The 212,939-nt window shown below is 40.9% G+C and overlaps 18 protein-coding genes and 1 non-coding gene across 31 annotated transcripts; 8 read left to right on the forward strand and 11 right to left on the reverse strand.

Moving 5' to 3' along the window:
- Positions 1 to 360: 360 nt before the first annotated feature.
- Positions 361 to 13,107, forward strand: usp53b (ubiquitin specific peptidase 53b). Of its 2 annotated transcripts, XM_028406746.1 has the most exons (17): positions 361 to 669; positions 1,427 to 1,613; positions 1,935 to 2,095; positions 2,463 to 2,555; positions 2,631 to 2,765; positions 3,064 to 3,177; positions 3,328 to 3,410; positions 4,112 to 4,217; positions 5,023 to 5,169; positions 5,395 to 5,544; positions 5,640 to 5,808; positions 7,659 to 7,781; positions 7,930 to 8,644; positions 9,177 to 9,247; positions 10,532 to 10,610; positions 11,751 to 12,589; positions 12,707 to 13,107. In XM_028406746.1, the coding sequence occupies exons 2-17, from the start codon at positions 1,514 to 1,516 to the stop codon at positions 12,781 to 12,783; spliced, it is 3,162 nt and encodes a 1,053-aa protein (XP_028262547.1). In that variant the 5' UTR covers positions 361 to 669; positions 1,427 to 1,513; the 3' UTR covers positions 12,784 to 13,107. The 2 variants fall into 2 exon arrangements, with proteins under 2 accessions (XP_028262547.1, XP_028262539.1); XM_028406738.1 differs by having other exon boundaries at positions 11,751 to 12,722.
- A 2,245-nt stretch (positions 13,108 to 15,352) lies between these two features.
- Positions 15,353 to 16,586, reverse strand: fabp2 (fatty acid binding protein 2, intestinal). The gene is made up of 4 exons (XM_028407111.1): positions 16,428 to 16,586; positions 16,023 to 16,195; positions 15,714 to 15,821; positions 15,353 to 15,556 (listed from the first exon to the last, which is right to left on the reverse strand). Exons 1-4 carry the CDS (start codon positions 16,492 to 16,494, stop codon positions 15,506 to 15,508), a joined length of 399 nt encoding a protein of 132 aa, XP_028262912.1. The 5' UTR covers positions 16,495 to 16,586; the 3' UTR covers positions 15,353 to 15,505.
- Positions 16,587 to 19,128: 2,542 nt separating this feature from the next.
- On the reverse strand, positions 19,129 to 31,673 carry gucy1b1 (guanylate cyclase 1 soluble subunit beta 1). The gene is made up of 13 exons (XM_028414056.1): positions 31,536 to 31,673; positions 31,151 to 31,224; positions 29,556 to 29,656; positions 29,339 to 29,457; positions 28,257 to 28,454; positions 26,987 to 27,217; positions 26,697 to 26,813; positions 25,807 to 25,940; positions 24,167 to 24,364; positions 22,698 to 22,935; positions 21,935 to 22,075; positions 20,506 to 20,660; positions 19,129 to 20,347 (listed from the first exon to the last, which is right to left on the reverse strand). The coding sequence occupies exons 1-13, from the start codon at positions 31,536 to 31,538 to the stop codon at positions 20,200 to 20,202; spliced, it is 1,857 nt and encodes a 618-aa protein (XP_028269857.1). The 5' UTR covers positions 31,539 to 31,673; the 3' UTR covers positions 19,129 to 20,199.
- A 918-nt stretch (positions 31,674 to 32,591) lies between these two features.
- On the reverse strand, positions 32,592 to 40,817 carry gucy1a1 (guanylate cyclase 1 soluble subunit alpha 1). 2 transcript variants are annotated; one of them, XM_028414036.1, is made up of 8 exons: positions 40,356 to 40,817; positions 40,044 to 40,111; positions 39,315 to 39,394; positions 38,527 to 39,239; positions 36,717 to 37,202; positions 34,986 to 35,129; positions 33,836 to 33,990; positions 32,592 to 33,565 (listed from the first exon to the last, which is right to left on the reverse strand). In XM_028414036.1, the coding sequence occupies exons 1-8, from the start codon at positions 40,593 to 40,595 to the stop codon at positions 33,427 to 33,429; spliced, it is 2,025 nt and encodes a 674-aa protein (XP_028269837.1). In that variant the 5' UTR covers positions 40,596 to 40,817; the 3' UTR covers positions 32,592 to 33,426. The 2 variants fall into 2 exon arrangements, with proteins under 2 accessions (XP_028269837.1, XP_028269845.1); XM_028414044.1 differs by lacking the exon at positions 40,044 to 40,111 and having other exon boundaries at positions 40,356 to 40,473.
- A 5,359-nt stretch (positions 40,818 to 46,176) lies between these two features.
- ufsp2 (ufm1-specific peptidase 2) lies at positions 46,177 to 49,918 on the forward strand. Its single transcript, XM_028407898.1, has 12 exons — positions 46,177 to 46,290; positions 46,490 to 46,571; positions 46,793 to 46,976; positions 47,396 to 47,462; positions 47,897 to 48,051; positions 48,137 to 48,329; positions 48,456 to 48,602; positions 48,684 to 48,848; positions 48,941 to 49,065; positions 49,181 to 49,257; positions 49,476 to 49,600; positions 49,696 to 49,918. The coding sequence occupies exons 1-12, from the start codon at positions 46,288 to 46,290 to the stop codon at positions 49,780 to 49,782; spliced, it is 1,410 nt and encodes a 469-aa protein (XP_028263699.1). The 5' UTR covers positions 46,177 to 46,287; the 3' UTR covers positions 49,783 to 49,918.
- Positions 47,553 to 47,625, reverse strand: trnar-ccu (transfer RNA arginine (anticodon CCU)). The gene has a single exon. It is a non-coding gene; the product is annotated as a tRNA-Arg (tRNA).
- Positions 49,919 to 51,590: 1,672 nt separating the features above from the next.
- On the forward strand, positions 51,591 to 58,215 carry cfap97 (cilia and flagella associated protein 97). Of its 2 annotated transcripts, none has more exons than XM_028403394.1 (5): positions 51,591 to 51,750; positions 52,294 to 53,180; positions 53,585 to 53,865; positions 56,960 to 57,122; positions 57,797 to 58,215. In XM_028403394.1, exons 2-5 carry the CDS (start codon positions 52,319 to 52,321, stop codon positions 57,901 to 57,903), a joined length of 1,413 nt encoding a protein of 470 aa, XP_028259195.1. In that variant the 5' UTR covers positions 51,591 to 51,750; positions 52,294 to 52,318; the 3' UTR covers positions 57,904 to 58,215. The 2 variants fall into 2 exon arrangements, with proteins under 2 accessions (XP_028259195.1, XP_028259185.1); XM_028403384.1 differs by having other exon boundaries at positions 57,794 to 58,214.
- A 430-nt stretch (positions 58,216 to 58,645) lies between these two features.
- On the reverse strand, positions 58,646 to 60,979 carry slc25a4 (solute carrier family 25 member 4). Its single transcript, XM_028403408.1, has 4 exons — positions 60,769 to 60,979; positions 59,570 to 60,056; positions 59,344 to 59,484; positions 58,646 to 59,213 (listed from the first exon to the last, which is right to left on the reverse strand). Exons 1-4 carry the CDS (start codon positions 60,877 to 60,879, stop codon positions 59,053 to 59,055), a joined length of 900 nt encoding a protein of 299 aa, XP_028259209.1. The 5' UTR covers positions 60,880 to 60,979; the 3' UTR covers positions 58,646 to 59,052.
- Positions 60,980 to 78,724: 17,745 nt separating this feature from the next.
- Positions 78,725 to 80,544, reverse strand: helt (helt bHLH transcription factor). Its single transcript, XM_028414794.1, has 4 exons — positions 80,378 to 80,544; positions 79,711 to 79,815; positions 79,403 to 79,499; positions 78,725 to 79,200 (listed from the first exon to the last, which is right to left on the reverse strand). The coding sequence occupies exons 1-4, from the start codon at positions 80,402 to 80,404 to the stop codon at positions 78,725 to 78,727; spliced, it is 705 nt and encodes a 234-aa protein (XP_028270595.1). The 5' UTR covers positions 80,405 to 80,544.
- A 7,762-nt stretch (positions 80,545 to 88,306) lies between these two features.
- Positions 88,307 to 104,058, forward strand: acsl1a (acyl-CoA synthetase long chain family member 1a). Of its 4 annotated transcripts, none has more exons than XM_028399790.1 (21): positions 88,307 to 88,405; positions 95,557 to 95,763; positions 96,311 to 96,425; positions 96,512 to 96,576; positions 96,660 to 96,761; positions 97,439 to 97,538; positions 97,655 to 97,827; positions 98,046 to 98,078; positions 98,269 to 98,320; positions 98,397 to 98,470; positions 100,141 to 100,218; positions 100,675 to 100,809; positions 100,889 to 101,023; positions 101,159 to 101,254; positions 101,320 to 101,392; positions 101,500 to 101,588; positions 101,997 to 102,113; positions 102,193 to 102,336; positions 102,409 to 102,510; positions 102,592 to 102,663; positions 102,986 to 103,126. In XM_028399790.1, the coding sequence occupies exons 2-21, from the start codon at positions 95,575 to 95,577 to the stop codon at positions 103,124 to 103,126; spliced, it is 2,085 nt and encodes a 694-aa protein (XP_028255591.1). In that variant the 5' UTR covers positions 88,307 to 88,405; positions 95,557 to 95,574. The 4 variants fall into 4 exon arrangements, with proteins under 4 accessions (XP_028255591.1, XP_028255584.1, XP_028255600.1 ...); XM_028399783.1 differs by lacking the exon at positions 88,307 to 88,405 and adding an exon at positions 93,403 to 93,559; XM_028399799.1 differs by lacking the exon at positions 88,307 to 88,405 and having other exon boundaries at positions 95,575 to 95,763; positions 102,986 to 104,058.
- Positions 104,059 to 104,305: 247 nt separating this feature from the next.
- On the reverse strand, positions 104,306 to 107,994 carry primpol (primase and polymerase (DNA-directed)). 2 transcript variants are annotated; one of them, XM_028399830.1, is made up of 14 exons: positions 107,861 to 107,994; positions 107,190 to 107,432; positions 107,001 to 107,095; positions 106,791 to 106,929; positions 106,564 to 106,711; positions 106,386 to 106,479; positions 106,143 to 106,291; positions 105,559 to 105,721; positions 105,383 to 105,480; positions 105,211 to 105,297; positions 105,021 to 105,129; positions 104,869 to 104,945; positions 104,746 to 104,792; positions 104,306 to 104,662 (listed from the first exon to the last, which is right to left on the reverse strand). In XM_028399830.1, the coding sequence occupies exons 2-14, from the start codon at positions 107,361 to 107,363 to the stop codon at positions 104,432 to 104,434; spliced, it is 1,611 nt and encodes a 536-aa protein (XP_028255631.1). In that variant the 5' UTR covers positions 107,364 to 107,432; positions 107,861 to 107,994; the 3' UTR covers positions 104,306 to 104,431. The 2 variants fall into 2 exon arrangements, with proteins under 2 accessions (XP_028255631.1, XP_028255622.1); XM_028399821.1 differs by having other exon boundaries at positions 104,869 to 105,129.
- Positions 107,995 to 109,083: 1,089 nt separating this feature from the next.
- Positions 109,084 to 111,683, forward strand: LOC114436291 (ecto-ADP-ribosyltransferase 5-like). Its single transcript, XM_028406489.1, has 4 exons — positions 109,084 to 109,368; positions 109,487 to 109,581; positions 109,658 to 110,367; positions 111,198 to 111,683. The coding sequence occupies exons 2-4, from the start codon at positions 109,525 to 109,527 to the stop codon at positions 111,268 to 111,270; spliced, it is 840 nt and encodes a 279-aa protein (XP_028262290.1). The 5' UTR covers positions 109,084 to 109,368; positions 109,487 to 109,524; the 3' UTR covers positions 111,271 to 111,683.
- A 1,225-nt stretch (positions 111,684 to 112,908) lies between these two features.
- LOC114434188 (neuromedin-K receptor-like) lies at positions 112,909 to 116,365 on the reverse strand. The gene is made up of 5 exons (XM_028403203.1): positions 115,998 to 116,365; positions 115,366 to 115,554; positions 115,126 to 115,276; positions 113,224 to 113,420; positions 112,909 to 113,131 (listed from the first exon to the last, which is right to left on the reverse strand). The coding sequence occupies exons 1-5, from the start codon at positions 116,363 to 116,365 to the stop codon at positions 112,909 to 112,911; spliced, it is 1,128 nt and encodes a 375-aa protein (XP_028259004.1).
- A 4,760-nt stretch (positions 116,366 to 121,125) lies between these two features.
- On the forward strand, positions 121,126 to 124,985 carry LOC114434196 (N-acyl-aromatic-L-amino acid amidohydrolase (carboxylate-forming) B-like). Of its 2 annotated transcripts, none has more exons than XM_028403222.1 (7): positions 121,126 to 121,252; positions 123,332 to 123,526; positions 123,600 to 123,792; positions 124,050 to 124,143; positions 124,231 to 124,338; positions 124,503 to 124,615; positions 124,732 to 124,985. In XM_028403222.1, exons 2-7 carry the CDS (start codon positions 123,366 to 123,368, stop codon positions 124,921 to 124,923), a joined length of 861 nt encoding a protein of 286 aa, XP_028259023.1. In that variant the 5' UTR covers positions 121,126 to 121,252; positions 123,332 to 123,365; the 3' UTR covers positions 124,924 to 124,985. The 2 variants fall into 2 exon arrangements, with proteins under 2 accessions (XP_028259023.1, XP_028259015.1); XM_028403214.1 differs by having other exon boundaries at positions 121,164 to 121,252; positions 123,300 to 123,526.
- A 779-nt stretch (positions 124,986 to 125,764) lies between these two features.
- On the reverse strand, positions 125,765 to 129,812 carry LOC114442359 (claudin domain-containing protein 1-like). Its single transcript, XM_028415837.1, has 5 exons — positions 129,689 to 129,812; positions 128,879 to 129,404; positions 128,542 to 128,649; positions 128,249 to 128,386; positions 125,765 to 127,113 (listed from the first exon to the last, which is right to left on the reverse strand). The coding sequence occupies exons 2-5, from the start codon at positions 129,159 to 129,161 to the stop codon at positions 126,893 to 126,895; spliced, it is 750 nt and encodes a 249-aa protein (XP_028271638.1). The 5' UTR covers positions 129,162 to 129,404; positions 129,689 to 129,812; the 3' UTR covers positions 125,765 to 126,892.
- Positions 129,813 to 136,778: 6,966 nt separating this feature from the next.
- Positions 136,779 to 147,751, reverse strand: map2k7 (mitogen-activated protein kinase kinase 7). 3 transcript variants are annotated; one of them, XM_028400040.1, is made up of 12 exons: positions 147,549 to 147,751; positions 145,695 to 145,742; positions 142,578 to 142,722; positions 142,181 to 142,247; positions 141,248 to 141,361; positions 140,121 to 140,240; positions 139,928 to 140,035; positions 139,648 to 139,827; positions 139,430 to 139,510; positions 138,906 to 139,048; positions 138,404 to 138,449; positions 136,779 to 138,325 (listed from the first exon to the last, which is right to left on the reverse strand). In XM_028400040.1, exons 1-12 carry the CDS (start codon positions 147,670 to 147,672, stop codon positions 138,182 to 138,184), a joined length of 1,320 nt encoding a protein of 439 aa, XP_028255841.1. In that variant the 5' UTR covers positions 147,673 to 147,751; the 3' UTR covers positions 136,779 to 138,181. The 3 variants fall into 3 exon arrangements, with proteins under 3 accessions (XP_028255841.1, XP_028255850.1, XP_028255859.1); XM_028400049.1 differs by lacking the exon at positions 145,695 to 145,742; XM_028400058.1 differs by lacking the exons at positions 145,695 to 145,742; positions 147,549 to 147,751 and adding an exon at positions 145,231 to 145,684.
- Positions 147,752 to 149,222: 1,471 nt separating this feature from the next.
- On the reverse strand, positions 149,223 to 185,293 carry pkn1a (protein kinase N1a). Of its 3 annotated transcripts, none has more exons than XM_028402831.1 (23): positions 184,474 to 185,293; positions 163,583 to 163,777; positions 162,283 to 162,388; positions 161,846 to 161,994; positions 161,254 to 161,374; positions 158,453 to 158,598; positions 157,802 to 158,015; positions 156,405 to 156,599; positions 155,943 to 156,052; positions 155,723 to 155,866; positions 155,425 to 155,500; positions 154,877 to 155,012; positions 154,491 to 154,617; positions 153,881 to 153,960; positions 153,424 to 153,499; positions 152,976 to 153,067; positions 152,624 to 152,800; positions 152,418 to 152,480; positions 152,090 to 152,166; positions 151,756 to 151,898; positions 151,511 to 151,618; positions 151,271 to 151,351; positions 149,223 to 150,980 (listed from the first exon to the last, which is right to left on the reverse strand). In XM_028402831.1, exons 1-23 carry the CDS (start codon positions 184,492 to 184,494, stop codon positions 150,777 to 150,779), a joined length of 2,841 nt encoding a protein of 946 aa, XP_028258632.1. In that variant the 5' UTR covers positions 184,495 to 185,293; the 3' UTR covers positions 149,223 to 150,776. The 3 variants fall into 3 exon arrangements, with proteins under 3 accessions (XP_028258632.1, XP_028258641.1, XP_028258622.1); XM_028402840.1 differs by lacking the exon at positions 184,474 to 185,293 and adding an exon at positions 164,461 to 164,584 and having other exon boundaries at positions 154,533 to 154,617; XM_028402821.1 differs by lacking the exon at positions 184,474 to 185,293 and adding an exon at positions 164,461 to 164,584.
- Positions 185,294 to 188,866: 3,573 nt separating this feature from the next.
- Positions 188,867 to 190,630, forward strand: LOC114451525 (UPF0575 protein C19orf67 homolog). The gene is made up of 7 exons (XM_028430238.1): positions 188,867 to 188,993; positions 189,214 to 189,388; positions 189,465 to 189,603; positions 189,734 to 189,834; positions 190,002 to 190,181; positions 190,266 to 190,418; positions 190,501 to 190,630. Exons 1-7 carry the CDS (start codon positions 188,867 to 188,869, stop codon positions 190,628 to 190,630), a joined length of 1,005 nt encoding a protein of 334 aa, XP_028286039.1.
- Positions 190,631 to 197,529: 6,899 nt separating this feature from the next.
- On the forward strand, positions 197,530 to 199,290 carry LOC114451585 (UPF0575 protein C19orf67 homolog). The gene is made up of 7 exons (XM_028430366.1): positions 197,530 to 197,591; positions 197,946 to 198,050; positions 198,127 to 198,262; positions 198,397 to 198,497; positions 198,665 to 198,844; positions 198,929 to 199,081; positions 199,164 to 199,290. Exons 1-7 carry the CDS (start codon positions 197,530 to 197,532, stop codon positions 199,288 to 199,290), a joined length of 864 nt encoding a protein of 287 aa, XP_028286167.1.
- The last annotated feature ends 13,649 nt before the right edge of the window (positions 199,291 to 212,939 follow it).

The following is a 212,939-nucleotide window of genomic DNA, read 5'->3' on the forward strand; positions in this document are numbered from 1 at the left end:
GTAATTTGCACCAGTGTATCAAATGATAACTCAGGTTGTTAATCTCACGAAGACCATTGTGATCTCTTCCATTCATTTGCACAGCGTTTGTGTTTCATGTGAGAGCATCCACTAAAAGCAGGCAGGGGTTAGACCCCACAGTGCTGCATGATTATGAAACCAGTGCAGTCATGTGATGTCTTCTCTCATCATCATCATGACAAGTTGGAAGTCTGACCTTCCGCCAGCACACAGTTTGCCATGCAGGGATTGAAGATTGAAATACAGCAGCGGCAGTGCACTTGAGGATACACTAGGGGCGGAGTTTGACCTCTCAAGTCTCAAAACATCACTAATCCGCGTCGGACATTCTGGGCCAGGCCATCATCGGCCCCGTTTGGATCCCCCCTCCTAAAGAAAAAAGGACGAATTTCCACCGAAATAACAGCGTCCTGGTGTGTGTGCGCTCTTCTTCAGCAGAGGCTCGCACTGCCTCTTGTGTGCGTGCCGGAGGGGCTGGGACTGCTGCCAGAAAGCGCGTTACATGCGGCTGGACATATCTGCAGTCATTTCTGCCCAGTTCTGTATTTGCAGGATTCAGGGAGAAGTGTTTGGGATTTTGCGCGTTGACAGCTGGACCGCTCTGCGCCGTGTGTGGAGACCAGAACAACTATCCGCTCCCCCTGTAAGGTGAGTGCGCGGTACTTGTTTTCTTACTGCATGAAGGCAAGTTGCGGCATATTTTGTCACAGTGGAGCCATTCCCGTGTAGCGGCGCACCGCGCTGCTGTTCCCGCTGACAGCACGTCTCCTGCCTGTGGGAGCGCGCCTGCTGAGGCTTTGGGGTGTTTCTCACGGCAGGGACATCAAATCCCCTTCAATGGATGCATGTCCTCTTAATGAACCCGACAGCGAAGATGGGCGCCTATGTCAAACCGTATAGGCCCATACAGGCGTCACATGGTGTCACAGAGGCTGCTGAACAAACACATGTGGGCACTGACATCAAAAGAATGCTTTAATTATGAAACTGCAGTAAAATGTTGTGACCTAAAATCTCCAAGAGGTCCTGAAATCTATATTTTATTTATTTTTTTGTACAGAAATGACAACAGGCAGATAAAATACCCCGGCCATGCATCTAATTCTAATTGAAAATATTGATTTTGACAAATGGAGAATACCACTAGATCAAGATAAAGCAAATGAAGTCTGTGTGTTTTCATTTTGTTTCAGTGGGCTGAGGCCAGCTGAAGTACAGTTTGCTGCTTTTATTATTATTATTTGCAAATAACATAAGTAAAGAAGCAGTAGCTGGGTCAAGAATAAGCAGGTGTTTAAAAACCATTGAATGTTGCTGCACTGTTGATGTGCATTAGTGTGTTTTTGTGTGTGTGTGTGTGTGTGGTCGACCTCATCCTTTCTTTCCCTCCCCACATTTCATCCAGTTGCCATTCTAATGTCCAGTAGCACATGGCTGAGGCTACCCTGTGGCTGATCCCGACAATGCTTTCAACAAACCGCTCCGGAGGTGCATGGGGATGAAATGGATGGAGCCAATGGCCAGACCAACACACCAGCTCCCACGTCCCAGCATGTCCAGCTGCAGCAAGTCTCCCCCCAACTCTGGAGAAGGTAAGACGAAAAGATTCATTTGATGTCCGTCCAAATCTGTCATTTGGATTAGCGATGCAGTGAACACTGTGTCCAAGATGAGCTGAATTTTTCACCCAGGTCCTCCACTGTGTCGTGTAATGATGTTATCAGTGTGATGTGAGATGTGAAATGTGGGTGAATAATTAAATGTAATGCAACGTTTCCTCATATAACTGCAGTGAAATCACACTATAAATGTTGAAGAACGTAAGGAGTCATGTATAAAAAGATAATGTGTGAAACATTTTAAGGGATATAGACACAAAACTAAACAGCAGATACAGCTTATGTGTTCATTAGTTGCAGGCTCTAACTCCATGGCATGGGTGAAGATGTTCAAAAAACCCGGAGGAGGCCTGAAGAAGTCCTACCAGCCTGGCAGCATGCTGTCTCTTGCACTGACCAAAGGCCTGTTGAATGAACCTGGGCAGAATAGCTGCTTCCTCAACAGCGCTGTCCAGGTGAGGGCTGTTTCCTTCTATGATTAAAATATGGATTATAAATCAGAATTACTGCAGAAAATACTTTAGTAACTTCACTAAAGTTATAACAATCAGCTCCAGTTTCTGATCACCTCAGATGTCACAAATAAAAACTAACCTATGATAGCTGGATTTTATGATTTTCATTAATGATGTGCTGATAACTGGGAATTGTTGTGTATGTGTGGCTCACTGAGTGACACACATCAGCAATGATTGCTGCAGAGCTTCAGGGCTAATGTTCACAAGAGTACTGACAGCATACAGATAGCTTTTCTGTGTATAAAAATAGATCCGTTTCATTCATCTGTATTTTAACAGACGTGCCGTTGTTGAATCTTCACAGGTGCTTTGGCAGCTGGACATCTTCAGAAGAAGTCTGAGGCAGCTCTCAGGGCACTTCTGTCTCGGTGATAGCTGCATTTTCTGTGCTTTAAAGGTAAGTTAGACAGGATGTTGTGTTTAAAGTTTGTTTCATTTTAAGCTAACTATGATGTTGTTGTCCTTTTGTCAGAGTATATTCAGCCAGTTTCAGCAGAGCAGAGAGCGAGTGCTTCCCTCCGACAGCCTGCGCAACGCCCTCGCTGAAACCTTTAAGGATGAGCAGCGCTTCCAGCTCGGCCTGATGGATGATGCTGCTGAGTGCTTCGTACGTTGACACTGTGCCATTGTCTTGTAAAGTCAGTTCAGAGGGCCTTTCCACAGTAACTCGGCATCAACAGTGTTAAGTTTTGTCCTGCTTATTGACACTGAAGGTCAGAACAACCAACTCTTAATAGTTGTAGAACTTTGACGGGGCGTCCCTTTAGAAAGATGATATGATTAAACTCAACATATTGTTTGTTTGTGAGTAATATTTTAGAAGGTAGTTGTGAGATTTTGAACTTTCTTTGTCATGCATGTACTGAATGCTGGCCCTGTATCTGCTCTTGTATCTTTATTATTAGGAGAACATCCTGGAGCGAATTCATCTACATATAGTTTCAGACACAGCATCGGATGCTTGCTCATCAAAATCCTGCATTACCCATCAGAAGTTTGCAATGATGCTTTACGAGCAGGTAACACATATATGCTGTTAATCCAAGAAATATGCAACACATGAGCACAGATTTTTACAGTGTAAACTGTGAAGTCGTAACCTAGTAGAGTCAGGAATATACACACTGTGGGCCAAAGTTTAAATATGAAACAACTTCTTTTTTTTTCAGTTTGTGTGCCGCTGTTGTGGTGCGTCTTCAGACCCACACCCATTCACGGAATTTGTACACTACGTCTCCACCACTGCTTTATGGTGAGTACCTCACCGACTGACATGGCTTTAAAAGTGGGATATAAAAATGAGGCCAGAGCACTAATCCTGATTTAAAAGTAAAAGTATTATACAAGGTTAGCAGAAAATTAATTGATTGTTCTTAAGAGCCCCATATATCATTTACTATGGTGTACAGGGGAAAATATATATATGTATATACACAAGCACCAAAAGGCTTTGAGCAACTTTTCCCACAGAGTAAGGTAGAGTTAAGCTTTCATATAAAGTATTTTCCAGAGGATAAAAAAACATGTAGTTCTTAGGAAAGAAGTTACAGAGTTTTATTGTATTTTTAGCTGCTAATGCTTCATGCAATAAAATAAAATGGAGAGAAACACCAGTATAAGCTGACACATTAATACACCGTCTGTTTATGGAGATTGGTGGAAAGACCGAGCAATGTGGTAGCAACAAACAAATGACCAACTCAACATGAAGGAAAAGTTTCTCATCTGTTTATATTTGTTTGTTTACAGTGGACAGGAAAGGAATTAATACTTCTGTTGATAGTGTCAACAAAAAAAAACATGATGGCCATGTTTACCATAATAATAATAATGATAGTAAAATGTGCATAAGTAATTAATAATGTTTTATAAAAGAACAACACATCTTTCATTTGCCCATCATGACTCTGTCTTGTCTGTCTTCACCCATCATGACTCTGTCTTCGTCTAAAGCCAACAGGTCGATCGCATGTTGGGGAAGAGTGAGCGGCTGAGGTCGGACATGTTCGGAGAGCTGCTGCAGGCAGCCAACAACACAGGAGACCTCCGAAGCTGCCCGGTACGTATGTGATCTTTACATCTGTACAAAGTACCAGCTCGGTGCTTTCCCCCTGCTCAGTGAAACCACCTGTCTGCTTTCAGCGGGTGAATGCTGATGTCTTACAGGCAGCTTATTAATACATAATTTGGCCGCTCAGTTTAACGGTTAACTTGTAGCTGTAAAAACGGACACAAAAATGGTTCTTGTGGAGTACACTGAGTACACTGTGTGCTTTCTGCTGTGACACCGCACTTGAAGCGGCCGGAAGGAGACGGTGCCAGACTAGTGTTAGGATATAAATAGCGGTAGGGGCTTATCCATGTTTTTTTTTCTCTCTCATCTGTATTTGCTACCGCTGTCTCTTCTCTTCAGTGTGCATCAGTTTGGTAAAAGCTGAGTGGTCTTTTCCTTTAAAGTCTTCTGTCACACATTTCAACTTCAGAATTGACCTGATGATGTCCAATGTTCTGTCTCTGTGCACTTTTGTTCTGGTTTAACAATTTTTATTTTGGTCTATTTTATGTATTCATTTTTATTTTAGACAGAGAATGAGACAAAGCTAAATATTTTAATGTGTGTGTTATGTATTGTGGGAAAACATCCACGTCACAGGTGCCCAATGAATCATGGGATACTTTGGATCCGGCCTTTAAAATGTTATGAATCCTTTGACTGAATCAGTCAGTCATCCGCTGCAACTTTTCAACTGAGACCTAACTCATAACTGTACATAATATAATAATGAGCATATTGTACTTATACATCATTTGTTTAGTGTTCACCCTTATCTTTTTGGCTCCATGTTTTTCTCTATATTTTGCAGAGTGACTGCGGTCAGAGCATCAAGATCCGCCGTGTTCTCATGAACTGTCCGGAGATCGTCACCATAGGATTCGTCTGGGATGCTGAGCAGTCTGATCTCACGGACGATGTCATCAGGTCCCTTGGCCCACGTCTGAACCTGTGCGGGGTAAGAGCTGAAAAGACTGGGCGGCACTGTCTGCTGCTCATACGGCACCAAATGCATTATTTCACCTTGTTAAGTACATACTGAGAATTCATATTGTGAATGGAAATGAAGGTCAGTGTGTTGTAATCTTTAAACTGGCTCCACACACATAAATGTCATTCACAGTGGATTTAGCATCTGGCAGAGTAATTTGTGGCAGTCAAACCTCAATTTGCTCTCTTTCAGCTTTTCAACCGAGTCACTGATGAAAATGCCAAACGGAGTGAGCTGCATCTGGTGGGGATGATCTGTTTTGCGAGTAAACATTACTCAGCTTTTGCCTATCACACCAAATCTTCAAAATGGATGTTTTTTGATGATGCTACTGTAAAGGAGGTTAGGACGTCTGCGTTTAATCCGCTTTGCCCCTTTTTTATAAGTCTGCTACCTGTTACTGTGTGTTTTAAAGTCACACTTTACTTTTTCCCCAGATTGGATCCAAATGGAAAGATGTTGCCTCTAAATGTATCAGAGGACATTTCCAACCTCTTCTCTTGTTTTACACCAATCCTGAGGGAAGCCCGGTATCTAATGAGGATGCACCAAGACAAACCACCATGTGTCCCCGGTACAAGGCCCAAGTAAACGGTGACGTGACGGGTAAGAAAGTCCTCCTCTTAGCAACATAGCTTTGAGACATATAAATTAAATATATGGATTTTTTAAGGGTAAGTCGTTCATTTACAGATGTGATGATTGCAGGTGCGCGTCTATACAACGTGTTACGGTAAAAAAAGTAAAAGTAGAGGTGAAAGGTCCAGATTTCAGTAATTATTTATTAGCTTTGATTGAACATGTAGAAAAAACTTGAACAATGTTTGAAGTCCAGTTTATTTAATGTCTTAAAAGCCTCAGACATCAGTTCACACTGTGCTGTTCATTGCATCTTAACTAAACTTGCCAGTGTTTCTAAAATCCTGCTACAGTCATGCATAAACACAAACAGCACTAAAGTCACATGACATGCAGATTTATCTCAAGGGTGCACATGCTCAGAAAAATACTTCATCCTTTGACATGTTAGGGAACCTGAGGTGAAGCTGCGACCTAAGAGATCATGATAGGGATTAGTCAGTTTTATTTTCAGTATTCTCATAATTTCAGTTCCAAAAATCCTAATCCATTTCAGCATCTGAACAATCCTTGTGAAAGTATCGTTAAGTGAAATTAAACTGCATCAGTTCCTATGATGATACGACAGCTAGACTTAAATATGCAAATTACAGATATGGTTCGTGTTGGGATTGTGCTGTTAAACCACAGGCAGAAAGATTGTCCTGCCCTGTGCGCTGGCTTGAACTTGACATGAGGATGATGCCTCTGTTGCACGCAGATTACCACCCACGCCTCTCTCCCTAATCCCTACTCCTGTGGCCAAACGCACTCATGTTCCAGCCCTACAGCTCTCACTCCTCCCCTGGACGTTTCCGATGTTTGCCTCCATTAATTTATCAGCTTGGATTTTTGGCAATGGCGTCTTGCCTGGATTGTTTTGCTTTAATGTGGCGCCCAGAGACTCTGACATGGGACAGGATTCTTGTTTTAATGACACGCTGCGTGAGTAATTGACGTGTTTGCTTCACAGTCAAATATGACTCGGTTTTGTAAAAATTTGCATAAGATTTGTACCAGCCTTTGTCATGTCTTTGTTAGATTATATTTTAAGACATGCTTCAGCAATATGAATATGCTCTGGAATGGTGCTGGCATTTCATTTCATTTGCTTAACAAAAAGTCTCTGTTTGACTTCAGGCAACAGGATGAAGTGCGCATTAGTTAATTACTTGGCAGATGTGTGAGGTGCACTTTATCCAAATCTACAATCCTGTTTTAGAGGACCTACTTACATTCATCAGCATTAGTCCATACAGACAAATCTGGAAATCCATGATACTACAGCTTTTACCCTCTGCTGCTGTAACATGCACACAGCATTATGCATTTTGTGACCTTATGTTTCACAGAGTGCTCTTCACCTGACTCCAGATTGTCACGCTGTTCTTACAGACCTTAACAAAAATGCGTAGCCTCATGTTGAAGTGCACTGCAGCTACATAAAAACACATGCAATGAATTAATCAGTCCTGACTAGAGGACAACAAAAGACTAAAGAATAAGGTGCCAATGCTAATTTGGAGGGGCAGATGCTCGTCGTTTACGTCATCACTCTTCCTCATGCTGACCTTGTTACAGAGGCAAAGGAAACACCACAGGGTTGGCAGATGTGGCAGCAGTAGTGTGTTAAAGTTAATGATGCAGCATCTGTTATTTAGTAAGTTTGGTCTCTTGCCCCATTTGCAGCGAGATTCAGGATGATGCTGCATTCTGAAACCAACAATTAAAATTGCACTAAAATTCAGGTCATCAACAATCATTTCGACCATGAATACCTATCATAGAATATGATTTACACATCATAATCTGACCTTTAGTTCCTCTTTTCCTCTCAGTGAAACATCCTCTCGGCAGTCCTAACAAATTTCAGGACCCTTTCATGGAAAATCAGCAGAGGCCAGGTGACACATCAAAAAAGGACAGAGGGCATCGCAGAACTGAGCCATCACAACACAAAGGTGCCTTGTGTCTGTGTCACACTGTTGTGTAGTTGTAGCAGTTGTAAATTGTAGATAGCTTTGATACAAACTGCTGCACATCAGTGTGAAATTGAAGTACTGCAAACAATCTATGTCCGCTCACTCTCTCTCTCTCTCTCTCTCTTAGACATGTCACATACAAGGTCCTCGTCCCCACCAGAGAATGGGCCAAGGCCTCCTGTGGAAAAACTCAAAAGCTATCCACGTACTGAAAAGTCTTCAAACCACATCAGCAGAGGATCTCAGGAGCCACATGGTACACAGAGTGGTGGGCACAACCGAAGGACCAACACTTCACCCGGACACTATGATCAGGAGAACTGCCACGAGCAGTGGGAAAAAGGTGGGGGTGGAGGAAGCCGTAATAAGTCCAAGTCCACCTGGAGACCAATACGGGAGGTGCTGAATGTGGACACTGTACTGAACGAACTCGAGCAGCGCCGCAAACAGCAGCATGACAGCCCTCTTAGCAGTAAGCCTTCACCCCAAGAACGAGTGCACACCGAACCAATTCGGGACCGTGAACCCAGGGAATATGTACGAAGTAGAGAGGATCGTAAACAGAAGTGTTTAATGACAATTTATGAAGACGAGCAGCGGCATGAGACCGAGAGCCACAGCTCTGTGGAGTCAGAGAGCCGGGCCAGCCAACAGAGGGGCGGCAGACTAAAGGGCGGCCCCAAGACTCTGCTGCGCAGTGATACCTGGACCATTCAAAGGACAGAGTCTGGCTATGAGAGCAGCGATAGACTCAGCAGTGGCTCCACCAATCCTGACTCACCTGGAGTTGATGGCTTTGCTGTTAAAGACCAGAGATCAACACCAGAGGCACCGGTACAAAGGTGAGGAATCCAAACAAATACATGTTTGTGTCTGCTGCACACCACCCTGATGAAGTGCTGTAGGTGCCTTTGTAGACCTCACAGGTCTCACTGTCCAACATTAAATGAGACAGAGAACGGATTTGCTGTTTGCACCTTCAGCTGTCACAGCTAGCTTCTTGTCTGGCAGGCCTGGACATCTGAAACTGTGGAACTTCTTTAGCTCTTAAAGTTTCTTTTGCAGGAAAAAGAAGGGCACATTTCTTAAAGGAGGCTGTCAAATACCTACTGTAGCATCTGCAGACTTAACATCACAGTTAAATAAGACATTTGATGATAAACGTGAGTGATGCTGAAGCAGACTTCTGATTATATTTGTCATATCTCCCTTTAAATACATATAGTTCATGTGTATAATTTTTAAATGATAACTTACCATCCTGGTCTCCACTGTACTGTGACAACAATCAGAAATGTATTTATAACCAAGGTGATCTTGATTCTTCAAAACTAAAAATTAGGCTCATGCTGTCTTGTGATTCTGTATTTTCAGTCAGCTACATCAAAAGGGAGGCGATGCAAAGTCCAGTGTATCCAGTACAACATCCTCACCATCACACAACGGTAAGGTCCTAAGATATAACTCAGTAGAAGTCATAACCACAGTCACAGTCACAACCACAGCTTACTATTGATTTGTAATGTTTTGGGTCTTTGCAAAAGGATAAAATGAACCTCCGATGTACAAAAAGTCAGATTACAACTGAAACAGCAATAAGAGCATAAAGAGCATGTCACAGTTTACTATCAGTAAATGACAATACAGTTAATCTGCAATACATGTTACCTACAGGAAAAGATTTACAAGGAAAAAGGACTTTAATCTTACAATAGATCTGTTGTGTAAATGTAACCTCTGGCTGTTTTTCTTTCTTTCTTTCTCATAATGTGAAAGTAATTGAAGATTGATTAATGTCTGGGTTTGGTTTCTGAGCTTGTACTGGCTTATTTAACCTCTTCACCCAGTCAGCCCTGCACAGGCATTAATCTGATGATAATCCCTCAAAGCTCATTCAGATAGCACAGCTGGACGTGACTGCTGGCATTGTCATAAATATCTTTCCGCTGCATGCATGCAGTTACTTTTTGAGTGTGCTGCACTTGATACTTTATCGAGGCTATGCGCATCTAGAGCCAGAGTTACCAACCAACAGCTAAAGCTTTTATCCTTGCGTGGACCTCTCCAGGGCAACAGCAAAGAAAAAAATAACACATCTATTTTTAAAGGGAAGGAATTCAGCGGCGCGCTGCCTCTCACTGTGCTGCTGTACGGAGTGAGCATGCTGACTGATTCATCCAGCTGTAAAGTCTAGTGGGGTTAACTCTGCTGCTGCTGCTGCCACCTGCTGTGTCTTCTTAGGTTCTGACTACGTTTGTTTATTCTGTGTGTGCATTTTCTGTGCCCTTATATGCAATTAGGGTAGACGGTTAAACTCTGATATTAATCTTGCAATTCAGAGAAAAATAAATGAATTCTGAATTGGAAGCTTACATTTTTTAGCAGAAATCTCAGTTTTTTCTCAGGATTCCAAATAGTTACATCTAAAAGCCTCAGAAAAATCTGTTGATTAATCTCGGTGCTCTAATCTTTTCTCTCTCTCTCTAGTTGTTCCTCTTATTGTTGATGTCTTTCCATTGGTAATATTTGTAGGTATTTTTTTATCTTTTGCCGTAGTGTAGAGGTATCCCGGCTTATAGCTTTGTTGTCATCTCTTAAACATTAGCACACAGCTGTAGTGTTGTAACATTAGGATATAATACTAAAAGTAGTGACACAATGCAAGTAGTCACAGAAGAGCAGAGATGTTTATGATAGGTTTTTATACGGTGCCTTTTTTTTCTTTACAGGTAAACATCAGCCTAAACCTCAGGGAAAGAACCATGACCAGGTTTCACATTCACATCTCAAGTCCAGCCCAAGTTCAAGGTAAGGTGTCTTTTATTGTATATTATACAGTATACATACATTATATTAATGTACAGTGAAAGGGGAATTCTGCTGACACTGTATGTTTTTAAAAGAAACACGTTTGTTTTGTCCACTCAGTAACCACATAATACTGCTGACATGAAACTGACTTCTTGTTCCCAGTAGGTGGCAGCATGACTGTTAGAGTATAAAACCATATACATGTCTTCACAGTGGGACTCTTGAGAATATGTACATTTTAGGGACAGTATAACAGACATAATAGCAACGCTGGTGTCAAGACTTTTTTGCTGATGATGTCAGCAGTATAAATATAAAACACAGCAACATTTCTTGTTGCCAGGAGGTGGCACTGTGACTATACAAAGATATTGGCATACGCTTGAATGCTCATCATTACTGTGACGTTTGGACCAGATGTGATGAAGTATGTGGCAACTACAGCAACTTCCTGTTGTTTGACAAGGGTCAAGGTTGCAGCACCTCCATGGACAAACTGCATTACAGCGGTTTAATCTTTTGATACCTTTTGCTCATTAATGTCTTAAGACCTCTGGGGCTAATAAATGAAGTCCATGTGGAAGTGTTAAAACTGTAGTTCACCCTGTTGCCTCTAGGGGCTGCTCCAAAGTGATTTATTCCCCATAGGCTCCCATTTAAAAGGCATCTATAACTTGAGTGACAGACGGGGGCTGTATGAGCTTCTTGTTTCTACTACTGCCTGTCTACATTACCTCCACTTGCTGTCCACCTCTTTGCCTGTATTTGGAGATTAGGCAGACTGCGATCAGGGCCTATTACAGAAATCAGAAACCTATAGGTGACATCAAGGAACCAGCATCCATAGTTGTGAAAGGTGTGAACATACAATGGTGGACTTCCGGTTGGTTTTAAAGGAAACCTCAAAGAGACTTCTCTTCATCTTGATGATTTACATATGCATACTGCATTTTGTGCAAACCAGGACCCAGATCTCATTCTTAGGGGTGCTGCTGGACCACATGGCCATGCCTACTCAAGGGGACAATAAAATACAAAAATGTTCATAGAAAAAAGAGAAATTAGCAGCTCTTCTTTTAGGTAAAAGACAAAGAATAAGAAAAACAACCTAACTTAAATGTTTTTCTGCGTTTGTAGACGAAAATCAAAGTACACTTGTAGTACTTCCAGAAAAGTGGTGTCATCAGAGAGGAACTCTGCCGGTCCAGACAACAGGCAAAGTGAGCAGCAGGACCTGGCAAACTGTAGAGGGCACACTGCAGAAAGTACGGCCCTGAGGCAGATCACAAAAACCAGCAGCTCTGAATGGAACAGCTCCGATGATCTGGCTCTCTCTGAGCCAGAGGACAGAGAAAGCACTTACCTCTCCAGTAACAGTGAGGCAGTCACCTCTGATTCTCAGTGTCCTCATGTAACCCCGTCGTACCACCCTCCTAACAAAGCAACGGCAGAACCTCCCCAGCTCAACAACCAGCGTCAGCTTGGTACTTCAGGGTCGCCTCACCTTCGACCCCCCCAACGGGCTCCTTCTCACCAGGGTGAAACAAGCCATGCAATCTTCCGTCCCAGGATGCTTCAGGAATCCTTTCCATCAAGTCCTCGCCTTTCGTCCACATCCTTCGTCAGTCCTCACAGGAGGCCTGACATGTCGGGCCTTCGAACTTTCTCAGATGCAAGCTCCAAGTCGGGCTCCGACCCTGAAAGGAGCACCCCTTCGTCGTGTGACAGTGAGGAAAGACTGAGTGGAAGCAGAGCAGAACAGGCAGTGCCACCTCAAGAGGTTTCTCTGACAACATACTTTACTGTGGATAACTGTATGACGGAAACATACCGTCTCAAGTACCACAACCAGAGGCCTCTTGTCCTCTCTGCCACTGTGCCACGGACAGCGGTTGTTAGTGAGCGGAGAGATAACAGCCACACACTTCCCGGTGACACACACTCACAAGACGTGCCAAAAGCCAGACCTGAAACAAGTAAGGACAAAATGACAACGTCCAGTTGTTTCCTTTGTTTGTGTGTCAATGTACGGACAGAATGCTGTCATAAAAAGTGTTTTTAACAACATTGTTCAATCCTTTTCTTCTTCACAGGCCATAATAGCAATAAACCCACTGCAAAATGGAACCCAGTGACAGCCAAAGGACTGGATGACCGTGTTTTTTTATGAGAGTTTCTTGGTAAGTTTTGTTTACATGAATGGACAGTATTAACTGGATGCCAAAGAGTTTACAGAATGGAAATATGTTGAGAAGCCGGGACATCTCCAAACCCAGTGGAACTTATTTATGCAAGCTTGTCACATAAGTAAAACCTGTTTCTAAATGCTTGTTATGTATAGTTTGACAGATTATCAGCTACTGCATATATTTTCCATTGTTCCTCAGTGTTGCTGCAAGTTCAGTTTGAATCAGTTTGCACAAAGGTTTTATGATCACCTCATGTCAAAATAAAGATGTTTATTTTTTTTAAATGTGTGCAGTAGGTCTGCAGAACAGGGGATAAACATATTTAAGGTAAAGCATGAAAAAGGTCTGTACAGGAACGAATGAAGTTTGACGACAGAACCGAGCATGTTGAAATGAAACGATTAACCTGATTATGATGTCATTTTCACATAACAACAGTTAAAGGAATAAAGATCAGAAATGAATTTCTTGGGATCCCAGAAAATACACACAGTCACAGCTGCTCACGCCTAGTTACTGATTTGTTTGTTATCACTTCTTTTTACAACGTGTGTGTGTTAATGAATGACTGTGGGCTGTGCCAAATCATTCAACACTACACACTGTGTTGACATGGTTCCTGATTTCCAATCAAATTTGATGCAATTTATCAAATATAGCTTCATTTATCTTTCACTTTCTGCCAGTCTACAGAGTATTGTGTTGGCTGATGGTGTCATCCAGCAGATAGGGCAGCCGTCAGGCTAATCAGCAGTTCACACTACCCCATCATGCAGCCTTGTGTATTCTTCCTTAGATTGTGCTGACTCTTGTATTTTTTTTTTTTGTAAATCAGTGATGTCAAGATGTATTTTTTCCAGTCTTCCTCCTAATGTAGACAGATTTAAACAGGTCTGTATTTGCAGGTATTTTCATAACAATGCCAGTGTAATTGATATATATGACATTCATAAGAATAATGTTCTGAAACCTGCATGTGGCCTTTAACTTAATCATACTAGCTGTGTGTACAGCGTTAGCATGAGCAGCATGGAAATACTGGACCGCGAGTCCGCCCGACATAACGTTCTAATAGATTTTATTTAATTATAATAAAAAAGAAATTCATCAAATAGCGATTTGTAACTATACAGTTGAATGTTGTCCTCTTTTATTGGTTATGCATTCATCTTAATATAAAGCTACGAGATAAAAATATACTACAAAACGAGAGACGTGCTATGCATTCACATAAAATCACTTTAAATGTAGATTGTGGTGTTTTTAAGTCTTTCTACGAACACCTTAAAATCTTTTCACAGATATTTTGTTTCTGCTCACTTGGTGGCCAAACTTTTTTTTCCATTCACAGTAACCTTTGTCCTGGTGTTTCTCAACTCCTCTCACCGAGCACATAGTCACTGAACCTCCTGCGTATGTGCATTGTGTTTGTGCTGTCTCACTCCTAAAAGATGGTAATTACAGATGTAATCACACCGGATCTAGTAATATGATACTTTGATTTTTCATTGTTCGTTTATGGACACAACAAGAATACACCTACATATGTATTGAACGCCTTCATTTGAGCAGCGTATCTATGATGCTCTCTGCACAGTGCTACATGTGACACATGCTAATTATTAGTAATCTTTACTCACTGTTATTTCAAGGTATATTTACTGATGTTGCTGACAGCTTGGATAAAATGAAGAGCAGTCCAGATTACCGCCATGTTTCCACACCTGATGTTGTTGATGATTTCCTGCTATTTATTTACTTCATATGTAACAAAATAGGAAGTCTGCAGTTTTATTTTTGTATCCTGAACATGTCTTCAGTTGTATGAAGTCAGTGCCTTGATTTAAAAAAAAAAAAAAATTGTGCACGAACCACCTTTAAGCAATGAAGGAAGATGAACAAAAGGGAGCAGCAGATGTCATTCAAAAAAATATGCAATTCTAAGAGTACCGTATGTGACACGACTCCATGTGTACCATTGGGATTGTGTGTGAGACTGAGGGCCAGGGGCATTTCCAGGTCTTAAACCGTTAGTTTAGCAGTTCTCTGAAAGTAAGAAATCCATCATTATAAGTAGCAAATGCACCCCACTTCTTGTAGCAGTTAACCCTTCACGTTTTCCTCCAAAGGCCCATCTCATAACGTCACAGTAGGCATTGCATCAGTCCTTATCTTTTATCTTGTGCTACACATACAGGTACAGAACCTAATTACACTGTATTGCATCAACACAGAAGAATAAAAGCGAACTTTCCACATTATGTCATCAGTATTATCTGTAACAGGCCGGTTTGATCCGATTTACTGAATCCTAACTGTCATACCTCTGTGTGGATTTGGCCTGACGTTGAATTGAGTTGTGTCCACTTCATGACTTGTGTAAGTACAGATCTAAACATTATAAAGAAACATGTCAAATCTGTCTACACTTTATATTTTTGTAGATAATATATACTTATTTTTATTCTTTGTTGAATAAAGTTTCAATTACTGTACCACACATGAGTCACTTTATTTGCAATGTCACCCAAACCTCCACAAAACACAACATAAATAGGCAGTTGGCTTTTATTGCTTGTATGAATATGTAATGTATTACAAGTAGTGCACTTTGTAGGTTTTGTTGGTATACATAGTTAATAATTCAACACAATACTGTATGTAATAAGTCAAACATCTTTCACTTGAGTTTTGTGGATGAGTCTAAACCTTCTTGAAAATCCTCTTCGCATCCACGCCTTCGTAGTTGTAGCTCTGTCGGAGGAAGATACAGATATTTCATTCATTTCAGGATCCGGTTGAATAATTGAGAAAATTAATATTCTACATCTGAGGTTATTATCTATTGAGACATGTGGAGAGAGTTGGTATACCAGGACTCTAATTGACATATTTACAAATGCAGCCATACCTGTATGAGTTCATCTCCTTGGACGATTCTGGTTGTCGTCAGTTGTTTTCCATTGTCCTTTCTGTTGAAGACCCCCTTCATCATGTCTCCCTCCATCGTCCATGAGCCCTGCACAGAGTGCAAAATAATACTGATGACAAGAGGGAAGCAGACTGCACTGATTGATAGCTTTACTGTTTGTGATATTGAGGATTCTAGTAATAAAAGTCAAGACTCAATGTTCGCTTTGTTGTCTTAGTGAATGAATGGACATCTCAGGTAGAGGGTCTAAAATGAAAATAAACACACAGAATCACAACTGTCACTTACTGAGAGTTCTGTTCCATCTGCAAGGCTGTATTCAAAGGTGACCCCCAGGGTGAAGTCAATTTCTAGAGTGCGGAAATTGCTGCTCTCCTTGACATGAAATGTGTCCCCATTCTGTTCGATGGTGATCTTCAGGTTGTCATGAGCAGCCAGCTTCCTCTTCATCACATTAATTCCTACCAGCACATGCCACATGTTCAGTAGAGCACCATGCACAAGACATATAATATAATATAATATAATATAATATCATATAATATAATATAATATAATATAATATAATATAATATATATTATGGTGCTTGCAGACAAAGATCTAACACACAGTGTCATATTGCATTGAACACTAACTATTTAATAACATCTCATGCAGTCTAAAGCAGGATATCAAGACTTTGTATGCCTCACCCATTTGTTCCATGAACTTTTCGTAGTTGTCATTGCGATCAATTTTCCAGGTGCCGTTGTAGGTCATTGTGGCTGTGAGGGTGGTGAGGCGACTTTGCAGCAGGGAGTGACTAACTCACAGTCTGCTGCTCCTTTTAAACCACACACACTCTTATCTCGCCATCTACCTGATTGCTGATGTGGCCGTTTAAAGCTCATATTGTGGTCAAGGCAATTTTTCACAGTGTATTTTTGACATCCTGTTGAACCTGTAACTCTGTTTACAAAAGGTGTTGGTTATCGCTTACCCGCTTTAGCAGTCGATACTAATTCTTTATTGTCCCTGAGGAAAAAATGTGCTCACAAGTCTGGTCATAGAGGTCATACATACAACCACACCACAACACGGAGTACAGCCTGGGGCTGCATGTGTGATCAGGGTCTCCTCTAGTTGTCAAGGATAAAAAAAAAACGCAGTTCAGTCATTAGTGTTCAAATACACATGCAGCATTTCCTACAAGAAATTGACACAGTATTGACACTTTTCCTCTGACCAGTGCTAATTATCCATCTAGACTGTTTTATTGTAAGTTTCAGAACTCTGGAGATACTGTTCAGCCTTCTAGCTCTGCAGTATCCAAGAGTTTATGAGTCCAGTTGCGTCAGTTTTAAAGTCCTGGATGACCTGAGTGAATGAGGGTCTTCACAGATGTGGCTCAGCAGTAATGTCTCCTTCCAGAAATCATGGCCTGTTTCATCAGGAACATCTCCTGAGCAATTTTATGAACTATTTCATAAAATGAACTATAATTTGCATCTTATCACTCAGCAAGATATCAGTGCACTAGATGTAATTGCTTTGCTCAAATGCAGCGGTGATCACTCCACTTGATAATGTGGGATAACTTTGGCCTCAATCTGGTCATTGCTAGTAAAAGAGACCTTTGATATTTGAAGTTAATATTAAACAAATACACATCATACACATGTGTTAGAGTCACTGAGCTACACTCACTATATGATTTAATGCTCTGCAGCTCCAGTAGTGTGTGGTGTTGAGAACAAAATGATGTCGTCATCAACAACAAACTAACCACTCGTGTCAAAAATAAAGGATTTATATGGTGAGCAGGCAGAAATATGCATGGGAAAGTAATTCAATATATCTAACAAATTCTGAAAAGAGAATGGATAAAATGCCACTATGTCAGTTCTTTTCCTTATCTGGTGTTCTTCTCATCTTATGTGGCACGAGAGACCTTTGCCTGACCTTCAAGTCCACCTCAGAGAATCTGCCTCTTATCAGAGAAACGTCTGTGACTGCAGTGATGAAATTCAGATGTACTTGATTAGGTCCCACACACACACACTTATCATCAACATCATTATGTCCCACTGGGTTTGTCCAAGTTGTAGTATCAGCTAAAAGATAACAGTAAAGTGTACAAATAAAAAAAAATGACACCACTACAGTGACTCAACCTGCTTTAATTCATGGTGCTTGTCCAGCAGGGCTGTTACACTCTAATAAATCAAGAGGAAAAGCTTCAAGTGAAAAAAGCCCCAATGAACCACCGAGAACAGAAACAGCATCAATACACTGATTATCCATTAATTGTTGACATTCTTAATTGTTAAGATTTTATGTAAGATATAGATTTTATTAGTAGTAGAGTCAACCCCATGACAGTCCAGAGTCAGGTGCCAAAGTCGTAGTCTTACATGCTCCTGTACTACTTCTGTAGGACTGCTGCCCCTCAGCATGATACAAAACCCAAAAATCTAACAGACACACACACACACACACACACACATACAAAATCAGATCTCCCTAAACCAAATATTTGTTAGTAAATGATTTGTTAACTGATCAACAGAATGACATATTTTGTCTTAATGAGATTTGGCTGGAAGAGGACATTTTATACTGTAAATGGTCTGAATCAACCAATAGACTAGAGGGCTGGTCTATTTAAATTCAATATTCCTAGTTATAATAATGCCCTGACTTTGCTTCTTCCACACCCTTTGATAACATTTGAAATTTTGTGGGATGAACATCAATTTTATATTATTTTAACTTTGTATTTTATTTTATTTTTCTATGGAAAGCTCTCATTTTGACCAATAGCTTCCCAGCCGTTTGATCTGTTCTAAATTGTAGTAGTCTAAGGGACCAGTAGGACACGCCTCACTTTATTGTAATGGAAGAATTGTGTTTTTTCCCTATATGATTTAATCATATTCATAAGAACTGCAGAAAAGTACAAAGAATAAACTAGTGTAACAGGAGAAGACATGCAGTAACTTGGCCAGGTTAATGTTCCCCACTATTGTAATCCCCTTACAAACCACTAGAGAGAGTGCCTTACATAACAATCTGTATACCACAGATAGTACTGATGCCTTTCACTTGTTCTGCTTTTAGAGTGTTGCCTTTTTTGTTTATCTGCAAAAATTAAGCCACAAATTCCGTCATAGATTGTAAGATCAGTGCAGTACCGAAGAAATGTCAAGTAGCACACACCTCATGACTTTTTATTAATTACCTCCCAAAAGACACTGGCAAGATAAAAGAGTCACAAGCACAGGAATGTACTCATGTATTGAAGGAGGTACCTGTTTGTTTGTTTTGTTTTTTAATGCAAGCTAGACAATTATATTCTTTTCAAAGAACAATGTGTAGGTTTATTAAGAATACATTTGGAAACTATGGTTAAAAAAGTACAGTACATATATCGATCCAACATGTTATTATCAATATGATGGAGGCACGTACAGCAGTTTAATCTATAATGACATTTACTACAATAATCTTTTCATACATTTGAAACTGTAGCATACTAATTAAAATATAAATAAAGTAATAGAAAATGAATATTATTTTTACGACAGCAGAACTTAATATTTTACTTCATGACATCTAACAGAAGCAGACATAAGTGATTAGTGCAGTGCGTAGACAGGTGTGCAATAAATTCATTAAATAACATGTGCATTTTAATAGTTCGGTGATAATTACACGACACAGGTCCACTAATAGTTTGAACACTTTATCTGTTTGTGACTTCAAAAAATAGCTAAAAACATTTGAAATATATCTTTGCAAAATAGTGTGTGAATGTAGTTGGCATAATTTTTGTTCCAAAGAATTGATAAACATGGTGCTATAAATATACATACAGTAACTCTGCTGTCTGAATGATCATCGTTATGGCCTTGATGCCAGTGTAAGATATTCAGTGTAAAACTTTCTAACTCTCCCATTCTGTCAACAAATATGTATTATTTTAACTCAAGTCAGATTTCTATCTGCATAATTGCAATTGTAATTGCATTTTTCATTATGACTGCTTAAGCATATGATAATCGTATAAAATCATAATTAGGAACTGAAGTGAAATGAGTCATTTTTAAGATATTTTGGCAGACTTATAAGACAAAACTGACAACTAAAAACGATGACTGATGTTTGCTTCATCAAAATCCTATGGTCTTAGTTAGCACTTGATTCACTAAGTTATCCAAAATTGTATCAAACTTGAGTCTACCACTTACTTTATTATTAACCTCTACTATTCATGAAACACTGCACAAATACAAAATGTACTGAGGTCATGACAGATCATGGGACAGCAGAAAAGGTTTAAATTTGCGCCGTGTTTCAACATAGTAAAAAATATCTGCATGTTTCTGTATTTCAGTTGACTCCTCGCACCCCTGCCTGTCACTCCACAGTACTGAAGTGTCCATTAGATAATACTCATGGTCTTTTACTAGTTGTGTTGAAATGTTAGGCTTTAGCTATGGTGAACTCTGTGTCAGTGAGCTTCCTGGAAAGAAACCACACCTTCATCGGCTCCTTCTTTCCTTTCATGGTGACAGGGCCCCGATATTCCAAGTCAAACTGAGGGTCAGCATTCTCAGCAGACTGCAGACACCTAGAGTACAACATCACAAATCAAACTTTGTGTTTTACTGGCACATCAAATAAGGCTGTTTTTCCTTATATAGACATTTTGGTTATAAAAATGGATCTCAACCTGTCTTGCACATTATGAATCCCTCTTAATACTGTTGAAATCGTACTGCTACTCACCTGTAAGTATATTCTGAGACATTTATTTTCCCCTTTTCACCAGTTGTCTCTGTACGACTTGTGAGGTTGACCGTGTTTCCAAATAGACAATATCTGGGCATCCTCTGGCCAATCACCCCGGTCACCACCTCGCCTGTGTGGATCCCTATAGTGATCTAAATGAAACAGAAAATAAATAGGTGAAAAATAAAATTAATACAAAACATTGGCAAATTCAAACGTTTATATTTATTGCTTTATTTACCAGAAGAACCTGTATAAATGTTAAAACTATTTGTGGAAAAATGCAGCTCTCCAGTTTTTCTTCAGAGTGCTTCTCTTTGTCCCAACTCTTAATGCTACTAAATGAAAAGGTGCAACATTTAGTGGGTGGATATAAGGTTAACTTTGCCAAGAATTGCTCCATGCACAAAAATAGATTTTTTTAGCTTTTAGATTTGCAATAAACAGTTCCAAAAGTAGTCATAGGCAATCTAAAGACTAATATTTAAACTTGTAGGCACTTTAGCGCTTGTGCTCAGAGCATGAACATGCCGTGAGTGTCTGGGACAAATGAGGATCTATTTTTAGCCACAGGATCGTGAGATCATTTGAGTCTGTTTCTGTCACTAAGCCGAACTCGTCTTTAGCGAGTGCAATGCCCCAAAATAAACAACCTTTAGTTAACCAGACATGATTTTCCAAAGTTAAGTCTCAGCAGTCATTGATACAATAACAATCTCCAACAGTCAGTCAAACAAACGTTTGCTGTTTTTCATCCAACTCTTTAACAGCTGACTACGTAAATAATGTCCAGTTGCACAGCTAATGTAAGATTATTCTAAAATTAAACAAGAATAAATCTTATACTACTCTATATTAAGCGCAATATACAGAATAATGTTAGGGCACTGTAATTAGATTAATTAAATGATATTAGAAATCCAGCAGCGTTCCAAAACGCTCAAATTTCCTGTGCCAAAATAACAGATGCAATGCTAAAAAAGCTGCAAAATAATTAAATATGTGAAGGAAAACAGTCTGAAAATCATGACTGAATGTGCCAAACACTGACAAATGGCATCACCACTGAGAAACCATCCAACACAGACATAAAGACTGTACAGTATACTCGGAGGTGGCAAAATTACACCAATGTGCAGTATTGTTTAAAGAACTATTACATTCAAAATATCTTAATGCAAAAATAATAATATATATTATTAAAATGCATGCAAGCTTTCTATCACTGCCCTTTCTTCTCTGTCAGATTCCCACCACACAATGTTCTGCACATAGATTGTGCTTCATTCAGTGGTGGTAATCCACAGTGTACATTCACACTGCCAGTTCAGTAAACCGCCTTTATATTTATAGTTGGACACACTTTTTTTAACATACCACATTTTTTCTATGCAGCATTTGCTGAGAGCAGAGATTCATATCACACCTGTACTGGCTCATCGTCCACTTTGACTTGTCCGGCGATCTCCATCATGTCAAGTGCAAGGTGGCAGATAGACTTGGCGTGATGCGTGCATGGTTCAGGCAGGCCGCTGACTGTCATGTACTTATCACCGACTGTTTCCACCTGCATTAGGGAAAACACGCTGTCACTCATCATGCGGGTAATATCATGACCTGTTTTCTGTTTCCTCCATCCCAAAGAGAGGAGTATTTTTTTGATTGCACAGTGCAGCCAGAAATAAACTGAAACACCCTGAGATAAACACTTAAACACTTACATCAGCTTTAAAACATTTGGGGCCTCTCTGAGCCCTGCTAAAGCCCCAGGACCACCATGTCATTCAGCTGGTAGAGTAAATATTACTTCTTTTGGTGACCCAGTGCCTGAAGCTGATCCCCTGGAAGTGCTGAGGTCTGTTTGACTTCTTAAAGTGCATTCTTCTCTGAAAGCCTGAGGTGTAAATCTGCACCAAGCCAATAAAATGTTGCAGTCCCCGCTGTAAAACTACACTGTATTTAGAAGTTAGTCTGGTAAAACCCAAGTCAACTGATAAGAATACTCTCTTACTGAGATGAATTGCATAACATTATTCACCAGGCTTGTGCATTTGATCTGCCGAGCAAGGTTAGAAGTGCTTGAATACTAGAACTGGAGTACAGTAGAAATGCTTCCTTTCTGTTCCCTAACTGAAGGACATGTACACAAATGTGTGATGCACTGTGATGGTAAAGTTCATGCTTCCAACCTTGTATACATAAGGGTTCTTCCGAGAGTCTGTCAAGATGTCAAAACGTGTGTAAACATCGTTGAGCAGGTTGACTATCTTGATAGCTCCCTCGGCTGAGGCGTGCTTGCTGCAGAAAGCATTGAATCCTACAATGCCACTGAAGAGGATGGTCACATTGTCGTAGCGTTTAGCCGGGACTGGCCGTTTGTGTCGCAGCTCGTTGGCAACAGATGGTGGCAGAACGGAATAGAGTAATCTACAAAAGAAGCAGAGAAATGAACATGTTGAATAAGAGTGTGCTCCCGAGAAGCAGAGTTATGGGCTGTGGCTGAAGTCCACCCTTTGGATCAGCAGTTTATTTGTTCACCCACCACCTTTTGGTCATTTCGCTATACAAGCTGCTCTCAGGATGGGAGGTGGTGTTACTATGGTAACTGGTTAGCTCATGGCTGCCTGTTAAAAGCAAAGTACCTTCCATGATGCATCATAATTTCAGGAAACACGATACACAATCATCACTGCACAAAGCTCTGTACATGCAAATCAGTGCACATAAATACTAAATTTAAAATGTCTATCTATTCACATACAGCATGTGCAGTGTTTTTTTTCCCCCCATGCTGAAACAGGAGCAAAAACAGCACTAATATATGTTCTCATTATCAGAACGCATAGTGTGGTAAACATCTGAAAACACAACGATGGAGCAGCAGCAGCAGTTCTCTTAAATATTTAGAGAGGAGCCGTGAATTCTAATCAATGTTTGGAGCCTGAGGCGCTCTGAGACCAGAGAATGGTTAGAATAATAATATAGGGATCCAATGGGAGAGTGAGTGACTTTTCCTATGAGATGACAGGACTGCCACAGCAGTCCTAATAAAAAAACTAGCTCCACCCCCTGTACTTGACTACAGCTGTGAGTTTCTGCTTAAATATAGTAACAGACGAGGACTAGCTTAGGTAAACATCAACCTGTGTTTTAGAGTCTGCTGTCACAATATCATTATGGTACCTGTATCTTGCTGTACTGGCATTGATTTTTATAGAAAGCTCACAAATGTCTCTTTTATCTCAGAAAAAGATGGACTAATGAACAATCTTTGCATCTTAGTTTTCCAGCAGATCCGATCAGTGTTATTTCACATTTATCAAATGAGTCTGAAGTTGAATCGTAATGACAGGGCTGTGGTATATAATTATACATAATTTAATACACCTCTAACTAGAAAATAAAGTTTGCAAACACTGCTAAATTTGGGTGTGAATGGAAAAGCAGATGCCTAAGCAGAAGAGTGAGAAGGGGAGCTCTGAGTGCAGGCGACATGGAGGGAAGATAAAGAGCATGCACCTGCATATGCTGCCCACGCTGTAATCACAGAAAGCTCACCTTAACATAAATGTCTGAGTATAATACCTCTATTGTTTCTAAAGCTTCGTAGATGAGCAAAAAAATATTTAACCATTAACTATCATAAAAATGGTCAAACCTATCTGTCTTCTTCTTTTCATCCTCCAGGGCCCGGAGTGTGTGCTGGAGGCGATCTGTTAAGATTTCCAGCTCTTGGGTCAGCTTGTACTCCTCACGAAACTGTTCACCCAGGAGCACCAGGTCACGTGTGGCATCGTGCAGCGGGATGTCACTCAGGTAGAGCCCCCTCCGTGTTAGATCGTCCAGGTTCATAACGCTAACCATAAAACAGACGGAGAAAAAGAAGTGGAAAACTATTCTGTTTTATTGCAGCCACGGGCATAAATCTGTGTGGAAAATGTCCGATTTGTGTGTTTAGCAGAAAATCTACAGACCTGCTTGTTGTTTTTGTTGTATGAAGAGTGGTTATAGATTAAACCGAACATAAAAGATAAAACATTGGCAGTGAGATCACAATCCTCCCTGATAAATGCTCCTCTTGTAGGATGAGGTCAGACATTGTGCTTTTGGGTTCAGGAGAATGAGCATGATTCTATGCTTCAGATCCTGTCAGCTAGCAGCCTTTTGTGAAAGCACTCATCTTGTCTTTTGCAAAGTATTTTCTATCTTGAAAAACAAGATCTCTTGAACTCTACTCTCCTGCATCTGATAAGACACTGGAAATGGCTGATTGTTTATATAAGGGCCACAGAGGCTAATGGAGGTCACAACAGAAGAACTGATGTGATTGCCACCTCACTGGTGTTGCTGTGTTTCCTGCAATGTACCTGCAGAGTGATACAGATTCTTCTTTGGAAAGAACAAGTGACAGCTGTAAACAGTTTTATGCAGATAAAGAATTATAAATACTAAAAAGATTCTTCAAGGCTGAAAGTTGCATAATGTAGATTTCTTTTACTGTCAGAAGACCAAAAGCAACATGTGTGGCTTTGCTTTGACTGACTGTTGTTCAAGGACTGACAGATTATGTTAGTTCTCAGTTCTCCTAAAACTGGAAATGTATAACTAGATGGTAACAACAGACATTATCTTGCATCATTTTCCCCTTTAGCTGAACCATCTCACCTGGTCTCATGTTAACAGAAAATGCAGAACTAGCAGTGAGTCTTGCAATGGCGGCTGGTGTGTTTACATCAGCTCCTTATTATAGTAAACATACTTCATTCTGAGTTTTCTGATGATAAAAATACTTGCTCACATGTGTCATTGTGTATCTGGAAACTGTCCCCAACAAATGTGTTTACTCCGGTTTGAGAAGCTTTGGGTAATAAGACCTGCAATGTCCAGATGTTTTATGTAATTAATAGGCATCTCTTTTAAAAGGGAAAATAATGTCTGTCACCTGTTGTTATGTCTTTAGTGGGGAAAGATGATACCTGCCTGACCATCACCATTGACGGGAATAAAATGCATTGAGAGAAGGATCAATATATTACTGAACAGTAACACAGAGGCAACAGAGAAAGAACATTTGAGCAAGTGTAGCAACTTAACTTGACCTAAAATGAATGGTATTAATCAATAACAGCAATACCATTCATCACAAAGTAACGCAACTCATTGGGATTATGAAGTGAATGAATTTTTAGCTTTTCCAGAAATTGTTGTTATTCGTTAAGCAAAAGTGTATCAGTGTTTTCTTTTGGAGCACATTTTCAGCAGGTTATTCTGTCAGGACAGACTGCACTGTGTGCTTACCTGGGTGAGCAAAGAAAAAGGATGTTCTCTGCCTCTGGCAAGTAAATCATCTGTCCTTTCAATCTCAGACAGCTGATCTCCACCCCCGTCAGCTCGTCCTCATTCTCTACAGTCTCCACATTCAGCAGGCCCTCCTGTCAGGATTACATCATACTTATGAATATTTCATTATATGTCCTTCTCTAAATCTGCTTCAAAACAGGAAACCAGTTCAGCTCACTTGATTATTTATGAATTTGGTTATGGGTTACTTAAACTGTTAAATTACCAGTAGAGGATTAGCTCGGATTTTACTGTATGCGTGTACAAATGTGATCAGCTCTTTTTTTTCTTGTGACAGAGCTTACACAAAGTCCAAACACAGACAACAACTACAGTCTACCCAATAGAAGATTGAAGGTCCTGCATCTATTGTTTTAACACTGACGAGTTTAGTGTGCCACGACTACACACAGGTACACAAGCTTAACTAATTTCTATTCTTGCTCTACCTTTCCCTTAAGAGCTGCTACTGGAATTTTTTCAGTCTATGCTCATGAAAAATTCACCTTCCTTTACTGCGCTGGCCTTTCTGTGTCTCACAGAAATTCTTTGTCTAATGTGAAAAACTGCACACGTGGCTCTTTTCGTACATTTGATAATTACACTCTTGCTATGTGTATAAACTTCAATATAAAATTCAATTTGTTTGCATGCTCAGTACTCTCAGTGTGTAAACAAATTTTTCCTCAGTAAGAGTCTTGATGGATGAAATTATATGCAGCTTCTAAAAATATCAGTCAACTCATTAATATTCATATATAAGACTATAAACAGATTCATGTTTTGATCACTCTGGGTGTATTCTAGTGCTTTCTGCATCTGGAAATGATGATGATGATGTCATCTACCTTGCTTCGTAGAACGAAGACAGTGTTTATGTGAGAAAGGATGCCATGAAAACTGAAGTCAATGTGAGGACGGACCAAGGAAAAAACCGAGGGCAGGATACAGGTACCAGGCTGGAGCTGGGGTATCAAAAACATGCATACATCAGTTACATGGAAGCTGTTACTGTGATATATTTATAATTAATCACCACAGCAATCATACTGGCAAAGGTCCAGTTGCATAAAATTAATATCTTTGTTGTTTCTTCACAGCACAACATACTGTGACAGAGTTGGGTGTGAGTGCAGACCTGCGGCAGGACTCTGTAAATGGCATTCCCACACTGTGTGAGCATCAGGTCCTTGTCAAACATGAGGTGGAAGGGGAAGGCCTTGCAGAAGGTGTAGGGGCTGATCCGAGTCTCCTGTGTGCCGTTCTCCTCGAAGCCATCCAGGTCTTCGTAGAACGCCTCCTCCTCCGAATCTTTCTCCTCAATAAGAAACTTGATGTGGTCGCACTCCTCACTTTTTGGCTGGATCATCTGCATCAGGTAAAGGTAAACAACTGATGTAATATTGGTGATATTATTAACCACAGTTTTATTACACTGCGGCACGTAATTGCAGCAAAATGGCGGCTTTTAATGAAATATCTTATCATCAATATTATCCCGGTGATAATACTATTAATCTCTGGTCTATTAAATGGAATTAGGAGGGTAATAAATGACATTCTCTGGGTTTATGGGCATAAGGCATGCTGACGTCAAGCTGCTGTCTCTGCACCCTGTTGCCACAGCAACAGTGGCTAATATTTCCAGAAATTGGGTGTCACATTTGGAGCGTCTGCCATTTTCTGTTCTTTCATTACACACACAATTGCTGAAAAATATTATCCCGTCTGTACAATATGATTAGGTCGGGGAGAAAATGTCACTGATGAAATGAAGAGAAAACCCCTATCCAAACAGCAGATGTCTGAGGAGAATAACAAGCTGCACTTATTGCTATATATTGCAGGCTGTGAATTGTGGCCTCGACATTATCATACAAACAAAAACACCAATAACAAACATTCCAATTTAGTCAAACTGACTACTGTCTTCGCTGAGTTAAATTTTGAAAAAAAATATGTATTCCTCATTAATACAGCCATTTGACATTCAGGCACAGTTAGAAGTTAAAATGAATGCAGTGCAAAAATAAAACTCCCTGATACACTTACAACATCTTCAAGCCAGAGAGTCTATAACTTAGATCTAAAAATATCCTGTGACTCACAGACATTAGCCAAAAACTCACTGCTGAACTGCAGTTGTCACAGCGTTCCCATTTGGGTATTTGGGATCGTTGTGTTGTTTAATCTTCAACTTATAACCTCTTCAATTATATTCTGAGACACAAGCTTACTCATTCTGATAAATGGCATTATGACTGAAAGCCTTCGCTGAATGTTGTACCACAAATTGGAGAGGACCTATAAAAATAGAATAATCTTGATGTATCTCCAGCAGCAGACTGAACCATTAAAGCTGTGTGTTCCTCTGTGAACAAAAAGAGAACAAAAGCAGCTGAGCAGACCTTCATCTCTATCTCTGTTCCGTGGATTTGTTGAGCGACGGTTTTAATGATGCCAATCACAATGTCTTGCAGGCCTTCTCTCTCTGAGTAATAGTGAAGGATCAGATTGTTTCCTTTCTCTGCATCGGTGCAGCGAAAGGAGGGAGCCCTCATCCCAGGATAAATGGTACCCAGGTGGTCATGTAGAGCATCCAGATTCTGCAGATGTAGATGAAATTACACAACGCAGCAACACACTTAATTAAAACATGGCTGGGGTATCACAGGTTACATGATCTATCTTTACATTGTACATGAAAGGCAGATCACTAAGAAAATAGATTCAGATTTCTACACTGGAAGGTGTTCACTATGAAGCCTGTAACATGTAAAATTCTCTTTGAACTCAATCAATCAAAAGAAAACTCTACTAATACAGACCCACCACTCCCACCAACAATTATAGTAGTAGTATAATAGTATTTCTGTCTTCTGAAAAGCATCTTCATGTAAGACCCAGCTGCATAAATACAGTTTGTTCATTTAAGTGTGTTCAGTATGGTCAGTTGTAATTGTCGCAGTTGGTCCAGACCTGTTCTATACGTTCTTTCAATTATGTTTTCCTCTACATACTGTCCATTACATTACATTGTATTGAAAATGCTTCTATTGCCATTGGCGAGTACACCAGTCTACCCAATGAAACCACATTTTCCAGGGTAAATAGAACAGATACGAGCTTTGTGAAAAAAAGAATTTAGACCTGGTTGTATAATTTTAGCCCTGACTAGCCACATGCCCATAATTTGGCTATATTACTATACACTTGAAGTATGGAATGGGCGGTTGTTTGTACGAACTTCTGATTACTTCCTATATTGCCACATTGATTTGTCATGTGACCCTTTCTGTCCAGCAAATTCCCAACCTGCACACCCTATATTATGTGACCTAGTTTTTTTTTTTGCTTTAGAGCTTGAAATCTCCAAGATAAAATAACACAGACCAAAACATCTTTGTGATGAGTAACCTGACCTTTATTACAGTTGTCCAATCAACTCTAATTAGCTTTGCCTTCTAAACGGAAAGAAGAAAGAGCCTACCTGCAAGAATTCACGAACATTTGAGCCCAACACGCGTAAGATGGTGTCATATCCTGACTCCTGGCAAAATTCAAAGAACATCTTCCCAAACATCTGTAAAATGTCACCTGCATTGATCTCTGAAACAGAGAGGGAAAAAGGCTTATTAATATTAGGTCTTATAAACACATATAGTGGATGTTTTTATTTCCCTTGATTCAAGAACGCTGTCACTTACTGAGAACTTTGCTTGCAGCTGCAACAAGATCGTATGTTTTGCCATCTTCATATATGATTCTAACAAGGAACTGACCCTCAATGTCAAGCTGAGCCTCCCTCCTGAAAACAAAGGGAAGCTGTTAGTCATGAGCTGCAGCAAATGTCTCAGCAGAAGTAAACAGTCATTGCAGGCAACCAATAGCTGTGCCTTTTTGGAAATTGCTTTTCTGTTGTTGTGAGCTTCTGTTTACATGAAAAAAAGCAACATTTGGGTCTTCTACAGTCTGAAGCAAGGCAGGGGGCACTGATTTATATCACAGAAATTCCCTTGAAGTGGTTGTGTGGTTTCAAAATTACTCTGCTGAGATAATCAGGTTTGGATCTACTGCATGTTGTTTGATAAGCACACCAGGCTCAGTGTGCACTTTGCTAATTATACATTTGACAATCCAGTAGTTTATCCAAATAAATGAAGTTCTGATTACTAATGTCTGGGGAAAAAAGGGAAATGATTTACAGGCCTGACCAGCAATTTACAATTTCATCAGAATGTGTTACAGCTGGAAAAACATACCAAGCCATGCAATGTTTTACAAAGAAAACAAGAATTCAGTTTTAAATAACTCAGCTGATGAAAACCTCAAAAGAACTAAAAGACCAAATGTGATAAATTAAGCATTAAATAACAATGAGTTACAATTAGAAACATAACATATAAACCAGCAGTGCGCTGATTTATTTATTTTTGAAGAAGCTGGAAAAATGACCACTTAGCAAACATTTACACAGGGCAGCTGCTGCTATGTTTTCCCTTTCTGTCTTTTTTTTTCCTAAAAAAAAAAGGTCAAGTCAAGGGCACTTAAGACTAGAGATGAAAAAAAACATGGTTTTAGCTAAATATTTTAACAAGCTAAAAACAAGATGCATTTTTCCTGAAGTGCAGTGTGTATTTCTAAAGAAGAACACTGAAGAAAAGCATTTTTCCCATGTAAAAGGAGGCTAAAAAGTTGTTTTTATGATATAAGATACATATTTGAGTTATTTTAAGGTCCACTCAAATCCACTATACTTAGGCTATATTTTGAGGAAGGGACTTGGCTAACATTAAGGAGTCTGAGGTCCAATAAGCTTCAGTAACCAGAATGCACTTACATTATTGTGTAAGCATTGGTCTGTTAAATGCTAAATAAATACTTGTTCCACTTGTCTTCATTGAGTTTTTAAGTATTTTTATACCAGCCAATAAAGTATGTAAATCAATACTTAAAGTTTAAGCAGCTTCAACAATACAATGTTAGTTTCCTATGTATGCATAAGTAATTGTCACTAGTCTAAACTAAGCCTCACACGGTCCATGCTCTGCATTATTATCTCATTGGTACATTCTGCTGATCATACTTTTAGAAACTATAGAGAGTACTTGATCATGGTTTCTGGCTTGTATTACAGCCTACAGGTGGATTCTTGTGTTTCCATCAGCAGCGTGAGCCTGCAGAGGGTGAGGGTTAATCATTACAGTGCTCCTGCTGGCTGTACAGTAGGCCTGTCCTGTATCCTTGTTGTGTAACCTATGATACCAGCAGGGCTGAACAGCAAACACATTCACAGACTCACTTGATGTCTTCCCACACTTCCGGGCCATAATTCCTCAGAATGAGGAGCTCCAGGGCGTGATTCACAAACCCATACTGTAAATTTATGAAGAAGGGAAAAAAACACAAGCACCGTGAGCAGTATTCAAGAGAACCAGGCAGTTTACTTAAACATGTATGCATGTTTTTAACACCATTACGTATGCATTAAACGTTTTATTAGCGTTAACTACACACATGCACATTCTGTCCACCTGTTAATTTAACATGTAACATTAGATATAACCATCGTATAACCGCTGCTGTGGTGTACCAACAGGAAATGTCACACCGAGGTGCGCTACAGAAACCGCTTCTTTCCCCAGCATGCGAAGATAACACAGAAACATTCACTGCTAGATACGTACCATGATGACCACTGCGTTTATTTTATTCTTTATTTACAGGCGAAAGTCTTTTAATCCAAGAAATTCTTCATCGTTTGATACAGATGCTGCTAAAAGGGTCTCTGCGTTCATCCCACTTTTTTCCCCGTAGCATGTAACAGGCAGCCAGTCTAACCAATAGCAGAGCAGACAGGGTCTTACGTAAGACATCTCTGACCAATGAGAGCGAAGCAACATTTATCCAACAGATGCTGGTCAACCTGGAGGCACTGCACAGATGACAGTCTGTTTTTCTTTTTTAACATGATGAGTTTAAAATCTCACAAGAGTGGAAATACATTCACTCATATTTTACCCAGAACAGTAAAATGTCCACACAGGAAGCTGTACTTCCAGATGCCTAAGCCTCACAAAATGTCCAAACATGTAGTCTAGCTAGTAATTGTAGCAGAATGTACTTGCATCTTTATGCATCACTATATCATCTTGAGGGTGTTTCCAAATTCATCCTGCAGCACTAAATGACCCGAACACACTAGAAATGCTGATTTATCACAACATCCTCACTTTCCTTTCGCGCAGTGCAAATGATTCAGTACAGGATTATTGTTAGGCTGTAATACTGTTGTAAAGGTTAAGCTTAAAGAGTTAAAGGGATTGCCCATCCATAGAAAAGCATTATATTTTATAAACTGATTATATGTGTGCTTAAACTGACTCAAAATTACCCAGTATGATGATTGCAGTGCAGTATGAATGTGAACAATTTATCTCCTAAATGTTGTGCCATGTAGTTAATGCTCGATCAGCACACATGTAGAACACTAACACACATGTACAGTACTACAGAGTCAGTAAGTCTGGTAATGTCACTTTATTTATTGTACATAGATTACATTACAATAATAATTAAAGCACATCATTATAATCATTAATAGTGAGAGTAACACATTCATTGTATTCTTGTTGTGCTGTAATCTCTGTTTAGGAAAGGAGTGCAATGAAATATATATGTAAGTGTCTGAAAAAAAGTAGAAATACACATACATTACTTATACATATGAGTAAAGTGGGATCTATAGGAAAGATTTATGTCAATAAATCACACACCTCAATAACCTCTGGTTGCTTATGGAAGAAATTATTGACAATATTCACCATATTTAATGAAAAATATAGTAAACCTGATACAAAATAACTACATACATACATTTCACCCATTATTTGAAAACTAACATCAGTGATCCTGCTCGTGGCCTACAGTTCCCATAAGGCACCTGAATCCGCTCCGGATTGCTTCACTTTATTAAAGGCTCGATCCTAAAATAGTTTGTTGTGACATAAAACCAATTCATTTTCATCTTGATTTCCTCTGACATCAGAGCAGGCTGCTGCACCAGCTATCTCGTCTGGGTGGTTATGAATGGAGATATTTACAGAGCACAATCTGTTTAGCAACATCACATCCAAAATATATTTCTGCAACATATCTACACTAAAAATTATGTGCTCTTTTTGACCACATTACTGCACAGATTATGCATTTTATGCCTCTTAGATGTTAAACAAAAATATAAACAGTCCCACAGCTTGTCACTATCTGTGAATGAAAGCTACTTTTTATATCATTTTGCAGAGATGACTCATTCTGGAAGAAAGATGAAGTGAGTTTCTCTCTACTACGACTGTACACATTGATAATTGTACAGAGATGACACTCGTTTGACGGCAAACTGACATCTCTGTAATTAAGCAGCTGCATGAGTTTGACTGTTAGACAATATCATTAATATCGAAACAACCTAAACCAAAACATACAAGGTCGTTGCACTGTGTTCACTAGATACGTTTACATTTCTCCAAATATAAAGTTTTTTTTTTTTTTTTGGAGTGGCGTTGCTGCTGTTTGACTTCATTTTAGAGTCGCTTTTGAAGTTTTGAAGGACGCCTCCAAAAAGTAACAAACACCAGGGATGTCTTCTGGGAAGTTGGCCGGAAGCTCCTGTCTGCTCCTGGGAACAAAGACAAACTCTGGACGACCCTTCAGCAATCTGGGACAAAGAGCACACAAATAAAACATGAATCTAAAAACAATGTAGCGAATTATGTGACACAAGAGGAAACGCAGTGCTCTTCTGAAACTGACGTTTCCTGTCTAAAGCACTTTTTTTTTTTTATGAAACAACCGCTTGTGGAAACAAATGATAGCTAACAGGCATATACATATTTAGGCCGGCTGACAATAAATCGTCTTTTAGTCAGATAATATGTGCTGAAAGATCAGAAAGTGAAGACAACAGTTCCTCGCAGCACCGCCTCACCTGTATGTTGTAGGGCTGATGTTGATTTTTCTGGGTTGGCTGCATGATTCAAACTTGTTAGCCAATGTGACATTGTTTCCAAAAAGGCAGTAGCGGGGCATCTTCACCCCGACAACACCAGCCAGTACTGACCCACTGTGGAGGCCGATACGCATCTATAGGAGAAAAAACGTGCAGAAGACAATGTAATACACATTCATAGTTTTGTTTTCATGCTGTAGTTCCCATAAATGGTTTGTTGGAATTGACTTAAAACATATCAATATGGCTACAAAGGCAGGAAGACCCCTGACCATAACCACGTACAGTTCAGAAATGGTCAGAAAGGCATTAGTTAATGTGTAAAGATAATTCAGCTGCTTTAATTCTAATTTAATGGAAATTATTGAAATTTAGATTTAGAATGCAAGTAGGTCGTCTATAAAACCGCCTCTGAACCATTAAAGTGACACTGTGGAGAGTTTGTCTCCCCCTTCTGGCAGCATGTTTAATTACACAATAAACTGCCCACAGCTCAGCCTGCGGATTAGAGATTAAACTAGCAGCTGAGACTGATGAGATCTGTGGATAATCTAAGAGTCATAACAGCATTTTTTCACAACCATCTCATTAGCATCATGGTATTGATTGATGTGGTAGTTTTTCTGGTTCTGAAAGAAGAGGACAGAAGATTATCTTTCTGCGTTTGATCTATTTTAGACTAATGCAATATTCAAAATACCTATATCTGTGGATGCTCTCATTCATCCAGGTCATAGTCATTTGCAAGAGTTTAAATCGAGGCAACTGGACTCAAGGATTGTTTTTTGAAGACGTTTCGCCACTCCCCTAGAGCAGAACTGAAGATCCTCTTGGAGGAGTGGTGAAACGTCTTCCAAAAACAATCCTTGAGTCTAGTTGCCTCGATTTAAACTCTAAACTCTCAAATAACTGCTTTTTATTAAGTCTTAAATTTAAAACATAAATTGAGGCTGTCAAAGAATAATGGCTATATAAACATGCAATATTCCATCTCTAGTTTTATGACAGCAATAGAGGAGACATAATTAGTTTTTACATCAGAGACAAACTCTTCAGATAAACTCTTTGGAGGAAGTTATATAATCAGACTGAATAAGAAGCATTACAGTAATTAGTGCTTGACCCTCACCTGTATTGCTTCTCCAGTTGGCGTCATAACTTCGTCTGAAAGCTCCATCATCTTCAAAGCCATGAGTGCAATTTGGACAGCGTGTGTCTCGCTCTCCCTGTGTAGCCCACCAGCCACACAATATGCATCACCAATGGTCTCCACCTGAACAGGGAAAGAGAATTTTAATGACAAATACATGTTTTTTTCCAGACGCTTTCTCAGCACTCGTATACCCGAGTCAATTTACTGCACCTAAAATCCCATATTCGGTTCCAGTTTTTAACCTGAAACTATAAAATCAACCATTAAAGAAGCCCTGTGATGTGAAGACAATGAACCTTAAACAGTGTGATGAACGTAAAGTGGATATTCATCACAATCTTTTCAACAGTCTGGCTTAATGTTGCAGTAAAAAGACAAAAGGGTAACAAACGAGAAGTAATAAAACTTAAACAGTAATAGTAATTGATCCCTGGCCATATTTTAAAAGTTCAGAGGGTTTTCTTCTTCTTTTCCTTCTTCTTTGTTTGAGTTAGCCTGGACTAGAGAGTACTCAACAGCTATGTGGCCGAGACGAAGTGAAACTATTTTTAGGCTCATACATGTGGAGTGGAAACAGGGTCCTCAAGGAACCTCTGACTTCCTAGCGTTTTACGAGATATTTGTCAAACATGCTTCTGTCTCTGTTTTGTTTCCATGACACTTTGATTACATTATCCAACCTCCCTGCAGATTAGCAGCCTCTGGCAGACACTAGGGTCGTTCACAGAGTTACTGTCACATTCTGTCTTTTGAACACAAATTGGAGTTTTTTTGTTAAAACCCCATAGTCTCATATCTGCATAGGCGTTTTATCATGTTTCCTCATACGAATTATTTGTCATAAGGAAAGTACACCAGCATTAATTTTTATTAAAGATGTTATTTTTAATCAGTCTTTAATAATCACTCTGATCTGGTGGTTAAATGAATCATTACAAAAAGCTAATTTGGGTGTTTTTAGTGAACTGCAGGCAGCTGTAGATGATTATGAGGAAATGGAGGCCATGTTTACTGAAATATCTTTGATATATCTGATGTTTGAATATTGTCACAATTTGAATGGAGACCAAAGAACAGGACAGTGCTGCATGATTACTAGGGCCAAAAGAATTCACAGAAAATGCCTTTAGTATTATACTACTGATAGAGAACCAAGAAAGAGACTTCACAGCAAGCGAGTGGGCGTGTGACGATGACTTTAACTGCTTCATACTCTTTTCTTTTTGCTTGTAATTGCTTTCCACTCTTTTGTTTATATTGCAGATGCATTTAGAGAAGAAGTACCCCGAGCCTAAACCCAACAAAGCCTGTAAGAGGGCATCTGACAATCTTAAACTGTGAGCTGCATTTGTAAAATGGCAACTATGAACAATGTCTTGGTTCTCCTGCTTTGTCCTGCCACTGCAACATCTGCAGGGCGATGGAGGTTGTGCCCTTTGCAACTCAGCACACCTCCTGCTTCCTAGGTATTTGCTACCTATGTGTTATTTTAATATTTTAAGGGCGTGTAACATGTTGAATCTGACCTAATATTGTACTCTCACACGTTACTGTGAGTACATCTAGTATCACCTGCAGTGAAGTACGAAAGCCTGTGAATGTCTTTGTTTTGTCAAAAAAGTTTGAATATCTATCTAATATTAGGGATTCTGCAAATTCAGCAGGTCATCAAAAGCCAATGTTTAGTGTGGCCCTACAGAAACCTACCTTATACACATCCAGCTCTCCACAGTGGTGGTCGAACCTGGTGTACAGCTCATTGAGCATGGTGATCACTTGCATCGGTGTGCAGAGTGAGCAAACAGCCGTGAAGCCCACAATGTCAGAGAAAAGCATTGTAACTTGGTCGAACTTCTTTGCTTGGACTGTTTCGCCCTGCCACAGCTGCTGAGCCACTGTACCCGGGAAGATCGAAAAGAGGAGGTCCACTGTCTTCTTCTTCTCCTCCTCCAGTGCTTGGTGAGCGTGTTCCAAGGCCGCCTTGGCCTTCCCCAACCGCTTCTTCAATCCGTCCTGTGCTTTGGCCTGTTCACCAACCAGGACTACGTCACGCAGTGCGTTATGAACGGGGATGTCTGAAAGGTACAGGCCCCGACCAGTTAGCTCCTCCAGCTTATCCACACAGGGTGAGCCCAGGAACAAGATGGCGTTTGACTCTGACACGTAAATCATCTGACCTTTAAGGTCCATGAGCTGAAAGAAAAAAACATCAAATCTTCATGTTAGTCTGTATGACAGCATCACTGCTCTAATTGTTTAAATATTTTGTTCAGAAAGTGAAGATTGCTGTGCAGGCCACATTTTGCATTCTCTGCAGCAGGATGTGGCTGCATGTTTTCCCACAGCTGACAGTGTCAGCTGTGCTTTTAATAATATACAATGTTCAGAGATGTAAACATTTGAAAATAAAAAAGTAAACATTTATGTTCAGTTGAACAGAAATTAAAAAAAGGAAAAGCCCATGTACTTTTATGGTGTTTTCATTATTAGTCGTCATGCTAACAGTACAGCGCTGGCAGTTGACTGTTGTTACGATTGACTCACGCACTGAGGGTGAATCCTACATCTCTTGGACTTACCTAGAAGTACATATAAACACCTCAGGCTAAGATGTAAGTGTGCCAATATGAGAGGCCTTATATGAAAACAAGCTTTGTTATCTTAATATAATAGATAATAAATGTGATCCTGAGGTATTTACATGAATACAACTTGTGTTACTTAAGTCTGTGTCACATAATTTTACTCATCTGCGAGGATGCATCAGTTCATGTGACATGTGCAGAAAACTACACAGACTTCAAGAAAAGAACAGAATACTCAACCCTCCATGCATGTAATATTAACTCAGTAGTGTTCACAGCTGTCTGGGTCTCCAAGGGAGTATAATCTTACCTTCTGAGACCCTTGTACAAAGCTGATGATGATGAAGTACTTTGAAACTAACATAATTGTTGTTAAACATATCACTTCCACTGACATTTTAGTCATGTTTGTGCATAATGTCTGTCAGTAACACATCATCCACCCCAGATGGAAGACACTGAGACATTTGCTTGCTCACCCACTCGCTGATTTCTACCTGCTTTAATTGGACTCTGTTCATTTTATTAACTGTAACTCTAACACTGGAAGACAAGTGTTATATTAAGTGGAGGATCTCTGACTGAATGTCATTAGTCATTATAGCACTGTCACGTTTACTCACTGATACTTTCTTTTTTTTTCCTTGTCAGGGCGACCGATTTCTGCTGTGCACCCTTACAGAAATAGCACGAGCGTAGCTGTGCCTTTGATGGATAAAATGGTTTGACATTTGCTTCTGATCTCCGCTGGGGGTATAATGTTGATCTCTACCTCAGGCCAAGAGCGTCCAAGTACACCACTAATAAGCTTGACTGCTTATAAACAGATCCATTTTCTCTCTCTATTTTACGCTATTTAATATTGAGATAATGATGGGAAAACCTCTTTTGCCTCATTAGTCACATGTTATCTCACAATTATGCGGACATACCTTCCCTGTGCTATCTGTGGAGACTCCATGCTTGATCCGAATGATAAACTGTGCATTTAGCATGGTCAGAATACCCTGAAAGGTGCATTTGATCTGGGGGGAGACAATAGAGAAGTGTTCTTGGAAGGTAGCAGGCCGTCTCAGTCCGTCTTTCCTGGTCAGTCTCTTCCTGAGGCCATGTCCGATTTGTACCAGAATCAGGTCCTGGTCCAATATCAGATGGAAAGGGAAGATGGTGGAGAACAGAGAGGTAGGAAGAGTCCCAGCTGACGTAGCCCGCAGTGGACTTGGGCTCAGAGTTCTTGCATCCTTAACCACAACTGTGTACAGAAGACTAGGTTGCGGACTGGACTGCAAAATGCTGTCTTTAGCATTGAGGGGGTCCTTCAGCACATCCACAGTGGTGTGGTACAGCAGACGGGCAGCAGCTCTGATGACTCCAGGGAAAAAGAGCTCAGTGGTCGAGCAAGGGTTGAAGAAATAGACAGTAAGCAGACCCGGATCCTTGTCTAAGCACAGCACCGAAGGTTCGTTTACACAATCCTCTCTATCCGGGTTGGGTGGCATGCTGCTCTGTTTCAACAAGACGTTGAAGCTGTTGAGGAAATCATGGAGAGCTCCCCCCACCACTCTCAAAATGTGCCTGTCCTCCTCGTAACACATGTTGAAGATCTCCTCGCCTAGAGCAATTTTTAAATCATCCATTGGTATTTCTGTGGGACACATGAAGGGAAACAGGTAAAGATTTGTTTTACAACCTAAAGCCTTTTACATAGAATTACTGTTACCTGTTTTGGCTGAGTAAATATTCATCATCTCCACTAAATGCTCTGGTTCATCACTGCAGCTCTGACAGCAAATCACTGGACTGGAAAATCAACAAATATGGTAAGTGAGACACACGAGTGCTCAGACACCCCACAGCATCAAGCCTGAGGCCTCAATTGAAGCCCATTCTCACCAGTGATTAATCACCAAATATGCTCACTTTGTCAGAAAATAATAAAGACTGGCCATGGTGACATTTTCCTGTGTGTTGCTTTGTCTGACCAACAGGCCAAAAAGCAGCACATTCAACACATCAGAGGCTGCAGATGCTGGAAACATTTTCCATCCATGTCAGGCTGTGACTTTGCTGAACAAAACAAACAGAATGTGTTGCTGCCTGAGTGCCATTTTCTACAGCGATGTGTCTTTCACCAGATTTGTAAGGGATTTCTCTGTTTTTCCCCAGGTATCCATAGCAGCCTGAGTCTGTGTCACGCCTCATTGTTGTTATTATTGTTAGTATCAGTCTGCTAGTGAGAGTGACAGGATGAGTTTGCGTGGCATAGGTAAAACAGAGGTCCAAATAAGGCATCTTGGCATCATTATTTTTATTATAGGAATACATGCTGTGGTAGGATAGACCTATAATTTGCAGCAGCAGCAGTTGTAATTGCAGCTGTTAGTCTGGGAGGAGTAGTGTTGTTACTGATGTCTCTGTGGTAGCTGTATAAAAAAAAAAGGCAAGTTACCTTTCAGCGTCCCTGCTGTGATCTGACAGTGTCATCATTTGTAGGAGAGCAGTATGCAGCCGCTGGAACTGTAGCACAAAGTGTCCAGCAAGTTAAAGGTCATCGTGTGGCAAGACTAAAGGACTAAAGTGGCTTTAATTACGGAGGATAAAGAAAGCAGGATTTCATTATCTCATGTGATAAACAGGCGTTGTGCCTCTGGCAGACAGCACTGAAGATGGCATTAATATGTTTTGAAAACACTTTGCAGCGTTGATATGAGAGATAATAATATTATTATTAATAATGATAAATGCATTTTTCTAAACTCACCTCAGGACATGCCAGTTTTCGGATGCTCTCCCCAAGTGTATGCAGGTTAACTTTGGCTCTGCTTGTCTTCTGCCGAGGAAGATCCTCACCTATTTTTCCATGCACGTCCTTTGAAATGGGCAATAAATCCGCGGCGTCAGTGGAGCGCTCCTCAAAGTCTCCGAGCTCATTATTTTTGGCGCTGCTGGAGAATGGGCACTCTCCGGATATCTTCAGTTCTTTCAGCTTGGCGCAGAACATCTTTCCCGCTGCTATCTCCAGGCTCCTCTCTTCTTATCTAATTTCGGAGGGAGACAGTTGTGGTCGAGCAGCTGCGGTCTCTGGGAGGAATTCCATCATCTGCTGCGCTTTATCCAGGATTTACCTTTACCCTGCTCGCAGCCTCGCTGATTCAAATGATCAGCACCAGAGCCGGAGACCACATCCAATATTCATTGAAAACTGCATGGGCAAATGATGGCAAGAAACTATCATTACCAAAAGCCAATGAGAACCTAGAGAAAAAAGAGCAGTAGGCCAATCCATGCGCAAGTGGGGCTGGTGTAGCTGAACGACCTATCAGCAATGAGAAATTATTTCCAGGCGACTCCTCGCATGCAATGGACTTTTTATTTAGACCAACGTCTGGTCTGGAAACCGTCATCAGAACCTGACACGACTCCGTTCTCCTTCTCAATGCTGAGTGCATGTTATTGTAGAATTATTTTACATTTTTTAAACATTTTTATTACAAATTTTATATACTATACTGCCTGCGTCTCTCTCTCACACACACACACACACTTACACACATATAGCCCCCTTGCACCTCCATACCCTCATGAAATACATAATTGATTAAAGTAAGGTTCCTCCCTTTGATGCAGACTTTTCAGTTTCCTGCTGTTCCTTCAGCCAATCAGTGTTTTTTTTCTCACCTAACTTGTCTGAGACATGACAATTCTTAATACATAAAATAGTTTTTGTTGGATATAATTAGTTAGCTGGGATCACTGTGTAGGATTGCAGCTAATTACATAAATGAACTGTGTTGTTAAACATTCAAATATATCCTCTTTTTGTCCCACACAGACACTGGGAAAATGAGACCCAACATGTTTTTTTTGTATTTTTCCTTTAAATCTATGTTAAAGGCGACCCTCACATTAAGCACTGCCTGCTCACTCTGTTTACAAGTTGTATAAATCCTTTTGTGGCACTCGATGCACGCGATCTGACAAATGCCACTTGATTTAACATCAGCAGCCTTGCCTTTTGAGCCTGCCTTATAGATCATTATTTGTATTCAACCAACTTCACCTTGTCATGGTTAAATTTCGTATAATTACCAAAACACACACACACACACACACACACACACACACACACACACACACACACACACACATTAACATTACAGTATCACACAGCCAAGGAATTCAATCGTTTTACACAGAATATTGACATAAACTAAAAACAGCAGATTGCAGAATGCCCCGACCACAAACGCACATACATAGCACACCGATTATGATGGAATGATTAGGGTTAAAGACACCAGCCCATTAGCAATAAACAACAGGTCATAAACAGATAACACAGCATCAGGCTATTTGTAGGCTATGCAAAGCAGTTAAATTGTCAGGAGTCTACAGTGTTTGAAGTATATCCATTTAAATGAAAAATAATTGTGGTTAAAGGTCCAGGTAATTGGCTAATAAACACTAATAATTTATGAATAATTTCTTTTAATAGTAATTTTAAATCATGCCGCTTTACCATCTTTGACCAAGAAGTTAGGGAATTCATTTTCAGGAGCAAAATCCGAAGTGGATTTAATGATTTTCCAGAACTTTTTTGGGTCATTCAAGCTTTTAGTTGTCTTAGAAAGAAAGAAGTTGGATTTTGCTGTTTTGATGAAAGAGGTACATTTATTTCTTAGCTGACGAAACCTTAGCCAGTCAGCTTTGGATTTACTTTTCCTAGCTCTGGACCAAGCAGCATCCCTATCTTTAAGAAGACTTCCAATTTCAGGTGAAAACCAGGGAATTTTACGGCTTTTTACTCTGAATTTTCTAAAAGGTGCATGTTTGTTAATAAGTCTTAAAAACTCATCATAAAATAACTCATCATTCATGTGTTTCATGTGCTTCCTGTAGCTAAATTTCCTGTAGCTAAATTTGCCTTAGTGTTTGTGTGGTGTATATTATGAATCATAGCATCGGGATTTTGCTGATTTGTTTGCTCTGCAAAAAGCCAGCCTGTCCTAAGAATACTTATTTTATATCAAATATTTATATTTTACCAGCTTGTATTGGCTGATTGTTTCTGGAACATGCTTTAAAATCTTCGGCTGACAAAGACATATGACTTAAAACATATATTATTAGCACAAGAGAGTATACAGGTTAATTGCATCACATGTTTTATTTGAGTCTGTTTCATTTATAAAACTTCATGGCAAAAAAAATAGATTGTATTGGCCATGGAGAGGCTGCAGCTCTGCACGTTGTCCTTGTTTGGTCTGAAAAGAGCAATTCCACTGTCTAACATTATAAATCAATTTGAGGGTTTAAATAATGAACAGTATTGTCACATGGGAGTTTTCTTGCAGAGTAACTCTATTATATAACACCAATCTTATGTTGGCTGTCTTTCAACAACAAGCCCAAGGATGTTGCTAAACTGTGGGTTTATGGGTTAGAGATTAAAGAGAGAAATCTTTTACGAGGCTACAGGGTGGCCACAGCAGTCTGAGCTGTTCTTTTAAAAAAAAAAATTCACGTTTTTTTATGAGTGACTCTTTTATTGTAAATCTTGATTAATGATAAGGGACTTGTAGTTGTATTTGATTGGCAAACATTTGAGTTTCTACTTTTTTCTGGTGTTTAGGGTTAGTAAAAAAAAAGTAAAAAAAACTCTGAAAGACCCTATTTACCAGTTTGTCTCTCTCAAACGACTACCTCTTCAAAAAGAAGAAGCTCATTTCCACCATTTTTGACAGTGATAGTGATGTCACTGCTGTTATGAACCCTTTTTGGAGGTCTCATGCTGACTAACTGCTTGCTGACAACACATTTTTTGATCCGTTTTTCCTGTAAATGCTGGCCAAGGACAAGAATGAAGGAGCACTTCATGGACACACTTGAGATTTTTGCCAAATGAACGAAAACAAACATGCTCATGTGTTTTTCTTCTTACAGGCCTGAAATACGATTGGAAGGTGGCATCTTAAGGAAGACCTTACAGGTTATCCTCAGGGTTTTTAGTGACCCAGCTGCTGCTGCTGCTGCTGCTGCTGCTGAGGTGACAGCTGTTGTTGCTTCATGGCACCAGGACCCAGAGAAGACAGCACCAGCTGGACTGAAAGAAACTATCTACAACATGGACCTCCTGATTTGCGACAAGGTGAGACAAGTTGCAGGACACATCAGTCTTAGTAGTTGTAGTAATAGTAGCCTTGGTTTCAGTGTGTGGAATCTTTAGTGGTGAAGAGTTTAGCTCAGTTCAAACTGAAGGAGAAGGCAGCATCATCTAAAGCAGGAAACAGCAGGCAGGACTGATTTGTTCTGGGAAGCAGAAAATGATTAAAATGTATTTATCAGATGCTTTAATATCACTGATGATGCAGAGAAATAAGTGAGCAAACACCATAATCAGAACAGAGCCCAGGTTGATCCCTATATCAGGCCAGCTGCTGTGCTAACAATGCTAACAGGCTGGTCTGCAGTCAAATAGTGAGTACCGGTAGCTTACAAGGTTAAATCAGCAAGCGTTCATCTAAGCTACAAAATGTTTGAATTTAAAATTATGACTTGAATGAAGGCATTTAGTATAAAGACATTCATTTCATGACTATAACGCTACCTCCCTGCTGCTGTTCATAATGCACTAATCATGTTTACCAGTTTCTTTTCTTAATTTCATCATTGTGGACATCAAGTGGACATAATGTTTCTTCTCTGCTCTCTCCTTCTCCTTCTCTCTCAGAGGTTGTCTGAGGGTGAACCTATTAGCGGTGGAGAATGGCTGGGTACCAGCGTGCAGACCTCATGCCTCAGTAGCAGGCCATTGATGTGAAGCTAAGGTCATTTCATATCCAGAGGCAAAAGATGTGGAGTCTGCATTGTTCACATGGAGCGCCCTGTTCCAGTTTTTACTGTTAATTACCCAGCAAGAGATCTTATTATTCAACACAGAACACCAACAGCAAGCATGCTGTGTGAAGCACAGACTCGCCCTTTTGTTATGCAGATGACAGATTTTTATTTTAACTTGAAGTTTAATACTATCTTATTTGAAGATAATTAAATTGATTACCTATAAAGTATAATATTTTATTTTATTACTAAAAAACAACAAACATTGTGCACACTTATTCCCGAAAGCAGGCAGCTACAATGACTGTATATAATCAAAGTACACTTCTTTCATTAGCATGTCACATCTGTCACCCAGACAACAGAATCCAAAGATAAACTTTGCTTGTGGCCATGTGATGAATGTGCACTTGCAATGTGAGTTTCCATAGTGCCTGCCATACATTCTGCTCACTGTATACACTCTCTCCGAGATCTCTATTCTCTGTTTATGATGTTGACAGAGATACCTAATCTCATCACAAATCAAACTCAGCGTTTTGAGTCTGCAGGATAAGAAAGAATAGAGGACATCAGACTCAATCCATGTACATATTTTGGCTGCACTCGTGGGTATTTTTAGAGCTGATTGTGACTTTTATGCACCTTTATTACTTGTAGCTGTGCTGATGTCCAGTAGATCTTTTAAGTACAGATGTTATTTTTTCATTAATGAAAAAAGCAGTGCTTATATAACAGTGCTACACAGTGCAGCTATATGTTATCTTTATATTCATAACAACAACAATCCAGTAATGTATATGCCTGTTAAGTGTGTTTATTCATTTTCCTGACAGTTTGCTACATTTGATTGTGGATGTTTGTATAAGGGAAACCATTTCAGCTGCTTTTCCTGCTAATACTAACAAACCCTTAAAGATTTTGTCCAGAAGCTTTGTTGGGACAAAACATCACCGACCTGAACTCCGCTTCCTGTCATGTGACATTACAACCACAAAGGTCAGAGTTACATTCACAGAAAAAAAAACAGAAAAAGCTGAAAATCCAGTGTATCTGATTCATCTGCCTTCATGTTTTTTTCTTGTGCTACACATAATAGAAGCTCTTACTCGTACATACACAACAACAAATGTCTCTAATCGTGTCTGCTCAGCCTGCTTGGCCTAGCATGTATGCTACATGACCCCTGAGGCAACCTAGCAATGCACCAAGAGACACATTTCAGATTTCTTGTGTAATAAATTGAGAATTAACTGAGAATTTTCTAAGAATATCAATATAAAATTTATTTATTTTTTAAATCTAGAAAATTTCTAGAAAAGTAATTTAAAAAAAGTCTAAATAACAAAAACATGGATGAATAATATGATGCATGTTGTCAGATGTTGCATAAGAAGGGTGACATGAGCATTGAAGCTAGGATAATTAGATATAATATGCCTCATTCAGTCAGCTGAACCAGCATCAGACTAGAAGAGCCATGACAGACGAGAAGAGCCAATGCTCTCTTCTTATGTATTCTTGAAGTGAAGTGTACGCAAAGGCTTTTTGATGACTACCGTGGTCTTTATTGTCAGGACAGGAGAGGTAGTCCATGCTAAGTACTCTCAGTTGACGTCGTTTATCTGCATAGGATATGTAGCTTATTTATTTCACTGGCGAGGTATACCTCCACAGTATAACCCAAAATTACGAGTGTCTATGAACACAACATGAGTAGGCGGGGCCATTTTGGCCCAATAGGAAACCGTATCCAGAGACACGTTGCCCATTCTCCACAGCAGACATGTCAGCCTCCAGTGCCTGAGAACAGCAGATAAATTTGTGATTATAGTGCCACATTCAACTCCACAATGGTAGGTTTAGTAACAAATAGTTAAACGAAACGTTCAGATGTCTTCGTGCTTTGCTTTGTATGATAATCTGCCTGTGGCGACATTCACAGCGGCGATGTATTCACTTCCTGACTGGCAAATAGTCAAAACCCAAAACAGTGTTTACAAACGAGTACATGTTGGTCTCTGACTGAGCACTGATCTGCTTTGTGTTTTCTAGGTTGTTGTTGACAGTGACACGGCTACCATGTTTCGTGTCAAGGGAGCATTGGAGCTGAAATGTCAGCTGGACAGTACAGACGGTGCGGTCACGGACGTTTTCTTTTCTATTATAGATAAATTGTTTTGTTTGGTTTAATTGGGTATCAGAAGCAGATTAGATCAAGTAGCTTGCATTGAGTGTCTTCTGTGATTTCACTGTACTTAGCTGTGCCTCTCTCTTAAAAGTTATTAATCCAGTAATTCCTATATATATATTCTATAGATAGTAATAATATGTAACAGTGTTTTCATGTTTTTACAGCACTGCTGATGCAAAAGGTCATCTCAAGACAGTTTGAGACCCTCCGATCTCAGGTGAAGTCTGAGTCCTGTGTTCTAGCACTCTGTGATGGTCCTGTTTTTATCTGGCCAAACAAATCTGTCCATGCCTCACCTGAAGAAATATCCCCAAACACACTGTGTGAAGATCTTCAGCAGTGGACACAGTAAGTCCTCTGTTTCTTACATGAAGGCCTCAGCTTTATTTTCTGCAGAACGTTTCTTCTCAACAATTTCCCCTAAAACAGGTGTTTTATAAAATGCTGAACTTGTTTCTTTCTGTCAAACCCTGAACAAGCAGAGGAGGCATCCAGCTCTTAAGCAACTTTTATGTCTGCCACAGACCCCTAGAAAACCTGAGGTCTACCACTTCTGGAACTTATTTATTATTTATTTGTTTATCAGTTTGCTTTGGGGAGTGTTGTTACATAACTGCATTGTTTTCTTTGTTTTATCGTCTCTGTGTAAATCCTTTTTAGGTTATGTCTATTTTATATTCTGTTTTATATTCGGAAAAAAAATATTTTAAATGAGTTTCTTGTTAGGCCTGAGTTCTTAATCATAGTTTTTATGCACTGTATTTCAGGACAGATGAACAGGAGAGTATCGGCAAAAGATCTGCAAAAAAGAAAAGCAAAAAGAATGTGTCAGCGGTAAGACATACAATTTTTTTATGTTTTAGCTTTTTGTACAGTCTGTACAGTCTGTCTTTTTAGCACAAGCACCAATTTGCAAATAAAACACACCCCAGATGGGACTCGAACCCACAATCCCTGGCTTAGGAGGCCAGTGCCTTATCCATTAGGCCACTGGGGCAGCTGTGGATGTGTTTTCGTTTTTTATTTCTCTGTGTGGCACTATTGTGCGTTGTCCCTATGGACACAGACAGTGGTGTTTGTGTGAGACCCTTTGTGATGGTGTACATCGTTGTCACACTGATGACTGTTAGTCTGGTAGATACAGTGTTCATTTGGGAAAGTGTGTGGGTTAGTGTATTAACTAATAGGTAAAGCAATGTTTTTTGTGTATGTGGTATTTTTTGTGGTGTTTGTGTGTTCTTATGCTTAAATGTAAATACACACTTTAGAGCATCGTAAACCTTCGCCTGATGGTGGAGGTGACAAAGCCGGGCCCTCTCTCAGCCCCAGTCCTCAACAAAATCATCCAAAAATCCCACTTCCTGTCTACAACTCTGCCCATAGACTGTGTTGTCTGTACTAGCAACACTGACACAGTCAAAGAGTAAGTCTGTAAATCAGCCTAACACCGTTAATACTTCCCCTAGCTTGTTTCTCACTATGTATCATGTTTTCCCGTGTCGTTGCAGTGCTTGTGAGCGTCTGCTGGAGGCACTAACTCACCAGCTGCTTGAGATGGAGAAAGTGACGTTGCAGTACATGAAGGAGACAACACTGCTTGTCCCTGAACCGCTCCATTTTCTTCTTCCAGACCCAAAAGGACTAGTGACGGTGGTTTATCCAGCAGGAGTTCCTGACAGCCAACTAGAGACGCAGCGGAAAGTAAGAACCACAAACTGAACATCTTTAAAATCCTGGATTTAATGAGCTTAATGATGAGGCAAGCAGCTGTTTGCAGTTTTATTGCTCAAACGACTCATTTTACATAAGCTGTTGTTGCATGAGCAGGAGCTGCATCAGCAGTTTGAGCTGCCAGATGACCGGCCTTACTTCAGAAGAGCCAATGCGTACCACTTTCCCAATGAGCCCTACAAAGACGGCTACCTCCGAAACCCTCATATCACCCTCACACATCCCACACTGGACAATGGAAAGGTATGACTAGTTACAATGTCTTTATCCTCTGTTAAAACATAGAAAATGAAGGAATTAACCATGGATGTGTGTTTTTTCAAGCTGTACTTAGTCCAGGGGATCTACAGCTATCACCACTACATGCAGGACCGTGTAGATGACAATGGATGGGGCTGCGCTTATCGCTCCCTGCAGACCATCTGCTCCTGGTTTCAGCAGCAAGGATATGTAGAGCGGTCTGTACCCACTCACAAAGAGATCCAGCAGGTCACAGCTCTCTGTAAATATGATCCCAATACGACAGAGTCTGCATTTTAGCTGTGTACTAAGATGTCTGTTTGGTTTGTGTTGTTTTCCAGGCTTTAGTGGATGTTGGAGACAAGCAGGCGTCCTTTGTGGGTTCACGTCAGTGGATTGGATCCATAGAGGTCCAGGCTGTTCTGAACCAGCTGCTTGGAATCACTTCTAAGATCATGTTTGTGAGGTGTGATTACATTCCAACAGCCGCACTGCATGCTGTGACTGAGCACTGTATACTTATGTGGCTGATTTGACCTAATCTGACATTAATCTAACATCCTAATACATCTGTTCTTTAGTCAGGGATCTGAGTTGGCATGTAAAGGCAGAGAACTGGCCAACCACTTCCTTACTGAAGGAACCCCGATCATGATCGGTAAGCTAAAGTTTAAAACTTTAAAGTCAACCCCTTACAGACATTTAAACAGAATTGACCAGAGCACCATATGCATTTTTAGTGATGCTCCTTTTAAAAAATAATGATAAAGGATATCTTGTGTCTAAAGTGTCAATAATATTACTATTATTAATCCAAGTTGCATTTCATATTGATTATGGTGAAAGAGTAAATCTAGAATGTTCTCTGTGTTGCAGGCGGGGGTGTTTTAGCTCACACTATCCTGGGCGTCGCGTGGAGTGAGACCACCGGCCAGATCCGCTACCTCATCCTAGACCCTCATTACACAGGAGCAGAGGATTTACAGATTATCACAGACAAGGTAACTACTGCAAGCATCTACAGCAGCTGCCTGTTCTACCATACAACAGGTTTTTATGTGCAGTGCTGACCTTGGTGTGGATGTTGTCTTTTCAGGGCTGGTGTGGGTGGAAAGGACCTGAGTTCTGGGATCAAACTGCGTATTATAATCTGTGTCTGCCTCAGAGGCCGAAGATCATCTGAGCTCTCACAGCCAAATTACTAAACTTAAGAAATGATGATACATTTTGATCAGCTCTTCAGTCTACATCAGTTATTCTCTTGCATATACCTTTTGTCCATGGCATTGGTTAATACAACAGTGAGTGGTGAAACATGTTCAATGTGTACATTTTATTTTGAGTACTAATACAGAGTGTTGGTGCTAATATGCATGCTAGAGGGGTTTGGAAAATTTAGATTTAAATTTTTCTGATGTTTTTATGAACAATAATTATTGGTGGTAGGACCGTCATATAACACAGCACTAAATATCCACGGTGCCAGTGTCTTGTATTCATTAGTAAATATCTGGCCTGCAGCAGAAGTGGAGAAAATATGCACTTTGTAATTTATGGGTTTACTAGTGAATACATTACAGTGACATTATACTATTATCCTCTATTATGCTCTAGGAAACATTGAAATGATGCCCATTGGTCCTAATCTGGAAGGATGCAGCTTGATACGCTGCACTGATCATTCAGCTATTTTGGGCAACAACAAAAAAAACAGTAATTTCCTGTAATTGAGCTTCAGCTGTGACAGTCAAATAGATGGTTCTCTCTCCAGCAGATAAAGAAATGTAAATTTCATCTAAACATCTTGTACTGATAGGTCATTTAGCAGCTTTATCACACATGCAGCTGTTTTCATGCCCTATTCATGATTTCTTATCCATGGGTTAGTTGTGTATGCATATAAGACCCCCTATTCAATCGTCATGTCAACCATCCAGCATTGGCATGTAAATTCTATGACATTGACCAGACACAGGTTCATACCATAGAGTCTCCTAAGTGCTATTGTCCAGAGACGTCGGCATTTCATCACTGTCTGTCACTTTAAGGTCTAACTATGTTATAAAGAGTAAAACCGTGACAAATTGTAATTTCAAGGGACGCGCCTTCACATAATCCCCTTTCTTGGTAATGGAGATGCGCTAGAGGGGAGTACTTACTTTGGTATAATAGATCCCCACTGAACAACTAAATGACCTTCCTGCTGCTCTTTAGTCGGTTTTGGTTCTTGATACATTTAAGTAGTTTAAAATTCTAGGAAAGAACAAATCAATCTTTTATATCTCTGTAATTGAGGGCAGAATGTCAGCTTATAGCGGCTTAGTGGCCAAATTCTATCAATTTGAGTGTTTCTGTCACTGAAGACATTTATTAACTAATACAAAAAATACACATCAAGCAGATAACCATGTATTATATGTCCTGATGCATACAAACTCACCCAGAATACTATAAAAAAACATGTTTATATATATATATATATATATATATATATATATATATTATGTTGTCACAAACTATATGTTCGTGGGTTTGCTGTGGTGAGTAAACCATGCAGCTCTCTATTTGTCTCTCAAACGTTTACAAACTCATGCCTGACATCTGGGGATATACGCATTCATGCTGTGCTCACAATTGAGTCTGAATATTTATCCAATGAGCTGTGAGGCTTTAAATTACTGCTGAACTTACAAAACCAGTAATTTTATTCTCTCATTTAGACTTTCAAATGCATTTTCAGCATCTCTGTATTTTAGTTACTGTAATTTAGTTTAATTTAGATGTGTGTTGTATAATAACTAACAATCCAAAAAAATCCATCCAGGTGTGAGAAACAGTGTCTAAATCTGGCACGTGTTATCTTTGAGCATCTATATGCTAGATGTTTACTGTAATTCTGTGTTCATAGGTCCTTTAGGGATGCTGTGGTTGTTTTGAACGGATGAAGTTCGTCATCACTGCAGAGGTCTCAGAGTACCCGGTGCCAGGAAGTGACGTTGCATAGTAACCAGGCACAGCCTGACAGATCCCAGCTGTATCCAACTAACTGATTTGTTGCTCATTTATTCGCTTTTTTAACGGAATAATTTTAGTCCGAAGCAGTAAATGTAACTATAACGTTACACACGGCTTGTGAGACTCTTTCCGTCAGGTAAGATTACTCGTCTTTGTCGCGTAAGTTAGCTAACCTAAACGAAGGCTTGTACTACGTTAGCTTCCTTCGTTTGCTGCCTTGCTAAATATGCCGTTTATGGTAAAATCATGCTTTGCTTTCATGTTGTGTAAGTTTTAAGTAGCGTTGCGATGAAAAGAGTCTTTATTGTCTGCCAACTTAGCTGCTCTGCGCTGTTAGCTGGCTACAATGCGAGGATTGAAATGCTAGCAACATATGTCATAATGACGGAATAATTTCAGTGTTGTTGTGAAATACTTTGTTTCTCTTCATGTAGTGTTTAAGTTTCTAAATGGCTGTTAAAAACTGTAACATCTGCATCCATTTTGCTGTTCTGTAGTAAGGCGTGTAGCTAGTGCAAAAGTATAAAAGTGATAGCACACAACAGTAGCATCTCGATAATTGATGCAGAATAACTAAATTACAGGTTTTTGTTGACTAACTTTTGTTTTGTTTTTCGTGTGTAGAGAAAGTAAAATATTTGGCTATGATCTAATGTGGCCTGCTTACACTACGTTACAGGGTCTGTGTGGCGTTTGAGAGGACCATGTTCAACCCCAGCGAACTCGAGGGTGAAGTGGATCACGCGTTTTTTGACAGTGATTGTGATAATGCCAGTGGAGATGGTGGGAGGAAGGTGGTGAAAGGTTCAGAAAACGAAAAGAAGGGCCCAGCAGCTCATGAGAGCTTACAGGTAAAAGATGCAAAAATTAAACCTCAGGTGCCCCTAGGGACTGACAAGACCATAAAACATCTAAAGAAGGTGGAGGGGAAACGGAGGTCCAGGGAGTCCAGCAGGTCGTCTGATTCCTGTACATCAGGTAAAGTGATAAGTGATAGCAGCGACAGTGAGGATGACTCTAAAAGGTCAAATGGAACCTTCGTTGCTTCGTTGGCTGGGGCCAGTGAGATGGACGATGACTATGCTAACAACCAGAGTCCAAAGGAAAGTGAGGAAGAATTATCAGCCAGCTCAAAAAAGAGAAATAAACAGTGTTCTAAAAAACTGGAAAGAAATCGACACACACAAAGTCCATCTTCCACTGAGACCAGCACAGATGCAGACTCGGAGAGCTCCTATTGCAGCCGGAGCAGCAGCTTGGAGTCACCTATACTCCTCAAACCCAATAAGTCTTCTCTATATCCCGGAGTAAGAAGGACCAGGATAGGCTCAGCAGGAACTCAGGATTTGCCTAACACCCATACAGAGGATTCAGAAAATACAGTGACCGATGTGAGCCCCCTGTCCTCTCCTGACATCACCCCTCTCCAATCCCTGGACCTGAAGCCAAAAGTGTCTGAAGAGGGAAACCATAAAGAGCAGCAGCAGCAAGAGGAGGATAGTGTGCCCTCCAGTGGGCTGATCAGCACGCAGCAAGATGAGGATTCAGATCAGGACATGGATGAGGGTAAGTAAGGTTTAACTGTTTAGTCATGTTTGCCTTGCTGACTGTCTTCTAACAACATCATACTATCCGATTCCCAACTTAAGATTGTACAATATATTCAGCTCATGCAGAAAAAAAATCAACCATGAACATATGAGTTTTGTGAAATCACTCAATACTGTATCCTTTAAATCCAAATGTAACCATTATATAATGTGCAAAAATAAAAATAGAATGAGCTATCATAATATTACTCTAAAAACTCTTCAGAGAAAAATAAAAAAACAACAACTGGATTAGGATTTCATCTTAATCTAGAATGGGCTGAAAAATGTAATATTGCACAAAAATTCAGCTGTAAACCGAACACTGTAGCTGTGTTTAAAACCAGATTGTGATACCTCGTCTCTTTTTTTGCTTTTCAGTTTCTCTCAGTCTAGAAAGTCAGCTTGGCAGTAAAATGGTCTTCCACTGTCACGGAGGGAGAAACAGGAAGAACTTCTCGTTCACCAATGACGAGGTTCAGCGCATTGATCGAGAGAATCAGCGACTACTTCGAGAGCTGTCACGACTTTCTCCAGGGCCCAGGCCAGGAAGTGTGGCAGGGAAGAAAACCCACTCGGCCAGTAACTGCCCTCTGAATCGACTGTCTCACAGTGCACTCAACAGACAGCGAGAACAGCAACGTATTGAGCGGGACAACTTGGTGAGTGTGTCGAGTCTAAACTCAATACTTAATATGCTCTATTTCTGTCTGTTTACTTAATTTTTACACTTTTTGTTCGTTCTTCAAAAAAAGGTATTGCTTGCTATACTGTTGGATTTTTTTTTAGCTGTTCAACAGTTTGGGGTGTTCTTTGTCTTATTTGTTTATTTTATAATTTAACACTTTAGAATTGTCTGGCCAAAATAGGCAATGCCTTCCCCGGAAACATCCCTGGATGTCAGCATTATATTGCTCCAAATCCTGTGTATATTATTCTTAATGGTGCCTTCTCAGATGCAAAAGCAAATTATAGATTCACCTGTACACTAATATCTCTGCATACCATCCCAGATAGAATTTGATCTGTGTGTTGATACTGAGTCAGATGGTCCCTCTCCTCTTTAGTCTAGAGAATGCAGCATCCATGATTTTTAGTTTTGATTCATCAGACTATAGGACAGGTTTCTACACATCTGTTGTTTCAGGTATTTAAATTAAAAATAAGCATTTGTTAAAAATAATATACAGTGTTGTATACAAGTCTGTACAAGTACATACAGTGGTACAGAAAGTATTCAGACCCCCTTAAACTTTTCACTCTTTGTTATATTGCAGCCATTTGGTAAAATTTAGTAGAAGCATCCTTTTGATCTAATACAGTCATTAGTCTTTTTGGGAAAGATGCAACAAGTTTTTCACACCTGGATTTGGGGATCCTCTGCCATTCCTTTTTGCAGATTCTCCCCAGGTTGGATGGTAAACGTGGACAGCCATTTTTAGGTCTCTCCAGAGATGCAGTCATTTTTAGCAAACTCAATGCAGGCTTTCACTCTGCCATAAAGCCCCGACTGGTGGAGGGCTGCAGGGATGGTTGACTTTCTACAGCTTTCTCCCATCTCCTGACTGCATCTCTGGAGCTCAGCCACAGTGATCTTTGGGTTCCTCTTCACCTCACTCACCAAGGCTCTTCCCCCCCATCAGTTCGGCTCAGTTTGGCCTTACAGCCAGCTCTAGGAAGGGTTCTGGTCATCCCATTCTCTTCCATTTAAGGATTATGGAGGCCACTGTGCTCTTAGGAACCTTAAGTGCAGTAGTACTTTGGCCAGATCTGTGCTTTGCCACAGTTTTGTCTCTGAGCTCCTCAGGCAGTTCCTTTGACCTCATGATCCTCATTTGCTCTAACATGCACTGTGAGCTGTAAGGTCTTATATAGACAGGCGTGTGTCTTACCTAATCAAGTCCAATCAGTATCATCAAACACAGCTGGACTCAAATGAAGGTGTAGAACCATCTGAAGGACGATCAGAAGAAATGGACGCACCTGAGTTCAATATACGAGTGTCACAGCAAAGGCTCTGATACTTAGGACCATGTCATATTTCACTTTTTTGCAAAAATGTCAACAATTCTGTGTTTTTCTGTCAATATGTGATGCTGTGTGTACATTAGTGAGGGGAAAAATAAGATTAATTAAATAAATAAGATTTACAGTGATGTGTTCTTTGTAATGATACAACTGATTAATATTGCACCGATAAACTAAAACCTATTGAATTTTCGATCTATTTTTATGGACACTTACTTCCTAAATTCCTAAAGTGTTTGTTTATTTAAGATTACTTGAGTGATACTTAATGATTAGTTGGGTTTAGGTTGTGTCAGTCTGAGAGCGCCTCCTCTGAAAACAGACACGGATGAACTTGGACAGATGGCAGCAGGTGGGGAGCTTGCAGCAGTCCCACAGAGTGACATTATGAGACAGTTCAGGCTCATGCTTTAGTCTTTCGCTCCATATATATAAACTCCACCTTATCACCTAAAAGGTCAATGTATGTGTTAAATTAGAACAATTACAATTTTATTAGATATTGGCTGCCAGTGAAGTGTTACTATTGCCATTTGAAAACCTGCATTATTGTCTTTAAGTTAATATGGTTGTCATTGTTATTGTTTAGAGGTCTAACACCTCAAGATTTTTTGTTTTTGTAATCGACAACTTTACTTCAGTCATTTGTTAAGGACAGACTGTTCTCTCCCTAGAATCCATCTTTCTGCGTCAGTGCTGCTTTTCGCCTTCTCTATTCTTAGGAAGTAGTAATTGAATCTGCCGTGTGATCAGTGTATCCTCCCCACACATAACCCGTGCAAGACACAGCATTTCTCCTGCACAAGTAGAACAAGTTCAATGTACATTGTAGATTGGTGAATTACATTTATCAGTTACTCTTCTTTCAAAGAAGTGAAATAAATACAGAAACTAGGTTTTTCCTGAAGATATTTTAATAATGCATACATGGGAGATGCAGCAGGTGACAGGTCTGACTGCAACTGGAAGCCCATAATGCCTTTTTATGACCTCTGCAGGACTTATGAACTTTAGTGGGACAGTCTCTTGACGCTTGATCTTTTTGCTAGTTGCAGTGCTTCACATTGAGCTTTTGCTTACTGAGGGATTTGTTCAGAGTCTTGTGCATGTGGAAGTGCTTATTGCTTCATGCTGTTTTGTTCGAATGCTTTGATTATTTAATTGAAATTTACAGAATGAAGACTGCTTTTTCTGTGTGAAACAGATTTTTATTTAAATCAAACCTCTTAAAAAAAAAAAAAAAACTACTATACCGTTATGTCAGTCATTGTCCCAGAAGAAAAAATTAATGCAATCCAAATTCTCGTATCCTTACAAAACAGTTATGTTGAGGTGTTGATAGATAGAGGGAATAAAGAATCTCAGAAAAAAACTATACTTGTAAAGTGCAGGTCTACAGCACTGTCCTCCAAAACATTTGATAACACTTAACAACGTAACCTCCATAAAGTCACCGATTGATTTAACTGAGTAAAGTTACTTTAAATGTAATTAACACTAAAACATAAGGTATTACACTGGATCATTATTATAATATACAACAACATTTTAGTCTTGTAAATGGTTGCTGACATCAATGGCATCATAGTTAACCCAGATAACCAACATCTGATATCCTGTGGATACACCAGAAGGACCAAAATATTGGCTGTTGCTCCCACCTGATGATTAATAAGCTCCTGGATTGTACATTACAGTTAAGAGTAATGGTTTTTGTGTTTCTCCTAGGCTTTCATAAAGAGATTAGAGTCTGTCAAGCCCACACCTGGCCTGAGGCGCTCAGAGCAACTAGCAGACCACCAGCGCCAGCTCGGGTACCTTGGAGCTTCTTCATATCCAGTCTGTAGAACCACCACAAAAAAAGAAAGATCTAGCAGCAGGGCATCCTCAGGTAGATATTTTTAACCCGCTAGTGTGTTCAAATAATTACATGTTTTTTAACAATTTGATCATTTATATCCAGTAGGTTTTTTCCAATTAAACCAAGTGATGTGGATTATCATTTAAAAACAAATCCATTTATGAGGTAACTGTGCAGCATAAACACACCTGTGAACCTTCAAGTGTTTGGATTCCCCAAGCATGGGTCGATATCAGCAGGAGTGTTTGTGTGTAGCTGCTTTTGGAGAGGCCTGGTGTTGTACTTCTTGATTAATTTAGGTGCACAAGGAGGATCACCATGTTGCACTGCACTCTAACACTCCTCTCAAATTAAAGGCTGCAGATTTGTCACACATCTGACCTGCTGCCTCCAGATGGCTGCAGAGACTTAATTAATGTAGAGAAGAAATTCACAACTCATAGAGCAGCTGTGAACACTGTAGAATCATCTATTAATTTACAGATCAGTAACTGACCCACTGTTTCTGCTCTTATCTTGTTTTGTTGATACTTAGTTTAAGAGTAATAGTTGAAATAATATATTGATAGCACAGTTCAAGATGCTAGGTAAGTTACTGTCTGTAAACACAGATAAAATGTGTGTGTTTTCTGGTTGTAATTATTCAACACATCACTGTATATTGTTTTATTGATATTGTGGTGTTCTGTTGTTCATACCAGCAGTTTCCAGGCCTGTAAGCTCTAGAGCCGCATTCACCACCACTGACTCCAGTAACACACCCACACCCAGGTCAAAAAAACTGAGTGCAGGCCGACCAGCGTGGTGCTGATTTTAACAACGGGCTGCTTTCCTTTGTTGATGTGAGTTGGCGTCCGCCCTTCAAGGATAAAAAGGTACAAAGCTCAAAGGATCTTTTTCACATCATCTCTTTGACTTATCGACTCTCCAGCAGCATGATGTCATGCTTTTCCCTAAAAATGAATATGCACTTTTTTCTGCTCTTTGATGCTTAAATAAAACAGATGGTCTGAAATCTGTTGCTTCTTACTTACACAATACTATGAACATGGCAGTAAGTCTTTGTCAACAGTGAGCTAGATTGTTGTATTTTTGCAGGAAATATTTGCCTATTTTACAAAAGCTGTGCTGAAAAAACAAATTCATTGTTTATTATTTGCATCAAATGTTGATTGTGAAATTGTTTTTGTTTGCTTTCTTCCACATTTTATATGAAGTATGACAAATTAGAACTATTAAATTGATATTTAACAAGCAAAACGGACAACGACTTTTCTTTTAACACTGTGGTTGTGTATAAAACCATTCTGTATTTCTGTGGTGGTGAAGTCTTTCAGTGTTTTATAGGCTTCCTTCTGAGAGAAGACAGTAGAAAAAAAGCTCTGGTGTAAATAATGCCACGAGGTCTTTGTATTGTGTGTGCTGCTCCACCGTCACACTGTTGGAGCCACTTGAACAGGGCCGTTAGATCTCCTTTCTTTGGCAAACCTGCTGGCATAACAACAAAGATTGGTTGTTTCCATTACAGTGGTGCATGCTCCAAAAGACTGAACTGATTGACTAATAAAACCTTTATTCTTAATAAAATAAGGTATAAGTTGGGATACAAGGGTCAGAGTGGTCACAACATAACACATGGGCCTCAGCAACTGCTTTACAATCTGACTAACATGAGGAGCTGGTGGCCTGAAGTGACATCATCCTCTATGTTATCACAACATGTCCACCAGCTTGACTTTGTCACACAGAAAGAGTGCCATTTGGCATGTCGTAGATGGGATATATACACATTTCTGGGGGGGCACAGAAACCCGGGTCAAGTACCCACCTTCCCCGGGCTGACGCAGATGAGTGACAGGCTGCGTGCCCTCTTTGTAATTCACCAAGCTGTTACCACTGTATCACAAGAAATAAGACTTAAACAAAGTAAAGGGTTTCCTTGGGGCGCTTGCAACAAGGTTTAGTATGTAATCTTCTTGATCTCGTCGTACAGCACCAACACGAAGGCACCGCCCATGCCTCTGATCACATTGGACCAGGCACCCTTAAAGAAGGCTCTTGATCCCTCATCCTTGAGGATCTTTGACCAGCAGTCGATTGTGCCTTTGTACATGATGTCAGCTTTGGAGAAAGAGACATGGAGAGTGATGCAGAATGCTCATACATACATGCACATGTAAAATGCACAAATCTACCCGACAAGTGAATTATATCACTTTATAAGCATACTAAAAGCATGAGTGATGCTCACCTCCTTTGCGTCCAGACTGCATCATCATGCGACGTCTGACAGTGTCAAAGGGGTATGAGATAAGACCAGCTACAGCGGTGACAGTCTGAGCGATCATCCAGCTGACGATGATGTGTGTGTTCTTGGGATCTGGCAGCATACCTGTTGGAAGAAAGGGCTACGTTACCAGCCAGTGACAGTAAATTGCCCATGTGTAGTGGGATTATATGTTAAAAGGTGTGCACACCTTTAGCTGTGTCGAAGCATCCAAAATAGGCCGCTCTGTAGATGATAATACCCTGCACTGACACGTTGAACCCGAGGTAAAGACCCTTGAGGCCATCGGTTTTGAAGATCTTGGCGATACAGTTACCAAGACCGGTGAACTCTCTCTCGGCGTTGCCCTTGCCAATATCAGCAGCCAGTCTTGTTCTGGCAAAGTCGAGAGGATAGACGAAGCAAAGGGAAGTCGCACCAGCAGCACCGCCAGATGCCAGATTACCAGCAAAGTAACGCCAGAACTGTGTTTTTTGATCCACGCCACCAAGGAAGATCTTCTTGTACTTGTCTTTGAAGGCGAAGTTCAGGGCTTGGGTTGGGAAGTAACGAATGACGTTGGCCAGGTTGCCTCTCCAAAAGGAAATGAAGCCCTGTTCCTTTGGGATTCTAACTACACAGTCCATGATTCCTTTGTACTGTGTCTCTACAGTGATCTGTTTGCTGGCATGCTGGACCTGCAAAGACAGGGAAAATAAGATCTGTAAATGAGACAAGCATTCAAAGCTTCCCAAACATTTTGGTGAATCTGTGAAAACAATAATGTCCTGCCCAGACCAAAATCTGACATTTTATTTATTATTTATTATTATTTTATTATTTTATATTTCTCTACTTTAGTATCTCTGTGGCCATTATATGATCTTATTCAATGTTTAATGATCTCAGAACAAGCATTATGAAGTTTGAGGCCCAGCAGTTGCAGGCACGCTTCTGTTACTTGAGATTCTAGTGTGTATTAGATTACATACTTCATGTTAAATTTAGCATTTCACTTTCACTAAAAACTACTGTGGCCATCAGCTACAGCGCAGTAGTAATAAACTTACTAAACCTACACATAACATCATTAACAATTATAACTGGAGTTTTATGGAAGCACATCTGGAGAATTTGTCACCATTGCTGTCACAGCTTCTATTCATCGCTGCCCTGTGCGTAATTCCATCTACACACTGACGTAGGACCTCTCACGTGCCCCTTGGCATTGCAGCTAAGACCACATGTGCCCATCCAGCGTAAATGTGGTCTTTTCCTTAATTAAAACAGCTCCAGACTGACATTTCAGTGTTTGGTTTATCAATAAACCCACAATTACGCACGCTTTACGCACAGAGCGGTAACCATGCGCGACCATGCTACTGGCACAATTTGCTTCAATTATTTTACCTGCAGCAACAACTTGACTCTCTCAATGGGAGCAACAGCTGTTTTGGAGATGGCAGCGGCAATGCCACCGGCCAAAAAGTCCTTCATGAAACTAACCACCGCGTCCGACATGGTTGGATGCTTCTGCTGCAGATTTGAGACCCTAACTGTTCCAAATGTCACCAAGGTCCTCAAGGAAACCCTACGCCCCTCCGAGTGGACGAGGCACCCCCATCGCTCCTAATATATGCGGGGCATTTATCGCGAGAATTTTGCGTGATGGATAAGCTGTTTGTCGAACAGATAAACGAGGCTGAATAAATTTCCGAGGTTATAGTTCAACTCGTGCGCCATGTTTGAGCAGTCAGCGGCTGCCAAACCAGGGACGTTTAAAGGACACAATCTGTGTAATTTGATAATTATTCAAACTCAGATTTGTCTAATCCTTATGGCAGAGAAGTCTTTTGTTTCAAGTCCTGCTGGTAAACAACCCTGTCATTCTAATTTAACACACATTTGAGACTTTCAGAGCAAAGAACATTTCAAACATTTAGGTGTATTATGCTTTCCACATCTATCTATCTATCTATCTCTTTTTTAGTTTACACTTTTCTGATGTTTTGTTGCACATTTGTGAAACACAAACAAGAAAAAAATGGAAGAGACCCTTTTTTATTTCATAAAGAATCAGCTATGCTTCAAGGTTATTTAAAAATAAGTAAAACCATTGTAAAAAGGGAGTTTTGTTCTGTTTAGATCTGTGCTGGAAACCTTCTTTTGGCTGATGTTAAAATGCAACTTGATCCAAACTTGTAAACTTGCCAACTAGGCTTATTTTGTTCCACTGAGGAGTCCCTGAACATAATGTACTACAACCTTCTAGTGTGACCGGATTCCAAAATTACTCCATTCATATATTCATGAAAGTCACTGCTTCACCATCTAACTGCTGCATGCAACATGACAATAAGACATTTTGTGGAGTGTTATAACATTTTTATTGCATATATTAAAATGCAACAAAATTAGTGAGTTCTTTACAAACAGTGACTAACTACAAAATTGTGGCCACATGATGGCGCTCTTTGACAATGTGAGTTTAAAGGCAAACTTATGAAGTTTGAAATTTCTAACAGAATTCATTCAATTGGTGCTATATAACAGAAAACAGTTAACGCAGTTTATGTAACTCACAGTGTACTTTTTATATGTTGTTTCAATTTTATGTTTTTTTTATTGAATGAGCTGAATCAAGATTTGCATTGTGTTGTTTATAAAAAAAAGACCTGCTTCCAGAGTTCAGTGTCATCTAGCTTCTGTTGGGGCATCTCTGTTGTGCTCTTTCTCCTCCATCCACCTGCAGCCCTGTGCTTGACCTTCAGTTTTATTTTATGTCCAGACAAAACAGTGGGTGGCACTAGAGAGCCAGTAGAACACACAAGAGCATCACCCAGCTTCCCAGAGTGTTGTCCCCTCAAACAGGTGCTCTTCCTCATTTACTTCCCACACCACAATAAAAATAATGCAGCGCTTTACTTGTCACCCCCCTCCCCACCACACACACACACACACAGGGAAACACTCTGAAGTAGCTCCCACCAGTCAGGTCAGAGGTCAGGCTCAGCTGCAGGGCTGCAACCTTACAGCTGGTTAGAGATCCAGCATCTCGGTCACTTGTGCGCTTCAGTAGGGCAGATATTTGCGGATGCTGTGACTTGCACCTGCTTCTGGACAATCAAGACTTGTTTACACTCTTACCCAGTACTTACCTAAGACAGCTTTTCCTTTTAAAGCATCTTTAATCTGTGAGGGTCTGCTGATACTAGACTTACTAATGGAATAAAGTGGAATAAAGTTTCCTGTAAAATAAAATCAGTCCTCTATGGCTCCTGCTTTGTTGTTGTGGATGTTTTAGAATCAATTTTCAAACATTTATTTTTAATGTAAAACTCAAAGTTTATGTTATAATGTAAGAATTGAGGATCTCCGTGGTCTTTTGTTCTATATATTATCTGTAAATAACATCAGCCTCTGATATTATTGATATTAATTTTAAAAGGAGTTTTAATGTCACGTTTAGTTCCACCAAACGTCTTTGTGTGCCCTTATTTAAATCTGATCTAGATTTGCAAAAGTCGTTGCTCAGTAACGTTGGATTTCAGAGATTGAGGGAGGGGTTGGATGGATGGGGGGTTCTTGGATTTGCATTTTGAGTATGAAGAGCTGCAGGTGTCAGACAGTGAGCGACCCCCTCCACTCCTCAACACACACATTAACACACACACTTAGACTCAGCCGTTACACGCCACCCTTACACCAATACAGTCACTGATATTATCTGTTAAGAAGAAACTGTGACAAGCGTCTCTTTATTTCTTGGCTCCCCTACTGTCTATTTCAGACTCAGAGATAATAGAGATTATGAATGTCAGACAGGGTTAAAACCACAGATATTAAGGTCAGGACTCACCAGCATGGGACCACTGGTTGTTTCTGGTTGACACCAGGATTTCATTTTGAAATAATTCAAACTTCAACATCTGCTGTAAAATATAAACTAATAATATAAGCACAGGGATTAATGAGTAATGTTAATCTTACCATAAAATTGATACACAGCACAGACACTCTTAAACTGACATTGAGTTATTAGGCATTATACGGTGTGTTGTACTGCATTACATTCAGAGGAGTTTTAGGATACAGTAAACTCAAAATAATCTGAATACGTAATCAAAATTTGATTTGATAATTTATCAATAATGTCATATTTTGGTCACTGAATAAACATATTAAAAAGTAAGAAATCATCAGCACATATGTAACATCTATTTCTTCAATTGATGGAACAAATCAGCCTGTCCTGGGTTCCTCCAGGTTCTCATTACTGGTTTCTCTTAGTTTGAAGAGTCATGTAGACTTCACAGATGTCACATAAATGTACATCAGCCTCAGGCAGAGCTGCACATTTTTCTACATGTACAAGTTTTTCTATGTGTAGGTAAAGAATTTTACAGAGCTGCACACTTGTGGCTGTCAGAGTTGGCCGTATGTATGCAATAGAAAAAACTGAGACTCAATCTTGTAGTTATAAATCAAAATAAGATTAACACCTTTGCAAAACCTTTGTAATGTTTTCACATATATGCTGTTATCTGTGACATATGTAAAGTTAGCAGAACAACATGCTAACTGTCTTCTATATTATCATTGCTTAGGACAGAAATCTGGCTGATTTACACATTTCGGAAATTTGGTAAAGATACAGTAGATGTTATATTAAAGTGCCTGTGACAGTGAACCACCTTAGATTATTTCAGTGTGCTTAGAAAAGTGGAACACTTGTTCAGGGATGATTTAATATTTGGGAACTTTATCAAAGAAGTGGTGTGGACTACACTGAATGCTGCTGATTAACAGCCTGCAGGCACAAAGGCTGATAAAAATGGCTTTTTGTCAGCTCTATCACCCTCAGGTGCTTCATGTCTTTCATCAGGAGAATAATCTAGATTAATAACAAAAAAATCAACCTTTCATAACATTAACTAATGGAATGGATTTCTGAGCCTTTATTGTGAAAATATTACAGTTGGCACTGCGGGCCAAGTAAGATTTATGACACTGGACGGTCTGTCTGCAACAAACGCCAAGAGAAGAGCATGTTGGCTGTTTATTCTCTCACAGTGCTGGATCCCCATCAATCTCCTGTTTAAAGTCACAACATTAATGCAATCCTCTGACCTCAAATCCAGCAGGTTGAGATGCACACTGGGCTCTCCTGAGCAGACAGAGACACTGAGCTCTCCAGGGTTCAGGAGATTATTTAAGTGCTTCTATTGGCTTTTCATTGGCTCTTAAACTGTTTTCATCAATGCTGAAGAGGCTGACCGGGGTGAGATGTGTCAAAAGCACATGTGTGTATGGGAGAGACAGTTTCATGCAGCTGATGTTTTTACAACCACGGTCAGGGCAGAGCGTGTGGCAGAGCAGCCAAGGTGAATGAACACACACACACTCACACAGCTGTGAGAAATCCCCATGACCAATCAGGAAGACCTGGAGACACACGGCCGGTGGGGGACGAAGGTGACGGACATGTTAGGAGTGGGGGTGCAGGGTAAGAGACACTGGGACTGAGGGAGAGTAGGGGTAGTAGTAGTTTCTTGTTTTACTTGTGTGGTGTGGTTCTTGTGTAGTGTGTTTCACTTCTCCTGTGTTTCCCTCCTTGTTGACCACCTGCCCTGGTTGTCTTCACCTGTGTCTTGTTAACCTCGTGTATTGAAGGTGTGCGTCCTCTTTGTTTTTTCAGTTTGTCTATTTGCTCTCTGTGACGTCTTTTCTTCAGTGTGTGGTTTTCTTCAGGTTTTGTTTCTTTGACCTTTTTTTAAACACAGTCCTTTTCTTAGTTCGTTCTTTGGATTGTTTTTAGTACATTTTTCCCAGCTTGATTTTAATAAAGCTCCGTTTTGTTTAATTTTTCTGGATAGTCTACGTTTGGGTCCCTCCTACCTGAGCTCTCACATATAAGTTATTTTAATAATAGAAAATCATTTCAGACGCCAGAATTTTGCTCCCACTTATTTAGCTTTGTGTATGCGTCCACTATGTTTCACTACTTGTGACATTAAATTACTAACTGTTGATTTGTATCTATAATTCCACATCTGCTTTTATAAAAAAAAAACAGCTTCTTAGTTACTCGTCCTAACTCTTTAACGTGTTTTTATATTTTAACAGCTGTCACTGCTTTCATTCACAAGCATTGTGTCTGGTTGACAGCAGATTAATGTACATGATGATGATGATACAAGATGGTTACACAGTTTTAAGGTGTTTTTACCCAGCTTTGTTGGCTGAGCAGCAGCAGAGCAAACAACTGTTTCACAGATTAACTTCTGCAAATTGGATAAATTAGGCGATGGTAAACTCTGCTCCATTTTCAGGACTTTACAGAGTTTACATAGTATTGAAGGGATCACTGTGTGTTCTTGTTCTTTTTTCTTTCTTAACTTCCACCCTGCTTTTTTTCTTTCTTCTTGTTTCCCTCTTCGTCTCTTCTCCTTCCTCTTCCTCTCCATCTTTGTCATCCTTCTCCTCCATCTTCTTTCTTTTTGTCGCTTTCTGAGAAAACTTTTTCACCTTAACTTTAATTCTCATGCATCACTCTGCGTAACAATTAATCCTGATGGAGCATCTTATTTCAATAGGATGGAGTATCATTCACTTCTACAGGCTACATGATGTAATCCTTGTTTTCATCCAGGTGCATATCTGGTCCTGGAAATTTGTATAAACCCCCACAGGTCACACTGAAACCAGGACAAAAACTCTCTCTTAAGCTTTCAGCCTCTTTTATCTTCTTCTGCCTTGTTTTCTTTACACTTAAGTGTTAACATTTTTAAATAGCAGCTTTAGTCTCTCACTGTTGATAGAAGAATTCCACTTGGACCGCTGGTCATCCTAGACAAATGTATTCAGAGTAGTAATATACTTCTAGAGCCCTCAAGATGATGATCCCTCTTACATAAGTGTGTGAACTATATTCATCCATTCTTCTTCCTACTCAGGGAGACAACAACCTCTCCAAACCTCAGGGCCATTTAAGACACATTCTGCACCCTCTTAACAGCCCTTACTCCCAAATTACTGGGGTCATTTTAGCTCTGAAATAATCTCTTCTGGAATTAGAGTGTGTAAGGAGGAAGACTTTGTCACACAGTTTGTCGAGTCTAAATTGCAGAGGCTCTATTGTGTAGACCTACTGGTATGTATGTAAATGTATTGGTTTTATGGTGAACATTGTGGAGGAGAGAGGCTCTGCTGCTTTCTAATATGGAGAGAATGTCTTTTATATTAGTCTTGTATTCAGGCAGGAAAAAGAAGAGGAAAGGACACGGGAAGGAGATCGTGCCTTTAATGATATGTAAAGGAGAAACCTACTTACTCGTGTAAATAAGCGGCAAAATAAAACACTAATTGAACCTAATCAGAATCAGATGTTTTTTGAAAGCTGTGGTATTATGTAAGATAGTAGCATTAAAACGATCAAAAGGAATTTCCCTCAGGGATCAATAAAGTATCTATCTATCTATCTATCTATCTATCTATCTATCTATCTATCTATCTATCTATCTATCTATCTATCTATCTATCTATCTATCTATCAGGATAAATAAACTAAATAAAAATGAAAGATGACAGCACTCAATGCTTTTGAACACAGTTTGTAAGAGCCTGAATTGCCTATTAAATGAATAAACCCCAAATACATTATACAAATAAACAGGCCTCTCCAAATTAAGACAGGCCATACATAGTCCCTTTAAGTTTCTTTACATTACATTTTAAAAGCTAATGTTCATGCTCCTTATCTCATGTCACAAATTAAAAGGATTTAAATTAATTAAATTATTTGTTAAGAAATGCTGATATGTCTGTGGCTTTAGGGCAGCAGGATACGTTTTTGAGGCAGTGGTGCAGACATGGGCTTCCATACAGAGTGTGTGTTCAGATAATTTACTGCACTTTAGGTAAAACTTAAAATACATTTTTTTCTTTTTCTCACATTTGTCGTCCCATTTTTTTTTAAATTATAGTTGAATGTACTCAATGTAAGTGTCACATACGTTTAGTCAAATGCCTTCATGTGTTTTGTCTCTGTTAGTCTAAAACACCTAAAAGTAGATTAGTTTAAAAGGCATTAATACCTTTGATAAATCAATTTGTTTTCATGTGCGCTCCTGTGTCAGTGTTTGTGTGCACGGCTGTGTGTTGTGTTTCTGTGTTAGTGTGCCTGACAATGCATCACTGACCCTTTGATTGAGGGATAAGCCGCAGCTTGTGCGTCCATCTTGATTTGATGGCCGGAGAGAGTGCTGATTGACCCCGTGACCTTTGTGTGGGGCAGCGCTCATCGCTGTCCGGAGATCCTGTCAGCGGGTTAATGAGTGACGGCTGCTCGGGGCACGCTGGGCCTTGGCTAAATGACCGCACCGGATGACCACCCTCTGCTCTGACCATCACGCCTCTCCATGGTCGTCACTTTAACATCTCTCCACCTCCATCACCCTGCCGCCTTCCTCCCCCCTCTCAGAGGGAAGCTCTGGACTAAAGCTCAGGTTTGTACAGCTGCTGCTCAAGCTTCCACTGCCCAGGAGCAGAAATGTTCACTGCCTCTGCGGCAGGCTGGGATGCAGTAGTGATGTCAACACAGGGACACATTGTATAATTTTTTTTTTTTTAGTAATAGTAAGCACCATTCTGAGGCACCATTAACACCTCTGTTTATTTTGTCACAAGAATATATGAGGCTACATGATTACAGTGTCGTGCTGTCAAGCACACCATATTTTAATACAAGAGACCCACAGGCAGAAGGACCTGATGAGCACATGAGAACATTTATATTTCATTATTTTACTTTGCTTAAGCGATGACGTTTTAGAAACAGTTAAATGTGATAGACTTTTAAATTACTTAACCTAATTAAATTAATGAAATGAACATATTTAAATAATTGTACAATTACTTCTGTAATTTCATTTTCTTGTGTTGGTGCTGTACGGGTCAGGAGGAGATACACAGAATAAAGTCAGGCTCTGCTTTTATGTTTTACTTTCATTCATAAACTTTCCCTGTGTTAATTTGTCAGATGTGGTCGTCAGATGTGACCCACGACGCAGCACGTCTGGTTTTCCTGGTGCATGTGAAGGCTCAGGTTTCACCCAGCTGAAAGCGGCCTGTCCTAGTGTGGATGTTTGTTAAAGCGAACAGGGTAATGAATTTTAAACTGCTATAGTAACAGCCCTCAGACATGTGGTTTCAGTGTGCAAGCATGGGTGAGTGGGTGGGCGTGTGTGTGTGTGTGTGTGCGGTTAGGATTTGCAGTTGTGTCTATGTATCTGTATGAATGTAGGGGATATGTGCATTAATGGGGGTGGGGGCTGGGAGTCAGCCTCTGTGTATGTGTGAGTTTATATGCTGAGGATAAAGACCTAGCAAACCAGCCTGGCTTAGCTGACAGGTGACAAGGGTTGTTTTGAATGGGGATTTTGTAATACCAACAGTGAGGAGAAAGCCGGGGTACCAAGGGACCTCTGAAAAGAGAGAAAGAGGACTTTTCTTTTGGCAGTGAAGGAAGAGAAAAAGGGCCCTGAAGGCTTCGAAGGACTTAGGGATCCCTCTAATCAAACTGCTCCACCGTCTAGCGCACTCATTTTTATTCAAAACGTAGAAATGCTAAATCATTCCAATCGGATTGATCCCTGTGTCAGAGCCTGTGTGGTATTTTCATTCTCCTCTTTCCGCCGTGTCCTCAACTTTGACATATCAGTCAAGCAAGGACAGAGCTGTTACAAAGAGGACTGATCCAGAGGCAGCCTAATGGTTAAGAAGTGGCATTTTAAATGTTGTTTTTATATTTGCATAAATTAACAAGGCCTTCTTGAACCACTTTAAATGTCTTTGCGCCTTTTAGAAAGTTTTCTTAAAAAAAAAATTGTGGCTCTAGCTTCAAACTGAGCAAAGAGGTTTGACTTCACGTTGGGACATAGCGGAGATAGTCGACCTTAGACTGGGAGCTGTTCTGAATGTTTTGTGGATGTCCTGACTTTCATTCATTAATTGCAGCGGCAGAGACAACAAGTTGTGATCTCATGGTTTCTGTCTGCATGAAAGAATAACACAAGATCTATAACTCGTGTTAAAGGTTCTGCAGAGCTGAAGATGTCTGAATAACAATACGTCTTCATGAAAAAAACATCACATTTACTCGATAACACAGATACCAGATACGACTTCTGGTTACGTTTCTGCGACACATATGGATGTATTTTCCGACATATGACTTTACGTTTGCATTAACGCAACATATGATTGTATAGGCCATTGTATCATGACACCAATAGAAGCACCAAATCCCACTACAAAGAGGGTAAGGATGGAGGGTATCCAAAGCGCCGGACCCTCACTCAGGACTCCTAGGTTTGACTCCAACCTCTCCCTCTTCATCCTTTGTCCTCATTTGTAAGGATGGAAATATCAACCTCATGCTATATTTTCCTGGTGAGGACGACTGCTAAGTAACCATGTTCAGTCTGGACTGAATTAACTTGCTGTTGAATTTTAGAGTATCATAGTGTCACTTAAGCATGGAGGCTCCAACATAAAGATACTGGTAGCTTGTGGGGTTGTGAGACGTGTGTAGCCTGCCTCTCACCCAGTGCCAGCTGGAATAGACTGGAATAGAGGGGGGAAAGATGGATGGATGTTCCATCATCTTCCTGACATTGTCTCTACCATCTTCCCAGGATGATGGGAATCTGTTTACTGTACTCAGACCAATCAACAGACGCCAACAAATCCACCTGACAACAGTATTAGTACCACTGTGCTGATACAATCACATGTTCAACATCATCATCATCATCAAGTGATGAGAGATGTGAAATCAGTCAGATTATTTATTTACACAAGTATAGACACACGTAAACCTGACACATTCTCAGCACATTTTTCAAGACTAAAACTTTCCCATACTAACTGCATGTAGGAAATAAGATGTAAGCCAGTCAGAATTAATCTGTGGTGTATGACTTCGTTACCATAACAAGTTTCTTATGTGAATACCGATGTGGACATAAAGGACCATAGCAACAGTCTCTTATACATAGCAACGGTCTGTACTTTAGAATAAACAGACCACAGAGTTCTGTGATTGGCCAGATTTAACAGTGTAATAAACCTATTAAATAACTTTATTGATAAGTTAGCCTGATAGTTTGATTCCTGTGGCTCATTCAAGTCAAACCAAGCATAAATAATTTAACACAAAAATAAAATAAAAGTATATATAATATATATATATTATTATATATATTATATTATATATATATATATAATATATATATTATATATATATAATATATAGGTGTTACATATAATTCATCATTTTTTTTCTGATCTTACTACAACCTGTACATTTATGTATGTGTGTATTTATTTATTTACTTAATTTGACCAGGTTTTACCGGTAAATAATAATTCCTATATTAGATCAAAATACAAAAGTTAATGAAAATTGAACAGGATGTGTTGTTTTTGGTTGAGCATATTTATCCATGTAAGTCACATATTGTCTCTGAGCTCACCTTTGGGACACATCAGAGTGGATGAGTCCACAGAGAAATCTGTAATTGTATTTAAAAGAGACAATTTTTTTTAAAAAAAAAGGTTAAGCCCCTCTGCTGTGAGCCAGCCTGTCCAACAGAGAGCATTTATCCAGGCAAACAGTGTGTCCTCTCCCTGCCCCCATCTTCATCTCCACCCACCACCACAGTAGCTTGTAGCACCACTGGAATGAAAAGAAGAGCACTGACTCAACTCTCATCCTCTCCACCGACGTCCAAGATTAAATCATGAAATGAAATCATTTAGTGTTTGTGTGGTCTTCTCTTGGCTCTGAGGGGACAAGTATGGATGGGGCATGAGACACACAGAGAGAGGAGCTCCAGTCAGTGTGTGGGAACCACATAGGGAGAAATCCCTGGCTGATCCTAGCCAAGACACTTTGTTTTTCTTCCCTCCACTCCCACCCCTTCCCTCCCTCTCTTTCTGTCCATCCATTTTTGGGTTTTCATTTTTATTCATAGGGTGATCAGGGTGGAGGGAAGGGTGTCAAGAAAGCAGGGGGCAGTTTGTGTGTGTGTAGGAGGAAGGGATTGTTGGTCGGCTGATGCCAGTGGATGTAGGTGCAGGCCTCAGACCAGGCCTGCCAACAATAGCCACAGTGTTGTTTGGGTAGTTGCGTGCAGGACTCTTGGACATTCTTCCCATGTCAGTATAATCACTACTGGGAGGTAGCTCCATTACGGATTACCATATCATTAATAGTATCCATGACTTTTGTTCAAAGGCTACTTGTGTAATGTTGCCTTGTGGATGACGGCTAATCCGCTGAGCTGCAGCTGTAGGAAAGAAGAGGGGTAGATCCCACCATCAGTCTCTCTCTCTACCTCACACACACACACATATAGACACACACATGCAAACACATATAGAGGCATCTCCCTGTCCCAACCCACGGGGATCAGGCCACTGAAAGACAGATACAAACAACAGTCAAATACAAAGTTCCCCCCATAGCCAAAAAGAAACATCCATTCTACACTTCCCAACTGATCCCCTCCTTAAAGCCAAAGACCAGCCCCCGCCACTACCACCTCCCCCTCCTCCCCTCTCCTCCCTGATTTGGCTGTCGTCCTCCCGTTAAAGCCCTACCCTCTTTAGCGTAGCCCTCCTCTCAGATGGTGGGCCAGATTAGGAGGCGAACAATAACAGTTTTCAATGTAAAATGTGCATCTTGTTAGTCCTTTTTCTTTCCTCTCCTATCTTCGGATGGGGGAAAGAAAAGGAGAAGCGTAAGCGGCCATTCAGAAAGTTATCTGTGGGTGTCTTCTCCCCACAAACAGTGGCTTGTTCTGTGGCTGTTTTAATCCTCCTATTTCTCTCTCTTTGCTGCTGGACTTTTTCTCAGCCAGCGTTTCCACAGACAATTCATGTATAAAAAAAACTGCTTTTAGAGGAACCTTGCTATCACTTTATACACTTTATTTAATTCCCCCCCTTCCCTCGCTCTCATACCAAACAATATTCAGTTTCATCATGCGAATCTGGTGTTTTGACCAGATCCCACCTGCCTCGGGAAGCCTGAGAGTCACCCTCAGTGTTGGCACATTGGCAGGGAGATCTGCCAAGCCTGAGTGCTGCAGATACCTCTGAATGATGCACCCTCAAGCCCTTGTTTGTTTTCCTAATGGGTATTAATGTTGGCCAGTAAAAAGAACCCTTTCTGTTTTGTGAGGTTCACACTGGTAGTGGGAGCAGCATGGATCACGTCCTCACAGGAATCACATGTGATTTCAAATACCTGATGCCTGAAACCCTGATCTCACATTAAGCATGCAGTGACTCTGTCAGTGGTTTAATTCAGATATTTAGTGTGGTTGCAAAAACAACTGTGATTGAATGGGGATAATTTTGTTAAATCAACGTTTCTACGTTTGTTTAAACATAGTGGTTGCTAAAGAAGAAATGTAGTTCAAAGTTTCAAAAACTTTCCTTCATATGTGGACATTTCTAAGTGTCACAAACTGACAGCAGAGTTGATGCATGTATTGTGTACTTGTGAGTACAAGTTATCTGAGTGTGTTGTGTGGTGTTTGACCCACAGTCTGTCCATGTTGTGCTGCATCGTGTTCTTGCTGTTGGACATGGGAGCCCTGCTGTGAAGGTCACAGTGAGGTCAGAAGGACCATGACTGCTTCACCCACCAACCTCTGATATTTATCTGACCAAACAAACCATCATTTCTGCAATGGTATTGTGAGACGTGGTATTCCTGCACGTGAATGCGTGTGACTGTGTGTCTTTAGGGAAAAGCTCTTGGTACTCTACAGCCATCTAATGAAACTCTTTCAGTTTGACGTTCACACGAGAAAATGTCTTGCCTAGACCTCATTCAGTTTGAGCACATGCAGTCACTTGAAATGAAGTCTTCGGCCCTCACCGGCTGCCAATCTCATCTCCGCTTTATTTCTTTCCCTCGATTGGTTTCTCAAACCATGACCTCAGAGGCTGACCTGTGGAGCCCTGGGTCCCCCCTCGCTGGCCCTACGCTGGCCCCCAGGAGCAGCTAAATGCTGAGGAGTGGCCGTCGTCCTGCTGGACAAAAGGACGAATGTACCCTCATGAGTCCAGCCAAGCGGACAGGGAGCACATTAGGACCTCTGGGTTTTATTTACCCTTTCTTTTTGGCCCTGCAAAGAGTCGACTGGGGCGTCAAGTTTGTCAGGTGCGTCTGACCACATCACACACATGCACAGCGCTTTCAGATTCCCAAAGAGCCTCACGTTGCATTCCCCTGATTTACGTTGTCGCTTTTCATATTCTCCTGGTGCCACTGAAGCGTTATGTTTGAGAAAGATTCCTGGCAGCAACAAACCGGCCCTGCTTACAACTTAAAGGCTGTCTTAAAGAAACCTTCACAACTGAATGCAGTCTCACAAGCTTGAGAGTGATTGAAGCTGAAAGGACGGCTCCCCTCCTTCTGTATCAGAGGGGAATTCCAGTGATGCTGTAGATCTAGATGCTATAGACAGACAAATTCTCTGCTGGGAAATAAAAAGTGTGAGATGATAACAGCTCAGTACACTTCACTAATTTTACTACATTTTACTTGAAGAGACATTTTTACAATAAACATAAATAATGTGAAGTCAATCCAAACCAAGCTTCACTGACATTTTACAGTTCTGGTTGCTCAGGCTTTGATAGAACAAAAAAACAGTAGCCCTGAAAATACTACAGTTTAATGTTTAAAAAAAAGTTCGCTTTAGTACTAACTTTATTGTAAGTTACAGTGAAATATTTTTGTTTGTTAAGGCTGTAAATAATATCTTTTTCAAGTAAAAACACAACAACAAAAACTCTAACAAATGCTGTTTTGGACGATGTCCTTAATTTCAGTGAAATATGACTTTAGTTAAAAACTTGTGTAAAAACAGATATTTCTATATTTCTCATAAATCTGTTCTGATGAAAGATGAAATATTCAAAAATATAAAAAATCCTAATACAGAAACACTGAGTGTGCTGAGTACTCTAGTTCCCTTTTATTTGAAAACAATGATCAGCCATATGCAACATCAAAACCAGTAGAAATGTCAGCTACAAAAATGAATGTCTAAATATTCTAAAGTGCAAGATTGGATATCTTTATTAGGTTTTCTTTAATTAATTCTTTCAAATATGAATAATTTATTGATGTTGTTAGACTTAACACCATTAAGTCTTCAACAAAAAGGCCTTAAATTATAAATTATGCTACTCCATTGGAGACGTCTTGTGAAATTACTCACAATTTGCCTCAGCTTTTACACATAACTCCCCTTTATGGACGCACACAGGAACTGGAATGTGTGCTGCTCTTTGTCTAACTACCATGCAAAATTACCTGAATTATCTCGAGCACTTTCCGATGTCACACTGTCTGTGCTGGTGACAAAAGTGTCCCTTGTTGTGGCACACCAGATAACCAAACCCACCCTTGTGAAACACGCAGCGGTGATCTAAAACGGCCTCTCTCTACCCCTTTGTCCCCCAAAAACAAAGAACTGCACTTTCTCTTGGCAAATGATGCCTTAATTGTGCAAGTTAACAAGCTTGCTCCTTTTTCCCATGAATAACAAAGACTTTCATCCAAGTTTGTTTCTTTTTGTTTGTTGTTTTTTTGTTTCTTTAACTCTTTTCTGCACGCCTGTTGGGCTGTTCCCATGCTGCTCTGTGCTCTTTAGATCATCTGCGTGGACGAGAAACAAACTTTTAGCAAACATCAGAAAAAACAAAGAGCAGCAGAAGTGAGGGCACGACTAGAATGTCGGCCCACAGTGGGATATTTTGTACAGTATTCATTATGTTTCCATTTATACTGTACATGTCTTTGACCCTTTTCTGCTCTGCTGTCTTTAAAACACTGCCTCTTTTATCGCTCTATTCATTTTTGGCACAAATATCTTCGCTCTAAATGGTGGTTGTTTTGAATAGAACATCTCCATGGATTTGCATAATCTGATGGCATTGCTGGTGAGCACATAGAGGCTTGCGCCAAGTGCAGAAAGGTGAAACCCTCATCCCTTTGGCAGGGTGCAGAGAACACTGGGAAAAATCCTGCAGCCATTCAGTAGTCTGATTTCTGTCGTCATTTTTCTGGACAGTTGCCTTATTTATGAATTTTTGCATGATGATCCTTTCTCTTTGAAAAACGGTATCAGATCACTTTTTTCCACTCTCTGCTCCCAGCCGACCACCAAAAGGCATTGATATGTGCTGTTTTTTTCCCCCTAACAGACTCCATTCATGTCTGCTCTCGTCTTACAGTGGCCGTCATTCTTCAGACATCGCTGGTGCCAAGGCAGTAGGATGGCTGCCTCTCTCTGATGGGAAACTGTTGCTCATGTGCTGGGTTGGCTGCCAAGTTTTGGCATTATTGGTGAGGGGGGGAGGGAGGGAGGGGGGGGGGGGGTACAGAAAGGGGGCCCTTTAAACCCTGTGAGATAGTGCTATCTGTTGTGGGAATGATCATCCCTCTTCCCCCTTCTCTTAGACTTAAGAATCCCTCTCTCTCCCTCTCCTCCCCCGTTCCTGTCGCTGTCTTTTCATGCTGTAGATCAGACGACCATCCTGAGGTGAGCTGGCTGAGATCCGATGCCACTGGAGCACTTTGATTACAAACCAGCACCGACTGTTGGATTTCTCACAGCTTGTGTACCTCTTTGGCTTCACTCCCAAAAGCACGACTGTAACCCTCACACACACACACACACACTACAACAGGAGATTTGCTGTTAAACTCTGAGAGCTTAGCTAAGTCTGATTTCAGTGCTCCTACAGCTGCTAAGATCAAGCAGAAGCTTTTTTTTAAGAAAAAAGTATTTTGTTTGTTCTGACATCATGTTGTTCATGATAAAAAGTGTTTTAAACCTTTAGGGTTTGTGATCCACTTAAGGAACAGTAACACAGTTTGATATATATCAAAAATGTATATATATATACATTTTGAATTGATAACTTGACTAATGATGGACTGACCACATTTCACCTCAGAAACATGTGTGTCGTTTATCTGCTGTCCTTTAAAATAAGTTAAGTTAAAATCAACAGGCAGACTTTATCCTCGATTGACTCCTTCCTCCTTGTTTATAGTTCTCATCTAGTTTTATTTGGGATGTTTAAGAGGAAACAAAACTTATTTTCCAGAAGTTGTGATGTTGGAAAAATTGTCACTATATTGGTGTAACTGGTACAGTAATAGAAGGACTATGAGACAAATAATTATATTATTATTATAATAATTTATAATGCAGACTTTCCTTTATGATGTCACTCTTCCCTTAAATTGAGATTTGTTTTCTCCCTTATAAACTCACCTGACTTACTCTTATCAAAGTTTAAGTGCAAGATCTGCTTCCAGCTGAGTTTTTCTTTGACGTCCCAATGATGAATCATTTTCTTTGAAAGAGTGGATTGTTAATGTTCAGCATGTGATATTAATGTGAAAGATCAACATTCTCCAACTCATTTTACATGACAATAAATGGTTTTTATTCTTGTTCAATTTATTATTATTCATGTGATATGCTGTTGCTAAATCTTTCTCATCTGGCTGAACGTGAGTCTTTCTTTCCTGTTTAGTGTCAGGATTTAAACCAATATGGAGGCTGCAGGGATCCAAGTATTTCTTCCAGAAGCCTTTTCTCTTTTATCGTATTGTCACTTTTCCATCTGCGTGGACACTGTCTTTCATTTCTTTCATTGGCTCCCTTGTTGCTTGTCCCTTTGGTCAGAGGCTGGTTAATGTGGGTTTATCCAGCCATCCAGGCGATTAATGTGGGCTTATCCATCCGTCCATCACCCACCCATCCACAGAGGAATGAGTCTGACATCCATCCTATCTGTCCTCACATGTCAGCATACGTCAGGACACCTGCACACCTCAACTCCACATCCTTCAGCACAAGTGCCCTAAGAGGAGAGAGTAACGTGTGTGTGTGTGTGTGTGTGTTGATTCCAGCTAAATAAAGTGAGGAGTGTTTTCTTGCTCCCCTCTCAGAAAGAAACTTTGATTTCATGGTGTTGATTATTTTTCTTCGCAATCACTCAAGGATGAAGCACAAGGACTCAGAGATCGTTTTCCTTTTCAGATGATCCACAATGGAGCTCCTTGGTTTAAAAAACAACATGGTTTCCCCCATTCTCTGTCTATTTTGTGCAATCCAGAGTTCTTAAAGAAAAGGCGAACAGAAGGTGCCTGGGAGCAGTTTATTGCATTTATTGAGATGCTGTGGTTATGTATTGCAGATGCTACAAACTTGCCAAAAACAAACCTCATTTGATCTGAGTTAGTTGTTATTCTGATGGAGGGAGAGAGAGAGAACCTGTTTCAGCTGGTGACTTCAAAAAGTGATGCTTCTGAATCAGTATATGTAAGATTTGTTTTAATAACATCATTGATGCCGTCTTGGTCTCACCATGTTTCACTAACAAAACCACTAATTGTGCATGTTTTACTAACAAAAAAAATTGATTTTGCATGTAAATAAGCACCAACTTTTAACCAGGGTGGGTTCTATCCCTCTTTAATCCTGATGAATAGTAAACCTCATTTGCCTAAATATATGGAAATAGAAAAACTTGGCTAAAGTTCAGAGGAGAGACAACTTCTATTCTTGAACTTGTCTGCAGAGAGTGAAATGATACAGGACATATCTGTTTTATTTGATTTTCTGTTACTTTATGGAGCTGTTATAAAACAGCAGATTTGACTCCTAATAGGGGGGGGGGGGTGTTTGGTTTGGTTAAGTGTAGGTTTGGTTAGATGAGGAGCGGGTGGCCCCTGTGGGAATCAGGCTCATGTCTGCCCCGTGTGTGACCCACTGTGTCACCCATCACAACCCACAGCTCAGCCCTTAAACAGCTTTTCTGTGGACAAGTTGAAGATTTGTTTTTGGGTTGTGTAGCATTTTTATTATGGCTTCAATTATTGCACAAATATGAATATTTTTTTTATTTTTCAGGCCCTATCTTCCACCGTCATCTCCCATGTCAAAACTTATTCAGCTTCTTATGCCATAAAAGATCAACTGGAGGTGATAAGTGTTGTTTTTGACACTTTTCTACTTTCATATGGAACAGGATCAAATCTTCACGTGCATTGAAATGTATATTTTTCTTATTATTTTTTTCTTCTGCATCTATAAGAGAAAAAACCTACATTTGCGTGCATTGCTGTGGATTTACGCCCTCAGAGAGACGCAAATGAAGACAAAACCAGCAGATTTGTAGTCAGAAATATTGTATTTATTCACAGCATGTACACGATCTAGACAATATAAATAAAAACAACAAAACAAAGCAGATTGATTTACATTGCGTGCTGCGCACTGTGCAAACTAAACGTGTTTGCGTGCGTGTGACCGAGGAAGTTGAAATAGTGGTGATCGAGTCCCTGCACCGGCGACAAGTATCCACCGTGCTGCTGCGTGTGCGCAGAGAGTGGCACTGTTGGGTACGAGATGCCCGGGCTGCGGGCCGAGCTGTGCCAGGAGAAGTGGCCCGGGGGGCTCTGCTGGTACACGGAGTCAGAGGGGCTGTGGCTTTGGTGCTCCGGGGAGGAGTGCAGCTGGTTGAGGTAGTCAGACGGTTCTGGCAGCGTACCTACAGAGCCGAACACAGGCTCCGTGACTACACGAGACTTTGACTGCAAGAAGGCGAGGATCCGTGCGTACTTGATGTCTTTGGTTTCAGCTCTGTCCTCTGTGGTCAGGTAATGCACCAGGTTCTTCATGCACTCGTGGTATCCGTAGTGAAAGTAGTTTGCAAATTCAGCGAGAAGTTCACCTGAAATAAACCAAAGGAAGCGTCGTTACAATCAATCAGCTTTGCTGTCTGGCTGGTGCGTAAAGCTGGACTTAAAGTAAAACACTACACCGAAGTTAAGTTGAATTATATGTTACGCAATCAGCATGTAGGAAGCATTTAACGTTCCTCCCAGAACAATGTCGATGTGATGCATAAAGGGAGAGAGACAAAGATTACTGACCTTTTTCTCTCCCGCGGGGAAAATCTGCTGAGTGGAGCGCTCGCAGGTACTGAACGGTCATCTCCAAAATTTCAGCTTTCTCCAGTTTTCCAGAGTTCTGCAAAAAAAAAAATATATATACAAAAATCAAACACTGAAAAATGTTTCACTGAAAAACAGGACCAGATTGTCTGATAAACATTGATGGTTTTTTATATTAATAATTATGTGATTTGTGTTATAAGTTATAAGGCTAACACGAAATTACTGGGGGGGGGTGGGGTTTACAATCGTAATATTGCAGCAATTGTATTTAATTGTATTAGTACCTGTTTAGCCAGTGCCATCGGTACTGTTTTTCCAAGTTCATTTAAGCAGCGATTAATTCGGTCCCTTCTTCTTTTCTCGATGACTTTGTGAGAGATTGGAGTTCTCTGTGAAAACAAGAGACAGAGCATGAGAAGAGGAATCAGCTGAGCGGAAACAGTCGTGATATTTGCCAAACACAGACGAGAGAAAACTAAAATTCCCTTCTTTGCAGCGCCAAAAGAAGTTGGAAACTGTACTGAGCGCGCTTAGCACCTGGCGAGTTTTGCGCGCAGCGCGCTCAGCTGCTCTAGAGCGCGCAACAGGCATCTGCGCTCCTGGCCGCGTTTTTTACTCCGAGGCGCCACCGAGTGCGGTTAACACACCACTTTACCAATTTAACTCATTGTATGAGTTTGTAAATGACAGATTACTTTCTTGTCACCAACTGTTGCGTAAAGGGAAATTTAGTCTTTTCTTATAGACTGTGCGCAGCAGTTATGGTACAGGCGCACCGCAAACTGGTGCACAAAATAATTTAAGTCCACTAGCGTAGAAAACACTCCAAACAGAAGTTTCTTAAGAATAGCTCATGTTCAAATTTCCAAAATGTAACTCAAAAGTCTCAAAGGTGCCATGTTCTCAAAATAGTTCAGTCCTCAAAATGCAGAGCGCACATGGAGCGCATACCTTCCTGTCCTTCATTTTAGATGCCATCGACGAATTCCTGATAAACTTCTTAAAAATAGTTCAGCTGAAAGTTGGAAAGATGTGCTGCTCTGGAAGATGATGAAGCAGACTGAGGTGCGAGGGGAACGCTGAGCCTTAAATAGGGACCATCCGAGAGACTCTGGCATTCATGGTGTAAATTATTCCATGGGATTAGAGCCATGTATTGGGTAAAATGTGTGCATTTAGGATCAGTTAAAGAAATAGTAAAAATCTAAAGCCATGGGCTAGCAGGGGGGCAAACCTGCTTTGTTAATCCACGTGGCTGTTCAAAAGACACGTGATTACTTTTGGAATATTATTTGCATAGTAACAACCCAGGCGGGAAATAAGAACTGAGCGTTGGGATCGCCTGATCCGGCGGGGCGCACTGTGCGCACTGAAAACAAAGCCGGTGAGAAAAGAAACCCTTTCTCTTCCATCTCGCGTTTCTCACACGATCGCCTGTTTACAAATCCCAGCAAGCGATCTTAACTCTCATCCAAGCCCGGTCCGAGGTTTAAGGCCTGTCCAGTGTCATTAGAGTAATTAAGTAAGCCTTTAATAGGCTGTTCCGCCAAGTTCAGGGGAGATCTTTTGGAGACGGAGTCCCCCCGTTTGTTCTCGGCGTTTCTCACACGACTTGGTGACACGTCCATCTTTTATGAGAGATGGCAAGCTTTTTGTTTACATTCTTTATTTTGTTGGACTCCTCGGCAGGTGTGTGATTAGCCCTGGCACACGAGCGTCGTCTGCGTCAAGGCCAGCGTCTCCAGCAGCCTCTGGCACACGAGGGTTACCCACCACTGGAGACTCTTTGGAGAGGCTCAATTTGTATCCTATTATCCTATAAGAAAATGTCTATTCACTCGAATGAATAGTTTCATTGGCCTAAATTTTAATAATGCTGTGAAAGAAAGGGAGAAATAAAGAAGAATGCAGCTGGTGTGAACGCGCATTATTCCCCGTCACCTGCAAGATGGGTAGCCTGGAGACCCCTATTCATTTGCCTAATTTCGGTCAACTTAACAAACTTTGGGAGAAATTATACTGCCATTGTTATGAAGGGTGAAGCTTTCTGATCGAATTAACAGCATGTTTTGATCCGGTAAATGTCATTAGAAAGAAAGAAACAATCGCGTTTAAAGGGGCCTGGGTAATGCGCCAAGTGGAGACGCCAAAGCGCAAACAGCACAAAGGGTGCTAGTAAATGCCACAGGGGACTTTTGTACCCTCACATTGCTCAAGTTTTTCCCCCCAAACAAAGGGCATTATTTTATACTTGAATACATTTCATACAACAATTGGCTGTTTTCTTCAAACATATTTTCACAGCAAGGTTAACAACAGGTTTATTGTGTGCGCTCCTTCTCACAGATTCAAACTGCTCCCATGCGCCACAACTCTTTGCTCCACTTCTTTCTTTCTTTTTCTTTTTCTCACTGAGCACGTTTTAATCTCAAAACTTTCCCCGTGCGTGGATATATTTGATCCTGTGAGCGATGTCGAAGAATTAAAAGCAGCGGAGATTGAGAAAGAAAAGCTCACAAGACATCTGAAGGCCTTTGGAGAGTTTTTAGAGCACCATGGAGAGAAAAGCGCGAGCGAGCGGGACGGGGGCATAAAATCCAATTACTTGAGTGTGGAGTTTTTAACACTTTTTATGTGTTTGTCCTTTGAAATATTGAGGCACTTGTGTATTGTTTCTTTTTTTTCTTTTTTTTTAAACTGAATTAAATACTGGAAGTTTTTGCTGACAGACTTTGCAGCGCCAAAAGTTGCGTCAGGACGACTCCGTGAGTTTCAGCATCTGTAATTCCCAATAAATCCTCTGTTCAATAAAATTATGTCATCACGGTCTTCAGATTAAGTTTCAACACAAGTATGAAGATTTCATGTTTTCTTTGTAAAAGCTGTGATCACTGCCTGTGCGCATTTTACTTACAGAGTTCCTTCATGCTTGGCAGCGTTACAGTGACTTAAAAGCTGCATTTTCATTGAACAGTTCCTGGTTTGGCAGCAGACATATCACAATAAAACAAATATTAAATGTTCGACTTTAAATTTTCTAGGAGCAGTAAAATAATAGCACACATCTCTATATAAAATGAATGACTGTTTTATTCTCTTTACTTTATGACGTTTTTTACAGGAAGTAAATAAGTAAAATATAACATGCCACTGTCTGTTTAACAGTTGAACAGTAACAGAATGAATAGAATGTCAAATCTCATGCAAAATACCTGACTGTGGGTTATTTCTGTGGTGTTTTAGTGAAGAGGAAACCAGCTGCAACAACCACAGAGTGGTCACACAGTAGCTCATACATCCTTTGAATATTTCTGTATATAGTCTACTGCTGTATGTGCTTTAAGCCAACAGTATAATATTATTGTTCTCCCACTTTATTGGCATTCTTGCAGGTATACCTGCTGCCTATTATATCTGTTTTATTTATTCAAGTGAACATTAAAGTTTGTGAAAATTGGATTTTACATGAATTTTTCACAGTTAAACAGAAGTTTTAGTTCTGAACTGATTTTTTAGCCAAATTCAAATGCATGCATAACAATAAGAGTTTATTATGAATGTTTCAAACTGACTAATAAGTGCATTGGCTTGGTGTTCATTTGTATGTTTTAATCTCCAGTCTAATCACCATAACATCAGCAGCCTGTTACAGGAACACATGAATAAGCCTCCAGTCATGTAGTGTAATTTGCAGCAGCAGCAGCCGCTGTGGACTGTGTGTTGTCAGGCGCTGCGCTCTGACCCGTGGTGACCTCTGAGGGTCCCAAACACAATCCTTTAGCTCGGTGCGCCACCCTCAGCCTGAACTGCAGTGGTTCACACGGTCCCACTGAGCCCATGGAAATCATCAGAGCGACCATGGTTCAGCAGATACTTTGAAAAACAAAAAAAAGGACTATTTAAGTGTTAACTCATTAAAACTAGTGAAGATGCGAGCAGGTTCTTTTACTTCTTACAACATTTAGCTACACAGCAGTAAAACTGTATATAAAACCTTACCTAAGCCTCTAAACATCTTAAATCCTTACAGATTATTACACTGAGACAGGCTCTTGTGAAATGGACGATATGAGAACTATATAAATGCAGCTATCATGTATGTCAGAGACCAAAATAATGATTTGTCCCATTAAAAAATCTAAAATAAATTTGTTTAAAATCATCACTGATTCATGATAAACTGTTGTTTTGTTCAGCATATTTCTATGTGTACATATACAACGTTGTTGGACATGATTTAGATTAATGTAAAGTTTTTAAATTCAGGACTTCAATCTTGTTTAGGTGCTCCCTCTTGTGGTATATTTTAGGAACTACAGTGATATGCAAGTTAAGTAAAGGTTTAATATAAACATATGTAATCAAATTATAAGCACCTTTAAAAGACAAACTCTGTAACAATTGTGCATAAAATTGATGTATTATTATATGTAAATGTAATATTTTAGTTATTAAATAAAGATACAGACACATGACCATAATTTTTGTCCTTTGTCTAAATTTCTTGAATCCTTCCATCCTGCTCAGTGGAGCATCAGGAAATCCTAATATGCTGTTTCCCTTTGCTCCTGCATGTTTTCCTGTAGGCTCTGTGTCCTGCATAATTTGACTGTAACATTTTTTAAATGCCTAACAGAAGACTTTCTTCTCTGCCTTCTCTTTACTGCAACATGTGACTGTTGCATGTGTGATATACAGAAGTACAGAGATCCTATGACAGTAAAGACAGTAAAGACCAGTGTAAATACTCGTCTACAAATAAAATATCCTACTGAACATGGCTGATATATTTATATCACAGTGTGGCCAGTGCTGAGGCAGCATGTTACAGCTGTGGCTGGCTGAGCCAGTTTTAACCATGTTATATATAGGTCAGTATTTTAGTCCAGGGGCTTACAACCTATGGGTCTGGTGCCCTCCTTGGTCACAAGTTGAATGTGAGGGGTCACTGGATGTATGAAGAACAAAATTTGATTCACGTTTTTGAATTTTTTCAAAAATCTCTCAGTTTTTATTAATAAACTTGTCTGCAGTGTAACAAGTGAAATATGCAAATAATTCACTTGGTTCCAACTAACATGTATTTTCCTGTAGCAGTCATAAAGTTGCTTCAGTAGTAGAGTTATCATATTCGTGTAGGCCCAGATGCAGGAATAAAATACAAGGCTTAACATTAAGAAAACGTCTTCTGTGTCTATTGTCTTTTCTCTGTTTCTCTCCTTACAGTGGAATTTTTGGGGTAAATGTGACATTTCTAAACTAAAAGAGTCAATTGCTATTTGGGTTTTTATGTACTTTAAAACAAAAGTCACTTTTGTTTTTGAACGGGTCATAAATAACCATATCTGTCAGCGTGTGTAGGAGGCAGGAATGAGCTCATGTCAGACAAAACTGTCTGCTCGTTTGTGAAGAGGACTTACATGTATTAACCCTCATGCATTGTTCGCAAACACTACCCTAATGTGTTGTTCGGGGACAAAAACGTCCCCTAACTTTAACGGTTTTAAAAATATATTAGATAAATATTTTTTTGAAATTTTTTTGCATAGACCTTTTAATTAACTTCAGTTCTAATCAACAGTAGTGAAAAAATCATTTTCCCCCAGGATTTTAACCCTTTAATCACCAATTTTATAAGGGGTGGTGCTGAAAATTGAAAAAAAAACACACAAAATGGCTCATTTTTAATAGAAAAGGTGAATGTGGACTGGATTCTTTTGAACCTTTATTACAGTCTTGGTCATGTCAAACATCAGTAAAAAAATTGACTTGATTGCATTATTAGTTTTTGCACAGCACTGGATTTTCTTTTTTTCTCCCATTTTGTCCCATAGACTTACATTATAAACACACTTTTTTTGACTGCACAGCCATGGCACTACATAATCATGCATTCTTGATTGTTGGTGGTTTACCCTGTTGGTAGGAGGTAAAATTTGTGATTTTTACAGTTAACAACTTAATTACCATATTAACCCTTTACCTGCAGGCCTGTGCTCATGTAGTGTAGTTTCTGGCTTGTATATGGAGTTATAGGGAGTATTTTAGCACATAATTGTGTGTCTACACACTGTGTGTGTATGTTAGAGAGGAAGAGAGCCATTTGCACACTGATCTTGTTGTCTGTGAGTACACACAACCACAGAGTCTTCATAGTAAACAAAAACAAAGAAAGTGTTGCTATGCACGTGTGGCCCTTTGATGTCTACAGGTGCAGACTAAACAAAACAAAAAGGCAAGTGGTCTTACATGTGACCTTGTGGTCATTTGATGGTGAGAAGAGCAGAAAGCAACATGAAGAGAGGATTCACTTGTGCACAATCTCTGGAAATGATTGTGCAGCCTGGCTCTATGAAGGGCCAGGCTGTGAAGCTGTGAAGGCTGCACAAGTAGATCCGTCACTTGTTCACAAGCGAATCCTTCATTCGTTCACAAGTGAATCCTTCACTCATGCACAGGTGAATCCTCTCTTCATGCTGCTTGCTGCTCTTGTCACCATTAAATGACCAGGAGGATGCATGCAAGTCCACTAGTGTTTTTGTTTTGTTTAGTCTGAACCTCTCAGCATCAAAGGGCCCGGCACTTACTTTTAGGGCTGCAACAAATTTACTTTACTTTACTTTACTAAACTACTTTTAATACTAATTTTAGTAGGGGACTAAACTGTAGATTAGATTTGGTTAGTCAATGATTATTTATTATGTTATCAAGTTATCTATCTATGGTGTCTATTTAGTAACATGCACATGTACGTATGGTCGTGTGGAGCGCAACACACCATGGAAAAGGGGCACTTAGACCTCACTTAGACTAATTCAGTGATCTCAACTGAGACACTAACCTAAAAGTAAAGTCACTCTACTGGAGGACGTGTTTTCCGAAAGCTAAAAAAAAAAAAAAAACAGCTATTTTACCCATCCACAACTTCAGACGCCAGAACTCCTGGATGTTTTCATTTTACATGCTTATGCATTGCCGTTGTACGTCTGAATTAGGTACACTTCACTTACTTAGTAACTTTATTTTCCTGACTTTCCTTCCCTGACAGTGTGCAAATGGCTCTCTTCCTCTCTAACATACACACACAGTGTGTAGACACACAATTATGTGCTAAAATACTCCCTATAACTCCATATACTTAAGCCAGAAACTACAGTACATGAGCACAGGCCTGCAGGTAAAGGGTTAATATGGTAATTAAGTTGTTAACTGTAAAAATCACAAATGTTACCTCCTACCAACAGGGTAAACCACCAACAATCAAGAATGCATGATTATTTAGTGCCATGGCTGTGCAGTCAAAAAAAGTGTGTTTATAATGTAAGTCTATGGGACAAAATGGGAGAAAAAAAGAAAATCCAGTGCTGTGCAAAAACTAATAATGCAATAAAGTCAATTTTTTTACTGATGTTTGACATGACCAAGACTATAATAAAGGTTAAAAAGAATCCAGTCCACATTCACCTTTTCTATTAAAAATGAGCCATTTTGTGTGTTTTTTTTTCCAATTTTCAGCACCACCCCTTATAAAATTGGTGATTAAAGGGTTAAAATCCTGGGGGAAAATGATTTTTTTCACTACTGTTGATTAGAACTGAAGTTAATTAAAAGGTCTATGCAAAAAAATTTCAAAAAAATATTTATCTAATATATTTTTAAAACCGTTAAAGTTAGGGGACGTTATTGTCCCCGAACAACACATTAGGGGGTAAAATTTGCCCACAGTGTACCGTTGACCTATGAAAAATTTTAAAATCATATTAACAAAATTTATGTAAAATTAAGCTTATTGAGGAAAAATGATTCAATTTGTCCACATATTGACAAAGTTATGGCCAAAATAAACAGAAAAATTTCTCTCAGAGGACAAAAATGTCCCGAACAACGCATGAGGGTTAAACTATAAATATCCCCAAGGTGACACAGTGGGGACAATAATCAATAATATGATGCTTTGCCTTTTTTTGCAGCCAATGAAATCTTTCAGTGCATTTAGTTACCTGTGTATAATTCAGAGGACCATGTGAGGTGCATAGCCGCAGTTAAATCAGGGATAGATTATGGGGTCAATGGCCCCTGAGAAAAAAAAGTCCTATAAGGCCAAGTATCAGAAGTGAATATCATAACCCATGGTATGTGATTGATTGGTCCTATATGAGATGAGACATCCATCCATCATCCATTAACCCGCTTTGTCCTGCAGTGCAGGGTCACAGGGGGCTGGAGCCTATCCCAGCTAACTACGGGTGAGAGGCGGGGTACACCCTGGACAGATCACCAGGCCATCACAGGACAACATACAAAGACAAACAATTCACACTCACACTCACACCTATGGGCAATTTAGAGTAAGCAGTTGACCTAACAAGCACGTTTTTAGAATGTGGGAGGAAGCCGGAGTACCCAGAGAAAACCCACACAGGCACAGGGAGGAGACCTAACATATTACAGGTTATTTAATTGAGGGGCCCCCTTCAGGTATCAATGATGAATAACATAGCCAGTGTTATATGATAGTGGGGCCCTATATGAAGCTATATCACATAGCATAACTGGTGTGACTTCTACAGGGCCTCATTAACATATCAGGATGGATAATATGGTAGTGCGCAGGCTTAGGCTTCAGGATCCCTGTGCCTTCAGGGCCCCTGGGCCTGGGCCCGGAAGGCCTGTTCAGAAGTCAGAGGTCACGTGTTTAAAAGTAAAAGAAGTTAAAACACCTTTTTCTTTGTGTAATTGCAATATAAGCATGGAAATGAGAATAAAGTACACAGAACTCAGAAGTAATGTATAGCCACTACACATTGACCAATCAGTGGACGCCTCTCAAAACTTTGGGCAGAGCGTCACGTTAGGCCGCCTCTGATTGGCTGAGAGCTGCAGCCGCGGGACAAACATGTAGACCGTCGCTGCTGCTGCGCCCGCTGCTCCGGTTCCTCCTTCTTGAAGAATCAGGTTAAAGTCTGCTGCTGCACACAGGTTAGTGGGGTCATTTGTTGCCTAAAACTTTACACACAAACACGACCAGACCTGCGCCGGCTGTTCGACGGCCTGTTAGCAGAAGTAAGAGGAGGACGAGAGGCTTCTGGAAGGCTGCTTTTGTTGTTGCTTTAACTAGACCACGCTTTCAGTCTGCTCTCCACGTCGTTATCTTCATTTCCGTTTATGTCACGGTGAACACGTCGAATGTGTTTGGTACAATGTGTTCACTCTGCACACAGCAGAGTGTGAGCAGTGGTAATCTGTCTGTGTCGCAGAGAAAGCCGCGGAAACACGCAGCTGTATGCTGTGAAATAAAAGCAGATAAAGACACGAAGCATCAGATCTGATGTGTCACGACACATTCTGCCCCAGAACTTTCTGCTCTAATCTTCTTTGTACATGAACTAGTCTTATTAATGAAATGAGCTTATCAGGAACAATGTAAGAATTATCTGGCATGTCGTGGCATCCCGCCATCACATTTAGAAAGTGTGTGTGAGAGAGAGTGTGTGACCTGGTAACCTCAGGGGCCACACATTAGGAGCAGTTCATACAGGTGGCTGAATGCAGGGATGCACACCTATTGACAGAAAGTGTTATAAAGTACTATCACATTTAAATGTCTTGTGATGAAGTGATCAGCAGGTCTATTAGTCCACTATTGGCTGTCTGTAGTTTCCTATTTTCTGTAAACTAAGTAAACCTTTCACGTCTTTATCCTGCTGTATAATGAAGGAAAACAAACATAAAGTCTCCTCGCGAGTAAAGAATTCAGTCATTTTCACATCCAGCTGTTCTCTCTTCACTTTTTTGGCACTGGCGTCCATGAAAGAAGATCCTGGGTGTTGGTGCTGTAGTGTAACGTATGTTTCTGGGGTGGAGTGGCTGCACTTCAGAGCTGCACTTTAAGGCGTTTTTCTGGCAAACTTCCTCCATCTGGAATGTTTGGAATGCTGCTTGTGTGTCATTCCCTCCTACCCACTTTTTTTCTCTTAAAACACAGGTAATGCTGATGTGGCCATGCAGGGCAGTCACATGAGCAGTTACAGTGCACTCAGTAAAATGACCGTGCAGAGGCAGTCATGTGTTTCTTTTGCCCTTGGGTACAGGAGCGGCTTTCATTACAGCAAGCAGAGGGAGTGTCTGTGGCTCTGTGTTTGGACCTCCACCCTGCTGTTTGAGAATACCAATTATCAGCCTTTGTGTCTGTTTTCGGAGTGACACCAGACAAAGCCTGCTGGTGTTTACACAACAATCAGCTCTGACCTGTGGCCTTCAGCAGATGACTTCAGATCCTTCCAAGAAACTTTTACTGATGTCAGTCAGTAACCAGCTTAATTAACTTTGAGAGAGTCATGTGATGGCAGGAAATTATGGATCTGACTTAACCCCAAGTTGTCATGCTTCAGCGTGGAGTATTGAGCAGTTGGCTGAGAGTTGTGTTTCACATACTTATATAAAAACTATATATACAAAATGTAAAAATGTCAAGGTGTTGTAAACAATTCTAACCAAGTACATGGTTATAAATAAATTGGTGTGATAGTGTTTCCACCAAGTGGAACTGTCTGTGAAGAGGAGGGATTCAAACCCATTTCATCACTGACTACTGACAAACTGTGTCACACAGCTGAATATGTGACATTGGTAACTATTGATTAGTGATTATTTGTTATTTTTAACACAGCTGATCCACACTGTATAAATGCCACAGGATCAATCCTTTGATGATGCTCTCAATTTTTCTGTAGCACCACCAGCAGGTTGACATTTCATTCCTTTTATAATCTCACTGCAGCATATGACGAGGAAAGAGGACTGAATTCGTTATAAGTTTTAGGGTGTTATACAAAAAGTCACCACCTGTACAGTTGTCATGCGTGAATAATTTATCTGTACAAACAGGTGCTTTGTTTTTGGATGCAGCCTCAGCAGGTTTTAGCGGCTCAGGTTGGCCTGTGTTGTCTTGCACAGTATTGTCAGGATGATGGCATATTTTCTTGACCTGCACTGTCACATGTGGCCTGATACTGAGCTGGTATCGCTTGCCGGCTCTGTGACCTTTGCTCCATTTCCCCCTCTACTATACATTTCTCCACAGAGTGACCATGTGACCATGAGTGTGAGGTTTCATGGGGGGGGCGCGCATGTTAGGACATGCCAGCAATGGTTGTCTTGCGCAAGGTCAGCCTTTGTGTCCTAAAACCAGGACTGAATGTGACCGGAGGAGGATGGACACGAGTCAGGCAGAGGGTGGAAGCGCATGAAGCGCGTCACACATGAAGCCACATGAGCTTCAGCAGCCTTGAGTGACAGCTGGCTGCTCATATTTATATGTTGACAGTCCCCTTATTCACCACACTAACTGAGGAAAACCTGTTTTTTTCAGTTGCCTTAGATCCTAATCCACGAGAATATAGTGAGTCATTATCCAGTTAAAATTACCTCCCTGAGGACATGCTATGCTGTTTGTTAAACTATTGAATTGACAGTGAGTTATTGGCGAACTGATCTGCTACAGTAGATCCAACAACAAGCAGTAATACATTTAAAGTGTGTGCGCGCTCATCTACAAATCAGGAAGTCAAGAGAGACGGTGTCTGAGGACATGAGGAAAAATCTCTTCCTCTTTAGTGAGTTGTATTTCTAAGAAAATCTATAACAGAGAATAAATGACCTGCAAGAAGGGCGTGAAGGAGCCATAGATTTACAGATGTTGGGTTATCAGGGCTTTAATAAGTACCACATCAAAAATATCAGCTTCTGTTCGTTCTGCCATGCTGCCATGGCATATTTAATTATTAAAGTGTTCTTCCCTTTTAATATAATAATGTACAGTAGGTGTACACTGACCTCTTAACATTTACTGGATTTTTTTACAATAATTAGAAAGATCCTCCTTATGACATTAGTTTGTTATTAAAAAAAGAAACTGGTCTTAATGGCCCTGTGACCCTGCACTCCAGCTCAGCTCTTGTGTCTGTATACCTCACAGAAGAGTCTTAGATTTGAACCTCTCTCTACAATCCCCTCACTGACCCAGTGAAACTCTGGTATTAAGAATAATTGTTTTTAGGTGTCTGTCTTTTATATATTACATGGGTCCTTCTGACATTGGCAAGCATCCGTCTTCTCACGATGGCATTATGTCTGTTTGAAGCTTTATGTGTTAATCCCCTGTCAGGGAGGCCGTAACAATGAGTTTAAACAGTCTAAGCGGTCGCTCCACACCCAGGCTGAAAAGCAGCTCAGTGTGACACAACTTCATGGTTTCAGATGTCTGCTTACTGTCTGTGCACTTAGAGGAACTAAACACTGTAGATGAGTACAAGCATGGCCGTCTACTGTAAGTGTATTTTTTTTCTTGTAACTTCCCGACTGTGGTTTGTGTAGCAAACAGCTGTGAGCTGCTTGTGAGCTGCAGGTGTCTGCCAGCTTGTCTTCATATTCTGTTATGTGTCAAATGAACCTCCTGCCCTATATTTCCACTGTCTTGTGTTTGTGTGCTGCGGTGTGGGGTGACTGGTGAGCTGGCTCTGCCATTGGCTTGTCATTCTCCCAGGCCAAGTATGGAGAGTAGAGGTGGTGGGCTGGGCAGGGGGGGTGTTGGAGTACCTTTTACCTCAAACAACTTACAGCTGGGCATGACACCAACAGCATGTGCCTTCAGCTGACCGTCTGACAGGACGACACTCTTTCACACACTTAATAACTCCTTATGATTAATAATTTAGTCTGTAAAATGTTCAAAAAATTAAACAAATGAATGAATAAGACATGTGTTACAACTGGAAATAACATGATGATAATGTGAGCATCTGGCCTTTGTCTCCAATGTGAACCGATCCTCCATTTTTTTACTCTCGTTTTAGATGACTGCAGTAGTTGCAACCTTGTAAACAAGGTTCACTTGTTGTTGAGTAAAAGTTAAGAGTCACTGTAACCTCATCATGCTTTCTCATATGGTGTTTTGGCACTATAACCCAACATTCAATAAGGAGGTTGGATCAGATCACATTAACAAGCTTAAAAACGTTGTCTCACACAATTTATCATAGCCAAAAGTATAACAGCAGGAAGAATTGACTGAGTTTTGATGGTTTATTAATCAGCTTACAGTTGTGATTATATGTCTTAAATAATACCTGTTGCACTCTTCAGCACAGGTGGGATGTTATTGACTCACTGCCACAGGCATCATGACAAAATTATGAGGATTTGACTGAGCTGCAGGCTGCTTCCTGCTGTTGATGCAAAAAACAGGCTTATAGAGGCTGTAGAAATGCAAATATTTATAGCATGTGGAGCTTCTATTCTGTGGGAACTTGGAAAAAATGTAGAACTGAACTCAGTTTAGTTTATTGTGTTTGTTTTCTTTTTTTAAATAATTACTGTGCTATACTGCACACAAATGTGAGAAACTAAAAGAATTTGATCATTTTTAAACAATCAGAGATAGAAGATCATGGTATCCTTCCTCTTAACCTTGTGAAGTGTATATAACATACATATGTTTTTATACATTCCACAAAAATTTTGAAAGAAATGCATTTTCATATATTATCCAGTACCCATTGTCTCAGTTGAAAATGCAGGAAGAATTAATCATTTAGGTTTGGTAGAAATCATTCACCTCAGACTCCAGAGAATCTGCTCACATGCTCCTCTTTGTGTTATGCACATACTGTGCTATATTAGGGAGGGGGGGTCTGTCAACACATCTATCATGTAGAATACAAAGCCTTTCTTGTCACTGGTGTGTAATTCTTTGGTCGATTAGTTTTAAGCAGTTTGGACATTCAGCAACAAAAGAATGGCACACAGTGTTTCCAGATAAAGTCTGATAAGATGTCTGTCACATATAAATGCCAGAATCACTCAGAGCGCTCACTTCATTCACTCTGAAAAACAAATGTGTTTAAATCAACCTGCGCTGCAGTGAGTGGCTGACGGGTGTCTCATGCGTCTGTGTTTCGCTTTGACAGGGGCGTGTTTTTGCTATTCATAGTTGTGAGAACCTCAGAGGTCTATTAGAGGTCAGTGTGAGTCCTTCTAATAGCAACTGCTGAGGCACGGGGCCTTTCAGATACAACTGTACCACTCCACTTTGGACACAATCTCTACATTTCTTCTTATACACACTGTGGAACTGTGAGTATGCATATTGTCTTTTTGTTTTTCTTTGTAAAATATCAACACTGAACTATGGAAATCTGTAAACTGAAGCTGCTTTTATGATTGTCCTGCAGCTGGGTTAGACATGGTGCGATCATTGCTTTGCCTTTACTGTGACATAATGGACTATTGTTGGACTATGTTTAATGCACATTTGTTAAGTTTATACTTAATTTTCCTCAATAATGACAGTCATACCTGAACAGCTTATATGGATCTTGCCACTATTTTGAGGTGTGATGTTTAAATGTAAGCATGTAAGTAAAGTTATCTCATTTAAGCACTTTACTGTGTTTAAGTTGTAATTATATATCAATGAAATATGAGTTAAATGTGGGACTTTTCTTCAACACTTTGTCCCAGTTGGCACTGGTCCCACTTGTCATGGGCTCAGTGTTAATAATAGAAGTAGGTGAGAAGTCAATTGTTACCTCTGTGTGGGTTACACACTGGTTCACCTACAAGGCTGTTACCCTCATACACAGAGCTCACGGGAGCTGACACAGTATCAAAGGAGAGTTGAACTGGAAAAGAAGAACCTGCTTTTAATTAATGTGTTTCCATATTAGGATGTTATCATTTAAAAAAATTGCTTGTTAGATATATTGAGAGCGCTTTAGGCTCGTCTTTCATTCACATGTAGGCTTGTGCAAAATTGTATCGTGTGCAATTAATCGACAGTCACCGATTAATATTTGTCACTTATCGATTACGGCGATTAGTGCCTCGTCATGTGTGCGACGCATTCTCACCATCACCCGCAAGCGCGCACTAGTAAGGCAGTTTCGCTTTAAAACGAAGAATATTAAACATCAGTGGAAGCTATAAAACGCTAAAAACATCAGCCAATCCTCTGGGACCACCCTGCGCAGAGTATTGGCTGGTTGGCTGCTCTCTTCCTGCTCTGTGCGCACCAGAGAGGTACACGCATGATGGCTGAAGTCACAGACCGCAGCTCGTCTTCAGGTAATGTGCGTCCATGTGATTGGAGGCGTAGCTTCGGGGTGAGCTCCAAGAGAAAGGGGTGTGTGTTTACTTTCGAAATCTGGCTGACTCACTGAGTTTTCAAAATCTCCTACCCTACCTTTAATCGTGATTAATTTTTTTGCCGATATCGCCCAACCCTATTCACATGTAATTCAAAGTTGCAGACAGGTTCAGTCTCATTGTGTTATATAAACATTTCAGTAGAAAGGAGCCATCTGTCCAGTGAGCTCATTTTTAAAAAATGTCCCAGTCAGAAAGCTTCCTTACAGAAACAAGTGCTTCAGCGTCTGTGGTTGAGCCTTTATGTCTTTAATCTTGTGATCTGAAAATGTGTGTGTGGACTGAGTCATGTTTCCTTCCTGAGTTTTTGTTTCCAAGTGCTCAGCTGTTGAATAGGATAGCATATCTTCCTCCTGTGTACAATATCTACAAGCTAATGAAAGCAAATATATGGATTGTCAGTAATTTGTTACTGAAAAATGTAATCATTTAATCATTGAACATGTGTTTTACACTCACACTTACAATGACCATCAACATCAGTGAGAGTTCATAGATATTTTAATTTCACAGTTTTTCTGAGCTTGTTTTATATGTAAAGACATCGTTTTGCCCCAAAATGTTTTGATAGATTTTAAGTCTGGTTGGCAGATCTTGAAGCCAAAGTAATCGATACTGTGAAAAGGTGGCTCATGACTGAATCACAGGGCTGAAAGCTGCTGCTGCTCTGAATGATTCACTGTGGATCAGTGCTTGAAGCTTTCTTCTTCTGGTTTTGTGCATCATGTGTTTGCGTCAGTGCTTCAGAAAAGAATCTTTCAGGATCCCATAAATAAAATGTGTCTGTCTGTTGTTTGACGTTAGCATCTCACCATCACCCATACATGAAATGGAACATTATGTAATACAGGAACACTTGCTGTCCATTTATTTGGTGCTTTGCAGTGAATGTTATGTCTAAATGTTATGTTCCTGTTTCTCTGCAGGATCAGTGCAGATTAACCATGCAGGCTCAGGAAGTCCTGAGACAGCTGCGGATTCCCGAGCTGGATGACGTTCGGCAGTACGTTCGAGGTTTCCCCACGCTTATGGGTATGGGTGCCTTCGCTGCTATCACCACCTACTGGTATGCCACCCGACCAAAGGCCCTAAAGCCGCCCTGTGATCTCGGAATGCAGTCTGTGGAAATATCAGTAAGTTCTCCAGCGATACCGGGCAGTTACCTGTGAGGTTTCCCTCCCAGTCTGTTCAGCTGCAGTAATATGAAATGGCTGGATCTATCTATCGGCAGGAATGTGGCTGGGATTCAATCCAGGAATGTAATCCCAGCTGATGTTGGTGCCATTAAACCTCTCACATTTTAAAGGCTTTTTGACATTTAAAGCTACAATCTGGACCGTTTGTCTCCCCTTTCTGGTAGTAAGAGTAATTACACAAACACTGGCAACCTGTGCATCGCACACCTGACATTTTACCTGTGTGTTACTTAACACGTAAAATAGGAGCTAACACAGGTTGGACCTAAAAGAGCGATCAAAAGAAACACTCTGTTCATACAGCAGCTCATACCCCTGGGTTGCCAGTTTTTCAGAAATCTTACACACTTTGATTCCCTATTTCCTCATGACAATATATTGTTTGCTTGCAAAGTTTAGTTGCTCATCAGTAGATAAAAGTCTGAAGGAGTCATGATGAACGGGGCTGAAGAGTCGACGGCTCAAATGTTTCTTTTCCTCATAGGGTGGAGAACATGCTAGAAGATCTATTCTGAACAGCAGCGAAGAGAACATGACACATTATCACAATGATGCACGCACAATGTACGAGGTGTTCCAGCGAGGGCTCCGAGTATCGAGTGAGTGTGTGTCTCTTCTATCAATTGATTAGGATTCTGTGCCGTCAGTGAAAGCAGTTATCAGTGAGCTTCCTTTTCTTGCACAGATAACGGACCTTGTCTAGGATCGAGGAAACCAAACCAGCCCTACGAGTGGCTGTCATATAAAGAGGTGGGATTCCACCCACAGACATGCAGAGGATTAACACGTGTATGAGTCACAGTACATTATTGAAAACTTTGATTTTTGCACAGGTGTCAGACCGAGCGGAGAACCTCGGCTCTGCCCTTCTTCACAAAGGACACTCTCACACAGGAGACAAATACATCGGCATCTTCGCCCAGAACAGACCAGAGGTAGAAAACACTTCCTTTAAACTTCCATCTTTCTGCCTATAGTATACACACACATGTACACATGTATACAAAGTGTTCATCTTCCTACAATATGATGTCATTAACCCAAGTTAACCAAGTTAAGTAACATAGTATGGGAACCCTGGAATTACCTGGTTTTCTGCATTCATTGGTGACAAAATGTGATCTGATCTACATCTGAGGCTGTGGACACACTACACCACTTTCCCAGTCTTAACAGATTTTGAAAAGACTAGGAGTACACACTAACGGACTGGCTTTAGCAGATTATATATGAAGATGGATTCACACACTTGACAACTGCTCCTGATGAGGGATCACAGACTACAGGATTTATAAAACCAACTCCTGACAGTTTACATACAAACATACCAGCTCATGGCAGAAATGCAGCAATTTCATTTTTGCAAACAACAAACAAACTTGAAGAAGAAGGAAGAGAAAGAATATGTCATGATATTTAAAGTACTTCATACATTAGGCTGTAGTAAAATATGAAAGGAGTGTATGCAGTGTAGCATGTAAACATAAGTATGATATTTAGTATTGATATTTGCTGTGTGTGACTTTTATATACATTTCAATAAGCATTTGTAGAGTAAGATAATAATGAAGTGTTGTTTATAAAAGTGTAATAATGTTTGTTTTCTGTGCAGTGGACCATTTCAGAGCTGGCCTGTTACACATACTCCATGGTGGCAGTCCCACTGTATGACACACTTGGCACAGAGGCCATCGACTACATTATTGACAGAGGTATAAAAAAAAAGGGCACCTTCACACTAATCACACACAGGCGCTATCACAGAGCTCTAGATGAAGGACACAGATAGTCTAATAATGGGTTAAATTGGTGTGCGCCTGTTTTTCAGCCGCCATCTCCACAGTGATCTGTGATGTACCCGACAAGGCTCGGATGATTCTGGACTGTGTCAGCGGAAAAACCAGAGTGAAGAGGATTATTCTCATGGAGGCGTTTGACAGCGACCTGGTGACCCGGGGACAGGAGAGTGGCATTGAGGTTCTGAGCCTGAAGGAGTTTGAGGTGAGAATAACAAACAGCTGATCCTAAATGCTGCGTGATTTCAATCTATTGTCTCTAATATTACAACATGTAACATGTAGCATCAGATGAAATCTAGCTGCTTCTGAGTGTCACTGTCTCTCAGTCAGAACTAGGCCCTGATGTGCTGTGTGTTCAGATTATTATCAGGACTTCTTGCAGACATGATAACACTGACTGTGTGTTCTGTATGTTTTCAGGCTTTGGGCAAAGCCAACCACCAGAAACCAGTGGTAAGTCTCAACAGCTTAACACATCTGACCCCCTTATTATGTAAGGCTCTTAGTTTTTAACTACGTTACCACAATCAGTCATTGTTTCTGATTTACTGAATCAGCGAGTTTAATCTATGAGGAAAACATGTTTTACACTGTACAAAACCAAGCGTCAAACACCAAGTGTGGAAATGTAATCTGATTACAGCCTCCCAAACCAGACGACCTCGCCCTTATCTGCTTCACATCTGGAACCACAGGTACTCCTGCTGTGTTTAATATTTTTGATTGATTTGTTTTTACAGTTATTGATCATCCATATTTTTTCTTGTGCAGGAAATCCAAAAGGTGCAATGCTTTCTCATGGAAATGTAATCTCCAACACAGCAGCTTTTATTAAAGTCACAGAGGTAAGACGATTACACCCACTTCTACAGCTACAGCTTTACACACTGAAAAGATCCATCAAGATCCAATCCTAAATGTTCAATAGCCATGTTAATACATGTTAAGATCTGATTTAGCTAAATGACAATACAAGAAATTAAAATAACACCTTTAACTTTAGGATGTTTTAATCTGTGTGAAATCATTCAGGGCTGCCTTAGATATTTTTCAAAATATTCACTGATGTACATCTACATCTACATCTGCAGCCCTTTGAAAGTTTTTTTTTCTTAATTTTTAGTTGATTTGCTTTCGGCCAAGTTTAAGCTTTTACTGCACGGCCTCTGTTGCATGTAGGAATCTGGTGTTTGCTGCTGCAGGCTAACTTTTCCCATAGAATTAGAAAATGTAATCAAATTTGTTGAATAGTTTGATGTGATTAATCTTTTACAATTTTTACAAAAAATTGACATAGGGAAATACTACCCGTGGCATTTCTTATAAATATACTGGTGGTATTTCCTGTTAGAGACATATCACCACTATAATTGTACCAGTAACGCATAGAAGTTGGACACATTTTTGAGTTTATTGGTTTTTGGCCATTTTTATCACACCCAAACTATTTGAGATAGGACAAATGTTATTACATTTTCTGATTCTATGGGAAAAGTTAGCCCTATGCAGCAGAAACCAGATTCCTACATGCAGCAGAGGCCGTGCAGTAAAAGCTTAAACTTGGTCGAAAGCAAATCAACTAAAAATTAAGAAAAAAAAACTTTTTAAAGGGCTGCAGATGTAGATGTGAATATTTTAAAAAAATATCTAAGGCAGCCCTGAATGATTTCGCACAGATTAAGACATCCTAAAGTTAACAGTGTTATTTTAGATTTGGAACATTTTCTTCTACTGTATTGTCATTTAGCTAAATCAAAAAGGGCTGTATTTTGCAAATGCTTACAGACCTAAAATTCTAGAGTTCTCCATAACATTGATAAATGTACATCGGTGAATATTTTGAAAAATATCTGAGGGGGTCATCCAGCTGATGTGCATGAAGCTGTTTGATTTCACGTGGAATGAGCCCTTAGCATTTCTGTCACCTTTTCCACCTGTTAGTGTTGGGTCACTTATTTGTTTATTTATTGCTGATTTATCACAAAATCAGCTAAAATGTCTACATTTTCTGATGTCCTGTATGTTCCTGATGTTTCACTAGAAAAAAAAAAAAGTTGGATGCTAGTTGCCAGGTTCATGGTAATGGGACCCGGTATTTAGCATTTCACAACCTGTTGTAAAGATCTAAAATATCATTTTAAATCTGGCCTTCCTCATTTCCTTGTCTGTTATTTCCAAATCATCCAAAGACTTTTGATCTGGATGAAGTCGACTTTTTATTTAAACCAGCTTTTTGGTTCAGACTGCCTCTCACCTCCAGTTTGACTCAAAAGTTAGGTGTAACACGGTCTTCAAGCCTAAACTCTAGCTGACCGTCTTTGATCCCCTTCATGTTTCCCTGTCCTCGCCTCTGTCCTCCTCCCTGTGTGCTGTTGTCCAGGGCGCACTGAAGCCCAACCATAAAGATGTGCTCATCTCCTTCCTCCCTTTGGCCCACATGTTTGAGAGGGTGGTGGAGGTACAGTACATCATGCTTGACCTACATACGTGCATGTGTTTTGTGTGTCCTCCACAGGTACACTGCATGCTGAACCTCCATGACATTCATGTATCCTATCTCCCCCTAGCTCACATGTTTGAGAGGGTTGTACAGGTATGTTGTGGTTGTACTTACTATTAAATATATTGCACAATGAACTTATTACTGCAGTTTAATCAAAGGGACTACATGTGCTTTTACTTTGACTATTTATGCATAAAGTCTGTTAGTTTTAAGAAAGCAATATAATACTAGTATTCCATATGCTCTAACTAAGGCTATTTTATATATACATGCTTTAATTGCATGTTATTTTGTTTAACCATCTGCAGACTAATGGTCAAATCATCTGTATAAATTCAGAAATAAAATGTGCCATTCTCTCAAAAACTTTACTTTAAATAAAACCTTTTATCCATTTAAAATTGAAACTTTATTTAAGTTCATGTGAAATGAAGTTATAGTCCACAGAGAGTGGATCATACTGCTGCTGGTTTATTTAAACAACAGTGCCCCCTTGTGGGGGGCAGGTCTGAATGAAAAATCTCGTTTTTTGTCCCCTTCCTCCAGAGTGTCATCCTCATCTGTGGAGCTCGAATCGGGTACTTTCAAGGGGACATTCGGCTCTTGATGGATGATCTGAAAATGCTGCAGCCAACAGTTTTCCCTGTCGTCCCGCGTCTCCTCAACCGCATGTTTGATAAGGTACTTTTTTCAATATCACCTCATACTGCTTTTGTCAATTGTTTGACATCAAATGTGACCAGTCCTCATTTCTCTGCAGATTTTTGGTCAAGCCAACACACCGCTGAAAAGATGGCTGCTTGATTTTGCATTTAGGAGGAAAGAGGCGGAGCTTAAAAATGGAGTGGTCAGACAGGACAGCATGTGGGACAAACTCATCTTCAAAAAAGTCCAGGTAGACATGATATGTTTTTTTAAAGAAACATGTTGTGTTCTTTAACACTTTTACTACATTTTATTCCATATACTCTTGTTCCTTTGTGTTGTATAAAATAAATGAGGCCGTATTTTAAGTTAAGTTCTGTTCCAGGCGAGTCTGGGAGGTCGTGTCAGACTCATGATTACAGGGGCAGCCCCAGTGTCTCCAACTATTTTGACCTTCCTACGAGCTGCACTTGGCTGTCAGGTAAGCCATGTCCACATCGTCATCACAAATAACTGATTACCTAATAACATTGATGCTTTCTGCAGTTTTATGAAGGCTACGGTCAGACAGAATGTACAGCTGGGTGCACCCTGTCGATGCCCGGGGACTGGACTGCAGGTAAAAGTTAAAATCTCCTCTAAAGACCTTTCTAATGTTCTGTAGCCTGAACTCAGGGTAATACAGTGTGGATTATAATGAAACTATACTGTGTGCTCTGTCCTCAGGTCATGTTGGGGCTCCTCTGCCCTGCAACATTGTTAAATTGGTGGATGTGGCAGAAATGAATTATCTGGCAGCCAACGGGGAGGGAGAGGTGAGGGATCAGTCATTTACCATCACACACACAGTGAATCCTATTCTTTAAATTTGCTTCAACGATTTACACAATTAAATTCTTTAGAATTAAACGTAATTAACATCAAATTACAGCTCTTATTGTGAATCACAAAAGCATGAACTGATAAAAGCCTTAAATGAACATTGGGTTTTTTACACATTTTACATTAAAACAAAACTTAATCCTTCACACAGCAGACTGCAACACCCAAAGTATGCACATTTTACATGACAACAAGAACTGGTAAATGTTTGTAATGATGCACAGGCACCACAAGAACATAGAGGACAAATATTCAACACTTGAGTGGGTTCATGTCCGGTAGTTACTTAAAAACAATAAACCAACTGCTGGAAAGTTAATTTGTAATCTCTGCTGCTCTAGGTGTGTGTCAAAGGACCAAATGTATTCCAGGGATATCTGAAAGATCCTGAGAGAACAGCCGAAGCCATCGACAGCGATGGGTGGCTGCACACAGGAGACATCGGGAAGTGGCTTCCAGTAAGTAACACGGGCTGCATGTCAACATGTAAATATAAAAAAGGCCGCTGACCCCCAACTTGAATTGCTCCTCTGACAGAATGGCACTCTGAAGATCATCGACAGGAAGAAACACATTTTCAAGCTGGCACAGGGAGAGTACATCGCCCCGGAAAAAATAGAAACCATCTATAATCGCAGTGACCCAGTGGCCCAGATATTTGTTCATGGCGATAGCTTACAGGTCAGTAACTAAAATGTTGTTAAAAAATGTTAAACAGTTTATAGCATTTGATCTAATACTTTTATTTTAAAGGCATGCCTGGTGGGGATAGTGGTACCTGATCCAGACTTTTTACCTATTTGGGCCAAGAAAAAGGGGATTGAAGGATCTTACTCTGAGCTGTGCAACAATAAGGTCAGACTCGCCACCATCTGCAGTCTCAACACACAGACCTGCTTTCTTCTCCCATCTAACTTCATTCTGACCTGTTTTCAGGATGTGAAGAAGGCCATCCTGGAGGACATCATGGCTTTGGGCAAAGAAGCTGGACTGAAGTCTTTTGAACAGGTGACTGATGTCACACATGTGTCACTTAATCAGTATATAGAATTTGACAGCGGTGCCAGGCTGTACCTGTTCCTGGTACTTCACAGGAAAAAAAAGAAAATCACTGCCTTTTTTCCTATCAATTCTGAACTGTAATCAATACTATTAAGTGGGAAATAACAATAATTTATAAGTACAATCACATTAATATGAGTTTAAACAAGTGGCTGCAGTGGCCGAGTCTTTCGCCCTCTCTCCTCTAGATGTGCTCTGAGGGACTGAAATCAACCCCTGACTAATTTCAGCATTGTTTCCATATTTTTTTTCTTTCCTCCCGCTGCAGGTCAGAGATATTGCGTTACATCAGGAGATGTTTTCTGTCCAGAACGGTCTGCTGACCCCCACCCTGAAGGCCAAGAGGGCAGAGCTCCGTAACCACTTCAGAGAACAGATTGATGAACTTTATGCCAGAGTTAAGATGTGAGGAGGTTTATAGTGCTGGTGGTGATCACTTCAAAGCATGCAGTCAGAACCAAAACATTTTTTTCTGCCAGTGAACCTGATTAAAGTTAAAAAGCTTTTAAACAAATCGGTAATGAACCTCATTGAATTGTATATTTTTCTGAGTTGGCACGTTTTCCCTCCTAACATTGGCTAGAATTTCATAAAGCATCCTGTTACTGGTGTATTTTATGTGGGTCAAAGTCACAAAGGGGAAATGTGACTTGTTCATGCTTTACTGCCGTTAAGTCTGAGTACTTTAAGTCAGAAACATTAAGCTCCCAAAAACCTTTCTATTCTATTCAGTGGGAGCCAGTGAAAACATCTGTTTCAATACCAGGCTATTTGATGTTTTGGTAATGTATTTAAGTCGGTAATAATCTTTAAACCTGTATATAGCATTTCTGCAAGAAAAGTATATTTGTATGCAGAGTACTTTGTGTGTTACTCTGCAGTTTAATTCCCTGCATTCCCATGTTTCTCAGACCTGCAGGCTGAAAGACAGATTTGATGTTAGTGCAGAACTTGCTTACAGTCTCTTTGGGATTTTGTTGTTAGACTGAATTAGTGCTTTTACGGGTTGTTTTCTTTCTGCATGTACAATACTGAATGTTGTTGTTATCCTACATACAGTGCCTCCTGTTGCATTTCAGTGCCACATTCTACAAGACAAAGCTGCGTAACTGCCACTAATGTATTGCACAAGCATTTGGAATAAACATTTGATAAAAGTGATTATTGCATTTTTAAGAAGCATTAATTCCAGTTTTTTAGCTGATGGTCCATTAAATCACGACACTTCATTTCAGCTTTGACACAAAGGTTTCAGATTGTTTTGACTGAATTGTGATCATTATGCATATGCAATCATTTCATGGACTCTTTCACAATAAAAGCCATGTTTTTGTTTTTTGACTCTTGTGAAACGCCAAAAGTGCAGTTTTGTACTTTGTGTTGAAACATATAGGATTTTTGTCAACTCTTCAGAATAAATATTTTCTGTTAAAATCATTTACTTTTGTTTTTTTTAAGAATAAAACATAATAATACACTTTTAGTTATTAGTTAGTATATAATTAGTACTTAGTATATAATTCTATTTCCATTCAAAACCATTTGAGTACTTATGGAAATGAAACCTTTCAGACTAATGGTTGCCCACTAGAGGAGTTACAGTTATTGAAAAATAGAAAAGTACGTCCATTTTTTGCATGTAAAAGCTTACAGTGTGTGAAGAGGATGCATATTTTTGTGTTTGATGCTGCATTGTAAAATAACACCAACCTTACTAGGATTCAAAATCTTCCACACATGTGAGCAGAAGCTGGTCAGAGATCTCTTCGCTGTTCTGTTCAAAGGCGTTCAGACCTTCTAAATAGTCCTGGTCATCCTGTTCTTCCCCCCACGAGTCAGGCGTCTCCTCCTCTGTACACACTGTGCTTAGCGGGGCCGGATCTGGTACGTGGCTGGGTTCAATGTTACCAGTGTCATCCATTAAGTATGCCTGGTCCTCCTCATCCTGTCAGCGAACAGAACACACAATCAATCACTGGTGTTTAACAAGAGAGAGGAAATAATTGAATCTAATTAAAGAGAACTAACCAGTGCCATGATGTAGCTGACACAGATCTCCTGTGGTAGAGGGTAACCTGTAGCAGTAAAATGTTTATTTCAGTTTGGATTGTGCCATTTTCTGTATGGCAGCTTTTTAGGATTATTACATACTTGAAGACCTGAAGTTCCTGCAGTCAGGATCGTGGCACTTCTGGTACCACACCTCCTCTTTAAAATCCACAACAATCCTACAGGATGATGAGACCAAATCAGATAGATGTACAACAACAACCCACAGATGTCCTTCGGAACATAACACATACATGATGTTGTTGCTTTTATGAAACCTGCCCACATTCTCACACCAGCGGTATTTAGCAATGTCATAGACAAGAAGCTGTTCTGCTGCAAAGTAATTCCATCGTCTTATACCTGTAGGAGACAGGGAGTGACAGTGACACCATTTGTGTGTGTGATGTGTAGACATCATATGTGTAATAGACAAACACTTACTTCCTTGGATTCCATCCTTATTTACCACTGTTAGAACAAAAGAGTCCACTTCCTTGTGAGGTGATGACAGGCAGCCAGAAAGTAAACCTGTCAGACACATACAGGGGAAAATGTCTTAATCAAAAGTCTTTATCATACATGACATTTATCATCATATAAATCCCAGTGTTACTTGAACTTGAAGTGGATTCCTGCTGGGAATGGGGCATCAACGACCTGCGTTCCTTTGTTTCTGGAATGTCCCATGAAAGAATTCTCTGACCTGTAAAACTGACACATCGATGTGGTGTCTTAGTTTGTAAAACATGCTATTATCAGCGTACACTGAGTTCAAGGTGCCAAACTTACCTCACATTGCACACTAAAGAAGCCAAGAACACACTTTCCTCTGCAGAAATCCCCTTTTCAGGTTTGGGAGTAAACTTGTTGTCTTCTGCGACAGTAAACGCAGCATTCTTCCCCACTTTGGATGACTTGTAAAGCCGGAAGTTTCTGTTTTTGGTGTAAACCCCTGTTTGGAAAAATGTAATAAAAAGGCAACATTTCTGAGATAAGAAACATTCTTACTCTGTAGGTCAGTACCTACAGAATAAAAATATACAGAATACACTGGAGAGATTTTTGTACTGTAACTTTGGAAGGCAGCGACATAATCTGATAAACTTGGGTCACTGAAACTTCACTTTAGTATCACCTACATCTCTCTTAACATTTCATCACAGGATGACTGTATTTGTCACTTTTTACATTAAAAAAGCAATATGAAGACACAAAATGTTTCAATGGGTGCATGAAAAGTTGTGACCTATATGTTTTAGATAGATAGATACTTTATTGATCCCTGATAGAAAATTCAGGATATAGATCACACATGCACAGTAACTGTACAAATCTAAAGGTGTGTCATGGACACATGGCTTGTTTATACCTACCAAGATCTACAAAGAGACAGTCTCGACCATCCTTGTTTTTCACCTGGAGGAAGCTGAGGTCGGGCTCTTCCTGCTTACGCCTCTTTATTTGTGGACTCTCAGCCATGCTGCCTTCTTTTGCTGGCTTCATGACAGGAACCTCATGTATCCTACAGCACCATCAATACAAGAATGGAATAAAACTACAAAAAATGACAACAGCAAGGAAATAAAAAGATTTGGCATCAAGTCCACAAAACAAACCATGAATCAGTGTTTTCTGACACAGACGTCATCCCATTATCCAGGCAATTAGCTTTGTTAAGCACAGGCTGAAGAATAGCATGGATGAAGCTTCCTTAAAAACAAATAGAAATCAGACTTCATATAAATAATTTGCACATAGAAAAAAAAACATTTTACGTCTTCTTACTGAACATACCAACATGTACGTTGTCTTTGAAAGCTGCATTTTGGAGACAGAAGATGAGATGTCGACTGAATTTCTCTTCTGTGCTGGAGTCAAGATTCAGGACATTTTTCTCAGAGCATTTGATCCCATAAATCTCCATTAACTTGTCACAGACGTACTGTCAACACACAAGCCACAGCCAAGTAAATATACTGTACATTATGAATTATGAATGTGCACACAAAAATGTACCCTACCTGGATGAGCAAAGACACCATGGTCTTGCCGTCAGATCCTTTGTTTGAAGGTCTGTGGAACTCCAAGTCAAAGTAAAGTTTACAGACAGCACCCTCTGGTATCACCTCATAGCAGTGCATCAGAGACTGAGTGTAGGTCCTGAAAAACAAATGAAAAGCAGCATCAGTCATACCATTACAAACAAAGATGTGCCTCAGTTTGATGTTCACCTGTAGTAATGCCACAGCTCGCTGTAACTGGTAACCAGGAAGATCCGCTGACCCAGAGACACGTTTTCTTTTTCAAGTGCAAAAACATGCACAGCCTAGAAAATACAAACATGTAAGCGAGCGTGCTTTTACATACAGGGGGTAAACTCTAAGGTGCAGAAAGAAGATGCAGTGCAATGTGTTGTGTACCTCTTTGCAGCTCTGAGCGAAGCCGATAGCCATGCTTTGACGGGGGAAAAGTTTCCAGATAGAGGAAGGCTGGCATGGCCACAGCCGAGGTTTGTAGCGTGTCGTCAGAGGATTCTGCTCGAATGACTTGGCAAGCTGTTCAACCTTTTTCAGTCGGTCTCCCCACTTCTTCATCCTCAGGTGCTTTTATGGACCATTTATAAGCAGCAGCAGATTGTGTTTCAGCAGCGTGATCGCATGATTCTGGAAATACAAAACTGAATTTAAAACTAGATAAAATACACAAAATTAATTATTAAGAATGATGTTAAAGTAAAGAAGTTCAAGTAACTAACCGTCATTTAGTGAAGTTGTTAATGCCTGCACAGGTTTATGTATAAAATCAAAACTTTTGCTGTATTTTTCATGTATATCAATTTAGTATTTGCAGTAGTGAGGGAGTAATGGCTGCATACTGAGACACAATAAAAGGATTTTATTTCATAGGAATCAAAATGATTTATTCCAAATGCACGTTTATCCCCGCAGCCCACCATCTATCCAGACAACATGACCCGCCCACCTCACCAAAGCTTCTTTTACTTATGGCGTTATTAGTGACGTTCTGTGAAGAATTTACATGTATTTGACAAACATCTATGTTTCCGGTATAGCAGTGTAAACACACTTACCGTCATATGCCAATATGACGCTGAATCCACTAGACTTCTGTATTGCAGCCAAGTAAACCCTTCCACATGAGGTAAAGTCAGCTAACACGGCGCCGAGCACACAAACACGGTCAGCGCCTACCTGTTTCTCTTTGGCGCGGCTGAAGCAGGAAATAGCGTCATTTCCGGTTACTTCAGGAAGTCGCAGCATGACAAAAAAAACGTAGATTGCTGTAGCTTGACTGTAAACTGAATCGTTTACATCTAAAGTTCTGATGATTCAGTAGTTTAAAAGTTAAAATACAGGCGAGCTCATCGTTCAAGAATAAAACTTCCGGCTAAATTGTCAAAATACAAGTTGGATATAAATATAATGTGTCCAGCTACAAAAGAAAATGCAGCATATACAAGAACCTACCCATATAAACAAAACACAGACAAAATGTTATAATACTATGTTGCATTTTGAATTAATATATGTAGAGATCTTTAAAAAATCTGCTCTTCTAAAATCTTACGTCCATCCATCTTCTGAACTCGCTTGTCCCGCACAGGATCAGTGGGGTAGAGACAGGCACACCACAGGGCCAACATAGAGAGACAAACAACCATTCACACCCACGGTGATTTAGAGTTTGCAGTTAACCTAAAGTAACCTAAAGAATCCCATCTTTGGAATGTGGGAGGAAGCTGGAATACCCAGAGAAAAGCCACGCAGGCACAGGGAGAACATGCAAAACCTCAGACAGAAATGCCAGTCTGCATTAAACCAGGAACCTCCTACTGTGAGGTGACAGTGATAATAATAAACCAGATCCTCAGAAAAATCGGAGAATGAAGACAGCACTGAAAGTTTTTACAGTGGTCCTCTCCTGTAACTATCTTTGTTTGCGGTAAGGGCATTTCATGTCATGCTGACAGCCTTGCACCTTTCTTCACCTCCAGATCTAACTATGTAAACATCATTCTTCACTCTGCACTACAAGTTTTCCAACCCAAACTGATTAAAAGTGACTGAATAAAGGACTGGCACAGCTTGAATCTAGGGAGCATTTTATGATCCCTTTAAAAACTCCCTGTGCTTAGGCTGAACAGTTTATGGATTAAAAACATGTTGTCAAAAAAGCTCTGCTGTAGCTGCCCTCTCTGCCTGCAAGGAAGGAACTAGGAGGTGAGATGGGGGCTGGAAATGGAAGATAATGTAGAAGAGGAATTAGCTGTCCACAAGCCCCAGGAAACACCAAAGAAAAGAGGATGACTGAATGAAGCCATCAGGTGTTCGTGCAGTAACAGTTAGCGTCCAGTTAACCAAGTTTAAGTTTACCATTTTTTCTCTGCATATTTACACAGAGAGGGATCATCTTGGCTCTAGCTGAAGCAGGAAGTGTGCTCGCTGTTATTTCCTTCCATAGGAAAGGGAGAGTAGGGCGAGATAAGTTGTTCCACTGCGGACACTCCTCTGCAGAGAATAATCACTCCCTTCTGTGAACACAGACTTGATTTTATTAAGCAAGTTCTCCTCGTTAAAGGTACGTGCCTTTTCATTTCAGTGTTAAAATGCAATTGACATGACTCTACAGCTGGAGGTGCAAGTGCTGCATTCCACAACACTACAGACTCTTTATGCAAGTTTTTTTTCTGTTACAGTGGTCTGAAGAAGAAGACGTAAAAGAAAAGAAGTAAAAATGTGCAAGGCAGGAAAATGGCTTCTTGCAGCATTCGTTTTTACAGCCGTTTCCCAAGTAAGTACCACAACACACGTAAACATGCAAGCTTTCAAACAAATGTGTTTAAACCTCATTTCAAATTAAACTGAAGGTGGCTGCAGACGATGTAAGACTAAAGGAAATCAGCTCGAATGTTTTAGACGACATGTACCAAGGATGCCGTTCACAGGCCATGGAGAAGGTCTTCTCTTCAGGTCTGCTGGAGACAGAGCTCAGACAGGATGAGGCATTCCAGAAAAAATGGAACGCATATGCCAACTGTTCAAAGCAGATCCCCGGAGGAAAACACGAGCACAGTGTGGCAATTTCAGCCTACACTGATGGCACACAAGATTTTCAACTGAGCTTTGATAATGCTGTGGAAACAATGGGAGGGAATATCAGTACCTACACAGACCACTTCCACTTCAAGTCTCTGTATTTCTTGCTTATGGATTCCATGATGCTGGTAAACCCGGCCAAATGCATGCCCACATATGCCCTGACAGATGAAGACGACGCACCACAAATAGGGTCAACATTGACATTTGGACGTTTTATCACAGTTTATTCAGACATAAAGAATCTGGAGAGAGATTCTGATCTTTTTGACCGCATCGTTTTAAAGATCACCACTTGCTTCTTTGTCAACTTGGAGACCCACAGCTGCAGCAAGCAGAAGAAAAAACTGCTCTTATCTCCGGCTGAACGTTTTACTGTGGCAGATGTGAAACATGTTGAAGACGAGAATAATGATTACACACTGGTGGTTTTGAATCATTTGAAGCTGCACAGTGAACACAACTGCTACATTTTTTCAGGGTAAGTGAAATGATTTTTTTAAAAATGTTTAGAACTTTGTGAACAACTTCACCTGCTTATAAATGAGATTTTAACTAAACATTCCTGTAAGATTCCCAGTCAGATTTATTATGATTATAAAGGAGACATTCTGAGCTTTCATTTAAGCTCTTTTGTATAAACCTTTGACAAGTACAGAGGACACTGGAGCCTCAAGTGAGACAGTTCACATATCCACATAACTGTCAGCCTGGTCTAGGCAGTAAATCACCTCAGAATGAGATAATGTGGGTAAACTTTGCAGTTCCTGAATCCTTAGAATCATGCCAGTATTGCAGTGTTTGCATTTTGTATCTCTTGTGCTTCCTGAAGCCCCAGGACTAAAAGACAAAAGATGATTTAGGCAGAAAGGCAGGAAAATGTGTGTGATTAAAAGTTTGAAGAGCTGCAGTGTCCTCTGTACTTATCAAAAGTATTCATAAAAGAGCTTGAATGAAAGCTCAGTGTGTCAGCTTTAAAATGATACTAAACATAATACTATAAATTATTGAAATGTGTCTCTAACAAGTGCCAATACCAAGATATACACCAGTGAGAGAGATTAGATGAATATTAAAGAATATATAACATAATGATAACAAAAGCTGAAAAAAAACATTTTTGATTTTGTGACCATGTCACCGGATTTTGCTTCACGTTTGCTTAGTGATGATCAGAAATATGTGATTAATATGTGATTTTTCTTCCTAAATATGACACATTTTTAAAAAACAGTGAAATCAATAAAAGGACATTTACATTTAATCATTAATAAGATCATCGTCTCTCTCTCTCTGTTTCCACCCCTGCAGGGCTCCAGCTGTCCTCTCCACCCTGTGGTTCGTGCCTGTGTTTTTGGCCTTGACGGGTTTTTTTAACTGCTGAGTTCTGACACCACTCAGAATTTTACTGTGCAGTCATATCACTGTCCTTGAGTTCTATTTTATATTCTCTTCTTTATTCTAAGACACATATGTACTTTTTGTTTATAATGTTTTAAAGCTGTTTGTCTTAATTTACTGCATCTTAACTCCACCGAAAATAATTCAATTCAGAAAGCAGATTTTTTTTTTTTAACTTTCTAAGAAGGAGAAAGTGATTCTCTGAACTGCAGATGTGACTTCAATATCTTCAGTTTATTGAACTTTCACAAATGTTCATTTTCAACACAAAGTCTGGAGGCAACAGCATCACATTCTACAACTCTCAGCCTTGGTCTGAAATGAAATGACTGACGATGGATGATTTCAGACTTAATTTCATTGACTTCTTAATAATCAATAGAACAGTTATTTGTATTTTTTATATGCACAGCAAATATATATAAACAGGAGCACTTAACTCACGTCCCTGTTCAACCACAGACCAACATCTGCTGTGTAACTGAACACCAATAAGTACATGTAAACAACATACACCACTAACCAGATTTAACAGTTATCACTGAAATACAATTTAACAAATTGATCCCTGGATTTTTTTCCCCATCAATTCAAATGTTGCAAATACACAATAAATATTCACAGTTAATATTCTAACTCCTCTTAAAGTGACACAAGCTGCTGTCAAATAACAACAAAAAAGAAAAAAAGCACTTGAGTGAGTTTACATTCTGCTCATAAAATGCAGGAACATCACCACAATAGATTTAATGTTGGTGCGACAACAGCATTAAAACCACTCTGACAGGGAGCTGAGTCATTTAACAGCATGCTAAGTATTACAGAACATCACAAGCAGCTTATAATACATATTATCGTCTTTTCTGTGGGAATGGATGACATGATAACAGACTCACTGCACTGAGCTGGGGAGGAAATACATGTTTATTATCATGACTGACGCCGAGTTAAAAATCAATACTGATATATATAGCACACATACATGTACTGTTCTTTGATTGTTTTTTGATGCATGCTGCTGGGACTACAGCCTAATATAAAGTCATCCTTCATTTCTTATTAAATGTGTTTACAAAATAAATAATAAAATAGTTAAACAGCAGCATTTTAAAATAAACATTTCAAACCAATGAATGGCATTCAGGACATGTAGCTAAAAGTGTATAGCTGTAGTAACACAGAAGTCAGTTGATCTGCACTGCGAGCTACAACGTTTCACTTTGATCTGTTGACATTTCTGCTGAGCTCACTGTAAACAGCTCCTGTATGTTTGAGCATAATATTCAAGTTCTGCTATAACGAGGAGATCGTTTTGTCTTCAGGAAGTGAAATACTGTGTTTTAAAATACATGTCTTCATATGTGTACCTAGCTTTCTGCGTGGGTCACAGCCCCTGCTCCAGTTAACAGGCAAATGATGATGACTTACTTCCTGTTGTTTTTGACCTGCCCATTTGCTCAGTCTCTCCCTCACTCTGCATGCATTCTTCCTGTGATATAAACACCTCATCAGTAGTAACTCCACCCACAGGCTGATCACAGATAATCTACCATGTCAACACAAAACCTTCCAGTCAGCTCAAAGTAATTTAAAATAACTCTACAGAGCGCTCGGCTGACAGCTAACTGTCACTGTTATTCTGCTCAGAGATGACTTTTGACCTGTTTCCACGAGAGCAGGTGCTCTTGTCTTTGCTCAGTATGCTGGTCTCAACTCGAGAAAGAGTGCACATGCTGCTCTGGCGGTGCGGTCGGAGTCTTGTGTTCCGGAGCTCCAGCTCATCGTAGCTTGTCACACGCACAAAGGGACACCAGCGGAAAACCTGCTTGAACCCGGCGCGGAACCTGCAAACAAATCAGCCCCTGTCATCCTGCTTCTCTGTGTGCACGGGTATCTGTGTGTGTGTGTTTTATAAGGTTGAATGAGTTGTACTCGCCTGCTGTTGAGGCAGCAGTAGATGATGGGGTTGTACATGGTGGAGCTCATCGCCAGCCACAGCACTGACAGGTAAACCTGCTGGATGTATTTCCATTTGCTTAGATGCTTGTTGAGACCCGTCACGATGAAGTACACATGGTAGGGCAGCCAGCAGAGGGCAAAGGTCACCACCACTATGATCATCATCTTCACCACCTGCAGGAGGACGAAGCCGAGCATGAAGACATGAGCAGGGAGAGCACGCTGTGAATTTCTTCTGTTTCTATATCATAAGGGCTCGCTGTCACAGTCATGTCTGTGCTTTTTGAAGCAGGATGTATTAGGAGACAGTCTCTCCTCTGTGGGGCATGTTGAGCAGATAGCTGCTAACAGCTGGTAGCACACAGTGAGTCTCTGGTGAGCCTGAACTGAATTTGTAAGCTGCAAAACCAAACGGAACCGATTCATATAAAACAGGTTGTCTTTGTCACACTGTCATTTGATCCACTGTTAATGATTTATTGCAGATAATTTATTCACCCCTCTGTCTGATCCCATTGTTGTACACTTCTGAAATCCTCCTGCCAGCCACTCGCCACTGGAACAGCAAATTATAAAAAAATCAAAGGGCTCTCTAAATGTCATTCACAGTGGGATGTTTCAAACGATGGCAGCTCTTTATATGCATAATGTCTGTGAAGTAGTGAGTGTTGATCATTTCCCATCATTGTCATTCCAATTTCCATTCAATGAGTCCAGAATGACTGCCGTATGCAAAGGAGAAAAGGTCAGCGATGACGCACCCGACTCAGCAGGTTCCAGGTAGGACGGATAAGAGAGCTGCGCACAGCTCATCAGTGTGTTGCAGCACAATGCAGAGCTGCAGGGGGTTAACCGGAGCAGGCCAGCAGCAGATGCTCATCTCTAACACGGAGATGAGAGAGACGTTCTCTCATCTTCAGCCCAGATGCTGTCTTGTTCCTGTGAGCCTTTAAATCCAGCCTGACATTGTTTTGCTGCTTTGTTTTCTAAGATTCTTTCATCACCTCAATTTCTGAAGAAATCTCAGCCTTCAAGCAGCACCTGAGCTCACAGTATGTGTGTGTTTGGTTCCATAAAATATTTTTAATGTAGAAATGATTTCATAATACAAATATTAGCGACTGTCCTCAGCCTGAACCCGGTGTATCTCTGATCTATCCCACCTGTTAACCTGCAGTATTTGTAGGTTATCAATGAATTGTATTCCCAGGCGTTAATCCCAGAGCTGTCCTGATAGATGCTCTTCATGACAGCTGTGATGACCTTAATCCCCAGTCAACCCCACCCCAACAGTCGCTGCTACGTATCACACCGTGTGCAGTCTCACTGAATGCCTGCATTCTTTCTTCTTCAACAATTCGTGATCACAAAAGTCTCATTTAGAGTGTGGTGGAGTGTGTGGCGCTGCTCTGTATGTGGTTTTCAGATAATAAAGAGGGAATTCCCTCCACAGCTTTGCAGCTCCTCATTTCACATGTTCCAGATCTAAGCTGTGAGGGGTCCACAGAGGTTTGTGTCATTGCAGATCAGCTAGCATCTGTTTGCCTTTATATTGTGGTTTGTGTTAAACACATGGGTCCTTACTGCTGTTGTGTTCCTGCTCCTGTGGGATTATAATAAGATAACGGACGGCATTTAATTATTTTTTTTGCCTCCATTTAAATCCAACAGCAACAGAGCTGATGTTTTTATACACCTCTTGTGTCTTTTTTTAAACTAGTAAAAGTTTTATAACTCATTTCTAAGTTCCATTGCAACACTTACCACTCACAGTATGCAGATGTTTCATCTGAGATTAGGATTAAAATGAATCTGTTTTGTATCCAATCTAAACATGCACCAAAAAATCAGACTGAAATGAATTAAGTGTGGTGATTACCTTCCTTTTCGCTCTGAGCTGTCCGTGGTAATTATCAGATGAGTCTCCAGGGATCTCACCTCCCCACAGCGTCACGCCCACGATAGTGTAAGTGATGCCCATCACCACTAAGGGCAGCACATAGACCAGAACTGTAACGATGATATGATACCTGCACGATGAGATGGAGATGCAGATGAGGCAACAAAAGAAACAAACACGCACACACACACACAAAAGGGCCGGTCAGTGTGGTCTCACATGAAGGAGTCATCTGCCATGCGGGGCCAGGCCACGTAGCAGAGAGTCCTGTGGGGCAGAGTTTTGATGGTGGAGAAGTAGCAAAGAGGGAGGGCCAGAACCACAGCCAGAGTCCAGATACTGACAATGACTCCCAGCGTGGCTTTGGCAGACAGACGAGGCTTCAGAGGGTGGATGATGGCCATGTACCTGCAGGGGAAGAAGTCGCACCAAAGGCCTGAGCAGGGAATCAATAATACATTAGACATGATGGGGGGGTCAGCACAACATGGGTTTTAGCACGGCTGGCTGATAATGAGTGCTCAGACAGACGTGTTGTAAAATGTCACTCTGCAATTCTGGTTTCTGACCACTGGGTGGACATGTCCTCACGCTTGTCACTTCTTATCAACGTTTTGGTTAATAATTTAGATTTAAACAGCCACTTTTTGAGTAAACACACAGTAAACAAAATAGCATTATACAATTAAAGTCAGAACATGTATTGAAAACCTGCAATAAGCACAAAATTCATCATCATAGCTACTGAAACATGGCTTATTGGGTTGAAATTACCGTAAAATAACACAAAAAGTGGACAATAATTATTTTAATCCAAAAGCCGGATTGAGAAAATAACTCAAACAGATTACCTGTCAATGGCTATGGCGGTCATGGAGTAGATGCTGGCAAACACGGCGGTGACAGGGAAGAAGTTGTGAAATCTGCAGTACACTTCTCCAAAGTACCACTCTCCGTGTGCCGCGTAAATGAAGTTGATGAGCGTGTTGAACGCGGCCATCGAAACATCCGAGAAAGCCAAGTTGAGCAGAAAATAGTTGGTGACGGTCCTCATGCGTTTGTGCGCCAGAATAATCCAAATCACAATCAAGTTCCCAAAGACCGCCACAGCCAGCACCGTGCTGTAAGCCACCGACCACAGCGCGATGCGCCACGCCGGCTGCACGAACTGGTTGGTCAGGTTTCTGGTGGTGTTTGATTGATCCCTTTCCGAGGCCATTCCTCAAGTGTCCTCAGTGGGAGCTGCCAGTCCGCGGCTGGCTGGCTGGCTGTATATACACTTCTGTTCCTCTGATGCGCAACAAGTCAACGCGCAGGGGTGCCAACATGTGACCAGTGAGAGGGAAAGAGTGGTCCTGATGCAGCCACTCCCTGCCCTCACTCACACAGACACACGGGAAGATAAAGGGACAAACACTGATTATATAAACCGATATGAACCAGGACTGTTGGCTCTGAAAAACAAATGTCAGATTTTTTTTGTGCAGACACTGTTTCTGTAAAGATGGATGAAGTGGATGAAACCTGGTTATCAGACAAACTGACGCGTTTGTGTTTCTGTGATTTATTCTCTGATCATCAGACTCTTTTCACTAAACAGTTGAACTTCAAACCTCTGGTCCAAGCCATTTCATTCAAATGGATAAAACCGCCCTCCCTGCATTAGAGCTGTATCAGATCGGACTCTGATACAGTTAATCCTTAATGGCCATGCCATCAAGCTTATAGCTTCAGGATTCCATGTAAGGTTTGTCTGTATTATGTAAGCTCAGCAAAACAGATCAGTGCAAAGGCCATTAAATGTAGGACATAATAGAAATCTGCTCATCATTCTCTGTATAAACTTTGGACAAATCCTTAAATTGTAGTGATTAATCTTTTTGCTCCATGTTAATCACATAAATATCCACATCCTCCAGCTGCACTGAGCCAGCACTGCAGGTTCAGGATGCACCAAAGGTGACAGATAATCCAGACTCCAAACTTTACGCTCTCACATGTGACAGCTGCACTCAGATGAACCTGATCAGATTCCGTGTTTTCCATGTGTTCCATGTCTCTTCAAATAGAGAAGCTGTTATAATATACATTAGAATAATGATAAAAATGATCTTTTTTCAATGTCTTATAATTTAAACTAATGCAATAGGGTCGCATCCAATTAGTGTGTTGCTCTCCTGCTGTGTACTATTGCCAATTAGTTTCAAGTGTGCCTGCTGAGTGTGTTTTCCTGTATGAGTCTATTGTGTTGCTCCAAGTCCATGTTCTCGGTTTCAGTTCCAGCTTTTGCATTTATGCATCGCTTTCATCACAAACATGTATTATTATTTCTGAGACCTCATGATGGACGTGGGTCATCCTCTTCAGAGCACATGAAGCCACACCGAGAAAACACCACAAGAAGGTCAGAAAGTCTGTTTCCTCTCAGCAAGACCTCATTACCCAGAGGTCACCTCTTCTGGACCACTCCCTGTCTGAAATGTCACTGTTCAAACCTCTTCTGAACACGCCCTGTCCTCCATATTAAAAAGGTCGCCGTCTATTAAGTAACAGTTATCATGACTGCATCCCAAAGGATTTCCCTCTGTTTAATATGAATAATTCAGCCATCATTTCATCACAGTGGGGGTGACAGTAGGGGAGATGAGTGTGTCTTTTTGTCCACCTTCAGATCTGTGTTTGATTTATGCAAAGTCTGATACAGATGCATCAGTTTACATCCTTTATAAGGTCTATATAAATGACGTCCAGATGCCAGAAAAACTTTGTCTTGCTGCTGCATGAATAATAATAATAATAATAATTATTATTATTATTATTATTGACCCCTCAAATTACTAATACAGCTGAGGTGCCACACTGGCAGATAGCAGCCACCCTCAGACTGTTTGCTCCAAAAGTGAGTCAGTCCTCAGAGACCTCCAAATTCTAATGTCCAAGTTTACTGCAGGAATAAACACGGTTGTAGAAAACAACTTCTTTCACATCTGTGTATGATTTCACTCTTTGTAAGTGTACAGATAAATTTGTACAGAGCTCATCTGCTTAAATGCTTCTGCTTCACAGAGACCCGGAGCCTGAACCCCCTTAAGAGCAACCGTGTCAGGAAAAACTCCCTTTTAACAGGAAGAAACCTTGAGCAGGACCCGACTCATAAGGAAGAACCTTCCTGCTGCCAGTCGGCCTGGTAGAGGAGGAGAAGAAGAGGGAGAAAGGACAGAGAGGATGAAGGAGAGAGAGAGAGGAACAAACATGACAGGTTGCAAAATGAATAATATGATACTAAATGGTATAAAAAATACATTCCCCATTGTCTATATTTTGTAAATTAAACTAATAGAAGGGATGTACACTACAGCACTACAATTGTACTGAATCAAACACATGTCCTTGCTTATTGAGACAAAACAAAAATATTTCACTGTACTACAATAGTCCTGCATTTTATACATAAATATAGTTCTTTGTTAGCAATGATAGTGCTTTCAGATTTCAGTAAGCAGCATAAAGGTTGTAATGTGTAACACTTTGGGCAACTATCATTTTGATACCTGTGTGATGGTCCAGGCTGTGGGCATCGAGTGAAGAGAGGCTGAATGGATGATAAATATGGATAAAAAATAACCATTCCCACATTGTACCCTGTATTTAACTCATAAAACCAGCTGACAGTAGCAGTATTCTTACTTAATTTACCGTTAATCAGCCCGTCATTGATGGACGGACTTTTGTTAGCAGACAGTAGCTAACTTGTTCGCTAACCGACGAGCCAGAGCAGCATCATGGATGGACATTATAAAAAACACAGCGTGCAGCATCAAACTGTCAGTCCAGCATCAGACTACAGTCCTCTGTCTCTGCCTGCAGCTCTGCTGTCTGTCCGGTTTGTTGTCATGGCCCCAAAACTACCGTGTTGTTTATTGATGTTAACGGTAAGACCTCTCACTCCTTCGGATCATTCACGCTATTCACACTATACACAAACGAGCCCGTGCCCAAAACCGCCACTGGTCTTACATGATGCTAGAGAGAGCATTTTAGCATGCATGCATGCATTAAAACAAATCAATCAAACTGAGTTCCATTACTTAGAGAAGCAGAAATAACTGCAGTTAGACAGCCTTCAAAGCTTTCAATGGAATTGTAAAATATTAGCAGAAAAAAACACAAATGTGCATCCTACAAACTAAAACAGTTATATGAACAGTAACTGCAAATTGTTGTCAAGATGTTTTTTTAAAGGTCACATGTCAAAAGGTCAAAGTCTGTCAGACTGAACTGCAGTGAAACGAATCTGTGAGAGGATGAGGAGCCACAGAGAGGAAGAGTGAAAGGAAACAGCTCATGACTAAGTGGCAAATCCAACAGGATTACATGGAGCTTAGGACTCTCCTGAGAGAGAAAGTGAGACAGAGGACACAAACAGAGGTGTGTGTGGAGCGGAGAGACTTTAAGGTTTAAAGGTAATTCACTTTTTTTTATTCTAAACCTGCAGTTATTTATTAAAATGACATGAGATCGTGTTTAGAGGCAAAGAGATAATAATAATAATAGTAATTTTTATATTGTTTAGATTGATCATTTACCAAACAACAATCAGTGCTGACACTGTATGCTAATAGACATGGAGTAATGATAATGCAGGATATGACCTTAACACCTTAGATAAAGCAGAGCTTGCCCCTTACAGACTGGGAAGTGACTTTAAACTTATGACTCATCTCTGAACAGCACAACAGGTTTATACTCAACTTAAAAAAGCAACTAGTTACTAGTTACTTCTCCCAAAAAGTAACCAAATTAGTAACTGAGTGACATCATTATAAAAGTGAGTAATTTGCGTTACCTTTTAAACAAATCTTCAAATGTGTTTTAAAAATAAATCAACTGATAAAAGTGAATATTAAATATATCAAATGAAAGACATGGGCACTCAAAAAAGTATATAAACATTAACTCTGGGGAACAATGGATGTTGTGGCGGCTCCGCCTCCTTTCTTAGCAGAGTTATCACCTGTGATTGTTTCTATCAGTGTCTAATGTGTGGAAGCTGTGATGATGAGATGTGCTTCATGAGATTGTCCCGCTGTGGAAACACCCATTGTTCCTGGACATAAAGCACATGTCACAAACATTCTTGTTTTTTTATCTCAACGAGGTACCTTCAGTTTTCAAAAAACTACCTCTTCTTCGTTGGTGTGTGCGCCTATGTATGTGTGTATGTGTTTGTCTGAACACTAGCTCTGATTGGTCCTCTACCTTAGCCAGTCATTACTTATGTGCTTTTCTCGCCCTCCCTCTCATCAAAGAAATACTTTATTACTTAACAGCAACAGCATAGTAACGCTGGAATCGAACCGCAGTAATTAGTTTGATTACTGGTTACTTACACTCCATTATTTCCATGAATGATACTCTAATGACAGAGATGTAAAGTAGGACTACTTCACGACTGGACTTAAGTATTAAAAAGTCAGATCTGTACTTTATTGGAGTATTATTTTTCTCCTACTTCACTGCATCATTCTTATGAGTTGAATACTTTTACTCTGATACAGACACAGTCTGTCCATCCGCTGAGCACTCCCGTAAGGGAGGAGCAGACAGAGAGGAGGTGGAGGTTTCTCAGTGTTCACTGACGCCTCAGTTACATGCTCCTCTTCGTCCTGTAATCTGTCGATAGTGTGAGATTATAAGATCTCTCGAATCTCTGATCTCTAATGAATGCTTTGGTGGGCAATACACTTAAAAAATGCTACTCACATCTAACTATTAACATTAACTTGTAACATCTGCAGAGTTTCTGGGGTGGAGCAACTAGTCTTGTTGATACTGTGAGAACAACTCCTGCTGCTTTAGTGGGAAAACAAGAGTGAAATTTTCTGTTACATCATGAAACTAAGTGCCTGATACACGAGAGAGAGCATAACGCTTAACAAAGACCACGCAGGATGGGCAGGTTTTGTCTTGCGTTCTTTCGTAGTGAGCGTGAACGCTGCAGCTGTAAGTGCCAAAGTGCTGTGCATGCAGGTTATGAAACACCCCAATAAGTTCAAAGGTTGCCGAAGTGCAGCGAAAGGCAGACGGGCTGAGTCTTCACAGCAAGGTAATGCATGCTGTCTCTAACACTGAGTCTCGCCTGTATTTCATGCACATTTTGCTGATGTGGTGTTATTGGTTCACTGATGATTTTTGTAAACATGTAACTTGAACCCTGCAACACAACTGCAGCCAAAATTAGTAACAGATGATATCAACTTCTTTAAAACTGCGCTGCAACCACGAGCAGCGACATTTCTTTTCCTCAAATGCATGACTTCTTACTCCTTACAACACAAAGACTTTAGCACTTAGTGCTTCTCTTTGACTGCTGTCATCATGTGCTGTTATAATCACTACAGAAAGATATTGATAAAAGAATAAGAAATAATCAATCGATGCTGTAAACAGATTGAGAGCTTGTTACATTTCATTCTGATCTGCACATCAGGACACCTACGGATCAGCCTGAGTGCTTTTTTCCACATGTCTGATGTGAGTCAATCATGTCTTCATGTTTGTGCTACAAACTCCAGATTTATTTTAATATATTTTAATATAATTTTGGGTTTGGGCCCCCATAGAAACAGTTCTGCTGTTGTTTGCGCCTCAGTTGTGTGTTTGTGTTTTGTTTGTGAGTCTCTGCACGTGTCAAACTGATAACTATACATTCAGTTATTTTGCTGCCTGTAGCACTAACATAGATCCAAAGGTTTCTCCTCTAAGACAAACCACCAGTATCTGACTTCTACTGCCATTACTTGCTGAGACATGCATTAAGTGAGAGGCTGTGTTAACATCGACAGACCTGTTAACTGTTAACCTGCCCCTCACAGACAAACAGCATCATGTAGCAGCTTGTAAGCTGTTTGGAGGCTTCTTCTATTTTTTTTGTTCTCAGCCTTCAAAAATCTTTGAATATCCTTGCAAGTCATTGACTCAGGGAAATTTTCAACCATAATGAACAAAGTGACATTCACTTGTAAACTAGTAGGTTAGTCGTTAAGTGTTTTCTGAAGCTGCATCACAAGAAGCCTCGCAGAGCAAACACTCCATTCACCAACGGACAGTGGTGGAATGTAACTCTATCTATACATTACTTAAATAAAAATAATAGTTCTTCCTTTAGACTTTTACTCCATTACATTTCTGCAGTGTTTGTTGTTACATTTAACAATTTCACTAAAATGTTCCTCGATCTACTCTACACAAAAATCTGGATTGTGTTGCCATGTCTGGAGTTTAAATCAGCCAGCCACCAATCAATCAGGTGGCTCCATCAGCTTTAATAATAGCAGAGCTCACGTCTGGCAGCAGCACAGCAGCAGATAGACTGTCCCTGTCGTCCTGTCCCTGTCCTCCTGTCCCTGTCCTCCTGTCCCTGTCCTCCTGTCCTCTGCAGCTAACCTTACCACTGAACATGGATCCAGAGTCAGCCTCCACTGAACTGAGCCACCAGTGGGTGTATTTAAAAGATATGTTTAAATTTAGAGAGCCCAAAAAAACAATAATTATAAAGAGCTGCTGGTAGATTTACTAGTAGAGACATCTGTAGAGGCACAAGTATCACCAGGAGCTCTGTCTGCACTCTTGATTAACATGGCACCACCTAGATCTTCAGAGACAACTCACTGTGTGAGTACTTCTACTTTTAATATTTCAAGTACATTTAAAGTACAAGTACAAAATACTTATGACTTTCACTTCAGTATCATTGTTGATGAAGCACTTCTACCTTTACTTCAGTATATGCTTTGCTGAGTTATTGTACTTCTACTTAAGCTTCAGTGCTTCCTCCGCCACGGCCAATGGACAATCTGGAAGTCACTCATTCAAGACAGGGTTAAAACAAACAAACAAACAAACAAACAAAAGGTTTTATGGCAGCCTGGATTCTAACATTACATCCACATTCATCGGAAGTTTAACAAGTACTAAGCCAACATGTCAAACTCTGGGTCAGTCATTTATTAAATCTAATGACTCACTGATTGGGACTTTTGCACTTTTTCAGCCCAGTTTCGGAACAAAGGTGGAGCCTGATGGGGTCTGTGTAAATATGCTGCTCTGCTCAGAATCTGGACACAAAAAGTTGTTTCTTTGCTTGGTGACAGATGGAGCACATCTTTTTTCCACCGCTGTCCAGAATTGCTGTTTGTGGCGGCACACATGGAAACGAGATGTCAGGAGTGTACTTGGTGAGAGAGTGGCAGAAACAGAAGGTGGATGAAAGTGGAGCTCTCTCGATAACCACTGTCCTGTCAAACCCACCGGCTGTGAACGTTTGCAGGAGATACACCCAGACTGATCTCAACCGCTGCTTCACAAACGCCTTGCTGAGGTAAGCTCAAAAACAAGATAGTAAAACTTCAGCAGTCTAAACAGATGCTGCATAATACTTGTATTGCTTTTAGTTCCCCGATAACGGACACAACCCCCTATGAAATGAGGCGAGCTCAGGAGCTGAATGCACAGCTGGGGCCCAAAGGAAGTGAAAAGGCCATGGACCTGCTGATAGATATCCACAACACCACGGCCAACATGGGCCTGTGCCTCATCTTTTATTCCTCAGACCTGATGATGCTGCACATTTACAAATACATACAGGTAGGAGCTGCATGGACACACAGACCCCCAACAACCCCCGCAGAGGTGGAACGCAACAAACGAATGGTTACATGCTGTAAAGAAAGTATTTGTAAAGCATTAACACACATTGCTTTGATAGGGTTTAAGGGGTTAATCTACAGCCATGATAGCAGCACTATGAAACGCCTCATGCCATTATTACTAATACAGTGAGTTCAATGTCAGGATTCATCCTCTGAGAGTCATCCAATGCATCTCCACTCTTGTCCTTTCAGAGTAAGATGCCTTCGGTGCCTGTGAGGGCGATCATAATGGACATTCCCCTCTCTGAGGCCTTTTCCCTTGAGTCAGTGGGAAAGCATGGCTTCGGTAAGTGTGTGCATGCTTCTCTATATGTGTGTTTTTTCAAGGTTTGGCATGATTAAAGCATTGTCATGGTTTATCCATTATCTGCAGCAATAGAGGTTGGTCCTCAACCCAATGGTGTGCTCAGAGCCGACATATTCAACCTGGTGAAAAAGTCACTGGATCTAGCCTTTGAATGGATTCAGGAATTTAATTCTGGTAAGAAGCAACAACTGACATCTAAAGAAGGGAGGCCCGTGAGCTCGTCTTCTGATCACATTTGTTGTGCTCGATTCATTTCATTTCCACTCTAGTGACCACTGATACCTCTGACTGCCTTTATTGAATTAGGCTGCATCACTGACATGGTCCTTCTCCAACAGGATGTACGTTTAAGGCAGGTGAAGTGGAGGCATTCACATTTGTGAAAAGTGTAGACTATCCAAGAGACCCAGCGACTGGTGAAATCACTGCAGCCATTCACCCTCAGCTGCAGGTACAGCACCAGCTGGCTGCACACTGCACGAACTGAAATCAGCCGAACATGAATTTTTAGGAAAGAATGGACACTGTGACAAACAGTACATGTCTTATTTGCATGTGTGTCTGCAGGACGCTGACTTCAAGCTTCTCCGGAGAGGCGACCCCATATTCCTGTCATTTTCAGGGGAGACCGTGAAGTACGACGGAGAGGACAACTACCCTTACTTTGTAAACGAATGTGCCTACTATGAGAGCAAAACTGCATTCAAGTTAGCTGAAAAGACGACGATGACCTTCCCATCCATCAGTGTGAAGAACTGAGGGTGCCCAGAGAGGAGCAGAATGCTGGTCTTCTGCACAGAAGTAGTGCCTTTAACCCATAATCAGAGTAATACACTTAATACAATTAAACAATTGTTATGTTTAAATGAAGATTTCTTTTTGTATTTGAATGTACTTATGACACTGCACACAGTGTGGAGTTTAAATCCTCCATGCTTTGTCATAATTAATAACAGGAAAAATTCAACATGTGACTTTTTTAATAAACATAAATTATCTGTGTTTTGAAAGAAATAAATCAGAGTGAAGATCATGCAAAATGACACAGTTCTATACAAATACAACCACAATGTTTGACTTCACTCATGTGGCAATAATAATTCATAACAGTGCTGCCGTAATATTTGTAGAAAGCAGGGGGTTCTTTTTTTGCTTTAATGAGGGAGCATCAAATAACCAGGAAACTGCTGGTCTATGTAAATAACCGCAACCTTCTGATGAAGGTGAGGGCAGGTTAGCGGTGCTGACACCTTTACAGGTGCTGATCAGCCTCGTCCTGCAGATATGAGTCTGTGACAAACATAAACTCTTTAAGCAAACCAAACAGGGAATATGATGCCATGTGGATGCACAATACCATTATTACCATTATTTGTCTCAGTTTAGCACATTAGCATACAACTAAAAGCACAGCTGGAGCTGACATTATTTCTGGTCATAATGTATTTAGACTTTAATCTAATCACTGAGTCAAGCCACATTTAATGAAGCAGTATACTGTCCAAGAGTTTAAATCGACGGTTGTTTTTTTAAGAGAGAGAGCATCCAGACAAGCAGGACACTGTTTTAAAATGTGTACAAAATGATACTAAAATAACAATTAAAGCCAGCAAATGTCAAATTTATTAATAGAGAACAATGTGCTTCAGAATACATAAAAACATTTATAAAAAGCTGGAGTTTTGATGCACATCAGACATGTAACAAAACCTTGTGACACAAAAATCACAATTTGTATCCTGTTCTAAGAAATTAGCAAAATTTGGAATCAAAGCAAATTCGTCCACTTCAAGACTGTAAATTCCGGTTACCAGCTTCAAGTTTCAAACTGCAACATTTGAAGAAGAATCAGAAAAACATTAGGTCGTTTTTTTACAGTGAATCCTGTCTAGTAAAAATTTCAAACGGCAGTAGTGTAAGTTTGGTGCTGAAGCTCACAGGTTTCCTCGAGTGGCATCAAATCAGTTTCAACATTCAAATCGTTAAAATACACAATAAACCTACAAAAACAAGCCGACAATAGATGAGTGGTTCCATTTTTAGTGAGTGACATTTAATGACATTTATCCCACACCTACCACAGAATGAAAAGAACAATTACCACAGATGACCGAAATGTCAGATGAAAAGGCATGCACACAGAAAAGGCTTGATATTTCAGATTATGCAAAAATCAGAGCAAACAAAACACTCAAAATAAAAAAGGCTTCTTTTGAATATATTTCATGCACTCATCATGCAACAGAGAGAGCTACCTCGACGTGGAGAACACCTGGTCTGAGATTTGTGCAAGAAAACTGAGTTAAGGGCAATGTGGTGAGCAGCTTCAGAAGCAGTGGCAACCAAAAAATGAAGGCCAAATAAAAAGCAGCACGGAAACAAACACCAGAAATTACAAATGATCAAACAACCAGATATTAAATACAGCACATTAATACCATGCTTTGGGTAAGATCAGGTTAGACATGCTAAAAAAAATAAAAGTGATGCAACACAACTCAAAGCTATTAAACCACTATTTATAAGTATTTATAATGATTGACTACAAACCTCCATGTCTGTGACACTGGGTAGATGGTTTTATCCACTAAAAGGCTGTTAGGATGTGAAAGTTACAAGCAGCACACTTTATCCAATAAACACCCCGTCTTAACCAGAAACCATTTCTCAGAAAGTCATCAGACCCGTAGGCTGTTTTGGAGTACACTGCTGTCAGAGCAGTCTCTTTTTATGCCACCCTGTAAGCAGTCATGCGGGTGTAGTTCTTGCGGTGACTCCTGGCCGCCCACAGGAAGAGAGCAGCGGCCATCATCTGGAGAGGGAAGGAAATAAGGGCAAGGTAGAGGGACCAGCCCAACGAGCCCTCCACCCCTTCTGGAGGTGAGGAGTACTGGTGGAGCAAATCTACTCCGGCCAGAAAACAGCAGACAGTGCCCAGAGAACACAGACCTGACCGGTTAAAAGAAAAAAGTCAGGTTGATCTGAGCCAAATCATTTAATTTGTAGGTTGAAAAACACTAAACGGGCAGCACGGTGGTGCAGTGGTTAGCACCATCGCCTCACAGCAAAAAGGTCTCTGGTTCATTTGCACGTTCTCCCTGTGCCTGTGTATGTTGTCCTGTGATGGACTGGTGACCTGTCCAGGATGTACCCCACCTCTCACCTGTAGATAGCTGGGACAGGCTCCAGCACCCTGTGACCCTGCACTGCAGGACGAGGCGGGTTCAGATAATTGATGGAGTTTACAAGAAATAATGGATGGATGGAAAAACACTAAACTGGACTGCAATGTGTTAGCTCCACCTGTAGCAAACCCACAGTTAGGAACTCTTAACTAACAGAGGACTGGATTAGTTCCTAGCTACACACCACTTCTGTTCAGGAGCAACAGAGCAGTTGGACATCTGGTATCTGGTTTAATGGGACTCTAATATTTTACCTTACAAATTTATTTACTTCAAGATAGGATAGGATACGACAATCCTTTATTAGTCCCTCAGAGGGGAAATTTTTTGAAGCTGTTGCAGAGTTTCATTCATATACATCATCCTATCTGAGGTGCTTCACCTTATCAAAAGTAAAAATGATTGTCACAGACATCATCTAAAACCACCTTGATTGTCGTATCTTTTACTCTCTGTCTAGACCTGCTCTTGTCTAAATAACCAACGGCCAGGTAAAGACAAAACCTGTTAAACCACACAGCAAAAGTTTTTTTGATAATCACAAGCTGAACATGTGCTGGAGTCCATTCAAAATAAACCGGTTTGCATAACAAACTCATTGGATTAAAAGTGTTTACAACTATTGTGGACAGCCAGGCTAAGAGAAAAAATAGAAAGAACACACTCTCAGACAATCTCTTCAGGAAGGCATTCATTGGGCTGGTAGAAAGCCCTGTATTTAGTTTTAAAGTGGCTTACACACCAAAGCCCTTATTATCATGATCTTTTTGTTTGTTTATTTGTGCCTTTGTTTGAGCCTTGTTGTCTTAATTCATGCATCAGCCTAAATGGTAGCACACATTACAGATTACACACCCTCTTCTCTGCACAGAGGTTATCTGGATACACCCTTCCCTTACCGGCAAGAAGATGGAGCACTCCCACAACCAAAGTGGGGGTGAAGCTACGGCACAGGCAAGCGCAGACTCCAACAAGGCCACTGAGGAACACCAGAGCCAATGACACCAAGGGCAAGAGAAACTGGCACCTCCACAAGTCTGCACAAAAGACAATGATGATAAACATTTGAAATGTGTGAACATATTACCAGGTATTTATTCATGGCACCTGCATTTGTGCAGAGAGCCATATCTAAAACAGGCAACGCTAAAGCAGAAAAAAAACAGTTTTCGGAGGTTAAAGTGAGACTCACATGTTCTCAGCAGATCTTCTTCACTGCCGGGGTCTCCGGGGTGTTTGTACTTTGGCATGAACTGCTGAGGAAGAGTGAAGCTCAGACAGTGGGTCTCCATCCTGGGGTCTAAGGTCAGACAGCACAAATCACAGCTGACTTACTGTCATTCACAGTATTGTAATAATATTTAATATATAATTCTATTAGTACAATTGCACTGCCTTGTACTGTTAAACCTTCTCATTTCCCCTTCAAGGATCTGATCTTATCTCATCATACGGTTCTACAATATGATTACCAGGGTCATTCATGGTTAAGAATCAGTGACAGAAAAACTGCATGAACACAGGAATACCTGGCTCCTTGAACCAGTGTGACTCGCCAGGCACCATGATGCACCTCCACCACAGTCCCAGAGTGCCGTTCAGGTGGAACATGGGGTCACTGTAGGTCTTCTCATCAAAGTCTCCATTGTTAAACCTCTCTTTGAGTTCTGTGGCATTAATGCTCTGTTTGACTGGTGGGCTGCTGTACTGGTACCAGTGCTGAGTTCCCACAGCCACAGAGAGGTACACTGTGGCCAACAGACTCAGCACTGAGCCGATAACCAGAGCTGTTGCATACCGATTATCCACCATTGTGAAGATGAAGACAGCTTGTTTAAATATGTACTAACATAGACTGCCGTCTGATATAAAAGTAGATTGCTTTCTCTCTTGATAGGCGAAAAAGCCAAATTATTAAGGTTAAAAATTAAATTCTTAAATCTCCTCTCGCTTAGGCACCATGGCATGTCTTGGCAGTGGCTGGTCACGGTGTCCGAGCTTTCAGCTTGAGACTACATCTGTGCTGCACGTCCCAAACACAGAGGCATTCACAACCTGTAGATGAAGAGCACCACAGGTTAATGTTAGCTCAGCTCATTTTAGCTTAGGCTGGTAAAATGATGCCAGTAAGCGACATATGATAGCCTATAGGTGACGTTATTTAACAGTGTTTAAGTTAACCTTAAACAGTTGTCAACAAAGATAGCTTCCTCCGCTAAGAAAGTTAGCATCGAACTGGTTAGCCAAAGCTTTTCATAGCTAGTTAGTTATGTCGGCCCATGTTACTATTGAGATATTTAACTGACAATTGAACATTAAAAACAATCAAGTTTTTCTACCTCAATGCTTGACAACATGTAATAACAGCATTATTTCCTGTGCTCGGTATATTTCCAGTGGAACTCCGCCATCTTCTTCTACGTTACTTCTTATTCTTCTCCCTATCCTTGGTTTCCCTCAAACTGAAGCCAAATCATTTGGAGCGCCCCCTACTGGCCTTCTGAACAAACAACTTATTGTTACGATTATAAGTCATATCATCAGCAAAATGAGTACTATACAGGCACAGTCTAACATACATTTAATTTATTTTTAACTGACCAAGTGCATGTTTCCATGATAATTTTTTTAATTTGTTATTGTTTAGCTACAAAATGCGCTGTGACATCATGATTGAAAAATAATGCCACCTATCCCTCTGCACTGTCATTTAATTAACAAAATGGAAAAATGCTCTATTAGTTGTTTTTTAATTTGATAAAATAGTTTTGTATTTGTAATTCCACAAAATGACCACCAAGTGGAGCCATAGAGTGATTTTATTTTGACGGTTACAGTCCAACATAAAAAAAAGACATTGCAATGGACTGAAGGTGATGCTACAAACAAAATTCTAAAATTAAAAATAAAAATCTGAAATATAGTTGTGTTTCCTCTGAGGGCTCAATAAACTGCAGCAGCCTGGATCTGGTTCTAGTGGCTGGCACAATAAGGACATCCAGAGTCACTGAGTGCCCTCCATTTGTGTTGGTTGCAGTTCATGTTATTAGTGTAATGATGCACATATTGGCATGATAGAACATGATAAAAACAAGTTGCAAGTTGTTGTATAGTGGCTGCACCCCTGAGGAAAATGTGTTTTCCCGCAGGGAATTAATGCACTGTAGTTAAACATCTTGCTGACACTCCTAAAAATCTGTGTGTTTATCCTGGAAGTGAAGTTTTATTAGCATCACATGTGGGCATTTGCAGGTGGCATAAGGTGCTGTTCTCCTGCAGGAGTCTTTGAGGAACTCCAAGTTCCTTCAGGATAAGATAAATTAAGCTGCTGGGGAAATAATACTCATCCATACATGTCAGTAAATATACTGTCAGTGTATGCTGGAAGTACAAGGATGATTTACTGCATCCATTTTCTTTTCTATGCCAGCAGAAAAGGCACTGGTCCTACTGACCAAGACACACTTTACAGCTGGATAGCTCCTCCAAGGCAAAGATAAAAATGATGCAATTCATCATTATTCTCCTGTAAGAAGAACATGCACGTAAGGCCATTACCATTTCCTGTAAGCACAATGATGCCATCAAGACAAGTGTTTTTTAATGAGTTTTTTTTATTTATTTATTTGATTTTTAGGTGTTTTATTATTTTTTCTCCAAAAAAATCCTGAGGTATTCACAATATAATGGCATTTATTCTGTTTGAAATGAGACAGAAGAGGGGAAGGGGGAGGGATAAAAATACAGCCAAACACAAAAAAAACAAAACAAAAAAAAAACATAAACATCATAATTAATAGAAATGGGCAGTAAAGCTGTGTCAATTGAAACAACTCTCAATATCATACATCTGTGAAGGTGTAAGATGTATGAGAAGCTTTTGAAGTCCGTCCTCCCCCCATCCCACCCTGCAAACTAGCACAATCATGCAATCTAGACAACTGCACTTTTCCGAGCAAAAAAAAAAAAATCTTGATAATATTTTAGAGCAGGCGTGCTGTCCACCCCGCTGACAGGGAGTGCAGGTTAATAACAAGCCAATCAGTCCAATATCTGGTCATTATCAGTGGCTGAAACACATAGCTGGCATTCAGTTCTTATTAAAAACCAAAATTAGAAGTCAGCTAAACAATGCCGCATTGTTAAACTGTTTGTATGAGAGGAGAAACACTAAGTAATATGATGGGTGTTTGGCAGCTGCAGATATTTACTGTGCTGCAGGCTGCTAGTTTTCTACTAAAAGGCTGTTTGTTAGTGTGACGACTGAATCATTTGCTCTCTGTACACAATAATAAGATGCCAATAAGAGTTTAACTCGTCTACCATGAGTCCTGTTTGCCCTCCACAACAAGAAATACACAAATTAAAAAAAACATACAAATGACCAATAAATAAATATCAGTGAGAAAAATACACTGTTGATTCATTTTCTTACTCTGTGTCACAGATTTTATATGATTGATAAAATAACTGCTGTGACTTTAAGAAAAATAAGGAAAAAAAAAACACACTGGATATTCTCCTGTCTGCACAACAATCCCAATCTGCAACACAAAACAAAATAAAAACCCATCACAAGTGCAACGTCAGTCACAACAGTCTCAGCATTACAAAAAAAAGAAGAAATAAAAAGCTCTGGTATTTTCATTCAGCTCACAACTACAGCATCCGACAAACCAGAATAAAGAATAAAAAACTAAAGCAGAGGGCGGGGATGAATAAAATAACAGCACACACTTTATGACCAAGAAATCAATCAGTCGATCATGATATCTGATCAAAGGAAAACAATATATAATAACAATAATATTAATTATAATAATAAAAAAATACTATTAGACTTTCAGCTCTGGTGGTTTGAATGCGATGGACAGACATTTAACAGCGTTAACGTGAAAAAAAAAAAAAAAACGTCTGCTCCATCTCGCCAGTGAAAGAAGCTGTCTCTGCTCTGCCTGGGATCACACACACTTATGTCTTTGTTCAATTTGGTGTCATCTTTGCCCTGAATAACAACAAAAATAATAATAATAATAATAAAAACAGTAATTTAAAGAATAAAAAACAAAACAATGGACAAAAAAAATAAACGCTAATAATAATAATAATAATCACTGTCAATAAAGACTTTTGGTAGACAAATCACACACACACTTTCACAACTGAAAAAAATGACACACAGCACATAAATGAGGGGAAACAGGACATTTTTCTACCAAACACTGTCTGCTAATAAAGATACAGCTCCTCCTCCTCCTCCTGCACAAGGACTAGTGACAGGTCCAAAGTGAAAATATTGCAAAGTCGACATGGGGACATTTAAAAAAAAAAAAGGCAAAAAAGTGTGTGTCTTTTCCTAAGTACACAATAATTAAACAATGTTTTGCAAAAACAAAACAGAAAAAAAGAAAAATACAGACTATGTATGTAAAAATCATAAATAAGGATAAAGTTTTGTGCATCCCCGTCCCCAACCAGCCATTGTCTCAAAAAAACAAACAAACCGAAAACAAAACAATGGCAGTTACAGCGGTGACAATAACATGCAATTGATATACTTTACAGCATTGATCTGCATCCCACCCTTCATAAACTACAAAACCCTGGTCTAACCCACAGTCCCTCCCCCAACCCCATATACAATCCTTAAATATTTGTCAGCTCATTCAAAACATATCTGTTGCTCTGTCGTTTCTCTGTGAACTAGCTGAAGGCGGCGATGTTGAATCATGGGGGGGGAGAAAGAGGAAAACACACCATCGCTAACTCCAGTCCATCTGTATATCTGTGTATGTACAGGAGGCGCCTCCTCCCCCATCAAAGCAAGCTGACATGGTTTGAATGACTGCATAGTGAAAATGATATTTGGTTTACTTACAGATGGGGTCACGACAAACACACACACCCTCGCTCGCAGGTACTGTCAACACTGCTGGCCTCGCACCTGACAAGCTAATATACACATAAAGCCACTATTGGCAGTAGCCAGCGTTGCTCTGTAGAACGGGATGACTTTATACATTTGTTGCGTGTCTTGTTTTGTTTCCTGTCTCTCCCTCACACACACACACACGCAGTCTGATTGGTTTCACAGGGGCATAGCGTGGCACTGTCACCCAATCAGGTGTTTGGATGGAAATGCACGCCACCAGCACAGTGGAGCATGTGTGTGTGTGTGTTTGTAAAAATACACATAAGCTTAATAATAGAACCTTGACAGTGGGAGACTGGGTCCAGCTGTGGACACAAGTGTGCCAAGACACAGACACACACACACAGTCACGCACGCACACACACACACACACACACACACACACACACACACACACACACACACACACACACACACACACACACACACACACACACACACACACACACAGTCTGAACATTGTAGTGACAGTGCAGCGTCTCCTGCAGTGAGTACATGTGAAACTGCACCAATGAGGACATCTCAGGCTGTGCCAGCAGAGCAGCGCAGCCAACGGATGCTAAGCACCAGATCTAAGCACTATTTACAATAGTTTTAACAGGGCAGCAGAGCGGATCTGCCACAATGAGCCCTGTCACATCTGGAGTTTACAAATGCAGGGAAACCTCTTTTTGTTTTTTACTAGTGAAGGTAAACCGTGGCTTTAATTCAGTTCCAGATTAGAACTGGACAGAGGCTGAGCTAACGGAGGTAACTCAGGGTCAAATCTGCTCAGGGGCCCGCATCACGAGGAGACGTGAGCTGTCTATGAGATTAACTCCCTGTATCACACAGCTGGCTTTTCAGTCACCATGGTTACCTATGCTGCATGGCCAACCTTCTCTAGGCAGATCAATAACAGAAGATCAGAAGCTGTAACAAATTCAATCAGCTGAGTCAATCAATAAGATTTACCTACAATAAATACACTTCAGAAACGAGTTATGTTGCCATGACACCTGAACAGATGACTTTTAGGGTATGTTCACACTTTGGGGATGATTAGTGTGGTTCATGTGAAAGCTGCTATCTAACCCATGATGCACAGAAACAAGCAAAATATATATCATAAAAAAGTCCAATCAAGTTCTATTTAGACACATTTTCAAAGACTGTATTTTGACCTACTTACTTTATCAAACACTTTTCACCGCCTCAATAACTGTCCAGGTCTCCTCTCATGGATTTCAGGGTTGATAAGCAGCTGTGTGATACAGGACAGCTCCTGTTCAGACAGGTAACCTAAAGAGAAGCCACACTGACGCAGGCCCACGGTGAGCAGAGTGATGAGTGAGCTGGTTTGATGTGTATTAGTTCACCAGTCTCCCCCTGTACAGTATATGAAACATACATGGCACTGCTATAATACAGCACCCCCACCCCTCCTCCGTACATCATCTCCCACTAACTAGAGAGATTTCATATATATCATAGCTGAGAGTAATCAATTATAATGTCAATAACAATAGCCATAATAACAATAACAATAACAACAATTCATATTTTCATATTTGCTTCGTGGTCACCTTTGGTGTGAACTGTCAATGTTGTGGAGCTTGCAGGCGACCTGTGGACAGATGGAGGGATGGATGGAGGCGGTGCTGGATGGATATGACACAGAGCATATGGACAGACAGACATCCCCCCCTGTTCATATCTACACTGTACAGAGATGTAGTGTGACATCAGCATATACATGATTAACTAGAGCTACGCACATTTGAGGTGAGGTGTGCATGTATAGTTTGTGTGTTAGTACTTCTGTGAAGCTGATCTCCCTGTTCTTTCTCCTCTGATCCATCCAACCTTCCCTCACTTGCTTTTCCTCTCTTCAGACATACTCCTCTGTATTTGGTACACGTGTAGACATTGCATTTGTTTCACATATTTGGCTTAAAAGAACAAGAATAAAGTATTTGTCCTTTGGGGAAAAAAGAAGTGACAGCAGCGTCTAAAGCAACAATAAGTAGCAGCAGTAGAAATGTAAATAAATAACACAGTTTGAACAGTAAACATCGTAAAAACAACACACTAACTTGCTTGCTAAAAATCATAATTGGTATTATGGTGTAACACCATGAAAGCTTTTTACAAGAGCCAGCTAGCCTCAGAGCTCTGTGGAACCAGGGCTGATGTTTGCTACGCCCGTTTCCTGTCCTCTCTTTCACACACTTAACTTCCTGTCACCCAGCTCCAGTTCGTCTCCGACTTCTCTTTAACTTGTCATCCCACTTTCTTTATACTTGCTTCCTTCTTTCTCACCTCACTCCGTACTCTCATTTCTTTTTTTTCCTGTCGTTTTAATACTGCTCATCTCTGCCATCGTGACTACATTCCAGGATCTCTCCTTCTCATTCTTCGCTCCCTGACAACTTGACAGTTCCTCTCTGTATCAGTCCTCAGTTCTCTGTGTCTAGCAGTGATTTGGTTTACTGTGTGTGACGGAGCGTGGGAGTCTGCACTAGAACACTTTGGCTATTGTCCTGGAAGAGTGAAGAGGCAGTAGGACTCTAGTCGATCAGTCTGTGGACCTGCACTTTATATGTCTATACAGCACAGTTTTAAACACGGTAACCTCAACAGGTCTGTCATCTAGCCTTATAATCGAAAAATTGGGGTGCCAAACTTTAAAGAGGGACCTGGATCACTTCCAACAATCCAATAATAGTGAGGTAATAAAAATCCTTGTGACAAATCCATAAACTAATCAGCAGATCAATGATATATTTTCCAAAAATGATGCCGTTTTGTCTTAAAGGTAGGGTAGGAGATTTTGAAAACTCAGCGAGAGTCAGCCAGAATTTGAAAGTAAACACAACTGATGACTGATGTTTTTAGCGTTTTATAGCTTCCACAGATGATTAATATTCTTCGTTTTAAAGCGAAACTGCCGAACTAATCGGTTGCTATTAGATTGTAAAAAGAAGTTACACTGATTTACCAAAAAGTGTATCAGAAGCAAAACTCCTACCCTACCTTTAATAATTAGAAAATAGAAATATGGGGCCTCTATAAACTACCTAAGCCAATAACACTAAACCTTTTATATTACCTGGGACTACAGTCATATAATCTGGGGTCAGAATTAGTGCTAGTGAACTAAGCTAGTGATAATGCCTGAATGCAGACGGGTGGAATTTAAGGCTGGGATAATAAAAACATGCTGAATATACAAAATACAGGGGAGTGTCCCCAGGTATTTGTACTGTTGCCAATTGGAGCTGTAGCTGTGAGTCCCTTAGCAAGACAGTAAATGCCGTCCCAGGATTAAAGGTTTGACACCCCTCTTCAAGGTTACAAAATCCAAAGCCCAACTGCTTTACCAAGACTCCTAAGTTTGCAGGAGTAGTGGTCTAAATCTCTTGGGCTCCACCAACAGCCACCTACAAACAGCCTTTGGTCTGGAAACACTGTGGAGCACATCACACTAAAACAGCTGAGGCAGACAGAGAGGTGGACACAGAGGAAGAGGTAGACAAACAGAGAGTGAAGTAAAGAAATGCTCCACAGGTAAGAAGATCTGACACATTTATATTCTTTGTACAAGAGAGGCTCCTGTTCTGAGCTGTCGCAACAAGTCTCAACCTGTGGCTGTCTCAACATGATTTGATTATTGATTAGAATGTTTATTTTATTGTATTCACATGCTATTTTACCTTATTTTATACTTCTAACCTGTTATTATTCCTGATCATGCATGGAGCACCTGGAATGTAAGCAATTTCCCCCTTGGGATTAATAAAGTATTTTTGATTCTGAAAGCACTCTGCTCCCATTTTCACCTCCAATCTTACTCTCGTTTGTCACACTGGCAACAGTTATTAGGTCTTTCATAATCTGCTTTCCTTCTTCCTCTGCCTTTCACACATCACCTCTTAAATTTTCTCTTAATATCCCTGCTCCTCATTCAGAAAGCACATAAAACCATACACATCTAGAAAACTACAATGCAACACTAATTTTTTTGAAATTCTTTTTCCGTATTTTTTCCAATTATATAGCTGCTATGTAACATATCTGATAGCAAAATGGCTCCTTATATATTAAAATGCACAGCTAACAGAATAATTCTTTTGTGTGTTAGTGTAAAGGTGAGTAACTGAAATGTAACTCCAACAAACACGGCGAGTGTGTGTCTATATTTAACCACTCACACACAAGGAAGTACGCACTCATACACATACAGAACCGCCTATAGTTACAGCCTGAGAATGTGTAATCGTAGAAACACCTGAAGAATCATAATTGCACCAAACATTGTTCTGTTCTCTGTCCTTATCGATTATGTACAAGAGCAGTTTGTGTTTGCTAAAGAAGCAGATGCTTTGTTCCAGTGTGTAGTGACTACTCTGTTGACTAATCCAATAGCTTGGATCAATGCTGGAAACAGAGGTGAGGTGAAAAACTAATGAAAAGTGGAGGAAATGTAGAAACACATAAGATACACATTTTGTATGTAAGTGTACAGCTGTTACATACACCGTGATGTGATAGTGTAATGTAAATGAATGAAGCTAACTACAGTGTGCACCTTTTCCTGTTCCCTCCTCCCCATGTCTGCCAGTCCAAATGCAACACACTACTTAACAGAACCACCTATGTCATCTATCCATCCATCTACCAGAGCACCTGTGTCTATCACTCCATCTGTCCATCCAGAGTCCTCCACTGAGTCTCCGTGTCTCCCTCCTTTAAGGGCTTTTCAGGTTCTCCAGTAGACAGATGGACAGGCAGGATGGGTATGACGCTTGGCATAGCTGCTAACAGCTAGACTAGAACAGACCGAGTCTGTGCTTGGCAAAGCTAAAGCTAGGCTAGTCTAGCGTATGGCTAAGCTAACGCCAGGCTGGTCGAGACTAGGCTACCTACTGAAGAGAGAGTGAAGCTGGTGCTGGTGGCTGTAACACTGGCTGCTGCGAGGCGACTCGGTGCGATCCATCACCGTCTGAAACCAACCAGCCACGTCCACCTCTAGCACCTCGTAACGCCGAATGAAGCTATGCTCCTGTAAAAAAAAGAGGGCCAAATTTAGCAACATAATCCTAAACGAAATCTTTATTAGTGTTCACAAATCATGACTTACCAGCAGTTGATGGTATTTTGGCCTTTTTCTGTGATCCTTTGTGAGGCTGTAGAAGAATATCACAATTTATTAATAAAAGATGAAATAATTTTCTTTATATATCTTATCAAATATATTTCATGCATTATTGAATACACCTATATGTACATATTGTATGTCAAATTTCCTACTGGGAAACGTTTTGCATAACATTTTAATGAATAACCACCTTTTGGAAACAGCACAATCAAAAAGCACAGACACACTAAATGACTTATCACAACCTTGAGAAAAAAGATAAGATTACTTTTAGCGTGAAAACGGTGATTTGGTGCTGCGTACAGCTGTTTACAGTTTAAATATTTACAGTCATAACGGTGAGAGTTACTTCCTCTCACCCTCATATGTTCAAGTTGCCTGTAGTGTAGCAATCAACATTTATTGCCAATATCTCATCATATTTCAGTATTTTATGAACCTTGTTTTGGTGAGTTCGGGCCTATACAGTGACATTTAAACTCACCAGTCTTTGACGAAGGACTGGAAATCAAGGGAAAAACCCATGCTGAGAGGCAGGAGAGGAGGATCTTCCTGCAGCACTTTGGTCAGAACCTCAAAATCTGTCTTGCAGTTCTTGTAGGGGAACTGTCCTGTAGCCAGCTCCACCTACAGATCAAAAGGACACAATTAACATCAACAACAACTTTTTTAATGATTCTACAAATATGTGCAATTATTGTATCAGATGTTACAAATCCTTCACTCCCCTTTAAGTCCTAAACAAATGCTTTTTTCATTTCTTATCTTATCCAACTTATTTATGTAATGCTCAGAACAAGATGAATACTTTCAGTTTAGAGTTGAAGACTTCAATGATTTCCACAGTTGTGTATGCCATGACCATTATGATATTTCATAACAACACACAAGAAACATTAGCAATTAGCCTGTGCATCAGATCTGTTCATTGATGTTATTGAGATTGAGATAATCTCAATATTCTTGTGCACCCAAACTGACATTGAATACACTGCTTAATTTTTTTACCAGAGAGATGCCAAGGCTCCACACGTCTGCTCGGATGTCATAGTCTGGTTTGGTGGGATCTGGAGGGTCTATTCTTTCAGGCTGCAAGAAAAAACAGTCATCACTCAGTTTGGGACTTTTTTTTAAATAGTGCTGCATTGCACTATGAGATTTGGCTCTGATTACTGACAATTTGTGTGTACAATATATGTGTGTATATGTAAGTGTGCTTCACGCACCGCCATGTAAGCAGCACAGCCAGCACTGCGAGTCTTGGCCTTGGAGTCCACAAGACGCCCGCTGATGCCGAAGTCACAAAGTTTGATCTGACCTTTAGCATCCAGGAGAATGTTTGAGGGTTTGACATCCCGATGGATGACGCCATGTTTCTCTTTCAGGTACAATAACGCTTTCACTATCTAGAGCAGAAACACCCATAGTAAGTGTAAGTGTTAGAACAAATCTATAATTTGAGTAATGCTGCACTATGCCATCTGTGTGTGTTCTTTTGTGACTTACTGCCACTGTCATCTTGCCAAGGATTCGCTCTGGGATGGGGCCCTGGATTCTCTTCTTCAGCTTCTCAGCGCAGGTTCCCATCAGCTCCATAGCAATGAATACATCCGTCTGTACATGTGACACACACACATCCAGTGATCAGAAGGTGAGTTTTTTGTTGTTAAGAAGAGTAAATTATTTTATGGACACTGACATTGGTTACTATGGCACCGTAGCACTGGATGATGTAAGGGCAGTCGTGACTCTTCAACACAACATCCAGGTCCATCAGGATCCTCTTGTTCTCATCCTTGTTTCCTGTACGGCGCATTTGCTGGTGATACAAGCACACACAATGGTGGGTGTTCATGTTAAGAAACAGGCCATTGAAGAAATCACACAACAAAGACTCCTCTTGTGAGCTGATAGACTACCTAATTGTTAAACAGCCTAGATGTCTACAATTAAGTTATCTCTTAAAAAGAGGGGGAATTACCATATGTGTGGATGTTCCTGCCATTGTGTTAGTAAACTGGTAACAATTAAGGCACAGCCCAAAATAAGTGTGTGAGAGACCATGCTGAGGGGTTTGCCACAAGCTCATACTGGTTGAGAGAAGAGAATTTATGTCTTCATATTCACCGTGGAGACTTTTGTTACAGACACAGTAAGTAGCCTGCTAAATGCTCACCATAACAGGATTTTAAAGGCAGGGGAGGAGATTTCATTCTGATGCACTTTTTGTTAAATTAGTGTAACTTCTCTTTACAATCCGATAGCAACCAATTAGTTCGGCAGTTTTGCTTTAAAACGAAGAATATTAATCATCTGTGCAAGCTATAAAACACATCAGCCAATCCTACAAGGCGCCCCTGGCTGGTTGTCACTCTTCCTGCTCTGCGCGCACCAGAGAGGTACGTGCAAGACGGGCAAAGTCACAGACTGGTTGGGAGGCGTGGCTTCGGGGTGAACTCCGAGAGAAAGGGGCGTGTGTTTACTTTCAAAATCTGGCTGACTCTCACTGAGTTTTCAAAATCTCCTACCCTACCTTCAAGCATTTTATATTATCCAGAGCCAGGGCAGCCATTTTAAGTAAATTCTGAGTTTAAGAATGACTAAAAAAACTTTAGCAAGGAAACAGAAATATACAATGACAGACAATGTTATATTAATCTAAAAAAATGATGATGAAACTCCCAGTCAGAATCCTATCATAGAGCCAGCATCAAAAATGAACCTTAACCTATCATTTCAGCTATATAAAAACAGTGATTTCAAAAGCACAATCACTGAAATGATTGCATTAAACCACTACACGAGGATTGTGTAGAAGGGTCTTACTTTGACAGCGATGACATGTCCTGTTTTCTTAAATCGCACTTTGAAGACCTGTCCACACGTTCCGCTCCCGATCTCCCCTTCACTGATCAGGTCTGTTACCTCTGCTGGATACCGCTGTAGATACACCAAACAACACATTTGGCCACACTTAAGACATTTTTACTAATAAAAATGTTACATAATGTTTTATGCATCCCTTGAAGCTGAAAACAGACTGAGGAAGCCAGCTCTGATTTTCTGCATGACACAGCAACAGTCAACCCCAGTGGGCAATTTAGTAACAAATGTTTTGATGTGTAATTACGCTGATCCCCCATTGGCCTTGACAAATACCAGCAGACAGCAGGAATATGCATAATTGTACTGCTTCGTTAAAAATAAATCATGATGCAGCGAGTGACATATCATGGAGTGAATGATGTAACGTCCCTTCTGGATTAATGAGAGGAAGTTAAAACAATCTGGGCAGCAGAGATGAGTCACATCATTTAAGCATCTTTAAACTGACAAACATTGACTGACTTTGAAAAACAAAAACCTTAAGGCTGGAATAATTAAAAAACATGTATAAAAAAAATAGGAGCAGACAAAATAAACATATCAAGGTTGATGACAGTTGGTTCATGATGTTCTGTTTGTCAAAAAGAAAACCAAATGCCAAAGAGCCCTGAAAGGGAGTCTACACTCAAGGACAATTCTGCAGTGTAGAGTTTCTTAATAAAGCCAGAGGGAAAATAAACATTTAATTACTGACTTATGTATTTTTACCTATTGTTGATGTTGTTTGTTTTGTGGTCCATTTCAGCTCTAACCCACCCGCCCACCTGGGCTTGGCCAACTCTTAGTCCATTTTTGAATGAGCCAGTTTTGCAAGTAAACAGCTAGAAAATTAAAATATAACATAACAAATATAATTTGTGTGATGTATCTCACCTGGCCGTCGATTTTTAGATAACCTGTCTGTTTCATGATTTCCTGTAATTTCTGGTCAATCTCTGCACTGTGGGAAGAAAAAACATAACAAAATCAGCGTCAACAAATGCTCTATAAAGTGAGACTTCTGATTCAGAAAAGGATGCTGTGTGTTTCTGTACATCTGTACCTCCCACTCTCTCTGCATGGGCACGTTATACATAACATGTGACCCTTCATATTTACACCTTCTCTCTACTTATATTAGTAGACTGACTCATTTTATGCGGCTACTATTAAACATGCTCAAAATAGAGTTTAAAGACTTTATCTTGTAGCTATCAAAAAGAGTTGGCAACATATACACAGTGATACATCTTTTTGTACTCAGATCATATTCAGCACAGAGTCAGCATACTTCTCTAGGCTCTTCTGTAGGCCGTATGGAGGTGTGGGCAGGGTGAGCATGTGTCGTGGGCGGCTGGGGTAAGGGTGGTGCTGAGGTGAGCTCTCTGAAGATGACGAACGGCTTCCTCCATCATTGGCCAGAGGCAGCTGGAGCGCTGAGGTGGGGAGAAACATGACATGTTAGATGCAGACAGGAAACTGAGGGTGTGTGTTTTAGCATGTAAGGTGGCTGTGTTTATTCATGCATTCACTTAGCCCCCTATTTTGGTAATTTTAAAATGTAACGCATCAAAAGTGAAAGTGATTTACATACAGTCACGTTCAAAGGTTAGCACACCTTTTAATGTTTTTGTGTAAAAACATAATATATGTTGTATTATGATCATTTGTCTTAAGTAAATACAAATCAGATGAACAGCAGGATATTTATTTAGCAATCTGAAGCCAAAAAGAAAAAAAAACACTAAGCGCCCCTTGATTTAACAACACAACAATAACTTAAAGTAAACAGTCTCTCAAGGTCCCCCCAGTCTTTAATTGTTTAAAAATATGTACATTGGTGTGTCTTGTTGCATGACCCAATTTTGACCAAGCTTTAAGGCAGATGGCTGCTGCAAAACAAGCCAAAATCATCACCCCTCCACCACCATGCTAGACAGTGGGTATAAGGTGTTTTTGGTAAACCGCTGTGTTCAGTTTTCACTAGACATGGCGGTGAGGATTAAGGTCAAACCACTCCACTCATCTGTCCATTGCACATTCTTCCAGAAGTGATGGGTGAATTTACTGGGATGTCCATCAAGGGTTGATGATCAGCAGCACCTGCTGCAGCTCACCTTCTTAATTATGTCCTATGGAAGCAATAAGGACCCACTCAGTGTTAGCCCCATGTTTTTTTTCCTTTTTGGCTTTATTTTTGCGAAATAAAAATTGGCACGTATATGCCATTCGTCTGACGTTGTATTTGCCTAACACTAAGACCCAAGACAATCAGATGTTTGTAATTATTATGTTTTTACCAAAAAACATCACTCTATCATATCCTATGCCATAGAAACTAACAACAAAATAAACTGGCCTTTGTGGGGTAAAAGAGTTCTTTCACTACAGTGCTGCTACCAGTACCCTGCATAGTATTTAACCAGTGTAAGTGTTTGTTTTTTTCACCTTGACAGTTTTGTTTTTGTTTTGCTGATGCTCTTATGCAAAAGCAATGCCATCATCAGGCAGAAAGAAACAGCACAGGGTTAGCCTGGTTTGGGAGGTGAAGTTTAAGGAAGTCCACCTTTTTAAAAGGAAAACTACAGCGTGTGACAACATGGGTTTTTATTTTAATAACTTCAGGCATCGGTTTTTTAAATGACAGAATTGTACTCCCAGAACACAGCAAAAATGACAAATTAGGCCATTCTGTTGCCAAATCTGGACACAGTCCAAACAAGGCAAATGCAATGGGCTTAGCTGACAGTTGGGGTCATCGTTTTGTTTGGGGTACACTTGCTTTTGGCTAATGTGCGTGTCAAGCTGCATCATATTAGCCATAATGTTATTTTTACAGATCACCACAAAAATTCTGGTGAGTAGAAGTATCAAAACCGATGCATGTAAAAAAAAAAAACCCAAGTTCGTCTAAGTTTTCCTTTAGAGTCAATATCATTTCCATGAAGCTTTATAAACCTAATCAAAACCAAACCAAAATCAATACAGACAGTGCAGCATGCCTATCGCAATACATAAAGACAGACTGTTAACATGCGTTCAACAACACACAGAAGGTCCAAAAGCCCCCTGATGTCAGGTGCAGGCGGATCCTGACGCCTCTCAGGCTTGAGTACAATCTTGTAATCAAGTATCATTAGTATGTGTCATGGAACCAGATTTTCAGACAGTCAGCATGTAGGTTGACCTTCACCATTAACACTATCATTGAGACCTTATCTCCACTTTCCAAAACATGTCACATGCATGTTATAAATATTATTCTAATTATTTGTGTAAAAGACAATTGGGAACTCCTGAGAGTGCCAACAAGTGTTTGTATCCGTGAGTCACCTGGATGGATCAGCCTGTAAGGGGAGAATCAGTTAGTTAAAGTGGAAGAGGGGTTAGTGTGAAGAGAACGAGGGACTCAAGCAGTATTTGGCACAGATTGCATCTCCATAGTTCGGCTGGCTCCAGATGGACGGATAGGAAGACTGACGGGCTGACAGAACAGAGACACACACACACACACTTGCAGGCACTGCTGCACTGACTCCTGCTCACACACAGTGCCGCTGAAAAAAGGAAGGGAAGGGAGCCAGAAGATGAAAAACAGACAAACAACATCAAACAGTCCAGTGTGAGAGACAAAGTAGAAATTCGGCCAAAACTGCATAGCACAGACTAAGCTGAAAGTCAGACAGTGAGAGAGGCTCAGACAGAAGGCAAGTCTTCAGTCAGCATACAAAGAAAACACAGAGAGGCTGCAGTGTTCGCAGCACTCCTGCAGACGGACCAGTGGGGGGATGCTGTATTAGAGACTGTGTCAAACGAAACACAACCCAAAACATTGTGCCGTGCAGAAAAGCCACATGCACCGTGATTCTCTGCCTCCAGCGAAACAAAGATTAATCATCCGACAGACGTCCTCACACACACACACTGTGAACATCAACACATACCAACACTGCCCTGCCACTGGCACAGACGCTCACAGGACAGACAGGGAGAGGGTGTACAGATGGAAAGATGGAGAGATGATGCGAGTTCAGAAGAGGTGTAAACAAACTCAAGGCTAAAATATCAGCCTTGGTCAAGTGATTGTTTTCTACACACAGAATAAATGTATGAGATAAGGAATAGTTGTATTCATAGTAAAAGTTAATCAGTATCTTTAAAACCTTGATTTAAAGAAGTGTTACTTCTTATATGCTCCACAGTAGAGGGTCTGGCTAAAACACAATATATAGCTGCCAATCAGTTGGTCAGGTTATTTGTAATTACAGTAACATATCATCTTATTATTCATTAATAAATAATACTGGGTGTAAGAAATGAAAGATCAGAAAGAGGAGGATGATGTAAGGAGGGACACACAGGTGTTGGGAGTGTGCAGTGGCAGAGAGAGCGATGGATTGAATGGTACCTGCACGCTGGGAAGGGGCTGGAGCAGGACTGAGCTGGATCACGATGACTAGACAGAGGAAAGAAAATATACAGACACACACACACACACATTACTGCTCTGTTCTACTGAGACGATCACACATGTGCGCGCACACACACACGCTCCATCAAATAAAAAACAGACGAAAAAATCAACACAGACCATGACAAATTACGAATTAAAAAAAGGTAGCAGGGGTTTTTTTGGTTTGTCTTATTGTCAATAAATCTCATCAAGACCAAAGTCAAACCTGGACCACTCTGCCCCATTAAATCCTAATGAAGTAACGGATAAACAGAAAAAAATGTCCACACAACTGGAGACTTTAACAACCATGCAGTAAACAGGAGTAATATAACGATGTGTAAACAATCTTAACTTTTTCTTTTCCAATACAGACACCTCTGCTCAGACATCAGCTCTGCTAGTTCAGAATGTAAAACTGATGTGTAGAGTTACTCAGGTGCCAGTGTGTCCAGTTATACGTCCGATGCTGCCTAAATCAAACTGATTGAATACTACATTTTTCAGGTGTCGCATTTCGCTTTGAAACTATTTATTTTTTGCTTGTTCCCTAAAGTGTGTCACCAGGGCCAACACAGGGCAACCTGCTCTCTAGGTCACTGTTTATTTATTTTTTTCTTACTTTTCAAACACACTGGTGTATCTAAAGTCATAAAAACATAGAAGGCAAAACTGTATTGGATATGACATGGTTATACCCAGATGAGGATTAAGATGAATACATAGCTGGTTATATGTGTCTGATGTGTGCATCACTGGTTTAGTTTGATAATGAAATGTGTATGTCACAAAAGGACACATTACTGTTGAGTTTGGTCTTTTCATGAGATTTGACAAAAAATAATTCACACTCATTTACAATCAGTGTCGTCCACTGCTGAAGTACCTTCACAAAGCATTTTCAAACAACACAAGGGGGAAAGAAGCAGGTCTGTTGATGAATATCTGTAGAAAAGAATATTTCAAATATTGCCAGCAGGTTTAGATGGTCACTGTTAAGATAACACTGATATTTGTGTCTTCCCTGCAGTCATGTCACAAAGCAGAGACAAGTTGCAGACTTCCCTGCTTCACCACCTGAAGTACCACTCACTTCATACCCACTGAAACCTTTCAGGGACATTATGCAACACGTCTGCGGCAATATTATATTCTACCACCACTCTTTTATGCAGTAGTTGTGCTTACAACACAGCTAGCACCGTAACCAATGTCAGTTAACGTATGTTCAACGTTAGCTACCGCAACATAGCTTCCACATATTAGCGTCTGCTTCGTCAAGAATCAAAAATGGCAAAGGAACCTGACTTTGCCGCAAAAGTCACAAGGAAATACTCTGCTTTCCAATTGTATAATTTCACAGATAAGGTGGAGGTAAAGGGCATACGGAGAATAAGTCATTAGCAAACTGGAAACTACATAAAATTTTCAAACTGACGTTGGGCCTGCCGCCGACTATCACTAAAGACTGCTAGCTTGTTAGCTTAGCATGTTTGACAGGACAGAATCAAAACAGATTTCGGGACATGACTGCGAGCGAAATATGTAATGACAGTGCTTCGGTGTTTAAATTCTGCATTACATTAATGACTACAGAAACAACCCCACTTGTTGAGTTGATTATTTGACACTAAAACCACCGCTCCAAGCTCTGTTGGTATTTGTTTATGTAGCTAGCCTGTTAGCATGAAGCTGGTAGCTAGGAGCAGCATACAACACCCCCACTCCCTTCCTCCCTCCGCCTCTCCGATCTTTCCCTTGCTATTCTGCCCGTTACCAACACCCCGGTCGTCTCCGGTGGACACTCACTCGGCCTCGGGCGTGATCGCTGCGGACTCATGTCGATGTTGAGGTCGATTCTCCGACGAGCTTCTTCATTTTCCTGCTTTAGTTTCTCCTCGATTCGCGACAGCCTCTGTTCCAGCGACGACATCTTGAAAAATTGAGCACCATGTAGTTCCCAGCAGAGCTCTCGACTCCCCTCTCTGGCAGGCAGGCCAGCAACACACTGACTGACAGACTGACACACACACACACACACACACACACACACTGCAGTAACGGTACCACACATCACACCCATGCAACAGATTAACACTTTTACAATCAGTAGTAGCCATTTACTCAGTTATTAAAACTCAAAGTTTCATTAAGTATTCTGACTTTCAAGAAAACTTTTAGCTTTAGGTCAGTTATTAATGTAGTCTCTGGACAGGAAAGGACAAATGATTTGCTTTCTTAACGAAAATCTTTCAATATTTTGCTGTTTTCTGCCGTTTTTAAATCGATGAACCATCCATGAAGTGAGCCCTGCACCCCTTTTTTCCTCTGATCTGATCAGAATGACCCCACACTTCTTTCATAAAAGGGAGGTGTTTGGCTCAATGACTGATAATTCTGTGACTGTGAAGATTCTCCTTTATATCTTTAATGCTTGTGCCTGCAGTAGAAGGTCAGAGGTGAATTCCACTGAGTCTGGACTCTTCAGGAGAATCAGTTTTTCAGCAGTTATCTACAGCAGGTAAATCTGTTTGACAGGACCATATGGGCCAACCTGCTATAATGTTATAGCAGAGCATGATTGACCTATATCATGTGCTCTTCTTCACCATCTTTCTTCTTCTTATTCTTCCGTAAGTTTGTTGGCGCAGCGTATCTTCAGCATACATTGACCGATTTCAGCCATTCAACTATCAAAATGTTCATCTCACAGAGGAGAGTCCATTTTAGTCTTAACAGCTCACTAGGTGCTGCTCTATCAAACTTGTATTCAGAATTTTCTCATTCAGAATTATATCCAGCCAGGCTCTCAAAGTTGGAGTGGTTTTTGAGGTCTCCTCTGCTGTTACCATGGTGACAGGCTGACACACAGAGGCATACAAAGCTCTGAATTGCTCTGATTCTCCAGCAATTCAGAGCAATCCTTCACATCAGCATTCAAAGCAATGCTTCAGCTGCAGCAATCAAACTTGCGTTTTCTTCAGGAAATGCCCTTTTCTATTTATTTTGGGACCAAATAAATAGTTAAACCAGAAGCTTCAATTCACTGTTTCCAGATTTTCTTTTAGACTGAATGATTAAAATCAATAGTTGTAAATCTACAATCTACATATTAGAGTAAGGCTCATTGAGGCAAATTAACCAGTGCACTTACACAGACAAAGATATGAGCATATGACAGCTGAAATGTGTTGGATTAAATCAAGCACACATTTGTGACTGAACACTCCTACAACAATGATCAGACAAATGACTATAACTCAATGTGCATGTTTTTTTTCTTTATAAAATAAGTAATCTCAAAACTTTCACAAGGTTTTGTATTGTCGTACACAAGATAAGTAAAATCCACACCATCTTACATACAGCTTCAAAACAAACCTTTACTCAAGAGTGTTTTCATTCTGTGGCCTTCTAGTGATATTGTTTATTTAGACATGTATTGCCAAGAGAACAGAGTGTTCTCTAATTGGTTCTAGTGTGGAAAGCGGCTAATAAGGTTTGCTTTTTTTTTTTTTTTTTTTTTTAATGGCACCACCCACATTTTTCCACAAATCAATTAGTCTCCAAAGTGGAAGCCAAACTACAGCAACATGTTAAATTCTTGGAGAGAAATTACTAATACAAAGTTGAATGTATCTTAAAAACACAGTTTAGTGTTCAGATTGTTTCACGTTTTCCACACAGATTTTATGCTCATGTGTGTTTACATCAAATCCTTTTTAAAAACCTAGATTAAAAAAACATCCACGAATAATGCACAAACCTTCATTAAATATGACTAATTCGCTGTTGTAACATATAAGCAGCACAATTTAAAAAAAGGTAGCTGGTAGACATCCCAACAATTAGTCCACTGCAGTGAAGTAAGACAGTGGTTCTACCCCCTATAGTTAAAGGGACAGTTCACCACAAAGTCAAGTTTTGCCGTCTTTCTATTTTTTTTTTCTGTGGTCTGCAAGTGTTTATCTCTATGTTGTGTGTGAGTTTTACAGATATCAGCAGTAGATTTTTACCTTCTCACTGATATAATGGAACCAGATGGCACTGCTTGTGGTGTGACAAAATGAAAATCATAATGACCTAGTTTCTTATGAAAATCCAAAAATCTAAGTAACTACATCTGTTAGTCTGATTATTCGTACTGAAAACTGAAAAAAAAAAACTGCTCAGCTGAGGAGCACATCATTACTATTAATGCTCAGATGCACACCGCCAACTCAGATTCAGTGATTCAGTTGCTAGTGTAGTATAGTACAAGAAATTCTTACATGAAAGGTCTGTGGACTTTGTATGATTTCTGCATGGAAACACGGATACTGAGTTTTTCCAGATATTATTTGGCACATTGAACACCACAAGCTGAGTGCCATTTGGTTCCATCAAATGAAACAGAAAGCTCTGCATATCACACAAAAACATTAAGATAACCAGCCCAGTAGGCCACAGGAAAATATAAATAATAGATTTTGAGGTGAAATATCCCTTTAAGTTATAATTTATCTACTGTAGCATCGGTCATAAAGACCAAGACTGATCATCTTCATTTGTAAGCACACGTTCCCTCTGAATGTTTCCATTTAGGCCGAGGGCCACAAAGCAAAATGCTTTTCTGTGAAACAAGTACAAATGTAAGGCATTGGTATGAGAGGCCTCTGAGCGACCCCTAAACAGTCAATAGTACAAAAAGACAGCAAGCTCCCCCTCTCACAGCTGCACAGGTGACCACAGTGACACATGAAGAGAAGGGAGGAGGCATTTTAAAGGCTAATGATATACCACTCACTGGTGTGTTTGTAACATGACTGGAGAGGGGGAACATTTATCCCCATCTGTATTGGCTTTTATTTTTTCAGTCCATGATCTCTAAAACCCAGCAGACACACACAAAATGTGTCTACAGTCTCTCTGCATTCATTCACAGTGTTAAGTAGCGGCAGACCGGCACAGATTCTCAGTCCACTCTGGCTTAAAAAAAAACGTCACGCAGCCTTCACCAAATCCAACATTCTTCGAGGTCTGTGAAGCTTCAGCCTACTAGCAGAGGTCAGACACATAATCAAAGTCCCGGAAGCTGTCCTGGTCTTTGCGGGACAGCATACGGGGTTCACGTGGAGGTGTGAGCGTTGGCGCTTCTGTGGTGAACTCTTCATCGAAGTTGCTGACATCCTCCTTGCCTCCAATGGTGGGAACGAAGGGAGGAGGAACCTTCCTTTGCAGCAAAGCCTCCCAGTCTACATTCTGGAGGGAGAGGAAGCAAAAGTGAAGGGAAATATTAAAGAAGGAAAATCCAAGGAGGAAACGGGTTTGGTTTAGTTTAAACCCCACGTGTCTGTCTAAAATTTTTTGGGGTCTTATCAGACGTTACTGCTAGTGAAAAGTGTATATTTCCTTCTGCTGCTTCTTGACAGCAAAATCTGGACATTTGTCAAGAGGTGAATTTTAAATAGTGCAGTTCAGAGTGAGCAGTTTGATGAAGAGCTACAGGCGACAGTTTAACACATTACCAAAGAAGCCATAAGTATACTCACTCTGAAAAATGGCTGCTTCTTCACTTCCTCCGCATCCTTCTCACCAGAACCGAGTCTTCTCTCTGGGTTCCTCCTCAACAGCTGCACACACACACACACACACACAAAAGAATATAAAATTAGGAGTGGATACTAAATGTCACCATGGCCTTGTGAGTAAGTGTGTCACTGATGAAGTGCAATTGTCACGTCAGCTGATGACAAGACAGTGAGATGAAGTGTGTGTTGGTGTGTTCGTACCCTCCTCATGATGCCGATAGCCTCAGTGGAGAGGAAGCGTGGGTAGCGGACTTCATCATTCACAATGCTGTCAAACACTTCCTCTTCATCATCCCCTGGGAATGGAGACTACACACAGAAAAGCACACCTAACTTAGTACAATACATTTTAGATACAAAACAACAATTGTAATATGCATTGTTTTTTTACCATTTAAAACCACGTTCACTTTGATTCCACAACGAGAGTATTACTTTGTTCTCACCTCTCCCACCAGCATTTCATAGATGAGGACACCCAGTCCCCACCAGTCAACCGCTCTGGTATAGGATGTATCTGTGAGGACTTCTGGTGCCAGAAACTCTGGGGTCCCACAGAATGTGCTGGTCCGGTCCCCGTAACCCATTCCTGCAGAGAGAGGAAACTTAGCTTAGATCTGTAATATTAAATCCTGTTTGTTTAATTGCATTTCAACACCTCTATGCTTCTGATCCAAGTACACAGAGCTGCCTACTTGCCTCTAAAACTCTCTCCCTGTGCACACTACCTCAGCAGTGTTCATATATATAGTAATATATAGTATAGTAAAAAAGATCCACCTTCTTTACACAGTCCAAAGTCAGCAATCTTCACATAGCCATCTGTGTCTAGCAGCAGGTTGTCTAGCTTGAGGTCTCTGTAAAGGAAAACAGATGTAGGCCAGAGTCACTTCAGTGTTTCACTAAACACAGCAGAAGTTTTAAAAACATACAAACAGCCTCATGTCAGGCTGACGTCATCTTAGTGTGGTGACTTGGGTCCACGTTTGTAGAAAAGGTAGTGAAAACACAGGCTGACACTGCCATCCTTAGAGCCATGCTGCTAACATGCATGCATTTATAGGCGAGCAATCAAGTGAGAAATCAGGTTTACATTGACTCCACTTACCTGTACACAATCTTATGGTCATGAAGGAACTGAAGTCCAAGTACCACGCAGGCCGCATAAAACCTGAAAGAGAAAAGAGGGTGATTAAATTGGATTCAATTCAATTTTAGGTGTGTCTCTTAGAAACTCAAATAAATTGATTTAAAAAAAGCTTTCTCTATTAATTCCTTCTCTAAAACACACACACACACACACACATTACTTACACAGCCCGTGGCTCAGTGAAGACGTCTGTGTGAATGTGCATCATCAGGTCGCCTCCTGCTGTGTACTCCATAACAAAACACACATGCTCGGGCGTCTGGAAGCATGCAAACAGGTTGACCAGGAAAGGATGGTGCGACAAGTTCACAATCTCAAAGATTCGCTTCTCACACATCAGACTGGAAGAGGAACAAGAGAGGAAGAGGGAACATGAAGTAAAACAAAAAGGTCGATAAACACGGGGAGGTGAAAGAGGAGAAAGGGTTAAAGGAGAGAAAACAACATTAGAGGGACATTTATAGATCTCTCTGTTATAAAACACTGAAAACACAAAAAGATGTCAACAAATCGCACCTTTCCACCTCATCCCGAGCTACGATGTCTCCTTTTTTCAGGGCTTTGATGGCATACATGGTGCCTGTCTTCTTGTACTCTGACAACAACACCTGGAGACATACAGATGCTCTTTAAAGTTTGAATGAGCAGAACAAGAGTACTGAAAAGCTTTTAAAATCTATCGTGACATTACAATGGAAGCTAAACTCTTTGATGACATGACACAAATTTGAATCAACCCATCCCCACAGGATACACAACAAGTCAAAACAGCTCTTTAAACGCAGGCAAAAACCTATTAACATGTTAGTTTTTGCCGTGTTTGTAACAAAAATATGCACATAAAATGTGACCTATTGCATCATGTCATCATATATTAAACCACATAAAGCAGTGGTATTGTTACTAATGTGTCTGGTGATTTATTTTTTGGTAGATACCCAGGTGTAATTTTGTAAAAATTTACCTTTCCAAAGTGTCCCCTGCCCAACACAGCGATCAGCCTGAAGTCCTGCAGTGACAAAGGGCCTTTCTTCTGCCTACTGGAGAGACAGACCAACATTTAAAGGTTTTTTTCTTCCTTAGATAGCAGGGGTAACAGGCCAGGACAAAAGACAGACAGAGACCCTCACCCAACCTGCATGTCTTTTAAAATTGTGAACGAAAAAACACGCATAAACTCCTCACAGAATGGCCCTGATTTTAAGACTTGGATTAGCCTGGAAGCTTCTTCCTTTGATGTGAGTGCAAACCACCACAATAACATTCATCTGTCCTCTTCCTACTGACACACATCTAAATGCCTTTGTTGTTATTAATTAACAAGCCAATACACTGCAACTAAAAAAGACAAAACAACAACAGCAACCAATCCCCCCAAATACAGGTTGAGTTTTTCTGTGCGGATGTGTGTGTGTGTGTACCTGCTAACGGACGGGGTTCGGACAGGGGACTCGGGGATGATGTCACAGGGAGAGAAAGGCTCGATACCTGGCACTCGGTCCTATTAGAGGACATCCAGGGTAGGAGACATAGAGGCAAGGACATGCAGAGACAGGCGGGTATGAAGACACAAAATGGAAGACAAGAGACGTGGTTTGGAGGTGACATTTACTGTCCCTTGCTCTGGCTAAATTTACGTGAAGGCCATCCACTGGTTTTTCACGCTATGTGATTGACAAGCTTATGACCTTCGGTAGGAACACAAGGGTCTGTTCCTTGAACCTGCAGAATGGGGCCCACAGGAGCAAGGGCATCATTTTAATGGTCAAAATGGTGATCAGAGAACTGCTCCTTGTGTCTTTCACCTTTGTGAATCCACCAACTTCACTTCCTTTGCACCCAGAAAAAAAATGGATGCTTCCACCTTGACTGTTTCTTAAGGACACTGCATGTGCATGTTGCCTCAATTCATCTCCTCAGGCCAAAAACTTATCAATCACTCATATCTTGTCTTGACATTAGTTACATGCTTTGACCCTACTGACAATAGTTTGAAAGGACATTTTAAGGACACCAGTTCTCTCCACACACCTCCCCAATTTCTCGGGCGTCCTCTCTTTCTGTCTGTCTCACCGGAGTGTGTGTGTCCACATCTCTCTTGTAATCGCCTCTTATTGGAGAGTCGCTGTCCAGACTCAACTTCTCCACTGATATCTCTCTGAAAAACCCACACGGACACACACAGACCAACGTGATAATGCAGACAGACATAACACAAACACAAAAGGGTTGTTAGACACAGGGCAGAAAAAGCATCACATGCTTTATTCTCTGCCAGGAAACACAAGGAAAAAGGTTCTAGGAATGATGCTTTGTTTGATAGCAAAGTCTGACTGACAGCTATCAAACCTCACACACACACACAAATGCAGTGTGTTCTGAGGTGTGTGTGTGTGAGATTTCTTTGTGTGTCTCACCCAGAGTTGAGGGTGAGGCTGTGTGAGTTGGGGCTGTAGGTTCCTGAGTTGTTGACGGTGGGGATGGCGTTTCGAAGCAGCCTGACCCACGTTCCAATGTCTACATTCATCTGACGAGCACGAAGGAACGCCTTGCCTGAAATTGCATCCACAAAGAAGCCATAATGTCTCAGATGAGCATGTAATCATCAAACACACAAACTGAAGGTATCAAACGGGGTAATAATTGTCTAATTTCTACGTTCATACTTAAAATTCAATTAACAAAATAAAAGAACATGACTGTAACTTGAAACTTTGCTGATCATTGCAAAGACAACCTAGAGATGTGCAGTATGAACAACTGTCATCATCATTAAGGATTATTCACCACTAGAGGGAGCTGTGGTTTAAAAAAAGACAACTGAACTGAAACTGCAGCAGCTGCTGTGTTAAAGCTTTGAGGGCTGTCTGTTGACTCTGATGTGTAAATTGTACTAATGCTGATGAGCAGGAAAGGAGGAGAAACAGCAGATTCTTCTGTTTTCTCTCTGCTGCTCGTTTCCCACCTTGCTGCTTAGAAAAGACTTTTTTCTGCCTCTGGAGACGAGGGACTCTCTCAATGACAGGGTTAAAGAAGGTCACCTAGAAAACACACAAAACATAAGACATTTCTTTTTCAGCTATCATGCTGAGACAGAAGGTTTGGATTATGACACATCAAAGCAGTGTTTTCCATCACAGGTGTGTGTGACAGATTGTCAGCAGGTGTTGTGCACACATTTGTGTAGTTATAGAACACAAAATGCCATATATGCAAGTACGTGTGTGTTCAGTATGTTTGTGTGTTTTGTAATGTGTGTATACCTCAGCCAGCAGCAGGCCATGAGGCTCCAGCTCCAGCTGCACTCTGTGTTTCTGGTTGTCCAGGAACTCCTCCAGCTTCAGGTACTTCAGGGCGCACAGCGAGCGGTAGTCCTTCCAGTAAACAGCGATCTCCATCTCCCTCGACTAAAACACACAAACACAGTTTGTGTTGTAATGAAGGCTATTTACTGTACAAGTACTCCTGTGTGTGTATACTCACCCTTTCCAGCTCCACAGTGAAGGTCTGGTCCCACGCCTGTTCTCCTACAGTCCTCCAAGCCGTCTGACCCACCACTGTGTTATCCAGTTTCAGCACCGCACTCACCTCAGCTGCACACACACAGCAATTATTCTCTCTAGGTGACTCTCCTTTAGAGTACCTGACACTTCTTTGTGACACTGAAAATGTGCAGGCTAAAATTAATGATACAATTTTATTTCCTTGGAGGCACAGCAGAAAGGCAGTGTGGCAATTATGTGGAATTTGCTGAATATGTGTGAGCGCTGGGTTGTGGTAATTAAACTGTCCCGCGTAAAGTGAGTACTGCCTCAACAGAGCAAAAAGCTGCTACTGTACAGTTCCTATTGATTACCTCCAGTGCACCACAACTAGAAAAAAAATTACATTTGCCTACTTAAGCATAAAGATAATAAAAACCCTGCCCTCTACAAAACCACTTACTGGAGAGTTCATCCATCTTGCTGGGCGTCTTCCCGCTGACAGAGCCGCTGCGTCCGTACAGTCCCTTGCTGCCTCTCATGAAGGACCTGGTGTCTCCAGGGCTGTAGCAGGGCAGCATGACTGCTGTCCCTTTATTGCGACCTGGCACCACCTCCAACAACCCGACACAGCCCAGCAGCTGCACCTGTAAGGTACCTGAAGACAGAGGAGAAAACAATGCAGGTACAAACTACAAACACACACAGAAAACAATTCACATCATATCAAATTTGGGGGAAAAAATTAACTTTAATTTTTAAAGACAGGCACTGTAATGTTGCTACTAAGGCCTAAGGCCTAAGATGTTATGATATCAGATGATAGATGATATCACAGTAAGTTATTTTATAGAAAAAAACGTGTTATGTTTCAACATGCTTTGACCATATTCATAATCAGCGCCTAGATAGCAGAGGTAGGGAAAACCTCAACATCGATTGATAAGCAAAGACAGCTGTGGACGCCCCAGATTAAACTTCAGTTTCTTATTATAAAGACTTCACACAGCCTCTACTTAAACGTTAGGTAGGAGATTTCATTCTGATGCACTTTTTGTTAAATTAGTGTAACTTCTTTTTACAATCCAACAGCAACCAACTAGTTCGGCAGTTTCACTTTAAAACGAAGAATAATAAACATCTGTGGAAGCTATAAAACGCTAAAAACATCAGCCAATCCTCCAGGTGGACCCTGCGCGGAGGATTGGCTGGTTGTCACTGTCTTCCTGCTCTGCGCGCACCAGAGAGGTACGTGCATGATGGCCGAAGTCACAGACCGCAGCTCGTCTTCAGGTAATGCGCGTCCATGTGATTGGGAGGCGTTCAATGTGTCTCTACCACATAGAAGTGCTTTCAGGTGAGATGCTGATGAACTAAACATATTGCAGCCTTTTTTCTTCTAAAACCTGAAGCTGCAACTAGGCATGAGCAAGACTCAGAACATAAGAACATAAGAAGAAAGAACAAAGAACAAAGGGATGGGAAAGAAAAGCGTAAATAGACAGATGTGAGGCTTCTTGGCATATAAGGCCATGCATGAAGTTCAGAGGTATTGCGTGTGTTTTGACAGCAGGAACTCATGGCTGGTGGGAGGTGGAGCAAACATTTACAGGAACAGCCTCCCCTCATCAGCCTTTTGAGACTTTCTGTTTCTTCACTGTGGTGTCCTAGATTCAAGAGATGACTTGAATATGAATATGCCTTACCTCACTGTAACTGTATTTTAACTTCCACTTCTTCTTCCTTTGTTCAGCTGATTGTTTGTGCTGTGTGTCTGTTTTGTGTCAAAGTTCTGTGGATCTGCAACCACACCAAAAACATGCCTAATGACGTGTCTGTGTGTGTGTGTATGTAACATACCAGTGAGAGGTGAGGGCTTGTTTAGGGTGCTGTACTGGTTGTGAAGGTAGGGGGCGCCATGGCGGGAGCTGAACACTGGAGAGGAAGCCAGGACCAGCTCTTCTTTGATGACGCTGGCCTTGGGATGGTCCTCTGGCAGCTCTGCAAGGCGCTGATCCAGAGAATCCCTCAGCAGGTCCAGTCTCTGAGAAGCCTCGCTCAAACGAGACTGAGCCTGCGAAAACACAGAGAGGATTTTATATTGTGTATTTTCACTATGGTGTCTTCTCACATTATATCGTAGCATTAAAAAAAACAGGTGGCTCATTGGCCCTGACCCAGAGCGGCCAGCACAGACACATGCGTTTTGATTTGTGGGAGGAAAACTGTGTCTCATGTTTCAGCTGCTGTTGTGAAAATATCTCTCAGATGTTATTATGAACAAAGAGCCTACAGTAGCTGCTTAGCCTCAGTAACAGTGTATGATCAGTCTAACACAGTAGAAGAAGAACAAATGACTCGTGTGTAGGCCTTGGTTAACTTATCTTTCTCACCCTGGTTGGTATGAAGAGTAGCAGGTGTATGATATTGTCTTGATGTCTTATGAAGTATAAGCTTTGAACTATGTGAAAAGAAACACTTTGCAGGATTTGTGTGTGCATCAGGACTAACCTCTGACAGAGCTTTTTTGTCCTGAACCTTGCTGGCCCCCAGGAGCCGGAGAACATTTTTGGCCCCCTCGGCCACAGCGTGTTCCACCCTGTAGTGATGTCTCAGCTCTTCAATGCGCAGCTCCACCCCGCACAGGTCTTGGTTACCTGTGTGGTGAGATGGACAATTACTGACAATGATTTTACAGAGTACGTCGCTTGTCTCTATATTAAGGTGCATGTTGCAGCTCTCTTGCTTTGGCAGTGCTGTGTTTTAGGAAACTCCCCTGGGCATACTAAGTTAGATTTAATGCCTTAATGCATGTCATGCATTACACAAGAGTCAGACAAAGAAAACATTAGCAGCGCCTGGAGGAGGAAAGCAGCCTTTGAGTGTTCCCCAGCATTAACTAACTCTAGCTGCAAAGTCCGTTTCTAAACTGACCCATCTGCCATCTTTAAAATCAAGCAGAGCAATCCATTTATATTATTCCAATAGTCTGACTTTATTAGTAAGCCAGCTACGAATGCTTTTCTACCACCATTTTAACCTCTAGCCTTCTCAGTTGCTTACAAAAATCATCCATCATCCATCATACATCATATACAGTTTTTTTTATATTATTAGTTTCACTCCACAGTAGACTAATAGCCACTCCAAAATGCTGTGGGTGCCTGTGATAGCACTCACTGAATTGTTTATTTCACCTTTGAAATGGTGAGACGTGGTAATGGAAGCCAGATTAAAGCAGAAAACAGGTGTGATGCCAAGGGCAACACAAAATAAAGCTCACACACTAGAGTCTAGGTTTAGCTAAGTGGCTTAATGGCAAAGTGGGCGACAAACACAGTAGTGATGCGCACAGATGTGAGTGTAGAGGAAGTGTGAGATAAGGAAGACGAGAATAAACAGCATTCAAAAAAGCTGCATTTGACTTTTAAATGTCAGGATAGTGAAGGAGGCGGGCTGAAGCACACAGGGGCTGATCCAGAATTATTTTTATGACTTATGATCTGCTTAAAACACGGCATGAGATGTGAGGAGGAAGAAAGGAAAAGGGGGTTGGAGGTGGAGAATGATGTGGACACGTTTATCTCCTAATAAGGTGTTCTGCCTGGAGTCCAGACCCTGCCAGATGACCCCTCCACCGGGTGTGGTGCCTGGAGACTGTCTGTCTGTGTACACTACACACACAACCCTGTGTGTTTTAAAAAAGAAAGACAGAATCATCACCAAAGAGCCAGAGACTGTTGGACACGCAGGAGAGAGGTCTAGTCCAGGCAAAGGGAATGTGTCTTCTTTTCCCTGCTGCTGGCTGGAGGATACATTAGCTGCTACTAGCATAATAAACCCAACAAACTGTCAGTGCATAATGGATTATGGGTAATGTAGGCAGCAGCATTGCTTCTGGTTCGTTCAATTATAGGTCTTACATTGGCTTGTGCAGCTTTTAAAGCACACTGAAGATTCACATCTATAATACTTTTTTATGCCATGTGGAAAACCTTGTTTCCACATGGTGGACACAGATGGATAAAGTATGCCCTTAAAAGGCCCTTAAATGATCCCTTCAAATGGCTGTTATCTTCTTTGCCTTTAAAACACACCCACTTTCCTGACACCCATCAAGTCTCTCAGCATGACATGAGCAGAAAGGGACAGATAGCCCCAAAGGGAATATGCCATCTTTGAAATGTTGCTTCTTGTTTCTATTTCTACCCTCTCCCGCTGTGCTCTCTCTTCTCCCCCTGCAACATTTTGCCAGACCGCCCACCTTCTGTGACCATCATCTATTGGCCCATTTTCCCAGCAGAGGGGCTTTAATGGTCCACAGCACTCACAGCTCTACAGACACACATTCACCTGCCCTGGCATTGATCACAATGCCACAACATACAGAGAGAGTGCCAGAGAGAAAAGAACAGCTGTTTGTGTGTGTGTGTCACTTCTACACACACGTGTGTTCATGTGTCAGACTTTTCATCTGCTCACTGCTTTGGTGGAGGCTTGGACTGTTCTGTTGCACATCTGTGTGTGAAGCTGATTGACAGTGGTAATGTGCCAGGTGGGACATTTCACAGCCTTTGTATCACTCACTCCTATATTTGGCCACCCCAACCCACATGCAAACACACACAAAGGCGGTCCGCAGTGTATCACCCTGAACTATTCTCTTCATCTTTGCCTCGAGACAGAGAGAGATGTGAAAACACTGAGCCGGCTCGTCATTGATCTGTTTATGCTGTTGCTCATCTGCTGTCTAGACCTGCTGCTCAGGACTAAATAGATCACGTGCTGAGAAGAAGAAAGCAACACTGCAGATCGCTTTAGGAGATACAGAAATGAAGAAGACTTGTCACTGCCAGCTGACTGCTCACATAAACCCTCAGTCAGTGCTGTAAAATATATTCCAGAAATAATCTGTTACATATGAGATTCAAATATCTGTAAATAATATTTGAACATTAGGTTAAAACGCAAGCTAATTACCTTTTGATTTATATACAGATATATTGTGTTGTTTTTTTTGTTAGGACTAATAATTAGTTCATTGGTGGTTTACAGCAGTAAACATTTGTTCCTCTCCTGAATACATCCCAGTGTGGCTAGAAAAGTGGTAAAGTACCAAAACCTGATTTTATTATTTCCCAGAATAACCCAGAATTAGTTTCCAAAAATAAGTCAATTATCACATTCTGAAGTGTTCAAAATCACAACTTTCCTCTCCTAGGAAAACATCCAAATAACACTTGAAGAAAAAACACTAGGGTGGGCCCTACATTAATTAATAGCTTTTGATGTGGTCACAGTTCTAAACTCACCTTGCATGTCATCATTGTGTTCGGTGGCCTGAACAGCTTTGCGGATTTGCATGCGGATGATGTCGATTTTGGTCTTACTGTCCTGCAGCATCTGCTGGGCTGTCTGCAGCATCTTCTTATCCTGAGTATAACAGGAACAAAAGAGTGATCAAATCACTGTTATATACATCATAATAATAAAAAACATATTTGAATGGCAGAGGCAGGGTGTCACTTTGTGACATGATGCAAGATGAGTACAATAAATTCTTTCCTTCAAACAGGGGTACAGTTAAGGTATGACAGCAAGGTCAAATGGCAAAGACAAGCAGATGCTGCCTGTTAAAGGGGGTGGGGAAATATAAAGCGATGCTTTTAAAAAGGGTTTTGTGTGACATCTTAAAAACATTTAGAGATGATCTGACTCAGCAGCTTTCAAGGTTACAGATGATCAATGCATGCACATACAGTATACCCGTTATCAGCTGTAAGGGGAAGCGGTTTATGGTATGTGTGCTGCCTCTCACTAAATAAAGTGTAGTCAATGATACCTGCTCTGCACCGTGTCCTGCTGTGTGTGAATGTGTGTGTGCATAGAGGATATGAGCTGCACCTTGGTGGATCCATTGGCGTAGATGGGGATCATATTCTCAACTCCCTGTTTGACTTTGAGCTCGATGTTGAGCTGTCTTTCCAAGGCTGCAATGCGTTCCTTATGGGCTGACGTGCGACTCTCAGCCCCGGGAGACTGAGGACACTCATCTGTGCAACGTTGGAAAAGGTTGGAGACGATATAATAAGCAACAAGGCGAGGGTTCACATGTTGTGCTATAAAGCAGAAATACCCTTGAGGGAATTTCATGCAGTGTGTAATATTATTGTTGATTTTATATTGTTGAATACCCAGGAACAGGGATTTGACATCAGTTAACATTATATCTATAAATAAAGAAACTGGACATTCCAATTTCTGATTGTTAAATGCATCAATTGTTCGCATGATACCATTGAAAAATATAACGTAGCTGTGACAGTTTCTCATATACGTACCTTTATTCTCCTCTCCTCCTTTCACCACAATGTGAGCATCCAGTTCCTGCAGCTGAGCATGCAGGCTGTCCAGCCTGCGGTTTGAAGAACGCAGCTGGCTGTCCACCTACAGACAAAAACACAATTAACACCATGTCTGGTTCAGGAGAAGACATTATAATTCTGTGTAAAAAGCAGAGCAATCAAAAACAGCAACACATAAGACATTTAATATACTCAGTTTTCAGTTCTTCTCTTAAAATTAAAAACAAGTCTCTTTTAGTCTCAAAACAATTTGCACTATTTTGCAGGTAGAACACGTGTTTTAATCGTGGCCTCTTCACCCATCACAGTACATAACCTTTGTTCTTCTCCAGTAAAAGTATAAATGCTGCAGGGTGAATTGTCCACAAGGGAAGCTATTCCCTGCCACTGATATATTCTTGAGTTCACTCGCTCTAGTTGCACAATCATGAACTTCTCTACATAAAAGCCAGAATAATGATCTATGCATGCATGCTGAGTGCTCAGTAAGCCATAAATTATATTTTAAATGAACAAATTCAAATTATAGTCAGTGTTTGGACAACTCAGAAGTAACTTGCATCGGGGACCTTTCCATCACCCACAACAGGTATAACAACAAATGCAATTTTATTTTGTCTTGATAGCAGTAAGGAACACCTTTTCCACAGAAATGAAACTTGAGCAAAACAATGTTCAAATTGAGTATAATGCTGCTGATGGCTGACAAAATTTCATAATCAACTTTCTAAAATATAACAGGCCATAGAAGGTGTTAGGTTATCTAGCAAGCAGCAGTTAAAATGTCAGTTTTGCTTCTTTATAAGGAAAGCGTGTGCAGAAAGTTTTTTTTTGTCTAGACTCTGGTAGTCTTAGAAGTCTAATCTTTCTACACGATGAAGGAGCACATGGCTTGACGCCCAGTGAGTTTGTGGTTCCATGAATCTCACGAGAATCCATGTGGCCTGTAAAGCACCAGTCTCTGTATCTTTATACAAAACAGTGATGTGTAATAACAGATTCTATGAACAGTTCTTGTCTTTATATACTCATTATACATACATTTTACAAAAACAGGTTTGTTTGTGCTAGTAAAGGTTTGAAAATATTCCCTTTTGGTGTGTGGGTATGTGCTGGGTAGACTTGGAAAGTGGGGTGCAGGAGTGGAAGTAGGTAGGTAAACACTCTCTAGGGCTCTATTTGCCTCAACACATGAGACATTAGACTGATTTGACAAACTACAGGGAGACTTCAGACAGTTCAGTTTGATACAGGACCTGGTGTTAACTGTGCTCACCTGCTGTGCATTCCTCTTGTCAGTTGTGGCTCTGCGTAGGTTCTCAGCTCCTTCCTTGATCTTCAGCTCTTTGCGGATCTCTCTGCGGATCCTTTCACGCTGCTCATCCAGAAGCTGCTGAACACTGGAGTCTGAGAAGTCCGAGTTCTGGTCCAGACCCAGCTGCTCCAGAACTGACAGCCCACCTGGGTCACTCTGACATAGAAAGAAAGAGAAGTGATCTAGGCAATGTGGTTATGAACAAACTGCAAATCAATTCTGAACCTTAAAACACATCAACCCCTCATAGTCTGGTAAGAGTGAGGAAGACAGAGCAGGAAGAGATGGTGACCAAGATAAGGCAGGGGAGGAAAAAGAGAGTAGAGAGATGTGTGATGGGGGAGGTGGAAACGTTGAGTAAAAGTTAGAAAAGGAAGCAGGCAGACGGGAAAAGAGGTACAGCAAGAAAACCTCTTCAAAAATAATCCTGCTATGTAACCTGTACACAAAAAACATTACAGTTCTTACTTATACCATCATGAAAGTCTGTGTGGCAAATGTTCTAAAACTCAGACTATACACAGGCATCAAAGTGAATTACAAATCTGTCCCATGACCTGCGCCGTCCATTGTACTCATTAGCCTTTCCTCACAGTCTGCTCCTTCTCTACAGTGAGAAACAACTGCTGTCCTAAATTACATGAAAAACATTAGCACATATGTTCTATTGTAGAATTGATCTCCAGTCACTCCACAACATCTTTACCTCAGACCAACGCAATACAAAATAAGACCAGAGGCTTAACAATCATATGGAAGAAACTGTATCACAAATCACAGTAACACAGCCACTGTTACAGGAACGCACAAATCAAACAAACAAGCCAGTTACACTTCACCTCCGAGCTGTCCTCATCCTCCTCGTCTCCATGCCAACACATAGTTCACTCAGATTTGATGACCCAAAAGGAGGGACAGAAATCTTTAGTTTGCTTCTGAGCTTAGGCAAACAGTTAATGCCACACCAAGAGCAAAATGGGCTGGGGGGAAAAAGCGATAAAAAGAGATAAAGAGAGGGAGAGTTAAGTGAGGGAGGAGGGGGAACGCCTCCAAAAGAGGATATCCGTCCTAACACCAAGCTGCTCAGGCCTTTCCTGTTTCCTTTGCAATTTCGCTGCTGTCAGTGGAGAGAGTCAGACAGTGAGAGAGTGCAAACAGAAGGACAGTGGCTTCAAATATAAAGAGTACATACTCTTTCATGAAGATGTTCTAAACTCTTCCTGAATGTATGGTGTTGAACATGTACAATGTCTTCTTTAGATGGTTATGTTCACTCATTAATCAAGTCTGGATTAAAGTGTGTTTGTGACTGTTTTTCTTCTTTTGCTCTGACTCAAGTCTGTGATATAATCTTGAGGGCGGAAACAAGAAAAGGATGTGTTTTCCAAGTATTGGATCAAAGCCAGAGAGTAGGGTTATGACGTTTTTCTGCAGCCAGGTCGACCTCTCAATTCCTTTCATCTACAAACCTCAGTGGTTATCACCCTTTCCTTCAGAGACCACTTAAAAGTATAAGAACAGCTTTATATGAGCATCAGTAGGCAGAGTTAGTATGCTAGTCTCATCATTCTCCAAGATTAGAACTATGTATGTATGAGAGGTGTCACCTGTCTGTATACAGTGTTTGTACCTGTGATCCACCCCTGCCACTATAGGAAACACTGATGGAATGGTATGTATTTCCAGCATCGCAGTGACAGTAACTGCACCGTGGGAAGGCTGTACAAGTTTAACTGATCTCACCCTCTTCTAGTACATCACAACTAGGGATGGGCGAGTACCAATACCAAGATAAGTATCAGGGCGATACTGGCCTTATTTCAAAGTATCGGTGCTTGTTAAAGGCTGCCGATACCAGCCACAGATACTCAAGGCAAAAAATGTCATCGCCACGGGGTGACACAACAGTGCCATGTAGAAAGTGAACAGCTCTTTAGTTCAGTAGATCACATTCTTGATGACACAAGAAACAGGCCAGTGTTTCCCATACACAGACCAATGCCTGGCGGGCCACCACACAATCAACATCTGCCGCCGTTATTGATAATGGAACATCCCGCACCCTAATTCAGCATACACAGAGCTGGTAACGCAGCAAACGGGTGATTTAAGGTGAAATGCAGTTACGGAGATAAACTAGGGTATATTCACATAGTCAAATAAAGAATAACACAACACACAACTCATTTATAAGAATGTTTGAATGTTTGTTGCTTTAATCCAGATGAGTATTTTTTATTTTTTATTTCCATACATCTCATTATAGTACTTATGTTACTACTAATACTATTCATTTTAACCTTTATTTTACAAGAAAATGTTGGCATTTTTACGCATAACAAATTGACATATTGGCGAGGTTAGTATTAACATTTTTAGTGAATTAAAACTTAAGGCAATGGTGGCTGATGTTTTTTGCATGCCTGTTAAAAGTTAAAAACTACCCAGGTGTCCAGGTCTACAGAGACCTCAACTTCTCATCTTTGCAGTGACACAGAACCCTGGTCCTCAGTATCCAGTGATTAATGAAAGCTCAGGACCACACCACTCACCATGTGTTATTTGTCCAATTGGTGTGAATATGTCTCCTGCCTCTTTCAACACAACATGTGTTAAAGACGTGTCACCGGCAGCAGATGTTTTTTGCAAAATGAGACCTGACACACGTAGTGTTTGTACAAAGTGCAGAAAGGAAACATCAGATGAGTCATATTACTTATGGCAAAACTGACTTTTCCTACTGTGGCGCCCTTTTAAAGGAGTTGAGCTGAGTAGTTAAAGAGGAGAAGCCGATGCAACACAACATTTAGCTTCATTCTCTTGCTGTTGTTGACCCTGGGTAACACTACAAAGATGGCAACAGCTAACAGGCATGAATGACTCATCTTATGCAGCTTGTTAGTGAGCAAGCCCAGGGAGGAACATTCAGCTGTAGTGTCCAGGGAAGTAATGATGGGATAATTCAATAGATAACGGCACCAAGCGAGGCTAATTCAATCAGACTGTGTGAGCAGTGTAGAAGAGCCTCGGGCCACTAGGAGAAGGACAAGACTGAACATGGGTAAAGTGCACTTGTGTGTGTCCTTCACTGTGCAATGCCTGGAGTTTTCCTACCGAGTGATAATGACCACTCAGGACAGAGATAGTGTCCACACAGAGGGCACGGAAAGGCGTGGTCGTGGAAGCGTGCATGAGATGGACAAAAATAGGAGAAGAGAAATTCACTTTTAATGAATCCACACACACACAAAACTCCTCTCGGTTTCCAGTGAAATATGAGGACATGTCTCTTAGGGAGTGAGGCCAGAGAGCTCAGCCCAGTCCTGACTGGGAACTGTGTTATTATAGAGGGTGTGATCAACGAACTCTTATGGATACAGTACACTCACTCCAAAAAACACACACGGGTGTGAATATAACAATAAGTGAAAATGCCACAGGACTTGAGCATGTTGGCTGCATAGTGGAAGGGGAGGAGCCATCAGCCAAATTTCCAACTTGTTTATCAAATGTTGCCATCATCAGTTTTCAAAGGTTGTTTGCAGTGAAATGTACTGCCCTAATCAAGTTTTTGCACGAGAAGGTATAGTGTGAGCGTACAAATGAAATCATCCATGTTGTCTGGGTAACTTAAACCAACAACTGGCAAGATTTGTGTCACTACATGTTTAACTGCAATGTAGCCGAATGACATTTGTCGCACACACAGGCACATTGACTTCACTGTATTCAGTGTAACAGAAGCATGAGTGTGCAAAGCCTGTCTCTAATGGATTTATTAGTATGTCATTTCCTGCAGACATCTTCCACTGCCACACCAGCCAATCTGTATTATTCTGCTGAAAGGACGAACCCGCAGGAAATACCATTTCCTACTCATGTCCAACTGATGGCCTGCACGGCTGAGAGGCAAGGAGAGGGACTGAGTGGACAGGAGGATAATGTCCAGGAAAGCAAGAGTCAATAAGGATGAAGCTGGAAATAAACCTGATAAAACATTAACTGTTTCTGTGAAGGGAATTTTCAAATGTCTTAAAAGAGTCTTGCTGGCAATGCAGTACAGGCTCCCATACAAATGCATCAATCATCAGTAAATAGGCCATCTGTAACACTGGAAGAAAAAAAAAAGAAAAACGTGGACAAGAACAGCCAATTTGTCGAGTCATGCTCACAAAACAGACAGAGGGAGAGAAGTGGTTACGATGGTCTGAGAGGGAAAGAAAGACAGGCGAGCCAAACAAAGACAGAGCGGGACGGGGACAGGAAGAGAGGGAGGAGAGAGATGAATGAGGCGGCTGACAAAGGCACAGGGTCGAAGCAGTCAGAAGAGCTATGAATCAGCAGCAGCACTGAAACCACTGCAACAACTGTACCACTCAAGCTTTTATCAAAACAGAAAGAGGAACACAGAAAAGTGTTGAATTAATCTTGATTTTTTAATGTCTCTTCCATTGTACAACCCTCTGTGTGTGCAGCAAACCAAACAGGTTTCCTTCTGTCGAATGTTACGTGGTTATTACTGTCATGTACCTTTATAAAAACAGCACAAACATGCCACATTTGACCGCAACATTAGAAAACAGTAAAAAGGTAGCTGTTTTCAGTGTTTCCAAACAGTGGGGAAAAGGCTATGGGAAAAAAAGCTCCACATGCTATAGATACAAGCTGAACATCTGGAAAAACAAAGTGCAGAAAGGAAATACTGAATCTGAATTTTTGTCACATACATGCAGGCTGTATAGATTTCAAGTGCAGTTTTTTGGCAAAATCTTGATATCCCACACAGTTCACATTTTTAGCGATAGTTTTTAGGTGAAACAATAAAGAGAATAAACAGGCTTTGACAAAATATTACATTTTTGACTTAACTGATCTTCACTTTTCACAATGCATTCAAGTGCCACAACAAAAGCGGATATTTTATTTACTATTTTATATCATTATCATATATCATTATATAAGAAACATGAAGAAAAAAATGACAACAGGAGTAAACATGACTATATTTGGGACTGAGTGACTACAAATACATAAAGGATACTCGTGAGAACGAGGGCAGGGACCAGCAGCAGTGTTTGTCCTTTAATCCCTGAGGTCATGTTGATGACCCCCTAGTCCTTCGTACATCTCCTGCTTCCCATTGCTTCTCATCTTCTACTTGCCTTGTTTCTTACCCACCATGAATCACTAAAACCACAACATTTGTCCCCGTCTTCCTTCTCCCTTGTATGTCTGGTTTTGCATCCTATGCATCACCTTTACCTTCAAATAGGAATTCATGCTAGGTGCGTGGCATTTAAAAAGAAAAATGAATTCAAGTCTCTTGCTTTTATTATGTTGGGTTGGTTTGTCATTCTAATGGCATGCTATTCATAATCTTGGCTCAGCCTGACAGCCATTGTTTTGACCACATACTGGCCACTTGAATGTAGCAGTTGTGAAGGAAACCATATTCTCTGAACTGCATCCAAATGTTTTAAACATGTCTGCCAAACTCATTCATCTTACAGCCTTCGTATGAATTCTTTCAACACATAAAAATTATAGTCAGGCACGACACAACGGGCGTGTCACACACTGAAGCGGACATGAACAGAAGAAGCCGTGGCATGGCTTAGTGCTGAACAGCAGGAGAGTAAGTTACATGAGACGGTTCAGCTGATAGATAAAAAGGGGGAAAACAGCAGAGGGTGTGTTTTTCCAAATCTTTCCTCATCCCTTCCCCTCATTTCCCTGTAATGTCAGTAAGCTGCTGTTTTGCAATGCAAAACTTTGGATGGATTCTAACCTAGATTAATGCTCACAGGATGGAGCACGCACACAAAGCAGCACAGAAATACCTGCTAGGTGTCCAAAGTCAGGTCAATATTATCAGATATTTATAAAACCACTAATCTGATGTTATATGACTACAAGCATTAACTACCCCACCAGGACAACTACAACTATGAGTTTGCAAAAGGCTTTGTTTAACAATCATAGTTGATTAGCTGATTAATGATCTTGGGTCAAAAAAGCAGAGAATCTTACTCAAATCCCAAACATTTGTTTTTGTATGTCTGCCCTTCGATCCTGATAGTATTTGTGCATCAAAAGGGCTGGCATAGCATTCACCAAATATTTCTGTGAAATTCTGGATGAGAAATATGAGATGGCTCCCAGCCGAATGCTAACATGACACACAGCCACAGAACCATGAATTCTGTCACATCCTACAGCGCTGTTCTGAGCATGGTTTGTTCTTTAGCTAGCTGCTAGCGACTGATTTCATTCGTCAACATCTCTGCACAGCAGCTTTGTGGCTCAGACCGTGTATAATGGCTCAGATTGATGTCATACCTAATTTTCACCTCTAACAAACTGCTGCAGATTTTGTTTGACCAGCCCAGCATCACTTCCTGTTGAGTGGTCTTGGGGCAGTTGTTTTGGTCTACACCACATCTTCACAGATGAATCATACCAAGGGGAGGAAATAACAAGTCTGATTCATCTTCAATTTAAAACTCACATAAATTAGTGTCCAGTAGAGCGTGACACAAGGGTCTTCACATCAATGTATCATAAAGACAGTCACGTGTCCCATTAACGGGCAGAACTGCGTCTTTATATAGAAAACTGTTAACTATGGTCCCTCCTCCAGGAAAAACTGAACATAAGGCAGCGGGATATGTTTAAAGAGGACGGCTAAATATGAATCAATCATAGAAGTTCTTTAATAAACAAAGGCAGACAAATATCCCCAGGTGGAAATGTAAACACTGTCCTGTTCCTCCATAACCTCCTTTTTCCTGGAACAGAGAGCGAGAAAGAGAGACAAAGAAGCAAAGACACAAACAGCAACTCTACAGTCTCAGAGAATGAACACACACACACAGACTGACATTCACACCCACTGCATTAATCTCCCTCATCAGCAGGGGGAGGACCTTCAGCACAGCATGCCACCCGTCAATCACCATCTGTTCCGTGCTTAGTAAGCTGACCAGACACTTATCAATCAGTGTCCAATCCCTGCTGAGTCATAATGCCTAGCAGGTGTTAATCCTTATTATTTTATGGGAGGAGCTTGCAGGAGAAATTATTTGATTCTGCAGAGTCAAGAATCCAGCTGGGAATGTAAACAAACACTATCTCCAAGTGAAATATTTGGCCGAACCTCACAGCTACAAGACTGACCAGTTCCTCACACAGATCTGTGGGAGCTCATCACCATGACGGCACAAAGAAGACAAGCAGATATTAGTTTCTGCCAACCAAATATTGATTTTGAAAAAGGGAGGAGATTAAATGATTTAAGTCGTTTACAGTTAGTGAAGTGCACTTCTGCACTTCATAGACATTGTTGATGCTTGCAAAAGCCATTGAGGTTAAAAAAAAAAAACTTTCATGAAAAAACCCAACCAATTCTGCAAAATACGAATGTGTGTGGGTTTGACACTGGGTTTCACACGTATTGTCTAATCAGATCTGTGATCTACCAATCTGTTAAAAAAAAACAGGAAGAACACACTGACCCAGACAGAAATATATTTACTTTTAAAGATTAGGAACGGAAACTACTGACTTTGAGCCATACATCAACCATTGCTGATGCACTCTTGCAGGCCAACAGCATGCAGATAAGACCGATAAGACGTCAGCAAGATAAGTGTCTAAAAGATAGAAAGACAGTCATTTCTACTACACAATGATCATCTCTTCAGAGAAACACAGTCGTCATGTTCTGCAAGTATTAATGTGTGTGCAAGCAGCCCCTGGTAGTGTGGTCGGGGAAATTGCTCTGACAGGTCTGGAGAATCAGCTTAGAAGAGGTTCTTGGAAAGACAGCGCTGCAGAGCTGCACAATCTATACTGATATGACTGCATCTCACTCCTGCGTTAAGTCTAAAGTAAAGGGATAGAAATAGGTCTGCATATCTGACATGCATGGGAAGCACTGATCTGATGTCAGTTCAGTTTTGCTGAACAGTCTCAAAGAAGACGACACGAGCTGTTCCTGAATCTGTTCGCTGTGCACGGGTTAGGCAGAGGAATTCTACCTGAATGTCTTCCCTACGGCGTTTATGAGCTCGTCCATGAGACTGTGTATGGGTGAGTCAAAGAAAACATCTGGAGGCATTCCTGAGACGCCTGAGTGGTGACAACAGCCAACTAACCCTGCCAACCTGACAGGGAAGAAGTGAAGGAGAGAGATAAAGAAGGAGAGATGCTAAGAGAAAGGTACAGCAGGGCAAGAGAGAGCTAGAGAGGCAGCAGTGATAAAGTCACTTGGCTGTTTCACTGAATGCTAGTGGGACTCGATCAGGCTCCATTGATTTGTTTTATGATGAATAACAGGTGGACTGTACTGAACCCTTTGAAGGAAGGATGTTGTCAGGTGAAAATAAAGGACTGTGTCAGATGGATAATGATGGATAGTCTTGCTTCAATCAATGTAGCCCTAAACAGTCAATATTTATTCATCCAAAACATGAGATATACAGACAGACAATACCTGTAAGCTGCCTACTCGATTTCTGTTAGTTCCCCAAGATCTCTGTCCTCTTTCCTCAGTACTGTTATGCAGCAGATTCACAAAGCCCTGTTGTTCAAGTTGAAACTATTCTAACTCGTGTCTCTATGTCAACTCCTGCTGCCTCTGGCGCTTCTTCCTTTAGCTCAGCTTCCACGGCCAAAAAGCAACAGGCCTCCAGAGGCACAGCAATTGTTTTTATTATCAATCCCTTTGCTAATATTAATTGACATTATCAATCAATTAATAAGTCACTTGTACTTAATTAAAGACTTTTGACTTGCTCTGTCAGAACAAACCCGAGCCTGAAACCTTTTACTACAATGTGAAAAGCATCAGATCTTCACATTTTAACCAATATACCAGAACATAAAAAAATCAAAGGGCATCATCTGGCAAACAACAGCATTGGTTAGGGTTTAAGGTAACTGCATAACTGCCATCTTAAATAGGACTGACCTGAGTATCATCCTGCAACATGATCATAACTACACTGTCTCATCTGGATGGCTGCAAAACTAAACAGAAATAACGAATAGGATTTGGTTTATCCCTATTTAACATGACCTTTTACTGTAATAAGCCAAAATTATAGCTTTAACTGTAACAACTACTTTTGTCTAATACAGCTCTCTTGTCAACACTTTTTTTATATCTTTTTCTGCGTACAGAGGGTGGGATGTGAAAGGAAGAGGAGAAAAGAGACAGACACCACCCTTCCCCGTGAGAGATAAAGGCCAAGAAAGCCTCTGAGCAGAGAGAGAGAGAGACAGACAGAAGGAAGACAGCCAGAGAGACAGAGGGGAGGGGGAGAGGGGAACAGAGAGGGAGAAAGAAACGGTCAGCCAAAAAGTGATAAAGAAGCAGGTGGAGAAGGAAGAGGGGATGGTTGACCCCCAGAGCCAGAGGCGATTGATGGATAAAAGAGCATGTGAGAGCATGCTGGGAGGCCGGACTCATTGCCAAACACACAGACATCAGACACGAGGCAGAGGAGGAGGAGGAGGATGAGAGACTGCCTGTGTTCATGGGTGGAGAAGAGTTCATTGAGAGCACATTTGGCAGAGTACAGCTGCTGTAAAGCAGTCTGACATTCACAATGCAGGGATGAGCATTAACTGAACCTCCAAACATGGAGTTTGATTTAACGTTAAGGAGTTTTTCTTTTTCTTTTATTTGCACCAAACAAGTACAAATGCTCTCTTAACACATTTTGACCAAACACTTCATTTTTTAAAAACATATCTGAATTATGCAGACATCCTGCAGTCCTCAGGTGAAAATCAACTCACACTCTGTATGTGATAGAAAACAGGAGTGGGTGCGATGGGATGATAAAGCGAGGGGGGGGGGGGGGGGTTCATCCAGAAAGCAGGAAGAAGGAAAAGTGGGAGGCTGTGAGTTCACAGTCTAACATCAGTATAGAAGAGACCTTTGCATGTCACTGGCTGCTGAGCTCCAACAGACCTTTCATGAACTGCATACACAGAGTCAGGAAATGGTTTAAGAGTTAGTAGTAAGTGTGGCCATTACTCTCCCTTATGTGTGTATTTAACAGGTGTGTATATGAAAAGACACTGGACAGACACACAGGGTCTAACTCAATTTCAAACACTCAATGAGCCTGTGAGCTCAAAGGCTAACTGTGTGATAACCATATAGATGCATCATCAGCTGTACATCTTCATTTATTGTATCTCAGTGGTGACGGTTTGTTACAGGATTAAAATGATTGTGTTTTTTTTTCTAAACTGTGAACATCATTTGAATCACTTCAGTTTGCCTTGCCACTGTAGTCACTTCAAAAAGAAGGGTTGACAAAGAGGATGATAGCAGAGGATTTGGGATCTAAGCCAACATCAAACATACCACTTAGACTGAACACTCAGAGACCGGTGCTAATACTGAAGCAGACAAATTTGTCTGATACAGGTGTCAAGACGGGAGACAGCACAGCTAATCTGGACACAAACACCAAACAGGAATGAGGCTGCCAAAACGAGGCCCACAGTGAAAGGTTGATTGGAGCTATGAGGGGGAAATGTAAAGCTCTAATGTGAAAGATCCCTATAATCAATACCAGGCAACTGTCCTGTATTATATTAAAATTTCCTCGCCCAAACAGATACTTAACTGACTTAATTCTTTGGAAAACCACTTGTGTGTTCATTCTTTCAGCATGCCCATGACTAACAGCTGACAGCAAACAGGACACGCCTGCAAGTTGCATTGTGCGTGTTTTGCCACAGCGTGTGTGTGTGAGCATGTGGGTAGAGACCACATTTGTGTATTGAGAGCTCCCGGGGAGACAGCGGGTGTGTATGGCTCTAGGTGGTGAAGTCCATGTTAATCTGCCGCAAGAGCAGGAATTCACTGCCTTCAGAGAGTGTGTGTGTGTGTGTGTGTGTGTGTGTGTGTGTGTGTGTGTGTGTGTGTGTGTGTGTGTGTGTGTGTGTGTCTGTGTGTGTGTCTGTGGTCTGTGTCTGTGTGTGTGTGTGTGTGTGTGTCACGGTGTTAACGGTTGTGACAGTTGGCCTCAGGTGTGGCAGCAAAGACTGACAAAGAGAGAGACCAGTGCAGCAGGTCTCTGTGTTTGTTTGTACATGACCTGCAGAGACAAGTTCAGCGATTATATGGTCACAGGTGGAGAAACATTAAAAGCTCGGGATTATAACTTTATTATGTAATAAAGCTACAACTTACACACACACACACCAATATAATGAATCAGACAATCTTTTGACATTTAAAACAAAAACACACTTTAGTCAAAAGATGCCAGTGCAATATTAGTAAATCAACGACAATTGATCTGATTCAGCAGGTAACTGAACATCTGTCACCTTTAGTTGTGCAAGAGCAGTTTTGGGTTCAATAAACAAGCAGCTGTTTTCATATTAAGATTAAGCAGTTACATCATTTTAGTTTAATCTGGGAAAAGTACCATGTTTAATATTGTTGAAAGCACTCAGCTTTTCGCCTGCTTACACAGAGCAATAGACAATGACTTAAGAGATTTGGCTTCTAAAAAAAGCCAAGTTCTGAAATATGTAGATGTGGATGAGAGCAGCGGATGAATTCCCTTGTACATGCGTGCATGAAGCTCATAAGTGAAGCAGGCAAAGCTGTCTGGGCGATTTAAAACAGTAAAGGGTTAAGGTTCATATGTGTTGAGTGTTTGAATCAGGTTATATAAAGTATTTTGTGGATAATGATTGAGTAACCACAGCTTAATCAAGTGTGAAAGCAAAAAGGATTTCATTCCAATCTCTAATTACAGAGCCAAATATAATTTTACAGCCTACGCTTAGTTAATTGTCCTCAGAGAGTCCACTCTCATTAATGCTTCCAAAAAAAGCACTGATATGTACATGGGAGGAGAATGCTCTGTACCTCTTTACATGTAACAATGTGTACACAACTATGGGCCTCTGAATAAGCTAGACAATTATCAGGGTGGGTGTGTAGGTAGGTAAAGTGTGCAGTGTTTCTCCCCCACAGCTGTAAATCTAGTGAAACACTGGTGTGTATAAGTCACAGAGACCTCTTCCTGCTGCCAGCTGTTCCTATGACAGCCCAGCCTCCAGGTAACGCACCACAAAACACCTGTCTTTTCCCTAGGCTGTCTGTTTGTCTAACACTCACTCTGCATTCACGCTCACTGACATTCAAATGAGCAGCAGCTGAATGAAAGCCGGATGTCATACTAAGTATTAATCAGTGAAGTGATCCATGAACCAACCTGCCCCTCAGATACAGACAGAGTATGGTGGTAAACTCACAGCAAAATGGACACACAGTGGAAAAGACCTAACACCAGTTTGTATGTTGTATTTACGCTGCTAGTTAGTGAGACTGCACACGAGGAAGCCATAACACTGTTCCCCGTTTCATCTGCAAACACGCACCGCTCAAAGAAGCCTGACTAAATTTGTTTTCATGGCTCCGCCTACGCCTGCAACATCTATAACATCTATAAAACTCACTCACACACAAATGATTTTCTATGTTTTAGATCACTTAGCTCTGCTATTCAGTGAATATGAGTCTTAAATGTAAAATCTGAGACTTTTGCACATATAACATTTTTTTTTCCAGAAATATAAGCACTGCATGTGGGTTTTGTTTCTATGACAACATCATAATAACGTACCACTTTGCATCAACATACAGTGACTGGCTGATCTGCTGTAGCAACAAGTTTCTACTCTATTTTCTTGGTTACCTGGGCAACAAGTTGTGCACATATGATTAGTTACCTGAAAAGGTGATGATACCAGAGATAGACAATGTCTTTACCAATAAACTAATTAAGGACGAGCAGGTATGTGATCATGATTACATATATTTGAACTTGTTTGTTTTTTTCATGCTGACATGAAAGGTCTAAATAAAGATATTGATCCAATACCACAGTTAAATAAACAATTTAAGTCTTCTTGCATTTCTCATTTAAAGTGATTTAATGGCAGCTCCACCCAACTATCTAACCATCCACCCACAGCTGAGTTTGTGCCCAAGCCCGTGAAACTCCCAGTAGGGCAAATGTTATCAGTGCAACTTGATCTCCAGCCCATTGTAACAAGAGGGATTGTTTGTGGGGAGACTTTAATAACTCCCACAGCCTATTTATATCTTATAGTCACACTCTGTGCATATGACGCACACAAAAAAAACACAACCCAAACTGATGATAAAAAAAAAAAAAACCTCTCGCAACTACATATCTACTTGATTCAACTTGAACACATTTAATTAACCACACACATAAGCAACAACTTGTTGCTTATGTGTATGTAAGTATGACAAGTGATAACTATAAAGTGTTATGATGCTTAAAGCTAGCCTGTAAGCTGTTTAGCCCACAGTGTTTAGTCTAACTTGGTGTTAGGCTGATTAACAGCAACAACATCACTTGAAAGTTCTCCTTCTAATTATCCCCAGAAGAGAACAGCTCTTGGGGGGCAACCAGCCAAACATGGGGGGAGGGTTGCAGAAGCAGAAGGGAGGAAGAGGAGAGCAGCAGCTGGTGCATGGCCTGGACAGGAGGAGGGGGAGACAGCCAGAGATGGTAGAGAAAGAAGGGAATGGATATAACAGGAGGGCATCATGGTGGGTCACTTTACACTCACAACTGTTGCTGGTCTAGTACCATTCATCAGATAGGAAGCATAAAACCACTGAACACTTACTTCATCTGAACTTACTGCAGCACAGATTGTGCTGTGACACAGCAAATGACAAAATTAATTTGTCTTTTCAGTCAAATTACAGGTGGTTTTGCCAGTGAAAACACTGAATCCACAGCTTTGAAGCTGTACAGTCCACTACTTTACTGTTTTGGTTCACTCTCACACATCTCAAAGTGACATTTTTAGCCCCAGCAGGCAGCCTGCTTCAGAGAAAACACAGGGTGCACTGTGCACTGCCTCCTCAGCATCAAACAGTATATGGAGCATTATGTCTAGCTGGTTAACAGTGTAGCCCCGTTTAAATGTTGGTAGAGACCCTTAGGGTAAATGCGCAACTGTTTGCTAACAAGTTATTGTAGAGTTTAGTTAGTTTTAAATACTTAAAGACAACTGCTCTGCCAACCACACTGGATTGCTGTTCATCATGTGCTAAAGATAATAACACTGATAATGACAAGTAAATCTTTTTTTCTGCTATTGTATGTATCTGTTCTACTGATACATGTTACTTTTTTTTCATTTTATTTTTTCCATGCTTGGCCAAATTTGACTTAAAGACTCTATTTGGCATTCAGAAAGTCCAATGTAAGTCTACCATCTCTTTATACAGAGTCTTTGTGGTGACATCACTACAGAGTTTTCATAGGGATTTAAATAAAGCTAAGAAAACACCAAAATCTCACTGACTTCTGCAAAAGAGAATAACACAACGTAGTATCGCAGTGCAACAGAGCTAACGGGTTAATATCTGGATCCTGCAATCAGAGTGTTTAAACCAAGTTACATTTTTCAACATCACTTCCTGAATCACAGTGGCAACAGCACAGTTGTTTAAGATGGGTCTATCATTTTTAGAGCTCTCTGAAAACATGTTCAGAGTATTTTGTGTTACATTTCAGTATTCCGTGTTTCATGTCTTTACACTTCCATCCTGCATTTTATTTGATTAGACTGAATTTCTGTTACGCAGGCACACGTTCTGCACAATTTCACATCCATTCCAGAATAGGCTAACAAGATGCTACGCTCAGCTCTGTTTTTATTTCAACCTTGTTGACTGCAGCAATATTCCCATGATCTAAGCAATTCAAGGTTGCTGGTGATAACTGGTATGAAGAATCGAAACACCACTCAGCTCTTGGTGGAGCAGGGGTAACTCTAAATAGGAAGGGACAGATACAGTTTCTAACAACACTCATTTGTTTAATAAACCAGAAGTCTGATGTCATATTTGTGGGACAAATCCTCCTTAACCAGGTCAAATAAAATATTTAAATGAGGCATCCTAACGTATGATGTAGTTTGAAAACCAGGACTGTCTAATGAGGCTTACCCATATCAGCACATTCTCTGTGTCACACTGTGACACGAGCCCAGTTAAGTTGTCTAATACTGCTTTAGTCATGAACTGTTTACTAGCCTGCCCCCAGAGCGGGGGAGACCCCTATTATTGAATATCCATAATGTGTGATAAGAACTTAGTACACATAAAACCACATACTCCAGACTAAATCTTTGTCAAGGCATGCAGATGCTAAATGTTTGGTGCATGTTTTAAGGCAGACTAAACAATGTTAATTCACTGGTTATATTTACCAGTCAAGTTGTCAGACTGTTCTGTCATGTCTGTGGATGCTCTCATTCATCCAGACAACTGGACGTTGCCTTGATTTAAACTCTTGGACACTGTTCTGTTATATTTTTATTACATTTTAAACGGTCAGTCCTCCAACAGCTCAACCGATAGTTAATTCCACTGAGTGAACTGGCAATTGAACTGCGATCGATGTATGTGGTCGAGGGGGCCTCTGGGCACTGCCATAATGAGCCAGGGTCAAAGATCAAGGTATGTCAGAGCACAAGGTTGCTGGTGTTGACAAGCCAGGCCAAGGCCCACGTGAGAGTGAATGTGAGACATTACAGCTGTTATATAATGAAACTTCAGAGGCTAAAACATAAAAATTCCAAATATGTTCCGATGCACACATGAAGACAAAACTTCTGCATCTGTAATCAATTTTAATTCTCTGAAAGATAAACAGACATGGACAGTAAAATGTCTGTTACATTAATGTTTTGGCTGAGTGACCCACCCTGACCTTCTCACTCCTGTCCATCCTCTGCTTTTTCCAGCCCTCCCACAGCTCACACAGAAAGCTGGTGAGGTTCGATAGCCAAAGGGTGATAGGTGATGTCATGACAGTGTGTGAGCTCAGTGCTGCTGGCCTCTGTGTGTGTGTTTATGTGTGTGTCAGGGGAGAAGGAGGGGTCCATCTGTAGCTGGAATGCAGGGGTACATGGCTATGAGGTCATGAGAATTATGGGATGTTTGCACAGAGGGAAGGCGAGATGTGAACGGAAGATAAAGAAACAGGGCAAAATCCATGCAGCTGCTGCGGCTCATACCAGCCGTGAAGCACAAACACAGTTTAAACACATACAGGTTTTTGGTTTATGTATAGGAAAACAAACTCTCACCCTTCCTCAAACTAAAACAACCCAAACACTATCAACCATAACAGACATGTACATATATACCAGGCTTTACTACCCTGCCGCAGGGTGGGCTGCAGGGCTGGTTTGTTGATAAGGGTGTGGTCACTAGCATGCTACAGTCAAGATGAGGAAAATGAACTCACAGTGAACTGAATGTGATCTGGGCTGCTAGTGTCAGACAATACAACCTATTGTACTGCTGCGGCTGTGGTGCCTCATCATCAGCATAACGCCCTTTAGCCCTCCCTTTCCCTTCCACCTCTGTGCCCCAGCAAAGCCATACCCACTCCCTTCAGAGCAACAACCACCCGACTACAGCAATGCTTTTACCCATCAGGTCGACCATGCATTTCACTCATAAGACAATGGAGTATCAGCGACAACTTCCTTTCTTAACTTTCACTGAGATGTTGCAATGGTCGAAAACAGTAATAATACCTGGCAGCACCACAAAAAGTCAGCCTTTCACTATCATCAAAAGTTGTCATTAATTTTATCACATTTGTGTGAAAGTTTGCCAAATAATTGTATGAATTCTTGAGTTACATCCCAGAAACATGTTTCTGTGATCATCTTTGATGCCATGGTACCGTGCCAAGTTTAAAACTATCCCCCCAAGGTCTTCCTGAGGAGCTGTATTCACATGAATGAGCCGGACACCACATGACACCCCGAAAACACAGCTGTCACTGTTGCAGGGGCATAAAAAGAACTACATTCACATTTGTGCTCACAGTTATTTCACAAATTAAACATTAGGTGTGTTAATTTAAAAGACTAAGAACGTTAAAGAGTTCTTTGGCACCCTTTATGCAAGTTTGTATATAACTTATGAGGGTGAACAAGAGGCAAAAGAGGTACAAACAGAAGTCGTGTGAGGAGGATTATTAAAGCCTACAACTACACAATTTGCATTTTAAAGAATGAAAGACATGCAGGTATGCAGGGAAGTCACCTCGACCTTGAGGAAAAAAAATAATGTGCCCGCAGAAATGAAAAAGAAAGAAGCACAACATAACGTAGTAAAATGATTGTTTGTCTAAGCTCAACAATTGTACTGGCGATGTTTACAATGTATGCCCCTTCATTCCTCTGCATAGCACGTTGAGAAGAAAACTGCTGCTAAAGGTTTAAGAAGATAAACCAGACACTAGAGGATGTAGGGTTGCACAACCATGTGTTAGGAAACTAAATATAGACATATTCATGCAAGAGATTTCATCACATGATAAAGTGTACGCACCCCTAGAAGAGCGCATTGTTTTATTACACTGTGATGTCTGACATAAAATGAATGTTAACATTAGCTTTTTTTTCTCTATGTCTCCAGTTTCTCAACAGTTCTTTGATGCATTATGTGGATTCTGTCTGCCTACATGGCCACAGGGCAGCAGCGGCAGCAGCACTGAGAAAAGCCCACTTTGTGTGCATAACTGTCTCCTTACGTCATGGTAAGGCTTATGGGAAGTACTCCTATGCATTCCCTGGAGTGCCTGACTCTGTGTGTGTGTCATTTATTATATCTGTGTGTTTGAAAACATCTGCATGCATGTTTGTGCATGCGAGAGGCCCGCCTTAGCTTTTTGGGCATTTTCGAAGACATATTGTACAAAACGCAGCATACAAGCGGCTAAAATCCATCCACATACTCTAACAAAAAGTGACACAGCCATGCTCTGTTCCATTCTCATCTCCCCTCTAACCTTTATGAGGAAGTGTGACGCAGTTGGGTTCAGGCTTCTATTGGGGCTGTTAAATATCGTCTTCCTGTCGCGGCAAACAAATGGCATGCCTTGGGAGGTGTATAGAGCTTCACAGTCAGCTTTAAATCTACACAAATGCACACTTAAAACGACATCTATATATGACTTGTCGTTCCAAAGAGTTGCATGAAGAAGAATGAGCAGCCTGGAGTCAGTTGGTCAGGGCTGAAGACAACACTTTTGAAATTAAACATATCTGGTTGTAGAGTTTAAAAAAAGGGAGGCCCTTATGTCTGTGTAAGGCTAACAGCTTGAGGCTACATTAGTCATATGAGGTTCTGCCAAGGACGAAGAAAAAAGTCCTTCATGAATCCTGCGCTGCTACAGGAATGCACTGCTACTGTAAAAGTACAGTCAATGCAGACAAGCTCAAAATATAATGCAGGTACACTCGCAGCTTGCCATTCTACAAGTTCAATAAGCAAACATCTTAGAATAGATGTGATTCCACTTCCTGAGCATCCTCGGAATTAACTTTATTAATCATACATGTGTCCAATTCAGTGACAATGGAGGACTAGTATGTACATAATACACATCATCCTCATGAACTCGAAAGTGGACTCTCGTAGAGACCCCACCTAATGACTGCTAAGCCCGATTTCCAGGCTTCTAGAAAAGTATATCAGCATCAACTCCTCACCACAAGGAGTGGAATAATGGTTTCCAGTGTTCTCGACCCAGCAGCCACTGAAAGCGACCCTGAAAAAACGATCAAAGCAAGGCACCGAGCTCCTGTCCATTTCTGTCTTTCACTGAAGCTAAAATAAACATATACTGCAAACCACGTGTGAGAAAAGGAAATGTCAAACTGCACTAAAGCACCTGGGTGCTGCAGTCTGTCTCCCAGTTATTGCAGTCTTGCTGTGCTCTCAGGAAAAAAATACATCAATAGGTGTTGGGGGAGCAGAAATGTCATCTGACTTCATGGTGAAGCCAGATAAACATAATCTCCTGTTTATATAGGAGCTAATTCAAATACACAGTCTTCCCTGCATATCTCAGTAAAGCAGCAAAAACCAAATTTAGCTGTACCCGGACATGGAGGTTTTGTCTACGCTGCTTGTTTCCCATATGAGGAGTTCTGACACAGACTGATGGTATCTGCACTTTTCCATAAAGACACCAAAGCTAGAATTAGCACTGGTTGAAGTGGCTAAAAACACTCACATAACAGGCTGCACCAAGAGTAGCATAATTAAACAGACTGTGGTTCATTTTACTACGAACATGTGCTCGACTTCCTCACACAAATTAAAGAGAGAAAACCTTAAGGAGCACTCAGGCTTTTTACATGCGGAGGTGTCCTTGGACATCCCAAGGAGCTCACAATGGCAGCTCTGAGGCTCTTTGCTGAACTGCTAAGGCTAATAACTTGCTAGAAGTATCAGACATATATGAGGAAGGTCCTCCAAAATTTACTTTGAAACAACATTTTGGAACAAAATGACCAAAACAATTAGCAGTTTAAAGTTTTAAAACAAAGGAAATTACAATAAATGTGAAGAGTCAAAGGGAAACTGAGCTACTACACATTACATCATTGAGAAAGGAGTAATTCTCATTAACAAAAATGAATGAACTTTGCTCAAAAAGTAAAGTATGGGTAAAAAGTTTTTCTGACAGATTTGTGACTCTTCAAGCTTATTATTACTCCAACAACTCCAAATGTTTGGCATTGTCAAACTCAATTGACTTCACCTTCTTCCATTTTGCCTGCCATTAACTCCCAGTTAAATGGCGTCAATGGTTCTAAATAGCAAACATAAATTTCACATAAATCTGCATTACGTGCATGATAGCACAACAAACTATTCCTATGATGATCTATGATGCTTGCTTGAAGTTGCTTAACGTCAGCTGATCACATGTCAGCTGATTTATGATGCTTGCTTCAAACGTAAATGTCCGTGTGTTAAACTCTGTTGTAATATTGTCTGGGTGAAGTCCAGTGCTGTGGATTTCATAATGCTCAGCAGCCAAAATATGTTTACACAATTTACTTGAGGACGTCGCATCAAGCAGAACAGAGATCAATTAACCTACTGCTTAAATGCAACATGAGGAAATCCAGCACGTGTTACAAAAGCACACTACTATTGCCTGTAAATGCAAAGTAAGCAGTCTTCCTGCTTTGCTAATTCCTTCCTGAACAAGTGGAGCCCTGAGGGGGTTGAGGCTAATGAGTGTTGTTTTACACCAAACATCAGTATTGTGCCTGCATGCACCTGGCTTTACTCTGAACACACAACACTAAACAAAGCTACCAACTGACCCACATCAGAGCAAACACAGCACAACACAGCACCAAGGTGACAGAGCTCAGCAGGAGTTCCCCAGTGGAACATGATGCATTATTTACAACACCAAAACTATCTGTTTCTAATTCTACTGAGTGGTTCTGAACAGCCAGGTCCACAGATTATCCTGGAGCAGCCATCACCCTCCCAAAAAAAGAAGGCTCCCTGAACATGAAAGAAAGTAGTTTGCAAAGCCTTTAAACATCTAGCTGTAGATGAATGAATAATGAAACAAAATATCTGTTTTTTTTTCTGAAATTTGAAAAATGGTCAAAACTTTCACCTTCTTCCACAAACATTCAATTATTTAATTTGTAGTCCAGATTAGTGGCTCCCTAATCTGAGAGTAGGAGTCAGGGTTTATTTTTGGTAACATACATATCTTTTATAAAGTGCATTTGCTTAAACTGTTCACTGTAATCTGTGGAAATATGAATATATTTTAGGAAATCAGGAGCTTTAAAGTGTTTAATGTGTCTTTAAAAGAGAGAAAAAGGTCCTACTGAGGACAAAGAGTCCAGAGAATGAAACCAAACAGCAGAAACATCAGACTCTGCATCCAGGTCAACATTCAAACTCTTGAACTTACTTGAACGGAGTCATTTGCCATGGTTATCCCTGTTTCTGCTGTTTTCAGAGACACTCTGAGCACATGTGGGGATTTGTCCCTCAAGTCAACGTGGTGTCTCCTCTCTGAGACAATAAGATGGTCCTTGGGAAAGGCGCGGCTATTTTTTTAGTCTTATCTCAACTTTAAAACAGTCTTCCGACACAAAATATTCAAACAGTCAGGAGGTAATCCACATTGGTGGCTCGCCTGGCCGCGCCTGGATTGATCCTCCTGGTGTCGGTGTTTGCCAAACGTAGGCTACACTTCACAAAATAAAATGCGTCTGCTGTCCGTGCGTTTTTCAACAAAGAGAAGTCATTCCTCAAACGGCATCAAACTACCAGGAGTTCTTCTTCTTCTTATTCTTCTTTCTGCCATTCAACAGCTAGCAGGAGCCCCCGACATTCCGCCAGCAGCGCTGCCCCGCCGTCATGTCCTCCTCCTGCTGCTGCTGCTGCAGCCGGGCGGCGATACGCTCATCCACTGTCCTCATAAAAAGAAAAGCAGGCCCCTTCTTCCCGGCTTACATCCGTGAAACACGAACACGCCTCAGTCAGTCTCTTGTCTGTATCACATGCCTCACAAAAAAGCAGCCTGTCAGTCCTCCACAAGCCGCTCACACAGTCACAACCGGGGACAATGGGAAGCTAATCTGTGCATTAAAAGTCCCGCTGGCTGAAGTCTAACACGCCACCAAACACAACACGTCTCCCTCTGTTTTAAAACACGGGCTGTGCAAACAAAACATTCTGAGACACTCAGACAGCGGCTGACTGAGGAGCGGAGCTGCACGCAACACTTTGTACACCAGAGCCAGCAGCGCGCTCCCGACGCTCAGGGCAGCAAACCGCCCGAGCGCTCATTGGTCCAACGACGGACGACGGACGCGCGACCGGATGTGTCATGTGACCTGCTGCAGCCGCCAGATGTCAACAGCTACATTTAACGAACCTGTTGGACGTGTTCAAATACCTAAAGTGACATGCCTTTATGTAAAGTCATAATTAAAATACGAAACATTACAAAAGTTATAGTTGTAAACACACTACAATCATATCTTATTATTATTTGTTTGTTATTGTTTCTGACGCTTGCTACAGTTGCTGCAACTTTTTTAAGTTTAGCAGTGCTTCAGCCTTAATGCTAACATCAGACAGCTTTCTATATTTTCTGCCCTTATATTAACATAAACAATTAGCCCCTTGTTAAGAAAAAAAAACATTTTCCATAGAATAGAATAGAATAGAATAGATTAGAATATACTTTATTAATCCCTTTGGGAAGGTCTCTCAGGGAAATTTGGGTACCAGCAGCAATACAACACCAACAGTCAGAGCAAGAGTTAAATAGAATAAAATAGAATATAGCACAGTAAAAAATAAAAGATAAGAGGAATTATGTACAAACATTGCACACCAGCATAAATGGTACAGATGGATTATTGCACATGTGTTGTATCAGGCGGGCTGTACTCCTCCCTCCTTCTCCCCTTCCTGCCAAAAGCAGTCCTCTGGCCCTTCTTGTACAGGTGATCTGTACAGCATGTCCAGTCCAGCTTGTTGTCCAGCCACAGCCCGAGGTACTTGTAGTTGCCTACAATCTCCACCTCGTCGTCCCTGATGGTCACTGGATGTGGCTGTGGGCTGGATTCCTGAAGTCGATGACCAGCTCCTTAGTCTTTGAGGTGTTAAACTGGAGATGATTCACCTGATTCCAGGTGACAAAGTTGCTCACACTCCTGTACTCATCCTATCCATCATCCATGATACACCCCATGATGGCTGTGTCATCTGCAAACTTCTGGATGTGACCTCTGGTAGTTATTGTTTTGTTGTTTTTCTCAGATCTATAGCTAGCCACGACGGTTAGCTAGCACACTTCTGTTATCGTTAAATAGCACAGTGTTTGCTAAAAGTTACCTGGGTAGCGACATACATCGATAGCTAATCCCGATTACTTTCCTGCAGGTTTTCTAATTTAAACAGAAACTGACCTGGAGCATGGCAGGTTTGGAAGCTCAGGATGAGGTCCAACTCGGCAATTCACCTTTAGACGAACATGGGTTTGGAGACTTACTGCAGGAGGACTCAGACTACACAGGGAGTCTGCAAAACGACGAACAACGAGGTGTATTTAATTACATTAAATTATAAAATATCGGTTCTAATTTCTGACTTGTACTGCGCAAGTCTATAATTAGTTTGATTGCGGCAAGGCAATCAAACTCTTGTTCTTCACCCTCTTTCTTCTTCTTCTTATTCTTCCGCACGCTAGCCTCTCAAAGTTGGAGTGGGTTTTGAGGTCTCCTCTGAGTTTAACATTAGTGTGCATTGCGCGGAATGTTGAGAGCCAGAGTGGATGATGTCATCACTCAGAGTGGAGAGAGGCTAAAGAAATGCCTAAAAAAAATCTGTTTAACCTGTGCTCAGGCCTGCACCTTCCATCTAACTGGGATATTTTTTTATATCAGTTCGAAGGAACACTCGTTGGCTTTCTGACGGTGTGACTCTTAAAACTGAACACCAAACCATTTTGCCTTTATAGCCAGCTGTTCGGGGAGAGTGCCGGTCATTCTTCCATTAAGACATAATGTAAAACCAAAAACAGAGAAGCTGACAATCTTTGTCTGAAGGCTTCGGTTTGGACAAAAAGAGAAATTGTTCAGACGGTGCAACCCCCATTAAAATACATGGAATCTGCAGTGAGAACAGTGAAAGGAGGCTGACACACCTGAGTCTCCAGTGTAATTAGACAGGCAGGCAGGCAGAGCTGTTACCGTGGTGACAGGCTGACACAGGAAGTTAATTTTCAAAGATCAAAGGTATACCTTTGATCTCTGCGTGATTATTGGACTAAAGCAGAGAACAGAAGGATCAGAGAGGAAGAACGAGAAACACAGCTGCAGAGGAGCTTAACATCTTAGCAACATATTTCTTCATACAGTCAGATTCGTGGTGAGCACCAACAGTAGTGAGTGATAAGTGCAAATTCATCGTGTTTATTCAAAGAGAGAGAGGGAGAGAGAGTCGTGCTCATTTACGCACATGCATATTATTTGGCTGATGATCTGTTGTTTGCCATATCTGTGATGGACATGAGGAGAAGGGTTACAGGCTGGAATTAGTAGATCTGATTCCAGAATCGGAAAATAAGCGTTTACTTCAGTATGTTATAGTATAAATTATACTGTGTTGTAGAGCAACATCACATTGTGATTCTCATGGTGTCCATATTTTTTTCTGAAGGCTTTGGTTTGGACAAAAACAGAAGTTGTGTAGAGGGTGTTTTTACATTGCAAATGCATTAGGAGGGGGACAGAGAGAGCTGCAGTCAGGGACAGTTGATAAACATTCAGGTTGCCATGGATACAGGCAGGCAGGGCTGTTACCATGGTGACAGGCTGACACACAAGACACTTTTCCACATTAAAATCACACAGCCTGTGCTTCTTATAATCTTATGGTATTATTCCAGCCTCAGACCTTTCATATGGTATATTCACAGGCTATTCTTTAAGTTAAGTGATTTCATACTGCTCTTGTCTTCAGCTGTTTTTTATCAGTTTGATTGCTGTTGCTAGGCAATCAAACTATTGTTCTTCACCCTATTTAAGTTTGGTTGCCATGGCAACCAAACGTATTGTTATTATTCTTCTGTATGTTTTTTGGCGCAGCGTATCTTCATCATACATTGACCGATTTCAGCCATTCAACTATCAAAATGTTCATCTCACAGAGGACATTCCGGGACAATGTCAAGTTTTTTTTCCAAAAAATTATAGTTTTTCAACTATTAGGCAATTTCGGTGTCATTTTTACCATGGCAGTCTATGAGAGAGCCCTTCAACGAGGCTCATCTACCAAATGTGTCTCCTCACAGCTCCTGTATTCCAGCCTCAGACCTTTCATATGGTATATTCACAGGCTATTCTTTAAGTTAAGTGATTTTATACTGCTCTTGTCTTCAGCTGTTTCTTTTTTATTAGTGTGATTGCCGTTGCTAGGCAAAGGCAATTGCAAATAAATTACATCAATCAGCCGTTTTTTAAAAAAAGAGAGAGACAGGGACATAGGTAGTCAACAAAGTTTAACTGAGGAGATGGCCATGTGCCACAACAAAGTTTATCCTCCTACAAATTTCAAGCTAAACTTGAAATTTAAACTCCAGTTTAGTCTTAAAACACTCATTAGATGCTGCTCTATCAAACTTGTATTTAGAATTTTCTAATTCCGAATCGTTAGGTAGCATGCTTCTGTTATCGTTAACTAGCACGGCGTTAGCTAAAAGTTGCCTGGGTCGCGACATACATCGATAGCTAATCCCTATTACTTTCCTACAGGTTTTCTAATTCAAACGGAAACTGACCTGGAGTATGGCAGGTTTGGAAGCTCAGGATGAGGTCCAACTCAGCAATTCACCTTTAGACGAACATGGGTTTGGAGACTTACTGCAGAAGGACTCAGACTACACAAGGAGTCTGCAAAACGAAGAACAACGAGGTGTATTTAATGTCCGGAAATGATAAAATATCGGTTCTAATTTCTGACTTGTACTGCGCAAGTCTGTAATTCATATTTACCCACGTTTTCTTGGCTCATACTTCTGAAATGCTTATGGCACCACAGATGTTACTTTTATTTGGATATCGTGGGCTACAATTGTAATTTCCTTCTTTTATTATATATTGTTTAAATTTGATTTCATTATCATCACTTTTAGAGGCGAATCCGCTGTTGCTGTTGGCCGATGTTGCGCTGGCGCCAGTGTGTGGTGAACGTGTGCAATGCAGCTTCCAGGATAGTAGAGGGCTGGAGAAGAGCCTCGAATTCATCCAGCTGCAGTTAAACTTTCTCATGAGCAAAGCTAATAAACTGCAGGACCGCCTTGTCAGTAGGTAGGTTCCTGGTTATTTTGCTGTGGTGATTTCACCCAGGAATGTTTCTTATTGTTTTCCTGGTCTGTTGACAAAGCCATACAGACAGAGAGGCTGTTACTGCTGCAGTGCGAAGCTTCCTGTACACTTGTCAGCCTTATTTTAACCACCTGGAATCAACCGCTAGGAGCACCATGGTAAAGGACACCAACCTGCCCAGCGCCAGCCGCACAATGGTAAAGAGTGTTATAAATTATGGTATAACTTTATTTAACACAACAAATAACAGTTTTAACATATTAACTCTGTGTGGTCGAGCCTTTAGATTAGTTGCTGACATCTGCTACTGTGTGTACATGTGTGCAGCTGTTGGACTTCTCTCAGCAGCTGTGTGACAGGTTGGAGCAGATGGTGTTGACCTTTGCCGATTACAATCTTCTCTGTCTAAATGAGGCCGATCCCGACAGGTACACAACCCAACACAATAATACATGTTTGTTCTATAATTGTATCATTCTGCTTGCCCCTACTGTAAAATTTCCCGACTACTGCCCTTTTTTCTTTTTTGTAAGCTTAATGCAGTGAGTCTTCACAAAGAAGTGTAACTTTCTCCAACCTCCTTGTGCATTTATAGTGTGTCTCACTTCTGCATTGGGCAGTGTCACTTCAACCAACTGAGGGTGACCATTTTCCGGTACTGTAAGCCAACACAGTACATGGCCCGGATCGACACTAGAATATATAAACGCATGCGCTGGAATGTGGAGCGGCTCCAAGTTGATGGAGAGAAGGCAGGGGAGGCAGACACCGAGTAGTGAGTGTGGAGGTTACAGTACTGTCTCCATGTTGGTTGTTCACGTTCATTGAAACCTTTGTTTTTTTATGCAAATCTTTCAAGTTACTTCCTTTGCTATGAGGACATCCCCAATGAGCTCACAGATGTGAACGAAGATTGGCAAGAAAACTTTTCTGTTAACCTGGTGAGGATGTGGTCCATCGGTCGGTGGGTGCAGGTGGACCCTGACCCTGACACGGAGGATATATGTGACTGGTAGGCCAAGTTCTCCCTCTTCAGTACCAGCTCATTACGTATGAGCTACAACCTTCACTCTGTATTTGTGTGTTTGTCCCAGGATCACATGTGAGGTCCCTCTGGCCACCTATCACAAGCTTCTGATTCTGGGCAGTGATGAGCCCTCCTGCTGCAATGCTACAGACTACCTGCAGCAGCTGCTCATGTCACATGACTACAGACTAATATAAGGTTATACTGCATGTTTGATTCACACAGGCTAGAGACAGAGTCTAGTTATCAGGCAGATGTGTGAGTTTAAAGTTGAACATCTGGTTTACAAAGTGTTAACCTAAAGCACATGACTGAAATGTTTGCTTGAAAAAGTGTTTTCAGAAAGTTTTTCTAAGTTTTTCAACGTTTTATACAAATTTGTTGTGTTTTAAGAAAGTAAAGGCATGTTATTAAAAACATTTTATTTACAGAAACATTGTGTTGAAATAATTACACACAATCACAGATAAAGTCAGAACAAATGAGGAAAACTTTTGAACAAGCTGCCGTGATTTGAGCCTCAAGTCAGACTGCCCCATTTACTTCATTTGAACAAACACATTTAAATGAGAACACATGGGCCTCAATTTATTTTCAATAAATAAATAAATAAATAAATTGAATAAATTAAAATCTAAGTAAACGATTTAATGACTTCGAGCCCAAGTAACAGAGGTGACTTGTTCACTCAGCCAACTGTGTTCAGTTTATCACCCATTTGGCTCATCAGTTCACACGACTAGACACAGAGGAAGGCATTTTACTTAGAGTAAAAACTACAATTTACAGTCAATATCCTTCATTTTTCTAATTCATAAAAATCTATATAGAACTCTTAAACAGCTACTATAACTCTAAAACTCTGAAGTACAAAAGTAAAGTGGAGTTTCCCTTCATTACAGTGATCAGTCTTTAACCCACAAAGACTCACAAACACTACACAGACATGATTTACAAAGATATTGTATCCTGCCAGGAGGAACAAACATACATATACTGGATGTTTTCAGCCACTCCTGGTGACTGCAAAGGATTTTCTACACTGGCTGTGAAATCTTCAATTTAAAACCAGAATTCAGTCCTAATGCTACAGGGCACCAAGCAGCAGGCCAAGAACAGACTAAAGACAGCAGACTCACAGTGAACATGAGGGTCAAGTCAGTGTCAGCAGAGATTCCTTTGATTAGATTAAAAACACAGCCTAAAATTATCCCTCATTTAGATGTTCAGTATGGCCACCTTAAACAACACTGACACACACAGGATCCAGACAGACAGCACAGGCAGGAACATTTACTACCAGCAAGACACGTTCAGCAGTTTCAACACACAGCTAATGCCCAATAACCTGATATCAAGCACCACCCCACCCTGCACTCCCTCTCTTTTTAAAATCTTCATGAAGTGACCCTTCACCTTCAGCACAGTATTTCAGCCTTGTTTAATTACAGGCTATCGTCTGTCTGTAGCACCTGGCTCAAGCATTGCCATCTAAAATGTCCAAGAACCTACAAGAGATAAAAGTCAGGCTAACCACATTAAATCAATTATATCTATTACAAATGCACAGACTGAAACCTAATTGGTGCCTGACTCAAGTGCTTTGAAGAGAGAAGCCAATTCCACTTTGTATTGACCTTTGGTAAAGAGCTCTAAACAACTTGGACTGAGATCATTTCTAATCTAGCTCTAATCTGCAAATAAATTACATTTGTTACGCCTGGCTCGGAGAAGGCTGACAAGCAAAATACCAAACAGGAGGGATGCCAATTAAGCTGCAAGTTATTAAAACAAATGACACCAAATGATCTCAAATATGTGGCCTATATGGGGCAGATGTAGAATCAGTAGTGTATGCAAGCTTGGATGTGTGAGTGTTGTAGGTGAGCGCTAAAGTAAAACAACCCAAATGAATGCCCAAACAAAAGTAAAAGGTGGCCGCTGGTGAGCAGGCCAACGCAAGCAACCCCAACTTCATGGGAATGGATGGAGGCTGCATTGTATGTGGTAGAAAGATGATGTCTGAGGCCACCACCTCTGTTAAGGGAAGGTTTTTCCAGCTTAACATAGATGGCTTCCTTGACTCCTCCTTCAAACCACCTTTTCTCTCTGTCTAAAATGTGAACAGTGTTGTCCTCAAAGGAGTGTCCTTTGTCTTGGAGGTGAACAGCTGAGTCTTCTCCTGAGGAGGTGGCTCTCCTGTGCTGAGCCATTCTTCTGTGGAGTGGTTGTTTAGTTTCTCCAATGTACAGATCAGAGCATTCCTCACCGCACTGGACTGCATATATAACATTGCTGTGTTTCTCCCTGGGAATCTTGTCCTTCGGGTGAACCAGTCTCTGTCTCAGTGTTGTCATCGGTTTGATGAAGCTGCTTGGATGAGCATGTCTTCAAGAAAACTCTACAAGTCCAGACGCCTTGCTTCAATCTTCTCTACGTATTGTTCTTCACCCTCTTTCTTCTTATTATTCTTCCGGAGCGCAAGCGTATCTTCAGCATACATTCACCGATTTCAGCCATTCAACTATCGAAATGTTTATCATATAGAGGATATTCCGGGTCAACTTCATTTTTTTTTCAAAAAAATTATAGTTTTTCAAATATTAAGCAATTTCGGCGTCATCTGCCAAATGTATCTCCTTCTACAAATTTCAAGCTGCAGACTCCATTTTAGTCTTAAAACGCTCATTAGGTGCTGCTCTATAAAACTTGTATTCAGAATTTTCTAATTCTGAATCGTTTCCGCGTGCCAGGCTCTCAAAGTTGCAGTGGTCTTTGAGGTTACATGGCTGTTACCATGGTGACAGGCTGACACGCAAGAAGCATACAAAGCAGCCATATTTGTAGTCTTTACCAAAATTTTGTCTCAGGGCTGCTACAAGATGGAGGACACAAACGCAGCGGAGCCGGAAGTATAAGGCAGTTCTCAGTGTTTAATTCAGGCCAAAGTTCAGATCACGAGTAATCAGTCAGCGTAGCAAAAGCATCCAAAAGGGCAAAGGCAAAAACAGTGATCAAATCCAAAGCAGTGGTCGGTACACAGTAGTTTAGTCCACGAGGCAAAGGTAACACAAAGGGCAAAGGCAAAAAACAGCAGTCAGATCCAAAACAGGTTATACACAAGGGAATCCTAAACTCACTCGAAAAACTCACTGGGAAAATCACAAGAGCGGGAGGCTACTTGGGCGGCTGTGTCGCTAGGATTACTCACAAGACGAACTGGCAACAAGAGGGAGGAAACACACAGACTTTATACACAGGAGGGCGGGAAGACAATAGGACACAGGTGAAGCACATTAGGGCGGAGCAGGTAATCACAGTAGGGGGGAAGGGAGCACACAGGAGGAAGGGGAAGTCAACAGACCTGAAACACAAGGGAAAGAGACAGGTACCAAAATAAAACAGGAAGTAACTAGTAAAACTCAAATTAATGCAAACAGTAAATAAACTACCAAAATAAAAGCCCAGACTCAAACCCTGACAGAACCCCCTCCTCAACGTGCGCCTCTTGGCGCACTACCTGGTTTATCCGGACGGAGGCGGTAGAAGTCTTGGATGAGAGTGGGGTCCAAAATCCTTGAGGCCGGTTCCCATGATCTCTCCTCAGGACCATAGCCCTGCCAGTCCACCAGGTATTGCAGGCCCCTGCCCCGTCGTCTGACGTCCAAAAGTCTGCGGACAGTGTAGGCTGGCTGGCACAGACACAGCAGAGGGCAGCCTCTAGGTCTTGATTGGCCCACTCCATCTGGCCGTTGGTTTGGGGGTGGAATCCTGAGGAGAGACTGGCGGAGGTGCCGAAGGCTGTACAGAAGGCCTGCCAGACCTGCGAGATGAACTGGGGACCACGTTCAGAGACGATGTCCTGCGGAAGCCCATGCAAACGAAAGACATATTTAATCATAAGTTGTGCTGTCTCGGAGGCAGAAGGCAATTTAGAAAGAGCCACAAAATGAGCAGTCTTAGAGAAGCGGTCCACGATAGTGAGGATCGTGGTTTTCCCCTTAGAAGGGGGTAACCCAGTCATGAAATCCACTGCAATGTGGGACCATGGTCGGCTGGGCCCAGGGAGCGGCTGCAGCTCCCCGGCAGGTGGCTGGTTGCTGGTTTTCCCTTGGGCACAGACGGCACAGGCTTCCACAAACTCCTTGATGTCTCTCACCAGACCGGGCCACCAGAACCGACGTCGTAGGAAGGATTCAGTTCGGCGGGTCCCAGGATGGCAGGTCAGGCAGGAGGCATGTGCCCACTGGAGAACCTTGGTGCGGACACTCTGAGGGACAAACAAACGGTTAGCAGGACCACTTCCGGGGTCCGGTTCCTGAGCCTGAGCTCTTTTGATTTCCTCACTGAGGTTCCAGGTAAGAGCGCCAAGTACACAGGAGGGGGGTACAATGTTCTCTGGCTCTCTATTCTCTTCCTCAGGCTCGAACTGTCTCGAAAGAGCATCAGGTTTAACATTTTTAGAGCCAGGGCGGTAAGAAATGGTAAACTGAAAACGCCTGCCTGGGGTTCAGCCGCTTTGTGGTTCGGATGTAGGACAAGTTCTTATGATCCGTCCAAACCACAAAGGGCTGCTCAGCCCCCTCCAACCAGTGACGCCATTCTTCCAAAGCTAGCTTTACAGCTAGTAGCTCTCGGTTCCCCACATTGTAATTGCGCTCTGCTGGTGACAAACGGCGAGAAAAGTAAGCGCAGGATGCAACTTATTATCTTTTTCAGATTTTTTGAGAGGACCGCCCCTACCCCATGATTTCTACTTTTCAAAATAAGAGCTTCATCTTTTTAAATTCTTAACCGTGTTTCAGCAAATTAAATTCAGATTGCAGATTCTCCAGCAATTCAGAGAAATCCTTCACATCAGCATTCAATGCTTCAGCTGTAGCAATCAAACTTGCATTTTCTTCAGGAAATGCTTTTCTAGTTTTTCTAAATATTATAATATTCAAAATATTAAACAATGTATGTGTCATTTTTAACATTAGAGTCTATGGAGGAGCCTTCAAAACCACCTTCAACTTTGACATGTAACTAGTTCCACATGCTTTCAGCTACAGAAACCATTCAAACATCATTCTGTTCAGCTCTTCAAGGGCTATTAAACTTGTGTTCAAATGTATTTCATTTTCAAAATACTAATAAAAATTCAAATGTCATTTAACATTGAAGTCTATGAGAGAGCTCTTCAACGAGGGTCATCTGCCAAATGTATCTCCTCCTACAAATTTCAAGCTACAGACTCCAGTTTAGTCTTAAAACGCTCATTAGCTGCAGCTCTATCAGATTTGTATTCAGAATTTTCTAATTCCGAATCATTTGCGCACGCTAGCCTCTCAAAGTTGGAGTGGGTTTTGAGGTCTCCTCTGAGTTTAACATTAGTGTGCATTGCGTGGAATGTTGAGAGCCAGAGTGGATGATGTCATCACTCAGAGTGGAGAGAGGCTAAAGAAATGCCTAAAAAATCTCTCAAACCTTCGCTCAGGCCTGCACCTTCCATCTAACTGGGATATTTTTTATATCAGTTCGAAGGAACACTCGTTGGCTTTCTGACGGTGTGACTCTTAAAACTGAACACCAAACCATTTTGCCTTTATAGCCAGCTGTTCGGGGAGAGTGCCGGTCATTCTTCCATTAAGACATAATGTAAAACCAAAAACAGAGAAGCAGACCAGCCATATTTTCTAACTCGCTGACAATTCCACATCATTATAGACATAAAAATTGCACCGCTTTGTAGAGCAACATCTTGTAATTCTGTCAGTGTCCATATTTTTTGTCTGAAAGCTTCGGTTTGGACAAAAAGAGATATTGTTCAGACGGTGCAACCCCCATTAAAATACATGGAATCTGCAGTGAGAACAGTGAAAGGAGGCTGACACACCTGAGTCTCCAGTGTAATTAGACAGGCAGGCAGGCAGAGCTGTTACCGTGGTGACAGGCTGACACAGGAAGTTAATTTTCAAAGATCAAAGGTATACCTTTGATCTCTGCATGATTACTGGACTAAAGCAGAGAACAGAAGGATCAGAGAGGAAGAACGAGAAACACAGCTGCAGAGGAGCTTAACATCTTAGCAACATATTTCTTCATACAGTCAGATTCGTGGTGAGCACCAAGAGCAGTGAATGATAAGTGCAAATTCATCGTGTTTATTCAAAGAGAGAGAGGAAGAGAGAGTCGTGCGCATTTACGCACATGCGTATTATTTGGCTGATGATCTGTTGTTTGCCATATCTGTGATGGACATGAGGAGAAGGGTTACAGGCTGGAATTAGTAGATCTGATTCCAGAATTGGAAAATAAGCGTTTACTTCTGTATGTTTGACATCATAGACATAAAAAATTTACTGTGTTGTAGAGCAACATCTTGTGATTCTCATGGTGTCCATATTTTTTTCTGAAGGCTTTGGTTTGGACAAAAACAGAAGTTGTGTAGAGGGTGTTTTTACATTGGAAATGCATTAGGAGGGGGACAGAGAGAGCTGCAGTCAGGGACAGTTGATAAACATTCAGGTTGCCATGGATACAGGCAGGCAGGGCTGTTACCATGGTGACAGGCTGACACACAAGAAGCTTTCCACATTAAAATCACACAGCCTGTGCTTCTTACAATCTTATGGTATTATTCCAGCCTCAGACCTTTCATATGGTATATTCACAGGCTATTCTTTAAGTTAAGTGATTTCATACTGCTCTTGTCTTCAGCTGTTTCTTTTTTATTAGTGTGATTGCCGTTGCTAGGCAAAGGCAATCGCAAATAAATTACATCAATCAGCCGTTTTTTTAAAAAAGAGAGAGACAGGGACATTGGTAGTCAACAAAGTTTAACTGAGGAGACGGCCATGTGCCACAACAAAGTTTATTCTCCTACAAATTTCAAGCTAAAGACTCCAGTTTAGTCTTAAAACACTCATTAGATGCTGCTCTATCAAACTTGCATTCAGAATTTTCCAATTCCGAATCATTAGCTAGCATGCTTCTGTTATCGTTAACTAGCACGGCGTTAGCTAAAAGTTGCCTGGTTAGCAACATAAATCGATTGCTAATCCCAATTACTTTCCTACAGGTTTTCTAATTTAAACGGAAACTGACCTGGAGTATGGCAGGTTTGGAAGCTCAGGATGAGGTCCAACTCAGCAATTCACCTTTAGACGAACATGGGTTTGGAGACTTACTGCAGGAGGACTCAGACTACACAGGGAGTCTGCAAAACGAAGAACAAGGAGGTGTATTTAATGTCCTGAAATATAAAATATCGGTTCTAATTTCTGACTTGTACTGCGCAAGTCTGTAATTCATATTTACCCACGTTTTCTTGGCTCATACTTCTGAAATGCTTATGGCACCACAGATGTTACTTTTATTTGGGTATCGTTGGCTACAATTGTAATTTCCTTCTTTTATTATATATTGTTTAAATTTGATTTCATTATCATCACTTTCAGAGGCGAATCCGCTGTTGCTGTTGGCCGATGTTGCACTGGCAACACTGTGTGGTGAATGTGTGCAATGCAGTTGCCTGGATAGTAGAGGGCTGGAGAAGAGCCTCAAGGTTATCCAGCTGCACTTCAACTTTCTCATGAGCAAAGCTAATAAACTGCAGGACCGCCTTGTCAGTAGGTAGGTTCCTGGTTAGTTTGATGTGGTGATTTCACCCAGGAACGTTTCTTATTGTTTTCCTGGTCTGTTGACAAAGCCATACAGACAGAGCTGTTACTGCTGCAGTGCGAAGCTTCCTGTACACTTGTCAGACTTATTTTATCTACCTGGAATCAACCGCTAGGAGCACCGTGTTCCAGTACACCAACCTGCCCAGCGCCATCCGCAAAACGGTAAAGTATGACTGTTGTAAATTGTGGTATAACTTTATTTAACACAATAAATAACAGTTTTAACAAATTAACTTTGTATGGTCAAGCCTTTAGATTAGTTGCTGACATCTGCTACTGTGTGTACATGTGTGCAGCTGTTGGACTTCTCTCAGCAGCTGTGTGACAGGTTGGAGCAGATGGTGTTGACCTTTGCCGATTACAATCTTCTCTGTCTAGACGAGGCCGATCCCGACAGGTACACAACCCAACACAATAATACATGTTTGTTCTATAATTGTATCATTCTGCTTGCCCCTACTGTAAAATTTCCCGACTACTGCCCTTTTTTCTTTTTTGTAAGCTTAATGCAGTGAGTCTTCACAAAGAAGTGTAACTTTCTCCAACCTCCTTGTGCATTTATAGTGTGTCTCACTTCTGCATTGGGCAGTGTCACTTCAACCAACTGAGGGTGACCATTTTCCGGTACTGTAAGCCAACACAGTACATGGCCCGAGACAACACTGTACTATATAAACGCATGCGCTGGAATGTGGAGCGGATCCAAGTTGATGGAGAGAAGGCAGGGGAGGCAGACACCGAGTAGTGAGTGTGGAGGTTACAGTACTGTCTCCATGTTGGTTATTCATATTCATTGAAACCTTTGTTTTCTTATGTAAATCTTTCAAGTTACTACCTTTGCTACGAGGACATCCCCAATGAGCTCACAGATGTGAACGAAGATTGGCAAGAAGGCTTTCCTGTTAACCTGGTGAGGATGTGGTCCATCGGTCGGTGGGTGCAGGTGGACCCTGACCCTGACACGGAGGATATATGTGACTGGTAGGCCAAGTTCTCCCTCTTCAGTACCAGCTCATTACGTATGAGCTACAACCTTCACTCTGTATTTGTGTTTTTGTCCCAGGATCACACGTGAGGTCCCTCTGGCCACCTATCACAAGCTTCTGATTCTGGGCAGTGATGAGCCCTCCTGCTGTAATGCTACAGACTACCTGCAGCAGCTGCTGATGTCACACATGACTACAGACTAATATAAGGTTTTGCTTGAAAAAGTGTTTTCAGAAAGTTTTTGTACGTTTTCTATGGTTAGTGTGAGGGATCTAATGACTTATGTGTTGTTAAGTTTGAGGTTGTTGTGCAGTTTACAAGCACCCCCTATGTCTACTTATTTATTTCTTCTAGTGAATGTGTTTTGTTTTCATTTAGAATATTTGTTATTAGTGTGGCAGTGCTTTAAATTCCTAGATTACATTGAATGCGTCAGTTTCCTGTTTGGAACGTTGGCTCTGAGTTTTTACCGCCCCCGGCAGCTGACGGATCGCTGGTGTGAGGAGCTACCACAATTCTGTGTATAATTGACTAAGAAGGAAGAATAAAACCTTTGTTTCCTATAAGAGGACAGCTCAGTGGTCATTCTTAATCTAAAGCTGCAACATATTTTGGCGAGCCAGCCAGGAGAGAAGTTTTTTTCGTAAGTAGCGGACTTTTGTCAGTGCCGGCGGCCAACAGTAGCCGTTGTCAGCCGTGGAAGAGAGACTTCTCTCCAACAACGAACCTAGACAAAACGAAAAAAAAACGAATCGTACTAATGGAGTTAGCAGAGCCGTTGCTTGACACCATAGGGGCCCTAGGCAAGAAGGTAACACTGGGGCCCTACGGGCTACTAGATTCTATAGAAATGCCGCCCCAATCACAAAGACATGTACAGTGATGATTATATAAGCAACCTTTTATTTAAATAATGTGGAACACACATATGAAAACATTATCTTAAGGAAACATAAAACACCTGTACAACACAATCGAAATACATCATAGAAATATGTACTCTCTGAGGACTGTCCACAGTGGTGGAAAGTAACTAAGTACTTAAATTGAGGCAACTGAAACTGAACTCAAGGATTGTTTTTTTTTTTAACTTGGGGGATACATAAAAAATACATGAAAAATTACTTAAACTTGGAAATTAAAAGTAAGTACTTAAGACTTTGGTTAAGTAGGATCATTGATGTAGCACATCTACTTTTACTTGAGTATATATTTTGCTGGGTAATTGTACTTTGACTTAAGTACCAAACATCAGTACTTCCTCCACCACTGACAACACAAGATATGATGACTAGTATTGTTATTATTAAGTTTGTCCACAGTGCAGGATCATCAGTGAGACCTGGACACCTTGGAACCTTCCTCTGTTACCAGGTCAGGTGCTGGAGGAGCAGAGGAAGGAGTGGAGGCTCTCAGGTGTTGGACTGCTGCTGGGACGTCCTCTGGAGTGTCCTCACAGGGCTCCACATGACCTGTGTGGTATAAGACCATAATGATCAGCCTGATAATTAACACTGTAAATAATCTAGATTATTCATAATGCACAGACCTTCATCTGTGGAGGTTGTGGCATCTTCATGAGGAGACACAGAGAGGTGATTAAGCACAGCACCTGATGAAAAACATCATTTATAAAGCCATAAAATAACACAACTATATGACAATAATTAACTAGCTTGTCATTTACAGAGAAACACCTGAGCATTAATAAACATTAATAGACTAAATATATACATTAGCTTTTCCTGCTGTGGTTTAGAGCTCATTAACTCTAACAGTAAGTTGTAACAGCAGCACTTAGATTAATGCTAAACCTGCGAACGAGACAAAACAAGCGTAAGTATCATTAGCATAGCAGCTACACACTGTTGCTGCATGAGCTAACAAGCTACTTTACAGCTTCATTTACGTTTTATATCACGTCATTATTTTGACGTTTGTAACTCATTTAGCAGACGTTTGTACGCAGAGCGACTCACAGTGAACATTCAGGCTGCAGTATGAAGGAGGCTGTAGTGACGTGAAGTGCTGCGTCTCTAAAAGTGTTCTGTGATACAATGTGAAAAAAGACAGTGGTGGAGTAAGATGAGGCTCCGCTGTGTCATAGACTCTTACCTCTCTCCCGTTTCGCCTCTTCTTCTTCTTTTGCCGTCTTTCCTTGCAGCCTGCAGAGTGTGCTTCCTCCTTTATTTTGAACGAGCCGCTCCTCTCTGCTTCCAGCAGCGCTGTCACAGGGCCCCGTGGGGGCGAGGGGGGAGTCTGACTGTGTCAATGCGCCATAGTTGAATGGTGGGGCTAACTGACCGTCCGTCTTGGGGCCCCTCTCATGCTCGGGGCCCTAGGTAACTGCCTGGTTTGCCTACTGTGTTGCGACGGCTCTGGGAGTTAGAAGCCTTAAGAGACCAAGTTACCACTACACTCTGTCAGTTAAAGTGGGAAGGACTTGTGGAGGTCTGTAATTTTCTGAAATGCAGTGATATTACGGAGGAGGATGAGTCAAGGAGCCGGCGAAGGCTGATGAAAGTGATCGAGCGCACACTGGACGGTGTTGAGCAAAGTAACTTGCCAGAAGAGGCTGCGCAGTTTATTAGAGAGCTGTTGTCATTTATGGGAGGAAAGGGCGCTACAGGTAATCCTGTGGACCGGCCGGAATGTTTCCGCCTCTTTGAGATGAGGGAGAAATATGATGAGCTCCGAGGCTAAGTCAAAGCGCTGGGAGAGAAACTTAAGATGCGTGACATGCTTGAAATTAAATCTGATTTGACGCTTTCTCAATTAAAGACAATACTGAAAGGACATTATAGAGAAGAGACTACCTGCAGCAGCTGCTGATGAAGAAGATGACATATCAGACCTATACCAAAAGCTGATTAACATCAATCAGGACCCAAAAGAATCAGCTCAAGATTTTTTATTCAGGGCCATTGAGCTTAAAGACAGGCTCCTGTATGCATCTAGAGGAAAAGATGAGGAGCACTACAGTGCACACCTGGTCAAGAAAACGTTTTTGAGGACAGTGGACACAGGGCTGTTAAATGACAACATTAAGTTCCAGATTAAACCATTTCTTGACAATCTTGATGTGGCTGATGAAACACTGATTGAGAGACTGAACGAAGCAGCCAACCTAGAGGCAGAAAGACAACAAATTAAAGAGAAACAGCACAAAGCCACCTAAAATCAATGAGTTGCTAACCCCAAATGAGCCACGCAGCAGCTCCCAGGTCCCTCCAGTTCAGCATCCAGCTCCAACTAAGGAAAACACCAAGGTGGCCCCTGCCCCACCTGAAATGCATGCCTTAGTGAAAGAACTTAAGACTGCGGTAGCAGAGGTGAAGCAAATGGTGCTTGCCACCCTCAACACTAGAAAGTCACAGACCTTCAAGAGGACAGCAGATGGTGTAGGCGGCCAGAGGAGGAAAGGATGTAGGGCCTGCCAGAATAACGGCGAGGGAGACCGCTGCACCCACTGCTCCAAATGTGGCCAGGCTGGCCACATCTTCAGAGGATGCCGAGCTTCACATCTGCTGCAGGGAAACTTCGAAGGGCCACTGCCATGGGACCAGCAGATACCTCGCCACCACATCCAGAGTCCCGCCGCTGCCATCACTGCCCACTGGAGGAGCGTCACGATGTACCACTCCAAACCTGTACAGGTTGTTCACTTGCCACTTACTGTTCTGAAACATGCCAAATACAGCACTGGCAGGAGCACAAACTCCTGTGTACGGAACAATATTTGGATGAGAAAGAGGAAGAACAGTGTTGGCCGTCACACAGAGGTAACTTTGACACTTTCTCAGATAAACAAGGAAAAAGACTAATCAAACTGATTGGTAGACGTAAACTAGTGAGCTGCACCTTTGAAAATGTGCCAGTTATAGCTCTTTGGGACACAGGTGCACAGGCCACAGTCATAAATGAAAAATGGAGAGCTGAGCACTTACCTCATACCACTATCAGAGGAATTGATGAACTCTTAGGACCAGAACCACTAAATGGGCTTGCTGCTAACCAGACAGAAATACCATTCATAGAGTTTAAACTGACTGGTGCAGAAGTGTCCAGCTCTAGCTTACTTGTTCCTGTCTTGGTCTCTAGTGACCCAAATGTAGCTCAGGACCCTATCATCGGTTTTAATGTAATAGAGGAGTTGATTAATGAGCAAGTGAAACAACGGGGAACTATCAACAGTGACCACATGGCTAACATAGTGATTAGAGCTTTTGATATTGAATTTGGAACTGCAAAAACTTTTATCCAGTTGATGCATACATATCAAACAGCTAATGAGGAGACACAGGTAAAAACAGGGAGGAATAGGGTTATGTTAGGCCCTGGGGAAATCACCACTATCCGTTGCCGTGCACGCATTCATGTTGATGAGGACACTGCAATGTTGTTCTGTCCTGTTGTCAACACAAACCTACCTAAAGGACTGCATATCCAGGAGGTACTGTTTAAGGTCAAGAGGGGCAACTCTGCTATAGTCCCAGTGTCGGTCACTAACACTACAGGTCATAGTGTCACTTTAAGTCCACGTGTCATCCTTGGGCACATAGAGGCTATAAGGGCAATGTACTCAGCAGCCATAGACCCTTCGGGGAAACAAACACGCGAAGCAGACAAAATGGTTTGTGATGCTGACATTCCCCCCAGAGACATGGGCGAGGTTTGGGACCCTCCTGTAGTGTTAGACCACTTAACCTGTGACCAGCAGTCTATAGTGAGAGAGATGCTCAGGGAGCAGTGTCAGGTTTTTGCCCGTGATGAAAATGATGTAGGCTGTATCCCCACCCTCCGCATGCATATTAATCTTAAAGATCAGACACCAGTTCAGAAGACATACATCAGTGTGCCTAAACCCTTACACCAGGAAGTAAAAGCATATCTACAGGACTTGATAAACAGGGGCTGGGTCACCAAATCTAAGTCACCCTACTCATCACCAATAGTGTGTGTGAGAAAGAAATCAGGTGAACTCAGACTCTGTGTAGATTATCGAGAACTAAACAACAAGTCAGTGCCTGACAGACATCCTATCCCTAGGATACAAGATATGCTGGACAGCCTCACAGGTAGCTCCTGGTTTACAGTACTGGACCAGGGAAAGGCATATCATCAGGGGTTCCTAGATGAAGAAAGCCAGCCACTGATGCCTTGGGGGTTATACCAGTGGGTTAGGATTCCATTTGGTCTTAGTTCTGCCCCAGCAGAATTTCAAAGAAGCATGGAGGAGTGTATGTGGGGCTTACGTGATGATATTTGCCTACCTTACCTCGATGACAACCTGGTCCACAGTAAATCATTCAAGGACCACGTAGAACATGTAAGAGCAGTCCTACAAAGGTATCAGAAACACGGTGTCAAACTCACTGCAAAGAAATGTGAACTATTCAAGCCTAAAGTTAGATTTTTGGGCAGAATTGTATCGAAAGATGGTCATAGTATGGATCCAGCAGAGGTTGACGCTGTGCTCTCTCTCAAAGATAAACGCCCTAGTACAGTAGGTGAAGTGAGGCAACTTCTGGGCTTTCTCTCCTACTATAGGCCTTATATACAAGACTTTTTGCCATGAACTGCTGACAGATAGAGCAACTGTTTCAAACACACCACAAGACTTGAGAACACAGAAAAAAACTAAAAAGGGGAAAAATAAACAAATACGGGGACAGCTGCCCTCATCCGCTCCTATTGTTTGGACAGAAGCTCATCATCAGGTTTTGTGTTATTTGATTGATAAACTGTCCAGCCCTCCAATCCTAGGTTTTCCAGACCTAAATCAGCCGTTTGTGCTACATACTGACGCTTCTCAAGCTGGACTAGGGGCAGTGCTCTATCAGCGCAGCAATGGCAAACTTAAAGTTATAGCATATGGGTCCAGAACTCTAACACCACCAGAAAAAAAACTACCACATGCATGCTGGTAAGTTAGAGTTTTTAGCACTAAAGTGGGCTATATGTGAACGTTTTAGAGATTATCTGTTCCATGCACCATCTTTTGTTGTTTATACAGATAATAACCCCCTCACATACGTACTGAAAACAGCGAAGTTGAATGCCACTGGCCAGCGTTGGGTAGCGGAATTAGCAGATTTCAACTTCACTATAAAATATAGACCTGGGAAAGCAAATGCAGATGCAAATGGGTTATCTAGGATGCCCATTGATTTTGAAAAATATATGGGCCACTGCACAGAAACAGTTAGTCAAGATGTAGTAGCAGCAACACAGCAAGGTATCTTGGTGCAGCAAATAGAACCAGCTCCAATGATAAGTTCAGTGTCCTTTAATGCTCTCCAGCAGCAAGTAGAAGCAGAGACACTGTTGGACACTATTCAGCCACTACCAAGAGATGAGATTTGTGCAGCTCAGCGTCAAGACCCTGTGATAGGTAGACTGTATGATTGCATCATGCAAAACAAGAGACCAACTGCACATGAACTTAAAACTGGGAGTCCTGAGTTCAAGGCAATGGCCAGAGAGTGGGCCAAACTTGAGATTAGGGAGGATGGGACTATGTACAGGAAGACTCAGCAAAAAAAAAAACCAGCTTGTCCTCCCTGCAGTATATCACCCCCTAGTTTTGAATGAGTTGCACAAAGAAATGGGTCATTTGGGCTCAGAAAGGACGTTAAGTTTGGTGAGAGACCGTTTCTTTTGGCCCAAAATGCAAAGGGACATTGAGCACTTTGTCACTAAGGGTTGTGAGTGCCTAAAGAAAAAAAAGCCAAATAGACAGAGACGTGCCCCCATGCAGAGTATTGAGACTACTCACCCATTCCAATTAGTCTCGGTTGACTTTCTGCACCTGGAACAATGTAAAGGTGGTTGCGAGTATATTCTTGTTGTCATAGATCACTAGACTCGTTTTGCTCAAGCATATGCAACTACTAACAAGACTGTGGCAGATAGGTTGTTTAATGATTTTTGTCTCAAATTTGGTTTCCCTGAAAAACTACACCATGATTTAGGGAGAGAGTTTGAAAATAGACTGTTACATCACCTGAAAGAACTGTCTGGAATCAAGGGGTCACACACAAGCCCCTACCACCCTCAAGGAAACGGACAGACGGAGAGATTTAACAGGACCCTTCTCTCTATGCTAAGAACACTTACCGAAGAGCAAAAATCAGACTGGAAAAGCCACCTTCCCAAAGTCATACATGCCTATAATTGTACTGCTAATGAGGCCACAGGCTATTCTCCATTTTTTTTAATGTTTGGCAGATCACCCAGACTTCCTGTGGACCTCCTGTTCGGCATTGAGCAAGAGGACAGAACTATGTCAACCAATGGGGACAAAGGATGACTGAGGCATACAACATCGCCTCCAGAAATGCAGCTAAGTCAGCTGATAGAGGTAGATTGCAGTACAACAAGAGAATCTATGGTCCACCACTGCAAGTTGGTAGCCGTGTACTGGTAAGAAATGTGACTGAGAAAGGAGGGCCAGGCAAAATCCACTCCTACTGGGAGGACAACATTTATGTCATCAAGCACCAGAAGGGTGAGGACAGTCCTGTATTTGAGTTGGAGCCAGAGAATGGCAAAGGCAGGACAAAGGTGTTGCACAGAAATATGTTGCTGCCCTGTGATTTCCTTCCACCCACGCTGAGCGGAAACCAAAATGGCACAAAAACAAAGAAAAGACACTATGACAAGAAGAGACAAACACATAATGAAACACAAATTCAGGAACCTGGAAGTGGAGAGGAGTCGGATGAGGATATGTCTGATGCAGTTGTGACCTTATCTTTCCCTGAACCCTGCAGTCCCCTGGACCCCATGGTTGCAGAGTTTGTTCCACAGGTGGACAGGGATGTCCTAGTGCCGGAGGAGCCGCTCCAGATGATTGGAGATGCACAGTGGTACCCTATTCACATGCAAACTGCTAAGGGGAATGTGGACAGTGGTTCAGAGACTGAACACACTCTAGAAATGGAGCAGCCACATCAATATCCAAAGAGAGAAAGGAAGAAGCCACAATTGTTTACCTATGACAAACTTGGACAACCAAGGGTCACAGGGACAACAGTATGTTAAAGGTTACTGGCAACCTTGGTGAAAAAAAAAAAAAAAAAAAAAACATTGTAAAGTGCTGATACCTTGTACACCTCTTCCAAATTGGACCACATACACCTAATTGTTAATATAAGTATTGTGACACACATAAACTGCTGGCCGAATATGTGTGAACGGGGAAATAGTTTTTTTTTCTAAAAGGAAACCTAGAAAAGAGCAAATGCCCATACAGAATAGGATGACAAATTCTTGTGGTCGTTTACATGCTGTAAATGTTGGACTCTAAACGTAAATTGATAGAATATCAGGAGAAAACACAACTACAGTGCACGGTAGTTTGGGTATCTCAGTAAAGAAGGTGATCGCCTGTTAAATTGTCCATTCTGTGCCATTAGGTCACATCGTGCTATTATGCAGGGTTGACTATGAGGTACATTTTCATGTCGGGACGACATTTTTTTTGTGGGGGAGAGTGTGAGGGATCTAATGACTTGTGTGTTGTTAAGTTTGAGGTTGTTGTGCAGTTTACAAGCACCCCCTATGTCTACTTATTTATTTCTTCTAGTGAATGTGTTTTGTTTTCATTTAGAATATTTGTTATTAGTGTGGCAGTGCTTTAAATTCCTAGATTACATTGAATGCGTCCCCCGGCAGCTGACGGATCGCTGGTGTGAGGAGCTACCACAATTCTGCGTATAATTGACTAAGAAGGAAGAATAAAACCTTTGTTTCCTATAAGAGGACAGCTCAGTGGTCATTCTTGATCTAAAGCTGCAACATTAACTTGTTCATATTGTAAGTTTAAAAAAGACTAAATTTTATACAAATTTGTTGTGTTTCAAGGAAGTAAAGGCATGTTATTAAAACATTTTATTTACAGAAACATTGTGTTCAAACAATTACACACAATCACAGAAAAAGTCAGAACAAATGTGTCAGGGTTAATATAAGGTGGAAGACACAAATGCAGCTGAGCCGGAAGTATCAGGCAAATCTCAGTGTTTTAATGCAGGCAAGGTTTGGTACACAGGAGTTCAGTCCACGAGGCAGAAGGCAAAGGCAAAACGCAGTAGTCAAATCCAATCCAAGTCACACACAAGAGAATCCAAAACTTACTCGAAAACACGTAGGGAAAATCACAAGAGCGGAAAGGCTACTTGGACGGCTGTGTCGCATGGAAGACTCACAAAACGAATTGGCACAGTGTCACAGGAGGGCGGGAAGACAATAGGACACAGGTGAAGCACATTAGGGCGGAGCAGGTAATCATAGGAGGGGGAAGGGAGCACACATAAGGAAGGGGAAGTCAACAGAACTGAAACACAAGGGGAAGATCAAGTTTCAAAATAAAACAGGAAGTGACTAGTAAAACTAAAATTAATGCAAACGAAAACAGACTAATAAAATAAAAGCCCTGGCTGAAACCATGACAAAATGAGGAAAACTTTCAAACAAGCTGCCGTGATTTGGGCCTTGAGTCAGACTGCCCCATTTACTTAATTTGAACAAACACATTTAAATGTTAATTTAAATTTAATTTATTTTCAATAAATTAAAATCTAAGTAAACGATTTAATGACTTCGAGCCCAAGTAACAGACGTGACTTGTTCGCTGTTAACTCAGCCAACTGTGTTCAGTTTATCACCCATTTGGCTCATCAGTTCACACAACTAGACACAGAGGAAGGCATTTTACTTAAAATTTTACAAATTAAATTGTAAAACTACAATTTACAGTCAATATCCTTCATTTTTCTAATTCATAAAAATCTATATAGAACTCTTAAACAGCTACTATAACTCTAAAACTCTGAAGTACAAAAGTAAAGTGGAGTTTCCCTTCATTACAGTGATCAGTCTTTAACCCACAAAGACTCACAAACACTACACAGACATGATTTACAAAGATAATGTGTCCTGCCAGGAGGAACAAATACATATACTGGATTTTTTCAGCCACTCCTGGTGACTGCAAAGGATTTTCTACACTGGCTGTGAAATCTTCAATTTAAAACCAGAATTCAGTCCTAATGCTACAGGGCGCCAAGCAGCAGGCCAAGAACAGACTAAAGACAGCAGACTCACAGTGAACATGAGGGTCAAGTCAGTGTCAGCAGAGATTCCTTTGATTAGATTAAAAACAGCCTAAAATTATCCCTCATTTAGATGTTCAGTATGGCCACCTTAAACAACACTGACACACACAGGATCCAGACAGACAGCACAGGCAGGAACATTTACTACCAGCAAGACACGTTCAGCAGTTTCAACACACAGCTAATGCCCAATAACCTGATATCAAGCACCACCCCACCCTGCACTCCCTCTCTTTTTAAAATCTTCATGAAGTGACCCTTCACCTTCAGCACAGTATTTCAGCCTTGCTTAATTACAGGCTATCGACTGTCTGTAGCACCTGGCTCAAGCATTGCCATCTAAAATGTACAAGAATCTAAAAGAGATAAAAGTCAGGCTAACCACATTAAATCAATTATATCTATTACAAATGCACAGACTGAAACCTAATTGGTGCCTGACTCCAGTGGTTTGAAGAGATTCCACTTTGTATTGACCTTTGGTAAAGAGCTCTAAACAATTTGAACTGAGATTATTTCTAATCTAGCTCTAATCTGCAAATAAATTACATTTGTCACTCCTGGCTCACGGAAGGCTGACAAGCAAAATACCAAACAGGAGGGATGCCAATTAAGCTGCAAGTTATTAAAACAAATGATCTCAAATATGTGGCCTATATGGGGGCAGAATCAGTAGTGTATGCAAGCTTGGATGTGTGAGTGTTGTAGCTGAGCGCTAAAGTAAAACGACCCAAATGAATGCCCAAACAAAAGTAAAAGGTGGCCGCTGGTGAGCAGGCCAACGCAAGCAACCCCAGAGCAGGCTGAATTCTGTCTGTTTCTGGGGCCTTTAACTTTTGCTCCCAGCTCTGCCTCCTCCTTTCTTTGCTTTTTTTTCCTATTCTCAGGTGTGTTCCTGATTACGGTGCCACCTGGCAGGGGCATGGCCTGCTGGGTTTAAAAGCCAGTCCTTCTCAGCTCTGCCAGCCCTGCTCTGCATTATCTGGACAGTGCTACTTTTTTTCCTCTGATGTTTGATTGAGGTGCTACACTGACTCACTGTTCAATTAATGATAAGGTGCAAACATGACTCAACCATCTTCAAAATGTTCTTCTCATTATCAATATTACAAAATTCAGTGTACATTTGCAGCCCCTCATCACAGGTTGTTTAATCCATCTTAACCAAAGTGTCAGTAAAAGCCCGGATAGGTAGATTTATTAGGTCAATAAGGGTGAAGGGGAAACGAAAAAAAATCCTCTTGTTGCAACCTCTCCGTGACTTAAAGTAGATCAATGGTTGGGGATAACAGATCTAGAGCACCATATCTATGAATGTAACTGGCTTAGGTCAAAAAAAATGTACCATTTTTGAAATCCCATCATGTGCTTATTTTTAACTTCACCATTTGAGTGTTTGTGTTTTATAACCCAGCTCAAACATTTACCTCAGTCATTGGAGATGTTTTTTAGGTTAATTGTTCACAGTAAAAGTACTATGAGGCTGCCAGAGGGGGACTGGTTGACAGCCCTTTGTTCTTGCTGTGAGTGTGTGTAATGTGCAAAACTGTGCAAACGTCCTGGGAATGGATGGAGGCTGCATTGTATGTGGTAGAAAGATGATGTTTGAGGCCACCACCTCTGTTAAGGGAAGGTTTTTCCAGCTTAACATTTTAGAGGAGGAGTCAAGGACTCCTCCTCTAAAATGTGAACAGTGTTGTCCTCAAAGGAGTGTCCTTTGTCTTGGAGGTGATCAGCTGAGTCTTCTCCTGAGGAGGTGGCTCTCCTGTGCTGAGCCATTCATCTGTGGAGTGGTTTCTCCAGTGTACAGATCAGAGCATTCCTCACCGCACGGGACTGCATATATAACATTGCTGTGTTTCTCCCTGGGAATCTTATCCTTCGGGTGAACCAGTCTCTGTCTCAGTGTTGTCATAGGTTTGATGTTTGATGAAGCTGCTTGGATGAGCAGCAAAACGTCTTCAAGAAAACCCTACAAGTCCAGACGCCTTGCTTCAATCTTCTCTACGTATTGTTCTTCACCCTCTTTCTTCTTCTTATTCTTCCGTACGTATTTTGGCGCAGTGTATCTTCAGCATACATTCACCGATTTCAGCCATTCAACTATCACAATGTTCATCTCATAAAGGACCTTCCGGGTCAACTTCAAGTTTTTTTCAAAAAATTATAGTTTTTCAAATATTAGGCAATTTCAGTGTCATTGTTAACATGGGAGTCTATGAGAGAGCCCTTCAACGAGGGTCATCTGCCAAATGTATCTCCTCCTACAAATTTCAAGCTACAGACTCCAGTTTAGTTTTAAAACGCTCATTAGATGCAGCTCTATCAAACTTATATTCAGAATTGTCTAATTCTGAATCGTTTCCGCATGCCAGGCTCTAAAATTTGGAGTGGTTTTTGAGGTCTCCTCTGCTGTTACCATGGTGACAGGCTGACACACAGAGGCATACGACGGTCTGAATTGCTGTCTGATGTCAACAGCAACTTTTAACTAACCTGTTGAATGTGTTCAAAATACTGAAAGTGACATGCCTTAAGTAAAGTCATAATTAAAATACGAAACAGGACAAACTTACTTTTAAACACACTATAATCATAGCTTATTTGTTTATTATTGTTTCTGACGCCTAGATGACATAGTTATCAAGATAGCACGTGAGTTTATACATGTACTGCCAATTAGCATTTGCTAATTAGTTGGCTATCCTTAATACAACATATAAAGCCAACAAAATAAGGGGATCAAGGTGTCAGGTATCTTACTACAGACCATTTAAAGCTAATTGATCAGACTTACAACAGATGTATGATCTCTGTTGCATCAGCCATTTTCTATGTTATTCGGCATAGAGGCATTAGTCTGTCTGTATAGCGGTAATGAAACAGTTTATGCTTCAGTAGTGATAACAAAAAATCACTCTGCATTATTTTTACTTAACAAACTTACAAACTTATATACTGTTTCAAACTAATCCAAATGCTGAAACAGGCTGATTAAATTTACATGGTTTCCTGTATCACTTTTAGATCACTGATGGGACAAACGTCATGAAAGTATGTCAAAAAGGACCTACAGTATACATGTAATGATTATCAACTCAGGTGAGCAGGCATCTTTAGGAGTCATAAGAAAGACGAACTGACCATATTTGCATAATTGATTTGCAAAATGGAAACCAGCATGCAGAAATACAAGAAGAAAGCAGGAACAGAGTAACTAGAGGATGCACATTCAATACCCTGTATTAACATGACATGAATCTGTACACTCACACTCATCACATGAGTACAGTCAGCACAGAGTAATTAGGGTGTTATGAGGGTGGAACTTCCTGATAGAGACAACAGCAATATTACAATGTTTCATACTTTTTTTAGTCAGTCACAGCAGATGACCTAATCACAGGACATGACAACATGGCTAATTTCTATATTTTCTGCCCTTATATTAACATAAACAATTAGCCCCTTTTCTAAGAAAAAAAAACAACATTCTCCATCTTCTTCTTAAAATATAAGTATTTGTGTTTGGTCCTTTAGTATTTGATGCTAAAGTTCAATAATTACTGTAAAATGACTGTAAAAAAGTTTTTAAAAAGTATTTATATTAAGACTCAAAACAACAATTTGACCTTTGGCCTTTGACAAGAAACCCATGAAGAAGAGAAAGGTAAGGCTGAGTTACGTTGCCAATGTTAAGGATAGCATAGATAAATTAGTTATTCCAGTTA

This window comes from Parambassis ranga, chromosome 1, assembly GCF_900634625.1.
Source record: "Parambassis ranga chromosome 1, fParRan2.1, whole genome shotgun sequence".
Lineage (NCBI taxonomy): Eukaryota > Metazoa > Chordata > Actinopteri > Ambassidae > Parambassis > Parambassis ranga.

Excerpts from the sequence above, each read along its gene's own strand:
- ufsp2 (XM_028407898.1), top strand. Across the intron at positions 47,463-47,896 it reads GCAAAAAGAATGTGTCAGCG|AGCATCGTAAACCTTCGCCT; the intron begins GTAAGACATACA and ends TACACACTTTAG. Across the intron at positions 49,066-49,180 it reads TCTAAGATCATGTTTGTGAG|TCAGGGATCTGAGTTGGCAT; the intron begins GTGTGATTACAT and ends TCTGTTCTTTAG.
- gucy1a1 (XM_028414036.1), bottom strand. The coding sequence starts at position 40,595 with ATGTTCTGCGCCAAGCTGAAAGAACTGAAGATATCCGGAGAGTGCCCA. Across the intron at positions 39,395-40,043 it reads CACAGCAGGGACGCTGAAAG|TCCAGTGATTTGCTGTCAGA; the intron begins GTAACTTGCCTT and ends TTGATTTTCCAG. Across the intron at positions 33,566-33,835 it reads ATCAGCCCTACAACATACAG|ATTGCTGAAGGGTCGTCCAG; the intron begins GTGAGGCGGTGC and ends TCTTTGTCCCAG.
- primpol (XM_028399821.1), bottom strand. The coding sequence starts at position 107,363 with ATGAAGAAGTGGGGAGACCGACTGAAAAAGGTTGAACAGCTTGCCAAG. Across the intron at positions 106,712-106,790 it reads TGGTGTCTTTGCTCATCCAG|TACGTCTGTGACAAGTTAAT; the intron begins GTAGGGTACATT and ends GTGTGTTGACAG. Across the intron at positions 104,663-104,745 it reads TCAGCTACATCATGGCACTG|GATGAGGAGGACCAGGCATA; the intron begins GTTAGTTCTCTT and ends GTTCGCTGACAG.
- helt (XM_028414794.1), bottom strand. The coding sequence starts at position 80,404 with ATGGCATCTAAAATGAAGGACAGGAAG. Across the intron at positions 79,816-80,377 it reads CTAAAATGAAGGACAGGAAG|AGAACTCCAATCTCTCACAA; the intron begins GTATGCGCTCCA and ends TTGTTTTCACAG. Across the intron at positions 79,201-79,402 it reads TCCCCGCGGGAGAGAAAAAG|GTGAACTTCTCGCTGAATTT; the intron begins GTCAGTAATCTT and ends GGTTTATTTCAG.
- LOC114436291 (XM_028406489.1), top strand. The coding sequence starts at position 109,525 with ATGTGCAAGGCAGGAAAATGGCTTCTTGCAGCATTCGTTTTTACAGCC. Across the intron at positions 109,582-109,657 it reads TTTTTACAGCCGTTTCCCAA|GTGGCTGCAGACGATGTAAG; the intron begins GTAAGTACCACA and ends ATTAAACTGAAG. Across the intron at positions 110,368-111,197 it reads AACTGCTACATTTTTTCAGG|GGCTCCAGCTGTCCTCTCCA; the intron begins GTAAGTGAAATG and ends CCACCCCTGCAG.
- cfap97 (XM_028403384.1), top strand. The coding sequence starts at position 52,319 with ATGTTCAACCCCAGCGAACTCGAGGGTGAAGTGGATCACGCGTTTTTT. Across the intron at positions 53,181-53,584 it reads AGATCAGGACATGGATGAGG|TTTCTCTCAGTCTAGAAAGT; the intron begins GTAAGTAAGGTT and ends TTTGCTTTTCAG. Across the intron at positions 53,866-56,959 it reads GTATTGAGCGGGACAACTTG|GCTTTCATAAAGAGATTAGA; the intron begins GTGAGTGTGTCG and ends TGTTTCTCCTAG.
- map2k7 (XM_028400040.1), bottom strand. The coding sequence starts at position 147,672 with ATGTCGTCGCTGGAACAGAGGCTGTCGCGAATCGAGGAGAAACTAAAG. Across the intron at positions 140,036-140,120 it reads ACGGTGCCATAGTAACCAAT|ACGGATGTATTCATTGCTAT; the intron begins GTCAGTGTCCAT and ends TCACATGTACAG. Across the intron at positions 138,450-138,905 it reads CAGTCCTTCGTCAAAGACTG|CCTCACAAAGGATCACAGAA; the intron begins GTGAGTTTAAAT and ends ATTCTTCTACAG.
- fabp2 (XM_028407111.1), bottom strand. The coding sequence starts at position 16,494 with ATGACCTACAACGGCACCTGGAAAATTGATCGCAATGACAACTACGAA. Across the intron at positions 16,196-16,427 it reads AAAGTTCATGGAACAAATGG|GAATTAATGTGATGAAGAGG; the intron begins GTGAGGCATACA and ends ATGTGCTGGTAG. Across the intron at positions 15,822-16,022 it reads CAGATGGAACAGAACTCTCA|GGCTCATGGACGATGGAGGG; the intron begins GTAAGTGACAGT and ends CACTCTGTGCAG.
- LOC114434196 (XM_028403214.1), top strand. The coding sequence starts at position 123,300 with ATGGAGCACATCTTTTTTCCACCGCTGTCCAGAATTGCTGTTTGTGGC. Across the intron at positions 123,793-124,049 it reads ACATTTACAAATACATACAG|AGTAAGATGCCTTCGGTGCC; the intron begins GTAGGAGCTGCA and ends TTGTCCTTTCAG. Across the intron at positions 124,616-124,731 it reads CCATTCACCCTCAGCTGCAG|GACGCTGACTTCAAGCTTCT; the intron begins GTACAGCACCAG and ends GTGTGTCTGCAG.
- acsl1a (XM_028399790.1), top strand. The coding sequence starts at position 95,575 with ATGCAGGCTCAGGAAGTCCTGAGACAGCTGCGGATTCCCGAGCTGGAT. Across the intron at positions 96,577-96,659 it reads AGTGGCTGTCATATAAAGAG|GTGTCAGACCGAGCGGAGAA; the intron begins GTGGGATTCCAC and ends ATTTTTGCACAG. Across the intron at positions 102,511-102,591 it reads CTGAGCTGTGCAACAATAAG|GATGTGAAGAAGGCCATCCT; the intron begins GTCAGACTCGCC and ends ACCTGTTTTCAG.
- usp53b (XM_028406738.1), top strand. The coding sequence starts at position 1,514 with ATGGGGATGAAATGGATGGAGCCAATGGCCAGACCAACACACCAGCTC. Across the intron at positions 5,809-7,658 it reads AGTAAACGGTGACGTGACGG|TGAAACATCCTCTCGGCAGT; the intron begins GTAAGAAAGTCC and ends TTTTCCTCTCAG. Across the intron at positions 7,782-7,929 it reads TGAGCCATCACAACACAAAG|ACATGTCACATACAAGGTCC; the intron begins GTGCCTTGTGTC and ends TCTCTCTCTTAG.
- LOC114442359 (XM_028415837.1), bottom strand. The coding sequence starts at position 129,161 with ATGGTGGATAATCGGTATGCAACAGCTCTGGTTATCGGCTCAGTGCTG. Across the intron at positions 128,650-128,878 it reads ACACTGGTTCAAGGAGCCAG|ACCCCAGGATGGAGACCCAC; the intron begins GTATTCCTGTGT and ends GTCTGACCTTAG. Across the intron at positions 128,387-128,541 it reads AGAAGATCTGCTGAGAACAT|ACTTGTGGAGGTGCCAGTTT; the intron begins GTGAGTCTCACT and ends TCTTTTGTGCAG.
- gucy1b1 (XM_028414056.1), bottom strand. Across the intron at positions 24,365-25,806 it reads CTTTTTCTTTGCTCACCCAG|CGTTATGAACCTGGACGATC; the intron begins GTAAGCACACAG and ends TTTTATGGTTAG. Across the intron at positions 22,076-22,697 it reads AGAACCCTTATGTATACAAG|GTGGAAACAGTCGGTGATAA; the intron begins GTTGGAAGCATG and ends TCCCTAATGCAG.
- LOC114451525 (XM_028430238.1), top strand. The coding sequence starts at position 188,867 with ATGGCAGGTTTGGAAGCTCAGGATGAGGTCCAACTCAGCAATTCACCT. Across the intron at positions 189,604-189,733 it reads CCAGCGCCAGCCGCACAATG|CTGTTGGACTTCTCTCAGCA; the intron begins GTAAAGAGTGTT and ends ACATGTGTGCAG. Across the intron at positions 190,419-190,500 it reads ACGGAGGATATATGTGACTG|GATCACATGTGAGGTCCCTC; the intron begins GTAGGCCAAGTT and ends TGTTTGTCCCAG.
- slc25a4 (XM_028403408.1), bottom strand. The coding sequence starts at position 60,879 with ATGTCGGACGCGGTGGTTAGTTTCATGAAGGACTTTTTGGCCGGTGGC. Across the intron at positions 60,057-60,768 it reads GAGTCAAGTTGTTGCTGCAG|GTCCAGCATGCCAGCAAACA; the intron begins GTAAAATAATTG and ends CTGTCTTTGCAG. Across the intron at positions 59,485-59,569 it reads ATGCTTCGACACAGCTAAAG|GTATGCTGCCAGATCCCAAG; the intron begins GTGTGCACACCT and ends TTCTTCCAACAG.
- LOC114451585 (XM_028430366.1), top strand. The coding sequence starts at position 197,530 with ATGGCAGGTTTGGAAGCTCAGGATGAGGTCCAACTCAGCAATTCACCT. Across the intron at positions 197,592-197,945 it reads TCACCTTTAGACGAACATGG|TTGCCTGGATAGTAGAGGGC; the intron begins GTTTGGAGACTT and ends TGTGCAATGCAG. Across the intron at positions 198,051-198,126 it reads CAGGACCGCCTTGTCAGTAG|CCATACAGACAGAGCTGTTA; the intron begins GTAGGTTCCTGG and ends CTGTTGACAAAG.
- pkn1a (XM_028402821.1), bottom strand. The coding sequence starts at position 164,502 with ATGTGTTGGCATGGAGACGAGGAGGATGAGGACAGCTCGGAG. Across the intron at positions 163,778-164,460 it reads AGGATGAGGACAGCTCGGAG|AGTGACCCAGGTGGGCTGTC; the intron begins GTGAAGTGTAAC and ends TTTCTATGTCAG. Across the intron at positions 150,981-151,270 it reads AGAAGCAGCCATTTTTCAGA|AATGTAGACTGGGAGGCTTT; the intron begins GTGAGTATACTT and ends CTCTCCCTCCAG.
- LOC114434188 (XM_028403203.1), bottom strand. The coding sequence starts at position 116,365 with ATGGCCTCGGAAAGGGATCAATCAAACACCACCAGAAACCTGACCAAC. Across the intron at positions 113,421-115,125 it reads AGCTCAGAGCGAAAAGGAAG|GTGGTGAAGATGATGATCAT; the intron begins GTAATCACCACA and ends GTCCTCCTGCAG. Across the intron at positions 113,132-113,223 it reads TACTGCTGCCTCAACAGCAG|GTTCCGCGCCGGGTTCAAGC; the intron begins GCGAGTACAACT and ends ATTTGTTTGCAG.